Source organism: Dama dama, chromosome 33 (genome assembly GCF_033118175.1).
Source record: "Dama dama isolate Ldn47 chromosome 33, ASM3311817v1, whole genome shotgun sequence".
NCBI lineage: Eukaryota > Metazoa > Chordata > Mammalia > Artiodactyla > Cervidae > Dama > Dama dama.
In genome coordinates, this window is record NC_083713.1 from 29,289,934 (window position 1) to 29,578,291 (window position 288,358).

The 288,358-nt window shown below is 36.7% G+C and overlaps 4 protein-coding genes, 1 long non-coding RNA gene and 1 other non-coding gene across 10 annotated transcripts; 2 read left to right on the plus strand and 4 right to left on the minus strand.

Moving 5' to 3' along the window:
• Positions 1–5,844: 5,844 nt before the first annotated feature.
• Positions 5,845–196,620, minus strand: UBR3 (ubiquitin protein ligase E3 component n-recognin 3). Its single transcript, XM_061135459.1, has 39 exons — positions 196,069–196,620; positions 160,672–160,811; positions 157,547–157,705; positions 153,149–153,292; positions 152,538–152,587; positions 139,729–139,795; positions 133,121–133,251; positions 131,771–131,999; positions 125,301–125,480; positions 124,586–124,719; positions 118,373–118,459; positions 113,767–113,832; positions 113,585–113,674; positions 113,103–113,231; positions 112,311–112,363; positions 112,076–112,209; positions 111,661–111,745; positions 107,108–107,250; positions 105,055–105,151; positions 97,959–98,100; positions 94,579–94,683; positions 93,028–93,201; positions 90,440–90,900; positions 81,666–81,754; positions 68,247–68,396; positions 61,098–61,231; positions 56,135–56,245; positions 51,716–51,916; positions 49,697–49,833; positions 43,234–43,319; positions 31,461–31,566; positions 29,345–29,448; positions 20,982–21,106; positions 14,710–14,817; positions 14,454–14,579; positions 11,472–11,651; positions 9,301–9,510; positions 8,547–8,686; positions 5,845–8,237 (listed from the first exon to the last, which is right to left on the minus strand). Exons 1-39 carry the CDS (start codon positions 196,611–196,613, stop codon positions 8,120–8,122), a joined length of 5,670 nt encoding a protein of 1,889 aa, XP_060991442.1. The 5' UTR covers positions 196,614–196,620; the 3' UTR covers positions 5,845–8,119.
• Positions 196,621–198,396: 1,776 nt separating this feature from the next.
• LOC133050844 (uncharacterized) lies at positions 198,397–211,520 on the minus strand. The gene is made up of 2 exons (XR_009691710.1): positions 211,357–211,520; positions 198,397–199,958 (listed from the first exon to the last, which is right to left on the minus strand). It is a non-coding gene; the product is annotated as an uncharacterized LOC133050844 (long non-coding RNA).
• Positions 211,521–211,593: 73 nt separating this feature from the next.
• METTL5 (methyltransferase 5, N6-adenosine) lies at positions 211,594–220,646 on the plus strand. 4 transcript variants are annotated; one of them, XM_061135703.1, is made up of 7 exons: positions 211,594–212,030; positions 213,585–213,699; positions 214,070–214,251; positions 215,000–215,082; positions 218,991–219,042; positions 220,076–220,125; positions 220,544–220,646. In XM_061135703.1, the coding sequence occupies exons 1-7, from the start codon at positions 211,922–211,924 to the stop codon at positions 220,580–220,582; spliced, it is 630 nt and encodes a 209-aa protein (XP_060991686.1). In that variant the 5' UTR covers positions 211,594–211,921; the 3' UTR covers positions 220,583–220,646. The 4 variants fall into 4 exon arrangements, with proteins under 4 accessions (XP_060991686.1, XP_060991685.1, XP_060991687.1 ...); XM_061135702.1 differs by having other exon boundaries at positions 220,076–220,646; XM_061135704.1 differs by lacking the exon at positions 218,991–219,042.
• SSB (small RNA binding exonuclease protection factor La) lies at positions 219,365–229,660 on the minus strand. Of its 2 annotated transcripts, XM_061135700.1 has the most exons (13): positions 229,535–229,660; positions 228,599–228,835; positions 227,392–227,466; positions 224,762–224,865; positions 224,504–224,678; positions 223,744–223,851; positions 223,561–223,661; positions 222,687–222,758; positions 222,238–222,280; positions 221,716–221,856; positions 221,284–221,470; positions 221,028–221,159; positions 219,365–220,735 (listed from the first exon to the last, which is right to left on the minus strand). In XM_061135700.1, the coding sequence occupies exons 3-13, from the start codon at positions 227,455–227,457 to the stop codon at positions 220,647–220,649; spliced, it is 1,218 nt and encodes a 405-aa protein (XP_060991683.1). In that variant the 5' UTR covers positions 227,458–227,466; positions 228,599–228,835; positions 229,535–229,660; the 3' UTR covers positions 219,365–220,646. The 2 variants fall into 2 exon arrangements, with proteins under 2 accessions (XP_060991683.1, XP_060991684.1); XM_061135701.1 differs by lacking the exon at positions 228,599–228,835.
• A 13,675-nt stretch (positions 229,661–243,335) lies between these two features.
• LOC133051325 (U6 spliceosomal RNA) lies at positions 243,336–243,446 on the plus strand. Its single transcript, XR_009691827.1, has one exon. It is a non-coding gene; the product is annotated as a U6 spliceosomal RNA (small nuclear RNA).
• Positions 243,447–248,442: 4,996 nt separating this feature from the next.
• Positions 248,443–267,710, minus strand: KLHL23 (kelch like family member 23). Its single transcript, XM_061135168.1, has 4 exons — positions 267,466–267,710; positions 265,326–266,540; positions 261,567–261,719; positions 248,443–250,594 (listed from the first exon to the last, which is right to left on the minus strand). Exons 2-4 carry the CDS (start codon positions 266,536–266,538, stop codon positions 250,284–250,286), a joined length of 1,677 nt encoding a protein of 558 aa, XP_060991151.1. The 5' UTR covers positions 266,539–266,540; positions 267,466–267,710; the 3' UTR covers positions 248,443–250,283.
• Between the last annotated feature and the right edge of the window lie 20,648 nt (positions 267,711–288,358).

Sequence of the window (288,358 nt, forward strand, 5' to 3'; positions counted from 1 at the left end):
TTTTCATTTCAATCCCTAAGAAAGGCAATCTCAAAGAATGCTCAAACTACTGCACAGTTGCACTCATTTCACACGCTAGGAAAGTAATACTTGAAATTCTCCAAGCCAGGCTTCAGCAATATGTGAACCATGAACTTCCAGATGTTCAAGCTGGTTTTAGAAAAGGCAGAGGAACCAGAGATCAAATTGCCAGCATCTGCTGGATCATTGAAAAAGCAAGAGAGTTCCAGAAAAACATCTATTTCTGCTTTATTGACTATGCCAAAGTCTTTGACTGTGTGGCTCAAAATAAACTGTGGAAAATTCTGAAAGAGATGGGAATACCAGACCACCTGACCTGCCTCTTGAGAAACCTATATGCAGGTCAGGAAGCAACAGTTAGAACTGGACATGGAACAACAGACTGGTTCCAAATAGGAAAAGGAGTACATCAAGGCTGTATATTGTCACCCTGTTTATTTCACTTATATGCAGAGTACATCATGAGAAACACTGGGCTGGATGAAGCACAAGCTGGAATCAAGATTGCTGGGAGAAATATCAATAATCTCAGATATGCAGATGACAGCACCCTTATGGCAGAAGGTGAAGAACTAAAAAGCCTCTTGATGAAAGTGAAAGAGGGGAGTGAAAAAGTTGGCTTAAAACTCAACATTCAGAAAGCTAAGATCATGGCATCCAGTCCCATCATTTCACAGCAAATAGATGGGGAAATAGTGGAAATAGTGGCTGACTTTATTTTGGGGGGCTCCAAAATCACTGCAGATGGTGACTGCAGCCATGAAATTAAAAGATGCTTGCTGACTCCTTGGAAGGAAAGTTATGACCAACCTAGACAGCATATTAAAAAAGCAGAGACATTACTTTGTCAACAAAGCTCCATCTAGTCAAGGCTATGCTTTTTCCAGTAGTCATGTATGGATGTGAGAGTTGGACTATGAAGAAAGCTGAGTGCCAAAGAATTGATGCTTTTGAACTGTGGTATTGGAGAAGACTCTTGAGAGTCCCGTGGACTTCAAGGAGATCCAACCAGTCCATCCTAAAGGAGATCAGTCCTGGGTGTTCATTTGAAGGACTGATGTTGAAGCTGAAACTCCAATATTTTGGCCACCTGATGCGAAGAGCTTACTCATGTGAAAAGACCCTGATGTTGGGAAAGAGTGAAGGCAGGAGGGGAAGAGGACAACAGAGGATGAGATGGTTGGATAGCATCACCAACTCAATGGACATGAGTTTGGGTAAACTCCAGGAGTTGGTGATGGACAGGGAGGCCTGGCGTGCTGCAGTTCATGGGGTTGCAAAGAGTTGGACGGGCTGAGAGACTGAACTGACAGCTTAATCAAAATAAACATTATCCTAAAGCACTTCATCACCATTATCTTCATTACCTCCACCATAGTTTAGCCTCAGGTCGAATAAGAGAGAGGAAATACAGCCCAGCCCTTCAATAGAAAACTGGATTAAAGATTTACTGAGCATGACCCCACCCATCAGAACAAGACCCAGTTTCCCACTCAGTCTGTCTCTCCCATCAGGAAGCTTCCATAAGCCTCTTATCCTCTATTAGAGGGCAGACAGACTGAAAACCACAATCACAGAAAACTAACCAATTGGATAACATGGACCACAGCCTTGTCTAACTCAATAAAACTATGAGCCATGATGTGTAGGGCCACCCAAGATGGACAGGTCATGGTGGAGAGTTCTGACAAAACGTGGTCCACTGGAGAAGGGAATGGCAAACCACTTCAGTATTCTTGCCTTGAGAACCCCATGAACAATATGAAAAGGCAAAAAGATAGGACACTAAAAGATGAAGCCCCCAGGTCAGTAGGTGACCAATATGTTACTGGAGATCAGTGGACTCCACAAAGAATGAAGAGACAGAGCCAAACCACAACACCCAGTTGTGGACATGACAGGTGATGGAAGTAAAGTCTGATGCTGTAAAGAGCAATACTGCATAGGAACCTGGAATCTCAGGTCCATGAATCGAGGCAAATTGGAAGTGGTCAAACAAGAGATAGCAAGAATGAACACTGATATTTTAGGAATCAGCAAACTAAAATGGACTAGAATAGGTGAATTTAACTCAGATGACCATTATATCTACTATTGCAGGCAAGAATCCCTTAGAAGAAATGGAGTATCCATCATAGTCAACAGAACAGTCTGAAATGCAGTACTTGGATGCAATCTCAAAAATGACAGAATGATCTCTGTTTCCAAGGCAAACCATTCAATATCACAGTAATCCAAGTCTATGCCCCGACCAGTAATGCTAAAGAAGCTGAGGTTGAACGGTCCTATGAAGACCTAGAAGACTTTCTAGAAAACCCCCAAAAGATGTCCTTTTCATTATAGGGGACTGGAATGCAAAAGTAGGAAGTCAAGAAATAGCTGGAGTAACAGGAATATTTGGCCTTGGAGTACAGAATGAAGCAGGACAAAGGCTAATAGAGTTCTGCCAAGAGAACGCACTGATCATAGCAAACACCCTGTTCCAACAACACAAGAGAAGACTCTACACATGGACATCACCAGGTGGTCGACACTGAAATCAGACTGATTATATTCTTTGCAGCCAAAATGTAGAAGTTCTATACAGTCAGCAAAAACAAGACTGGGAGCTGACTGTGGCTCAGATCATGAACTCCTTATTGCCAAATTCAGACTTAAATTGAAGAAAGTGGGGAAAACCACTAGACCATTCAGGTATGACCTAAATCAAATCCCTTATGATTATATAGTGGAAGTGACAAATAAATTCAAGGGATTAGATCTGATAGAGTGCCTGAAGAACTATGGATGGAGGTTCATGATCCTGTACAGCAGGCAGGGATCAAGACCATCCCCAAGAAAGAAAAAAAAAAATGCAAAAAGGCAAAATGGTTGTCTGAGGAGGGCTTACAAATAGCTGAGAAAAGAACAGAAGCGAAAAGCAAAGGAGAAAAGGAAAGATATACCCATTTGAATGCAGAGTTCCAAAGAATAGCAAGGAAAGGTAAGAAAACCTTCCTCAAAACCAGAATTGAAAGAGACACATGTACCCCAGTGTTCATCGCAGCACTGTTTATAATTGCCAGGACATGGAAGCAACCTAGATGTCCATCAGCAGATGAATGGATAAGAAAGCTGTGGTACATATACACCATGGAATATTACTCAGCCATTAAAAAGAATACATTTCAATCAGTTCTAATGAGGTGGATGAAAACTGAAACCTATTATACAGAGTGAAGTAAGCCAGAAAAAAAAAAATACCAACACAGTATACTAACACATATATATGGAATTGAGAAAGATGGTAACGATAACCCTGTATGTGAGACAGCAAAAGAGACACAGATGTATAGAACAGTCTTTTGGACTCTGTGGGAGAAAGCGAGGGTGGGATGATCTGAGAGAATAGCACTGAAACATGTATGTTATCATATATGAAACAGATCGCCAGTCCAGGTTTGATACATGAGACAGGGTGCTCAGGGCTGGTGCAGTGGGATGACCCTGAGGGATGGGATGGGGAGGGAGGTGGGAGGGGGTTCAGGATGGGGAACACATGTATACTCATGGCAGATTCATGTCAGTGTATGGCAAAAACCATACATTGGTATTTACAATACTGTAAAGTAAATAAACTCCAACTAAAATAAATTAAAAAAAGAAAGAAAGAAAGAAAGCCTTCCTCAGTGATCAACGTAAAGAAATAGAGGAAAACAGCAGATTAGAAAAGACTAGAGATCTCTTCAAGAACCTTAGAGTTACCAAGGGGACATTTCATGCAAAGATGGGCACAATAAAGGACAGAAACAGTATGGACCTAACAGAAGCAGAAGACATTAAGAAGAGGTGGCAAGAAAGAAGAACTACACAAAAAAGTACACAGAAGAACTATACAAAAAAGATCTTCATGACCCAGATAATCACGATGGTGTGATCACTCACCTAGAGCCAGACTTCCTGGAATGCAAAGTCAAGCAGGCCTTAGGAAACATCACTACAAACAAAGCTAGTGGAGGTGATGAAATTCCAGCTGAGCTATTTCAAATCCTAAAAAATGATGCTGTGAAAGTGCTGTACTCAACATGCCAGCAAATTTGGAAAATGCAGAAGTGGCCACAGGACTGGGAAAGGTCAGTTTTCACTCTAATCCCTAAGAAAGGCAATGCCAAAGAACGCTCAAACTACCGCACAATTACACTCATCTCACAGGCTAGTAAAGTAATGCTCAAAATTCTCCAAGCCTGGCTTCAGCAAGACGTTAACCGTGAACTTCCAGATGTTCAAGCTGGTTTTAGAAAAGGCAGAGGAACCAGAGATCACATTGCCAACATGTTAGATCATCGAAAAAGCAAGAGTGTTCCAGTAAAACATCTACTTCTGCTTTATTGACTATGCCAAAGCCTTTGACTGTGTAGATCACAACAAACTGTGGAAAATTAATTCTTAAAGAGATGGGAATACCAGACCACCTGACCTGTCTCCTGAGAAATCTGTATGCAGGTTAAGAAACAACAGTTAGAACTGGACATGGAACAACAGACTGGTTCCAAATAGGGAAAGGAGTACATCAAGGCTGTCTATTGTCACCCTGCTTATTTAACTTATCTGCAGAGTATATTGTAAGAAATGCTGAACTGGATGAAGCACAAGCTGGAATCAAGATTGCTGAGAGAAACATCAGTAACCTCAGGTATGCAAATGACACCACCTTTATGGCAGAAAGAAGAACTAAAATGCCTCTTGATGAAAGTGAAAGAGGAGAGTGAAAAAGTTGGCTTAAAGCTCAACATGCAGAAAGCTAAGATCATGGCATCTGGTCCGATCACTTCATGGCAAATAGATGGGGAAACAGTGCAAACAGTGTCAGACTTTATTTTTCTGGGCTCCAAAATCACTGCAGATGGTGACTGCAGCCATGAAATTAAAAGATGTTTACTCCTTGAAAGAAATGCTATGACCAACCTAGAAAGTATATTAAAAAGCAGAGACATTACTTTGCCAACAAAAGGTCCATCTAGTCAAAGCTATGGTTTTTCCAGTAGTCACGTATGGATGTGAGAGTTGGACTATGAAGAAAGCTGAACACCGAAGAATTGATGCTTTTGAACTGTGGTGTTGGAAAGGACTCTTGAAAGTCCCTTGGACTGCAAGCAGATCCAACCAGTCCATCCTAAAGGAGATCAGTCCTAAGTATTCATTGGAAGGACTGACGTTGAAGCTGAAACTCCAATATTTTGGCTACCTGATGCAAAGAACTGACTCACTGGAAAAGACCCTGATGTTGGGAAAGATTGAAGGCAGGAGAAGGGGATGACAGAGGAAGAGATGGTTGGATGGCATCACTGACTCAAGGACATGAGTTTGAGTAATCTCCAGGAGTTGGTGATGGACAGGGAGGCCTGGCATGTTGCAGTCAATGGGATCACAAATGTCGGACATGAGTGAATGACTAAACTGAACTAAAGCACTTTAGATTTCTAAAGTCTAGTTGGGGATGTTCAGGGAGCAACAGGGACCACAGCAGTGTTCTTCAGATCTGCACATCCATTTGCCTCTCCAAAAATCCATTTCCTCTCCTTTCACCCATTTCCTGCTTCTAAAAAAACATACAGCACTTAGCAAAGGCTTTATGTTAGTTATGAGACAAAGAAGGAACAGGAACTAGCCCTGTAAGTAAAAGGTTAATGGAAAAGCAAACCCTTTATATTAACTCCACCTTACCGCAACTATTAGCTATGTTATGCTTTGATCTTTTCATTTATGCTCACTCACATATATTATGGTCAATATCTTTGAAAAAATAAAAACATGTAAGAATAAGCATGTTAAGGACCCTTCACAAACCAAGTGACAGTAGGCTTTTATTAACATATCTTACAATGTTGATTATTCCTAGTCTTGTAATTTCTGCTTAATTATAAAGATTGATTTAGCTTCTACAGTAATGTACTGTATTTAAATGATGATTCATACAAGATATCACACCAGGACATTTTCTTGAATAATATACACACATCACTCTAACTTGGACCTGTTATTTTTAAAAGTGGGTTTATAAATGGGACTTATAAAAGTTATGGGGGAAAAATTAAAGTTCTAGTTTAGCAGCATGCATGTATGTAATTCAAGTACAATTTTCAACCAAGTGCTTTTTAAAATTTTACTGGTGACTAATTCACCAATATCAAAATAAACACTATCAAATACCCAAATTTTAATGTTAAGGCTAATATTTTCACTTCACAGCCATATGCACAACCATAAAACATTCCATTTTAAATATGTAGTAATCAAAGTCTGAATACATCACACCATGTATATATAGCATCAGAGTTTCAAACTGTAGAATTATCCAAGTTCATGAGTCCTGTAACAGTATTTACTAGAGATGTAAATTAGCATTTTGTTCTTCAACCACACTTACAAATGGTCTGGTATCCATAATGACCAATGCAAAAAATAAGACAGGCTGAACTTATGATACAGTATTTTAAAAAGTAGCAATGTGTTGGAAAGGACAGCTACTTAATTAAACAGAATCATTCTGGTCTTTCAGAAAGTTACCTTAATATTTTGGAAATGTATATAAAAATAGCAAGCTATTTCCATGTGTTTTATTGTAGGTCCATAGGTAATCATTTGATTTTTTGAACATATTTGAATATTTACTGTTCTATTTTAATGCAAGGCCATCATTTAAAGTCCATTTTTATATCCTGTAGTATCATGTCATTCAACAATTTTTAGAACACAGATCTGTGATTTTATTTTACCATTAGATGTTTTTTAGTTTATTTTTACACATAAAAATGTAATTTTATATAACAAGCCATGGAAGTCCAAAGTACCAGGAATTGCTTGATAGCACTATATATATTAAATAATCATCAAATTATTGAATCATTTGGAAGAAAAATTGTGGCAGCAATATATAACATGCTTTTCTGTAATCTTCCTTCTGTAAGTACAGAGTGGGTTTTAGCTCAATCATTTCCATTCTTACTGACTTAAAAATCCTACAAACATAAACTGCTTTTCACAGCAGCTTCAAATAAGAATGCAGGTGTAGAGTTCACTCATGAGGATCATCACCACTGAGCCGGTTTTTTTTTCCCTTTTAGGAATCCAAGCAGAAATAACAATGATTACACTGCACAAATACAATACAGATGAACCTCTTGAGCTGATAAGGAAAGTTCCAAAACTATGCTCCATTTGTGGGGAAGTCAGAGCTTTTTTCCAATCCAATCATTTAAACAAAAACTTGGTTGGTAATAAAAGGTGGACATGCACAGAATCAAAATCTGCCATGTGTATGTTCTTAAAACTTCTGATTTTATAATAAAATCTATTTGCTATTATCTCAAGTAATTTATCCAAGTGAAATGGCAAATTTTGATTTTTAGGGACTCCCCCAACCACACAAATGCCCCCCTAAAAGTACTGTATTATATTAACAGCAGCTATCTACTTATTTTACAACTATTTCAATTATTTACCTGGGGAGAATATTTATGAAATTCCTGAGAATGAATTAAGTTTTCAGCAAAGCCTTAAACTTTTAACAGGTTCCTCACAATAAGAAAAAATTGTAAAGTTCTACTATTAGACCAACTTTTACTATACAATATTTCACATAAATCATGTTTTACATTTTTTTCTAATTACATACAGCAAAAATCTCAAATCAACACAAGAATGGCAGAGGGAAAGGATGCATTATGTTTAGCAGATGCAAATTAAAACACAGATATAAAGAAGCAGTAAAACTTTAAATAAATCACATCCACTCTAAATATCAATGAAAAGCAGATATGCACTGTTGGGAGAATCATTTTAAAATGATTTTTTCAACAAGTTGTGCTTCTTATTAATTGTGGACTTAAACAAAAAAGGACCACTAAAGAATGGTTTAACTTGTTATGCTCTCCAGATACTTTAAAAAAAAATTATTATACCATTAATGTGATTACCAAGCACCTAATTTTGGAAAGGCTTTAAAATGTATGTTTTCTTTTTTTCCCTCAGCAAAAGCGTTAATCCCCCAAATTAAGTTAAAGCTTATTGTTGATAAATTCTTAATGAAAATGATATAATGAAATGCCAAGGTGGTAAGTCACAGCCCATTGTAATGTGGACCCCATCTTTTATTGATGTGATCAAAAGTATGAGAAATCCACTGTTGTTCAAGAACTTTGTATCTTTCTTTACAAATGTAGAGAGGCTTGCCTCGCCTAGAATGAAAAGAAAAAAAAACAGCATTAAAATAATATAATACAATGAAGCTTTCACACACGTTTTAAAAAATAGATTCTCTATGGCAAAAATCTCACCTAGGAAATTGGTTTATTTCATATTTCCTTAACATCATAATGGGGAAAATATCCCCCCACATAGAAACAACTCTAAATTAATGACTGCGAGAATTTCTTAATATAAAGAGTAATTATTATTATCAACACAATTACAAAGCCAGGAATGGCACATTATTCTTACTGGCCAAAGTTGAATAAAACACAAGGATATATCCATGAACATCTAACCTAAGATCTCGGTCTTCCTCTCCATGAGCATCCAAATAAACAGAACCCCAGAGGCAGAAGCGGTGGCCTCGAATGATGATAATCACTGATGCATTGATCAAAAGGAAAATCCCTGTTCCAGCACCACAGTTCTGAGAATGCTAAAAAATAAAAAAATGTGAATGAACTTGATAAGCAAATGGACTTCACAAGAAAAGAAAATGAATAATGCCTTAATTGTCTTCTTAAATAATAGAAACATTTAAATTTTTTAAAATAAGATTTCATCTAAGTTAAACTTATAGTCTCATTCTTAATCCTTTATTAACAATACATTAGGAAGAATTTGGATAAGGATTATCTAGGAACCCAATTAAGAGCTAACCTAAAACTAATTCAGAGGCTAGTGTCTATAACAGCATATCTAATGGTTGTTCCACTGCATAACATCCAAACATATATTCCATTAAAGGGCAGGAGAGGGGAGTAGGGAGAGGAACTGAAACTGCACTTATGAAAGGTTTTACTCGTAAAAAACCTTAGGTGGGTGTTATCGTTGCTGTTTTGTTTTTACCCTTCTACAGGATGTAAAACAACAACAAAATAAGATCCTTATATGCATCATGTATTTAACTCAAATAATAGTTAAATTTGAAGTTGGTTTGACCATATTTTTGTATGTAATACACACTGCATTGTATGTAATACACACCACATTTCCACGTGATATGAGATTTGAGCTTCCAGAAATTTTATACTATTTACTCTTGCTTACCAATACACATTCACAGTAACTTTGTTGCTTGCAGCAAAGTCCTTTCAGGCATACAAAAGTACCACAAACAAGGCAAACAGCAGGGTCTTTAGGAACCTTGGTGCAGACACTACAGGTTTTTCTGTGGTAGTACTGGAAAATGGTGTTATAATTTTCAGGCAACTGTAGAAGGTGTGGCAATTTCCATTTTGACTCTTGGATAAGCAATGCCTAAAACATTATTCAAAAATATTCATTAGTCCTATGTATTTAAGTTACTTATACAAAATATTTGTTTTTTAAAGGCTGTTTTCTCTTTTAAAGAAAATCTGTCTCCAAGAATGTGGCTTTTTTTTTAATTAACACTCTTGCCATTTCCATTTTACAAGAGACTAAAATAGTCCTTCAACAATTACCATTCTCTATTTTAATATATTCTATTTTAATTTAAATCCCTTTGTGGCACCAGTGGTAAAGAACCCGCCTGCCAATGCAGGAGACATAAAGAGACTCGGGTTTGATCCCTGGGTTGGAAAGATCCCCTGGAGAAGAGAAGTGAATGGCTACCTACTCCAGTATTCTTGCCTGGAGAATCCCACGGATAGAGGAACCTGGCAGGCTACAGTCCATGGGTCGCAAAGACTCAGACACAACTGAACAACTAACACTTTCACGCTTTTTCAATTACTACATGATGTAAATTTTAGATTAAGCACCCTAGAACATTTAAATTTCTTATTATTTTAAAAGAAAAATATGAAATATAATGAAGGATGCAAGGAAAATATATGCAGATGTATTTGTTTTTAAATATTCTTGATGTGTAATTTTAAACAGTTACACATCTTTCAAAACTAAGTTTTGGACCTTTCTTAGATACACAAAAGGACATTTGGTGGCTCAAATGGTAAAGAATCCGCCTGCAACACAGGAGACCCGAGTGTGATCAAACAATTCATTGGCTTTTTCTTTTGGGGAAGATCGTGGTTATAATTTACATTTCTATTTCAGTACTTTATAATCTGGAGTTTCCTTTCTAGAAGATGAAAAATCTTACACCTCAAGCTGTTAAGAGCTTTTATATCTGTCAGTGCTAGGACTACAATTCTTTTCATAAATTTTGTCAGGAAGTATGAAAAAAAATAACAAATCGGTTAAATTTCCCTAAAGGGTATTTTGTTCATTTTTTTTGTAGTTATATAAAAATACTGGAAATAGCATTTATCTTTTTTTTCTAAATGCTACTTCCTTAACACTTAAAACAGATACAATGTAGTATGAATCTATATTTTAAGAAACTGTATAGAGGTTGGCAATTCACCTGGTGATCTTCTCACGGTACTGACAGCCATAATACATCTTAATCAATGTAATAACCAAATATCCAGCTTGGTGTTTATCAGTAAGTTCATGGAAAAGTGGCCATGGAAGCAAGGATAAGGACAATATATGTGCTTACAATATGCTATTTGCCATACACAGTGCCCAACTCTTGACTACAAAGACTGCATATTCTGTAATGAGTTGATTAAATATACAACCCTTCCATCAGGGGAAAGAACAGCAATTTGTCCTCACTGACCTTGACACTTACCTAGATTAGGTTGTAAATTGCCCAGGAGCATACACCACATGGTCTAGTCTAGTCAAAGAATTTTCTTCATACAGAAAGAGTAAGGCAAGAAGTGGATGTCTATGAATTAATTGATCTTAACTGGTAGTCAATCATCTGAAAAACTCATTGGTCTTTTAAATAATCTACTTTGCTGATGAATTTTTAGATGGTACCAACTAAAAGAAAACACCTGTAGAATGAGGTATATGGTCCTAAAGAATGAGGTATATGAGCTAAACAAGCACCAACCAGTACACAGGGTGATTGCTCCCTTATGGATGGAATGCACAAATTTGGGAACCAGGGGGTGATATCTCTCATAATTAGACCTAAGATTTTGCTGTTTAATTTCTGTTTAATCCCTGATATTCTGGATTCTTCTGTGGTTTTAGTACTATCATAAGGAAGCCGTGTACTATCCTCCATCAAGGGACATCTTAACAGTTCTACTGAATTAAGAACTAAATGTCTTTGACCATTCTAGGTTCCCTAGACCATTAGGAAGTCTGAATTAAGTATTCTCTTACCTATTAGCATGTCACCACTATAGCAAGTGAGTGTTACTTTTTTTACATACCTTTCCTTGTTCAGCATGTCTTTCAGTAAATGAATTTATCTCAAAACACCACTGAGATATAATGTCAAATGCTGGAACTGGCCAATCCAGACAGGAGGCACTGATGAATGGATGTTCTGTTTGGTAGAATGTTGGCAGAAGTCCCAGGCAGCTGGAAAGAACTGAAAATTCTTCTTCTTCCTTTTAGATATAAAACAGAAAATTCTCAAGACATTTCTCATGAACATTTCCCACTACAGATACTTTAAGTGTCATTCCAATTACTTTTGGATAGTATGAAAACTTTCTTAACTGATTCAACTAAATAAAGGGAGTAAGAGGAGCAAAGAAACAAAAAGGTTCCAAGATGTTATATCCAATATTCCCATAATATTTCTCTTTGAAATTTAACTCTTAAGTACCATAGCATCTACTTCATTTATGCATTTCCATATTTTAAAAATAGCACTGTCAGTTATCTATAGACTATCTGATAGTCTATAGAATCTAGTTACACTAGGAAGTCAAATGTTAATATGGAGCAAAAGGACAGTGACTTTTGGTTAAAAAGACATAGACTGTCAGTGCGGATAAAGAAGAATAGTGAAAACATGGAATTCACAATAGTAAATAGTGTAAACTGCAGTCTCTGAAGGAATTTGCAGTCTTGGTCTCAGGCCCCCTGGTCAGTCATGCTCTTTCACATAGTTGTATTCCTAGCCCTGGTGCCTTTATTCCTAGGCTTCTTTATCTGAGGCCTTGGGCAGGGGACACTTTGACATTTCTGCCAAGGCCACCTTATGAAGGGAAAAAGGTGAAACCCTGAAGAAACGTTTTGCCATTCTGACTCAGTACCCAGCACTTTTCCACTCCTGTCCCGACCCCCTCACCCCCTCTCCACCTCAGAATTCATAATACTGAAACAGCCTTCTGTTTGAGACTCCCTTAACGTCTGTGCTGATCCATTTGACCCTCAACTGGTACACCACTTCATTCTATGAGGTGATGAAATGAGGAATCAGCATTTCCCCTGGTTTTAGCCTCTTGCTTATACTATCATGGTAAGTGATTTAAAGGCTTAACTCTTTCATCTGTGGCTTGCAGCTTTAATCAACCAGTCCAGTACCGAGCAACTCAGTTCTCTCTCTCCCAGCTTAGCTGAGCTCCTAACATTTACATGTATCCATCTTATTGATCTTTGCAAAGAACCAGATTTTGAACTCATTGATGGTCTACGGCCATTATCACCCTGAACGCACCCCATCTTGTCTGAACTCATTGATTTTCTCTGTTTCACTACTATGTCATTGATTTCTGCTCTGATTTTTCTAATTTTTTAAAACTTGCTTTGGATTTAATTTGCTCTATTTCTTTTTTTCATAAAGTAAAAATTTAGATAAATGATTTTAGACCTTTCTTCTTTTCAAATATAAGCATCTGAAGCTGTATTTTTCCAAGAAATATTTTAGTGGCATTTCACATTTTTGCTACGCTGTGTTTTCATTTTCACTCAGTTTAAATGTTCTCTGGTATCCATGTGATTTCTACTTTGATACTTAAGTTATTTAGAACTATACTACTTAATTTTCACATACTTGGAGATTTGTATATTTCTTTCTGTTATTGATTTTCTAATTTAATTCTGTGTAATAAGAAAATTGTTTTGTGATTTCAATTCTTTTAAATTTATTGTTACTTGCTTTATGGCTTGGCATATGGTATATTCTACTAAATGGGCCACATGCATTTTTAAAAATATGCATTCTGTTATTACTGTCTGGTGAAGTATCCTATAGATGTCAGTTATATCAAGTTGAATAATAGTATGGTTCAAGTATCATTTATACCAGTTGATTTTCTGTCTATTTGTTACTGATTACTAAGAAAGAACACTGAAGTTTGCAGCTATAATTGTGGATTGTCTATTTCTTCTTTCAATTCTGTCAATTTTTATGTAATTTGGGGTTCTGTTGTTTCATGCATATATATTTATAACCGTTATATCTTTCTGCCCTATTGATTAAAAAAAAACAATGAATTCAAACTATTTAATGGAATGGTCAATTATTTAAGAGAGAAGGAATAATCAACGGCTTAATTCTGATATACTGCATGCAGGCTTCAAAGACCATAAATATGGTAAGTGACTTAACTCTCACAGAAAATTCCCTGAAAATGAATGACAAATAATGACAGGGTCATAATCCCTATAAACACAGCTTGATTTACTTACCTTCTGGTTTTCTACTTTCTTTTGCACTTTCTTGCCTGCTCACACTGACCCACAGTTTTATAAAATAAATTAAATCAGTGATCATTCATTCAAGTTTTAACTGGCTACAAACTGAGTATTTTTAAATTCTAAAATTACATAAATGCCATCAGATCTTAAAACAACCAGCTTGTTGGTCAACATAATACCCTTTAAAAAGGATACTAAAAGCAAGTGATGATTAGTGATAAATATATCAATATGAAAAACATATCAATATGAATACTATCTTTTGTTCACATACTAGGGATTTATTATCACAGATCTAATAAGAAACTCCTCTAACATAAAATCTTAGCAACATTACCATAAAAATGGGTGGATATTAACAAATAAACAAGTAACGATAATAGTAAATATTCTAAATATTTACTTCTTTGCATTGGAGTAACATATTCTTGTATGGGGGATTTCCTTGGTGGCTTAGATAGTACAGAATCTGCCTGCAATGCAAGAGACCCGGGTTTGATCCCTGAGTGGGGATGATCCCCTGGAAAAGGGAATGGTTACCCACTATAGTATCCTTGACTGGAGAATTCCACGGATAGAGGAGCCTGGCAGACTACAGTTCACGGGGTCACAAAGAGTCAGACACGACTGAACAACCTAACGCTTTCACCTTCATCTTTGTACGGCAGTTCTGGATATTGATATAAGCATAATACTGTATATTTTTAAAAATTAGTTAATTGTTTATAAAAAAGGTTCCCTACTCTCTACCCAACTTATACCTGGCAGCTAGGTAAATCTTCCCCAAAAAGGTGGTGCTGAAGAAGGCTGGTGATTCTGAGAAAAGGTAAGCAGAAGTCCTGTAAGTATTTTTCCATGGATTCAGGAGACCAAGCAACAGGGATAATCTAAAGTTAAAAAAGAAAATCAGAACAATTCATTCTATTAATGTAATAGACATAGCTTAAAAAGTCATGTTCATAATGTCAAGAAAATCTAAATTTTTAAATAACCACTACATCTGGTCTTAGAGCATACCGTTGCACATTCCTGAGTTCCTTCTTCATGGTATAACTTTCCTTTAGACAGTTCACTTATCACAAAGCTCAATAACACTTCATAAGACTTTTCTGCATCACAAGTATTCTGGAAAAATTAAAAAGTAATTTCATTAGTCACTGAAAATTACAAAAACATTTACACTGGAAAGAATACTTTTTAATGACTGTAATCATGACTATATTACTTTTCAAGCATGTAAAGTTCACTTTCTCAAAATCTGTGTAAAACAGCACATCTCTGGACTCACAATGAAATCAGGTAGGGGATTAAAGCTATTCCAATACTTCCTTGGAATACAAGTTACATAGTACATGTGTAAATGAACATATCTAAGTCATATCTTTTGTCCCAGTAATTCTCACTCCTGGAAATTCTTTCCTAAGGAAATAATCTCAAAAGAAAACAATAACTTTATGCCCATGACAATCACCAGAATATTGTAACAGTGGAAAATTAGAAATGACCAACAAAAGGAAGCAGTTACCTAAATGATGACATATCAGACTATTTTATAGGCAGCAAATATAACAAATTTGAGCTACATAAAAAAGTGTTTATGGTGTGATATGAAAAAAGCTAACAAAAGTATATATACAATCGTTATAATGATACAAGTCATATATACACAAAATATAATATGGACCGCAAATATTTTTCTTTTACAAGTTCTCTCAAATTCCTCAAATAGAACTTGTTAAAACAATTTAATATAAAAATAAACAGGACCATATGTTTATTACAAAATTACAGATAACATTAAATAACAGTCTACAAATTCAATAAGCTTAACGGCTATACTTTTTATAAGAAAGGAAAAATAATGGCTATTAATAAATTTAAGTTTATTTCAATAATGCTTTTCACATAAAGAAATGTACTTTTTACATTCACTGAAGTATTAAAAGTAGTTGCAAATTACTGTAAAGTATAAATTACAATAAAAGTAATAACTTGGTTGTGATGTTGTTTATTCTGTTCATTAACTACATTTTTAAGATAGTAAAATACAAGAACTGAGCAAGCACTGTGGGATATAAGTTTATCCTGGATTTTTAAGGCACTGATAGGACCACAGAATTTATCATTTGACGATACATCCTTTCTTACATGTTACTGTGCTCTCTTCAACTAGACTGTAAATTCCAAAATGTCACAAACTATGCTTTATATCTTCTATGTCTCCTTTTACATAACAAAAATCTGAGTAATAAACACTTGCTGGCTAAGTGACAGGATTTATTTTGGTAGTGGAGGTTTTGACCTTGCAACTTGACTGGATGTCTCTCTTTTTATAGTCAATTATTTGCGTTATCTTTAATTACCCCTCTGCTTTCTGCCATATTGCAGCCATGTAGTATTATCACGTCTTGATAAACTATAAAAGTCTCTGACGCAGCAACTGCTATCCTGATATTATGTGACCCACTTCACCCTTGCCTAATCGATCAACAGGATTATTGATCACTTACCAAATATGTGATTTGTAGTTTACATATAATTTGCAAGAATCCATATCCCACTGGATATCAAAACAGCAACATATTATATTATGTTTTCAGAATTAATTTAATAAGAATAGCTCTTGAATAAGCAACTCAAAAGAAAATATTACCACAATTTTGCATTTTGTTAATCAATGTGACATATTTAAAGTTGTAAATATATACAAGACAGCCTAAAAATCTAATTCAAAACACACTCCTTTGAGTAAAAGATTTATAGAGCCTAACAACAGAAACGTATTTCAAGTAAAACACTTTCCTACTTAGGGGGAAAATATTCCCCCCAATGATACTCATATCACCCATGCAAGTTATTGAGCAATAACTAGCTTTTAAATTATTATCAAAATCATTTTAAATATTTTTTTTTACAAATAAGAAATACTATATCAGATCAGAAAGTCAAATATAATGTAGTAGTCACGGTTTTGTATTGAGAACTCTCTCACCAGAAGAGTATTAGGTAAGAAAATAACTTTATTTCATGCATAAGAAGTCTTAAGAAATCATATTTTACATCAGCAATATCTGAATAAAGCAAAGAGTAGGTTCTTTGGTAAAGCTAAGAAGATAAGCTTTAAGAAGTAAAGCTTTAATTTTTTTAAGAAGAAGTAAAGCTTAAGAAGAGGATTTCTGAGACCATGGATGAAAGACCTAGGATCATGATCAGAAGAATCCCAATCAGAAGAATCCTGTGGGAGAAGTAGCAAATGTATGTGAATTAAATAAAGAAAAGAATTTAAGGGTTGAGAGATGCAACAGATGCTTTGCTGGGTAGATGCTTTGTCTAAATTATAGTGCTTCTTAACTTTTGGGGGTGACAGGCCCTTTGAATATATGCTAGATGCTATGGTCCTAAGCCTAAAAGCAAATCAAGGGAAAGAAGCCCAGACTTAAGAAATTCTGGTATAAATACTCTTGACAGAAATTCCACTAACCAAAACAATACAATTTATACTGATTGTAATAATGATTTTTTCCCCAACTAAACCTCATTATCGAATTAACTCTAAAATCTCTTTGAAAAACACACAGCAGCTATGTATTTTATTTACCATATTAGGTCTGTTTTTCATTGGAATTATCAAACCTGAAGATAAGAAATTACAGGGATGAAATGAATAAATGAGATTCAATGAAGAAAGAAAAGAAGGAAGAGACTAAAAGAGGAAATAAGAGCTAAGAAAAAAAGGAAATTTTTTAAAGGAGGAATGAACAATACAAAATAATTACAGAAATCACAGTGATATCTCATTATTCATAAATATTATTGCTGCTATAATTTACAATCCTGTATATCTAAATGCTTAGATCTATGATAGAAAAAGCCAGTCATGTGGCAAACCAACCTATGGAATATTGCAATTTTTTGTTTTCATTCACTAAAGAAATTTATATGGCTATAAATTTCTAATTTATGTTCTGATAAGGATCTGCTCCATATTAAATGTTTTATTAAGCATTTTTAAAAACAGCTAACAATGATCAAATTGAGAAAGAGAACTGACAGAACAGTTACCTAAATTACTTCATGTTCCTTCCATCATAGATTTACAATTGTCTAATTTTCTGTCAGTAGGTCTCATTTTCGGAGAAGGCAATGGCACCCCACTCTAGTACTCTTGCCTGGAAAATCCCATGGACAGAGGAGCCTGGTAGGCTGCAGTCCACAGGGTCGCTAAGAGTCAGACACAACTGAGCGACTTCATTCACTTTTCACTTTCATGCATTGGAGAAGGAAATGGCAACCCACTCCAGTGTTCTTGCCTGGAGAATCCCAGGGACGGGGGAGCCTGGTGGGCTGTCATCTATGGGGTCGTACAGAGTCAGACACAACTGAAGAGACTTAGCAGCAGCATCAGGTCTCATTTTAGAGAAAAGATGAACAGATTTAGAACCAAATTCTATCAGAAAATGTTTACATTTATACTTTTTCATGATTAGAAAACTTACTGAAAAAAATTTAAACAATGGCACAGCATAGAAACCTGTTATACCTGATTTGAATATAAATAATCCAAAATATCAGATTAGAGTACATTTAGGGAAACAAAAATATTTAGAAGAAAGAAAGAATTGCAGGAGCAAAATTAACCAAGAATCAACTAGAAGCAAGAAGGAAAAACCACTGAAGGACAAGACAAAAACTCATTTTGTTATTTAGGAATTTTTAAAAGAATTTTAGAAATAGAGGGGCCCTTATATATCATAAACTTCTTTACCTATGAGAAAGTTGAGGTTCTGAGAGTTTTTATGTCTTGAACAAAAAAGTAGTATCTCTATTCAGTGGCAGAAGCTTAGCCTAGTACTCAGGTTCAATGTCCAAAAAACAGTATTTCTAAGTTAAGATATAACAAACTTCGTGATGATACTACAGTAAATTTCTGGACACATCATCATGATTTGGGAAGACTAGTGATAAAAGAGAAGGTTATACTGAATACATTTCATGTATCTATAACTGGTTTTCTCTTCTTTAATACAAGTAGATATGATTTTAACAGAAACTTTTCAATGAGATTTAAAACTTCTCTAAGAGTCTATAAACCAATTAAAAATACTTTAAAAAAAAAAGTCTACAGACCAAAGAAAAGTTTCAATTTTCACTACACTTATTATTTCTTCCTGCCAACTTTCCCAAATAAACAAGGAAGTAGGTCACAAGAGTGAGACACAGCTTAGCAACTGAGCATGCATTCTTCTTATTTTACCTGTGTTTAAGTCAAACTACTCACTCAGTTTTTTGGTTCAACAGGACACATCTCATTTGTCTTCAAGCCATTGAAAATACTTACATTTAACTAAACTTGCACAATTTTTCTAAATTGTTCACATAATTTTTAAACATGGGGAAAAAGTAGTTTTTAAAAAGGTATAACTCCAGGGGAGGGATTCCCAAAGAAAGGCAATGCCAAAGAATGCTCAAACTACTGCACAACTGTATTCATCTCACACACTAGTAAACTAATGCTCAAAATTCCTCAAGCCAGGCTTCAACAGTACGTGAACCATGAACTTCCAGATATTCAAGCTGGATTTAGAAAAGGCAAAGGAGCCAGAGATCAAATTGCCAACATCCGTTGGATCATCGAAAAAGCGAGAGTTCCAGAAAAACATCTACTTCTGTTTTATTGATTATGCCAAAGCCTCTGACTGTGTGGATCACAACAAACTGTGGAAATTCTTAAAGGGATGGGAATACCAGATCACCTGCCCTGCCTCCTGAGAAATCTGTATGCAGGTCAGGAAGCAATGGTTAGAACTGGACATGGAACAACAGACTGGTTCCAAATTGGGAAAGGAGTACATCAAGGCTTTATATTGTCACCCTGCTTATTTAACTTATATGCAGAGTACATCATGAGAAATGCTGGGTTGGATGTAGCACAAGCTGGAATCAAGACTGCCAAGAGAAATATCAATAACCTCAGATATGCAGATGACAACACCCTTATGGCAGAAAGCAAAGAAGAACTAAAAAGCCTCTTGATGAAAGTGAAAGAGGGGAATGAAAAAGTTGGCTTAAAGCTCAACACTCAGAAAATGAAGATCATGGCATCTGGTCACATCACTTCATGGCAAATAGATGGGGAAACAGTGGAAACAGTAAGAGACTTTTTGGGGGGCTCCAAAATGATTGCAGATGCTGACTGCAGCCAAGAAATTAAAAGACGCCTGCTCCTTGGAATAAAAGTTATGACCAACCTAGACAGCATATTAAAAAGCAGAGACATTACTTTGCCAACAAAGGTCTGTCTAGTCAAAGCTATGGTTTTTCTAGTAGTCATGTATGTATGTGAGAGTTGAACTATAAAGAAAGCTGAGTGCCAAAGAATCGATGCTTTTGAACTGTAGTGTTGGAGAAGACTCTTGAGAGTCCTTGGACTGCAAGCAGATCCAACCAGTCCATCCTAAAGGAAATCAGTCCTGAATATTCATTGGAAGGACTGATGCTGAAGCTGAAACTGAAACTCCAATATTTTGGCTACCTGATGCGAAGAACTGACTCATTGGTAAAGACCCTGATGCTGGGAAAGATTGAAGCCAGGAGGAGAAGGGGATGCCAGAGGATGAGATGGTTGGATGGCATCGCCGACTTAATGGACATGAGTTTGAGTAAACTCCGGGAGTTGGAGATAGACAGGGAGGCTTGGCGTGCTGCAATCCATGGGGTTGCAAAGAGTAGGACACGACTGAGCGAGTGAACTTAACTGAACTCCAGGAGATATTCCCAACCCAAGGATAGAACTTGCATCTACTGTGTCTCCTGCAGTGCAGGTGGATTCTTTACCCTCTGAGCCAGAGAGGAAGCCCCAAGAAAAGGGAAAGATTTTTAAATCTAGAAGTAGTGAATCAAAAGTGATCTTTGGATTGTGACTGGGGATGAGGCAAGGAGAAGAATAGATGACAGAGAAGTAAAACAGGTAAGCCTACATATATTTTATTACTTGCCAACTGTGATGATGTAAGTTTTAAAGCTTCTGTAAGTTTAACGCTGGCAGCAAAAGCAAAACAAAACTATCCAGATACAAAAAGGGAAAGGCCAAGGTTTACAGACAGATAAAAAAGACCTCACCGTGCAAGGAAAACATTTTTAACATTTTTAGCCTGATGGTGCTCCATTTCCAATTAAAATACTGTTAATAACTCACTTTGCCTTTCAAACACCTAATCTCATTCACTCATACCACCAATTTAAATGAGTTTACCAAACTACTAAATGATAAATTCAGACAAGACACTAACCTTTTTGAGGGCTCCTGTGTGTTTCCAGGCTGACCTATCTTCCTCATTGCATTTAACTGAAAGTGCCACAAGACCCTGTGTATACAGTAGGGTGAAAAGCACCTTCACAATGCAGGTGAAGTGGTCTATGAGAGAAAGAGAAGATCATTATTTCTTTGAAATCTAGACATCTTATACTCAAGATAACCTCACAAATACATGCCTTTCCTTGCATGTGTAACTGGCTGTTGTTCAACAATAAAATGTATTAAATTTGTGACCCAGTAGACCTGAAATTATGGAATCAAATTTCCTTTATTCATCTACATAATATACAAATAAGAGGCTTTTAGCACAGTGGGAAGTATGCTCTGTTTCAACCTCAGAATAATGCTGTAATCTTGGCCAATCTCCTCACTGCACACTGTGTGCTTAATAACCAGGTCTGGGAGTCTGAGTGTCTAAAACCAACAATTTACCTGCTTCCAATATCTTATGAAGAATAGTACAATACAGAACTTCTAAAGTAAAAAAGAAAAGAAAAAAATCCCAATATTTTAAGTACTCTGAATTTTAAAATAATGAAAACTGTTATTAATGCAAAAATAGTAGTAACAATATGTAAAATGCCTGGCACACATTAGGTACTTAAAAAAATGATAGCTTAACCATCATTATTAACATGAATATACACCAAATAACCCACAAAATTTCTTCAAATGTCTCCTTTCAATCTTCATAACAGTCTCAGCTGGACAACTGAACTTCAAAAGATGTGCTTGTAATAACAAAACTAATAATCACTTACATCTGAACTTGAATCCATACAGATTCTTCAGTTTTCCTTCTATTATATCATGCTACTCCCCTAGGAAACGGCTACTACCACTTAATCAGTTGTTAAATTAAGAAATTTGTAGACATCCTTGATACTTTCCTATGTCTTTCTCCCCACAGTAAAACAATCACCAAATCCCATGAATTTTTTAAAAATATCTTTCAAATGTGTTCCAACACCGTGGACCATGCTTCCATCATTTCTTGTCCAAACCTATTAATTTCAGCCTGAACAGTTGTGTCAGGGTTTCCTAAGACCCCTTCCAGGCTTGATGATTCACTAGGAAGACTCACAAGATGCAGCAGATAGTCTTATGATTTATCACAGCAAAAATTTCAAAGGAAAAGAAAAAGGCATATTGAGTGAAGTTCAGAGGAAACTTTCAAGAGTCCTCTCCCTGCAGAGTCACACAGGATGTGTCCATCAATGTGTTGTGACAGTATGTCTGAAATATAAACCAGCGAATTCATTAAGAGGCTCTGCCCAAGATTTTTATTGGGAGCAGATCACACAGATGTACCTACGGCCTGGCACATACCTCCCAGGAAGAAAACAAGTACATTCATTATAAACTACACTGTCTGTACAGTTTGGGCATAGAGAGCCAGTTTTATCAGTGGGATGATGGAAACCTTCCTGAAATCAAAGATCCCAGATACCAGTCAAGGGCTGACCTTGGGAGCAGGTCTTTCAAAGGACGGCAGTCAGGCCTTCTTTATGAACCCTTCTGCACAGTAGTTTATCTGCATGACTTGCCCCCTGCAACCTTTTTTGTTTGTTTATTACAGCAAGACGGATCTTTTAAAAAGAAGTATTCAGCATCCTTCCACTGGGTCTCTGTACAAATGAAAACATTCCCTCTTTGGAGCCCAGCTAACTCTTCAGTTAGTCAGATGACACCTTAAGATCATGCCCTAAGGAAGAATCTTGCCTGATTTTAAATTTGTGTGTGTTTCTGTGCATGTATGCAATGCGCCTGCACACATATGCATGCATACACACACATGCTGTCTCTTACCAATACTGATGGGTTGGGGTGGGAACTTGATGTAAGCTGAGCCAGAGTACCTATTTGGGATTTTTTAACTGGAGGTAAAGGGAAGGTATAAAGATGTGAGTCTGGAAGTATCAGGCATCATGTTCCTAGTCTACGGCAGAGACTATCTAAGGCCAAAGTGAATGAAGCAGAGCCACAGAGTTAGAAGGATAGATCCCAGATGGCGAGAACTCTGCCAGCATCGGAAGCCCTGGTTCTGATCATCCTCAGGACTCCAGTTCCTATAGTATGGTTATGTGAGTCCATTCGTGCTCTCTTTGTGCTTATAAGCTAGCTCTAAATGGATTTCTAAACACCCCAATATCTAGGTACCTAACACATGCCAGGTTACAGACAACAAGGACTTAGGGTCTGGATAGTGAGACAGACGGCTATATGTATGTTCAGTGTGTGATGTGAGCAACAGGAAGAGAACTGTAAACCGTCCAGTGTAACTAGACTGTAAGTAGTGATCCATGAGAGATGGAAGCTAGAAATGTAACCTGTATGCTGAAGACCAAAGGTTGTAAACTGAAGGCTACCTATCTGAATGCAACCTGCAGAGATGTTTGGTTTGCCTTTATCCTGCTTTGGTTTTAGTTACTGACACTTAAAAATTGGACACTTCTTGTAAAAGTCCAGATTTCCACTTACTCTTGAAAAATAGGAAGATCTGACAGCATTGGGCCCACATTCTTATATGCCAATAATTATCTGGAGCTGAACAGTAACTGTCCTCTTTGGCCAAGCATACTTGCCACAGTCCCCAATCCCCAATTATATTAAACGAAAGACATCATTGTTAACAATGGATTTCGGCTATGAAGCCTAAATTGTTCAGGTTTAAATTCTGACTCTTCTGATTAAGTTAGTTAAACACTCTGCTTTTTCGTCTGTTAAAGTAGGTGGATAATAACATCTACTTTAAAGGGGTTAAGTGAAATGGATAGTTCAGCTTAAAACAGTGGATTGGCAATGGCAGTCAGTAAATATCTGTTATTATGACTACTATCTCTGTTACTTGTTTCGTATCTGTAAGTTTTTGATTTACAGAACTTAGACTGGGCAATGAGAAGTAATTTTAAGCAGGACAATGATAATATTAGATTTGAATTTTAAAATACTCACTGCTGCTTCTTAGGAGAAAGGCACTAAAACAAGACCAGAGGCAAGACTACCTACGAGCAGACAGCAAAAGCCTCTAGCACATGTCAAATTAGATGCCCTGATGAAAAGAGTGGGCTGAATTAGAGAAATATTTAAATGACAGAAATTATAGAATTTGGTAGAGCTTCCAAGGTATAAAATGATAGTCTCTCATTCTACAGAGGGTAAATATCAACAGGAGTAGTACTGACTAAAATAGAAAATCGAGGAAGAGGGCAAGCCTGGATGGGAAGAAGATGGATTAATGTCACGTGTGGTGAGTTTGAGGAATATGTAACATTCTGTGTACAAGTGTATAAGTCTGCAGCTCACCAAGGAGCTGTAGACTGGCAGGAAATATTTGGAATCATCAAAGAATAGGAAAGGAAGGTATCATCAAAATTTTAAAAATTCATAATGATTAAATCTTTTAATAGAAAGATAAAAATAACAGAATTTGTCTACTAAGCACAAACAAAATGATTTTAACCAAGAAGTATACTGCTTAGAAACACTACTCACACATAGTTTCTTCTCATTATAAACTACAGAAATTAATTTTTAATTTAAAAGAAATGATGTACTTAAAGAAACAACAGCTACTTTCAGCATAATTTTAGCTTCTTATTGTAGCAAAGTACCATTTTTTAAGCTATTTTGTCTACCTTGATTATCATCATATCTAAAATATTTAAACTGGCAGTTTAAAGTTATAGATTAAACTTAAGTTCTGATGTTCACTCATTCGTTTAAGAAATATTTATTTACTGAATACTTGCCATGTATGAAATTAACGTCTTTTAGAGACTTAAGGAAACAACAAAAGAAACACTCATTTTAGGTGTATATTAAGTCAACAGGTTATTATCTTCCAAAGTTAAGACAGAGGGCAAAACCCTTCAAATATAACAACCAAAATTTAAAATGGAGGAAAAAAGAACTGGACATCTATTCTCAATGTTTCTTTTACAAAAACAAAAATCCACTATCAAACCACCTGAGGGTAAACAAAGAAAGACTGATATTAATTTAAAATGTGTTAGAAGCAAACAGTCTTTAAACAATGGTACCTATTTTAAGTTTTATAGTGCTACTGTATGACAGGAAAAAGGACAGGGGTTGGAGAGACAAGGCACTTTCAAGGGGTCAATAATTAAAGCTGCCCCTACTGATCACATTAAGGTAAGTTTGGTAAGGCAGAAATGTAAGCCTGAAGCTCTTTAAAAAGTAAATTTTTCCTTAGAATCACAAATGAAAATTAATTCTTTACTTAAATTGGTGTGAGAATTGAACTACTAAGTAGTTGCCACATCTATCTCATCACACTATTTCAGAAGATGAAGTCATCATTTTGTTATCAGCATGCAATTCATCAGTGAAAGAAAAAATTGAAACATACAATTTAATTTTTTTCTTTTGGCTATACCGCATGGCAAGTGGGATCCTAGTGTCCCGACCAGGAGTCAAACCCACGCCTCCTGCAGTGGCAGCAGGAGTTTCCTAACCATTGTGCCGCCTGGGAAGGCAATAAACCAACTTTTTAAATGGACATCACATGTAAGTCTTTATCCATATTTGATTTTTTCATCAAGATAAAGATCCTGAAACAGTAATATAGTTCAAAGAATACTGACATTAAGCTGAAATGACAGCTTGACTCTGGAATGAGTACATCAGATTTTCTTCAGTGGGTAAGGCAAAAATACACAAGAAATTTTTAAAAATCTGACAACTAAATATTTAGTGAGTATGCACTCTATCCAATGGTATGTGTGCTGTGTTTTGCGAAAGTAATCCAGGGAATCTACACTCTCCTCGAAAGGTACAGTTATTCAACTAACACCCATTTATTTACTGGCTAGCCTACAAGTACCAGGCTTAGGGTAGGTGACAAACAAGAAGACAAAGAGGATTCTGATGTTTGCAAAAGTTTCTTTCCATAAACTGTTTTAGAGTTAAGGTGATACCAAATGCTCCAAGTTTCTTTAAGGACAAGATAGAGTATATATAAAATAATAAAACCCAAATGTGAAAAATCATAGAAATAATAAACATGATGTAATGAAGACACTTATTCCTTTCCTAAAATTATCATGAATTTTTTTTGTAAAAAAATTATACTCTTCAATAAAGTATTTTGCACATATCCATGAAAATATCAAATCTTCTTAGCCTTCCATTTTATGATCTGAGTTACTAATGTGCTCTGATTCTCTTCAAAATGTCTAGTCTACAACAAAAAAGAATTTGTGATGTGGTTTTCCGTGTTATAAGCTTCAGCCTATTTTCCCTCTGACGAATAATGAACACAAACAGCTTAATAAGACTTTTTTTGCCTTAATCAACACAGAACTGGGAAAGGATCCCAACATCCATCTAACAATGAATAAGGTAGTTAATGCTGTTCCCTTGGGTATACTTCAGGACAATTGAGGTTTAGGCTTAATAAACTGCCAACATTACCAAAGAACATTATACAGAAGTGATCACAATTTAAGATACAAAGATTTCAACTAAAGTAACAGCTTTCTTGAATTTCGAGAGAAAATAAGCAATTTACCAGAAAATAAGACAACCGGATATTTAACACCATCATTCCACATTATTGAGTACATTATGTACCAGGTAGGCACAAGGGACATACAAAATGGTGCAAATCCTGGAGGAATTGATAGTCTCGAGAGAGTAATATTGAAGAAAATCTACTATTATGACAAAGAGACAGGTATTGAAATAGAACTATGAACAAGCTATTTTGAGAAAGTGAAAAAGGGACAGCCAAGAAAATGGCTTCCCAGTAAAGGAGCACCAGGTGTTACTAAGTGAATAAGGGAGACATGGCAAACATTTAAACGTGCTCAAAACCTGCTCAAAAAAAAAAAAAAGAAAAATAACTCTGAATTATATCCACACACAGCCTCTATTCTCTCCCCACATTCACTCCTGATAACTCTCTGCTCACTATGTCTGTTCTCTCATCTCCCTCTTATTTCTCATCCCATTAAAATCTGTATCTGATTCTACAACTACTCAAAAGCAATTTTCTTACTGCCATTCCTTATTACAGAACTATTTATTTGCTTTATGACCAAGAGTTCTCAGGAGAATTTATAAATAACTCAGTTTTAGAGGTCAAGATTCATTTGAAAATATGGTAGGAGCTATGGAACTTCTCATAAAAAATGTACATATACATAAAAATTTTTTTTCACATTTAAAGAGATTCATGAATTCCTTGAAGGCCACTGTGCTGTGCTTAGTCACTCAGTTGTGTCTGACTCTTTGCAATCCCATGGACTGTAACCCACCCATGGGGATTCTCCAGGCAAGAATACTGGAGTGGGTTGCCATTTATTTCCTCCTCCAGGGGATCTTCCCAACCCAGGGATCAAATCTCGTCTCCCACATCGCAGGCAGATTCTTTACCATCTGAGCCCCCAGGGAAGCCCACTAGGCCAGCAGGGAGTTCCAAATTAAGCTCTTTTAATAATGTAAGGAAGGATGTGGAGAAACGAATAAAAGCTCCAACAGTCTTTGTCTTGAATCCATTCAAAAAACACTTTTTAAACATTGTATGCCACCAAAGCTATTTTGATATGTTTGAAATGAGGAAAAGGGACATTTCAAAAACAATGAAATTACCTGAAAGAAATCTTTATTTCTGTGTGCAAACTATAGATTACCTGCTTAAAAACAATGTCAAGTAGGCTGTAAGGTATCTGTAGCAACGATAAAGTTGCCTCTTCAGTACAGTATGTTCAAGGAATAATGGAAGTTGAAAAATCATGTGAATGTGATATTCTGAGTCACTATGGAAGCCTATGATCAAAACAAAAGGCTACCTTAATAATCTTTACTCGAATGGTTTCCAGGAAGTCTAGGAACACAACTAATTTCAGCACTCCAAAAAAACATTCTCCAATACTCTGGAGTTCAAAATACTTTCCTAATATGAGGTACAATTAGTCTTCAATCAAGTATAGAGATTCCATTTAATCAAATATTGGCCTATTTTAATAAAAACTAATTTTCAACTCTACTTGTCTAGGGTAAAAGCATTCTGAACTTACAAGGAGTTTTTTCATACTTTCAGTAATTGTGCACATCACCTAATGGTGTGAGTGTTTCATTTAAATGTTTGTTTTTTCCAGTGAACACCTAAATCACAGATTAAAATGCCTTGGTTTGAAGAAGCTACCAAAGATTGCTGGGGTCATACCATCAGGACACAAGCCAACTAAAACCAAGTGTTTACAAGTGTTTAAACAGTTATTATTCTACACAAGAACTAAAAGAAATCTCATTTGCTAAAATTTATTAGTCCACAATAATTATAAAAAACAAAAAAGCATCCTTTGGAGGATGCTAAGAGAAAAAAAACAAAACCTACTTATTTTTCTGAAAACTGGTAAACAAATCAAGCATTTAAACTGACTTTCCTGCCCAGAAATAAAGCCACATGTATATGGTCAATTAACTTATGACAAAGGAGGCAAGAATATAAGATCAGGGAAAAGACGGCTTCTTTAACAAACAGTGCTGGGAAAACTGAACAGCTACATGCCAAAGTATTAAAGTGGACCATCTTCTCAGACCATATACAAAGATAAACTTGAAAATGGATTAAAGATTTAAATGTAAGACCTGAAACCATAAAACTTCTAGAAGAAAACAAAGGCAAGTACACTCTTTGATATAACTCTTAGCAATATTTTTTGGATATGTCTCCTTGGGCAAGCAAAACAAAAGCAAAAATAAATGGGACTCCATCAAACTAAAAAGCTTTTGCACAGCAAAGAAATTACCAATAAAACAAAAAAGGGAGCCTACTGAATGAAAGAAGATATTCACAAATAATATATCCAGAAAGGTTTAATATCCAAAATATATTAAAAACTCTACAACTCATACAACTAGGGAGCAATAATTATGAATGCTATCAATATCATACTAGTAAAAATTAGTATGTAAAAATTACTAGTATGATATTAACACTAATTAAAAATAATGGGTCATCACATTTTTAATAACTCTATGATACTCCTATATCAAAATGCATATAGATAGGTACAGGCATTAAAGCTGACAGTTTGCTCTATTTTTCACATTTTTGTACTATTTTAATTTCTTAAAGATTTTCAGTGACTCCCCCATATCTTTACCTAAATATTGACTAAAGAGCTAAAAACAGACCCACAAGGAAAAAAATTCTTTATTTCACTCTCATCTTTAGAAATAAATGATTACAATGCTATTTATCTCAGAACATTTCCATCAGAGTGAATGTTATATTTATGCCTGTAGTTTTTAGAATGCTCATTATATATACAATATAATCTAAGAATCTAAACTGTGAAGACATACCTTTGCGTAAGGGCTGAGGCATCATTAAGATCTGGATGAGCAAAAGGGATGTAACATCATGATAAAGAATTGGAACCTCAGGCTGTTGTTCCTCATTTCCCAGTCTAAAAGAAAAATGCATAATCACTTTAGACAGTATTTTATTTTCTTTCTAATTCACTTTATATCTCACATATATGTGTATGGAACAGAAACCAAACTTTCGTAAGCAACTAAGAAATCTCAAAAGTTAGGACCACATTTTTGCCTAAAAATATAATATTCTAGGCTCACATATTTCTTTGATTCTGCCTAATAGGAAAAAACTACCTAGAAAATTTATTAGGTTTTACTAACTTAAACAACTGGGACACATTAACTTGATTGTGAATCTTTCTGATCTCTCAGATTATAGAAATCAAACAAAGTATTAAATGGAATTTAAGAGAATTAGCTTCACTACAAATGGGGTGGCACTCAGGATACTTGCTATCACAAACTTTATATTAAAGAATAAATATTCATGTTATAAAAAAATCAATTCACAAACAAGTTACATTGAAAAGGCATGGTTAATATCTCTTGTTCAAAGTTGTTTCAGGATGGGGAGGGAGGGGGAAGGGGGGTTCAGGATGGGGAACACATGTACACCCAAGGTGGATTCAAGTCAATGTATGGCAAAACCAACACAATGCTGTAAAGTAAAATAAGAAAAAAAAAAGGAATACACACACATATATATATATTTATATATATAAATACACACATATATATATTTATATAAATAAATAAATAAAAACTTGGAAACAAACAAAAAAGTTGTTTCAACTTTAGGACTAACATAAAATTCAAAGAGAATCTTTTAACATTTTCAAAGTTTAAAAAAAAGATATAATAACCAAAGTAGAACTTAAAATATACTATAAAAGACAAAATAGTAAACCTAAGGTACGTACAGTACCATAAAACACACAGAATTTATTATAGAGCAGCTCTTTTCATTCTAAAAGAATTAAAACTCCTTTAGAAACTTAAATATTTTGATCACAGGTTTAATTTTTCATGTCAGAGAACAAAAGTAAATCCTAAGCATTGAGAATCAGCTAAATTCTGAAGCTACATGTGAGACTAGATTTGGGATAAATAAAAACTGCTGAAATCTTTTATAAGGCTTCATCATTCAGCAAAATAGTGATTACCTAACTGCTGGCCAAGCATTGGATACATGTGAGTAAACAATCCCTGCTTCTATGATGCTTATGGAACTGCCAAAGAAGACAGCTCTTTGAATATCTCCCTTCTCTACAAGTATCTCTTTAATACTTGTCTTTCTCTCCAAAGATAAACTTCCATTAGTGCTATGAATCCTATTATTGTCTCTTAAGTCTCCCTGGCATCTCTTCTTTACAAGCCCAAAGTTCTAAGAAGAAAAAAATTTAGGGGGTACCACTTTCTCACCTATTATTCAAATTCCCTCAGAAATGTTTTACCACTGATTACATAAGTGGTAGCATAAAGTACAGATTCTGTATTTCTATAAATTAGGAGTAAATAAATTAGGTGTATCATTTCAAAAATTTTAATGATGTGGGAATTTGGTTGTCATGTGTTATTTTTGAAAAGCAGATTCTAAAACTAGTGTGTTTCTAGCTAATAAATCATAAAGTAGTTTTTGTGTTTTTTTTTTAAACCACTATTCTGTAGTACCTAATGAAGGCAAGAATGATCATAGGTTTCAAACATCATCAGGTGAAAGGCTGTGGGGAACTTTACAATGAAGGAATAAGTCTAAGGTTACTTGAACCCTTTGATCAATTATGACATGAAAAGAACAACCGGCCATTGTGTGCCTCTGAATGTTTTGTCTATATAAAAACCAATGAAATTCTTTAAAAGATTTTCTCACTCAGTAGGAATTTTTATGCAAATTTAACAGAAAATATAATAGCATAAATAGTAACAATAATAATAATAGTATATAAATGGTATAAAAGTATAATAAACTGTTTTCAATTTTTATCATGTATTTTTGTCTCATTAGGAAAATTCACATATTAAAAAGAACTTCAATCTTATTTTTATACTTAATCATTTTCAAAAAAGTTTTAACTGAATTTAATCTTTCAATAATACTTACTGCGAACTGATCTCTTCTAGTAACTGTGTGAGCTTTCTCCAAGGGTTATACTCAGAATCAATGCTATAAAGTCGCATGTGCAAGGCTAATACATGGAATAGCTGATCTAAATAAATTGAAGGAAAAGTAATTAGAAAGTTCACACAATTTGTCCAGAACAACATACAGGCAAAATCTCTAGTAATTTTTAAAGAAATGTTTCCTTTCCTTATAATTCACCAAGTATAAGTACCAACAACTTCATGCTCTCTTTTAAGGTAAACTCTGAGGGCTTCCCTGATTGTTCAGTTGGTAAAAAATCCACCTGCAACACAGGAGACCCCGGTTTGATTTCTGGGTCAGGAAGATCCCCTGGAGAAGGGATACGCTACCCACTCCAGTATTCTTGGGCTTCGCTTGTGGCTCAGCTGGTAAAGAATCTGCCTGCAATGCAGGGGACGTGGGTTCAATCCCTGGGTTGGGAAGATCCCCTGGAGAAAGGAAAGGCTACCCATTCCAGTAGTCTAGCCTGGAGAATTTCATGGACTGTATAGTCTATATGGCTACAAAGAGTTGGACACAACTTTCACTGTCACTGAGATATATATCCAAATAAATTCAGAACCTGGACTATTCTTTTATGCTCAATCTTAATACAGAAATAGTTTGTTTTCCTCATGTTCTGTCAGAGACCTACCTTTCCTTGGCTTTATGCCTTGATCTTGGTAACCTGTAGTTTTCACTGTTGTGATCTCCTAACCAAAATTCACTATTATCTTCAACACCCTACTCTGAGTAACATGAACAATCACATCCACATAAACCACTGTTATCTGAAGTTCTTCCTTTACCTAATTTTTCTCTCCTGAATATTCTTTAGATTTAATTGTGATTTCATCTTTAGACTCAACATGAAGGAAAAAATAATGGAAATGAGAATAATATTTAGAAGAACTATTCTGCTATGTTCATTTCTTCTTCATTTCTTCTATCTGACAATAATCTATGACAGATACCATAACAATAATCTACTAGTCTCAACTTTTGACAAAATTCTGCTACCACATTTAGAAAAAGAATTGTTTAAAATTTTTAAATTATTTGGGAAAAAATTTTTTAATTTTGCTTTCATATCCCATGTCCTTTTTCTGGTATAAATGGCAAAGACTGGACTAAATTACTCTCTTAAATACTCAAAATATTTGAATTAAAATAAATCAACAGTCCCTTTCTAGAAAGTCAGAAAATACTTTTTGACAGGTGATTAGAATTAATTACTAAAGCCAGAAAGAAAAAAGTCAAATGACATAACCATATTGTTGTCACTTACTCTCTAAATTAAACTACTCAAAACTAAACAACATTTTGTATCTCTGAGCAACTGCCTTAGAAATTAGCTATACTTTAGAACAACTTGAGATCCATCCATATAAGTATTAGTAATATTAGTGGTGGTAGTAGTTTGAAGAAATCATCTGTGAGACATGAGAGCTATAAGATGAACAAAACAAACGTTCCACTCTGTGGGGCAGTGTAGTAGAAATGGGAGGTCGGGGAGGAGCTGAACCTAACACTGTACCTACAATTGTTTCAATCTAATCTCTGTGTAACAAACAGAAGAATTTAAATACCTTATTCTTATTCATCTTCTGCCAGTAAATCAATGTATAGTCTAAATCTTCTCTTAAAATTTCTTCATCCTATTAATGGTTAAGACTAGCTGAGTATTTATTAGTGCCAAGCACTACTTAAATCACCTACATATATTTGTCTCAATTTATTTTCACAAAAACTGTGTCAGGTAGATAATATAGTTATCTTGTTTTGAGACAAGTTTCCCAAATTTTCAGTTTTTCTAGTAACCTGGTTCCATTGGTAACAATAAGAACAAGAGACATTTTTAGCAGTGAAATAATATGATAAAGATATACTAGTTATTCTTATTTTATTTCAACTCAATTTTACATAAGATTTTTATGAAGTATATATACAATTCATCTTTTTTAAAAAAGTGTCTAAAACCGAGAAGTGTTTTAAAAAAAAAATCCTCTAGCAGAAATATTAACTCAAGCTGCCAAGTGGGGAGTTTTGCATTCTTATATAAGTTTTTAAGTGAATCAAAGGTCTCTTTTTACTATCTCTTTTCAAGACAAAAGTCAATTAACTTGAAGCTTTGATTTAATCAAAAGCATAGACATGGCAATTTTACTAACCTGTTTTACACTGAAACCATGGCCAGCATAAAAGTAATGTTGCAAATGCCTAATTTCCTAGACTTTATCATATTAAAGAAATACAAATGTTAGAAGAAAACTTTTTCATTTTCTTATATTCCCTTATTCTACAGATGAGGATATAGGCCCAGAGAAAGGAAGTACCTTGCCAGGTCACCCTAAATATTTATTAGCAAAGCTAAGAACAGAATTCAAGATTCCTGACGACAGTGACAGTCACTCAGTCGTGTGACTTTGCCGCACGTCTTTGCCACCCCATGGAGTAGCCCACTAGGCTCCTCTCTCCATGGGATTCTCCAGGCAAGAATACTGGAGTGGGTTGCCATTCCCTTCTTCAGGGGATCTTCCCAACCCAGGGATCAAACCTGGGTTTCCCACATTGCCGCAGATTCTTCACCATATGAGCCACCAGGGAATCCGACTTCAAGATTTCCTACTTCTTTGTTTTTTCTATCACTTCAGTTCTCCTTGAGGTTTTAGTGATTAAAAGAAAAGTATAAAATTCCTTTTGTAACACATATCCCTTTTCCATTCCTATGAAAAACTGAGATTGTAACCCTGTTGCATCTTCTAAAGCTATTAATATATGACAAGAGTCTTTGGTATTGGCTTTAACTAGAACTAAAGGATGATAACATATCTAATGAGGTGCATCTATCTTTCAGAAACAATCCTGGAAATTGCAGATAACTTCAATAGGAAGCAGAGCAGGCCAATAACAATCAATACTTTTCACTATGTTTATTTAATTCACTGTGTTTGCAAAATTCAGTCTGAGACATATCAATAAGAGTAAACTTTAAAATTCATTTAGCAACAAAAATATCTTTTAGAGAATTCCCTGGTGGTCCACTGGTTAGGAGACCATGCTCTTCACTGCCAAGGGAACAAATATTGACATTAGAAGATGTAGGATGAGGAGAACCTCTGATCACGTCAATAAGTTAAAAACCAAAAAATAATGGAAAAATGTAATAAACACCAAATATGTTCATGACAGGCTTCCCTGGTAGCTAAGTGGTAAAGAATCCACCGCGATTCAGGAGATGCAGGAGACAAGGGTCTGATCCCTGGGTCAGGAAGATCCCCTGGAGGAGGGCGTGACAACCACTCCAGTAATCTTGCCTGGAAAATCCCATGGACAGAGGAGTCTGGCGGGCTACAGTTCATGGGGTCACAGTTAGACACGACTGAAGTGACTGAGCACGCACACACATGTTCATGAGATTTTAAAAGTTGAAAAGCAATTATACCAAGAAAGGATATTATTAAAATTTTGAATAACAACAGCAAAAGGAATAGACAACTTTTTCTGGAACGACACATTTAAAAGTTCTAAAGTTACACCTACATTTACAAAAGGGTTTAGAAATGAGAAAATCACTCATTTATAGGTGTGCTGTGACTTCAATAAACAGGCAACACTGTCCAGTAGGACTAAGGAAGTCCTAGATTTGAATTCAAGCTCTGTACTGGCCATGTGTCCTTGGGCAAATTATCCTAGTTTTATTATCTGTAAACTGAGGATAATTCCAACTCTCTGGCCTGTTTGACGTGATGAGTAGTTATAGTAGGAACACATATCTGCAGTGTGCAGACAGTGTGCTTAAATACATGGACATACATATATGGTTTCTATGGATAAATTCCAAATAATAAATGTAATATTTATAAACTCGAGATAATACAGCCAAAATTAGAGATTATAACTACATAAGAAACATTAGGTCTCCACATAAAACTACCACTCTACACAAATATTAAGATATATTTTTAACCTTCATCTCTCTCCTCTCCTGAACTTTTGGTACCACTCTTCCTTGGTTCTCCCCCAGCTTCTTCTCAGTCACCTATAAGTGTTCTTCCTCTGCTGAGCCCTAAAAGGTGGCATTCTCCATAAGAAAGGAAAAGGATCCCTTCTTAGCCTTCTTTCCCTCTCATTCTGCATACACTACTTCATCTAAGCTCAACTTCCACTTCTACCTGCAAGTTTACAATTCACAAATTTCTCTACCACTTCCGATGTTTGACAGGCACCACAGAAATCTATATATCCAAAGCTAAACTGATTACATAGCCCAGCCTAGCTCTGATATTCATTTCCTCTTACAATTCCATCTGAGTGAATGACATCACTGCCCATGCAAACATCCAAGGAAAAACGGCCTATTGGTTTAATTAATAAACCAATTAATCCTACTGGTTCTGCCAATGACCATCCTCCTTTACTCTACTCTACCCCCTGGATCATTTCTCAAGTAGATAACAAAGTCCTCATTAGCTTTAAGTCTTCTGTTTCAACCACCTCCAATTCCTGTAAACAATAAATCTATCCATATTGTCTCATAATTGGTTTGTGAACCACTGAAAGAAGAGGCATAGAAAGCACTTAAAAGTCACTGAGAGAGTGAGAACCCCTATTTCTTTTTCAGGTTTATGACTTAAGCTTCTTTCCTCCCTTCCTTCAGCAAGTATCCCCCACGTGTCACTCTGTCTTTGCAAGGTGTCCTCGCAGTCTAGAATGGCATCTTCCTGTTCTCTAAGCAAACCTGATTCACCTTTCAGAGGCAGTTCAAGTGCTCCTCGGCAAAGTTTTCTCTAAGACAGACCTGAGACAGATGTGATCATCCTTTGCTTTAAGCATTCTCTAGAGTTACCTCTATTTTAGCACTTCTAATACAGCCTTGCAATTTTTTCACATTTTCCTCTCCTATTAGACAGTGAAATCTCCCTAAAAAAGACAACTATTTCTTTTCCTCTTTGTACTTCCAGGTTAGCACAGTGTTTGACATTTAACAGGATTTTTTAAGTACACTGAATATTTCATGAATGTGTCAATAATCTTTGTTTTTAAAAATCACAACAACATAAGCATAATATTCATGATGGACTTATGCTCTTCCTTTTCTGCTGTAATGACACGCTGGCTTGCTAACCAAGAAGGAGGCCAATTTATCAGCCCTAATTTCACTTCCTCAGAGAAGTGACCTCTTAACTCTGACTACTAAAGCAGTGGTTGATTTACTTGCTCCCACTATTTCCTTCACAATGCTGGTTGCTGTGACAACTCACCTAGGAAAATGAACTCTATTTTCTGCAACACCTAATCAAATTCTTTACAACTGGGACAAGTCTAAGGTACTGTAATGTATTTAATCACAAGAGAAACATATCATTACTAAAACAGGAAACACCACTGAAAGACTAGTTTGTCCTTGGAAAAAACCAAAGATTTAATTATAAGAACTCTCAGCTGGAACAAAAGGTAAGATTTAGCAATCTGCTCTATCTTTAACAATATTAAAAGCAACATTATAATACCAAAAAACCTACAAATTAAAAATATAACTCCAACTTTATTGCAAAATTATAGCTTCACATGTATGGCTAAGAATACCATACATATACACAAGACACCATAAACAATTTTTATGATTTGAGAGGTATCCAGTTAAGGAAACTGAACACAAAGAGCTCAGCACCAGCTTGGAAATTCTGTGTCTCTGTCAGTTATTTCTAAACACCTAAGAATTCTAAACTGGCAAATTATTTCTTAGTATAACTCATACTAGTCATTAAGACAGTTCAGTTTAGTCTCTCAGTCGTGTCCGACTCTTTGCGACCCCATGAACTGCAGCACGCCAGGCCTCCCTGTCCATCACCAACTCCTGGAGTTCACCCAGACCCATGTCCATTGAGTCGGTGATGCCATCCAACCATCTCATTCTCTGTCATCCCCTTCTCCTCCTGCCCTCAATCTTTCCCAGCATCAAGGTCTTTTCAAATGAGTTAGCTCTTTGCATCAGGTGGCCAAAGGACTGCAGTTTCAGCTTCAGCATCAGTCCTTCCAATGAATATTTAAGACTGATTTCCTTTAGGATTAACTAGTTGGATCTCCTTGCAGTCCAAGGGACTCTCAAGAGTCTTCTCCAACACCACAGTTCAAAAGCATTATTCTTCTGTGCTCAGCTTTCCTTACAGTCCCAACTCTCACATCCATACATGACTACTGGAAAAACTGTAGCTTTGACTAGACGGACCTTTGTTGGCAAAGTAATGTCTCATGACAGATATGGTAGATGGTCAGCACAGGTATCACAATCCCCATTTCCACCACAAGGTAAACAGTCAGGCAACTTTCCTAAAGTCCAATATATAACAAACAGGACTAGAATTCAGATCTTCTAATTCCAATCCAGTGTTCCTTCCAACACTGTATTCTATGTTGCTTCTTTCCAACCCCACCTCTTTATTTTCTATGTTGCTCCTAGTTAATAAAGGGATATACAACTACAAGTTAAAGTAGATGAGCTTTGCTTAAATTATCTCTTGTGAAAATTCAAAACTACCAGAAGAAAAGGCTGTCTTTAGTACTTGCTACTTTTCATGCTGGGTTCTCCTCCTGCAGTTCCTATGCCTCCACTTCCAGGCACATTATGTTCTCTCGTTACCTCAAGCATCATAGCATTAGTTTCATGGAATTTTCTGCTCCTACTTTCAGGTTTAAGTGACCAGCCTCCCCCTTCACCTTTACAGCATGGCATAGGACAATATGAAGAGGTGCACAATTCTGCCTCCACACACAGGTAGTCCTATGAAGGGTAAAGAAAAAGGTCAGTTCTTAGGACTCCTAATCTCCTCCTTATCAAAGAAGACATGCTCCATGAATCCACGTCTAATTTAAGCACCCCATTTCAAGCTGAGGGACAGGGGAGAGGGCTGAAGAGGAACTGCCCTGCCCTAAGCCAAGCAAATCTTAGGACTCCTATGGCCTGATAGTAGAAATGATTATCTGTGGTACTTCGTTCCTGAAATAACGATACGATTAACACAGAAAGGCCTAGCTACCTGCACCACAAAGTATAGGACCTGCAGAAAGACTTTAAAGAATAGCTGAAATCACTCTAAGGCTCTTAGCCCAAAATCTTAAAACACATCTCTAACCCAGGCCTCCCCACATTAACAATGTATTTAGTTTTCAATAAAGAAGTTGTATCAATCTTTGGGAATAAATCCCATTTTCTCCTTCTAACCCCACCTTTTAACAGGCCAAAAGAATAAGTTAGGTGCTTAAAAAAGAAAAGACCAGGCTGAAAATTAACTTTTATCTTGCTTCCAGTCTCCTTAACCACCCCCATCCCCAGTGGTAGTATTGAAGTAGTAGAAACAGTAGTGTTGAGACTTACAGTCTATGGTAAAACTGGGTTCTTACAATTCTCTGGTTGGATACTATGAGGAACAGAATCCATGAAATTAAATGGGGTTGCCATTAAACTATCTGCCTACTCATGAAGAAAGGAGTCTGAAGGCAACTTCTACATTTTTACATTCATTTATGCATTTTAACCATTATAATAATCTGGTGGCCAAATTTTCTTCTTGTTACAAGGTAACAAAGAAGAATAGAACAGAAGTTGTGATTCAACCTATTTGTAGAATTCATAGTTTTTCAATCTGAAAACCTTACTAAGCCATAGATATCAAGATTCTACCACTGTTAAAAAATAAGATGAGACTACTGAATAGCAATTTTGTGATAGTATTTAAAAATATCCTTATGGAGTGTTACTGCAGGGTGAAATTAACATCAAAATAATTTTAACTCTGAATTCACCAAAAATTCATCTTTGAGCAACTATTTTGAGCTGCATGCTGCATGCACACCATCTAAGCTGGATTCCTTTCTAGGACTAACAAACACAGGGGGCAGTTCCCCACTGTATGCATCATTCCTTGAAAAGATTATATATTATGTCAAAATTAAGTTAAAGCTCCTCAAGTGAAAATGTCAAAACAAGGATTTTCCTTAAGCTTTCTTGACTTAAGTTTAATTTTTATTTCTATTAAATCATGAAGTCCATTTGTGATATGAACTGTAGCTTAAACTACAGTAATAAGCAGAAAGCTAAGACCCAAAGATATGGAAAATGTTGATCTAAAGATAATTTTAAAAAATTATCCAAAAAAAATTATCCAATATTAATAATTTATCAATGATGTTGCTTCCTCCCACCCCCCACCCCAGTCACTGTGTCAACAATTTCTACTTGAGAAATACACTAAGAACATCATGGCAAAAAAGTATTGAAAGCCTGTGAACTTCACTGGAATCTATGGACTTTCATGTCTCTTTTCAAATCATTTGAATGAATAAATTAACCCAGTAATTTAATAAAACATTATCTTAATAAGAAAGTTATGCCTTCAATTTTACATCTGCTTTGTCCTACATCTATTGCTAACCAAATTGGTGGTACTTATCTGTATATACACTAATTTGTAACAAAAATTCCAAATTCACTTATTTTTCAAAATCTTGTTCAGAAACACCAAAAGCATCACTGATTTTACAAGCTAGATATGATCCCAAACCTCCAAATTTTCTAGAACTTTTTCCATACTCTACTTTAGAACTTAACACTTTATATCTTACATTATCTAGAACCAGTCTTATCTGCTGAACACAAGGTCCTTTATCTGCTGAACACAAGGTCCTTTATCTGCTGAACACAAGGTCCGTAATGCCTGAGCTTCCAGTGGATAAAGATGAGATCCAGAGTTCTGACCCAAGAATCAGGAGCAGAGCTGTATGTGGGAGCTGATCCAGATGGATCAAGAGGGAAGGAGTAAGACGGAACCAGCCAGCAAACTGGTGAAAAATAAAGGAGAACCAACTGGTATCCAAAGAAGGAACAAGGATTTGAGAAAATGTCTAAAGGAGTGGCCCAAAACAAAAATAAGATTCAGAGTGCAAGGCTGGCAAAGATAAGCAAGATAACAGGACAGACAGCATGGCAGAGCCTGAAAAGACCCCAAGGCAACAGTGCGCAGTGACAGTGTGCGGTGACTAAGCCCACGGATGAATGTTTGTAAAGGTACTGCATCCTTTGGGACACTTAAGGGTAAGAGATATGTCTTACATAATTGAATTTAATGTCAGAGAGCTGAGTTCAACTGCAAGCTTTGACATTTTCCGCTGTATGACTTGGCAATGCAATCACTCTGAAGTTCAGTTTCCTTTTCTATGAAAAAGAGATAACATCTATTTCACATGATCATTCTAAAGACAATAATTTATGTGAAAGTACTTTATAAAGTTTAAAACTACAAATGTAAAGTATTATTAAAATATCATAGTATATTGCTATGTGAATTAATAATGCTTATTTTTTACTGGGGAAAATTTCCCAAATACATAGTTAGGAACATTTACTCTGATTGGGTATTGGTCATTTTAGCTCAATACTAAAAAAACGTATTTGAATATGGAAGTGCTGAAAGCATTATTCCAAGACAATTTGATTTTTCAGTATGAATTTGCCCGATAATATTTTCTGCTTTCACTGTTGTTAATAGGACAATCTTCCTCTCCACCAACCACCACTGTGTGTGTGGTGTGTGTGTGTGTGTGTATCCATTCATAATTATCTCTCAGTGTGTTAGTTGCTTACTCGTGTCCAACTCTTTGCAACCCCATGGACTGTAATCTGCCGGGCTCCTCTGTCCATGGGTTTCTCCAGCAAGAATACTGGAGTGGGTATTCATTCCCTTCTCCAGGGGATTGTCCTGACCCACAAATTGAACCCAGGTCTCCCACACTGCAGGCAAGATTCTTTACCATCTGAGTCACCAGGGAAGCCCAATTATATATCAGGCAATTCATAAACCATTCCACAAAAAATTTACTAAATATTTTTTTGACTAAACTAAACTTCAATTTCATCAGGAATTTGTGATGGAACATTATTCCAAAAGTGTAACTTTCCTTACCATTTGCTTAATTAGTGGAGCATTTTCTCTTTCACCAAAATATTATGAAAAAAAGACAAGACTTTTTTAAATGATATATTGAAGAGGTGATAGAAACTAATGAATGGGAAAAGAAAAATATCAACTTATGAACAGACTTCAGAGAAAAGAGAATTTTTATTTACTAATATCATTAGAGAACTACTGGAAGATGAAAAAATGAGATATTTGATCTAATATTTCATAGGAATCTATGAAACACCATCAATATGTTCTTGTGTTAAACTAGGTTTGAGTTAGGCTTGAGTAAATAGCAAATACATTAAGTTTATATACCTGCAATATAGTGGGATTTTATAGAACATATAACTTTCTGCACACATGATTCACAGAGCTGCTTTTACAAATAAATAGGATAAGTAATGCATAAGTAGCTGCACAACAATAATCATATGAAAACTAAAATCAAAACCATCATGTTGTACAACCTAAATACATAAATTTTTTTATTTGTCAATCATATCTTAATAAAGCTGAGAGGGAAGCTAACATAATTGATAAGGAAAAGAAGAAAACTAAAAACAGTATTAACTTATATTTAGGATAAGCTTCATCATGACCGCTGCTATACTGTCACAGTGAAATTTCATATTCACTAAGTTAGAAAATAAAAAGGACAAAAGCCTGGAATTAACTATCAACTTAATAATTCAAAGTAAAATTGACAGTGATAATTGAAGTGGATGCTGTTAGACTTTTACTACTAATTTTAGCATTCTGGATAAATTCACCATTTACAAGCCTCTGTATAAATTTAAGTACCTCAGGGGAAAAAAAGTAGATTTTGAACATAAAACTAAAATTCCTTTACTAAACACCTTCTAGTAAAACAGATTCTGAACTATTAAATCAACCAATACCAAACAACAAATTAACAAGAAAGAATAAAAGTGAAATTATAGTTTCTACCAACTCAAACAGACTAGAAGCTAGTACTCCAATTTATCAACAGCTTCCCCTATAAAATATATTTAAATCACTGGGTATAAGTAGGGTTTAAGTGCCTACCTCAAGGGGTTAATAAAGATTAAATACTTAGCAAACAATAATTTTTAAAACTTTAAACTTCTAAATACAAAGTGATAACACAAAAATCTAATACAACTAGTAAGAATTCTAAAATTAACTTGGTTTAAGTTTCACATAAGTTAGTATCTTTTTATTAGAAATTTCAAGGTATTTTTGATCAGTCCTTTGCTTTGAAATAATTCCCAAATTACATATATATCTTTCTAAAATAATATACATATATTTTTAAAAAACTTAATTGATTTTAAGTAATTACTAGTATTTTAACATATTCATAAGAGCAAACATCTACCATTTTAATATATTTGTATACATCAAAATACAGTACAAATCTGTTTACTGATTAATAGCAGCTATAATCCATAGGCGACACAAACTGTCTTTATAAAAAGTTTTTCTTAAGTCCACACAACATAAAAATTCTTTAAAAGAATTTAAGTTTGAGGACAATTTATAATTGAGAATAATACACTTTTAATTTTGAACCAATGTAATTCTGATTAATTATATTTACTTACTAAGTAATCACAGTATAGAAAGAGCTAAATATTCATGATTTTTCTAAGTACAAGATTAATGATTTAAAGCATAGAATCACTATTAAAAGTGATTATACAAAACATAAAAAGAATCTGAAAATACACTGAAAGACCACTTTGCCTACTTGCGCTTTCATGACATAATTAGAATTTTTTTTAAAGTTGGCACTGCTTAATACTCACTTAAACAGGACCTTTTACCAGCTGTGCTTGCACCACCTGAACATAAATTCCCTCCTCGATGAATTAATTCAAGTTCCAAGTTGGTTCTGTAAGCAAAGTATTAAAATGCATCTTGGTCATTAGGTTAAAGCAATACTTTTGTTTTATTGACATGTCTGAATTAACCTAAATAAAGTCCTATAACTTTTTTATTTGCAAAATTATGGTTTATGCAATATCAGTAACAATCATATTTTATCTGATAATTAGAAATAAAAAAGGGGAACAGTTTATCTGCCCTTACTCATATGTTCATATTTATACCTAAAAAACTGCACACGTCACAGTGTAATTGTTGCAAAATCCCAGCTGTTGGCAAATACTAAAAACTATGCCGTAAGGAAAAAAACTGCAACACATTTCAAAAACCTGCATATGAATCTGATGAAAGAATCTGTACTCGGTCAGCCACTGATTAGGTGGTTACTGGCATATAAAACACAAGGGCATACCAACTTTTTATATCAGAGGAATGGTTATCACTCATTGGAGCTTAGATGGCATATAGAAACCAATATTAAGAAACAAAATCACTAACATCAAAGTGGATATGAACAACACATATAATTAACAGCAGTTTCTTTTATAGACTTCTAAAATTATAGTTTTATTAAAATAAATAACTATTGACACTGCTAAACAATAGTATTGTTCATATAGATCTGGAATTACAATATATTTAACAATTATTAGCTTAAAGAATAGCAATAATTAGTAGATTGACATTTCAAAAATCAAACTGATGCAGAATCTAAAGATTTACTCAAAAGCAGTAACAGTAAAATAGCCAATTAATTTTGATAATAAATGAAAATTCTGAGTGATTGTGTATATTTTTACTTCAACATTATTAACAAACTTAAACACACCTTTACTTGCCACAACTAAAACTGAATAAACGAAGTTTATATCCAAGATATGTATATGACACTAATAGTGAGATATCCTTTATCTTAAAAAAAAAAAAGCAACATTTCAAGCTTACTCTTTACAAGTGAATTCAGGAAAGAACAGTACCCTGGTTTTATTTAAAACAAAACATTTTGAGATGGTTTTGGCTGTATCTTGAACACAGAATGTTTTGAAACATTATTTTCATGTATTTACTTATAAATGCAAACTGTTAAAAATATTAATATTTCTAAGTCTGTATACTTGCCACCCATTTCTAAAGAAATGCTTTAATCCTTTCTACTCAGGGGGGAGAAAAAGCAATTTAACATTGATAATGTTCCTGCTCAGAGCTCCATCTGGTTGCTGCTGATAAGGGCATCTGTGTGACAAGGGAATTTTCCACCCTTCAGGCAATTTGCATTGCTCACTGAACTTCTAAAAACCTACCAGCAAGGAAGCAGGGACAAGGATTTCATATTAGTGGACAGAAAGCGAGCGGAGACCAGCATGTGTTCCTTCATCAAGGGAATATAAATGAGATCAATACATTTTGTTTTCACAAATCTTCAGTTGCCTAATCTGTAGAAAAAAATTAATGGCTATATTCTCTTATAAAAACTAAGATTTCCTAGTTAGTACTTTTAACAGAGCTAACCAGAAACACAATTAATTCTTACAAATGAAAGTCAGAACCAGAATGTCAACTTTTACTTCAGCATAATTTGCAAAAGTATTCATTAAAAAATAAGTACAAGTCTATTCTATCATCAAATAAGATATTTTAAAGGATGATAAACATGTTACCAGAAATTTGGTTTTTAAAGGATACTTGAAAGAAAACTGCCAAATGTAATCAGTTACTTCAGATTACGGTTGTAAGATCTCCTGTACAACATTTCTTCTGAGTTAAAAAAACAAAAACTACCTACTAAAGGGTTAGTACAGTATCTGGAATTTTTAAAAAATCACTGTCAGAAGCCCTAGCAATCAGCTTTTCCTCATCTAATTGATAACAAAATTGGCCCCTTAAGCCTTGCTAGACAAAAGAACACACAAATGTGTCACATGCCCACGTCTGCCCTTCCCTCACTGTTGAAAATCAAAACAGTATTCTGTTTCTGCCGTCCTGAATGGATGATATAAAAATAAAGATGTATTGGAAGCAGAAGTTTTCCAAGCCTTTCTGCTGCTGGAGAGACGCAGACACAGCTTTCTATATTTCCTAACACAAACACATTCAAATTAGTTTGGAAGGGAGGGGAAAAAAAAGAGAAAATCTCTGTATTTAAAAGAAAAATGAGAAAGACTGCTTAAGGCCTATCGTGGTGGCCACCTAGACATACCCATATAAAAATTCCTCCAACTATGCTCCCATTTCTTTTTGCTTCTCCAAGCATGCTTTCCCTTTTACCCCGTTTTTGGCACTAACATATTTTTGGAGCTATAATTTGAAAAATAAATGTGTGTATAAACACATACACACAGAGAGACACTGAAATACATACTTGTATAATGTGGGTTCAAGGCCTGGGCCTACCCCTACTAGCTGACCAAGTAATTCAATTTCTCAGAGAAGAAAACATCTTCATCCATACCATGGCACGGCCTGTATTATCGAATATCAGCTCAAGCTCTAACTTCTGCAGGCATTAAGGAGAACTAACTCCCTTTTCTTGGAACAGGAAGGAAGCATTTCTACATACTTTATATTTCAATCAGCTCATCTTCCCTTTTGAAGTTCTACAGTACCTTCTCAATATGATGTATATTTTTAAACAATTGTCTCTCCAACTAAACTGTAAATTCCTGGAGAGCAGGAGCCATTTCAAATACAGCTCCTAAATCCCTGAGGGTACCTAGGAAAGTGTTCAGAAAATTCCCAGGAACTGACCCTCACTTTGTTTTGACATGTAACCAATGATAAGATTCTCTAATCTCCGTAATTTATTCTCTATCTTGTTGATCCTTCCTTTTGTTTTAAAAGGATTCATGGGAGGAAACCCAAAAGAGAGGGGACATATGTAAACATATAGCTGATTCACTTTGCTATACAGCAGAAACTAACAACAATGCAAAGCAACTATACTCCAAGAAAAATAAAATTTTTAAAATGCTTCCAATTAAAAATAAATTAAAAAGCATTCACAATTTGGTGTTTTAGTAATCATTCTTTTTATTTCAAATATAATTAGTTTATAAAGTTTAAACTTACAATGCAACCAATGTATAAAGCAAGGTGCATTCACTTTACTGAACAGTTTATCCACTCAAATCTTAAAGATATCTCTCCATCTACATTGCAGTTACTCATATATCACCTTCTTTGCATGTTTCTCACTATATACAAGCTAAGTACTACTCATTAATAACTCTAAGCTATGTATAACTTTGGGTCCAAAATCTTTAGAAAAATCAATTACTCAAATTAGTGTGATTCATTGTTTCAATAATGAAATAATAAATTGACACTGAAATGGAGAAAGCTTTCTTCCCCAAAATTAACTTTCCATAATCCATCTGAATGACTGATAACTGCAACAAAATGCTCTTAGAAATACACTAAAATTTGAATACAGTAATTTTGACTAATTTCAATTCAACAAAAAGAGACCATTCCAACAATTTCTTCTCTGCTGCCCTCAGAAAATCTTCCAAGGCTTCACCATGCAAACAAAATTAAAAACAAAGAGAAACATATTATCCTACCAAAAAAAAGCTTGAAAACAATTATTAAAAGAAAAGGCTTTACATGCTAATTACCTGCTAGTAACAAGTTACATGCTAGTTACTAGAAATATTTTGTTTCTAAACATCAAAAACTTTAAGCTCCACAAAGAGCAAACAAAATTACTTATGTAGATAGAAGAAATTGAGTTCTGGGAAACTAGGGTAGTATCTCATTCAAACTACAAATGTCAAAAACAAATACATTCACACTATACACTATATGGGCTTCCCGTGTAGCTCAGTTGGTAAAGAATCTGCCTGCAGTGCAGGAGACCCAGGTTCAATCCCTGGGTTAGAAGATCCCCTGGAGAAGGAAATGGCAACCCACTCCAGTATCGTTGCCTCGAAAATCTCAAGCACAGAGAAGCCTGGTGGGTTGCAGTCCATGCAGTCACAAAGAGTCGGGCATGACTGAGCGACTAACACTTAACACTATACACATATACAATGACTATACATTTAAGAATCACAACATTTAATTAAAAAGTTAAATAACTGAAATTAATTTTATTTCTAAACATTTTTTTAAACTATTTTAAACCTGCTAAATATTTAAATGCTTACCTTTTAGGCATAAAAATGATCATAATCTATAATCGTTAAGTATTTAATGAACCAAGATTATACACTAGGCAGAAGATAACTGTAAAGATCTGGTTTACTACCTTGAAAAAGCTACATCTTATTCAAATAGAATACAACATGCTTTGTTCCTTCAGTTCATGTTTTTGTTAATTTTTCAGTCACTTTGTTTCATCTGTTTCTTTTTAATGATTAAGTAAAACTTAGAGAAGGCATGCAATCTCACTGTGAGAACACTACAATGTCCTGGGTAATTTTAACCAAAGGATAAAGTTTTTAAAGGTTATATACTTTCACTTTTGGAATCACTATATTGTTGCTTTAGAGTTTATCACTAAGGATCAGAGAAGGAAGGGGAGATAGGAGAGTATATTTTCTACATTTCTCTACATGTAGCCTTAGGAAACAACATTTGATATCTATCTGTCCCTGCTTCTATATAAAAAAGAAAAACAAAAATATGTTGATTCCAAAAGTCTCCCATTATCACAGTAAGCTTTCTAAATATTTCTATTAAAAATTATATAAATATATTCTATAAATACTTTATATATTTAAAACCAAGAAACAGGAATTCCAAAATTTCTATCAAATTAATTTAAATCAAATTATTTGATTTATCATAATATGGCAAAATTCCACATACAGATCATTCCCACTGAACCACGATTTTCTTTTAAGATCAGTCCTAATAAAATCAAAGGCATGAATACACAAGTAACATAAATATTTCTGTATGTTTATATGTATACACATATAGATATATAGAGAGCATAAAGTCTACATCCATCCCAATCTTCTACGACACTATTACCACAATATCATACAGAAGAGTTTTATAAAACCTTGAAACGTGGCAAAATTAAATTACATTCAATTTAGTTCTCCCATAAAGTATACTTTATTGCAAGTATGCAATTGGTAACCCTTCAGAGACAAAATGTTAGATTAACTGTTATATCTCTCCTGAAAGCATTCTGGATAAATACCAACAACAGCTTAAGAATGGCAGACTAGAAAGTTACTTCCCAAACCATTAGATCCCTTTATATCAATCCCTGTCCAATATTTGCATTCTTAGACCAAAAACTAAGGTTTCCTTATCTTGAGGTCTAACTCACTTGTTGCAATTAAGTCTGGTTCCATTTTTCCTAGGTTCAAAAGAGTACAGAAACCATTCACTCTTTCCTTACCCTCTACTCAGGAATGGAGCAGAGAGAATGGCCATGATGAACTGCATGTATATATATGACTTACACAAGCTGAACAAAGGAAAGCAAAAAGAACAGTAACTGAAAGAACACTATCCCTGAGTTCTAGTCCTACTCTACCACTAATTTGTTGCATGACTTCAAATCATATTGCTTCTCTAAATCTTACCTATTACAATATTACTTCGGCAAAATACCAAGTATGCCTCTAGAGATATTCAAGAATCGACAATATCAGATCCAGAAGAATGTGCTTACAAGTTCCTAACTGTACTTGCTTCTCTCCTATTATTTTTTAATGTGTCTCTATTTTCATTCAACTAAGTTTTCTAAAATTCCTATTTAGAATTACTTTTTAGGTACTGAACACCTACTCGATCAATTAGACTATTTCTACCTAATCTGAAGGATCAGAAGTATTTACCTCCATTTCCCTGAGTCTCTGGTAGCTACTCATAGAGATTTAGAACATGTCTGATCAAGAGATCAGGAAACAAGAGTTTCCTCTCCTTTATCTGACTTTCTAAACAACCTATAGTCTTCCAGAACATTACTAGATCTTTCACAAGCTTAAAACAAACAAAATAATTTCTTCTTACTGCTCTTACTTCTTTTTTTAGAAATTAAAAGTACGTAACATATTATAATGCTTCAGTTATTAGTATTATTGCTTTTTGACAGGACTTGAACAGTGATTTCTTAACAACATACTTCATATATAATACTAACATGCTTTGAGGGAGATATCTGTCCCCAAATGTGAATAATATACTTTTCCTCACATACCCTATGATGATTAATAACACTTAAACCAATATTTTATTAAAATAAAAACACCTAAGGAAATGAAAACTGCACTTTTATAGACTTCCTAGGAGGTTCTAAAACTAGCCATAATGTCAACCACATTAAAAATATGCAACCTTTCTTCATATAAATATGAATGACAAAACAATAAAATCAGCTATTATTACTAAGTAAATATAAAAGTATATACCATATATACCTACCTAGCAACAGAATACATAAAGAGAAAATCATTATCTGGTGAGCCTGGAGTCTTGCTATAATCTCTATATTTCTTCTGAGTGGTATTTTTTATATCTTTCATTACAGATTCCATTTCTTTACTTAAGTTGGTTTCTGACTGTAAAAAAAACACAAACATATATAAAAAGTTTATGTATGTTCATTTTCTCTAATAATAGTCTAACACTATAGTGTTTATCATTTAAGCACACTATGAAATTAAGGTTTAAAAATCAAAACAGATATACATTAGCTATCAGCTAAAAATATATTTAGTATACCAAAATAAAATAGATCAAGAAATATTTTCTCTTATCTTAGAGACATTTTATCCTAATTTTATATTGTTATCCAACCACAGAACAGAAAGCAAAGAACTAAAGAGTCTCAATGAAAGTGAAAGAGGAAAGTGAAAAAGTTGGCTTAAAGCTCAACATTCAGAAAACTAAGATCATGGCATCCAGTCCCATCACTTCATGGCAAACAGATGGGGAAACAGTGGAAACAGTGACTGACTGTATTTTTTTGGGCTCCAAAATCACTGCAGATGGTGACTGCAGCCATGAAATTAAAAGATGCTTACTCCTTGAGAGAAAAGTTATGACCAACCTAGACAGCTTATTAAAAAGCAGAGACATTACTTTGCCAACAAAAGTCCATCTAGTCAAACCTATGGTTTTTCCAGTAGTCATGTATGGATGTGAGAGTTGTACTATAAAAAAAGCTGAGTGCCAAAGAATTGATGCTTTTGAACTGTGGTATTGGAGAAGACTCTTGAGAGTCCCTTGGACTGCAAGGAGATTCAACCAGCACATCCTAAAGGAAATCAGTCCTGAATATTCATTGGAAGGACTGATGCTGAAACTCCAATCCTTTGGCCACCTGATGCGACGAACTGATTCATTTGAAAAGACCCTGATGCTGGGAAAGATTGAAGGTGGGAGGAGAAGGGGACGACAGAGGATGAGATGGTTGGATGGCATCACTGACTCAATGGACATGAGTTTGAGTAAGCTCTGGGAGTTGGTGAAGGACAGGAGGCCTGGAGTGCTGCAGTTCATGGGGTTGCAAAGAGTCGGACACAAATGAGTGACTGAACTGAACTGAACCACAGAACAGTTTCCATGCTTATAAAAAATCTTTCATTTAAGCACATTTTTTTCAGGACTAACACTAATGTCCCTTACTTTAAGCATATTTTAAACACATAAAAATTTGGATTTGCAAAAGAAAAAACCACACAGACACAAATCTTAAGTCTTCAATTGAGAAAAGGAGATGGATCTTTCTGAGTAGCTTTGAAATATGAATTTGTTTAAAAAGTCAGATATTCATAGGTTTCACAAATTTACTGCATTTACTGTGCTTAGATCTCACTTCTCTCAGGTATCACAACATAGATCTGTGATAAAAGCGAAATATTTGAGAATTTAAATCAAAAAAGTAAATCCTACTGGAAGAGATAAAAGATGGGTTCACTCATACCAAATTTCACAGTAAAACAGACTGACTTATGGGAGATGCTTCAATCATATACGCAATATTTGACCTCTCTAATACACAAGTGTGTGTGTAAATCTATACTTACACACAAAGTGTGTGTGTGTGTATAAATATATCACCTTAATTCTAATATACCTAATCGGCTTATTTTTAAAAGATTAGATTGTGCTTTACATTGCAAGATATATATAAGGTTTAACTTCATTTTTAAATATTTCAACATAACCATATATAAGCTTATAGAATTTCATGATCTGGAAGGCATATACTAAAATTATAACTAAACTGATATTAAGGAAAAGTATAGCCTTTAGCAATAATTTGTTCTGCTGCTCTCATTTTTGTTTTTAATAACCACCAACGGAAAAGAAAAACCTCTAAAAGCAATTTCTACTAAATGTATAAAGGTCCAGAGTAACTTAGAAACGGAACAGAAATTAAAGCTGAAAAGCAGAGCTAAGTTAAGCAGGATATTTCTGCCTTACACTGATGCTTACTGGGAAAGCTCCCGGACGTCCTTGCAGCTCCTCCACTTCCTTTATGAGATCTTGTATGCTTTTGTTACTAGGACGCTGCCAAAGGTTGTTTTCAACATTGCTTCCAGGATAACAAGGAAGAACACTGTTAGCAAACTGCCTACAGAGAGGACATGTGAATTCTCCTTTGTCCACTGAGAAGCCCTGAAGAACCTGGTCATTCTAAAAGATGAAACAAACATACAGTTATATGATGCATACTTTTACAGAAAACAAAATCAACATCTCTACATTTTAGAGTAAATAAATAAACCATATAAAAAAGATCTCTACTGCATGTCATAAAAACTAAGTCACTTAACTCTTGAGCTTATCAAATCACTTCTTAAAATCACAGCAATCATGCAACACTTGCCATCACCAACGAACTGCTTAAGTATCCTACTTTTCTCTCAGGAGGAAACAGTCAAATAATGATGTAATCAATGTGAAACGTGAATTTAAGATAAAGAATAACTCAAAAGCGGGTCACATTAAAGTGAATCACCTTCCACTCACACCATGCCCTGTTTTCATCATCTATAAGTGACTATTAGAAAGATTATCCCAGTGCTCAAGTCACTGGAAGCAGAACAGACAAGCTTTTGAGAGTATTTAAGTCTAAAAATACCAGGCTGGATGAAGCACAAGCTGGAATCAAGGCTGCCAGGAGAAATATCAATAACCTCAGATATGCAGATGATACCACCCTTATGGCAGAAAGTGAAGAGCTAAAGAGCCTCTTGATGAAAGTGAAAGAGGAGAGTGAAAAAGTTGGCTTAAAGCTTAACATTCAGAAAACTAAGATCATGGCATCTGGTCACATCACTTCATGGCAAATAGATGGGGAAACAATGGAAACAGTGACAGACTTTATTTTTTGGACTCCAAAATCACTGCAGATGGTGACTGCAGCCATGAAATTAAAAGATGCTTACTCCTTGAGAGAAAAGCTATGACCAACCTAGACAGCAAATTAAAAAGCAAAGATATTACTTTGCCATCTAGTCAAACCTACTGTTTTCCCAGTAGTCATGTATGGAAGTGAGAGTTGGACCATAAGAAAGACTAAGTGCTGAAGAATTGATGCTTTTGAACTGTGGTGTTGAAGAAGACTCTTGAGAGTCCCTTGAACTGCAAGGAGATTCAACCAGCACATCCTAAAGGAAATCAGTCCTGAATATTCATTGGAAGGACTGATGCTAAAGCTGAAGCTCCAGTACTTGGGCCACCTGATGCAAAGAACTGACTCATTTGAAAAGACCCTGAAGCTGGGAAAGATTGAAGGCGGGAGGAGAAGGGGACGACAGAGGGTGAGATGGTTGGATGGCATCACCGACTTGATAGACATGAGCTTGAGCAGGCTTCACGAGTTGGTGATGGACAGGGAAGCCAGGTGTGCTGCAGTCCACGGGGTTTCAAAGAGTCGGATACGACTGAGCGACTGAACTGACTGAAGTCTAAAAAAAAAATGTGATATATCTTCTAATGTGTCTAACAGTTGAACAAAACTGACTGGACCTGATGCATTAGGTTTATTTAGGTTTAACAGGTAGGAAAAAGATTTAGTTAGCATACTCAGAAAAGTGATAAGGAGGGGAATTAATTCAGCATCCCTTCAGATGTTTCTGATAGGAGGGGGAAGAAAAACTAGTTGAAACAAGGATACATAATACAAATATGCCCAGGAGGAAACTCTTGCTCATGAGAGATTACAACATATGCTAGCCAACCAGAATGAAGGAAGTAATCGAGGCTGCTACATTTGTTCCCTTCTCTTGCCTGACACCACCCTCATCTGTTCTGTTCTTTTAGGCCATTGCTATCGTGTAGTTCTAACCACTATCTTACTCTTTTCCCCAGTAGTCTCTCTTGTTTTGCCACTAACCTAATGATCTAATCTCAAAATGTTTTTAATGTACTAAAAAAAAATACATGAATGCTAAAATATAAACATTATTACTAACAAGACGAAAATAATGAGAAAAATGGACACAAAAAAGAAAAAAATGAATTTATTTGCCCACGGTTACAAAGATATTTGGGCTTCCCTGGTAGCTCAGCTGGTAAAAGAATCCACCTGCAATGCAGGAAACCCCAGTTTGATTCCTGGGTTGGGAAGAACACCTGGAGAAGGGATAGGCTACCCACTCTAGTATTCTGGTCTGGAGAATCCTTGACTGTATAGTCCATGCGGTCGCAATGAGGTGGACACGACTGAAAGACTTTCACAAAGACAGTTAATGACAATGTCCAAATGAACTTAGGCTTCCCAACTCTTTAACTTATTATTCATTTCACTGTATCTTGGATCTCAAATACTTTGGCCAAAGAACTGAATTCTACCTTTTTTACTTTGTGACATTCATTTCTTCAAGACCTTAAACATCTAACACCATGTCTTCTTAAATCCAGTTCTAGAAACACACACTAAACTCCTGTCATGTGTCAAATGCCGTGCCACGTTACTGCAGAAAGAGTTAAGAGAGATCTTCATTTAAGGTACTGACAATTTAAAAGCAAATAGAAACAACAGTGTGATAAATCAAACAAACAAGGCTTCCCAGAGGAGGAGACTTGTGAAGTAAGTTTTAAAGATATACAAGAAGAGTTACTAAAAGGCTTGGAACAAGAGTACTAGTAATTGAAGGACATTCTTTGATAAGCTTCTCTGTAGCTAAAATTTTTAAAACTGCTAGGTCTTCATCCTAGTCTCGACTGAAACTAGGTTCCTTCCTAAAGCACCCCCAGCAGCCCTCTCAAAAAGGCACTGCTCATTTTCTCACATCCCTCAAACATCAGTATCCTTCTCACCTCCAATGCTGGCTCAAGTTCCATATTCTTGCATTCCCTGTGCGGCTCAGGTCATTTAAAGAGATCACCCCTTTTCCTTCCTTTTTACTGTCATTCACTGCCCTTAATATCCGAAGACTTCAGTAACTAGATTCGTGTTCTTCATTACTCCAACTTTTGCCATCCTCTTATACAATTCCAATGTGCATGTAGATAACAATCTTACAGAGTTACACGACCTCATCAGCTACTTGAAGTCAGCAACTCCAATGGCTTTGACCTCTACTCTATCCTAGCACCTGTTACCATGACAAACCCTTATCTTGTAAGGACAAAGAACTGTCCATATTAGAAAATATTAAATTCAAACAACTTACATTTTGACTGTCAACTCCTATCTCTTTTAGCCCCTCCCTTTTCCCTCAGTTTATATGGCCTTTCCTATCCTACCACACACCATAATCTATCATTTTAAAAATTCTCAAGTTAGGAAGAAACAGACTCTGATGAGGGGAAAGGCATCTTGGGATTTAGGCAAAGTCTGGGATAGACGAAGCAAGGGTTTGGAATAGTTGCTAAAGAGACTAGGAGAGGGAACTGATCAAAGACAGGTAAATGAATTGATAAGTAATATCCACAGTCCATGACCCCAACTGAGCCTCTATTTTAAGAAATCACAGATGTGTGCTAGTCTGCTTAGTTTTACAATTTTTCTAACAGTGCCAGCTTCCTGGGTATGAAGTCAAAGGAGGTGGATTAAATGACTAGTATTAAGAGCACAATGCAAATAGTACAAGAAAATGAGGTGAGGAAAATGCTAGTGTACTAGGCAAACCAAGGAGCGAAAAGAATAGATGCCTTCAAATTGTGATACTGGAGAAGACTCTCGCCGAATCCCTTGGACTGCAAAGAGATCAAACCAAGTCAATCCTAAAGCAAGTCAACTCTGAATATTCATTGGAAGGACTGATGCTGAAGCTGAAGCTCCAGTATTTTGGCCACCTGATGTGAGGAGATCCCCTCACTGGAAAAGACCCTGATGCTGGGAAAGACTGAAAGTATAAGGAGAAGAGAGCAGCAGAGGATGAGGTGGTTAGATAGTATCACCAACTCAGTGGACATGAATCTGAGCAAACTCCAGGAGATGGTGAAGGACAGGGAAGGAGGGAAGGACAAACTCCGGGAGACAGTGAAGGACAGGGAAGGACTGGGCAGGCTGCAGTCCATGGGGTCACAAAGAGTTGGACACAGCTTAGCAGCTGAACAACAAAGGACTAGAGATGTTGAGGTCAGAAGCAAAACACACTAATAAGAGTAAAGATAGAGACTTTGACAAGTGCTCTACCATAATGGTATGGTAGGATATTAAAGCTTACTACTTTAGCGCTAAAGTAGCAAAATCTAAAATTACAGTCATGGAAGTCAGTTGCCAATGTGAAGTAAAAAAATGAAATCCCTAAAGTTGAAGAGGTCAAGGAACTGTGAAGCTGAATAATTCAAATGGCAATCATAATCACCCAAGATGAATTAGGATGTATTAGCTGTAAAAAATATTTAATACCTTGAAAGACACAAACATCTTTATTTAACATGTTTCAGTCAACTTACCCGTAATGATTCCATGTAAGATTTATGGCAATCGATATGTAATGTGTGGCCACAGGTTTGTACATAAACACCTCCTTCCCAGCCAATTGATACTGCCAAGAGACAAGAACTCTTGAAAAAAAAAAAAAAAAAAAAGGACAAAATATAATTAATTTTAAAGAAGCAGAAACATACCTAAACAAATCTACATAAACCTCTCAGTCATTTCATATTGTTATACTAATGTGGGCTTTGTATTTCTGTGATATAAAGGAACACCTGACTTGACAATCCTGAGGCAATATCTTTAAATCTGGAAGATAGTTTTAGCTTCCAAGTAATTATACTTGTAATAAAAGAGAAAAATTGTGAATTAGCCTTTCTCTACCTCATAAAATATAATAAAATATACTGCTACTGATTATTTTACCTGTTCTACATGGTACTGGATTTCTCTGTGACATCTAACCTTAACATCTGCCTTCTTCAAATGCCTACTTCCCTCTTGTTTCCTTAATGCCACTCTCTTTTGGTTTCTCTCCTGTCTCTTTAACCATTTGGTTTAAGCCTCCTTTTAAGACTTTTTTTTCCTTCGTCTGCCCCTTCAATATTTAAATTCCTCAAGGTTCAATTACTAATGCTTTTCTCTTATTAAAACTATTCTCCCTGAGTGAACTTAATCAGTATATTCAACTATTCCCCAAGTTGGGTCTCTTGCCTGCATGCCAGATACAAGTACTCAGTTGGCAACCAGAAATCTTCAATTTGAGGTCCCTCAGATAAAATAAAACCAATGTGTCAAAAATGTTCATTTTCTCTATGAATCTTTCTCTTCCTCTTGGCTTAAAAACTCTACATCTGTTTAGTCACCAAATCAGAAAGCTAAAAGTTATTCACATCACACCCTTTCCTTCACACCACAGAATTAATTCCCAAACTATATGAAATCTATCTCCTATATAATTCATGATTTTGGCCTCTCCCTCTTTATTCCCACTGTAAACAGTCAAACCTGTGTGACCCGTTGTGGGGGAAAGAGTTCTTAAATAAATTTTCTTAACTGGTCTCCATGATGCATCCTGCACACATCTTTCTAAAGTACAAATCTGCTCATGAGAATTAAAAAAGTGCCTAAACATTTATATGGGTCTTACATAACAAACAATACAAAAAGGAACCCAGATTATATAAGCAAACTACATACTCTTTGGAAATGCATTTTGAAAGTTAATTGCTTTCATCTTCTCTTTCTCTTTAAACTTCTTCTCTGTTAATTCCTTCCCTTCAACCTAATAAACAGTCTAGACTTTTCCTCCTAAAAATAAGTTTCTTTAAATTTTTATTTGGCCTCTGCCTAGCAGCATTTCAGCCTGATCTTGAGTTTACCCTCTAGTGAAAGTGAAAGTCATTCAGTCATGTCCAACTCTGCAACCCCATGGACTGTAGACTGCCAGGCTCCTCTGTCCATGGAATTCTTCAGGCCAGAATACTAGAGTGGATAGCCATTCCCTTTTCCAGGGGATTTTCCTGACCCAAGGATTGCAGGTTGATTTTTTACCATCTGAGCCACCAGGGAAGCCCTCTAGAGTCTATAGCAAATAGATGGCCAAGTCAGGGCAACGTTAGGTACGAGGTCTAACATGAGCGACAGCACACTATGAAAAATTTGAGAGCCATCAAAACAGAGCAAACTATTAAATTTTACTTTTATGTTGGAAAATAACCTATTAGATGATCAAACCATCTTTAAATAACAGTAAACAAAATTCTAATATTAAATCAAGACTCTTCGTGAGCATCTGAAAGTTAAAAGCACTACACAGTATAAAATGCCTTTCCAGCTGATTCGAAGATGTGCAACAGCACAAATCAAATTCTCACAGCAGGTGAGCTGGTTTCTACTTCTACACATCAGAAAAACAACAGGAGACCTGCTCATCTCTGTTTTATGTTTTGGAGCCACTTTAAGTAGAAGCAGATTTGGGTATTAGATCATTTTAGAATGATTGGTAGGCAGATAATAAAGAAGCTATTCTCTTTGACAATGTACTATAAAATGTAATTAATATTTCCTTTTAATACATAAGCCGTTAGTTTTAAAAATGAAAATAGTATGTCATTTGTCTATGTAATTGTTAGATGTCTTTTTTTAATTTGCTAGAGTCAAAAAAAGCAAGAGATCATTTACTGAGACCTACATTTCAGAAAGACCTACATTCAACAATGTGCCCATTTCTGTAGTGTTTAACACTGAACCTTCACCTCAATATTTATTAAAACTTTATGCAGTAAGCAGTCTTATTTCTTTTAATAAAAAGGGACAGAAAGCTGACCAAGAGCTCTCAGTTAAAAGTGGTAAAGCCCAAGTTCAACCCAGATCTGACTCCAAAGCTCAGGTTCCATCCTTCCCTATCTATATATGAGTGTCATAGCTCTCATATGTAACACTTACAATTTCACTAGTAAACACACTATCTTATATGACTGAAATTCTACAGGTCAACTTTATAAAAACCATGCATTTGATATGAAGAGAGCAGAATTTATGCAATTTAATTCTATAATCAGTAACAGTGTCTACTGATAACAACTCTTCTGCTCTACGTGGTCTGGTTACAAAACCAAAATCCAGTAAGCATCCACAATACCCAAGCATGTGTCAGATGCCCTGGAGAAGGGAATGGCAACCCACTCCAGCTATTCCTGCCTGGAGAATTCCATGGACAGAGGAGCTTGGCGGGCTACACAGTCCATGGTGTCACAAAGAGTTGGACACGACTGACAGACTTCCATACCTTCACACCTGTTGTTGTTTAGTCACTAAATCACATATAATTCTCTTGCGACCCCATGGACTGTAGCCCTCCAGGCTCCTCTGTCTATGGGATTTCCCAGGCAAGAATACTGGAGTGGGTTGCTATTTCATTCTCCACGGGATCTTTCTGACCCAGGGATCAAACCCACATCTCCTGCATTGACAGGATTCTTTATCACTGAACCACCTGGGAAGCCCTGAAGGGACTATAAAGCCAATAGAATAAATAGCCCTAAACCTCCAAAGGTCCAGGGAGCACACTATTTATAAGTAAAATAGCCATTATGAAGTACACAAAAGTACTTATGTAGAAGTAAAACCTCACAGTAACTCACAAAAACAGAACAGATTCAGTCCAGTTCAAGGATCAGTTCAGAACTTTTTTTAAAAAAGAAGTTTTTTGTTTTCTTACTTAGCTATGAATAGAAATGAATAGCTATTCTGACTGCAAGAAGAGATATGCTACTTTTTCTCTCCTTTATTAGATCTCCCCTTCCCTCAAATTATGATGTTCTTAGGTCTGAGTTATATATTGACTGACTAAGTTATTTTTATTTTCCATTTGGCCTTAGGATTCATCTTTACTCATTTACTCTAAAGTGATTCAAAATGCTGACATTAAAACCAGGATTACATCAGGAAAAAAAAAAAACTAAATAAAGTTGGCAGTAAATTTCTGCAAAAGTAGAATTCAGCACAATTTTCTCCAAAATGAAGATATTAATTGGTCTCCAATTAGTAAAGCTATATACATATATACACATGCTGCAGAAAACCTGAAGAAACAATAAAGAAAAAGAGTGAAAATGTGTCTGTGTATACACATATGTATGCATGTATATATACAAACATAAAGACTTCTTATTTTCAAATAATGATTTCATTTTAAAGCCTCTGAAAATATATGGAAGCATTATCCTCATTACCTAACCCAAACTGCTTAATAAGGCCTAACGAGCCCTCCTAAAGAGGTAACTTGAAAATTAAAAATACCACTTTACATTTATACTGACCTTTATAACATGTAAAATGATCTTTTGGGTTACTGCATGAAAGACCATTATGAGCCCTATTTTACAGGTGAGGTAACTGAGACTTAGAGTGTTTGGTCAAGCTCACATTGCTAAGAAATGGCAGAATCAGAAGGAAACCCCAGTTTACCTCATCTGAAACTCTTTCTACTCTACACAACACCTCCCTATCTAGAGTTACCATCTTCTCCAGAATCCAGTGGAATCATCCTTAATCCAGACTATTGAACCACACTCTGATTCTTATCACATTAGATCAGTGTATATATTATATATTAGATCAGTATATATATTCTATATAAGTATTCTGTCTGCCATATATCCTACTAGCTGCTTCCATTTAATTTAGTACATTATGTACATTTAGAAATCATATTTAGAAATCTACTAATATACATTTATATATACGTGTATATATATAACTAAAAATAATGCTTCACTTTATATTTTAAGCATTTTAGGTTATTAACAGATGTTACTTAACTCAAAATACAGCAGAGTCAAACAACAACAGGTGAAAGGAATCCCCATTTGATAACCCCTCAGGAAATTTAAAAAACAGTATCAAAATTTTACAAAGAAGTTAACAATGTTGCTGCTACTAAATAAACTGAGTTGATCTAAGTCTTATGAATACCTGAGAGCTAGAGCCACAAAGTACAAAGAGTCAGGGAAAAAAATCTACCAAGTTCACAACAAGAAATCATAGAAGCCATGATAAATCTGCCCCTACTTTACATATCAAAAGCATTATGAAACTTTATTGTGTATCTTTAAATGAAAAAGACAGAAGCAAAAATCTTCATAAAAGGTTAAGTGCCACATCTAAAAGTTTTTATAAAGTATATAAGATAATATATAAAAGTATATAAAATGATAATATAAACTTATCATTCCACTGAATTGAATTTGTATATCTTATAATAAACATTTAGAACAAAGGCATAATATTTGAAACCTGAAATTTTTATGTGTTAACTGACTTCTATTTATTACTATCCACATACTAATTTTTTTCTAATAAACTTCCAAATCCCAAGTCAGAAAGATACTTGGTTGAAGAAAAATATAAAACTTTGGAGAGAAATATCCATCAATTTTATAGACAAAAATACCATTTAATAAAAAGAATACTTACATCCTTGAAATAACGTTGTAATAATGAAAGCCTCACGTCATGAACTGCTGCACATGTATCCCAGGGGTATATTTGCTCCTCTTCAGAGATAGGCAGCTTTTTTGGCTCAACGTTGTCACGGCACTGCCCCAAAACTATATTAACAACAAAGATAAGAGCCCATTAAAAATACTAACATATGGACTTTATTCACCAAGAAAAGCGAAGTTATTTACCATAAGCTTCTTAATTTTTTCACTATTACAGTATTTTTAAAGACTTAAAAAAAAGTGATATCTTAATTTTCTTCTACAGAGTAAATAAACTTTTAATATGTGAATGTTTATTTTTTAAAATAACATCAGGGTTGGCGAGAAGGGCAAAGTGAGCCTGGAATTGTGTGGAATAAAGAGCAAAGAGGTATTCAAGCTCTGAGCGGAGACCTAAAGGAATTCTGACTAGTCAAATTCAAGAATAATGACAATAACAGATAACAGGTTCACTGATTCAGGCAGGGAACATGAAGTAAAAGGGTATAATGTTAGACTCTCAAAGTATCATCCTACAGAAAACCAACCAAGTGATTAAACTTGGTTAACATCACCAATAATGGAACAATCACTATGAGTCTCTTGATGTGATGCAATGGGAAGGAACAGCATCATAATACTACCATTGCCAAAAATGTTTAACTTTAATAACAGGGAAAGCAAAAGTGAAAGTCACTCAGTCATGTCTGACTCTTTGCAACCCCATGGACTATACTTGTCCATGGAATTCTCCAGGCCAGAGTACTGAAGTGGATGATAGCTGTTCCCTTCTCCAGGGGATCTCCCCAACCCAGGGATTGAACCCAGGTCTCCCACACTGTAGGCAGATTCTTTACCATTCAAGCCACCAGGGCAGCCCAATAACAGGGAAACAATCACATAAATCCGGAAAATGAGACAGTCTACAGAACAGACTTGAACTTTTCAAAATTTTTTTAAATGCCTGGAGAAGCTGTTTTGGATTAAAGGAGACTAACAAGAAATGACAACTAACTGCAACACATGATCTTTACTTGACTTTACTTAATTTCTTGTTCTTCTTGGAACAAGAAAAATATATATCTGGTATATAAAATATTATTGGGAGACTCTGAACACATTATATTTTATTCATATTAAATTTATTCAGTATGATTGGTACTAAGGTTGTATAAAAGAGTATCTTTATTCTTAGGTGATACATGCTAAAGTATTTAGGGATAAAAATGTCCAAGATGTCTACCTATGACAAGTGTGTATACGTCTGTGTATAGATAAGTATGGGAAAGAAAACATTTTATGGAAATATGCTAGCAATCATTGAGTATAGGTGAAGGGTTCTCAACTTTTCTGTAGATGTAAAAGTTGGTTGAAATGAAAAGTTGGGAAAAGAGGTATTTTTATCATTGTAAAACACAGACCACATAAAAAGGAAGTGGGGGTACAAGCATACAGTGCCACACATTACTCTAAGACTCAATAAGTCATTCTTAGAGAAGGGACTATCAGGCACAGAGCTGTGAGCCCCAAGTTCTGGGGAGATTTATAACAGCAGCAGCAGCAGGAAGAATAGACAAAAGCAAGTAGATGCCAGAAACTAAAATATAATTAGCCATGATGTATAGTCCTCTTAATAAACTGCCGAACTTGGTTAGCTAGGATTTTGTTAAGGACTTTTACATCTCTATTCATAAGTGATACTTGTCTATCATTTTCTTTTCTTTTGATGTCCTTATCTGGCTTTGGTATCAACATAGTGCTGACCTCAGAGAATGAGTTAAGAGGTGTTCCCTTCTCTCTTTTCACTTTTTTTTTTTCCTTTTGGACAAATCTAAGGAGGAACAGTCTTAATTCTTTAAATGGCAGAAGACTGAAATAGACATTTATTCAAAGACATGCAAATGGCCAACAGGCACATGAAAAGATGCTCAAGATCCCTAACTATTAGAGAAATGCAAATCAAAATTGCAGTGAGGTACCATCTCAAACCAGTCAGAATGGCCATCATTAAAAAGTCTACAAATAACAAATGCTGGAAAGGGTGTGGAGAAAAGAGAACTCTCCTACAAGGTTGGTGGTATAGTGCTATATATAGTTACTGGTATACTGCTATACATAGTATAGTTATACTGCTATAATCACTGTGGAAAACATTATGAAGGTCCTCAGAAAACTAAAAGTAGAATTACAATATGATCCAGCAATCCCATTCCTGGACATATATACAGACAAAACTATAATTCAAAAAGATACATGCACCCCTATGTTCATAGTAGCAGTATTCACAATAGCCAAGATGCAGGAGCAACCTACATGTTCATCGACACATGAATGGATAATAAGATGTGGTACATATGTACAAAGGAATACTACTCAGTCATAAAAAAGAACAAAATAATGCCATTTACAGCAACATGGATGCAATCAGAGATTATTATACTAAGTAAAGCACGTCAGAAAGACAAATACCATATGATATTACTTATATGTGGAATCTAAAATATGACACAAATGAACCTATCTATGAAAGAGAAACAGAACAGACTGGTGGCTGCCAAGGGAGAGAGAGATGAAGGAGGGTTGCAGTGGGAGGCTGGGGTTAGCAGATACGAGCTTTTATATATAGAATGGATAAACAACAAGATCCTACTGTATTAGCACAAAGAACTATATATTCAATATCCCATGATAAATCATAACAGAAAGAATATTTTTTAAAAAAAGAATGTGTGTGTGTATATATATGTGTGTGTGTATAACTGAACCATTTTGCTGTACAGCTGAAATTAACATAACATTGTAAATCAACTATCCTTCAATTACAGGTACTAATAAAAAACATGTTCAATGACCCAATTTCTTCAAATAGCAAAGTGCATTTGGGGTGGGGGCAATGATAGGCACAGGAAAAGATAAGAAGGGATTCTATTAATTAAAAGACTATAAGCAGTCTCTACAACTACAAATAAAAAAATAAAATAAAATAAATAAGAAACAGTTGGGGAAATCTGAACTCTGACTAGATATTTGATGATATTGAGGAACTAAGTTACTCAGGAGTGATTGTGGTTTTAAAAAATAAGTCTTTAAAAAAATAAGTCTTTTCTATTCAGCAGATATGGTGAAATATTTATAGATAAAATAAAATGATGTCTGTTAGTCACAAGTTAATCACTGTTAGAGATTGATTGGGGACATTAGAAATTAGAGATTGATGGGGACATGGAGGTACATTTTACTAGTCTCTTTACATCACCACATAGTTAAAATTTTCCATATTCAAAGATAAAAGAAAAAGAGAAGAGACAATCAAAATAAATAAAGAATTCAGAAGTTAGGAAAAAGTAAAGAGGGGTAAAAGGTGAGAGGATGTCAGAGGGTGGTGAGGCTCAGAAAGAAAGGAAACAGCCAGCGATTTTCCCTGCTACAATTCCCAGTTAAAATAACTCTTGAGATTTAATAGCTTTTAATGCTAGTTTCTTATATTTTTCCTCATATCCTGAAATGACAAAAGAGCTGTGGAACAGTAGAATTATCTAATATTAACAAGTTTAGTGTAAAAAATTGCTAAAAGGGAATTAAATGAAGTAACAAGTCAAAGTACCTTTAAAAATATAAAACAATGAACAAATAACAGTCCAAAATAATAACAGAAGCTTCACTGGGGCAGAGATGTTATTTTGTTTTGCTTCTTACTGTAATAGTGATGATCAATAAATATATGTGACATGAATGAATGAATAAAAGAAAACATTAAGTTGATAATTATACAGTATTCGGTGAAGAAGTTATAGAGGGACAAGTTAAGTGGCAACAATCTAATAAACTGAATTCTTTAAAACAGTAGAAAAAGATAAGCAGCTGTGAAATTAGTTAGTATTCGAACACATTTCCTTTTAATTATAGTAGGCATTTCTCATCTAGACGGCTCTATTGTCCTATTCAGTGAGGGTTTCAAAGATCAATTTCATATTTAAACAAGAGTAATAAGACAAAAAAACTAATCTACCAGGCATCACATTAGACCCTTTTACCTATATTACATTACTTAACCAACATGATAATCCTCAAAAATCACTATTATATCTGTATTTAAAAGAAAGCAATAAACTCGGCCAGATTAAGTCAAGCAGTAGATGTTTTTCTGGAACTCTCTTGCTTTTTTGATGATCCAGTGGATGTTGGCAATTTGATCTCTGGTTCCTCTGCCTTTTCTAAAACCAGCTTGAACATCTGGAAGTTCACAGTTCATGTATTGCTGAAGCCTGGTTTGGAGAATTTTGAGCATTACTTTGCTAGCATGTGAGACGAGTGCAACTGTGTAGTAGTTTGAGCATTCTTTGGCATTGCCTTTCTTTGGGACTGGAATGAAAACTGACCTTTTCCAGTCCTGTGGCCACTGCTGAGTTTTCCAAATTTGCCGTCATACTGAGCACAGCACTTTCATAGCATCATCTTTTAGGATTTGAAATAGCTCAACTGGAATTCACTAGTTTTGTTTGTAGTGAGGCCCACTTGACTTCACATTCCACGATGTCTGGCTCTAGGTGAGTGATCACACCATTGTGATTATCTGGGTTGTGAAGAACTGTTTTGTATAGTTCTTCTGTGTATTCTTGCCACCTCTTCTTAATCTCCTCTGCTTCTGTTAGGTCCATACCATTTCTGTCCTTTATTGAGCCCATCTTTGCATGAAATGTTCCCTTGGTATCTCTAATTTTCTTGAAGCGATCTCTAGTCTTTCCTATTCTATTGTTTTCCTTTATTTCTTTGCACTGATCACTAAGGAAGGCCTTCTTAACTCTCCTTGCTATTCTTTGGAACTCTGTGTTCAAATGCGTACATCTTTCCTTTTCTCCTTTGCTTTTCTCTTCTCTTCTTTTCACAGCTATTTGTAAGGCCTCCTCAGACAGTCATTTGGCTTTTTTGCATTTCTTTTTCTGGATGGTCTTGATCCCTGTCTTCCTATACAATGTCACGAACCTCTGTCCACCGTTCATCAGGCACTCTGTCTATCACATCTAGTCCCTTAGATCTATTTCTCACTTCCACTGCATAATTGTAAGGAATTTGATTTAGGTCATACCTGAATGGTCTAGAAAAACATCTATTTCTGCTTTATTGACTATGCCAAAGCCTTTGACTGTGTGGATCACAATAAACTGTGGAAAATTCTGAAAAAGATGGGAATACCAGACTACCTGACCTGCCTCTTGAGAAATCTGTATGCAGGTCAGGAAGCAACAGTTAGAACTGGACATTGAACAACAGATTGGTTCCAAATAGGAAAAGGAGTACATCAAGGCTATATATTGTCACCCTGCTTATTTAACTTATATGCAGAGTACATCATGAGAAACGCTGGGCTCGATGAAGCATGAGCTGGAATCAAGATTGCCAGAAGAAATATCAATAACCTCAGATATGCAGATGACACCACCCTTATGGCAGAAAGTGAAGAAGAACTAAAAAGCCTCTTGATGAAAGTAAAAGAGGAGAGTGAAAAAGTTGGCTTAAAGCTCAACATTCAGAAAACAAAGATCATAGTATCCGGTCCCATCACTTCATGGCAAATAGATGGGGAAACAGTGACAGACTTTATTTTGGGGGACTCCAAAATCACTGCAGATGGTGACTGTAGCCATGAAATTAAAAGATGCTTACTCCTTGAGAGAAAAGTTATGACCAACCTAGACAGCATATTAAAAAGCAGAGACACTACTTTGCTAACAAAAGGTCCATCTAGTCAAATCTATGGTTTTTCCAGTAGTCAAATATGGATGTGAGAGTTGGACTATAAAGAAAGCTGAGTGCCAAAGAATTGATGCTTTTGAACTGTGGTATTGGAGAAGACTCTTGAGAGTCCCTTAGACTGCAAGGAGAGCCAACCAGTCCATTCTAAAGAAGATCAGTCCTGAGTGTTCATTGAAAGGACTGATGTTGAAGCTGAAACTCCAAGCCTTTGACTACCTGATGTGAAGAGCCGACTCATCTGAAAAGACCCTGATGCTGTGAAAGGTTGAAGGCAGGAGGAGAAGGGGATGACAGAGGATGAGACTGTTGGATGGCATCATCGACTCAATGGACACGCGTTTGGTAAACTCTGGCAGTTGGTGATGGACAGGGAGGCCTGGCATGCTGTGGTCCATGGGGTCGCAAAGAGTCGGACAAGACTGAACGATTGAACTGAACTGAAATGAACTGAAGCGAAGTTGCTCAGTCGTGTCCGACTCTTTGCAACCCCATGGACTGTAGCCTATCACGCTCCTCAGTCCATGGAATTTTCCAGGCAAGAGTACTGGAGTGGGTTGCCATTTTCTCCTCCAGGGGATCTTCCTGACCCAGGGATCGAACCCAGGTCTTCCGCATTGCAGGCAGATGCTTTACCATCTGAGCCACCAGGGAAGTCCTGTATCTGAAATCAGAGGAATTTCTTGTATCTAATTCTTTCTACTCTACTAATTCAGAGTAAACACCCTAGGGAAAAAATGCCCTGGAGAAATATGTGTTTTATTTACTTTGCTTCACACATACTCTTATTGAAAAAGGATTACATTTATTGGAACTGGAGTGTAATATTCATCACCACCTCAAAATACTTCAGTATGGCAGAGAATAGAGAATATTCAGACAAATTCTTCAAATTTTTAAAAACATTAACTCTAAGATTTGCAAACGTCAATTGGCAGGCTGTTACAAGAGTGACTGCTTCTACACGCAAGAAACAAGGGCAAAGTAACCTGAATATGTCTTATATAATTAAAATATTTAAACTATTTATTTAAAATATTTAGACTATTTCTGGACTTAAATGTTTCTAGATATTAGAACAATCAAGTCGCCAAGAAAGTCAAACTCAGTTTTTGGCCACCCAGCACTGGTAAGATTCCATCACACTCTAAAGAAAAAGACTATGTAACATACAGAGAGATCTCTCTTAAAGGCTTCTTTCAACACCAAGAAAGTGAGATAAAACCAGATTAAGAATCTTTGCTAAAAAAAAAACTTAAAAAGATCCTTGCTATACAGATCTACAGTTATATCTAAACAAAAATATAGCTTTTATTTGAGAGATTTACTAATCTGTTGCAAACACTTCATCTCTAAAAATGTTCCCACTAAAAATTACTTTGATTTTTACCTGAGGATGCTTGTAACAGTACAACCAATCCCGTAGGTCTGTCTTCAGAGGAGGGCCCACTCTGTCCACAAATAACACAATCATATACTGCCTCAGAAACTTGAGGTTCTGCTGTGGTGATCTCCATAGGAATATCACTCTCTGGAGAATCTGAGGAGAAAAAGTTGCAACTCTTAATTACTGAAAAGAAAATCTCTCTTTAACAAAATTATGGGGAAAAAAAATCAAGCTCAAATAATTTGGAACTTCAGTATCAATAAATTATATAGTAATAAAACTATGGGAAAATTATCTCGCTAAAATAAAATGTTATCTCATAAAAGACAAAATTACAAAGAATGGATGCTATGACTTCCGATTTCTGGGTTGGGAAGATCCCCTTAAAGAGGAAATGGTAACCTATTCCAGTATTCTTGACTGGGAAATCCCATGGTGTGCTACAGTCCATGGGGTCACAAAGAGCTGGATGTGACTTAGCAACTAAAACAACAAGAATTCTTCTAATGTTGTATCATACATAAAATTAAAACTAAAAACACAGATGCAAAGGTATTTGTATCTAAAAATATTGTTTTAATATTATAATTAAGGAAATAAGGGGGAGGTCATTTGCTTTAATTTTCTTTGAAGCACTTCAGAAGGAAAATTTATAATAACATGGCAGCTCTTGGAAAGAAATGGCAATATTTACTAGGAGATAAAAGGGGAAAAAACTTCTTTTTTCTTTTAATTGTAGTGATTATATCTTAGTGATAATAATTATCAATATGTACTTATGTAGGATAAACATTTCTATATGACCATATATATAATAAAGCAAAATTATAATAGAAAATAAAATAACAGCAATCCTTTGGTGATATGTCATTAACAGCAAGAAATAAAATACTGAGTCAATAACCATTTCAGATAAAAATTCATAGAATCATCCACAGTGGCAAAAGAAAGGAATAGAGGGGATTGGGAAGATTAAAGAAGCAGAAATGATTTATGACATGTTTAAAAGATGGAGGCATATCTAAATAAATATGTTAAAAAAAGGACAGATATAGAAAAAGAAAGATGTCAAGTTTATATACGTTTTAATAAGATTTCATGCAGATAAACATACATCAGATATTTACTAAGACTGAGAGGAAAAGGGGCGAAACCTAAAATAAAACTTTGGGTAATGCACAAAATTAATGGAAATTTTAAATAAGCCAATGAAGAGATCAAAAGCTTAAAGTGGTCTTGTATATCCTCCCTCAATATCTCTTCCTGAGTATCTCTCTGTCTCTCCTTCTCGATCATACCACTTATTTGAGAATGAGTCTGGGGTTGCCTACTGGAGAAGGAGACAGCCCACCTGGAACAGAGCCCAGGTGTCCTACCAGCTCAGGCCAGTCCCAACTAACCAACTATCAGATCATTCTTGGAACATGCTTTGTTTTTGTGATTATGGAGTTTTGTGGATGAAAGGAGAAAAGAATGGGAAAATGATGTAGGGATGATATATTTAGTGCTCTCAGAACCATGGGAAATATGTTTTTGCTTGGAAACGTTATGCCTATGCTGGGGAACAGACGACTGCAAAACACAAGTATCTGGAGAAAAGGGAAACCTCTTGTACTGTTGGTGAGAATGTAAACTGATACAGCCACTATGGAGAACAGTATGGAGAGTCCTTAAAAAACTAAAAATAAAACTACCATATGCCCCAACAATTCTACTACTGGGCATATACACTGAGAAAACCATAACTGAAAGAGATGCATGTACCCCAATGTTCCTTGCAGTGAGGACATGGAAACAATCTATGTTCATGCATAAAGAAGTTGTAGTACATATATACAATGGAATATTACTCAGCCATAAAAAGACCACATTTGAGTCAGGCCTAACGAAGTGGATGAACCTAGGGCCTGTTAGACAGAGTGAAGTAAGTCAGAAAGAAAAAACAAATATCGTCCATTAACACATATATACGGAATCTATTTGCAGGACAGCAATGGAGATGCAGACATAAAGAACAGACTTGTGGACACAGCGGGGGAAGGAGAGGGTGGGGTCAACTGAGAGCAGCATGGAAACAGATACATTACCATATGTAAAAGAGCTAGCCAGTGGAAATTTGCTGTAGGATGCAGGGAACTCAAATCAGGTGCTCTGTGACAACATAGAGTGGTAGGATGAGATGGGAGGTGGGAGGGAGGTTCAAGAGGGCGGGGGACGTATGTATACCTATGGCTGATTCATGCTGATGTACAGTAGAGACCAACACAATATTGTAAAGCAATTATCTTCCAATTAAAAATAAACAACAACAACAACAAAAAGTATCACAGGGCAAAGTGTGGTCTGCAGCCTAGGGGTAGGCACAGAGAATCTTCTTTACTGCATAAATTGATCCTTGGTTTGAAGAACATATAATACACTTTAATTTTTAACTACAACTGAGTATTTGCTTGGATCCTACTAGATGAATTACTACTCATAAACTAAACACACTACTGGAACTTACTCTTTTCTGCTAAGAAGCCTGTAACAACTGCCACAACTGCAAAACTCCTGCTGTGCAATATCATTAATTCTGTACTGTCCTGACCTGGTCATCATTTTTACTACTAACATTCTTGCTTTCCTCTGCTTTTTTTTTTTAACTTGGTATAGAAAAGGACTTCTCATTCCTTTTAAAAAATATATTATTTAAATATAATTTTAGTTTTGCAGAAAAGTTTTGAAGTCACTACAGAGTTCTCATAAACCTCACACCCAGTTTCCCCTTAAATCTTACGTTAGCATGATATGACTGTCACAATGAACTAATATTGATATATTACTGAGCAATTTTATTGATATAATACTGATATAAATTAACTAAAGTCCATATTTTCATCAGATTTCCTTATTTCTACCTAATGTCCTTGTTTTTTTTTGAGGATCCCATCCAGAACAGTGTATTACATTTAGTTGTCAGGTCTCCTTAGGCTACTCTTAGCTGTGGCAGTTTCTCAAGAAACTGTTGTTTTTGATGACCTTAAAAGTTTTGAGGAGTACTCATCAGGTATTCTGTATAACATTCCTCAGCTGTAACTTGTCTGATACTTTTCTCAAGATTAGTCTGAGGTTATGGTTATAAGTGAGGAGGACCACTAAGGTAAAGTACCATTCTCATCAACATCGTATCAATTGTATATAATATCAATATGATCAATTATTGCTTATATGGACACTGATCATCTCATTTGGGTAGCATTATGATCATTTCATAACGTATGCAAATACCAAATTACTAAGTAGTACACCTAAAACTGAGCTTCCCAGGTGGCTCAGTGGTAAAGAATCTGCCTGCCAATGCAGGAGACACAGGAGATGTGGGTTCAATCTCTGGGACAGAAAGATCCCCTGGAGGAGGAAACGGCAACCCACTCCGGTATTCTTATCTGGAAAATCCCATGGACAAAGGAAGCTGGTGGGCTACAGTCCATAGGGTCACAAAGAGTTGGACATGACTAAGCGACTGAGCATGCACACACAAACACACACGTGAAACTAACACAATACTGCACCCCACCTATGCTACAATTATTTTAAAAAGGAAACATGGACTTCCTTGGTGATCCAGTGGTTAAAACTCCTTGCTTCCAATGCAGGTGGCAGTTCAATCTGTGGTCAGGGAACTAAGATCCCACATGCCCTGCCTCTTGGAAAAAACAGAAGGGGAGGGAAAGCAAACTGCACAGCATTATATATAGTAAAGTTTTATTTCAGGAAAGACAAATAGAAACAAAATCCATTTATATAATTTTTATATGTATTCATATGAAACAACAAAGCCTATTTACAATGGTTTCTCTCAAAGGGTTGAGATTTAAAAGAGAAGGTAGGAAGAAATGATCAGCTTTACTTTCGTATAGTTTTGTATATGTTAAACATATATATTTTAAATGTTTTTGCTTGATATCAATGTGTGTCTTATTTATGGAACAAATAACCAAAACGTAATTTATATTTGTGGGTTGTATTTTTTAATACACCAGATCACTGATGACTGACTTAAAATGACAGATACAGCACTATTTCTCAAAAGTGAACAAATTTATGATCAGAACACCCAACATAGAAAAGTATTCTATCCACAAGACCTGCTTTCTAATTTAGGTGAAAAGAAATTCAACCAGTTTCTATTCAGTTGACAGAAAAAGAATTTCACAAGGTGACACAGCAAAGTTTATAGTAATTTATAAAATAAGAACATAGATGCAACAGCAATAGATACACAGGACTAGTGCACTGTATGCATTCCAATGCCACAAGAAGATGGGTCTTACCTAAAAGAAAGCAAGTCTACAACTGTGCCTGATTCCAAGGAAATGTAAGAATATAAAAGAGGCTAGTTTATGATACAACCAAACTCTAAAGTAGCAAAAAAAAAAAAAAAGTGTCAGGGAAAAAGAAGCAGTTAAAGATGTAAAGAGCATCCTTTTTCATAATAAGAGAAATGCTAATTAAAACTAGACCAGATACCATTTCTTTTCACCAACAAGATTAGCAAAAATACAAAAGTTTGACAACACATTCTAATGACAAGGATGTCGGTAACTTGCTGTTCTGACACACTGTTGATGGGAATACTAAATGGTACAACCCTTAAAAGGGTAATTTGCAATATGTAGCAAAATTACATGTGTTTACCCTGACCCAGCAATCCCACATATAGAAATGAATCTTACATATATATTACCAAAATATATAAAGACACATGCCACAAAGATATTTACTGCAATACAACTTATATAGCAAAAGACTGGAAATAATCCAAATGTCCAATAATAGAAGACCATTTGAATAAACTATTGATGGGGGTGGGGTGGGGATCTACCATACAGGTAGAGAAAAGAATAAAGAATATCTCTATACGCTGCATGATGGGATCTCCAGGATGTAACGTTGAGTGAAGAAACCAAGGCAAAAGAAGTGTACATAGTATGTTATCATTTACCTAAGAAGGGGACACTAGGGATGTAAATATTTTTATATTTCAATATATATACTTATATCCCCAATCTTCTTTATGTAAATTGTTTAAAAAAAATGAAAAGATAAACCTCAAATTAAACTGTATTATTAAACAATGAAACAAACATCTCCTTCCACAACTAACAACAATAAAAGTCAACCAAATCCTGACACATGCCAACTCAAGCTTGGACTACCCCACTTTCCAAATGAAATCTTAAAGGATGGGTACTGTAGACAGTTACTGTTTCTATCTGAAGTGAAAAGTGTCAGTCACTCAGCCATGTGGGACTCCTTGTGACCCCCCAAGGACTCTAACCCACCAGGCTGCTCTGTCCATGTGATTTCCCAGGCAAGAATACTAGAGTGGGTAGCCATTCTCTTCTCCAGGGTATCTTCCCAACTCAGGGATTGAATGGATAGAACCTGGGTCTCCTGCACTGCAGGCAGATTCTTTACCATCTGGGCCACAAGGGAAGCCTAGCTACTTGGTAATTATCTCATCTGTTAACAGCAGGACTCAATTATTGCTTAGCAAATCATACCATCATCACGTTTGATTCCTATGACTGGAGTGGAGCTAACCTTATAATCAGGCTAGACTAATAGAACCACATCAAGGAATTTTGTTTCAGTTATTTGAAAAGATAGGGCTTCCCTGGTGGCTCAGAGGGTAAAGTGTCTGCCTGCAACATGGGAGACTCGGGTTCAATCCCTGGGTCAGGAAGATACCCTGGAGAAGGAAATGGCAACTCACTCCAGTACTCTTGCCTGGAAAATCCCATGGACAGAGAAGCCTGGTAGGCTACAGTCCATGGGGCTGCAAAGAGTCGGACACGACTGAGCAACTTCACTTTCACTTCCCTTTCACTTTATTTGAAAATAAGTATTGTTTTAATTCTAATTTAAAAATAAATAAAACTTGCCAAACACAATGACTATCCTTCTATCTTATACCTTAAGCCTCAATCAATCAATCATCAGTCTACTAATTCTCACTTTGCAACTATTCTCACAACTGTCCCTGTCTGTCTCCAGGCTACCAACTTGGGGAGTAAGCAGGGGAGAGACTTTACTCTCCTCAGTTTGCTTCACATATGAGAAATTGTAAAGATTAGGCAAAGCTTGTTGATCAATAGCCCAGACTCCACCATTTACTACTGTATAACCTCAGACAAATTTCTTAACTTAAATTTAGGTATGGAATACTGCCATCTATCTCATGTGTCTATCAAGACAAATAAGTCAATATACAGAATGTGTTTAGCACAGTGCTGGTTACATAGTTAACATACAAAAATATATATATCATCAGCAGCAGCATCCCCCAAAATTCATACTATTAGACCCAGACTCAAAATACAGAAAAGGTTTTGTGTACATGATGTTTCTAATAATTAAATTTTTTTAAAAACTAAAGCTCAATTATGATGGAATGATTAAATAAATTATAGAATAAAAGTAATAATAGTAATAACCAACACTTAAAAACACTTATGCACCAAGCACTGTTTTAAATGTTTGAAATGTGTACCATTACATTCAATCTTCACTACAACCCTATGAGGCAGGTAGTATAATGATCTCCTTTTAACTATGTGGAAACCAATGCAGACAGTAAATTACTCCAGGTAATGGAATGGCTGTGATATGAACTTGGCAGTAATGCTCCAGAGTCCATGATCATAACCACTACATGCTACTTCTCCAATGAAGTAAAACCACAGTTACTAGGAATTTTAATAATAATATAGGGACACGTTTATGCTAAAATGTTGAGCAAAAAGACATGATAAAAAATTGTATTACATAGTATCATCTGTAATACATATGTCTTCTAGATCCTGAGATTAGGGATAAAATTCATCCTTCTTTATGTTTTTCTGTACCATATAACTTCTACGATTAAATGTTATATGTTTAAGATTCCTCACAGCTCAGTTGGGAAAGCAACCGCCTGCTATGCAGGGGACCCTAGTTCGATTCCTGGGTCAGGAAGATCTCCTGGAGAAGGGAAAGGCTACCCACTCCCATATTCTGGCCTGTAGAATTCCATGGACTGTATAGTTCACTGGGTCACAAAGAGTCAGACATGACTGAGCAACTTTCACTTTAAGATCAGAAAGTAATTTCCAAAATAAATTCTTACTCTATATTAAGCATCTAAACTCTCCCTTGAACAACTATGTTGGATTTCAGCCGTATCTGTCTGATAAACCTTAATGAATCAAGGTCTAACATCCTGACTTCTACCCACTGTGGTGGTAATGGTGCTCAGGTCATGTCCAACTCTTTGTGATCCCATGGACTATAGACTCCCAGGCTCCTCTGTCCATGGAATTTTCCAGGCAAGTATACAGGAGTGGGTTGCCACTTCCTGCTCTAGCAGATCCTCCCAACTCAGGGATCGAACCCATGTCTCTTGCACCTCCTGCACGGGCAGGCAGATTCTTTACTACTGTGCCACCTGGGAAGCCCATGACTTCTACACCTAGATGGCGAGTAAAAATAAACAAAGGGGGATAGTGATCAGGAGAGAAGGAACTGCAGAGGTTGAGTCTTTTCATTTGGAAACTTGATAACTACAAAAAGGAATTATCAACAGATAAGTGAGAATACTAATCACAGAGTAGAAATCTGTTGCATTCAGAGAGAAAAGTGTCTGTCCTTAAATTTTTACCTACTAATATACAATATTGATTTGAGGATTATAAAGTACTGCATGTTAAAAATTTGAAATACTCTAAATACTAAGTTATGAGAGTAGAAATCTTAGAAGATCTCTCACACACAAAAAATAAAGCCAAAATAAGAAATAAACAACTACAGAATGCTTACATTAATAACACAAATGGGAAATAAGGCAAAAAGACAAAAGGCATCTGACAAAGCAGAGGACTGGACTGAGATTAAATTGTGTCTATATTAAAGATAAATATTATCTCAGGTGTGGACCCTGCTTCATGTGTTAATAATAATATATATGTCACATGTAAATGGGGAGAGTAATCAGAGGCAGTGAGACGTATAACTTTGCAATATTTATCTTGAGCAAAGTATGAAAATGAGATCTCAAACAGGTTTTAGGGGTCAAACAGATCTCTCTGGGAAGGGAATGAGCTATAAATAAAAGGAATATACAAATCTGAATGGTCCAGAGTCCCACTGGCATGGCCATAATCAATATAAATAAAGCAAATGCTCATGAATCTCTATTACCTCACCTGTCACCACTGCAGCATGCAAGAACCGGGACTAGCAGAGAGCGGAGCCCTTTATCCTGATGGCTTCTGTGAATTGCCTCTGTTTGCTAGCAATCATGTCTGCCTGATCCCTCAATTGTTGTTCCTGTGCCCTGGCTACTGCCAAAAAAGATCAAACCTTCCAAAAAGTAGTAAGATTTAGGACAGCAAGTCAATAACTTTGCAGACTAATGACATTCAAATTTATGATCTTGAACATAACTGGACCCTAAGCATTGCTTATCAATTTTTATACTTAGCCTGGATGAGCAACATCTCCCATTTTCATTAGCAATGTCTCCAAACTTCAGATGGTATGCTTTTCACTCATCAAAACTCACCTTTTACTTAGCCCTGTAAACTGAAGCAACTGAGTGATCACCTGAAGTTCCCACTTTCCCTACCCCTAAAGGAACTTACCTCTATTTCCATCCACGCTTTCCCTCTCCTCTCCCGTCTGCACAGGGAATGAGGTGGCCATTCTCCTATTCAAGACAATACTACCTAACCTCTTCTGGATACTTTGCTTAATCAATTCCTCAGAAAATTGTTTTTGTTTTATCTCATTTGGGAGTGGGAGGAAACAGATAAAAACAATTTCTAAAAACGGTATTCACTAAGCTTATTTTCTTAGCTCCTAAGGTTGCAAAAAAACAAACCAAACTGTTTATCAAACCGTTAAATTAACTCCCCCGAAAATGCTGATCTCAAGTGACTTCAGAACAGAGCTTTTGACTATTGCCCTTAGTAGAATTACCAAAGGATAAAATGGTCTGTAAACAATTTTAAATTTTTTAAATTTTAATTCAATGATTTCACTGTTTAACATAATACCCAGGTTGGTATTTTGAAGCTACTTTCTTTATTTGGAAAGAAAAAGCAATTTGCTTACATATGGTGTATTGTGCTTGAGTAGGAGAATATTCTAAATCCTAGGACATGTATGTTGAAGTATTTAGGAGTAAAGTATCATGATGTCTGTAACTTACTTCATCTAGTAGAGGAAGAAAGAGAGTAAGTGAAAGAACAAATTAAGAAAAATGTTAACTAGGTCACATGGTACATGGTAATTTGTAATACTATTCCTTCAGTTTTTCTGTATATTTGAAATTTTTCATAAGAATAAACAGCATGTATGAAATTAATTCATTTTGGCTAAAAAACACCTTTATACACAAATATACTCAGAAAAAGATTTGTAAGGATATAGCCTAGATTAGGAAATCTAATAGTAAAAATACAGTATTATTTTATTTTTGATTATATGTGTTTTCTAAGTTTCCATAACAAAAATTTAATGCTTTTATAATAACAGAAATTTTAATTTTATACATTATAATAGCAAATATTAGTGAGTGGCTAATCAAAACTGAAAACTGAGCATATACTTTTATTTCCACTCCTTTTAAAAAACCACTTTAGAAATAAAAGTAAAGATATACATAAAGAAATATTCCCATAAGAATACAGAAAAATGATGGAGTCGTGAAAGAGTTTCACCAACCAACAAATAAGAGACGTCAGTAAAATTTCCAAAAGATTAGAGGAGATGGAGACACGCTGACAATGCAAGAAAGGCATAAGAGCTACAACCACGTATGTATTATGAGAAAGTTACAGAAAGGAAGAACTGATAGGTCTGTTAGAAGAATGTCAACTCTGCGCTCAGAATCAGTCAGTGAGGCAGAGGATAGGAGTCTTAAATATTAAGTGATTCTGAAAGCAGAATAATTAATCAGAAGTCTATATACATAACTTCACTACTCAGCACCCCATTCCCTCCCCAGCTTTGACTGACAGAGCACTCAGATAATTTGGCATTTACCCTAAGGAGGAAAAAATGACTGTCCTTCTCTAAAGGAACTGAACAAGCTGCTTGGAGAGTAAGAAGGTTTTCTAATTGAACGTTAACATCTGGGGGCCCAAACAGAGTAGTCGGCAATCCTTCCACCCAGATCTAAGTCTGACAGTCAACCCGCCTCATCCATACATAGGCCAAAGAGAATTACTAGGATCAAACCTATTTAGACCTCAGCAGGGTAACAGGCCATCTTTCCAGAGGAATCAAGAATTTTCAGGCAAACAAGGGAAACTAACAACATGAAAGAGTAACTTAAATTTCTAAGCAATTCAGAAGGATAAAGGATAATTTATAATGTGTTAGCATGCTAACACATTCAGAAAGATTTGAGAACAAATTATTCTGACAAAGACCAAGATATTAAAGAGAAGAAACCTCTAAGCATGTAAAGCAAAAAGATATAAAAAAGACACAGAAGATTAAAACATCAATCTAAGAGATCCAATTTCCAATTAATCAGAGTCCCACCAAAGAGAATAAAGAAAATATATGGAGAAAAGTATTGTAATAGTTTTCTACTACTGTTTAACAAATTACCCAAAATTCAGTGGCCTAAAACAATAGTTTTCTGAGGGTCAGGAATCTGGGAGCAATTTAGCTTGATGGTTCTGGCTCAGGATCTCTCGTGAGATTGCTATTAAACAAACAGCTGGACAGTATCATCTAAAATTTTGAAAAGGGCTGACAGATTCGCATTCAGGCTTATTTACAGGACTGCTGGCCAGAGGCTTCAGTCCCTAACCACATATGCTTCTCCATCAGGCTGCTAACAACATGGCAGCTGGCTTTCCCCAGAATAAGTAATCTGAGAGACAGAAAAGCAGTCAAGACAGAAGTCACCATATCTTTCATAACCTAATCTCAGAAATGACATATCACCACTTCTGCCATGTCCCAGTGATCGCGAATACCAATTCTGACACAGCGTTAGAGTAGAGCACGCAAGGCATAAAAACTAGGTGGTATGGATCATGGAGGGTCATCTTGGAAGATGGCTATACTAGTTCATCAAGAAAATCATAGGAAATATTTTTCTCAGAGCTTCTGATACATGACTTTTCAGCCTGAAAAGGTCCATTAAGTACTAAAGGGAATGAAAATGATTCACCTAGATACATATCATAAAACTTCATATCTCTAAGAATCAAACAGTTATAAAAGTGTCACAAGAAAGGGAAAAAAAATGCTAACTCACAAAGGAATAAGAATCAAATTACCACCACACTTCTTATCAAATTAATGGTAAAAGACAAGAGAGTAGTCCTTTATCAGGTGTAACAAAAAATGTGTATTAACAGGGAATTTACATTCATCCAAATGAACAATCAAGCACAAGAGCAAACCAGAGTCCCATCTGGAAATAAAAAGAATCAGAAAGTTTAACTTCCAGTACAAGCATTACTGTGAATATACTTGCACTCCAATAAAACAAGACCTCCAAAAAGAGATAAGATGCAGGAGACACCAGATGAACCCTCTAAGAGGAAAGTTCCAAGGTAACATACGTACAGCATGCCTACAGAGCAAATGGACCAGACTGGAACAGAATTCTATGCAAAGGATGACTGAGTGGGCAGAATAACAGGGACATCAAAAAGGCATGTTAGTTAGAAAAAAAGGTAGTTGGAACTTTCAGGAAAAACAAAAGACAAAATAACAAATAGAAATGAGTAAAGGGTGGTATAGTATAAGCAATTAATTCCAAGACTGTAAGAAAAGAGTCTATGTACTAAATACAATCTCCTTAATACAGTCTAGGAGTCAGGTCACTGGAGTCAAAGAAAATAAATGAATACTAGGCTATTATTTAGCCCTGAAGTCAACAGCATTCAAAAAGTTATCTTGATGTTTTTCAACATTTAGAATAAACCTTTGAATGGAAGACTTGACTGCAACTGCAAAATAAAATGTTAGCGATGTTAATTTAAAAGAAAACAAGTTGACTTCCCTGGTGGCAGAGTGGATAAGAATCCACCCGCTAATGCAGGGCACGTAGGTTTGATCCCTGGTCCAGGAAGATTCCACATGCCGCAGAGCAACCAAGTCTGTGCACAGGAACTACTGAGCCTGCCGGGTTGCAACTACTGAGTCTGCCTGCTGAAGTCCGTGTGCCTACAGCCCATGCTTCACAAGAGAAGCCACCACACTGAGAAGTCCGTGCACCGTGAGGTAGACCCCATTCACCGCAACCAGAGAAAAGCCAGCACACAGCAACAAAGCCCCAGCACAACCAAAAACAATAAATAAAAGAAAAGAAAACAAGTAACTTCTAAAAAGCAGAAGGTAGTGAAGATGAAAAGAAAAATGAAAGATAGGGGTGCTTACTAGTTCATTTTACATGAAGAGATATGAAGAAACTGGCTATAGATAGAACATTTAAAAGATATTAGAATTATCTTTAATGTGTAAAAACCAAAAACTTGCAAGTATCCATTTTTGGAAAGAAGGAGGAAGAGAAAACATAGAAAACAGAAAAGCAATATCAATGAACTAAATCGTCATCTTTCATATAAGAAAGTCAACCGATAGCAAGTTAATCCAACAAACAGAACTTAGTATACTTTACATCAAAGTTATATCCTGAACATAAACTCCACTGTTGATGGTTTAGAACACATTATGCTAAATCTGGACTGACCCTCCTCTTCTGAATATCAGTTACATGTGCTTATGTGCATGAGAATGTATTTGCATGTTTGAACATACATTCTTGTATTTTATTTCAGCATTTTTGTCTAAAAGTAAAAAAAAGAGAGGGAAATCACTGAAATGCAAGAAGTAGTCAGAGAAAGGAGTATCCTATTAACTGAAGACAGATTAATCAAGATTTAATCTAGTTCTCCTGTGTCTGTCACACAGGAAAATGGCATCCTCTCTTATTGTAAAATGCTAATGCTAATCCTAATGGAAGTAAGAGGTGCACCCGATTTTAAGAAACAGTGAACGTGTGAGCAGCAAGAGAAACGTAAAGTATCTGAAAACTATTTTAAGAATCTTAGAATCATTTCACATGAAAAAATCAGAATAAGTAAGTTCATATTGATGAACCTTATAAATCTGAAGGGCAGTTTAACAGAAGAGAGTAGCAGAATACTACTGTATTACTACCATCAAGAACTTCCTAACAACTGCAGCTAACTCAACAACAGAATGGACCACCTATAATAAAGGTCTGATCTTCCCTCACTCTATTGATCAATAAAGACCAGAAATCATCTGTCTATAATGTTAAAAACTAATGGATGACAGGACTGGATAAGTCCTATGGTAATAACTGTAAGTATGAGTGTTTTAAACTAATAAATTTTGACTTACCAACATCCATGGCAGTTTCCATGAAGCTTTTCTGTCGTGATGCAAACTCTGCAAGCAATTTCTGCTGTCTTTCTCTAGCCTTTTGTCGCCTAGATTAAATAGAAATAAACTGTTAAGTACCAGACACACTTAAGACATATCTACTATTTTTCAGGAGTATATAATGTATGAAAGGGTCCCTGACACACAGTTAAGAACAACCAAATTTTTGTACTATGTTTTAAATTTCATGTAAAGTTTTATTGTCCTTAAAGGATTCTGCTGCTTTAAAATGGTCTGAAAATCCCTAGGCTTAAACAGGTAAAAATTAAAGAAAAAATTTACTTTAAAATGTGAAATAAAAAAAAAAATAAAATAAGATAAAATGTGAAATAATAATTAAAGTAGACAAAAAATTTTCCAACTACACAATTTCCTAAGTATATGTCAGTTCATAGTAAGAGCAAGAAAAGCTTTAGCTAAAAACTCATAATTTAACCCCAGGTACAAATAATAGCAAGCTCACTGCTAGAAGTGAGCTATGTTATGCTAGCCAGAAGTGAATTATGTTAAGCTATGAAAAGAATCTAAAAGGTAAAAATAGTCAGATTTACTGTTACCTTAAGAAAAGGTCTCTCCTAAAAGAGGATTAACAAAAAGCCAGGAGGTTTTCTAGTTTCTACTAGGCAACAGTACAAATTTGGCTTATTCTGTTTGAAGTAAAAGAAAAGAAATTCACTTTATTCTATTTATTAATTATCCCTTATCTACTTCCAAAGAGCATTTTAATCTGAGGTTAACTGCAGAAAAAAAAAAGAGTGTAATATAAGTATAAAAAATAAAAGTAAACTAATAAAGACAGGAGATAGGCTTCCCCAGATTTAAAGATGCTAGCAATACTAATAAGCATAAAATTCTACCCCCAGAAAGGTAAGGTTAATAAAATAATTCAACACAAGAGAGGAGGGAGAGGAAGAATAAAAAAGATTTAAAGGTGCGTTATATATTAACCCATCGGGAAAGACAAACTTTTCATTTGGAACAAAACTCAAAAAGGAATTTAACACAGTCCATGATACAAAGGACACTGAAAACATAATGGATGTAATACACTATAGAAGTTTCTTTTAATGACTATTCATTATATTTATCTACTGCAAAAGAATTTTATTAAACTGAGATTCTATGAAGTTATTTCTATGGGAAACCTAAAAGAATTCAGTTATTAATCTGAAATGATTCAAGGATACAGAAGATAGAATTTAGAAGAATGGAATGCTAATAGTAATTTTAAGATTGTTCATACAGCTGCTCCCACCCATTTAGTGGCGATAATCACAAACATCTATAAAATCAAGTACTATGTGTCAGTTTACCCTGCTGCTGCTGCTGCTAAGTCGCTTCAGTCGTGTCTGACTCTGTGCGACCCCATAGACAGCAGCCCACCAGGCTCCCCAGTCCCTGGGATTCTCCAGGCTCTCCCAGTCCCCTGGGATTCTCAACTGGAGTGGGTTGCCATTTAAGTGACATATATCTGCCAATACAGTTCAAGAGATTTTTAACATTCCTTTACTAATATTTACTTTAAATATAATTTAGGGTCCACATAAGAAAACTCTTTTTATTATCTATTTTGTAAATACAACTCTTATATTTTTATATTTAAACCAAAATATTATCATGTAGGGTGATCACTCAAGTCTACTCATCAAACTTGACTCCCAAAGACATTAGCCATTTAAAAAATATTAAAAACCACTCCTGCCCTCTCCTTCCTTCCTAAATATGGAAGGTGACACAGTGGCCTAGGACGGGGTGTCAAGACCCAACAGCCTGGCACAGGACGGCATTCATGCAGGGAAAAGTTGTAAGAAGTTGGTTACATACAAGGGAACTAATAAAAAATTAACACTATTAAGGATTATAGGGGTCAGGTTTCTCACTGTGAGACTAGAGAGCTATAATTATGAAAAGAGAGAAAAGATGAATAAATCCTATGGTGCTGGATTAGAATTGGGATTATCAGGTTGAACTCACAGTCATAGTTTTTAATACCTCTCTCTCCCCTCAGTATATCCCCCTCTTGTGCACACCCTTTTTGACCACTAGGAGAGTCTGTGAATGAGCTCATTAGAATGAGTGCATAGACTGGTTTCCAAGTAACATTCTCCACTAAAAGTAACCAAGACGATTTGGACAAATGTCTAATATAAAAAAAAAGATGAACCTGGGCTATCTTCTTGGCCCAGAAAATAGGAAAATAATCAAAGAATGGTGGGGAGAGAAATACAAAGAACACAGAAACCAGCTTGAAGGGACTCCCACTGGTCAAATCTAGAACAATCCGAGCATCAAAATGATTAATGAGCAGATCATAGCTCATAAAGTAAAATAGAAATCTGTAACTCTAAACTGATACAAGCAGATAAATGAATGAACTGAAACAATGAAGAACAGAATACTGCAGCATCTCAAAGTACCTCTCCACAAATTATTAACACATACTAATTACAAAGGTGAGGAAGGGGAGGATATTTACAAGAGTAACTTGACAGTGGAGTCTAACAGATACCCCTACAATCAAGTGATCAAAGTTAATCAGTAGTCATGAAACAAAATCATGTGACAACTGATGGGATGCAGTCAAAACAAAACAGCAACGTTCCCACTCTGCCTTTTTTTTTTTTTTTTGGCTGGGCCACATGCGCTGTGGAATCTTAGTTCCCTAACCAGGAACTGAACCTGGGCCACAGCAATGAAAGCTGAGAATCCTAACCACTAAGCTACCAGGAAACGCCCCAGCAACACTTTTTTGATATTGTTCTCAAAGATGTATCATCCAAATCCAAGCATAATGGAAAAGTAGACAAGCCCAAATTGAGGGATATTCCACAGTGCTTACTGCTCTGTAATTTTCAAAAGTGCCAAGGTCAAGAAAATAAAGGAAAATGGGACGACTATTCCATACTGAAGGAAATCAAAGAGATACGACAACAAAATATGATGAGTGATTCTGGACAGGATCTTTCTGGTATAACCAACATTACTGGAACAACTGTCAAAACTTGGGATCTAAGGATTTTATCATACTAAGTAAAATGCTAATTCCTTTATTTTGAAATGTGTATTGTGATTATGTAAGAAAATGCCCTTATTTCTAAAAACTATGCACTCAAGTATTCCACTGTAAAACAACTTACTCTGAAATGATCCAGAAAGTTCTCTGTATTATCCTTGAAACACTTCTGTAAGTTTAAGATTTTTTCAAAATAAAAAGGTTTTAAAAATTAAACCCATCCTCAAAGGACTAAAATTTGTCACTAAGGAAGAAACAGAAACAAACAAAAATGTGCTGTAGATGCTCAAAGAACTATGAGACCTCCAAAAATATTTCAATAATAATAGCAGTGATAGAATACGTGTTTGGTCTTCTATACTACTCCTTCATAAGCTAGTAAGTTTCACTGTTTCTTTAATTAAAACAATGAGCTATGCACTCTACAGCTGACCTTTAAATATGTACATGTACATTTACATTTAGAACATATAGGTTCACAAAATACTATTTCAAGTAACAAATCTGAATACCAAACTCATTTTGCCTGCACTGGCAAGCAGAATCTAATCCACTGTGCCACCACGAAAGTCCCAGAAATGAATTTTAACGCCAATGCCATTCAATTATATTAGAGGTTTTCTTAAGAAAATTGATGGGCACTAGTATTAAGATTCATTTCGAGGACATCCTTGGTGGCACAGTGGATAAGATTCTGCCTGCCAATGCAGGTGACATGAGTCTGATCCCTGGTCCCAGAAGATTACACATGCCGCACAGCAACTAAGCCCCTGTGCCACAACTACTGAGCCCTCGCTCTAGGGCCTGCGAGTCACAACTACTAAAGCTCACGCACCTGGAGCCTGTGCTCCACCACGAGAAGTCCGTGACCCACAACGAGAGCAGCCCCTCCTCTCTGGACTAGAAAAGCAACGAAAGACCCAGCACAGCCAAAAATAAATAAACAAATATTTTAGAGAAAATTCATTTGTATTCTGGAATTACTATAAATTATAATCATGTCTGTCAACTTTAGTCTGTGAGACTCTGAGCAGAGACTCAGTCACACCAGGTGACTTCAACAGAAACAAGAAAATATATGGGTATCGTTTTAAATTGTGTTTTTAACAATGTATTTCTGTAGCAGTTGTCTATGATTTCTAGAAAAGGAGTGTTATTTTTCCTTTGTGAATTTTTTCATAATTTAGGTTATTCCTTTCTAAACTTGGACATAAAAGTGCATAAAGACCATTAACAAAAAGACACAAGTTCTAGCATGTTCATACAACTCAGCAATTTTCCATTATGACCTAAGAAGTGGACATACTAAGGTTGCATTTGGTTACAACCCTCTAGAGTTTTCTATTTGTATCTAGTTTTCTATGGAGTTAATCATTATGAGGGCTTCCCAGGCAGTGCAGTGGTAAAGAATCCCTTTGCCAATGCAAGAGATGGAAGACTAAAGTTCGATCCCTGGGTTGGAAAGATCCCCTGGAGAAGGAAATGTCAACCCATTCCAGTATTCTTGCCTGGGAAATCCCATGGGCAGCGGAGCCTGGTGGGATAAGTCCATGGGGTTTCAAAGAGCGGGACATGACTTAGGGGACCACCATCAATCTATTATGAAAGTGATGTCAAGTTTGTCTACAGCTGCGGTACCTGGGAATAGATCATTACGTGTATATAAACTGTTCTGCCTTTATTATGAAATTTAACCCAAAACCCAAAATAAATTGAGAAAAAAAAATGTGAGAAGCATAGCGAGATTCAAACTGATTGATTTTGTTAGCTGTCTGCTACAGAATTAGTTTCAAGTCCTTGTCAATACTATCATCGCTCAAAGGGAACAAGCCCATAATAAAAAAAGCCTTAAATTTTTAGGATACTATTTATTACAAAGCATTAGAGCCTTTGTAAAAAAAAAAGACGAACCAGAGATCAAACTGCCAACATCTGCTGGATCCTCAAAAAAGCAAGAACGTTCCAGAAAAACATCTATTTCTTCTTTATTGACTATGCCAAAGCCTTTGACTGTGTGGATCACAATAAATTGTAGAAATTCTGAAAGAGATGGGAATACTAGACCACCTGACCTGCCTCTTGAGAAACCTATATGCAGGTCAGGAAGCAACAGTTAGAACTAGATGTGGAACAACAGACTGGTTCCAAACAGGAAAAGGAATAAGTCAAGGTTGTTTATTGTCACCCTGCTTGTTTAACTTATATGCAGAGTACATCATGAGAAATGATGGGCTGGAAGAAGCACAAGCTGGAATCAAGACTGCCAGGAGAAATATCAATAACCTCAGATATGCAGATAACACCACCTTTATGGCAGAAAGTGAAGAGGAACTAAAAAGCCTATTGATGAAAGTAAAAGAGGAGAGTGAAAAAGTTGGCTTAAAGCTCAATATTCAGAAAACTAAGATCATGGCATCTGGTCCCATCACTTCATGGCAAATAGATGGGGAAACAGCATCAGACTTTATTTTGGGGGGGGCTCCAAAATCACTGCAGATGGTGACTGCAGCCATGAAATTAAAAGATGCTTACTCCTTGGAAGGAAAGTTATGACCAACCTAGACAGCATATTAAAAAGCAGAGACTACTTTGCCAACAAAGGTCCGTCTAGTCAAGGCTACGGTTTTTCCAGTGGTCATGTATGGATGTGAGAGTTGGACCGTGAAGAAACCTGAGTGCCGAAAAATTGATGCTTTTGAACTGTGGTGTTGGAGAAGACTCTTGAGAGTCCCATGGACTGCAAGGAGATCCAACCAGTCCATCCTAAAGGAGATCAGTCCTGGGTGTTCATTGGAAGGACTGATGCTGAAGCTGAAACTCCGATACTTCGGCCACCTCATGCAAAGAGTTGACTCATTAGAAAAGACCCTGATGATGGGAGGGATTGGAGGCAGGAGGAGAAGGGGACGACAGAGGATGGGATGGCTGGATGGCATCACCAACTCGATGGACATGGGTCTGGGTGAACTCCAGGAGTTGGTGATGGACAAGGAGGCCTGGTGTGCTGCAATTCATGGGGTCACAAAGAGTCAGATACGACTGAGCGACTGAACTGAACTGAAGAAAATAGCATCTGAACTATGTCCTCTAGTATCTGTATCTGTTATGAATGATAATGACAAAATGCCTTTAACCAAATAGAATAAATTTTGATTCACTGAATGTTTTTATCTTCCTTAAAAAATAAACAGACATTATTCTATAACCAAAACAAAAGATGACCAATTTAGAAGAGGACCAATTTTAGTTAACAACAAAAAAAATTTACCTCATTTTTAACTTTCCAACATTATCTATTAAATTCTAGGTAGCTACCAATTCAAAGTTAATGAACTTTCACCTAAATTATGTTATTATATAACAACTTCTATTTATAAAGTACTGTGAGAAATAAGAACTCTCCTAAATTTTTAATGTACTAAAAGTTTTTGTGTATAGTTTTATTATAAATTATCTGTAACAAAATTATGCCAAAAATGAAGAACAGCTATGTTTGATTAAATCTGCTTCTGATACAGTTACCAAAGGATGACCTCCTAACTAATCAAACGGGACTGCCAATCTTAACTAAACTTTTGTAGCATTTAACAATCTTTCTTCCTTTCTGAACCTCCTCCTCTTATGCCTCTCTAATGCCATTCTCTGCAGTTTTCCTCTTATTTCACTCTAACCATCCCATTTTGAGTCACCTTTGTAGGTGCTCCTTCCTCAGTTATTCCCCTTTATGTTTTTCCCTTGAGTTTTATATATACTAAGTGTGCTCATCTTTTTATTGTCCATGCTCTTCCACACACAAGGCTCTATCTATTACCTATATGCCTAAATCTGTAGCTGTCACTCAGAATTCTCACCTAAGTCTCTAACCCTGTATCTAACTGGACATCTTCACCCGGATCCCTTCCTTAAACTCAGTAACATACAAAACTGAGCAAGTCAATTTTACCGCTAATCCTGAGCAACCTATCCTCCTTTATCTTGGTAAACAGAACACTGTCCAAAGAAAAAGGGAGAGATTTTATAAATATTATGATTTAACAACAAATTAAAAGCCACCTAAAGTTTCAAAAGCTAAAACCATCAAAGTTTTAAAACATAGCTTGTTTAACAATTTGTGATCATATACAGGAAAGACTGGAAAGCACTAAAAGAGACTAAAACAAATTTTTAAGGACTATTAAAATTTTTCTTTTATTTTCTACTATCATTTAAAGTTGAATTAATAATTTTTTTAAATAGCAAGAGAATTATTAGATTTCCCACAGTAGTAACAGATAGCAACTTTTCCAAAGGGGTCTACAGGTTTGCGCATGCATGCTTAGTTGCTCAGTTGTATCTGATTTTTCATGACCCCATGAACTATAGCCCACCAGGCTCCTCTGTCCATGGGATTCTCCAAGCAAGAATACTGGAGTGGGTTGCCATTCCCTTCTCCAGAGGATCTTCCCAACCCAGAGACTGAACCTGGGTCTCCTGCATTGCAGGCAGATTCTTTACTGTCTGAGATACCAGGGAAGACCTTAAAGTTGAATTAATACTTAAAAAAAAAAATAGCAGAATTATTAGGTTCCCCCCAGTAATAAAAGCAACTTTTCCAAATGGGTCTACAAGTTTAGAGTTGTAATTTAATGTCAGGGTCAGTGGCGGGCTGGATGAACCACAAGCTGGAATCAAGATTGCCAGGAGAAATATCAATAACCTCAGATACACGGATGCCACCACCCTTATGGCAGAAAATGAAGAAGAACTAAACAGCCTCTTGATGAAAGTGAAAGAGGAGAGTGAAAAAGTTGGCTTAAAGCTCAACATTCAGAAAACTAAGATCATGGCATCCGGTCCCATCACTTCATGGCAAGTAGATGCGGAAACAACAGAAACAATGAGAGATGTTATTTTGGGGGGCTCCGAAATGACTGCAGATGGTGACTGCAGCCATGAAATAAAAAGACGCTTGCTCCTTGGAAGAAAAGTTATGACCAACATAGACAGCATATTAAAAAGCAGACACATTACTTTGCCAACAAAGGTCAGTCTAGTCAAAGCTATGGTTTTTCTAGTGGTCAAGTATGGATGTGAGAGTTGGACTATAAAGAAAACTGAGGGCCGAAGAATTGATGCTTTTGAACGGTGAAGTTGGAGAAGACTCCTGAGATTCCCTTGGACTGCAAGGAGATCCAACCAGTCAATCCTAAAGGAAATCAGTCCTTTCCTAAATTTTTTTATTTCCTAAATATTTCTTAAAGGAAATATTCTTTGGAAGGGCTGATACTGAAGCTGAAACTTCAATACTTTGGCCACCTGATGCAAAGAACTGACTCATTGGAAAAGACCCTGATGCTGGGAAAGATTGAGGGCAGGAGGAGAAGAGGACAACAGAGGATGAGATGGTTGGATCGCATAACCGACTCAATGGACATGTGTTTGAGCATGCTCCGGGAGTTGGCAATGGATAGGGAAGCCTGGAGTGCTGCAGTCCATGGGGTCGCAAAGAGTCGGACACAACTGAGCCACTGAATAGAAACTCAACCAACTCAATCACGCTAAACGCACAAGCAATGACTATCTTTGATTCCCCTCTTCTTACAAAGAACTAATCAGGTATGATTACTAATCAGGTATGATTATAGCTAGCCTCAGAAGACCAAAAGTCGAGGTGGAGGTGGTAATATAAAATCTTCAACTGCATCATACATTAGTTTAAATCACTAAAAATAACAATTACCTTTCTTCTTTGTCCAGTGTTTTCTTCTCTGCTGCAGTAATCTTTTTCGGTGGTACAGGAGGGGTCACTTTTCTACATATCTCTTCAATGATGCGTTTGTTCATTCTGCTTTGCAATGCAGCTTTTAGTAAAATTCTTTCTACTGCAGTTATACCATCTCCATGACTATATTTAGGAATCTCTGGTTGGATTAAAATTTCTATGTCATCAAGCCAAGGAGGATAGTAGGAATTCTGTTTTCCTGAGAGTTTGTGGTGAAGTTTAATTAACAAAGACAATATACTTTCTTTAATTTCCAAAATAGCTGTAGTTAACTGTGGAGCTGAACCAGGTGCAGACCATTTACTTGAAGTTTTAGGACGAACCACCTGATTTGCTTCACTGCTATTGCGATTGATGATCTCCTGAAACTTCTTTCTGCGCTCTGCTACTAAGCTGAAAACTTGAGCTGTACCAGAATTCTACCATTCAAACGAGAAAGAAATAAAAATCAAGAGGTTATTCACATTCAGTTTTAAAATACATTAGCATTACATTTTCCAAAGGGTATGTTCAAAGTTTCATCCAAAGGTTTATTTAATAGATTTGTCCTTTAAGTAAATTTGTCCCTTGACTTCTCTCAAATATACTTAGTACCACTCAACCTGGAAACAACAATGAGGAAAAAGGAGATTATCCATAGTAACACTTCTTTTGCAACCCCCGAAGCCTATCAGGGAAAACAGACAAAGCTTCAGTAGTATCTACAGCCATATTCAAAAGGAATCATAAACTAAGTCTTTCATCAGTTTAAAGGAATCAAAGCTATCCAATATACATCAAGAATACTATACTCCTGACTAACTTCTAGAAGACCACGATATCTTCCACTTAAGAAAATTATAAATTAATTTTTTCCAAGTTAATGAATCTCAACTGCTAATTAATTTCACTTTTAAAAAACTTTAAAAGTTTGAAAATTACTTCTAACATAAATGCTTTAAGTTACTAAAATGAAATAAAAAGATGAAAAACTAATCTGTTTCATATTTAATATAACTATAATTATTTATTTGAACAGATTTTTTTAAACTATTTTTCTCAATAATTTATCTTCAAAATAGCCTTTTTGCTAAAGCAGTCAAACTACATTAGTGCTCTTAGAAATCATCTTTTAATTAAGATACAAGTCAGTTTAAAAGTCTGTTCTATACATCTGTGTCTCTTTGTCTTGCATATAGGGTACAATATTGTAACTAGCCTCCAACTAATAAAAATAAATGAAAAAAAAAGATACAAGTCAGTTTAATAGATTTCACTAAATTTTTTTAAGCAAGCATAGAAACAATGCTTCAATCAGCTGAGCTTTTATGAGCTTAATATACATTATTTTTTTTTAATGCTCAAGCTGTTTGTCAAAGTTCCCTCTACCTAGAGACAAAAGCTGCCTCTTACAGACTGCAATATTTTAATCAAAATTCTTTATGGTGTTCACAGAAAAAGTATACTGTCAAAGACAAAGTTCCTACAAATGAACTCTTCAATAAGAAATGTACGATTCAATGTTCTTTACTTGCGAAAATCTAGATTGTAGGAATTAGAGGTATTTAAGTTTAGTTACTTGCCATGTCATTTCAAGATTTTTCATTTCTGCTTTTTATAAATTAATTAAGCTACATGCAATAAGAGAGCTTATTTTTTAAATGAGTCCAAATACACAACATAAGAAGTTTAAGCTTTTTGTGGGCTTATTTTATCAGTTAATTAACTATCATATAAGCAAAAAAAAAAAAAAAAAAAAAAGGAGAGGTGTTGTGAATGGCATGCCACCAGCAACTAAAGATAAAATTTATTTTGATTTCGGAAACATTCATTTTTAAGATGTTAGTAACAATGCTAAATGTAAACAGAACAAAATGTGCTGCTTATAATTGGCCCAAAATACCAACACTACTAAGAAAAGCTCACTATTAAATATGCAGTATTATTTTTTAAGTTCAATAACATGGATTTTCTTTAAAAATTAAGCCTAAATTACTGCATTTTAAAAAGAATGCACACATACATTAAATGTTTCTTTACTCTAACCATATTAATTAAACACACACATATACACACAAATACTTCAGCATTTGTCCCCATTTTCAGTTAAAGCCACACTGCTAGTTAATGCAAGTATCATACACATCTACCTCTCTTTGAAGAACTTTAGGCCGACGTGAACTCTGGCAGATTAAAGGAAAAAGATGGGTGAGGCAGAAGTTGCTTAGATATATCAGAGTTGCTTACATATAAAGGATAATTTAAAGTTATCTATAACCACAATTATTTTTCTTTTGGATATGTTCAACTCTTTTCAACCCTATAGACCACAGCCTGCCAGGCTTCTCTGTCCCTGGGATTTCCCAGGCAAGAATACTGCAGTGGTTGCCATTTCCTTCTTCAGGGGATCTTCCCAACCCAGGGGTTAAACCCGCGTCTCCTGCATTGCAGGCGGATTCTTTACCACCGAGCCACCAGGGAAGCCCTAGGATGTGATGAGATGATCTAAATGACACATCCTAATATAATGAAGTCTTTCCCTTTTTTATTCTCACTTTTACACTTACTTGTAAAGATCCCAAGCTATCAGAGCTGGTACTTGCAAGTGAGTCTCTCTTCACTTCTGGAGCAGTCTCTGGAACTCTCACTCTAACATAATTTATAAAGTGTCGCATATTCGATACTAAGTTACTACCAGGAAACCAACTGTCATGACAACGTTCAGGTCCACATGCTGATGCCTGAAACATAAACATAATGAATACAAATCTTGTCAGTCAGGTCCAAGGTACAGTGGAGATGTAACAAGCCCAAATAATAGTTCACTGCCTGTTATATCCTTTAATCCCTTAAAGTCACATTTACAAACTACGAAGTGCTAATAAAACCAAATGAAAACATAAAATTTAAAAACAAACTGCTCGATGCTAATATGGAAGTCAGCTAAACTTCTCCAGAAGAAAATACATTTTTCAATTTGGAAATACACAGTACAGGATACTTTTCACCACTCATTAAAAATAACTCATAATATAGTCAAATAATGCTAATTTGGACTAACTGGAAGGAAGTCTGAAAAATCTATCAAAAGTCTGACTTATTCTTATAGGAATATTAATGATCTTAAATCTATGAAAGAATATATGTTGACTCAGCTTAAGACTACTAAGTACTGCCTTTTCACTTGTCTGTCTATTGCTGTTGTCTTTTTGTAGGGAGGCAATGAGAAAAATATCAATTAACTGTAAAATCAATTTGTAGTAACTAACAATTATGTTCATGGAAATGACACTTATAAAAGTCCTGAAACACAGTAACAACTTATATTCTCAAGTAAACATTCTCCCTTACAACAATACTTACTCCATTAACTTAAAATCTTTACAGAAAGAATTTGCTATTCAAAAAATAAAATCCCTAATCAAATTATTAGAATTTCCAGACTGAAGTCCTAACATAATTATTTACCTCTGTGTGTGTGTGTGTGTGTGTGCAGTTCAATTGCTCAGTCATGTCCAACTCTTTCTGACCTCATGGACTGTAGTCCACCAGATTCCTCTGTTCATGTGATTTTCCAGGCAAGAATACTGGAGTGGGTTTCCATTTCCTTCTTCAGGGGATCTTCCTGACCAGTAACTACAAAAATGACACTAGTGGTAAAGAACCTGCCTGCCAACACAGGATATGATAGGCAGGTTCAATCTCTGGGTTGGGAAGATCACCTAGAGGAGGAAATGGCACCCTATGCCAGGATTCTTGCTGGGAGAATCCCAAGGACAGTGGAGCCTGGCACACGATATAGCCCATAGGGTCACAAAGAGTTGGACATAACTGGGCATCTGAGCACAGCACAAAAATACATTAACAACTTTTCTTAGATCTACATAGTATGAATTACAAATTTCAAATTCAATAATTCTATAAATGGGAGTTTTATATATTGGTGAAATCTCTAAAAGAACATATGTAGTTGAAGATTTAAAAGGGTCTTTTCCAAGTTCCTAAGATTTTTTTCTAAGTATGATACTCAGACAAGATAAATACCTTCAAGATGACATGCAATCTTTTATTAAGGCATATCACAACTTTAACATTTAAAAATATAAGAAACTACTTACCTCTTCATCTGATTCCTCTTCAGCTGAATTTTCAAGTCCTAATTCAATCAGATATAAAACCATACAGAGTACATGTTCTGAAAGATTTTGATGATCCATCAAAATCTTTAAAAAGGGAAAAAAATGCCCCATATTACTTTTTTCCATAAAACATATTTCACTTAAATATCAAAAAGTATTTTAACCTTATAGACCAATGTAACATAATATATATGTGTTATATATACATGTGTGTGTTATACATATAATATATACATATGTTATACATATCATATATACATATGTGTGCTATACATATCATAATCAGATATGTAAGTAAGTAAACATACACCTTGGTGAAAAGACAAACTAAAACCAAAAAAACAGGATCCCTTCCCAGGATTACACAGTATTTTAGGCAATATCCATTAACATTAGTTCACTGATCACCTAAAGTTTAACACATTAAATAATCCATTAAAACAATTATTATAAAAATACCAGTATCTAATAAAGTAATTTAACAAGAATATTTTACATCCTAAGTTATTGACACTTTTCTCCTGATTACAAGGATATCAGATAAATGTTTGTTAAATAGGATAGTTCATGCAAATGTGTTTAGCACAGCACCTGGTATATAATTGGGAGCAAAATAATTGTTTATGGAATATTAATATTCTTAAAATATGTCTCTAAAATTACAGTCCTGAGCTTGAGTGTTCTGTGCTCAGAACACTCAGTGTTCAGTGTTCAGTTATGTGCATACACTGTGTACATGTGTATGCAATGTGTGGTTTACACAAGAAAGCAAAAAGGAATAAAGTGGTTAGGAGAGAGGTTGCCCTGAGGAAATACTGACAAATCTGACCTTATAAATGGATTATGAAAGCCTTACACATTTTATGCAGGACTCGGTGGGCTAACCTATACCAATCACTCATTCAGTATGATGCAACAAACTATTAACCAGAAGACACATAAAATACCATGAGGAAAAAATAGCCTGGTAGCCATCTTGTTGTCTTCATTATTTAAAAAAAAAAAAAAGGCCAGCCAGTCAAACTAGAGACTCTGTGGGGAGGGGCACTGTCAGCTGCAGGTGAGGGCAGGGAGAACAAACGAGAGGCCAGTCTAGGCTGAGCCTCCTAGAAACTGCCCAAACAGCAGGGAGGGCTTGGAAAGGCCTCAGTCACTTAGGAGCTAATCTACTGTGACTAAAAAATTAAGACTTTCAGTTCACTGATTTTCTAATGTTCAATCTGACTACTGAGAAGACTCTTCCATTCATATTTTGTGTGGCACAATGGTGAGGAGAACAGACTTTCAAAACCTTTTAAAAACCTGATTTTTTAATACAAATTTTGTATATACTTAAGCTATTTGATCTCAAATAACATCTGGTCTTAAGTTTCCTCATCTTTAATACTGGAATAATAGCCCAGAATTATTGTGAGGATTATATAATTAACATCTGTAATTTGCTTCATACAGTATCTAGCAACTGGTGTTCAACAAATAGTAGGGAGGTGGTGTAGACAGATGGTGGGAAGAACAGGAGAGCAGTAAGAGGGGACTGAAGGCTGAGAGGCAATAGAGGTAATCCTTTCTAACCCAAGACTTTACAGGGAGGAAACAAAGGTTCAGCCACACACTCAGCTGGCGTAAGCAACACTAGAACACAGATTCCAGACTTCCAATGACTGCATACCATTACTACTCTGCCTCCTTTTAATAAATAAAGCATTATTAGCTAAAATCAAATAAATTTTGGCTTGAAATCCTGTGGCATTACATCTTACAGCTTCAAATGTGTAACTTTAAGGTTAAGGAAGCAAAAAAACTTTTTTAGGTACTACAATAGAAGAGGATGGTTTCTGGGGAGTTTTATTAACATGTTGTATATTAAAGTTTTTTATTATTAAACATGGCAGGAGACGAAATGGTTTACTGACATTGATTTTTAGAAAGTTGACCTGCCAATGCAATGTCAATTAAAGGTTCTTCTATTATCATAAAGTCAGGAATGATATTACAAAACTGAGATTTTTAAAAACTCGTTCATAGTAATCTTATAACAACTAAATACTGCCTTTCTATTTTTGAGGAAATATTATTCTTATAGTAAGCAAATGAAAATGTTGAAAAAATATAACTTGAAAGGACACAAATCATTTGCAGTAGTCTTCTTTAATTTTTAAATCAAGATTTACTGACTTATTCACTTATTTAACCTTACTCAGTTATTTAATCTCTAAAACTCAAAAAACATTTCTGAGGTCTTCCCTGGTAGTATAGTGGATGGGAATCCATCTGCCAATGCAGGGGGCACAGGTTCACTCCCTGGTCCAGGAGGTTTCCACATGCTGTGGAGCAGCTAGGCGCATGAGCCACAACTACTGAGCCTGTGCTCTGCAACAAGAGAAGCCCCCACAAAGAGAAGCCCACACACCGCCATGAAGAGTAGTCCCCACTTGCCCCAACTAGAGAAAGCCCACATGCAGCAGTGAAGACCCAGGGCAACCAAAAATACATAATACAATGTTTAAAAAGACATATCTGAAAGATGAGAATAAAAACAGAACTGTCATAAGGATTTCCACTAGAATTAAAATAATGTGTATATGTGTATACAAAGCATTTGAAACAGAATCTGGCATAAGTAAACATTGAAAAATGTCTATAAAAGATCAAAATTATAAATACCCTTTTAATAAGAAAAATATTCTATTTTAATGAAAAAAGAACACTTTAAATTACTTTGCTGAATAATTTTCTTAGAAATTAATGAAAATAAACCATTCAATTGGTTTTTTTGAGGCCCATGTCTCAAATTTTAACAGGAATAATTTTTGCAACTAAAATGAAAAACTAATCATAGGGTAGAGTTAAAAAGAATAGGAGGTACAGAAATCTAAAAGCTATATTTGTTTATAACTCAAACATTAAGAAAAAAACCAAAATGTTTGCTAACTAAATTTAATATATTAATTTTCTTAAGTAATTTAAATAATATATATGTAGTGACTGGAAATTTGTTAACAAATAGGCATACTTTTTACTTTTAAGTTAATTTTTAATTTTTCAAATTCTAATTAGAAGAAGCAATAGTTTTTTTCTCTTTATATCTAATTGTATAATAATTCCTGTCTGAAACTGATAAAATGAATAGTTTCCCATAACAAATGGTGTAGCTCTGTTATTGTCCAACTTAGATTTGAAATTACAAGAATACAATTTACATACATGTGATTATGACATATTCTCATACATCTTAAATATATAAATACATTTTGCTTTATAAACGGTACTTTTATGTTAATATTATCTTTTGTAATTTTTATTTAAGAATTATGGTAATAAACTCTAATCTAGTCTTCTTAGTCAAATTACTACTGTACCTTGTAAAGCAGAGTGAATAGCACAATGTGTAAAGTTTTACAGTGCAAAAGTCTCATGAGACCTTTATAGCTGGGATGGAGTGGTGTCCTTTTCTTATAGGGTGGCCAAGGATTTCCAGGGAATTTTCCACTCTGTTTTAAACTACAAAAATAAAATAAAACCAAAATTAGATGATAGACTCAAGATTAAACTGTGATTTAAATGGTGTTTCCATAGCTTCAATCACATACGATACATGCTACTTTAGCACTTTTTGTAATAACTTTACGTACAGACCAGTAAATTTCCTCTATCTTTTTCTGGATATATCATACTATTGATTCATTACTATTGAACTCACAGCCAAGAGCACTGTAACAGCCTGAACAAAGCTTATCTAACAACAAATCTTCTCTGTAAGGCACATCAAAGCCTTCTTGCCCTCAGCAACACCACACGGTACTCTGGTACTCCATGTGGGAGACATTCTAAACAGCAAAATCACTAAAGGACAAAAATTCAAAAACATAGTGCTGAACTGACCATGAAAAGGACACTTGTCTACAGTATCAGCTGAAACAAGAGGGCAGAGTTTTGCTTTTTCCCACTTGAATCTAGGTGCCCTCTGCACATCCACTCAAATCTGTAAATAACCAGTACTGTGCTCTGAATATTGATTTAAGGTTTACAAATAAATTTACCAAGTAGTCAAATTAGCAAATATAGAATCTGAAAATAATGAGGATCAATTGTATATGACAGAATTAGCATTACAAATCAGTGAGAAAAGCATGGATTCTTCAGTAAATAGTCCTGGAACTGGTTTTCTGCAGGGGGAAAAAGATAAATCACTACTTCACTCTATACATAAAAATCAACTCCAGGTGGATTAAAGATCCAAACATAAAAAAATAAAACTTGAGAACTAATAAAATTTAGACAATCTAACCAGAAAACCATCAAAGATAATCCATACACTACTTTCAATGCAAGAATCATGAAGGGAAATTAAGAAGTTTTTTTTAAAGGCTCAATTTCACCCAGTAATCCAGAGAATGCAAGTCATACATTCAGCATTCAAAGTTAAAAATGACATAATGAACATAAATATTTAATTTTACTTTCACTCAAAACTCCAATGAAAATATAGTAACAGTATTTTTTTTTTTAAGATGAAAAGCACAGGATAAGGAAAATACAAAAAGGAAAAGAAAACGAAAATTTTGTTAATCGGAAAGCAAATGGCTATGTGGATGATTCTAGTAAACTTAAGAAAGCCGAATCACAAGAAGGCAAGGGGGAAGGCTGAAAATCAAGCCCAATCACTCTGCAGAATCCTTAAAAGGCTCAGAAACTGGAAGCATCTGGTACTTCAGTAATTGGGAGTTGAGCGTGTGCTTGCATGCTCAGTCATGTCCGACTCTTTGCAACCCCATGGATTGTATGTAGCCCGCCAGGCTTTCTGTCCATGGGATTATCCCAGCGAGAATACTGGAGGGGGTTGCCGTTTCCTCCTCCAGGGTATCTTCCCAACACAGGGATCTAACCCGCATCTCCTGTTTCTCCTGCTCTTGGCAGGCAGATTCTTTACCACTGAGCCACCTAGGAAGCTGGAGTTGAGGAGATAGGAGGCTAAACTGAGGACTGGATGAAAACTGCTTCATCCCATCCTAACAGAATTCTGGCTGGAGAATTCGTCTCTGAAGAAGGTAAAACACAAGCACAGTTTGGGGTAGGAGGATATGCGGTTAAAGTCATCAAATGCATTTTGATTCAGAATACTTAGGCTTTGACTCCATCTCATTTACAGAAAAATGGCAGTTAGACCACTACATTCTGGGCAATATTTGAAAATATTTCTTTGAGAAATCTTACAAAACCAAAAAGAAAGTTTCAAAGAGACTAACATAGGGGCTTCTCAACAAACCTGCCTGCTCAAATCACCCCAGGGTAAAGCTCAGGATCCACAAGATCCATCAAGGCACTGAGAGCTAGCTCTTCATCACAAGCAGCCAGAATTATCAGATATCCTAAGAATGCCTCTAACATGAAAGCTAGACACAAGAGTAGAAGATCAACTAAAGGGAAAAGGATATTATGTAAGTAGGGGAAAGAAAAACTTTGAAAAAAAAATTACAAGAAGAGGCAAAACGGTTTCCTGATAAACCTATATATATAAAACATAGGTTTGGAAGGGGAAAATTGGTGCAGCCCACATACCCATATTAGCAGAATTTCCTGACATCTGTATGAGGCAAGAAGACCTATAAAAAGGAAAGAACTAATTCATAGTCTGGTCTCCATACAGGAGTTGATTTTTCCTGAATATCTTCTGAGACAAGGATAGGCTAAGCTGGCTTTTTAGGCATTTCAAGATCCTTCTGTCCGTGGGTATGTTGAGGGCAAAGGCACACTCTTAAGATGCTGATGTGATTCCTCAACATCATATTGATGAGAAAACACAATACAGACAAGAGAAAGAAGAGGAAATGGCAGCTTCTCAGGAAACTGCTGATATTCCAAGATGTAGCCATAGAATTTACTCAGGAAGAGTGGGAATTTATGGACATCACTCAATGGGAACTATACTTGGTCTCCCTGAGTTCTGTCTGTAAGTCAGACGTGGTTACCTTTATGGAGCAAAAGAAGGATCCCTGCGACGTGGAGGAAATGGAGACAACAGCCATACATCCAGGAACTGAGGCCACCACCCAAGCGGAGAATGGTGACTTCAGGATGAGCTCAAGATTTCTGGGGCACCACCCTATTACTTCACCACCAACCAATCAGAAAAAAGTCACATACCCTGTAGCCCTGTCCCTAAATTTTGCATATAAAAACTTCTCCCTAAAAACAATGGGAGAATTTGGGGTTTTCTAGAGCACAAGCCTCTTGTTCTTTTTGCTTGGTCCTGCAATAATCCCTTCTCTGCTTAAAAAAAAAAATACCATTAACATACCAGAAAAATAAGTTGCATCTATGATTCAAGAAGAGGGTGTCATTACACTGCTTTAAAAAAAAAAAAAAGAAAAAAACTGGTTTCTATATAATACTATAGTGGCTACATATAAGCATAATTTTTAAAACAATTCTGATAGTGAATAATAAAGTTTTAATTATTATATTTCATTTAGCATAGAAAAGCAATTTTTAGCTTTTATTTCTTTGTTTGATTTAAGCACTAGGCCCCTAAATATGCAATGCCTAGATTAATAAAGTGTTCTGACATAAAGGTTATATATTTGTTCAAGGCAGCAGGTAACATCATTTGACTGCTCTTTTCAAAATTATTAATGCAGTAATGTAAACAAAAAGCTACATGACAGAAAAAAAAATTTAAATGACTCAAACCAACACCTAATTACTGACTAGTTTGAGACAAAAATGACACATATAAACTCATACGATATACTTTAAAACACAGGCCAACAACCATTAACCTTCAAGATGGGAAGCAACAGAAGTATCAGAAATTAGAGTTCAAAAAAAATTTGCTTTCTAGCTGAATTTAAAATAACCACTATAAAAAAACCACATCTGTCTTTTGGAAATGGCCTAGATAATAGTTCCAACACTGCCATTAACAAACATATTTCACTGAACTTCTCTGGATAACAATGTCCTTGTATATAAAATACAATACTAAATTGAATAAATGGTTTTCCAACTGTTGATTTGTTTTGTTCTTGTTGGGTTTTGTTTTATCTTTCACTTTAAAAGCTGAATTGTCCGTTAAAGGGTATTTTGGAAGGGAGTAAGGAAAGTGAGATGAGCCACCTTCACTTTTTTAGCCCTTCTCTTGCTATTGCCCAGCTCCCTCTTTCAGTGATGGCCCCCAAGACATTTCTACAGAAGCTAGAGAGAAGATCTTGAAGGGCTTTTTCCAGCAATTTTCCAGCAAAGATCTAAGCATCACACAAAGAAAATGGCTTATTTTCACTTAAACTCTCAGCACAAAAAAAATTTAAGAAACTCACTTTTCATTCATTTAGCAATTACTGATTATCTACAAAGTGCCTAGTATCCAGGTAGATTCTGGAAACAAAACAGCCTTAATTTACCTACTCATTTTCTCCATAATTCTTCAAAACACCTTTCTATCACCTTCTTGAAAGAAAAAAAGATCACACTAAGTAAAATCAGTTTCACCACTTTTGTTCCTTAAAACTAAAAGAAGATGAAAATGACCAATAGCCAATAAGCCCCACACTTTAGGGTTATTTCCCAGTTGTGTTATAATAAGAACTGAACCAGTCAGTTATGCCATCATACAAGACATATCAACAAAAGAAAGAGATGTTATATTTCATATACAAAATAAATTTCAAAACAATTAAGTTTTACATAGAAACAAACATTCTTCATATCCATACTTATTTTAAATATACAAAATATTATTGGGTTACTATAGTTTGTGCATAAAATTTCACAGATTTACATGAAAATGATTTTAATATGAAGCTAATGTGTATTTATCTGTTATTATTTTTTCATTTTAAATACACACTTCTTTAAAACAAAGATTTTCAAACTGCCAAGAAATATCACGCATTTCAGAAATATTTCTAAGAAACTATAAAGGTATTGGACAGGAATTCAAAAGCAAAATTAGGAGAATGAGAGAATGAGAAAAAATATAAAGCAAAATAGGAGAGAGGAAATTTAATAAAAACAGTTCTAAGAATATGGTTTTCTCTATGCAAAGCAGTTGCAAGTCAAAATATGACATGGTTCTAAACAACTAATAACACAAAATAAGTCAGAAAATACAAGGTACCTACAAACAGAAAAGGTTACCTGTATGTCAGCATAGGTTTAAACCAGCTTTCTCAACCTTGACACTAATGACACTCGAGGCCATAAATTCTTAGTTGTGGGGACAAGACTTAGCCTATGCTACATGTCAGTTTTAGCCCTCTGAAGTCTGTAGACAATGGCAAATGTCCCCTGGAGGACAAAATTCATCCTGATTGGGAACCACTGGTCTAAATGAAGGAAATTAATTTCTCAAAGCTCAAGTAAAAATCTTCTATTTGAAAAATAAAAGACCACAGTTCTCTTTGCTTTACAGAGTGCCTGGTATATAATAATGCACTCAGTAACTGCGTGTGTGTGTGCTCAGTCGTGTCTGACTCTTTCAGACCCCATGGCTGTAGCCTGCCAGGCTCTGGTGTCCACGGAATTTTCTAGGCAAGAGTACTGGAATGGGTAGCCATTTCTTCCTTCACAGGATCGTCCCAACCCCAGGATCAAACCCACACGCCCTGTGTCTCCTGCACTGGCATATGCATTCCTTACCACAGAGCCACCCAGGAAGCCCTTACTCAATAAATGTGCACTGTCAAATTGAATTTCACTTTTAAAACTGATTACGTTAAGTATTTCATGACTCTTTCAAGGCCTGGAAAGCTTCAGGCCAATCCTAGTCCAAACTGCTATGTATTACAAAGTAAAGCAGAATAATAAAATTAACTAAATGTTTAATTCTTATATATTCAATGACAAGCTACCACGCACTCCCCCTGAAAAAAGGCAGAGCCACTTATGACAACAAACAGTATTTATGAAGGCCAGACTAGATTTTCCATGGAAATGCTTCCTCCCACCCATCTTTCATTTTCAGCATGAACAATTTCAAATTTATTTACTCAATGAACAATACTGTGAATGTCTATTATGTGCCAGCACTGAGATAGATTCTGAAGGTGTAAAAGAGAGAGAGACAAAAATAGTTTCCTTCAAGTAATAACAAAAAAAGAAAAAAAATAGTTGTAAAAAGCAAACAAATAGTTACACAACTATACAAAAACTATATAAAGAGGTTGCTAAGAAAGGAGAATCTAAGGCTATCTCCCCAAGAGTTTTAGAGAAAACTAGAGAGAAATGCCAAACTAAGTTTTGTTTTTTGTTTTTGTCTTTCTTGGGGTGGGGGTAGGGGAGTGGAGAGCATGCTAAAATTCTACACTATAAACTTTCTTCAGATGTATCTATGATGGTTCTTAAATTCAGCATATATCTATTACTGCAAAGTCTTGGCAAAGAGAAGTTTCAATTATACCCAATATCTGTATTTACACTTTGATAGTTATATGAGCAAATATTTTCTCAAGATCAAATACATTTAAATCATTTTAAACTTGTTTTCAAAATGTTTGAGCACAAATGAACTGAGCACACATGAAAGATGATATTCTATAATGCTCAGCAATACATTAACCATTTAATGTTTAAAAACAGGAGGAAATATTGGGCTGGCCAAAACACTGCTTTGGGTCTTTCTGTAAACTCTTATGGAAGAACCTTACAAGCTTTTTGTTGTTGTTGTTTAGTTGCTCAGTCGTGTCCAACTCTGTGCCAACCCATGGACTGTAGCCTACCAGGCTCCTCTGTCCATGGGATTACCCAAGCAAGAATACTATAGGGGGATGCCATTTCCTCCTCCAGGGGATCTTCCTGACCTAGGGATCGAACCCACGTCTCCACATCTCCTGCACTGGAGACAGATTCTCAACTAGCAAGCCAGCAGCAAAGCTCCCGTATGAACTTTTTGGCCAACACAATAATACATTAAAAAGCAATCTACAACAATAATATATAAAACTGAATTCTCCATTAAAAAGATATCCTCAAAACTTTCCTGCAATTATCAACATTTTAACTATTTTGTTAAATATTTACATAGAAAATTAATTTTATTTTGGCTATTTTCCCAGTCGTTAAGAACACAGCAATATTACCACATTTTTTTGTAGTTACCCATCATCTCTGATAAGAGACCATTTTATTCTTTTAACTTGTGCCTCCTCTACTGGTTTAAAAGTAGAACACCACAAAATCAAGCTTTGAATTCCACTGGTCAAATAGCAACTAAAGAAGTTTGTTATTTTTTATGCTTATTAGTGTTTTGTATAATTTATTTTTATCAGATTAATGTCAGATTTTGGATTCTAGAGAACATAAATCTCAGCCACATTCTTTTTTAATCTTAAAATATTTCTTTCCTCTAAAGATCTTAAGTATAATTTAATGAAGGCATTATCACATTTGTGTTATAACTGAATTTTTTTTATAAACAGAAGATATCCATTATTTTACTAATCAATATAACAGACTTACAATGCTGTGTATCTGTCCATTGCAGACTGCACGTCTCTACGGTAAACTGTTCGAAGAATGACCATGACGGGGTCAAATTCGTGATCCCAGACTTCAGCTATCATTCAAAAGAGAGCAGAGACAAAACACTGATGACTTCTTAGGAATCAAGTCAATCTCTAACGACTAACTGTGCGTGCATGTTCAGTCGCTCAGTCGTATCTGACTTTTCTGCAGCCCCATGGACTGTAGCCCGCCAGGCTCCTTTATCCATGGAATTTTCCAGGCACGAATACTGGAGTGGGTTGCCATTTCCTCCTCCAGGGGATCCTCCCAGAGACTGAGCCCAGGTCTCCTGCGTCCCCTGCACCTCCTGCACTGGCAGGTGATTCTTCACCTCTGCGACTCTAATGACTGACTACACTTCAGTATATCTTAAATTTAAAAGGTGGTAAAGTTTAATTTGACTGAACTTCCCTGGTGTCTCTCCCTGACAACGCAGGAGACGCAGGTTCAATCCCTGGGTTGAGAAGAGTTCTTACAGAAGGAAACTGCAACCCACTCCAGTATTCTTGCCTTGGAAATCCCATGAAGAGAGCAGCTTGGCAGGCTACAGTTCATGGGATCACAATGGAGTAGGACACAATTTAGCAACCAAACAACAACTTTAGGAGCAAGGAAATGGTAAAACAGATGAGAAGCTATGTCCACTACCCACACTCATTTTAACAAGAGTAGGTCTGCTTTTATTGCTTTTGTATAATAAATTCATTTAAGGCTTAATTCCCCAAAACTACAAATTTAAACACTCTTTAAAGAAAAGGTTAAAAACAACTCATCCATTCCAACTCTTATTTTACAAAGAAGTCAAATGCAAAGATAAAAAACTGACTTTCTCAACATCGCACAACTAGCTGATACAATTCAGTCCTATATGTGAATATGACACTCAATTTCTTGATTCTAATCTTCAAATATCCAGTGCTCTGCCTCAGTGTCTCAAAATTTACTCTGTGTGACAATCATCCTACAGAGATTGGTTTAAAAAAAGCAGATTTCCAGAATCTATCCCCAGAAATCTAGATGAGAGCAGATTGGGGTTTAGGCATAGAAAATTATATTTTAATAAGGATGCCAACATGAATAAGTCTGACAAAGGTAATGCTCACATCACACGTTGTTAATAAGCATAGCACTATACAAGAACATCATTCTTCTTCTAAGTTCATCTTACAAAGCATTCTCTACAATGAAGAAATACTGTGCTTTTCCTTTAATGGAATACATTCCAACCAGAGACTCTGGATTGTTCTTGCTACCTTTGTGAACTCTCAGAAAATTCCCACATGATACGGCTTATTCTGGTGCCTTTTATCAAACACAGTACATGTCATTTAAAACTTCAAACTGGGCATCATTTTTTCACTTAGACAACAAGTGTCACAGTCAGAGGTGCAAGAAACCTATAACCTCTACTTTCTTCAAAATTTTAATTTAATGAATACGTGAAAGTGAAGAAGAAAAGATCATGGATCAAAATTTCAACTACTTCTGGCTTTTGCCAAGCATGTCTCTACAAATCCAGGGGGTAAACCTTAGAAAACCAATCATTTAAGGAAAAGGTATCTACGTATTTACAAAGGTTCAAAACATATGAGAACATTATCAGTATTCCATATAGATTTTTAACTGTTTCAAGTTAAACTTAGGGTAGTGACAACTATTTCAAAATCAAATTTAAAGGGCAAATACACTCAGAGTGTTTTTAAGTATATATTTTAAGTCATAATTTCAAGTTCATTCACTTACAAACATAAACTGGTGTTCATATATAAAGTTCCTTTTATAATTCAGACTCATCTCAGAAGTCTTACTATGACAGAAACCATAGATTTTTGAATAAAAGGAACCAATATCATGGTATACTGAAAAAGACAAACATATATGTATAAGAAAGTTGAGGGGGAAAACCAAAGCTAAGGAAATAAAAGGCAAACATTTTGTTTCGGTATACACAACAAACCTTCAAAAAAACCTGATATTTGACAAAATACATTCATAGATATAAACGTACCTTTAGGAGTATACATGCCTTGTTGCATAGAACCTCCAGGTTCAAAAACAGGAGCCTTAAAATCAGCTACTGCTGATAAAACTGATTCAAAGCTATAACTTCCTGGAATAATACCACTTTTAGGATTTGGATTTTCTGGAATATGATGCATGTGTCAAGAAAAAAAATTAATAACTAAAAGTCAGACTTATAATCTTAATAAGATATTCTAGTTTCCAAATTTCTTTGCTAAAATATTCTTGTCTCGAGAACCCCAAGAACACTATGAAAAGGCAAAAAGATAGGACACTGAAAGATGAACACCCCAGGTCAGTAGGTGCCGAATATGTTACTGGAGATCAGTGGGGAAATAACTCCAGAAGAATGAACAGACGGAGCCAAAGCAAAAACAGCATTCAACTGTGGATGTGACTGGTGATGGAAGTAAAGTCCGATGCTGTAAAGAACAGTATTGCCTAGGAACCTGGAATGTTAGGTCCACGAATCAAGGTAAATTGCAAGTGGTCAAACAGGAGATGGCAAGAGTCAACATCCACATCTCAGGAATCAATGAACTTAAAAGGACTGGAATGGGCAAATTTAACTCAGGTGACCATTGTAAGAATCCCTTAGAAGAAATGGAGTAGCCCTCATAGTCAACAAAAGAGTCTGTAATGAAGTACTTGGGTGCAATCTCACAAACGACAGAATGATCTCTGTTTGTTTCCAAGGCAAACCATTCAATATCGTGGTAATCCAAGTCTATGCCCCAACCAGTAATGCTGAAGAAGCTGAAGTTGAAAGGTTCTATGAAGACCTACAAGACCTTCTAGAACTAACACCCAAAAAAGATGTCCTTTTCATCACAGGGGACTTGGAATGCAAAAGTAGGAGGTCAAGAGATACCTGGAGTAACAGGCAAGTTTGGCCTTGGAGTACAAAATGAAGTAGGGCAAAGGCTAATAGAGTTTTGCCAAGAGAACGCACTGGTCACAGCAAACACCCTCTTCCTACAACACAAGAGAAGACTCTACACATGGACATCACCAGATGGTCAATACCAAAATCAGACTGACTATATTCTTTGCAGCCAAAGATGGAGAAGCTCTATAAAGCCAGCAAAAACAAAACCTGGAGCTGACTGTGGCTCAGATCATGAACTCCTTATTGCCAAATTCAGACTTAAACTGAAGAAAGGGGGGGGAACCACTAGACCAATCAGGTATGACCTAAATCAAATCCCTTATGATTATACAGTGGAAGTGACAAACAGATTCAAGGAATTAGACCTGATAGAGTACCTGAAGACCTATGAATGGAGGTTCGTCACACTGTACAGGAGGCAGTGATCAAGTCTATCCCCAAGAAAAAGAAATGCAAAAAGGCAAAATGGTTGTCTGATGAGGCATTACCCATAGCTGAGAAAAGAAGAGAAGCTAAAGGCAAAGGAGAAAAGGAAAGATATATCCATTAGAATGCAGAGTTCCAAAGAATAGCAAGGAAAGACAGCAAAGCCTTCCTCAGTGATCAATGCAAAGATATAGAGGAAAACAACAGAATGGGAAAGACTAGAGATCTCTTCAAGAACCTTAGGATACCAAGGGAACATTTCATGCAAAGATGGGATCAATAAAGGACAGAAATGGTACGGACCTAACAGGAGCAGAAGATATTAAGAGCTGGCAAGAATATACAGAAGAACTATACAAAAGAGATGTTCATGATGGTATGATCACTGGACTAGGACCAGACATCCTGGAAAGCAAAGTCAAGTGGGCCTTAGGAAGCATCACTACGAACAAAGCTAGTGGAGGTGATGGAATTTCAGTTGAGCTATTTCAAATCCTAAATGATGATGCTGTGAAAGTGTTGCACTCGATATGCCAGCAAATTTGGAAAACTCAGCAGGGGCCACAGGACTGGAACAGGTCAGTTTTCTTTCCAACCAGCCCCAAAGAAAGGCAATGCCAAAGAATGTTCAAACTACCACACAATTGCATTCATCTCACATGCTAGCCAAGTAATGCTCAAAATTCTCCAAGCCAGGCTTCAACAGTATGTGAACAATGAACTTCCAGATGGTCAAGCCGGATTTAGAAAAGGCAGAGGAACCAGAGATCAAATTGCCAACATCCTTTGGATCATCAAAAAAGCAAGAGAGTTCCAGAAAAACATCTACTTCTGTTTTACTGACTACACCAAAGCCTTTGACTGTGTGGATCACAATAAACTGTGGAAAATTCTTAAAGAGATGGGAATACCAGACCACCTGACCTGCCTCCTGAAAAATCTGTATGCAGGTCAAGAAGCAACAGTCAGAACAGTACATGGAACAACAGACTGTTTCCAAATAGGGAAAGGAGTATGTCGAGGCTGTATATTGTCACCCTGCTTATTTAACTTATATGCAGAGTACATCATGTGAAATGCCAGGCTGGATGAAGCACAAGCTGGAATCAAGATTGCTGGGAGAAATTTCAATAACCTCAGATATGCAGATGACACCAACCTTATGGCAGAAAGCAAAGAAGAACTGAAGAGCCTCTTGATGAAAGTGAAACAGGAGAGTAAAAAAGTTGGCTTAAAACTCAACATTCAGAAAACTAAGATCATGGCATCTGATCCCATCACTTCATGGCAAACAGATAGGGAAATAATGGAAACCGTGACAGACTTTATTTTTGGGGGCTCTGAAAGGACTGCAGATGGTGACTGCAGCCATGAAATTAAAAGACGCTTAGTCCTTGGAAGGAAAGCTATGACCAACCTAAACAGCATATTAAAAAACAGAGACATTACTTTTCCAACAAAGGTCCATCTAGTCAAAGATATGGTTTTCCCAGTAGTCATGTATGGATATGAGAGTTGGACCATAAAGAAAGCTGAGAGCCAAAAAATTGATGCTTTTGAACTGTGGTATTGGAGAAGACTCTTGAGAGTCCCTTGGACTGCAAGGAGATCAAAAAAGTCAATCCTAAAGAAAATTAGTCCTGAATATTCACTGGAAGAACTGATGCTGAAGCTGAAGCTCCAATACTTTGGCCACCTGATGCGAAGAACTGACTCACTGGAAAAGACCCTGATGCCAGGAAAGATGGAAGGCAGGAGGAGAAGGAAATGACAGAGGATGAGATGGTTGTATGGCATCACCAACTCAATGGACATTAGCTTGAGCAAGCTCTGTGAGTTGGTGATGGACAGGGAAGCCTGGCGCGCTGCAGTCCATGGGGTCGCAAAGAGTCTGACATGACTTGAGACTGAACTGAACTGAACTGAATCAGCTGTAATATATAAAGCTGGCCACAAGAGGGCTACATACTACAACAGTTCAATAATAACTTTTTATTAATTGTGAATTTTTAAAATAGCTTAATGCAGATTAATTTTTAAAACAGCTTATTTCTAAGACAGATTAATTAATATCCTACTAACAAATTATATGCTGAAGTAGTTCTGATGTATATTTCCCCCAAAACAAATGAATACAGTTTCAGGAAATGAAAAAAAAACCTTTTAAAATTAATCTCCATTTTCATCAGCCTGCAAACAATGTTATATACTTTGTCTTTGAAAATCAAAGACAGTATACTAAATATCAGCCCAGATTTTTATGAGCAAAGATTGTTTCATAAAAGACACAAAATATCCTCCTCAAAATAATGAAAAGATACTAAGCAAATTTTTCAAAAAGAAGAAAACCAGAAAAACCTAGATTCTTTCTTATTGGTTTCACATTAAAGCTATATAATTTTTTCTAAATTCAAAGTTACGGATAATTCTTCTGCTCTTTTACAGCACTGATACACAGTACATAAAGGCTGAATGAAATCATCAAACAGTATCAAGTTGTTGTCTGCTTAAGAAAATCTTCAAGGTTATCAAATAGACTTTCTAACAGGAGCCAGTTTATAAAATTTTAGTCAATTATTTCAAACAAAATCATAATGTACAAAATAAATTTAGTCAAAAATTCACAAAGCAAATATTACCACTAAATAACATGATAATCTTTGTCTAAAACTTTATTAACAATACCTAAAAAAAATAATAAAGTGTCCACTGAATCCTCAGTCCTATACAGAGTTTGTAGACAATAAAGTTTGTAGACAATAGTCTTTGCCCTTCAAAGCCTCTTGGTTTAAAACTGAATTCTCAGAAAAAAATACTCAGAATGTTTAAAACTGATAATTATAAGACATAACTCTAAATTTTAATGATGAATTCCAGCCTGGTTATACAAATACAGTAGACCTAGCTGCCTTTCACCAAATGTCCAGCTCCCTTTTACTACTGCTGTCCTAGAAGGTCAGATTCCGGGGTGCCCAGAGCAAACAGTCCTGATGCTTAAACAAGGTCTAACAAGAGCACTCTGAGAGGTGACGATTGGAGGCAAATCTGCTCCTGGTCTTGAACACAGAATTGATCAAAAAATTGGGAGTTTTTTTCCATATTATCTTCCAATCTAGAAAAAAAAAGTTTTATTTAATCAGAAAGTGATATATCTTTAATCCATAAATATTACTTGCAATTTAGATCCTACAGCTAAAAGAAAATTAAACTCTTAAAAGGATATGAGGTCCAGCAATGAACTATGTGTTCTGTCATTCATACACAGCTGGGCTACCATCTCTGCTCTGAGAATCTCATCATCAGACATTCCTAAAATTAAAAATAGAATTAATATATCTGAATATTTATATATTATAAAGAAACAACTTACCACACAATTAAGTTATTTTACCAAAAATGAGATGCTTCAAAAATCATAGGGCAAAGAAAACAATGCCCCAATATAACTGCAGTTTACCCTGCTATTTTCAGTCCCTTAAGTAAGGGTTCAAAGAATATTCTAAAAGGAGTACTAATGGTAAAACATATCGTGTCAAGAGTTTGAAATGCATCCTTTCCTTTTATTCCATAAACCAGTTACTACCACAGGGTAAGGGGAGGAAAGGGAGGTACCCAAGTATTTGTATTAGTGCTTTTTACCTAAATGTAAACGAAGACTCAAAAGAATCACAAGAAATGTAAGAGCGCCTTCTAACATGGATCTCTCATGCTCTGCATCAAGTACTGTGTTTTGATGTTGTGAAGCCATTGTCAACAAATCCACTACCTTAAATCTATTAAAAAAATATTTGAGACAGATTTTTTTAAAGTTAAGACAAAATTAACTTAAATTCCAAATACTTCCTAATACCTGTATTAATAAAACTATGCTTACCTTTCAAAGACAGATGAAATAAAATAATCTGGATCAAGTCTAGATGCACAAACCTTTAAAAGATCAATAAATAAATAAATAAAAATAAAACCCACAAAGTTTATTTCTCAGTAGTCAGTATTTATTTATTCAGTATTCTTTTTCTTTTTTTCTTCCTTTTTTCCCCCTCTGGGTATGCCACATGGCTTGCAGGATCTTAGTTCCCCAACTAGGGACTGAACCTGGGGCCTTGACAGTGAAAGCACCGAGTCCCAAGTACTGGACCATGAGGGAATCCCCCGGTTTTATTTCCTGTGTTTATCATTCCTCATATTTTCTGTATCGTATTTCTTCAAACAGCTTACCTGGAAGCAAGTCTTTTATATGCAAGTCACTCTTGCCCTTTATTTAACTCACAGACCAAGCCAATATACCCCCAGGCCCCTTAGCCAGGGCAGGTACCAGATAGCTGGGGATAGCCTTTATGCCCCAAAGCTCACCAAGATGATTCAAACTAGTGCTAAACTACTTCCCTAGCCCTGCCCTGCCTTTCCTATGGAAACACCAATAAAGCTTCTGATCTAGGATTTCCCCTCATTCCTTCTGCCTCCTGACAAAAATCTAATGCTTCCCCTTTGGTCCTGCGTGGCATGGCATGCCCCTCTTCCTTTGGAAAATGTAAGTAATAAAATTCTTCTTTCAATAGCACTGACCTCTCTGTGTCCTCATTTAGTCACCTCTATAAATTAAAATCCCACAGGTACAAATGAGAGACTTCTGAAGTTCAACATCTGCATCATTAAGTTGGCTTACCTGTAACAGGTAAATGTCAGGATCAATCATGGAATTACAGAAATGAGACTGGACATAGGTCATGGCTTGTCCTTTGATCTGCAGACCATTTCTTACCCACATATTGCTGTGGATTTCAGCAAGACTTGCCTAGTAAAACAAAAATTAATTGAACAAAGAAGTCATCTAAAGTCAACCTTTATAAAATCATGTTATGATAAACAATCATTTCAAAATATTTTACAGCTTAATCATAGCATAAGCCTGATAGTCTGTCCAGTACTTAGGATATTCAATTCAAATATATGATTTTAAAATAATCACTATATTTTATATACTCCTTCTTTTGGAGCTTATATATGAGTTAAGTTTCTATGATGACTACTGGGCACATTTACAGTAATATTCACTGAAATCGTAAATGAGGTCTCCTGCATTGCAGACAGATTCTTTACCGTCTGAGCCCCCAGGGACTCCAGCCAACCCAAAGCCTAAATACACACCTGGATTTGGAGTGGGTGAATCATTAGTTTCATTAACATTTCCTGATCTGGCAAAACAGAATCCAAATCTAGTTCTTGACATTTCACAGCCTAAAAATTGTTATAAAAAAAGTTACTAACTCAATACATATTTCCCAATGTTCATAAAACAGATGAACAGAGTATTTAATGAAAACTTTTACCTTACTCAAAAACATAGCATAATAACGATGTAGTGGCAGATGAAAAGTGACTTGGTTAGGTGCTGGCTGGAAAAGAAGAAAATCCAGAAGTCAAATAATACTTTACAGAATTCAAAGAAGGTTTTAAAATGATAAAACAACACTTCCACCTTGATTTACTGGCCTATACTTTTTTTATCAAAAAGTAAGATTTTAGAAGTTATAGTTTAAAAACCCACTGTAGAAAAAATTATTCCAATTTAAACACCCAAATGCAAGTTCCTTAAAGGCACAGACTATATACTCAACTTTCAATCCTCTGACACATCTTGTACAGAACAAGGGATGGAAGACGTTTCCCTTTACAGTCAGCCATTTCAGAATCTTCGAATGCATGCACAACAAATGTGATGATAATAACAAAAACAATAATCACAGCTAACATTCACTGAGCACTTACTATGTGCCGGTCACTGTGCTGATAAGCACTTTATTCCTATTTAATTTAATCCTAGGAGAACCCTTTGGGGTAGAAACTCAATGTTCCAATTTTATGAATAAGGAAATTCAATTTTAAAAAACTTAAGTAACTTCCTAAGGCTAACAGGCAGTGAACTGAGAAGCTAGTCTGCTATATTCAGAATGATCTGAGGGTCTGACTACAGCCCTATTCTGAAGTGCAGTTAATGGGCTTACCTAGCTGGATGAGATGCTCCCCGTATCAGTGGTGAACACACAGTCTCTACAGGAAAGCTTAGTACAGTACATGTCATAGATCTTTGATATCCTTGTGGATATTACAAAAAGTGTATTTTAAATCTGTGACTCCCATGGGTCACACTATTGCTAAAGGGCAAACACAAATAGTTGTCTTTCTTAAACAAACAAGAAAAATGAAACATTAAAAGGTATCATTTGTTTTTAATGCTTCTATAAATTATTAGTAAAGTTTTCTCCTGTTGAAAAAAATCTAGCCAAAACATTCTCATAATTATGCTAATATAGTATCATATTGAGTCATAAAAATTTGAAATATGTCACCATCCCTGAAAGAGTTTTTTCCAAAACCAGTATGAGAATAAGATCCTCCTTAACATGTGAATAAACATCTATAGAAAGTTGTTCTGATAAATGTTTGGCTTCCAGAAAAAGGAAGGAATTCCTGACACATGCTGCAATGTGGATGAACCTTCGAGACATTATGCTAAGTGAAACAAACCAGCCACAAAAATACATATACTGTATGATTTCACTTAGGCATGCCGAGCAATCAATATCATAGAGACACAAAGTATAATGATGGCTGTCAGAGCCTAGGCGTAAGGGAAAATGAGATTATTGGTTTTTTTGGGAACAGAGTTTCAGTTTTACTAAACAAAGTTCTAGAGGTTGGTTGCACCAACAATGTGAATAACTGCATAGTTTAAAAAAGGTTTAAAAGGTGGTAAATTTTATGTGCATTTCACCATAATCAAAAATAAAAATCAAACAAGTTTGCCCTATGTTACTATTATCATTTGAGTAACATAACATATACTAACTAGCTAAATCAGAATCTTCTTCAATTTCCTTTGAAGGCATCAAGAACAGTGGTGAAGAGCAGGCTCTTAAAAGCTGGGTTTGCATGCATTCAAATCCTGACTCTACCACCTATAGCTATAAAACAGAGCAAGTTACTTCTCTGTGCCTAAGCTGCCTCATCCATAAAGTGAAGATAATAAAGTGAAGATGGACAACTGTGAGGATCAAGTAAAAGAACACAGTACCCAACACACATTTCTATTAATTGCTAAGCCATAGGCTCTATCTTGTCTTTTAAGGCTTGAGCATATGCTAAACATACATTGTTCTGCAGTTTTTTACATTCCATAATCTCCGTTTGTCCAATGTCACAAATAAGCTACTTGAAAAACTCTTTTATCACTTCTTCCAAATATACTCAGGTGTTCCTCAAATTCCATTCTCAGCTTTCTACTCTTCTCATTTGAGACACTTTATTCAGTTGATAGCTTCAGCTGCCAACACAAGATGACTACTAAATCTCAGCAGAAATCTCACTCCTGAACTCCAAAACCTACATTCAAGTATCTACTGAACATCAACACTTAATTAACATCCCATGGGGACCACAAATACACTGTGTTCAGACAAAACTCAGCATCTTTGCCCTAAAACTCAATCTTTCTCAATGTTTCTTCTGCAAATTCCCAGTAATAAAAATCTGAAATGTAGCCTCTTTCCTTCTCTCAAATCTCCTCCACTTGATAAGGCGTCAAAGTGTGTTTGATTTTCTAAGTACCTCTTAACTCTACTTTTTCCTCTCTTTCCATATTGCCTCTAACCAACCTTAGCTCAGGCTCTCAACATTTAGTGTCCAGATTTCAGTGCTAGCCTTTGCTTCTATTCTTACCCTCTATAAGAAACTTTTTGTGGTATCCACCTAGCTCACAACCCTCCCTTTTCTTCTCAGAATGTCCCTTCCTCCCCACTTTCCAAATACATACACACAGGAATTGGAGCCTGCCAGTCAAGTTTAGAGTAGTCACATCTGATTAGATCAGGGCAGGGAATCCCTATCCTATCATGGGCAATGAGGTTCTCTCTCACTTGAAAACTGAACTGGGATTTAAAGACTGTGGAGATTCTTGGAGTATGGCTGAAACTGCAATATAAGGCAATTATAGGAAGATAATGTTTAAAAAAGGCAAAAAAAAAAAAAAAAAAGCACAGAAAAACCAATTTACAGAAAGGGAAGAAAAGAATGAGGCAGAAAGAGCAAGGAAAAGCAAGAGACAAGAGCTCCTGTTCAGCTTTCCACTCAGTTCCTGAAGTCCAGAATGCCATAAGATCCCTGAACGATCTTTCTGTACTCATAATAAAGTATCCCTCCTTTAAATCAGGCTGCCTCAAAAGTGTTTTAAAAAGAAGTTTAATTAATACATCTACTTAAATCTGTTTTTAAATGCATATTAAATCTTCATACTGCCAGGTGGTAGTCTTACTGAAACATTACTTTAACCCTGTACTTCTCCATTTATCATCTTTTAATGGCCCCCTATAGTTTTAACCTCCTTTAACTGTCCAACTCTTGAGAGACAGGACTCTCCGGCCTCATCTATTGTCATATAAACTCATACACTATAAGTAGTGCCTTTGTATATGCTTTTCCCTTTGACTCAAATGCTATATATACTTGCTCCCACTGGATTAACACACCATAAGACTTTGCTGAAATGACATTTCTACTAGGAAGTTTTTCCTGAGTCCCTCAGGGTAAATCAGATGCTCCACTCTCTTCTTCCCTATAGCACCCTGGTCACAATTTTATACAGAAGCATTCTGATCAAATTAGCCATTTACTTGTCTTCCATTTCCTCAAATTAGGAACCATTTCATCACTGTATCTGCAGTGTTTAGAACACAGTAAACATTCAATAAATATTTGCTGGGTGAACACATGTTCTACTTTCCTCTTAGGAGAGAAGACTCTAACTACTCTGCTATATACTCATAAATGTTGCTCTGCTATACACTCAGAAATGATACTTAGAATTTCAGGATTCTTAAATGGCCTACACTTTTGGAAAAATTTATTCCATCCTGTGTTCTAAGTGATTGTTTGTCTTAATTCAGTTCAAAAATTATTATTTACTTCATCTGTGCTGGATTACTGCAATAGTTTCTGACCTCCATTCTCAGGCTGACAGAACAAATATTTATCACATATGAAATACATGCCTCTTAGTCAATCCTCATTGGCTAATAGTATTATCTTAGAGAGACTCGGTAATGCTTTAAAGCAAACAAAAACACTGTCAAGACAACACTGTGTCTACAGCTACTTGATTTGTGGCAGAGCAACAATTTTGACTCAGGTATGCCTAACTCTAAAGCTCCTTCCATTGCCAACAGCTAGTACGGCTGGAATACCACCAGACAAGCAGTGGAGAGATGTAGGCTCTGGACCCAGAATTAGTAGTAGTTTGCCATAAAACTACAGGCAAGTCACTTAATATCTCTGTATCTCCATTTTACATCTATAAAAAAGGAAAGGATAATAGTAATCTTCCTTACTTAACAAAGGTTGTTTTCAGAAACAAATATGTCAAAGCACTTTAAGAAACAAGAAACTTTTAAACATCGTAAAAGACATATTGTTTGACTGTCAAATTCTATTTAATCTTTTATTCTCTTTTCTTTAGTTCTTTGTTTAATTCTTCTCATTTATTATCAATAACAATTACTTTTATTCATGCCCACAGAACACTAACCAATTAATAAAGTTGTGGTACCTTTTCCATCAATCTCCTCTATTCTATTCACATTTGCACTGTCACTTTTTCCTCCCTGAAAGAAACTGATATTCACTCCTGAGAAATATACATTTAATAACATAAAAAATATATCCTTCTCTAGGAGATAAGCAAATACAGTTAATGTACTGTAGAATCTCCAAAATAACAAACAATTGGTCTCTTACTTCCTCCTTTTTTAAAGCCTAGTGATTTTATGCTTATTCTGAAATCTTTCCCTTATCCCATGAAAAGACATTCATTATATTCAAGGTTAAATGAGATCTAACACTACTTTTCTTAAATGCTTCTACATATATCAAAAATATACATACCTCATCTACGAAGTTAATGGCATCAAACCAGTCTTGAAGAGCTTCAAGGCAATATCTAACAACATTTCGGGTATATTCTTGAGTTTCCTAAAATAATAAGCTTTATAAATTTACAGTATATAAATATATATATGCTCAACTTCAAAGTATATGCAATGTATAAACACAGTTATGTGTATTATATATATGTAAAATAATAAATATACATATTTTCAAAATAACCACATTTGCCATTTCAAGAAATCATTTCACAAATAGTAACAATTAGTGATAGTCATAAAAATTAAAGAATATATCACCCTCTATATAATATATTCCTGAAAATGAACCAAAGCTGAAATAAATTTAAGTGATGTAAATTGGATTCCATTTCAAGAGTTTCTAAAAATGTAAGTTCCCTACTGTTATTATTGGGTAGACTTTCTTTTGGAATGATAAAAATAAAAGTTCCAGAAATGGATGGTTGCACAACATTGAGAATGTATGTATTTAATGTCACTGAATTGCATACCTAAAAATGGGTTACAGCAGTAAAAAAAAGTATGTTATGCATATTTTGCCACAATAAAAAAAAGAGGGCAGAACCTATGAGTACTATAAACAGCCTGTGAATATCTTAGCTTGCAAATGACTATGTTCCCCTTAAAATAAGGGTACTGTGAAAGAATATTATGGGCTTCCTGGGTGGCACTAGTGGTAAAGAACCTGCCTGCCAGTGCAGGAAAAGTAAAGAGACTCAAGTTCGACCCTGGGTTGGGAAAATCCCTTGGGGGAGGTCATGGTAACCCACTCCAGTATTCTTCCCTAGAGAATCCCCTGGACAAAGGAGCCTGGCAGGCTACAGTTCTTAGGGTCGCAAAGAGTCGGACATGACTGAAGTGACTTAGCACACACACATGAAAGAATATTGTAATGTTTTATGGAGAAATTGATTCAGTGAAATGGGAAAGTATTAAGTTACATGGAAAAATAAATCATGATAGCCTCTCTTTAAAAAATTAGGCAAAGGATTTGAAAAGACATTTCTCCAAAGAGGATCTACAAATGAAGAATAAGTGCAAGAAAAGATGCCAACATTATCAGTCATTAGGAAAATGCAAATCAAAGTCACAATGAGATACCACTTTATACATACTTGGATGGTTGTAATTTTTTAAATGTAAAATAAGTGTTGGCAAGAATACAGAGAAACAAACTCTCATACATAGCTGGTAGAAATATAAAATGGTGCAGCTGTTTTTAAGTTAAACACAGAGTTACCATGAAAGTGAAAATGAAAGGTGCTCAGTCATGTCCAACTCTTTGAGACCCATGGACTATATGGTCCATGGAATTCTCCAGGTCAGAATAGTGGAGTAGGGAGCCGTTCCCTTCTCCAGCGCATCTTCCCAACCCAGGGACAGAACCCAGATCTCTCACACTGCAGGTGGATTCTTTACCAGCTGAGCCACCAGGAAAGGCCACAGACTCACACATGACCATGCAATTCTACTCTCATAGACCCAAGAGAGCTGAAAACATATACTCACACAAAAGCCTACACAAGTGTTCACAGCAGCACAACCCACAGCAGCCAAAAACTGAAATCAACCCATGAATAGACAAGTAAGTGCAATATACCTATGCTATGGAATACTATTTAGGAAATTAGTGGCTTCCAGGGAATGAGACGAGGTTGGAATTGAGAGGTTGAGTTTTCTTTTTTGGCAGGGGGTACGGGCACAGTGTTAAAAATGTTCTGGAATCAGTGGTGATAGCAGCACAACTTTGTGAATATACTATAAACTACTTAATTGTATAGTTTAAAAAGATTAAAATGGTGAATTTCATGTTATGTGAATTTTATCTCAATAAAAAGTTTTTTAGAAAAACATTTTGGGGCATCAATGTCAACAAAAGGCAAGATCACTGTCAAACAGGTCACTGTTATGAAGAAGCAAGTGAAAACAATGCACACACAATGCTCTATGTCACACTCTAGCACTACATCTGACAAGTGCTGGTTAAGTGCTCCGAAGAGTCATGGCCAGGCTCAACTTGTGTCTAGCTTGCAGTAATCTAAAGCTTGCCACTACAAAGAAATTTCACAGCTTATTTGTTCCCATTTAGAAAGCAAAAATTAGTGACACTCTAGAAATGTGCCATCCCTTTATCCAAGCTATCTATTATTAATCAAGTATAACTTGTTCAACGATCCCTTAGCATTTTTAAGAACCAAATAGCATACAAGGCAATCATACAAAGAAAGTAAGCTATCAGGTGAAGTTCCCTTTTTTATTGCTAATCCTTTAGTTTTACATTTTATAATTTAAAAACATAAAGAAACAGCTTTTTAAAAATAATATTCTTTTTTTCTAGTTTACATTTCTAAAACCTCACAACACTGCTGTTAAAAAACTCTAGACATTCCTCTTTAAGAGACAATTACAGCAAAGTGATAAAAAGCACTGGTTCTGAAATCAGATGGATTTGTTTTCAAACTCAAGCTTCTACTTGTAGTTGTGTAAATGTGGGCTAGTTGTTCAACCTCTGGAAAAAAAGGGATGATACTATCTATTTTATAAGAGATGGTATGAAGATTAGATAAGAACATGACATAAGGAATATAGCATAAGAACAAAGTCTGGCATAGTATAGGCTCTCAACAAGAGAACATCTTATCTAGGAACCAGATGTCCCTTTAGCTGACAAACTCCTCTCTTAAGTATTACAAGATAACATAAGCTCATTTTTCTGTCTGTCATCTTCACTTCTTAGATTAAGGGACCCCAAATACAATGAAATCCTGGCCTTCAAAAATGAAAAATAACTACTGCTTGAAAACAATGATTTCTCTTCATCACAGAGAAAAACATAGCTTCAGTCTTATAATCCAAATTCATCCTAAACAGTCATCAGAATAATCCTCCTAAAATACTGATCTTTTCATATCAACATCAGATCAATCCTCTCTCCAAAGGCAGCATCTTTTCTGTTGGCTTATATGATGCTGCATTCTTCTGTTTTTCTCTCCTCTCCCTTTCTGATATTTAAATGTTAACTTTTTCTTCAAAGTCCATTTCCCTTTTCTCCCAACTTGACTGCATTCCATCCCCTGGCAATAAATGCCATTTTTATTCCCAGGGGTCTAAAATTTATACCCTAGCCCAGACTTCTTTAAGTACAAACCTCATATATCTAACTACTTATTCACTATTTCCACTTGGATGTTTCAGAGGCATCTCAAACTTAACATATCTAACTCTGAAAACTTTAAACCTGCTTTTCTATTATCTTTTTCACCTCTGTAAAATTATCTCCATATATAGCTACTCAAAAATTTATCTAACTCATCAATAACATACAATCCATCACCAACCCTTTTGGTTCTACCTTCAAAATACATCTTTAACATTAAAAATGCAGCTTTAATACACCTTGAATTTCAAACCTGAAATTCCTAGAATATTACCACAGCATCTTAACTGGTCTATTTGCTACTAGTCCTGATGCTCCCCATATTCTCCTCAATCCAGTCTTTCCAAACAAACAGAAGGAACTTTTAAATGTAAGTCTGATCACATCAAACCCCTACTTTAAAATAGTCACTGGCTTCTCCTTAAAATTAAATCCAAGGCTCATTAACATGATCTATAAGAACCTGCATTAATAATCTACTCTCTGCCTATCTCTCCAATTCCATCTCATTCTCTGGCTCCAGCCACAAACTCCTTAAAAAGACCAATCATTTCTTATTGGGGGTAGGTTATTCCATACCATCTGCCCTACTACCAGCCCTAATCCCACTCTTATTCTTCATATAGCTGGCATCTTCATATTCTTTCTTCAAAAAGGCCTTCCCTGATCCTCAAATCCATCAGTCTCCCCACTCATTATTCTCATAGAAACCTGATATTTTCCTGTAGAATATTTATAAACGCTTACAAAACAAGTCTACATGCTTACTTACTTAATGTCTATCTCCACTATTAGATTGCTCCATAGAGCAAGAACCACATCTATTTGATTTGTCTGACACCCAAAACCCAAACATCTAGATAGCATCTAGCATAGAACAGTGTTCAATAGACTTTTTTTTTAATAAATGAGCAAACAAATCTCGTACTAGATGACAGGTTTTTTTTTTTTTTTAATAAATGCTACAATGGAGATTAAAGGAGGTACTATACAAACAGAGACTAGAATCATAAATCTGAAAGAAGTGAAAATGAGCAGATTACCTGTCAGCTGAGTCTCTGAATACAACCTTTGAAAAGCTAATACTAACGGCTTTTCATTCCAGTTAGAACTGCTGCCAAGATCCTACCGTACACCACACAAATCAAAAGCTCTAACAGTGACACTTAAGCACATATATTTTTTAAGCTTCCCAGATGATTCTCAGGTAAGAGAAGCACTGAACTAAGCAGAAAGAATGAACACATATGTCAAAACAAAAAAAAAGGACTAATTTGAACAAAAGCACTGAAATCAAGAAAGGAACTGCATGCTGAGGAATAGTAATCAAGCCAATGAAGGCATGGAGGTAGTGGGGTATAGGAAGGCAAATTATGACAAATACATTGAAGACAAATTGTGGAAGTTCTTAAATGCCTCTACAGGAAATATGGACATTATCCTGTGGACAGAAAGGAATGTGAATGATTTTTAAGCAAAGGAGAAATAAGCACAGAGCTCAGAAGTAATTTAGATATTAGGAGAGACTAGAGTAGGAAGAATCTAGAGGCAGAAAAATCAGTTAAGAAGTTACCTAACAATGCAGATTTTTAAAAATACTGACATAAAGAAGTAAAACAGAGAAAAGAAGTGGTAGAGAGACATTTCTGGACAAAAGAGAGAATTCACGGTATCTGATTATAGTTTGAACACAGCTGGGGAGGTTTCTATATTGGAAAACTGCATCATTTATAACACCATACATAAAATGACTAAAGGACACAGTATAGACACATGTTTTTAAAAAGCTAGTTAGGAACCTGAGAAAACTCATGTACCTCTCAGGAGAATACCAGAATATTCTGACATTCTACACTGAATAACCAGAGCTGTTGGAAATTTGAACCTGGCTAGCCTGTAACAAAGTTGTGAGTCATCTGCATTAAGAGAAAGCTGGAGTCATGAGAGAAAATAGAAAGCCACTTAAAGAAACACATACATTTAAAGAGTATATGTAGAAGAGTCTCATAATAACTCTGTAACAGCAGGCTTTACTGTCCCATTTCTGTTTTGTTCCTTTTAGGTTTTTAAAAGAAAAAGTCTGAGAAGTTCAAATAGTTTTAAATGAGTTGACCAAGTCACCTAAGTTGAAAGAGGCAGAACCAAAAGCACTATACCATCTTTTGCAGTATGCTTTCTGGTACAGGCTAACAGGTAGGACTTCATGGGATCCATACAACAAAATCTTAAGTCCTTAGTTTTGTAGGGTCAGGAGATAACATTTTTCTGAACTATCCAAGGATTCTGGAGACCCATCAAACCAATACTTTAAAATGCATAGGTAAATATATGTATTTTTTTAGAAAGACAAAAACATATGCAATTTTAAGTGAGCTGGGCTTCCCTGGTGGCGCAGACGGTAAAGCGTCTGCCTGCAGTGTGGGAGACCCACGTTCGATCCCTGGGTTGGGAAGATCCCCTGGAGAAGGAAATGGCAACACACTCTAGTACTCTTGCCTGGAATATTCCACGGACTGAGGAGTCTGGTAGGCTACAGTCCATGGGGTTGCAAAGAGTCGGGCACGACTGAGAAACTTCACATTTCTTAACCAATTATAAGAATTTATGTTGTTGCTATATACTCTTAGGTTCTTTTCACAAACAAACGGGAATTATATGAAATGTATATTGATTTTGTTCTTGGAATCTTAAAAGTGTAAACTTTATTGAAGTTTATCCTCATCCCCTGAAAGATAAGAAACATTAGGTAACTAACTGATAATGGATAAAATGAAATAATAAAGTGAATGTGAAGCTACAAAGACTATTTACAATAAGGGAAGGCTAGAAAGATCTGATAATTCATTTACATAAATCAAGTCCAATCTACCTAAGAATAATAATTACTGTCTTAGGTCAACTTTCACAGAGCTAAATTCAAAATTAAGCACTGCATATTATTACATGCAAGTAAACAAGTCAATGTTTCCACAAATATTTTTCTTAAAATTATTTTAAAGGTAAATACAGAAGTTAACAAAAATATTTTCAACATACCCTAACTTTACAGTGTGATAAGAGTCCCCACATTGGCTGTGCACAGGCTTCAAGTTCAGCAGCAAAGGCAGCGTAGTAGGTCTGAGATTCAAACTCCACATGCTCATTTAGTTCTCGCTTATTTAAATTCATACCTTACAAAAATTAAAACAGGTATAAACCATGCCAAATGGAAACAAACACCCATACTCAAAATCAAATAAAATACTTCCTCATACCAAACAGATTTTAATGTTCACAAATGGCATAAATGACAAAATATGTATAGAAATTAATAAATTATTAAAAATAAAATAGTCTGGTCCTTTCAGAATTCTTTATAAACTAGACTTTCTTAAAAACATTTTGTGAATTATCTCTTTCTTATATAACATAAATGAATATATTAAATAAACTCAAAACTATTTTAATTGGCACTGGTTGAACTTTTTATGGAAATGTTAACAATCTTTCTTACAAGAAGATTTCTAGATTAATGCTTTAAAATGCTTTTTAAAATTACACTCCTATTTCCTATATAATAGTTTGACTTTTTTCATAACTCTGATATGTTTCACGAGCACTTTATTAAATACTTACAAATATCAATTAAAATGAGACATTTCTCATGTAACTGAATGATGTGCTATTATCTTTTAATTAGTGTCTGATAGTTTACTATTAATCATTTTGCAAACTAAAACTAAATAAAAAAGAAAAAAACTGAAATTCATACCTTGAAAGAAAGAGACAAAGTTCATCCATGTCACTAACAAACCATGGTCCTCCAAAAATCTCTTAGCCACACTTTGATGAGAAAGGATATTAATAAAATCACTGACAAGAGGCCAATAAGTGTTATTCTTCAGCAATGCTTCTCCACAATTCACTACAACATGTAAACTATTTTCTTCATCTAAAACAGACACAGACACATACACCCAGAAAAAATTAGCTTAAAAAAAATAGCCTTACCAATGATAAAGATTATATATTTTAGAATCAGAGTCACCTAAATTCAAACCGAACCTGACATTTAATACCTATATGGCTTCAGGTATATTACATAGCTCTGAATCAATTTCCTCACCTATAAAAATGGGGAAAAAACACATATATTAAGGGAATTAAATGTTAACATAACACTTAGCACATCATTATAATTATTATTACTACCTGTCAAACATATTACACGATATTGAGTTATGAAACTATAAAAAAATACATAAACTTCTTAAACCTTAAAAAAAAAAAAAGCCTCAAAGTTTAAACACATCATTGGAAGAAAGAGACGGGGAGGATTAGGGTTGTAGAAAACCTTTACTATTAGAAGTTATAACATGTATGTATTAGCTCTCTTGACCTATTTCCCTATTCCAGCTTAACTGATTCACTGGACAAATAAGCCCCCCATTCACTGTAAAACACATTAATACCCATAATACACAGAATGCTCAAAATCGAGCCTATTCCAGACTACACAAGCCCCAAGGTATATGCTTATCCAGAGTCTGTTTTTGTTTCTGTTCATACTAATTGTTCTTTGTATTATAAAATTTAAATCACAAGTATATAATCTGATAAAACATGAATGCATAAATAGAGCTATTATAAAACCTGGATCATAAGCTTTTGAAAGACAATAAAAGTGCCTAAGAAAATCTTGGAGGAGAAAAATCGTAAGAGTACAGAAGATTTTCAAAACTCAGACTGTTTCATAAAAATTCTTATGTTCTTATTCTACTTTAAAGAAACTGAAAATGGAAATCACAGGTGCTGCTTTACAAATGTAGTATATACAAGAAGGATAAGAGAGAATTCCAGTAAAGAATACAATAACTTACAAATGCTTTGCCCAAAATGAAAAGACTGTAGAACAAACAAGCATCCCTGTGATTTAAGTTAAAATCCTCTGTTTAAGATACCTATGTATCATTTTTTAACAATTCCTCACTCTAATCAACTTTCTAACTAACCACCCTATTGTCAAACTCATCAGTGAAGAGGGCTTCTACTGTACTTCATATTTCCATAAATTAAATTTAGGTTTCAGTTCATGAAATTATTTCACCCAATTCAAACTTAACAACATATGAAACAGGACCCACAATAGAATGAGAAAGGGTACAGGTGAATGAGGAAATGGAGATAAGGGAACTTTTACAAATTACCCACACCTAAGATTTGGAAACAGTGACAGACTTTATCTTTCTGGGCTCCAAAATCACTGCAGATGGTGACTGCAGCCAGGAAATTAAAAGACACTTACTCCTTGGAAGAAAAGTTATGACCAACCTAGACAGCATATTAAAAAGCAGAGACATTAATTACTTTGCCAAGAAAGGTCTGTCTAGTCAAGGCTATGGTTTTTCCAGTGCTCATGTATGGATGTGAGAGTTGGACTGTAAAGAAAGCTGAGCACCAAAGAATTGATGCTTTTGATCTGTGGTGTTGGAGAAGATTCTTGAGAGTCCCTTGGACTGCAAGGAGATCCAACCACTCCATCCTAAAGGAGATCAGTCCTGGGTGTCCACTGGAAGGACTGATGCTGAAGCTGAAACTCCAATATTTCGACCACCTCATGCGAAAAGCTGACTCATTGGAAAAGACCCTGATGCTGGGAAGGATTGGGGGCAGAAGGATGAGATGGTTGGATGGCATCACCGACTCAATGGACATGAGTTTGAGTAAACACTGGGAGTTGGTGATGGACAGGGAGGCCTGGCGTGCTGCGATTCATGGGGTCGCAAAGAGTCAGACACGACTGAGTGACTGAACTGAACTGAACTGAAGATTTGGAAATGTTCTCTGACAACTGCAGCCATTACGAGTCAGTGAGCAGTTGATTTTGATGGGACAGTGCTTACGGATGCTGAGATTTTTTTCAACTTTTATAAACACTGAGAATCACTGTTTAATTGAAATCAGAGGATGAATAAGCGGAATACAATTAATCAAAATCACTATTTTCCTGACACTGCTTTAAATACTACTGTTCTTGTGAAAAATACCTTGGAATCTATAATGAAACAAAATGACTAGAACTTCTATTTTTATCCAACTGATACTTTTCCAAATATAGATATAGAGAGAGCAGTGATTCAGTGTTAGATGATATTCACTCAGCAACAAATATTTACTGAGCTCCTACCGAGAGTCCAGCATTCTAGTAAGCTCTGAAAATAAAGTGGAAAGTAAGTCAAGATTTTATACAGTCTCTTTCTCTGCTGAGATTAATATAAGAAGACACAGCATGGTAGGGCTGTAATTGATAGAGTACAAGAAATCATAAGAACAAATAAAGCTGGTCTACAATTAAGGAAAAAGTGTTTCCTGAGGAAGTGATGTTTATACTGAGATTTATAGAATGATGTAGAAATTGGGATTAGCCAAATAAACTAGACACGAGGAGGAAATGGTATTCTAGGTAGAGGAAGCGGTATAAAAAAGATTGGAACTACTGGACAAAGAATGCAAAGGTTAAGTGGCACCAGTGAGTCTAGATGGCCTTATAAATCAGCTTTCAGAGTTTGCAGTTCATGAGACGAGAATGGCAAGCCACAGAGGGGGTTTTAAGCAAGAGAGGACATGAATAGATGTTTAGTGTGGAAAGTGATTATAGAAGAGTGCTGATGACTAGTAATAGAAGGCCTAGAGATGGCAATGGCTTGAACTACGGTGCTGGCATAAAGAGCAAAGATGAAAAGAACTGGTTATTCTAATATATTTAGAAGGATTTAAATGACAGACCTGGCGATGGTCACTATATCTACAAAGGGTAAGAAGTCAAAACTGACTCCTAGGTTTTAGGTTGGGCAGCTCTGTAGATGGTTAGTGTGGTGCGAAAACACCAACTTGAGCACTAACACACACAAACTTATAGACACACACACAGATGTAATAGGAAAGAAGCAGAACTTCATTTTTGGTGTTGACATTGTGTGTGTGAGGTGCTTGCAGACATCCAAAAAATATAGTTCAATAAATAATATGATATTCAGGACAGATGATCAATCTGGCATTATGAGCAACTACAGACATTCCTATAGTTATGCAACACATGGTTTAAAGTTCCATTCTACACAGAAAATTTCACAGAACAAACTATAAAATTTCAGGGATATGGAAAAGTATAGGAAAGAAAAAGTATAAGGAGGGGGTCACGTACTACTAGAGGCTTTTTCCTTTTAATCCTCAGTTATTGCTGTGGCCATGTGAATACTCATTATATCAGCTCCTATATTTACTAACAGTATAGACAAAATTTTCAAACAATGACAATGACATACATACAAAGGCTAATGACAATGCATACAAAGGCTAGACAGAGGCTGTTACAAACTAAAAAGCATAGAGAACCTGGGTAATATCTGTAGCTAATTCAATATATTTAAAGCTCATTCCAATACTCTTCATGTAAAAACAAGGAAAACATATGGTGTTTTTAGAAAACCAGTAAGTATGTACCATGAAATGTTACATACTTTTGAAAGAGGAAACAAAAACAGCACTGGAGCTAAAGATAGTGTTAGACTTGGCTTAGAAATAATGTAATTTATTGCTAGAAAAAATACATTTATATTTTAAGATCTTAGCAATGCTACTTATAGCTATTTAGCTTTTGGAATATTCAATCTGTGTAAGAATTTCCAGGACAGACTAACTGCATTAGAAGAAAGTATATGTAGAAAGCAATGAAGACTATGTAATACAATTTCAGAAAACACTGGAAAAGTAAGAAACGCAGAGATAGCAAGACCAAGTGCCAAGAAACACCAACACTGACAGAAAAAGCAGAAAATAATTTCACACTGCACAAAGAACAGAGAATCAACAGTGTGAAATGCTAATGAAAATCAAGCAAGATAAGGTCCAAAGTTTTATCACCAGCTGCCTTATCATGTAGTCATAGAAAGGGTGACCATATAATTAATCATATAAACTGGAACACTTTTGAGAGTAAAAAAGACTGTATTAAAATTGATGTCAAAATAATAGGCATAACCTGGAGCAGTTCTAGGAAAAGTAGGACATGTAGCTAATGGAGTCCTGGACAATTCTGGAGAAGCAACAGAACGATGGCAACAAACACTAGATGGAGGTGGGTTAGTGAGTGACTGGAAGTTAAGGAAACAAATACAAAACCTCTCGCAGGAAAGCTGACTAGGAAAAAAAAAATGAGAGGCAGACTCATATACATCTTCTTCCCAAACATTCTTCTCTAAAACACAAGCCTTACATAATAAGCACAGCTAAACCACCTAGTCAAGAAAAAAGATTCAGTTCTTCTGAGAAGAGTAGATACTTTTTCATTTTTTCAAGTTTGCCAGTTTATAAATTAAAAATGCTATATTTGTGAAAAGTCTTTTTCTAATTATATAATTCTAAGTATAAGAATATCATTGATACAGTTCAACAATGACAGATACTATTTCAAAAAAGAAAAAGAGTAATATACACAGCTGATGGACAGGTTGCTGGCGTGCTGCAGTCCGTGGGGTTGCAAAGAGTTGGACACGACTGAGCGACTGAACTGAACTGAATATACACAGCTAAGTATCTAATAAAGAAAAGGGCATCCTACACAAAGATAGAAAAATAATGCAAAGCAGTTTTTACTATTTCCATTAAAAAGGTAAAGAAGTATACTGCTTTATGTAAATAATATATTCTCCCACTATACTTACAATGGGAAGTCAGAGTTATTGTACATAGTGAGGCGGAGTATGAGTTTTGAAGTCAGACACCTAGACTTACACTCACAGCTATAAAACCATAGATCACTGACTTCTCAACTCCCTAAGCCACAGTTGCCTCACCTATAAAATGGAAAAACAGCATCTACTCCCCAGAATTACTGATGGTTACATTAGATAAAACATATTAAAGCACTGGGAAAGAAACCATGGTATACAGTGAGTGCTCAAAAGATGGCAGCTCTCATCATTATTAGTGAGCTATTATTACATAGAAGGCATCATGCCTGCACTGACCCCTATATAAATTTTCAGGCCATGGTACTGCACCTGAGAATAGGCAGACTATCAGTATAAAGAGAAAACAGGAGCTCGTATGCAAAAGGAGACAGCAGCAAAAGGCACGTCTCAAGCATAAGGTCTCCCATTCACAGAGAATGGAAAGGTCCTAAGATTAAATTTGAGGCATTGTTTGTTATTATTTTTTATATTTAGCTCCAAGTGCCAACAAGTGAAGACAAAGTCCTATTAAAATTGACCTGGCTGTACTGTGGTTAAGAACAAAGATTCTGACATCAGGAGATACAAAGTCCTTCTTGGTTCTGCCATCTACTAACTTATATATTCTATGGCAAATGACTCAATTTCTCTAAGCCTCAATTTACTCATCTTTAAAGTGGAAATAATAACACCAATCTAGAGAGCTGTTCCTGGAGTAGGAAATGGCATCCCACTCCAGTATGTTGCCTGGAAAATCCCATGGACAAAGGAGCCTGGCAGAATGCAGCCCATGGGGTGGCAGAGTCGGACACGACTGAATGACTGAGCATACACAGAGAGTTGTTCAGAAGTTTAATTAAAACAATGTATAGATAATATTAACACAGTGCCTAGTACATAGCAAATACTCAAATATTATAAATTATTATGAGGAGGTAAAGTCAAGATGAAAGAAAGACCACAAAGAAATAAGAATGAGAGGAATTCCTAGAAATGTTACGGCAATATGAAAAGGCATTAAAGAAGAAAATTAAAGATCACATTAAAGGAACATATAAAAGGCAAGATTTATTTCAACTTTTAAATTATAAAAGTATACAGATATAAAATGTCTAAAGCTGACAATAACAAATTCATGACTGCAGAAATAGAAATATATCTAATAAGAAAATGGTTAAATAAGTTACAGTAAAGTCATATGATATTACTATCTGCAATCATTAAAAACATGTTCTTAATGTGACAGAATATTTTAAAGTACATATTCTTATCTACAAAAATACTCAGCTCACAAAAAGAAATGAAACATCCCAAGATGTTAACAAGCTGTTTGTGAATAACAACTGTATTTAAAGTTTTTTCTCTAAATTTTGCTAAAATTTTTCAAGCTTTAACAAATATGTATTATTTTGTAATATTTTTAAAAGTTACTTTTAAGCATAAAAAGAATTTTTAAGGCTAGTTATGCAAAGTGTACTTATAAAACCAGTGAAAATAATTCTGAGTTTACCTTGTAGCTCACTTTTAATAAGGCAACTTTCCATCATGTATAACAGCACAGTGACCATAATATCCAGCAGCTGACATTCTTCTGTTACCTGTCTGGCTAGCTCTTCATTGCTGAACAACTGAACACTAATATGCACAATTCTGTTAGACATAGTATCTGATTCATGACTTTTCTTCAGTGTCTTCATAATGAAAGCATAATGCTGAACAAAAGTTTTTGTAAAAGCAACCTGTAAAATGTTTTAAACAGAAAGAAAAAAACAAAGTTTAAGTTATATAACACATTTTCAACACATTATACCAGCATTTTAAAGCTATGATTAGCTTATGACAATGTCCAAGACAATTGGAAAAGTAATTTCAATGATGGTAGTCTCACATTTGTCCCTTTTTTGAAAATCAGCAAAACAGTTTGATAGTTAAAAAATATTCAATATGCATTTTACATTATTAAAGTTTTAAAGCAATTACAAAGATGGTTTAAAAACACAAATCTTCACTTTGCACAAAGGTATCAATTCACTAATGTCAAAGCATGTCTTCGTCCTGTGCTAACTACTTTAGCAATAAAATCTAAAGTCTCATTTGAAAATCATTAAGTTGTTTACACAACTGAACAATAAGTGAGTCAATGTGACTACTCCAAAAGAAATGATATTTTTTCTATTTGATCTGAAAGCCAACCAATATTTAAGTTTTCTTTTTTGTGTACCATATACACTTCGTCTATTGTTTTCTTAAGTAGACATAAACACAAAAAACAGCATTATTAAAATGTCACTCCTAAAGAGGCTTTACTTCTTAAACCATAAGAAGAGCTAAACCATGATTCACTGTCTTTTCAGACACGAGGCTGTATAACTTTGCCATAACCATACAAGAGTAACTGGTGGGTCCACACCCTCTGAGAATAGAGACTTCACTCATCTACATGTGTACATGAGTCAATACCATTGTGTCTTTAACAGTTATGGCCAGAAGCTACTAACTCTGTGCTTTTCCCATGCTGAATCTCACAATCTAAATTCAGTTGTCCCCATTAAACATTTTCTCAAAGCATATTGCATCTTTCTCCTTTAGAGAATTTACTACAATTTTTAACTACATATTTATTTGGGTAACTGTGCTTTTGTTTGTCCCCTAGCAACTTCTCTGGACCAAGACTCATGCAGGAAGGTAACCCTAAGAATCCCGCTCTGTAAAAATGCTTTGACTCAGATCTAAAATACTGTGCTTTTTGTGTAGGCCCTCCTTTGGCAACTGAGCTGAGAAATATATCAAAAAGATTTAAAATTGAAAAGGCAAAGAAAGGTGACCAAAGTCCAGAAAAGAAAGAAAAAAATGTAGATACCTTATACTCTTGATCTGGAAGCATGTTGAGTAAGAAAGTCACCATCTTCTGGGGAAATTCATACTTTATTGTCCAAAACAATAGCTCTTCTAAGAAACTTTTATGTTTCAAAACATCCATTATGGATTGATCTACATAAGAAAAATAATATTTATCACCCTGATGATTTAAGTTGCTCATCTCATTTAAACCTTATTATAACAACCCAGCAACCTCAAACATCTGAATATGCCTAAAAATCAAGGCTATCCTTTCAATAATTCAAATGATAATACTAACAATATCAAGTTGTTTCTATAATGTCCACAGTACAATAAAATACTTAGTCCTTATAATTCAATATAAAGTAGTTACTAGAAAAATAATTACTTGTCCTTAAACATAAGAACCAGACATGAAACAATGAAGTGGTTCCAAATTGGGAAAGGAGTATGTCAAGGCTGCATATCGTCACCCCGCTATTTTACTTATATGCAGAGTACATTATGCAAAATGCCAGGCTGGATGAAGCACAAGCTGGAACCAAAGACTGCTGGGAGAAATATCAATAACCTCAGATACACAGATGACACCACCCTTATGGCAGAAAACAGACAGGAACAAGAGCCTCTTGATGAAAGTGAAAGAGAAGAGAGTGAAAAAGCTGGCTTAAAAATCAACATTCCAAAAACTAAGATCATGCATCAAGCCCCATTACATCATGGCAAAGAGATGGGGAAACAATGGAAAACAGTGACAGACTTTTTTCCCTTGGGCTCCAAAATGACTGCAGATGGTGACTGCAGCCATGAAATTAAAAGACGCTTACTCCTTGGAAGAAAAGCTGTGATCAACCTAGACAGCATATTAAAAAGCAGAGACATTACTTTGCCAACAAAGGTTTGTCTAGTCAAAGCCATGGTTTTTCCAGTGGTCACGGATGGATATGAGAGTTGGACCATAAAGAAAGCGGAGCGCTGAAGAATTGATGCTTTTGATCTGTGGTGTTGGAAAAAACTCTTGAGAGTCCCTTGGACTGCAAGGAGATCCAACCACTCCATCCTAAAGGAGATCAGTCCTTTAGAATATTCATTGGAAGAACTGATGCTGAAACTTCAATACTTTGGCCACCTGATGCGAAGAGTTGACTCATTTGAAAAGACCCTGATGCTGGGAAAGATTGAAGGCAGGAGGAGAAGGGGATGACAGAGGATGAGATGGTTGGACGGCATCACCGACTCAATGGACATGAGTTTGAACAAGGTCCGGGAGTTGGTGATGGACAGGGAAGCCTGGAGTGCTGCAGTCCATGGGATCACAAAGAGTCGGACAAAACTGAGTGACTGAACTGAAGCATAAGCCCTTTATCTAAAATTTCTACTATGATTTAAAACAATTATCTTACAAGAACAATATTCATGGCACATAATTTAAATAGTAATAATTTTAAACTAAAAACATACTATTAAGGACAAACTCCAATTTTTGTTTTGAAAAATCTTTATAGGATAATTTATCTATTTCTTTAAAATTATCCTTCACAAATGAAATGCTAACTTCACTAGAGAAAACAGTCATTATTGCACTGCTTACTCTAATATACAAAGGCATTTACTCTCTTCTGGTAGGAACATTCCAGGAAATACACAGAATGTTAGCTATGTTTACTTGCACTGGACTCAAGACGCCCTCTTCATACATAGAGGAAATAGGAAATGGATGTCCCTTTTGAATTAAAAGGTATTCGAAGGGGGAATAAATTAACTCCTGGAAAGCCTATTTCTAAAGCCAAGTGCCACTCCTAGAGGAGTGCACACCTTAGGCTCTATCCTGCTTATCTCTGCCTCCTTACCTTGCTGAATCAACAGAAAGGTCTCAACTGGTACACGAGGAACTGAATTTTTTTAAATTTTACACTGGAATATATTTGATTACCAATGCTGTGTTAGTTTCAAGGTGTACAGCAAAGTGTGAATTGAATGTTTTTAATACTTTAGTTCTCTTTTACCCCTCAAAATGAACTAGAAAATTCTATTAATCTTTACTAAAGCAAACTATCTTGGGATACTGCTCTGAATTATCAACTCTATATAAGGGCATCAAGTGTCAACTATGGACTGGTTCAGTGCTTAAGCAAGAACTAGAGTCAGATAAGAGATCTGAAAAACCAGTATCACATGAATCAAAATACTCAGGTACAGTCCTAACTAATTACATGTCAAGTAGTCTTCCAGGGTAATCTTGCAGAATTTTTTAATTAACCCTACCCCAATCCTATCCCCATGTTACAGTTCTTCTATTATTGAGTAATGTGTTCATATCATAGGTGGCTCAGTGGTAAAGAATCTGCCTGCCAATACAGCAGACTCAAGAGAGGCAAGTTTGATCCCAGGGTCAGGAAGATCCCCTGGAGGAGGAAATGGCAACCCACTCCAGGATTCTTACCTGGAAAACCCCATGGACAGAGGAGCCTGACGGGCTACAGTCCATGGGCTGGCAAAAGAGCCAGACACAACTTAGTGACTAAACAATAACATCATGATCTCCTCAGGTAATGAGTCTAAAAGAGTAACAACTCAGTATTTAATTACTCTCTTGATTTTTTCATAAAACACTGAGCTTAATAAGACTTAAATCAGATACAACTTTAACCCAATTTCCCATTAATAATTAACAACCACTATTTTCAGAATAACAAATTCATTAATCTAGAAACACTATGATTTAAACTACACAGAGACAAAAATATCTGTTAATCCCCCATCTAACTCCCTTTCAATGGAGCCTTCAGAATAAGCCATATGCAGAAGGACTAAAAATAGAAATACAATTATACTACACAGCTCTTACTTGGAAATAAAAATTATTTATTTTTCAAATCTCACAATTTTCTACTTGTAAAACAGAAATCTCTTTCTCCTGCCACTTGCAGGACATGGCAATGATTTAAAAGAGAAATGACCAGTTTTGCAAGAAATGAGGTAAAATATATTCAAAGGTCACACTGACAGATTCAAAGTCAAAAAGTAATAAAATCAGGGGTCAAATGAATTAGGTGACAGGAATAAAAGGATTATAATTAAAAATTAGAATATAACCTACAGCACACATTGTTGAAGCCAATTTAATTCTCAAAATTCACTTGGTACTAACATGATTGAGAATTTCACTGACTACCAAAAAAATCCCTGCCAGATAAGTGCTTCTGAAAATAATTACAAAGCTGAACAGAAGTAGTATTTATTCTTTTTTTTTAAACTAGTAGTAATTATTCTTAAATAGTTATAAGTTATAGTTATATTCATAGTTATATGAATTCAGTTATAACTCTCTGCAAGTTTGTATTAGCCAAAGAAAAGCCTGAAGCTACTATAATTGTGTATCAAGCATTAAAAATTAAAATATACAAGCAACTCCTGCAGCTCAATTCCAGAAAAATAAATGACCCAATCAAAAAATGGGCCAAAGAATAAACAGACATTTCTCCAAAGAAGACATACAGATGGCTAACAAACACATGAAAAGATGCTCAACATCACTCATTATCAGAGAAATGCAAATCAAAACTACAATGAGGTACCATTACACGCCAGTCAAGATGGCTGCTATCCAAAAGTCTACAAGCAATAAATGCTGGAGAGGGTGTGGAGAAAAGGGAACCCTCTTACACTGTTGGTGGGAATGCAAACTAGTACAGCCACTAAGGAAAACAGTGTGAAGAGTTCTTAAAAAACTGAAAATAGAACTGCCATATGACCCAGCAATACCACTCCTGGGCATACACACTGAGGAAACCAGAGCTGAAAGAGACACGTGCACCCCAATGTTCATCACAGCACTGTTTATAATAGCCAGGACATGGAAGCAACCTAGATGCCCATCAGCAGATGAATGGATAAGGAAGCTGTGGTACATATACACCATGGAATATTACTCAGCTGTTAAAAAGAATTCATTTGAACCAGTCCTAATGAGATGGATGAAACTGGAGCCCATTATACAGAGTGAAGTAAGCCAGAAAGATAAAGATCATTACAGCATACTAACACATATATGGAATTTAGAAAGATGGTAATGATAACCCTATATGCAAAACAGAAAAAGAGACACAGAAGTACAGAACAGACTTTTGGACTCTGTGGGAGAAGGCGAGGGTGGGATGTTTCGAGAGAACAGTATGTATATTATCTATAGTGAAACAGATCACCAGCCCAGGTGGGATGCATGAGACAAGTGCTCGGGCCTGGTGCACCGGGAAGACCCAGAGGAATCAGTTGGAGTGGGAGGTGGGAGGGGGGATCGGGATGGGGAATACATGTAACTCCATGGCTGATTCATGTCAATGTATGACAAAACCCACTGCAATGTTGTGAAGTAATTAGCCTCCAACTAATAAAAATAATTGGAAAAAAATAAATAAATTGAACTTCATGGAAAAAAAAATAAAATAAAGATATATTAACTTTGTTTTAAATAAATAAAATAATCAAATACACCAGAAAAGCTGTGCCTTCTATTATAATGAAAATAGCTGCTGTTATGTACAATCCAATTTTTCTATCTTCAGACATAAAAGGCGGGGGGGGGGGGGGGGTGAACCACAATGTCTTCACTGTCATTCTTAAAAGATACAGTTTCCCAAGATATTTAAAGCATGTGTTATGTGTTTTATACATTATGTTATAGAAATCTGGTTAGAAATGCTTTCATTACTTATGTATGATTATTACCTTTAAAATCTTGATTAAACTGTCATGACCTTCACAACACCTAAAACCACTTCAAGCGAAACTGTAAAATGAAATTTCTGAAGAATCAGTATGTGGTATAAATGAATGATAGCTTTTAATTTAGACAATAGAGTCCAGGCTCTACAACTCACCAGCTCATCTTGGCCATGTTAGCTGAAGTCCTCTAGGGCTAAGTTTTTCATCCTTAAAACTGAACTTTTGAAAATAGGCAGTGATGTGTTTGTTAGCACAGTGCCTCTCCTCTTGTCCATCATTACATATTTTATTTTCAGCTTGCTTTCAAACTGTTGAATCAAATTCTTACAAAAACTAAACCACTCTGTACTTCAGACATTTTCAAAAGCAACAATCACTTCTTGGAAAGAGTTTCTACTGACTGAAAAAGCCATTTCTTCAATGTACATACTCAAACCAAAAATAACTAATCAAGTTTTACATCTTTACTCCTTCTTATCAGTAAAGGAAGGAAGGGACAACGGTCTATCTCAAATGCAAAAAATCCAGATATAAAGAAAACAAACTTCAACATCAAGTCTGCATAAAATGTATCTTAAGCCAGAGTTTGACCAGGCTGAAGGAAAACAATGACCTCTTAACACCATGAGAGGTATTTTCCGAACATCCTTGAAGCTTAAACTCAAGTATATGCCTAACAATCTCCTTCAACTCAAATGTGTCTGAAGGACTCAGGTAAGCACATGCATAATTCTGGTTAAGTCAAAGAGCCAGGTAGCCAAATGGGTTTCTCATTTCTTTCAGGCATTACAGGTTTTCTGCAGGGCCAAGACAAAGGGGAACACGTTGCAGGTGTGCGTCCTGGACAGCAAATCAAATTTCATGCCCTCTGCTAACAGTCCATCAGTTGAATACAGCAACGTGAGTAACTAAGAACAGACGTACAAAATGAGCCTCAACTGAAACTGTCTGCTTGCTCCACCTTTCCAAGCAGTCTTAAACTTTCCAAAAGACACACTTCGCAGTAGAAAAAATAATCTTTTCATGAAAACATTTTAACCTCTGGAGACTTTCTAACAGATAACCCAGAAAATAAGACTACGCTAAGATTCAGAAATCCATTTCAAAAATGGAGCACAGGCTACCAACCAATAACAAGTACTCTCGAAAAGCTTTTAGGGAGGGTCAAGAAAATATACTGATAAAGCATTTAAACTCTGGGATTTGAATTAAGGACCCACCTCTCATTAGCTGTTATGCCTAACACACCTTCATTCCTCATTCATAAAACAGTAGTAACAATAAAACCTACTTTATATGGTTACTGTGAGAATTAAATGACAAAATGCACATGCTGTGATTAGCACTATGTCTAGCATATACAAAAGTTCAATACATATTACTTATTACTAACCTATTCCCTCACTATAGGCATATCTACTTTCTCCTTTGCATCAATATATATTGAGTCCTTACTGAGCCCTTAATATGTGTTAAGTGCCATTCATTCTCATTTTCTTTCACTCTTATTACTTCTTCTGACACATACCCACACTACTTCCCTGCTGCTCATCCTCTTTCATTCTAGAAATTGCATACCCTGAATTGAAAAAAGATACAAATCAAATTAAAGCTTTATAGCAAAAACGCTGGATCCAAATCAGAAGATTCAACGAAAAGACTATTTTTCTGGCTCAAATATAATATTGCTCATTTTATGAAGAAAACAATGAACAGAAGTCCCAACAGTAAGGGTTTCACTTGCTTCTGAGGTCCCCACAACCATCCCCTAACAACACTGTCTCCAAACTGAACACATCTAATAACATACTCTCTCTTCAAACAGCTTTGATGGCCAGCCAACCAAGTGCTCTTAGTGATTAAGCATTTTTTAACACAAGAAAAAAAACAAAATATAAATACCTTTGGTGTTACTGCTTAGTTTGACCCTCTTTCTCTTGCCCAGACCTTGACTCCCATCTTGATCCTCCTGGAGAAAAACAAAATTAGCATTATCTGTAGTCCTAGTCATGAATTTACATATTTTATGTATATTTAAGTATGCTTATAAATTATATTAAATATAAAATATAGGTGTGTTTACATATTATTAATAATTTTACTCTTATGTATCTGCTATAATAAAATATATTTTAATACTGATAACTTTTAATTTAAAATTAGCATTATAATTGAATATATCATGAAAATTCTTAGGATTAAAATGCAAGAGTTCTTAAACTTAATCTGTGCCTCTAATGAAAGACTCTCAAATGCCCCAAAATCCCAAAATAAAAATCTTCCTAAGCTTATAAACAAAATATTAAATGCACAAAGAAGCTAAAGGGGAGGAGGGAAAAGATTAGCATAGGAGGGAAGAGGAGAAGGGGAAGGGGATTAAAACAATGAATAGAGGAAAAGTTTTGAAGAGTCTAATACAAACAAATGAGTTCAAGAGATCAAGTTCTGAAAACACAGTATGTTAGAAGCTGGAGTTGATGGTCAAAAAAAATATTAATAAAAACAAATTATTATGTGGCTCAGATGGTAAAACATCTGCCCGCAATGCAGGAGACCCGGGTTCGATCCCTGGGCCGGGAAGATCCCTGGAGAAGGCAATGGCAACCCACTCCAGTACTCCTGCCTGGAAAATTCCATGGACTGAGGAGCCTGGTAGTCCATGGGGTCACAAAGAGTTGGACATGACTGAGCAACTTCACTTTCACTTTCACTAGGAAAGAAATCCAAGAAGAAAATATATGTATTTCTGCTCACATGTGATATATCCATTCCTGAAAAAATACCTCACATTAAAAATAACAAGGCTTATGGGAAATAGAAGAGTGAGGGACAGACCATTCACAACCTATTCTGTAACCAAGAAAGTGTATAACCAAATAAATAACAAAAGCAATAATTGGTACCTGGGGAGATCATTTGAATGCCCAGGCAAACATCTTGGAGTGGTTTGAGCGTGTCTCACGGGATGTTAACAACATACCACCACAACAGAGTGGGAAGCTAGCTGGCTGAGACAACATAAACAGAAGAGGAGCAAAGGAAGCAGCCTGCTAGTAGTAAAACCAACAGTGAAGCCAGGAATGTGCCTCTAAAGCAGGAAGCCATGGGTGCAGGTGCTCAGCTCTATTTTCTTCAAATGTTGCTGAAAAGGTTCCTGCTCCCTTCACAGATGAGGGTCTGTTTCTCTTCAGATAAAAGATATGACTGTACCCCATTATCCCAGATCTCCTGAACTATTGCACAGTTCAGGAAAGATTGCATAGGAATCCAAAACTCCCATGTTATACTGACATCCTTTTCCTATTTTCCAAACATATATGAGCCAACTGGTATTATAAAGACATGTGTGGTAGTATTTTGGCATACTGTCTGTTGTGCTAACCAATTATGCTGATGGCAGGATAGAACCATGGTACAAATTCCCAGACACTTTCTCAATTAAATCAAACCTCCAAAGCAGAAAAGCCTCAGCTTTATGCTGTGGCTCAACCCACTGGTGTAGTATTCTTGGCCTACATACCAAGACTTAACTGCAAGTTTCTGACAAGTCCAGCATCAGCCCTCAGGACCAGTTTGGGGGTTCCCAAAGATACCTCATAGCTCAGTCATTCAGCATTTACTAAGCACTTCCATATGCCCTCTGTTCACCCCCACCAAAGCCAGGCCTCTATGGTCATCTACTTGGCAGCAATAACAACAGTCAAACTCCACTCCCTCTTCTTTTGCCACCCTCACCTTGTGCAAAGAGAAACTCAGCCATTATGAAATTTTGAGCCAGAAGAGACAGATACATGAATGTAAACCATGCCACAAGACCCAGAAGATTTTAAAATTTGAGATTTTAGCTAATAGTCATTAATTAAACTGTTCTCCTGGCCAGAGAAAAAGAAAAAAAAAACTTTCAATATTATATTCCAGGTTAGGATTATTTCATAATTTCAAATAAAAACTTCCTGTGAAAAGTGTATCCTTGGTCAAGCAATGGCCATGACAATACAAAGTTTTAAAAATTTCCCAAACTTATGCTTTAAAGGACAAGTAAAATTAGTCCAGCTAGGGAGAGGAAAGTCATTCCAAGAAGGCACAAAGACAAAAGTCTAGAGACAAAGATTAGCCTGACATCATCAGAGATATCAAACTCAGCTAGGAAGGGAGTCTACCTCCATTTAAACAGGTGGGATAATGGGTAGTCTTATACTACACTTGAGAGAGTATATAACAGAACAATTTTCCTGAATGGCAATTTGTCAATAAACATATGAAAAGTCGTTAAACTATATCTATCACTGGAACAGAAATTCCAGTTCTAAGAATTTATCTTAAAGAAATAATCAGACAAGTGAATAGGGACTATCTGCATAACACTCATCACAATGTTATTTAAAATGGCAAAAAAAAAAAAAAAAAACAACTTTGGTTTCTAACAGCAAAGCAGGGAATTAGGGAAGTAAATTATAGCACAAATATACTCTCTAAAGAAAACAACACTAGAGTTCCATATTCATTATGACCAGGTAAATGTTCAAAACTATTACTATAAATAGAAAAAAAAAAAAAGCATACCATGAAGGATAGCATATGGAGTATGAAACCATTTAAGTAGTGATATCACACACAAATAAAATCTGTTAAAATATACTCTCTGTTACAGGTGTTTAAAACTATCACTAGTAAGAAAAGCAGGTTACAGAATAGCATATACAGCATGGGGCCTCTAAAATATACCATATATAAAACCTGTTAGAATATATATGATTAGAGTAAGTCACCTCTAAGTGATAGAGTAATAGGTAATTTCATCATCTTTTTGTTAATATTAATTTTCTATTAATTCAATAACAATGAATTATAGCTTTAAGCTAATGAATGTTTTTAATACTAGTTATGATTTCCAATCCTAACCACAACAATCTACTCAAGATAATGGATTAGTGTATTATCTATTTCAAGTTCTATTTTTTTTGGCCACACCTCGCAGCATGTAGGATCTTAGTTCGCCAACCAGCGATGTAATACCCGCCCCTGCGGTGGAAGCATGCAGTCTTAACTACTGGGCCACTAGGCAAATACCAAGAAAAAACAGTTTCAACGAACAGGAATAACTTCCAGTGGTGGGATATTCAGGCATTAAGGAAGATGAAAACAATTTAGTTATTATGACAAGAAGACCCCACCCCAAACTCAAGATGGAGAGTTAGAATTCTTCCCTTTTTATCCACGAGAAAACAGTATAGAACCCTGGGGGAAAATAACGGGTCCTGTGAACAAGAGGAAATAAACAACCTCAACTGAGACAGCATTCATACAGCTCTCAGAAACACTCAAAATGTTACCTAGGTTCCTGACTAGAGACGTAGACAACACTGCTATGTGTGTTTCAGGCACATGTAGACTCCCTTCCTAGCTGAGTTTGATATCTATGTCCAATATCAGAGAAGACCCTTACCCCCACCTTGCCCCCCATCCCCCCAGAAAACAGATTCAAACTCCTAGCCTGAAAAATTTACAGGTGGTTTTTCAACCCAAATTAACCTTTCTTTCTTTGATGGATTTACTGGACAGATGAAAAAATATGAGCTCCATAAAAAGAAGTCAAGTTAAGTTCACAGTTGGCTAAAACAATACTCAAAGAATGTTAATACAAAATACACAAGGCTTAAACGAACATTTAACATAGCAGATTATAAAAATAAAATCCAAAGGAGATCTTAAGAAACTAGAATAAAATGAAAACATTTATGTAAGCCACTGTAACACAAGACTGTTTGCTTTAAATCAATTTTACAAAACAAAGCAGAGAGGGAGCTCTCAAACTTGTCAGCTGTAAATCTGAAGGGGTGAGTGAGTGAGGGACCTGAGTATTTCATTTGACCACTGGAGCTTCTGCCACAGTTTAGCACTGCTGCTAAAATGCTAACAAAAAACCTTAGGCTAAAGGAAGCCACAACATGCTTCATGATAAGCTGTCCTTGTGACTCTGTACCAAATCAGATCATAATTTTAAAAGGGAATGAAGAGGTGAAAGAGCTATGAACAACAGCAGAGAATACTGTATAACTAAAGCTAAAAAGTTAAAGGGGTGTCTAAGGGAAGTAAAATTAAAATGTTTCTATAGGGGAAAACAAGAAGAAAGGTGGGAAAATTATAATATTTAACAGTATTGAGAAGAGATTCCTAATAATTAGAGCTATCAAACAAAGGAACGAGTTGCCTCATAAGCTAGGTCAGCTCTCAACCACTGGAAGTGTTTACGGAGAGGCTGATCATTTGTGAGGAATGTCATAAAATCAAACGCTAAACTGGCAAAGAAATGTCTTAACTATTTCCAAGGCCTCCTCACCAAAATTTCTGTGATTCCCCACTCTTATCTTTTACCATTAATGTCATTTATAACTAATTAAAAATCAAACCTTGTACCTCTAAAAGTCAAGTCATATTTTTTGGGCTCCAAAATCACTGCAGATGGTGACTGCAGCCATGAAATTGAAAGACGCTTACTCCTTGGAAGGAAAGTTATGACCAACCTAGATAGCATATTAAAAAGCAGAGACATCATTTTGCCAACAAAGGTCCATCTAGTCAAGGCTATGATTCTTCCAGTGGTCATGTATGGATATGACAGTTGGACTGCGAAGAAAGCTGAGTGACAAAGAATTGATGCTTTTGAACTGTGGTGTTGGTGAAGACTCTTGAGAGTCCCTTGGACTGCAAGGAGATCCAACCAGTCCATCCTAAAGGAGAAGGACTGATGCTGAAGCTGAAACTCTAATACTTAGGCCACCTAATGTGAAGAGCTGACTCATTGGAAAAGACCCTGATGCTGGGAGGGATTGGGGGCAGGAGGAGAAGGGGACGACAGAGGATGAGATGGCTGGATCGCATCACCGACTCAATGGACATGAGTTTGAGTAAACTCCGGGAGTTGGTGATGGACAGTGGGGCCTGGTGTGCTGCGATTCATGGGGTCGCAAAGAGTCAGACACAACTGAGCGACTGAACTAAACTGATTCATTTATGAAAAGTTACTTTAGCTTTCAATTGCAATAATCCTGCTTTTGCTACAAGTTTTGATCAAATTAGTTTTAACTCTTCACTGGATTCTTTCTTGAATAAAAGCAAGAATATTGAGAGCACATTTACATGGTAACTTATTTTGTTAAGTGATTATTTCTCTTATGTAAGAGTACGAAATACAGAAGACTAGAGGCAAACAAACAAATTAATAAACAGTGGTAATCTCTGGAGAGCACAGCTGGAGGTAAATGTTTTCTTTTTTCTATTTGTCAATTTTTCCACAATGAACATTCAAATTTTATGGTTACACTGGGGAAAAACATGTGTTTATTTATTTATTTAATTTGCATTAACAGCTAAATATATCAAAGTCACAAAGATTAATGATCTGGTTAATACACATAGATAAATGGACGGACACTGCTTATGGTAATAGCCACAGTGAAAATAATCTTTCCTTGAAAAGTTATCTTGATTTAAACGGTCCTATTTTCTCTAAGAAACTCTCTATTACACCCATGTACATATAATATTGGAGATAATTTTCTTTTGAACTGAATTATCTGATGACTGAACAAATCTAAACAAAAAATGAATAAACATAAAAAATTCACATTTTAAAGTACTTCATAAAGTTAAAATGTGTTTCTGTTTTATTTCGGCTTCATTCAACACAAAGAACATTTTCAACTCTTATTACACATTAGCTACACACACACACACACACACAAAAAAAAAAACAGTAAGAAGTAGTAGTATGAAGAGTGTCATGTGTATAAATAGCCCTGCTGAGTACATAATGTTCTGTTACTCTAGGGACAGCAGGGACAAATATCTGACACAACTTGTAAGAATAAAATTAAGTAGACAGCAGTATGCTCATTCAAGTAAAACTTTAAACAGGAAAAATCTTGCTGCTGTTAAGAGTTTCAAACCTGTTTCTCCATTTTTCAAATTGGCAGAATTAGATTATGCCTAGGATCTCTTCCAATTCTAACTTACAACATTATCTAATTGTTATAACTCCCTCTCTACAGCAGTTTTTGAGATGTCATTGCCCTCTTCTCATCCTGTCTCCCTTTTCATATACTTTGCTAAATTATAAGAACGAAATCACAAAAGGGGTTTGTTCAATAGCCCTAAGGGTCTGTAGAGTAAGGGTGTAGAAATTCCAATCCTTAAGCCATATTCAGCTCTTCACTAAATTTCAAATATAAATGCTAAGAGCAAACATATAATTTGTGACCACAGTTGCAAAATAAAATGCAATATGGCTTTAAAAGCTTTAACGAAATTTTTAAATGGCATAAAATAGATATTTGTCCAAGAACATCTGTATCTCAGTTCAGTTCAGTCACTCAGTCATGTCTGACTCTGTGACCCCATGGACTGAAGCACATCAGGCTTCCCTGTCCATCACCAACTCCCAGAACTTGCTCAAACTCATGTCCATTGATTTGGTGATGCCATCCAACCATCTTTACCCTCCATCGTCCCCTTTTCCGTTTGCCTTCAATTTTCCCCAGCATCAGGGTCTTTTCTAATGAGTCAGTTCTTCACATCAGGTAGCCAAAGTACTGGAGCTTCAGCTTCAGCATCAGTTCTTCCAAAGAATATTCAGGATTGATTTCCTTTGACTGGTTGGATCTCCTTGCAGTTCAAGGGACTCTCAAGAGTCTTGTCCAACACCACAGTTAAAAAGCATCAATTCTGGTACATTTTCTATTAACATTTTCCATCTCCTTATCCTTTCATCTACTTTCTCCTTTAATTATTCCATTCTTTATTAAATTACTGCTTGCATTTTCATTTGTATATGCAAAAATGCTTCAAAAAGAACTATAATACAAATTTAAAATACTGAAGTCATCAGTTTTTTCAAACATCATTAGGCTTCGCAGGTGGCACAATAGGAAAAGAATCTGCCTACAATGCAAGAGACATGGATTTGATCCCTAGGTTGGGAAGATCCCCTGGAGTAGGAAATGGCAACCCACTCCAGGATTCTTGCCTGGAGAATTCCATGGTCTGGAAATTTCCAAAAGCCTGGAAAGCTGCATTCTATGGGGGTGCAAAGAGTCAGACATGGCTGGGCAACTGAGCACACGCTGTCAGCACAGGGAACTCTGCCTGTTGCCCCGTGGTGCCTGAGGTGGTAGTAACTCCCCACAGGAAGGCACACATATACACATGGCTGGCTCACCTCACTGTACAGCAGAAAATAACATAAAGTTGTAAAGTGATATACCACAATAAAGCTTTTAAGAGGATGGAAATTCTTATATTTTCCCTCTAAATATATTAAAACTCAATTAACGAAAAAAAAAAGAAAAAAAAAACTCAATTAACTTCTATTTATGATTACCTAGTTACAAAAGGAAGCTTTTTCCATCCAAATCACTGGTCCTAATAAAATAAAGTTTCTCATTAAGAAATAAAAGCACAAGAGACCCCAAGATTAGCAGAAAAGTTATGATAATTTTAGTTTCCGTTTTAATCAAATTCAAAACTATATTCTGTTCCTTAAGCTGCAATGAATCCTAGTAAAATTTTAATATGTTCCTTTTCATTCTACAAAGGCAAAGAACAATTTTTTTAAAACTCTCTTATAACTTTAAATATAAGCTTTCATTCTCTTGAGATATAATAATATAACTATTCTACTAAGGAAAACTTTGATCTTCTTTAAAACCCTACAGTTGCCATTTATGGCTAAAGTGGTATTTCATTATCATGTTATAGTTTTCCCAAACAGACAAGTACCACTTAAAGAGACAGGAAAATACAAAATAAATTACTGGTATTGTATTTAGCTATAATCACCAGTCATTTCTAGGCTACCAAGAGAATCCAGGACAAAGAATGGCAAATTTCACATCCTGGTTGTGGGAATTTTGAAACATGTTTACAAACTCTTTGACATTCCTATCTTCTGAGAGTTGGAATTTGCTTCCTTCTGCATTGAACCCACCTTAGTCAACTCATAAGGAACAGAATGCAGTGGAAGTGATAGCATGTAAAATTCCAAGGCTAACACAGAAAAGGCTCCACAGCTGCTGCTCTTGAGTTACTCACATTAGGAAAAGCCACAACTATATGAGAAGTCCAACAACTTGAGACTACCATGGTGGAGAAGCCACATGCAGGCGGAGCTCCCTGTGCGCAGTCAGCGCCAACAGGTAGCCCTGTCCAAGCATCTTATATCTCCAGTTCAGCTGACCCGTCAGATGACTGCAGTTTCTCAAACAACAAATCACAGGAATCTCATGAGATAACCTAAGTGAGAACTGCCCAGCTGCCATTCCCAAATTTCTGAGTCATAAAATTGTTAACAAAACAAAAAACGTTTGTCCAGGAAAGCAGTTTCCAGTGAGTGAGTTGTGTTGAATGCCTTCAAAGAAGAATGCAACTTCTGGAAATCCCATGGAGGCAGCCAAAGTTGTCAATGAAACAAGAAATAACCTTGAGGGATATTTTAATATATGAATGTTCTTAAAGAGTATGCTAAAATCATGTCAAATACCTCTCACCAGTATCAACAATTTGTGAGGCTTGACATGCAGCTGAAATACTCAGGATGCAAAAACATTAAATGACCAAAGGCTGCACATTGCCTTAGGATGCCCCTTGGATTCTGAAGTGAAATTTTTATATAATTGAAGTTCATAACTTTTCACTGGACATTCTACATCCAAATTGTAATTAAAGTAATTGTGAAAATTTTAAAAAAAAAAAACAAAAAATGGTAATTGTAAGCAACAAAGTTTAGGACAAATTTGCTGCACAGAAATAATAAGAACGGTTGGGTTTATCTAACTTACATTAAAAACTCTAGACCAGTAGAGAGGAGACCTAGCATCCATTTGCAACTCTACTACTAACGAGATGGAATTCACTTGTCGAGTGGATCAGTTAATTATTTGAAATTCAGCTTCCTCATCTACAAGAAAGTTAGGCAAGAGGAATGCTATAGAATTCATAATTTTTTAAACCTTCAAATTGCCTCCTTCTGATTTTCATTTTTGTTTTGCTATATTACACAACTTTTCTATTTCTAGCTCAAGATTTGACTTTGTTAGTATGTAGGTCAATAAAACATATATGAAATTTTTGATTAAAAAAATTATGACTGCAATCTTAAAATAGAAATTTTCCTATCACTAAAACCCTTCTATGACTGGCCCTGGGTAATGGTCTGGTCTTTGTACTTTTCCATACTTGTCATCTTAAATATGTGTGTGTGCCTTTTTTAAACAGAAACATACAATCTAATAAAATTTAAGATATGCCTACCCTATAGTTTGGGGCTTTCCAGATGCCACTATTGGTAAAGAATCTGCCTCCCAATGCAGGAGACGGAAGAGACCCCGGTTTGATCCCCGGGTCAGGAAGATCCCTGGAGAAAGGAATGGCTACCCACTCCAGTATTCTTGCCTGGAAAATCCCATGAACAGAGAAACCTGGCGGGCTACACTCCATGGAGTCCCAAAGAGTCAGACATAACTGAACGACTAACACTTTCACTTTTCACCCTGTAGTCAAGCAATTCCGTACCTTAGAGAAAAGAAATACAAGCACTGTATCTTATAATAAAAAACTGGAAATTATAAAAAGACTGGATAAACTGTAGCTTATTCATATTTCAGAATACCAGTAAAACAACTACAATGTATAAAATTTGAGTAAACTTTCCATTTAAAATTTTAAAAATAAACTTCATTACTCTTAATCCATGCTTTAATAAAGTTATTTTCTCTGGAAAGACAAGCAAAAATGTCTATCATATGACCCATGGTAGCTGAAAATTTCAGTATTTGAATCCCTTCTACATACAAAGCACTAGGACAAAAAACATTTATCAAGAGCCTAATTTGTACCTGGTTCATGAGAGGTAATACATACATTATTCCCTTTAATCCTAACACAATAATAATCACCATTTTTTCATGAGAAAATTCATATTAAGAAGCTTAAAACCTGGCAGAAAGCATTGCGATACTATGAAGCAATATTCAAACTCAGATCTGCCTAACAAAAGCTCAAGTTCCTTTTAAAGAAAAACCAAACTGGGTATCCCTTCAATTTACATCCAGCTGAACAACTCTACTTCAAATTCTTAAGTTTTCAGATGCTTGAATGACCCCATTTTCATCCCAATTAAAGAATACGATAAATACATAAAGTATAAAAAGTACTTTTTTTTAAATTCGAGGATAACTGCTTTACAATGTTGCGTTGGTCTCTGCCATACAAAGTGAATCAGCCGTACACATATGCCCTTCCTCTTGAGCTTCCCTCCCACCCACTGCCATGCCACCCCTCTAGGGCATCACAGAGACCAGGCTGGGCTCCCTGTGTTATACAGCCGCCTCCCACTAGTTATCTGTTTTACTACGTGGTAGTGTATATACGTCAATGCTATTCTCTCAATTCATCCCACCCTCTCCTCCCCCTGCTGGGTCCACAAGTCCACTCTCTATGTCTGCATCTCTATTCATGCCCTACAAACAGGATCATCAGTACCATTTTTCTAAATTCCATCAGTCAGTCAGTCAGACAGTTCAGTCGCTCAGTCGTGTCCGACTCTTTGCAACCCCATGAATCGCACAGCACGCCAGGCCTCCCTGTCCATCACCAACTCCCGGAGTCTACTCAAACTCATGCCCAGCGAGTCGGTGATGCCATCCAGCCATCTCATCCTCTGTCGTCCCCTTCTCCTCCTGTCCCCAATCCCTCCCAACATCAGGGTCTTTTCCAATGAGTCAACTCTTCTCACGAGGTGGCCAAAGTACTGGAGTTCCAGCTTCAGCATCAATCCTTTCAATGAACACCCAGGACTGATCTCCTTTATGATGGACTGGTTGGATCTCTTTGCAGTCCAAGGGACTCTCAAGAGTCTTCTCCAACACCACAGTTCAAAAGCATCTAAATTCCATATATATGTATTAATATACTATATTTGTTTTTCTCTTTCTGACTTACTCCACTTTGTATAACAGGCTCCATGTTCATACCCCTCAGTTCAACTGACTCACATTCATCCCTTTTTATGGCTAAGTAATATTCCACTGTATACATGTACCACGACTTCTTTATCCATTGATCAATCGATGAGCATCTAGGTCATTTCCATGTCCTGGCAATTGTAAATAGCGCTGCTATGAATATTGAGGTGCATGTGTCTTTCTGAATTATGGTTTTCTCAGGGTATATGCCCAGTAGTGGGACTGCTGGGTCATAGGTTTTATTGTTAGTTAAAAAGTACTTTTAAATAAACTAAAAGTTTAGTTATAAAAAACAATTTAAAGATCAAAAAAATCTTACTGTCTTTAAATATAAATATTAAGTATACTTCACAAACTCTAGGTGGTCTCAGCTACTATCACAAAAATAGCATTTTATGAGGATGCAAATTGAAATTAAGTATTTTGAAGTTGTCACCATCAACAAGTATTTACTGAAACATAATCATAATTAAGGAGCAAATGATTATATAAATTATATTACACATAGAAGTTGCTGAAACAAAGAATCCAAGAGAAATGAACAGAAGGAACACAGAGAGGACCTAAAGAAGAACAAAGTAAGAGCAATGGTAATGAACAAAGAAAGGCCCTATTTCAAATCCTCTCATATCCCTCACAAAGTTACTTCTAGAAGAAATTCAAAAGCACTATACCCCCACCCTGGGCGTGCACTCACACAGAAGGATCTCCTTCCAGCACCCTACTATAAAATACAGTGTCACTACAATGTACTTATGTACAATTAAAGTCACCACTGGCTATTCAAAAGTAGTATACTAAACTGACTATCCAATTTGTTGAAAATTAACAAGTTCCTGTTAGTTGTTAATTAAATGAGCCTTCTTACAGGGGAAACATGCTACTACAAACTTTAAATTATAAGGCATCAGATCAATTGTAACATATCCATAAAAGAAATCGTGCTTTCAAAAGAAGGCTATTTGGCTTAGTTCATATGACATTATAACATCAAAATGGGTTTTTTTCAAAGGAAAAAAATGTAAATGCTTAAAGACAATTTAGTTTTTAGAATGTCCAACATTAAATGTATAAATCAATAAAAATATGAAATTTAAGTTTTATAAAAACCAAGATTATAAACAAATAGAGATCAAAAAGAAATTTTTCCTTATAAATTGTATACTAACAAACTACAGGAATGTTATATGTAATTTATTAGAAATATTATTAATAAACTATAAAAATTGACATTTCAAACTGACAGCCTATTTCTCAGTACTTTGCTTTTAATAACTCTTGAGATATAAGATATAACTTTATTATGAGATTAGAAAAGAAGCACATTTCATATTCTTCTAGCAAATTATTCTAGACTTAGCTAATTTTTTTTTTTAATAATTTCATTGTACATATGACCACCACTTGGATAAATTTGGGGATATTTTCATAGGAGAAATATCTATGACTTCCTAGCACTTGTTTCTAAACTATGAAAAGAGAAATGAATTTACAAATAAGAAGTAAAAATCTAGTTGCAGTACTCGTCCTGTCACTAAGTAATTCTGTGACCTTGACTAAGTTATTCCACTCTGGGCTTCAGTGTCCATGTCTACAAAATGAAGAATTTCAACTACAAAATATCCACAAATTTGTATGGTATTTCTCAAACTTTTAAATTCTACTTTTTAAATGTTTCAAATGTTAACTCACCTCATCTGAAGAATCTACTTGTCCCAATGTTCCTGCTGCACTTGCAAAACCTTTGGAAAGGAGAAAACCGTTGCCCTTCATAACTGTTATATATTGCTTTAAACTTAAAATTATTTTAAAACATAACAATATCAAAAGCTAAAGTTTTGTTAAGATAACTCATTCTAACAGTTATCTTGTCAGAATTCAACAGTTATTTTTAATAAATCTGGGCCCAATCAGTTTATACTTCAATAGGAAACCTCCAATGAAAACCCAGATTTAATCATCACAAATAATGTTTCAGAAGGATTGCTTTCTTTACTTTTTAAACCATGGTTTACTAAAATATTGAACTACTAAAGTTTTGGGCTACTATTAAATAGCAACTGCTACATTTTTCATGAGTTCAAACTAGAACCTTTGAACTAACTGAATCCCTTTGAAGAAAAACAGAATATCTTCTTCAATTAATCTATCCTTTCCTGCTTACAAATTTTTACTATTTTTATTACTTTCCTTACAAAGAATGACACAGCACTTAAATTTCTTCAATAATGAGTAAAGCTTGAGGGGTTTCTTGTTTTAATACAGAAAAGTTACCACTGTTCAAATTAAGTATTTAAACAAACCTTGAACTGCCAGAGTGCTAGCGCCAGCAGATGGCTCTTGTATACCGTATACAAGTTTATCCTCAGGATATGTAAGTCCAGAGCTCTTCAAAGCTATAAGGTATTTTTCATGACTTTTCCTTGCACAAGCATTTTCTCCAAGACCTAATATTTAAAGTACATTTAAAAATCAGAAAAAAAAATTTTCCATTCAAAACATAAGTACCACCACCTCAATAAATAATGTATACACATATAAAATAGATGACTATTCTAATTGGAGGGGAAACCCTAGAATGAATAATGTAAAATAGCTATCAGACATTTCTGTGCTCATGTTTGGCATTAGTAATGTACAGCATGTTTATAGCAAATAATGAAATACAGTAAGTAACTGGTCATCTTAAAGATGCCAGAGATTATATACAAAACACAGGGGGTTCAAAGATTAATAAAACATGATTCCTATCTTCAAGGAACTTTTATTGTAAAGAAAGGCAGATAATATGGTAAGTGACAAACCTGTAGCAGACTTCACCATTTGGTTTCACAATCTGTGCTCTTATAATACCAGGCAACCAGACTTACCCAAAGCAAAGTTTTTGGAAAGGGTTCCTAGGGAAGCTTAATACTTGAGTGGAATTTTCAAATATTATAACTGAGACTATTCTTAATTTCTGTTTTGCCAAGCATAAAATGTTTTTATAATGACACTGAGGTAATTAAAAGCATAACTTGTACAGAAGTATCACTTAAAACAAATTTATTCCAAAATTTTGAGAAGTTTAGGTTCTAGAATTAAACAATCCTAGACATTTCACTTAGCATTTGATCATATTAATGTGAAGTTTGTCTTCTATTTTGATTTCTAGTACATTATGGAGAATAGAATAATAACAAAAGAAAATACTGACATTTGAAAGTTCTTTAAAAGAAAAAATTATTCTCTGAAAGCCAAGTTACCATGTCATTTGCCACCTCTTAAGCTGACAAGCCTGGCGGGCTACTGTCTACGGGGTCACAAAGAGTCAAGACGCAATTGAGTGACTAAGCAAACAGACACACACACACAAGGAGACTATACATCTTTAATTAAGGTTTCAATCTCTCTGATTATAAAAGTACATAGTAAATGAGTTTCTTTAATAGTTGCTGAGCTTTCCTCAATTTCCTCTTTGCTAGTCTCAATAATTAGAATAGAATAGCTTTGTTTTTTTAAATCTCTGTCCAATCTCTGGGCTAATTAAAAAAAAAAAGAAAAGAAAACCTTCAGCACATATTAAACAGGAATACATCTATCCTTCAATTCAAGTTCAAAATTAAAAACAACCACAGTTTATAAAAAATAAAAGACTTCAAGGGTCCTACGTAAGAAATGACTAAATATCTTCTGAATAATAAAAATCATGCATTTATCTCAGTAACAATAAATGAAATTTTTGCAATACTTTTAATTAACAAAATATATTTCAGGGACTTCCCTGGTGGTCCAGTGGTTAAGAATCCCTGCTTCCACTGCAAGGGGTGCAGGTTCACTCTCTGGTCATGGAACTGAGATCCGGCATCCCATGCACAGTGTGACCAAAAGAACACAAAACTTTCCTATAATTATTTCTTAATTTAGTTGAACATATCCTCCTTTAACTTCTTGAACATATCTATAACAGTTTTTTAATCTCTATCTGCTAAATCTAACATCTAGGCCATTTCAAGGTCAATTTCTATTAGTGTCCTTTTTCTTGGTTACACTGCACAACTTCTTATTTTTTTGTATGTCTAGCAGTATTTATTATATACTGGATATTCTGATGACACATTATCATAGAATCTGGATTCTGCTATCTTCCTTTGAAGAGTGTAAATTTTAATTGTGCAAGACTTACAGCCTGATCACACAGAATTTCTCAAGACTCGGTTTTAAGAGACAAATCCCTTACTATTATACAGTGGAAGTGACAAATAGATTCAACACATTAGATCTGAGAGACAGGGTGCCTGAAAAACTACGGACGGAGGTTCATGACACTGTACAGGAGGCAGCAATCAAGACCATCCCCAAGAAAAAGAAACGCAAAAAGGCAAAATGGTTGTTTGAGGAGGCTTTACAAATAGCTGATAAAAGAAGACAAGAGAAAGACAAAGGAGAAAAGGAAAGATATACCCATTTGAATGCAGAGTTCCAAACAATAGCAAGGAGAAATAAGAAAGCCTTCCTCAGTGATCAATGCAAAGAAATAGAGGAAAACAATAGAATGGAAAAAACTTGAGATCTCTTCAAGAAAATTAGAAATACCAAGGGGAAATTTCATGCAAAGATGAGCACAATAAAGGACAGAAATGGTATGGACCTAAAAGAAGCAGAAGAGATTAGGAGGTAGCAAGAATATACAGAAGAACTATACAAAAAAGATTTTCATGACCCAGATAACCACAATGGTGTGATCACTCCCCTAGAGCCAGACATCCTGTAATGTGAAGTCAAGTGGGCCTTAGGAAGCATCACTACAAACAAAGCTAGTGGAGGTGATGGAATTCCAGTTGAGCTATTTCAAATCCTAAAAGATGATGCTGTGAAAGTGCTGCACTCAATATGCCAGCAAATATGGAAAACTCAGCAGTGGCCACAGGACTGGAAAAGGTCAGTTTTCATTCCAATCCCTAAGAAAGGCAATGCCAAAGAATGCTCAAACTACTGCACAATTACACTTATCTCACACTCTAGCAAAGTAATGCTCAAAATTCTCCAAGCCAGGCTTCAACAGTACATGAACCGAGAACTTCCAGATGGTCAAGCTATATTTAGAAAAGGCAGAGGAACCAGAGATCAAATTGCCAACATCCACTGGACCATCGAAAAAGCAAGAGTGTTCCAGAAAAACATCTACTTTTGCTTTATTGATTACGCCAATGCCTTTGACTGTGTGGATCACAATAAATTGTGGAAAATTCTTAAAGAGATGGGAATACCAGACCACCTGACCTGCCTCCTGAGAAATCTGTATGCAGGTCAAGAAGCCAACAGTTAGAACTGGACATGGAACAACAGATTGGTTACAAATCAGGAAAGGAATACGTCAAGGCTGTATATTGTCATCCTACTTATTTAACTTATGTGCTGAGTATATCATGCAAGATGCCAGCCTGGATGAAGCAGGAGCTGAAATCAAGATTGCCATGAGAAATATCAATAACCTCAGATATGCAGATGACCCCACCCTTATGGCAGAAAGCGAAGAACTAAAGAGCCTCTTGATGAAAGTGAAAGAGAAGAGAGTGAAAAAGTTGGCTTAAAACTCAACATTCAGAAAACTAAGATCATGGCATCCAGTCCCATCAATTCATGGCAAATAGATGGGGAAACAGTGGAATCAGTAAGGGACTTTATTTTGCAGGGCTCCAAAATGACTGCAGATGGTGATCACAGCCATGAATTTAAAAGATGCTTTGCTCCTTGGAAGAAAAGCTATGACCAACCTAGACAGCATATTAAAAAGCAGAGACATTACTTTACCAACAAAGGTCCATCTAGTCAAACCTATGATTTTTCCAGTAGTCATGTATGGATATGAGAGTTAGACTATAAAGAATACTGAGCACTGAGGAATTGATGCTTTTGAACTGTGGTGTTGGAGAAGACTCTTGAAAGTCCCTTGGACTGCAAGGAGATCCAACCCGCCCATTCTAAAGGAAATCAGTCCTGAATATTTATTGGAAGCACTGATGCTGAAGTGGAAACTCCAATACTTTGGCCACCTCATGAAAAGAGTTGACTCACTGGAAAAGACCCTGATTCTGGAAGGGACTAGGGGGCAGGAGGAGAAGGGGACGGCAGAGGATGAGATGGCTGGATGGCATCACCAACTCGATGGGCATGAGTTTGAGTCGACTCCGGGAGTTGGTGATGGACAGGGAGGCCTGGTGCGCTGTGATTCATGGGGTCGCAAAGAGTCGGACATGACTGAGCAACTGAACTGAACTGACTGAAAGGTGTAAAAACTATTTTATATTACAGTACAAACATATTTAACAACTTTAAGTTTCATAACTTAAATTCTACATCAGTATAAAACCCGAGGTCATACGCATAAAAGTTTAGGATACCAAACATGAAGACACAAGAATGATGGCTGTTATTGTTTGGAGAAAGGGAGGTAGAGTATAATTACAAATATGTCACACCAAACTTGGGAAGTCTGGGTTCTAATCCCAACTGCAAAATCAGTTAATTGTGAGGTCTTGAACTGGTCATTTAATTTTTCTGGGGTTCAGTTTCTTTATCCATTATATAGGAAGTATTCTTAATAACTTTTAGCTTTAGCATTCTACTAAAAAACCTACATTTTACTTTTAAGTTTTATTTTTCATTAGTATAGTAATATAAGTACATTTTAACTTTCTTCTCTTTGAAATTTTACTCACCAGAAGTCAGATCTTTGTAGTTTTGTTGGTTTGTTAAAACCTGAGTAAGAACAGACCGCATTGCTCCTCCCATTTTAGTTAGATCTTCTAAAAAGGAAATTTGAGGTTCCAAAAGCTGAAGGACTTTATTAAGGTCTTTCTCTGATGGAACATCAGCTGCTAAAAAAATAAATAAATAAAATCAATTTTTTCTTTAAAATATTTTGCTAAGAATATTTTATTCCCTTAAAAACACAGTAACTTAGATAACAGCATTTCATAATCAAAAAGTTAATATAAGAACTCTTTTCAGAAAGGAGGCACCTACTCAGCACCCAGCTAGGGTAGACTTGTTTAGGAATTCAGTCCTCTGAGAAAAGACTGATGGAGAAAAGAGATGACTTCATAAGGTATTGGGTGTCCCAAGTGGCTCAGACAGTAGAGAATCTGTCTACAATGCAGGAGACCTGGGTTCAATCCCTGGGTCAGGAAGATCCCCTGGAGAAGGAAATGACAACCTACTCCAGTATTCTTGCCTAAAGAACTCCATGGAGACAGGAATCTGCTGGACCACAGCATATGGGGTCGCAAAGAGTTAGAAATGACTGAGCGACTTTCACTCACTCATTCACTCACTCACTCATAAAGTATTAATCACTTAATATGTGTAAAATGCATTCAACTTAGGGTTCTATACTTACAGATATATACATGTAATCAAAAGATCATCTCAAAATTAGATGAACAGAGTTTAAGAAAAAATTAAGATTACTCTCTAAAACAAAACAAGACAGAAATCAAATATATCCAGATAGTATAAGAATATTAGGACAAAATTATATCAGTTCTAAATTAAAATTTGTGTAGCAAATAACCCATCCTTTATCATATTCCAAAAATACAGACTCATGTTAGCTAAAAGTCAAAGCAACTAATTAGAAAAATATGGATGTTTTTACTAAAACAATTTTAAAATACCAGGCAAGATATGCTGGTAGAGGGGAAGAGAAGAAATCTAGAAATCTGGACAGCAAATTAAAAAGAATAGTTAAGAGGAGAAGAAAAAAAAGATGTTTTAGAAAAACAGAGGTCTAAAAGAAAGAAGTGAAGAAAGAGATTTACAGCTTAATTATAACTGGTTAAAAGAAGAATGCATATAAGGGAGCTAACAGGGGGCCTGTGTGCCCAAAAAAGGAGACATCAAGTTCTTTAGACATTTATTGAGTATCTACTATATGACAAGCACTGAGAAGCAAAACTAAGTAAGACACAGTTCCTACCCCCAAGGAACCCCCAATCTAGTTCAAAGATAATCTGTGAATAAAATTACAGATAACCCTGAGTCATGGAATCCAAGCCAAAAATCTTACTTTCTCAGTGGAAAACCAATACTGTGTATTCTTCTTCTTTCTATTCTCCTCAGTGACTAATGTCACAACACAGTAGAAATTTAATTAACATTTGTTTTTGATTTCCAGGGGCTCTAACACAAGCTCTGACAGAAAGGATGGAAGGGTGAAATGGAAAATAGAACTCCAGGTAACTGTCAAACCATAAGATTACCTCAGCTTCCATTATCTCAGATTAGATGATTTCAAATACTCTAATCTTTTTTTTTCTCTTTAATTTCAAACAGTGATCTATGCACAAATGAATGTAGTAGTTTACTTTTGCATAGACATAAGAAATTAATGCTGAGTACAAGCAGTAATACAGAGAGAAAAAGTTCATGAACCTAAGTTCACAAAATTTATCTTAAAACAAAAAAAGTGCTTCCATTCATTCCTTTATGTTTTCGGATAATGGTAACATAATTATCAAAACTATGTACCTATGTCATCCATAGGTATAACTGTTAAGTGTCACCAAGGAAAATATAAATATAATATATAATCTTATATTAATTACTCTTTGATTAACTAATGGTAAGCTTTAAGATTTGCATAATAAGTGATTTCTACCTATTATTTTTCTAAAATAGAACACTTGTAGCATAAAATGTGAATATCCAAAAAATCTGTTAACTAACATACATGAAATAAAATGTAAGGAAATTTCAATAACCCTGCTGGTCTCCAATTCCTTCATTCCAAAGAGAAAGCAGTTTGGGATTAAATCAAAATAATATTCCTTTCTCTATTTTAATGCATACCAGAAGTATTTGTCAAATACAAAAGACTATATTCTGCTTAAAATGTAGAAGTGAGAAACTATAAGTATTTGTTCACTATGCAAATAACATAATAGTTTTAGAAATGATAACGATACTATAATTCTTCACACTTCTAGATGGAAGAGAGAAGATAAACATGTGTGCCATAGCTTCAAATTGGATTTAAGATTACTTACAGTATTAAATAATTTAAAAGCTCTAAAAGTAATGCAAATGCAGGCCCTTAAATGATAAAAATGCAAGTATCTCTAGAAAGGCAAAAGACATCACAAAAAGTTAATGTTTGGTTCATACCACTAATTGATATCTGTAAGTCACAACGTCAGATTGAGAACTTTAATAAATGATATCTAAATCAAGACATTTAACTAAAGCATATTAATCAAGATTGTGACTAAATCTTAAAAAGTAAGAATAATAATGATAATCTGCATGTTTCTTTTCTCTTTTCAATACAATCAGGATGCTCACAGAGATACATTCTACCAACAACATGGGAATAAGCAATTTGTTCCCTAAGTCGTTATATAAAGAGGGGAATAAATATATATAGACCTCTACAAAAAAGGAGGAGGGAGAGAGATTGGTGAAATAGGTTATCTCCTAAAAATCTAAGTTAAAGTCAAACACTTTCAGGACTTCTTAATTCTGCTCTATCACAATACAATCACAAATCAAATCACTTCAACCCCATAAAATAATTATTTCCTCTTCTGCAGAAGGCCAAATAAGTTTGATCAGAGGCATTTACGACCCAGCAAAAGAGACTGCCACACTGTGCCTACTACAAGGTATCTACGAGGTTATATAATTGATATTTAGTGTGCTTTTATTTAGTATATCATAGTCATCACATAAAAAACATTAAGCCAAAAAAAAAAAGGTATCTGAAGAAATTCACCTCATTGTTAGTGCTAAACTTTGTTAATTGAGAACTTAAAAAGAGTACTAACAAAAAATGGATTAAACATACCTGGTTCATTATAGCCTTCTCTTAAATACTGAATAAGACAAAAAATAAATCTTGGAAGAACAAATTCAGACATCATCAGTAAGTCTTTGGGGACACAGGGAATATTTGAACTTGATTTAATTTGATGCCTTTTGCAAAACCTGTAATAGGAAAAAGAAAAAAAAATTAATGGTGCTGTCAAATCTGCTAAGAATATATTATTTCTATTTACAATATCCATAAACAGAATGTGGGCCAATATCAAAAGGAATGTCTTACTCTTTTTATGATTTTAAGGCACCAAGTTAAAAGTATGTCGTTTTAACTGGTCTTTAAATAAAAATTGGCACTGAGGAAGATTTCTTCCTAATAAAACATCATACCAGTTACATTTCAACTAGAATACAAAAAGAAATCTCATTACCAACTTTATACTTTTTAACTGCAATTTATTACTTCAAGGATTAATTTATTACTTTTACTCTTTATAAATCATTAAGCAAAAATTGATTATTTCCCAAACTTGGGAATTATAAACTGGGATTATTTCCAAAACTTGCATTTTCCATTCCTTAACTATTTTGAACTTATTGCATTAATGAATAGATAAGTGATATAAATACTTAAGAGTTTATTTGAAAAGTATATACACTTAAGTATGCACATTTCTTCTGATCTTACTTATACTAATTTTAAAGTATGACTGGTATATTTGAGCAAAATCGAAGTAAACTATTTTATATTTATAATCTGAATGGTCATAAATAAGGTATTTTGTGACCAAACACAAAATAAACACACTAAACATAAAACAGACCTAGAAAGAAACTTATTACAACAGATGGAGAAACTATTTTAGCTGAAAAACATAAAAAATCTGAATAGAGAAAAACCACATTCCCAAATGGAAAAAAACTTAAAAAAAAAAAAAAAGTCTCTTCCACCAAATGCAATGATATTAGATTTAAATTTCAATGGGACTAATCACAAACTAATTCTAAAGTTCAAATGGAAAATCATGTGTGAAAGAAAATAAGTAAAATGTCTTACAAAATGATTAATGATAGTGATCTACACTTTAAAACATAAGACAAACCCAATATAATTTAAAATATGCAGTAATGTCTCCATAATGACCCATATGGGAAAAGAATCAAAAAAAGAGTGGATATATGCATATATATATAACTGATTCACTTTGCTGTAAACTATATGCCAATAAAAAATTTTTTTAATAAAAACAAAATAAAATCTGTGATAATATGATATCAATAAACCACAATGGATTCTAGAAACAGACTATGTAATACCTAAGTCAATTAATGTGTGGGGGGGCGGGTAGAAAATTTTCAATAAATTGCTAAAGGACTAATTGGTTACATGCAGGAAATAAATTTGATCCTTATCTTATACCATATACAAACTATATTCTACATAGATGAAAAATCAAGCAGGAAAAAATTTACCAGGAAGAAAATAAACCATTACTCATATTATCTCAAAGAACAGAAGTCAAAGTAAGATTTAAAACCGAAAGTCATAGAAGATAAAAATTGACTACACAAATTAAAAGTTTCTATGCAGAAAACAACTACAAACTGGAAAAAAACATTTATAACATATAAAATATTAATATCTATGATCTTTAAACTCTCAAAAAATGGGTTAAAAAGAAAATAATTCATAAAAAAAAAACAGCCAAGGTCATGGGCAATTCACAAAAGAAGTGAATGACCAACAAACATATGAAAAGATGTTCAAGTTCTGCAATAATCAAATGAATGAAGCTATTAAAATAAAAAATGAGCAATTAGAAAATCACCATTTTGTGATACCTATAAAATAACTGTCCCACGCAATGGAGTCATTAAAGAAAGGCTTAAAGAGAAATTTTCCACTTAGAGAGCAGACTGTTACATCCATATCAACCTTAGTATCACCAGAAGAGGGAAAAAAAAAAATCAGATGCTATGATGCTTCTGAAGTACACAGTGCCATTTACAAAGAGTTTTTACCAAACAAGTTGAACCGAAATGACACTAGAGCTAAGTAGTGAAGTCTCTAGAGCTAAGAGATAAAGAAACAAGTTAAATGACACCATAAGAAAGCAAATAGAAAAATCATGAAAGTAGAACATTATTTAGGACAACTGACTCCACTGCAACTGACCACTGCAAGCTGCCAGTGGCTGACAGAAAAAGGAGGCAGAAGGAGCATGGGTTAAAGGGCCTGAGACACCCAGTAGCCAAACGTAACACGTGAACGGATTCTAACCTAAACCAACTTGGAAAAGGCATTCTTTAGAAAACAGAAGTCCAAATAAGAACTGAGTACTAGTTTGTTAAATAATTTTACTAGGTAAGATAATGGCATTGTGGTTATGTAAGAAAATGTTCATGGATATTTAACAGTAATAAGGAATTAACTTTGTTGAGGTATGACAACAGCATTGTGGTTATCACTGAGGACAGTCTTGTCTTTTAGATATCTCTATATAAGTGTTTATGAATAAAATGCTACAGTGTATGAGACTAGCTTCAAAATAATTCGGTTGTGTAAAGGAAAATAAGTAGGAGTATACCAAGCCCAGCTTGAGTTGATAACTGTAGAAACTGGGAGACTGATAAGGGGTTTTGTTACACTCATTAAGCAGAATGTGGGCCAACGTCAAAGCCAATAAAGTACCACCACTTTCAGATTTTTAAGACATCAAGACAAAAGAATGTAGTTTTAATTGGTCCTTAACAAAACATCACCAAAGGAGTTTTTTCCTAATAAAATGTTGTATCAATTAAGTTACACTCATTGCTTTTATACCTGTATGAAATTTTCTCCACTAAAAGGCTAAAAATTTTTTTAAAGAAAGAAAATATACTGAAACATATAAGGCAGTGATCAAACATGTTTGGGATTTGTTTCAAAACATTTTGGCAAAAGAGAAAAAAGAAGCAAATGAGGCAAACATGTCAAAAATCTTGATAAATATTGAGTCCAATGATAGGTGTGTGGAGGTTCAAAGTTCTATCTTTACCTTTGTGTATGGCTGAAATTTTTGGTAACATAAAAATGTTTTTTCATCTTGCAGATTAGGGAAAATTCACTTTATTAACTCGCTGGAAAGCATGTTCAGAAATTTGTTATCATACACATGGAAGGATCAATAGATCCAGTTCTGGATGACATTTTAACAATATCTATTAATACTTTGGGCTTCCCTGGTGGCTCAGACGGTAAAGAATCCGCCTGCAATGTGGAAGACCTGGGTTCAAGCCCTGAGTTGGGATGATCCCCTGGAGGAGGGCATGACAACCCACTCCAGTATTCTTGCCTGGAGAATCCCATGGACAGAGGAGCCTGGAGGGCTACATTCTGTGGGTGGCAAAGAGTCAGACACAAATGAGCAACTAAGCACAGAAGAGCATTAACACTTTAGGTATTCATAACCTTACCTGAGCATTTCTATTTCTTGTAATTAGACAGAAATAATTCTAAATTTGCAAGAATATATCTACAGATATAGTCACTGTACCACAGTTTGCAATGCAAGGAAGTTAGGAATTACTCATGTGTTCAGTAATAAAGATTAACCAAAATTTTGTAGATCAATAAAAAACACTGAATTTGTTATAAAGAATGAGGTAGATCAACAAGTACTGAAGTGGAATTATATCTAAAATAAATGAGAAAAGAATTGCATACCATACATATAAATGTACATATATATAATCTTTTATAAATAAAATTTTGGACAAAGAATAGAAAAAATAACATCAGTAAGAATAAAAATATTTAGAGAAATGTACACCAAATTTTGTAGAAATTAACTGAAAATGGGATACAGCATACTTTTACTGTCTACATTAATTGTGCCTACAATGTTTAAATTTTGTAAGATAAATATATGTATAACTGTGTAATCAAAAGGAAAAAACCTACCCCCAAAATGAACAATAAGTTATGCCATTCATTTGGCTTTAGTTTGACAATTTGAACGTTCATTCTTAACCTTTTTTGGCTAATAGACCCTTTTCAGAATCTAATGAAAGTTATAACTCTTTCTTAAGAAAAATATACACAAACACAAAAAAATAAAAGAGTGCTCACATACTACTTAAGTCTATCTACCCTTAAAGCAGAGCTTCCAAACATCAGGTCAACATATTATAGTGTAGAAACAGATAGACTGCCTCAGTCCTCACATAGATAGACGGGCAGGGTCTGAGCAGCCTCCTCAGCTGCTTCTGTGTCCCATCCAAATATCATTTCCATATTTATCACAGAATGAAAAAAGTTAGGGAAAAAAAAAAGTCACACCTTAAGGTCTTCACTGGTGGCTCAGCCGGTAAAGAATCCACCTATAATGTGGGAGACCTGGGTTCAATCTCTGGACTGGGAAGATCCCCTGGAGAAGGGAATGGTTACTCGGTCCAGTATTCTGGCCTGGAGAATTTCATGGACCAGATAGTCCATGGGGTCGCAGAGTCAGACAGAACTGAGCAACTTTCACTTTTCACTTTCACTTTTCATTACACCTAGAAGTCCAAATCTTTATTTAAAGGAAAATAGGAACTTAAGAACTTCTTTCAGATGGGGTACACAAAATCTAAGTAAATTCAAAGAAACTTTTAAAATTCTCCTCTAAATCTAATATAATTTAACTGAAGTGCTTATAAGCATGAATGTAGAAACAGAAAGCTTTCTTAGATGCTTTCTGTGTACGAAAGAAATGAATTCAAAACAGCTACTGAATGGAGAGTGAAGAACATTTGAACAGTGTCAAATGGCTTTGAGGAGTAACATTTCAACCTGGAACAAAGGTGAAGGAACAGCAAGAATGGTCTAAGCAACTTAGAAACTGAGGTCACAAAATAACTATAAGATACTATGCGTGTGTGCTAGGTCACTTCAGTTGTGTCCGACTCTTTGCGACCCCATGGACTGTATAGCCCACTAGGCTCCTCTGTCCATGGAATTCTCCAGGCAAGAATACTGGAGTGGGCTGCCATTTCCTTCTCCAATAAGACACTATGAGATTGACAAACAAAATTGGTTTTTGCATTTTAGTCTGAGAAATAATACAGGTAACTAAAGCATCTTATTACACAGCAAGTGCTCAAATAAAGGTTTGGTGAAACAAAGATTTAATCTGATAGTGTTAGGGGAAGCACACTGATTGAAACCGCCCACCCTGGCCAGGCACCATAGTAACTATTTGCATGAGTTGTTTTATGGCAGGAGATCCTGATAAGGAATACGGAACTAATAGGCCACCACCAGCTGGAAGAGTTCGGGAAAGATCGAGAGGAGACACTACCTGTCCGTCCACTTCCCAGAATCCCTCTTGCTAGCATCCATCTTGGCTGAGCGATGCGTGCGCCACCAGGAAAGACTCTGAATTAGAATGATTGGCCAAAGACCACCCGGAAACTAATCCCATCACCATAAAACACAAGACTGCGAGCCACGCGGCAGAGCAGTTCTCCTGGGTTCCCTTACCTACTGCTCTCCACCCGGGTGCCCTTTCCCAATAAAATCTCTTGCTTTGTCAGCATGTGTCTCCTCGGACAATTCATTTCCGAGTGTTAGACAAGAGCCCAGTTTCGGGCCCTGGAAGGGGTCCCCCTTCCTGCAACAATAGTAGAATTCCAAAAATGATTTCAAGGGCATCCAATTAAAGAAAAAACAGAACTCATTTAATAATCCCAATTTTCAAATATGTTTTTAAGAACCACTATATGCCTGGCACTTAGGCCTTAGGAATAGAGGCCTTGCTCTCATGCAGCTAACTTCCTATCGAGGGGAGAAGTGGGTTGAGGCAGAGGACAGAGAAACAAATTAATACGAAAAATAAGCTCTACAAAATAATACCATAGCATGATTTAGAGAACGGGTCAATAGGCACCTTTAAATTGGGTTTGTCAGGGAAGGCCTTTCTGAAGACTTGACATCTGGGCTACGGACCAAATGAAATGAAGGAGCTAGGCTACGCATGCAAAGCTCTGTGGATTGAGTATATTGTCAAGAGGTATGACAAATGGGACTATATACAATCAGGTTCTAAAGATCTCTGTCTAGGTGAATACAGACAGGGCTTTTAGACAATCGGTATGGCTCCGAAGGAAAAATGGCAGGAAGTAATGCGTTTGCATTTGCAATTCACAGGTCACAGATTTTTTTCTTCAAGGAATCCATCAGTTCTGAATGAGTAAGAAGGTTAAATATTTCTTAGTGAAGCAGGATGTTATGGCAATAAATAGGATGGTCAAATAGAACTATAGAAACAGTTGATAAAACAGTATCTCCATATTTTATTTTACCTCAACTTTTAAAAAAATCTTCATTGAACTGAAAGAAAATTGCCCAAAAGCAAAGTGTTCAGCTCAATCAAGTATCACAAACTGAACACATCCATGCTAGCAGCAATCAGGTCAAGCAACAAAATATTATCGGCATCCCACAAACCCTCCATGTGATTCCACCAATACCAAATTTAAATGACTAAAAACAGAGTTCCTATATGCTGAAAAAAGACAGGGGGCAGGACAGGACAGGAGGGAAAGGGATAGGATGGCAAGAAAGAAAAAGGACCAGAGGATTCTGATCATCCATTTGCAAATCACTAAGACTTGGCTGCGGGGAAGAAGGGCAAGGAGAAGCCAGCTCAAATAACTCAACCACATATTTCAAAAATTAGAAAAGCATCTGAGATAAGCTCCCCTAAAAATGAGACTATGGCATGTACATTACATTCCTAATTTAGCACAAATTACATGCAAAGAATAATTTCACATATAATCTAAGGTAATTCATAGAGAGAGGGCTTTCTTGGTAGCTCAATGGTAAAGAATCCACCTGACAATGGAGGAGATGCCGGGTTCAATTCCTGGACCGGGAAGATGTCCTGGAGAAGGAAATGGGAACCCACTCCAGTATTCTTGCCTGGAAAATCACATGGACAGAGTAGCCTGGCGGGCTACAATAAATGGGGTCACAAAAGAGTCAGACACAACTTAACAACTAAACTAAGCAACTAGACAATAATGACAATTTATAGAGATCCCTAGAAAATCATGCATCCCAAATTAAAAGCCCCTGAAATAATCTCTTCATTTTACAGATGGGGAAATATCAGAAACACTAATCGACCTATCTAATAAAATTGCTAAAAGATTCCTGAAGATCACAAAAGGCATATCATAAAGATATATATGGTATGCAACAAATCTATGTACATAATTTGACCTCAGTAAAAATATCAATAAAGTATAAACAAGGTGATTCTAAAGTTCTGATGGAAAATTAAAAGCTAAGAATCTTCTGTAAAATAAATATGAGAGTAGTTTTATCAGGTACTAATTTATTTTAAGGTTAGAATAATCAAAACAGTGTTGCTATCCAGCCTTTAGGGAGTTTACATTCTAGAGATTAGACATTAATGATAAATGCAATTAAGTAAACTATAAAATAAACAAAGAGGGAGTTTGGACAGAAACTCACCTATATGTGTTCTCACCTTGTATCTCTATATTTCTACATCTTTCACATGCATGGCTTGAGTAAAGGACAGATTAACCTCATGTCTAAAACTGTTATATTACATGAATAGTTAAGAAATAAAAGGAAACACTTTAAATTCCATTGAGATAGGTTTAATATTATTTACTGGGATCTAAAGTACTAGAAAAGCAAAAGATTAATGAAAATTAAAAGTTCTAATTGGGAAAAGAGTACATCAAAGTTGTATATTGTCACCCTGCTTATTTAATTTATAAAAAAGCAGAGTACCAAAAAAAAAAAAAAAACAAAGTACCTCATGTGAAATGCTTGGTTGGATGAAGTATAAGCCAGAATCAAGATTACTGGTATCAGTAAAGCAATTATCCTTCAATAAAAAATAATTTTTAAAAAATTAAAAATTAAATTAAAAAAAAATTACTGGGAGAAATATCAACAACCTCAGATATGCTGATGACACCACCCTGATGGCAGAAAGCAAAGAAGAACTAAAGAGCCCTTTAAAAAAGGTAAAGTGGAGAGTGAAAAAGCTGACTTAAAACTCAACATTCAAAAAACTAACATTATGGCATCCAGTCCCTGTCCTGTGGTGCTAGGTCACTTCACGGGAAATAGATGGGGAAACAATGGAAAACAGTGAGAGACTTTATTTCCTTGGACTCCAAAATCACTGTGGACAGTGACTGAAGGCATGAAATTAAAAGACACTCGCTCCTTGGAAAAAAGTTATGACCAACCTAGACAGCATATTAAAAAGCAGAGATATTACTTTGCCGAGAAAGGTCCGTCTAGTGAAAGCTATGGTTTTTCTGGTAGTCATGTACAGATGTGACAGCTGGACAATAAAAAACACTGAGCACCAAAGAATTGATGCCTTTGTCCTGTGGTGCTAGAGAAGACTCTTGACAGCCCCTTGTACAGAAAGGAGATCAAACCAGTCAATCCTAAAGGAAAGCAACCCTAAATATTCATTGGAAGGACTGATGCAAGCTGAAGCTCCAATACTCTGGCCACCTGTTTCGAAAAGCTGACTTAGTGGAAAAGACCCTGAGGCTGGGAAAGATTGAAGGCAGGAGGAGAAGGGGATGACAGAGGATGAGATGGTTGGATGGCATCACGGACTCAATGGACATGAGTTTGAACAAGCTCCAAGCTCCGGGAGATAGTGAAGGACAGAGAAGCCTGGCATGCTGCATTCCATGGGGTCACAGAATCGGACACGATTGAGTGGCTAAGCAAAAAAAAAAGTTCTAAATTTACTTAAGGCACATAAGATTAGAAGATTTGAAGGTAAAATTAAAGATGTACACACATTTAACTTTTAAGATAGCAAATAAATTATAAATTGAATGCAGAAAGAAAACAATGTGGCACTGGTACGTGAAAAGATATTATCAATGGGCATGTTAATTACTGTGAATCCCAAAATAGAATCAAATATATGTGGAATTTAATTCATGACATAGGTAGATTTCAAATCTATGAGAAAAACTTGGCTCATTCAGAGAAATGGTATTGAGATAATTGAATAACCATACAGTTTTAGGGGCAGGAAAGAGAATCTCCTCACATCTTACACCATGATAATAAATAAGACCCATATCAAACTTCTATAGATGAAAAATACGCTAGAAAAAAAAAATACACCTGATGGGATAACAGTATATTAGACACTAGAAAGAGAAGATTAGTAATTTACTGACTAAGCAATAAGTAACTATGCAAAATAATGCATGAAGACTGAGAAGAAAGAGCGTCTCAGTGAGGAGTGGGGTAAAAACAAGCAATACTGCCTTACACTGGAATCCCAAAAAGAGGAGAGAAACAGAACAAATATGTGAAGAATGGTCATATTTTCTCCAAATGTATTGAAAAATCATAAAATTACAGATCTAAGAACTCACAAAGCAACCAATATGTAAAAGCAGACTTTTCATCAGAAATCACAGAATCCAGAACATAATGGAGAGACATATTTAAAATGCTAAAACAAAATAGCCCTGCAAATCCAGAATTCTTAACATAAAATAACTTTCAAAACTGAGAAATAAAAACTTTTCAGACAAAGTCTAGGAGAATTCACTGTCATTATAAAAAATATTAAAATAAATTTTACAAGCAGCCCTATAATAAGCCCACATTTTGAAAAACTTACCCTCCCATTAACAGGAATGTCAGTGACTCATCTTGGAAATAGACCCTTCAGTCCCAAGAAGCCTTCAGAAGCCTATAATAACCCCAGCCACAATCTTAACTACAACCTCTTGAGAGATACTATGTGTACAATGCCATAGCCACACACCTAAGCCACTTCAGAATCCTTGGTACACAAAAGTATAAGATAATAAATGTCTGTCATTTTAAGCTGCTCAGTTTAGAAGTGATGTGTTACACAGTAATAGATAACTACTAAAATACTATCAATCAATTACACCTAACAACACTACACCCTACAGCAGCTGGACACTCATTTCACTGCTCATAAAATATGTCTCAATTTCTTTTTAGATTTTTAAGAAGCAAATGGATATTATTAACTCACAGAATTATATAACCAACTTCAGTTCAGTTCAGTCACTCAGCCGTGTCCGACTCTTTGCGACCCCATAGACTGCAGCACGCCAGGCTTCCCTGTCCTCACCAACTCCCGGAGCTTGCTCAACTCATGTCCACCAAGTCAGTGATGCCATCCAACCGTTTCATCCTCTGTTGTCCCCTTTTCCTCCTGCCTTCAATCTTTCCCAGCATCAGGGTCTTTTCCAATGAGTCAGCTGCTTGCATCAGGTGGCCCAAGTATCGGAGTTTCAGCTTCAGCATCAGTCCTTCCAGTGAATATTCAGGACTGATTTCCTTTAGGATGGACTGACTTGATCTCCTTGCTGTCCAAGGGACTCTCAAGAGTCTTCTCTAACACCACAGTTAAAAAGCATCCATTCTTCAGCACTCAGTCTTCTTTGAGGTTCAACTCTCACATTTATACATGAATGACTCCTGGAAAAACCATAGCTTTGACTAGATGGACCTTTCTTGGCAAAGTAATGTCCCTGCTTTTTAATATGCTGTCTAAGTTGGTCATAACTTTTCTCCCAAGGAGCAAGCGTCGTTTAATTTCATTCCTTCAATCACCATCCACAGTGATTTTGGAGACCAAGGAAATAAAGTCTCTCACTGTTTTCCATTGCCTCCCCATCTATTTGCCATGAAGTGATGGGACCGGATGCTGTGATCTTAGTTTTCTGAATGTTGAGTTTTAAGCCAGTTTTTTCACTCTCCTCTTTCACTTTCATCAAGATGCTCTTTAGTTCTTCTTTGCTTTCTGCCACAGGGTGGTGTCATCTGCATATCTAAGGTTATTGATATTTCTCCCGGCAATCTTGATTCCAGCTTATGCTTCATCCAGCCAGGCATTTCACATGATGTACTCTGCATATAAGTTAAATAAGCAGGGTGACAACAGACAGCCCTGACATACCCCTTTCCCAATTTGGAACCAATCTGTTGTTCCATGTCCGGTTCTAACTGTTGCTTCTTGACCTGCATACAGATTTTTCAGGAGGCAGGTAAGGTGGTCTGGTATTCCCATCTCTTTAAGAATTTTCCACAGTTTGTTGTGATCCACACAGTCAAAGGCTTTGGCATAGCAAATAAAGCAGAAATAGATGTTTTTCTGGAACTCTCTTGCTTTTCCTATGATCCAATAGATCATAGAAACCAACTTAAACATCAGATAATATTTTTACATAATCATCGTGTACATTTATCAACATATACATTGACTACATTGCACAGAATTGGCACAAGGACTATATTTCTAATGCATATACCCACTCTCCATGCCCATTCTGTTATGAACTGAAATGAGGCCACCTAACATTCACACATTGAAGGCTTAATTTCCAGTGTGACTGTACTTAGACATAGGACGTTTGACTAGGTAATTAAAGTTAAATGAAGTCATAGGGTGGGGCCCTAGTCCAATAAGACTTATTGTACTTATATGAAGAAAAAGAGACACCAGAAATACAGGTACACAAGTGCTCGCTTCGGCAGCACATATACAGAAATACAGGTACACAGAAGAAAGACCACATGAAGACACAGAGAGAAAGCGGGCATCTGCAAGCCTAAGAGAGAGGCTTCAGGTGAAATCAAACCCAAACTTGCCAGCATCTTGATCCAGTCTCAAGAAATAAATTTCTGTTATTTAAGTCCCCTAGTCTGTGGTGACATGTTACAGAAGTGAGACTACTATACACCCTCAGTAAGACATGACTCCCTAAACACACGATGGAGCCAGGCTTATTGCCAGCGCTGATATTAGTCCAGACCAAAGACTCATGCCAATAATGACAAGCAGAAAATAACAAAAAAGGATATATGGGTCTTATCAACTTTGTAGATTTGAAGCATTTTAAACTTACATCACGTAAAGTATGCTCTCGGGCCACACGTTAAACTAGAAATCAGTAACAGACATATCTAAAAAATCCCCCAAATTTGGAAATTAAATAACACACCTGTAAATAATACATGGACCAAAAAAGAAATAAAACTACACTGGGACAATTTTTTCAAACCTATAGTATTTGCAAAGACCAAAAATTTGATGATATACTGCCCTGGTCAGCTAGTAAAGTGACAGACATCCTCATCGTACTGCTGGGAAAGGTGTAAATTAACACACCATATACGAGGACTATTAAAACTATAAACACACAACCATTTGACCCAGTAATCCACAGGTTAGAGTCAGGACAGTCTAATTTCTAATCTGGAGCTCTTATCCACCATACCTGTGAAGACATTTTCTCAAACCACAGTTATAAGAAAGAATTCTCATATGCTGTCCAAGTAAAAGAGATAAACTGGAAGATGTAGGCCAGCCAAAATAATAAAATACTGTAATTCCCTTAGCTTTCAATGGTTTTAAGAAACCAAGAGACTATCAAAATCAGGGCCAATTCAAAAGGTCTATACTGACAACTGGCCAGGAAGCACAGCCTTGGGACCCACTTAATCAGGGGTGATTAAGAATCCAGTCTGTGACCCTACCTAATCAGTAACCAAACAGGTGCACCATCCAGCCAGGGAACACAGTCTGTGACCCTGCCCAACCAGAAGCAATTATGGAGCCCAGACAGTGGTCCTGCTTGACCATGAATCCCAGCCAGCAGCCCCGCCCAGGGAGCCTAGCTAGTAGATTCATCCAACCACAGGACCTAGCCAGCAGGCCGCTCCCAACCTCAAAGTAAGGACAGTGGTCCTTGCTAGTGGTACCTCACTAGACATGCTGAAAGCAAATGCTGCCTGATAGTATACACTACCAATTGGCCCATCCAGAATCCCAAACCAGGTTGACTAGAGGTCTTTTCCTGTGAAAGTGAACCTAAGGAGACCACCTCCTCAAATACACAGATGCCAACGCAAGGACAGAAGGATCACAAAGAAATCAAATAAATCTGATACCACTGAAGGAAATTAATAAAGCTCTAATAATGGACCCTGAAGAAATGGAGATCTATGAACTGAATGATAAGAAATTCAAAATAATGCTCTTAAAGAAGTTCTGTGAACTACAGAAAATACAAATAAACAAGTAAGTGAAAACAGGGGAGAAATACATGAATAAAATGAGTTCAAAAAGATATGGAAGGCATCCCTGTAGACCAAAGGTAAAGAATCTACCTGCCAACGCAGGGGTCATGGGTTCAATCCCTGGTTCAGGAAGACCCCACGTGCCACAGGACAACTAAGTCTGTGTACAACTACTGAGCCAGCACTCAGGAGCCCATGAGCCACAACTACTGAAGCCCACATGCCTAGAGCCCATGTTCTGCCACAAGAGAAGCCATAGCAATGAGGAGCCGGTGCACCCCAAGAAAGAGTAGCCCCCACTCACTACAACTACAGAAAGTCTATGCACAGCAAACTCAGTACAACCAAAAATAAAAATAAAGAAATAAAGAAGTCTTTAAAAAAAAAAAAAAAGATATGGAAACCATAACTGATGGTCCAATGGTGAAGAATCTTCCTTGAAATGCAGAGAACGTAAGTGTGATCCCTGGTCCAGAAACCAAGATCCCACAGGCCTCAGAGCAACTAAGCCTGTGTGCTGGTAACTACTAAACCCACACGCTCCAGTGCCCATGCACCACAAACAGAGCCCAGACAGGCGACACTTACTACGCCCATGTGCCACTAGAGAGTCTGTGTGCTGCAATGAAAGATCCTGCATGATGCAATGAAGATCCCATGTGCTGCAACTAACACCTGACCCAATCAAATAAATAAACACGTGGAAACCCACTTTTTAAAATAAACAGAAACCCTAGAGCTAAACAATTGCACTAAAAAAAATTAAGACAAAACTTCAATAGAAGACTTCAATGAAGCAGAAAGAATCAGTAAACTTGACGAAAAGTCACCTGAAATTACCCAGAGGTGCAAAAAGAAATGAAAACTAATGAAGAAAGTCGAAAGGACTAATGGGACAACATTCAAAGAACAAATATATGGATTACGGGAATCACAAAAAGAGAAGAGAGAGAAGGGGATCAAAAGTTTACTTAAAGATATAATGGCTGAAAACTTTCCAAGTTGGGGAAATAGATGGGCATTCATATTCATGAAACCCTAAAGCTCCTAAATAGGTTAAGCCCAAAAAGGGCTACACTGAGACACATTATAATTAAGTTACTCAAAGACAAAGAGAGAAATTTGAAATCTGAAACAGAAAAGTGAATCATCACATAAGGGAGCCCCCATATCTGCAAGCGGCTTTCTCAACAGAAATCTCACAAGCCAGGAAAAAGTAGAGTGAGATACTCAAACTACTGAGAGAAAAAACTGCCAACCAAGAAACTATGCCCAGCAAAACTGCCTTCAGAATTGAAAGAGAGATAAAGATATTCCCAAACAAATAGACAAAACCTGAAGGAGATCATCAGTAGATGTAACTTACAAAAAATGCTAAGAGGAATTCTTAAACTGGAATGAAAAGATGCTAATTAATAACCTAAAAAACATATAAATGTGTAAAATTCACCAGTTAAGGTAAATATATAGTCAAAGTCATATTCTCTAACATTGCAAAAGTGGTGTGTAAATCACTTTCAACTCATATGAAGGTTAAAATGAGTGTATTAAAAATAACCATAATTTTAGTAACTGTTAACCAGATGGAAAATATCAAAATCAGATTGATTATATTCTTTGCAGCCAAAGATGGGGAAGATCTATATAGTCAGCAAAAAAAAAGACCTGGAGCTGACTATGGCTCAGATCATCAGCTCCTTATTACAAACTTCAGGCTTAAATTGAACAAAGTAGGGAAAACCACTAGACCATCCAGGTATGATCTAAATTGAATCCCTTATGATTATACAGAGGAGGAGATGAATAGATTCAAGGGATTGGATATGGTAAACAGAGTGCCTGAATAACTATGGATGGAGGTTTGTAACACTGTACAGGAGGCAGTGACCAAAACCATCCCAAAGAAAAAGAAATGCAAGAAGGCAAAATGGTTGTCTCAGGAGGCTTTACACATAGCTGAGAATAGAAGAGAAGCAAAAGGCAAGGGAGAAAGAGAAAGATATGCCCAACTGAATGCAGAGTTCCAGAGAATAGAAAGGAGAGATAAGAAAGCATTAAGTGAACAAAGCAAAGAAATAGAGGAAAACAATAAAATGAGAAAGACGAGATCTCTTCAAGAAAACTGGAGATACCAAGGAACATTTCAAGCAAAGATGGGCACAACAAAGGACAGAAATGGCAAGGACCTAACAAAAGCAGAAGAAATTAAGATTCTCTTACCAAATTCTACCAACCAGTTAAAGAAGAATTAATACCAATCCTTCTCAAATTCTTCCAAGTATTTAAGGAAAGAACGCTTCCAAATTCATTTTATAAGGCAGCATTACCCTAACAGCAATGTAAAAATTCTCAAAAGAAATGCTAGCAAACCAAATTCAACAGTACACCACAAAATTAGACACCAGAATCAAGTGAGATTTATCCTTGGGATGTAAGGATGATTCAATATACACAAAACAGTCAATGTGATATACCACATTAACAAATGAAGGATTAAATTCATGATAATCTCAACAGATGCAAAAACAGCATCTGACGAAATTCAACAAATATTGATAAAAATTCTCAACAAACTGGGTATAGTTGGAATGCACCTCAACATAAATAAGGCCATAAATGACAAGTCCAGAAACATAATGCTGAATAGTGAAAAGCTGAAAGTTTCTCCTCTGAGACCAAGAACAAGAATACTCAGTCTCATTACTTCTATTCAACATAGCACTGGAAGTCTTAGCTAGAGCAACTCCACAACAGAAAGAAATGAAAGGTGTCCAAATCATAAAGAAAGATATAAAATAAAACTCTGTACCCAGATGACATGCCATTATATATAGAAACTCTAAAGACTACACCAAAAAAAAACTGTTAAAACTAATACTACTAGTTACTGGATACAAAGAGACATACAAAAATCAACTGCATTTTTATCCACTAACAGTAAACTACCTGAAAGAAAAATGAAGAAAGAAATCCCATTTACAATAGCACCAAAAACAATAAAAAAAATACATAGGAATAAATTTAACAAAGGACATCAAAGAGCTGTTGTGCTAAAAACTACAAAATACTAATGAAAGAAACTGAAGAAAATTCAAATAAATAGAAAGATATTCCCCCATTCATGGATGAAAATTAACAGTAAAACAGCCATACTACGCAAAGCAATCTATAGATTCAATGCAATCCCGATCAAAATTCCAAAGGCATTTTTCACAGAAATACAATCCTAAAATTCATTTGAAACAACAAAAGATTCCAAATAGCCAACGTAACCTTGAGAAAAAAGGGCAGGTGGAGGCATCACACTTCCTGATTTCAAACTGTGCTATACAGTTATAGTAATCAAAACAGAATGATACTGACATAAAAAGAGACACATGGATCAATAAAACAGAATAGAAACTCCAGAAATAAACTCATGCATATTGGTCAACTAAAATTTGACACAGGAGCCAAGAACAGACAGGGGTAAAGGATAATCTCTTCAATAAATAGTTTTGGGAAAACTGAATATTCACATGCAAAGGAATAAAACTGGATGCCTATCTCAGATACTCACAAAAATTAACTCAAGAGGGATTACGTACTCTTAAATGTAAGCCATCATAAACTTTGAGGGGAAAAAAAAGAAAAAACTTCTTGACACTGGCTTTGGAAATGATATTTTTTATATATGAAACCAAAAAATATAAGCAACAAAAACAAACAAGTGGAACTATCTCAAAGTAAAAAGTTTCTTCTGCACAGCAAAGAAAGTAATCAACAAAACGAAAAAGCAACATAAGGAACGGAAGAAAACACTTGCAAATCAAATTAAAGGTTAATATTCAAGATATATAAAGAACTCATACAATTAAATAGCAAAAAAAAAAAATTAAAAAAATTCTGACTTTAAAATGAGCAGAGGACTTGAATACACATTTTTCCAAAGATGGCACACAAACTAACAGGTACTTAAAAGGTGCTAAACATCATTAATTATTCAGTTCAGTTCAGTTGCTCAGTCATGTCCAACTCTGCAACCCCATGGACTGCAGCACACCAGGCTTCCCTGTCCATCACCAATGCCCAGAACTTGCTCAAACTCATGTCCATTGAGTCAGTGATGCCATTCAGCCATCTCATCCTCTGTTGTCCCCTTCTCCTGCCCTCAATCTTTGCCAGCATCAGGGTCTTTTCCAGTAAGTCAGCTCTTCACATCACGGGTCCAAAGTATTGGAGCTTCAGCTTCAGCATCAGTCCTTCCAATGAATATTCAGGACTGATTTCCCTTAGGATTAACTGATTTGACACTAATCATGAGGGAACCGTAAATCAAAACCAAAATGAGGTTATCACCTCACATCTGATAGGGTGACTTTTATCAAAAAGACAAGAGAGAACTAGTGTTAAAAAAGATGTGTTAAGAAAAGAGGACTCCTTCACTGGCGGGAATGTAAACTGGTTCAGCATTATGGAAAACAGTATGAGGTTTCTCAAAAAATTAAAAATAGAACTAGCATATGATCCAGCAATCCTCACTTCTGGATATATCTGAAGGAAATTAACTCACTATCTCAAAGAGATATCTGCACCCCCATGTTTACCTACCCCATGTTTATTACCCCATGTGATAATGTCAGCATTATCACAATAGCAAAGACATGGAAACAAGTGTCAGCCAACAGATGATGGACAAAGACAACGTGAGATAGACAGATAGATACATACATATATAATGGGAAAAGTTATTCTGCCATAAATAACTTTTCCCATTATATATAAAAGAGGGAAGTCCTGCCATTTGTGAAAATATGGATGAACTTAGAGGGCTTTATGCTAAGGGAGATAAGTCAGAGAAAGACAAATACTGTGTGATCTCACTTATAAGTGGAATCTAAAAAAGCTGAACTCAGAGAAACAGACAGTAGAATGGTAGTTGTCAGGGGTTTGGTATGGGGGAAATGGATTGTTGGTCATGGAGTACAAACTTCCACTTATAAGATAAATAAGTTCTGGGGATCTAATGTATAGCATGGTGACTACAGTTAACAATACTGTACTATATATTTGAAATGTGCTAAGAAAGTAGATCTTAAAAGTTCCTAACACACAAAAAAAGGATATGAGGTGATGAATGTGTTAACTAACCTTATTGTGATAATCATTTTGTAATATATACATATATCAAATTGTCATATTATATACTTTAAATTTATATAATTTTGTCAATTATACCTCAATAAAGTTAGACAGGAAAAACTAGGCTTCATGGTCCTTCCAATCAAATAACAATAAGAAATTATATTGATTTAAGAATCAATTATATATAGCATTTTAATATCAACATTAAGGCTAATCCTCTCTAACCTCTTCCTAATCTCAATGCCTAATCCTCTAATAACTCTCTATAGCCTTTTTTAGTCTTAAAAAAAAAAATTCATCAGCTTTAAGTTTCATATTAACTTGAATTCATTTTCTATTAAAATTAAAGTAATATAAAATATTTATCAATACTTAAAGATCTATGACTTAATGTAAATAGTGGCACATGAATGTTCCCATTAAAATTATTTAATTGTATATATACACTTTATACATAAGTTCCTATTTATGTAAATTTGATAACATAAAAAAACCTAAGACTTACTGATACAGATACTCATAATAGTGAGTAATACTCAGTATTACTTCAAATAAATCTAAGCCAGGGCATCACTTCCTTCTTTCTCAATGATAAGAGTTAACCTTAATTGCCAATGTTAAATTTCAGTTTTATAGAAACCAAAATAAACTTCTTTTCTCTTAGAGTACCAAATTGCAAATTGAGTACCTGATGAGAAATATAATTAACAAAACTATAACACATTAAGTTAATAATTTCAGAGATAAAGAACACCTATCTTATAGGTTTTCTATTATTGTTTAAAAAATAAACTATACCTCAGGGGATCTTCTGACCAGAATTATTTAATAGATTTCTCTTTCTCTTTCTTCCTTACTCTCTCCTCCACACACACAAACACACACACACACATATCTGTGTATATATACATATATACAACACACATAAATTCATACAGATTTCAAAGAAACTAAGTCCCTTTATAAAGGGGGGAAAAGTCCACTTAGGAGACTCATAAATAAATATAGATATAAGAGTAAGACATGACTTAGTGACTAAACAACAAAGCCACAAACCAGGAGAAAATATTTTTAAATCATATATCTGATAAAGTGCTTATATCCACAATAGATAAGGAACTACCAAAACTTAGTAATTAGAAACAAAGAAAACTAACAAGGAAAAAATAGTCAACATATTTGAATCAATACTTTACCAAAGAAGAGAAATGAATGGCAAATAAGCACAAGAAAATATGTTCAATATCATCAGCCATGAAGGAAATGCAAATTAATGTTATAATGAGATCCCACTGCACACCTATTCAGTTCAGTTCAATCGCTCAGTCATGTCTCTTTGTGACCCCATGAACCGCAGCACTCCAGGCCTCCCTGTGCATCATCAACTCCCGGAGTCCACCCAAACCCATGTCCATCGAGTTGGTGATGCGATCCAGCCATCTCACCCTCTGTCGTCCCCTTCTCCTCCTGCCCCCAATCCCTCCCAACATCAGGGTCTTTTCCAATGAGTCAACTCTTCACATCAGGTGGCCAAAGTATTGGAGTTTCAGCTTCAGCATCAGCCCTTCCAGTGAACACCTAGGACTGATCTCCTTTAGGATGGACTGGTTGGATCTCCTTGCAGTCCAAGGGACTCTCAAGAGTCTTCTCCAACACCACAGTTCAAAACCATCAATTCTTCGGCGCTCAGTTTTCTTCACAGTCCAACTCACATCCATACATGACCACTGGAAAAACCATAGCCTTGACTAGATGGACCTTTGTTGACAAAGTAATGTCTCTGCTTTTTAATAAGCTGTCTAGGTTGGTCATAACTTTCCTTCCAAGGAGTAAGCGTCTTTTAATTTCATGGCTGCAATCACCACCTGAAGTGATTTTGGAGCCCCCCAAAATAAAGTCAGCCACTGTTTCCCCATCTATTTGCCATGAAGTGATGGGACCAGATGCCATGATCTTAGTTTTCTGAACGTTGAGTTTTAAGCCAACTTTTCACTCTCCTCTTCCACTTTTATCAAGAGGCTCTTTAGTTCTTCTTCACTTTCTACCATAAGGGTGGTGTCATCTGCATATCTGAGGTTATTGATATTTCTCCCAGCAATCTTGATTCCAGCTTGTGCTTCACCCAGCCCAGCATTTCTCATGATGTACTCTGCATATAAGTTAAATAAGCAGGGTGACAATATACAGCCTTGACGTACTCCTTTCCCGATATGGAACCAGTCTGTTGTTCCATGTCCGATTCTAACTGCTGCTTCCTGACCTGCATACAGGTTTCTCAAGAGGCAGGTCAGGTGGTCTGGTATTGCCATCACCTTCAGAATTTTCCACAGTTTACTGTGATCCACACAGGCAAAGGCTTTGGCATAGTCAATAAAGCAGAAATAGATGTTTTTCTGGAACTCTCTTGCTTTTTTGATGATCCAGCAGATGTTGGCAATTTGATCTCTGGCTCCTCTGCCTTTTCTAAAACCAGTTTGAACATCTGGAAGTTCACGGTTCACGTATTGCTGAAGCCTGGTTTGAAGAAGAGCATTACTTTACTAGCGTGTGAGTAAGTGAGTGAAGTCGCTCAGTCGTGTCCAACTCTTTGCCACCCCATGGACTATAGCCTATCAGGTTCCTCCGTCCATGGAATTCTCCAGGCAAGGATAGTGGAGTGGGTTGCCAGGTGAGATGAGTGCAACTGTGCGGTAGTTTGAGCATTCTTTGGGATTGCCTTTCTTAAGGATTGGAAAGAAAACTGACATTTTCCAGTCCTGTGTCCACTGCTGAGTTTTCCAAATTTGCTAACATATTGAGTGCAGCACTTTCACAGCATCATCTTTTAGGATTTAAAATAGCTCAACTGGAATTCCATCACCTCCACTAGCTTTGTTCATAGTGATGCACACCTATTAGAACAGCTAAAATTAAAAAGACTGACCACAGCAATCATTTGCAAGGATGCAGAAGATTTGGAACTCGCACACTGCTGGTGGGAATGAAGAATGGAATACCCACATAGGAAAACATTTTGAAAGTTTCTTTAAAAGCTACATATCATGTAATTAATGCACTGAGTTACACGCTTTAAATAACTGAGATGTCAAAGTTTATGACATATATATATATAAAACCACAATAAAAATCATGTTTAAAAAATTTTTTAAGTTAAGCACACATCTATCATATGATCCACTCATTACACACCTAGGTATTTACTAAAGTATCCATATAAAAACTGGTTAATATCCACATAAAGACTTGAATATGAGTATTTCATAACAGCTATATTTGTAACAGTCAAAAACTGGAAACTACTCAAATGTTCATTGACAGATTAACAGATAGACAAACTGTGTTATACCCTGACGGTCAAATACTACTGAGCAATAAAGGAATGAACTATTGATATACAACAACATGAATGAACCTGAAATGATTATGCTGAGTGAAGAATACCAGATCAAATATATATATACACACACACACACACACACACACATATTTCCATGCCAGGATGACTTAATCTGTCCTGTCTTTATGGATGCCTTATAAGAAGTTGAATTAACAATAGAGAGAATGAGTGTTTTGGATGCTCTGATAAACATCAAATCAAAGTAAGAAAAAAATGAAAATGGGGGAAGAATAGCTGTTTTCTCCTATAACTGAAGCAATAATGTATCAACTTTTGAATAATTCAAGGTTAAAAGGTAAAAATAAAAAGGTGAAGTTATCACTGAGAAAGGCTACAATTTCTATGCATTGCTGTTTTCTTAATGACTATCTAAAAATGGTGCCCTGCTGAGGCTTTGTAAATTAAATGATGTTTGTATGAATAAAGCTATTTGATGGTGTCAAAAAAATGAAATGAAATAACTTTTTTAAAATTTTTAAATAAAAATGGTGCCCTGAATTAGGTTTTGTGAAAAAAACTTTTAAAGCCACCATATGAGTGTTATTGCTAAACGATTTTTAATACCTATAAATGTGGTTTAACATCACAAGATATACACACACACGCAGACACACACATTCCGCTTATATAAAGCTCTAGAAAAGGAAATTAATCTATAGCAACAGAATGTAAATCAATGGTTGCTGAGGGAAGGGGCACAGAAAAAGGCAGAAGGTAAGTATTACCATGCAGGTAGTTGTTATGTTTACTATCCTGATTGAGGTCACAGTCTTACAGGTGTGTGTGTGTGTGTATATATATATATACACACACACATGTGAAAACTTATTGTACTTTAAATTGTGCAACTTATTGCTATCGTTGTTGTTTAGTCACTAAGTCGTGTCTGACTTTTCGGGACCCCATGGACTGTAGCCCACCAGGCTCCTCTCTGTCAACGGGAATTCCCAGGCAAGAATACTGGAGTGGATTGCCATTTCATTCTCCAGGGAATCTTACCAACGCAGGGATAGAACCCATCCATGACTCTTGAGTCTCCTGCACTGGTAGGCAGATTCTTTACCACTGAGCCAATTATTCCTTATTCAAGCTATTCCAAAAACATGCCCTCAAAATCATATGCAATTGCCTGGTCAAGCATTCCAATCCAACACTCTTCAGTTCTATCTATAAGAGCACTAGCATAACAGAATATTATTACAGCATGCCACTCTTTCATAGTTCTGGGCAATCAATTGGAATAATACCATTCTATTTTATGTGTTTAGTGTCACATTTAGCTTAAAAGAAAAAAATTGATGTAGGCAGATTTTGATCTGCCTACCATCCCTATTTTACATGTGAGAAAAACTACAGCCTAGGAAAATTAAGTGATTTACCAAAGGACAAAAAGACAACAAATGTTGGGAAGTGCAACCGAAACATGTCCTTACAGACAGATATGTTCTCACAAATTCTAAAGTGAAAATTAGCAAGACCAACATCAAAGGTCCCCTGTCAAAATATGAGGGTTCTTCAGAGATCACTAAGCTAACTGGAGTTTTGTGATAATGAAAATATCATAGTGAATAAATCAGAACTATAATAATATATTCATGCCAACCAGCATTCCAGGAATTCTTTCCATTATTACAGGTTAGATTTCCTGAGATTCTTTAAAGAATATATTCCATTAAATTGTCCCCACTCTCCCAATAAAATCACCTACAAGCAGAATTATCTCTACCTGAGCAATGGGTAAGATTTAAAATTCCCTTAAGAAGTCAAAACCACAAATCTAGGCTTCATGCAAATCTGGATTTATATTATTTTTGTGACTTTGGAACCCCCAAACTAAAAATTAATATTTAAAATTTACACTGGACCAATGATAAAACTCAAATTCTTTGTAAAATTTTCCTTAAAGATTTTTCTAGAAATGAAATTTACATTCATTCAAATTAAAAACTTAATAGACACACTGGACAGCAGATCAGATAGAACTGAAGAAGGAATTACTAAGAAGATAGATCTGAGGAAATTACCCTCAATTCAGGAAAAAAAAAGATAAATGGATAGAAAGTGAGTGAGCTCTCTTTAGGAGACAGAATGAGAAGATCCAACAAATATAATAACATGGTATCCAAAACAGAAAATAAAGATAGTAGAGACTCAAAATTCAAGGAGATGATGGCTGAGAATTTTCAGAACTGATGAGATACACAAATCCACATCTAGAACCAGCCCAACAAATAGACACATCACAGTGAAACTACAGATTACGAAAAAATAAATCTTAAAAGCAACCAATTAAAAAGGCAGATTAATTACAAAAGAACAATTAGACTGAATATAACCTCTCAGCAACAGAGACCAGAAGACAACAGAGAAGTATATTCAAAGTGTACAGGAAAATAAAGGTCAACTAAAACTCTCAACCCAGTTAAAATATTACTCGAGGGGTTTCCGTTAGTGGTCCAGTGGTTAAGAATCCATTTTACAATGCAAAGGACACTTGTTCAATCCCTGGTCTAGGAAGATCCCACGTGCCACGGAGCAACTAAGCCTGTGTGCCACAACTACTGACCCCACACTCTAGAGTCCAGGAGCTGCAAGTACTGAAACCCGCGCACACCTAGAGCCCGTGCTCCTCAAGAGAAGCCACTGCAGTCAGAAGCCCACGCGCTGCAAGGAAGAGTGGCCCTCACTCACTGCAACCAGAGAAAGCCTAGTGCAGCAATGAAGACCCGCCACACCCAAAAAATAAATAAATCTTAAATATATTTATATATATTATATATACATATAATATACACATATATAATTCAAAAGTGAGGGTGAAAACTACTCTAGTACCTGATTATATAATGTTCTTTCAAGCCTATGAAGCTTTACGTTTTTTTTGTTCCTTCTACCCACAACGTCCTCCTTCAACTCCCCATACCCTTCCAGATCAAAGAATTACAAATTCTTTGCAAAATTTCCTTTAACTTCCACTCTTGCCTGGGGAATCTCATGCACAGAGGAGCCTGGTGGGCTACATACAGTCCATGGGGTAGCAAGAGTCGGATGCAACTGAGCCACTAAACCTACCTACCTACCTAGTATGCAGGATCAACTGAGGCACAGAGCCTAAGAACACAGGATTCAGAAACGGGCAGAAATAAGTTTGAATAACAGTTGTGTGACTTTGGTCCTATTGCTTCGCTGAGACTATGTTTTATTTATGTAGATGATAATATCAACCCCTAAGGCTTGTTAAGAATGCTGAATTAGACATATGTAAATTTCTGACATACAACAGAAGGCATCAATAAGAAAATACACAGATTAGCCATTAGAAGAGACTTCAAAGATTGCTTGATCAATATTAAAAAATTAATAGCATTTGAATACTTTTGTAACACAAAATATTAGGAAAAAGCAATAAAAAAGAAATTAGAAAAAGCAATTTTTAAAATGATATCATCCATAGTAGAAACAAAAATAAATTATCCAGGAATAAATATAATAAAAGCTACACAATTTATGGAGGAAATTACTTTATTGACAGAAAAAACAATTTGGATTACTCTCATGGTTAGGCAGATTTAATACTGCTCTTAACAAAGTGTGTTTTCTACTGAAAAGAATTCCACTGCATGATTAAAGCACAGTTTACTAATCTCATTGCTTCTATTTTTTTTCCTATTACAAATAGTATAATGTATATCCTTGTAGAGCCTCCTTCTGCAGTGCCCTAAAATGTAATGTGATTCCAATAAATAACTAACAGAATTTTCCACAGAACTTGACAAGATGACCCTGAAATTGAAATGAAAAAGTTGGCACCAAGTATAGCCAAAATTCTCTTGAAGAACAATAAGGGAAATCTTGCCATATTGAGATGTTATATATATTCTAATATATATATATATGTATATGTATATATATATACATAACATATATATTGAGATGTTATATATATTCTAATATATATATAATATATAACATATTCTAATGTTATAATAATTAAAGAAGTATGATAGTTACAAGACATAGCAATACAAGAATTTAAGACATACACAGAAAATTGATACGAGATCTGTCATTATACTGTCAGTAAGATCAATGAAGAAAAAAGTGATTGTTTAATAAATGGTGCCAGATATTTGCAGTGGTCAAGAAATGAAAGTAACCTAAATGTCCACTGACAAATGAATAGATAGAAAAGATGTGGTACACACAATGGAGTATTACTCGGCCACTAAAACCAGTGAAATAATGCCATTAGCAGCAACACAGATGGACCTGGACATTATCACACTAAGTGAAGTCAGTCAGACAAGGAAAAACAAATATCATATGATATCACTTATTTGTGGAAACTAAAAACAAAAAATAATACAGATGAACTTATTAACAAAAGAAAAATAAATTCATAGACTTAGAGAATGAACTTGTGGTTACCAGACTGGGGGGCAGGGCGGGGGTGGGTGCAGAGGGACATTTTGGGAGTTTGGGACTGACAGGAACACACTGTCATATTTAAAATAGAAAACCACACAAATGTTCACTCTAGTCTGTATTATTTGTGTCTTTCTAAAGCAATCCTCTCTACCTTTGTTTTAAAAAATGCTTATAGATTTTCTTTTTTTTTTTAATCTAATTGAGGGTAACTGTATTTTATTTTATCTTATTTATTTATTGCTGTGCTGGGTCCTTGCCGCTGTGCGGACCCATCCATGCTCAGCAGCAAGAGAAGCCACCACAATGAGAAGCTCACACACTGTTAACTAGAGTGGCCCCCGCTCTCCACAGCTAGAGAAAAGCCTGCAGTTCACAGAAGAAATTAAATGGTCTAAAAACATGTGAAAACATGCTTGTTTATATCCAACAGATTGGCAAAATTATTCAAACACATTCTTTATTTTTTTAATGTATCAGCAACTCTTGATAAATAGAAAAACAGGAACTCAAATTCCTGGTGGAAGAGTAATTGGAAGTAAATTGGATAAAACAATGGAAACCAATTTTCAGCTATCTAGTAAGGTGTACTGAAGAATGCACACTCTATGATCCAGCAATCCCTCTCCTCAGAATCTAGCCTAAAAAAACTGGTATATCTACACAAGGAGACACATACAAAGATGTTCACTGAAGCCCTTTCGGAAACAATGAAAAATGTAAAGCACCTAAACTGTCCCCTCGGCAAAGAAACAGATAAACAAGCCATGGTTTAATCATACTATAGAATGTTTAACAGTAATTAGAAATTAATAAACTAGTCTATTTTAGCAACATGGTAAATTAAAAAGGCAAGATGCAGAAGGATTAATATTACATAAAATAATTTATGTAAATTTTTCATACTAAAAGAACTATACACACATATATAGTTTAAATGTAGTACATTTAAGCAAATGTAAAACATATTGAATAAATATAAAAGTAAAACATGCAGGCATATAACACAGGAATTTCAGGATAATGGTAATTCTTAGGGAGGAAAAGATATAAGGAGAAGAGGATGACCTTTAGTTTTTTGACTGAAAAAAGCTCTAAGGCAAATATAACAAAGTTGATCTCTATTAATCTTAATGGTGAGTACAAAAGTTTTATTTGTTATAGTTTTATACTTTTATGTATATTGAAAATGTTTCATAGTTGAAAATAGTTTTAGACTTTAATATGAAATAAAAATTAGAAAAAAAAATTACAATTTAACCAGACTTTAACAGTGCTGTTGTAGTTAAACCTCATAACAATAAAGATGACTAGAAATTACACTCAGCTCAAGTAGAATCTTCTCCCCTAAGCAGTATCTGTCTACATTATTTCTAGTAAATTAGCAATGACAAAAAGTACAATGAACACAGAACAGAGAACAAAGATTTCTTTAACTCTTCTTCCTCCAAGCTCTCAGTACAGGAGCAGTGTTGTGCTCCTTTGTTTGAATTTGTAACTTGAGTTAGATGGATACTGCTATGGAGAAAATTCCAGATTCACAGGGAAGAAAATTTCACAAGAAATCCATGTAAATACATAAATAAAATTCTGAATATAAGCAAAGAAAACACAAATAAAAGAGATATATATGGCAAGGTCCTCATCATAAAATCTTTATTGAAAGTTTGCTCTTTGTAGGGATAGAAACTAAAAATGAAAAAAAAAAAAAAATGGTTAATTCAGAAAATCAAATCCTGCAGTATGGTTTCACACTGTACATATGCTATAGGAGTGCTGCCCTTACACATGAGCTTGACAGTAAAAATAAAACTTGCAACCGGACTTTGCAGCACAGGACACAACTGAGACTTCAAAGACAGGAATATAAACAGTGAACTAAAATTTTAAAAAAAGTAACAGAGAGGATCCTACTGCAATGGAGACAATAAAGTTGGCAACGTACGTAGAGGCCATGTTGTGGAAAACACTGACACCAGGCTAAAGGCTTCAGACATTAGCCTATAAAATATGAGACGCTATTTTAAGCAAAGCTGTGACATGTGTGAAGCAGAATTTTATATGAGTGAAGGTCAGACTGAACTGTTAAATTATTACAAGCAGGAAAATAGTAATTATCATGGAATAGATTATTATGTCATGAAGGCTTGGCCTAAGGTAACAGCAGAGAATGAAAAGAACAAATCTAAGAGAAAACAAAAGAACAGGTATTAGTATCAAGCATGTGAGGAGAGGAAAAGGAAAGAATCAATAATGATACAAGCAGACACTGTTAGACACCTACCCAAAATCCATTCCTCTGTTTTTCCCCAGCCAGGAGACAACAAAGACAAAATATAAACAAACTGAGTGATGAAACAAAAGTTTATAAAAAGCCTGTGTCTCTGTAACACTAACAGGCTGCTGAACTGGTCCTGAGATGCAAAACAGTAAATGCTTCAAAGTTTAAGCCACTAATAGCTGGGATTTCTGACGAGGAGGGGAAATTAAACTAATTTAAACAGAAAGAAAGAAAAGGAAAATCTTTTTTGGAGAGAGATATAGCTGATTCAGTTTTAGACATGCTGACATTAAGGTAATGGAAGGGTAGTCAAGTGGACAAAATTTTCCAAACTGGTATGACTCAAAAATAATAGCTTCCTAGATTTAATCAATGAAACTTAGATTGTTCAAATTTACAGATTTCTTTACTATAGGATTTCTTAAAAATGTTATACATTGCAGATAGCCAAGAATATACAACATGTAGTATTTCCCAAGTTTGTTTGACCATAGTACACCACTCAGTAATCTCTGTAAAACATGTCTAGAGATATAGATATAAGTAAGTATAACTGATCCTTGAAACTTTGAGTATTCTAGAAAGATATATGAAAGGATACTACAATTAGAGTATCACCATTTTGTAGCCCCTAACGAAATAATGGATCTAGACAGTGATAATCAATAGCTACAAAAATCTTTGACATGATATGGAACTTTACAACGTATGGATTGGGCTGACAAACCTGAACACACTGATCAACCTAACACATACTAAAGAAGGGACAAGGAGATATTCTATGACTCCTGCTACAATTCAACAGGAAGTATAAGACACCATTATAAAGTTTTCTTGCACCACCTCCCCAAAAACAGAACTTAAATTTGATCAAGACTCTAGACCCAACCACCAGTTTACAGGAAATAATGTACAGAGGAACAAGTTAAATATCACAGAGCTGCAATCATTAAATCCCAGAACGTTGATTTCTTCAACTAATAAACTGAAAGAAGGAAAAAGAGGAGGGGTGGAGAAAACTATAAAAAAGATTCTTCAGAGAAATAAAAACCAAGTACAATAGTAGAACTCTGCATCCTAATCCTAAGTCAACCCTAAGAAATCATTTATGAGACAAGCGGGAAAATCTGAACACTCACTGGATAGTTGAAGATATTAAAAAATAACTATGAATATTTTAGGTACTACAATTGTGGTAACAGTACTATAATCCTCTGTGATAAAATCCACAAAAAATTTACCATTTTAACCATTTTAAGTGGTATTAAGGATATTCACATTGTTATGCAACTATCACCACCATACAACTCAAGAACATTTTTATCTTCCCAAACTGAAACTCAACCCATTAAACAACTCCTCACTTCCATCTTGCCAAGCCTGTGGCAACCACCATTCTTTTTTTTTTTTAATTTTTATTAGTTGGGGGCTAATTACTTTACAGTATTGTAGTATGGCAACCACCATTCTACTTTCTCTCTTGGTAATTAAACGATTGCAAGTACTTCATATAAACAGGATCATACAATATTTGTCTTTTTATGTCAGCTTTATTCATTTACCATAAGATTTTCAAGGTTCATCCATATTGTAGCACATATCTGAATGTCATTCCTTGTAAAGGCTGAATGATATTCCATCTTATGACTACACCACATTTTGTTTATCCATTCATCTATCAATGGACATTTGGATTCTATTTTATTTTTTAAGGGATCATATCTCTTTACTGAAATACATAAATATTTATAAGTTGAATTGTAAGATACCTGAGATTTGCTTCAAAATACTCCAGTCTGGGAGGAAAGGGGAGTGGGGGAAGGGAGAACAGATGAAAAAGATATCATTTCTCACTTATCAGATTAACTAAGATCAGAAAAACTGGTAACACTATATACACTGGCCAAGATGTTGGGAAACATGCTGTTTCATACATTATTGGTGAGACTGTAAATTAATTTCTTTGGACGGCGCTATCAAAGTTTAAAATGCACATTTCCATTAACCAAGATATTATTTCAGGGAGTTTATCTTCACACATATACTCACACACATACACAAAGAAGTGTATACAAGAATACTGACTACAGTTATGCTTATATTAAGCCCAAGACTTAATTTATATGTCTATCAGTAGTGAACTGACTGAATAAATTACAGTAAAATACAAAAACATCAAAATGCAATAGAATACAATTTAAGAAGAAAATCAAATTGTTCTCCATGTACTAATAAGAGACAGTGTTCAATAAGTATGTTCCGGGGAAAAAGCAAGGTACAGAGTTTAACACTATTCAACCAGACATCCACAGATTCAATTTCTAGCACTCAGTTCCGTTCAGTTCAGTTGCTAAGTCGTGTACCGCATGCCAGGCCTCCCTGTCCATCACCAACTGCCGGAGTCTACCCAAGCCCATGTGCATTGAGTCGGTGATGCCATCCAACCATCTCATCCTCTGTCGTCCCCTTCTCCTCCTGCCCTCAATCTTTCCCAGCATCAGGGTCTTTTCAAATGAGCCAGCTCTTCGCATTGGGTGGCCAAAGTATTTCTAGCACTGCCACACACCAAAGAACCTAAAAACTTTCCACAACAAAACATCTAGAAATGCTGAATAAATTATACCTAAAATCTTTTAAATGTGTATTTAAGCTCAAAAGAAAGGGAAATCTCTCACTGAGAAAAGGGAAGGAGGAAAGAGGAAACTAATTTTTACTTTATCCACCTATTTTTGTTATAACCACTAGTACTTTTGAAATTAAAAAAATAACAATTCCTGAAATACACTGAAAAAAGATGCTTTGGTTGGTATGTCACATTTTTGACTGAAAATCGTAGGAAGTTGTTCCTTTAAGAGAGTCTTTTAGGAGTAGAAGAATGGGGATAGCAGTACTGCCTCAGATTCAAACTGGCACACCATAAACCCTGTATGCCAGGGTGGAATGAAGTCAGCTTTTTATAGCGGAAATAAAATTTTTATTCACCACTGTCTGCACAAATCCTTGAAAATAAAATTTCTTCTCCTAAAAACAAACAAAAAAAAAAGATGCTGTGGATTTAATAATCCATGCCACTTCCTGAATAACTAAAGCAATGTGACCTCAGGGCAAACTTTAAGGTAAAACAGTTACTAGTTTATCCAATTTAATTCAACACATGCTATCTACCTAGTAAGCAAGCGCAAGAGCCTTTGATTAATAACAGCAAGATGAACTTTCTAATTTTTAAGGAGTTTAGAATCTGTGAGGAAGAATAAGGAAGGTGGCAAAAAAAATCTGTAATGCAGAATAGAATATGAAAACGGTCATCCTCTGCATCAAAATTTGAAAACTAAATGTTTAAAATTCCAATTTCTGGTTTGTAACAGCAGAACCCCAAACCAGTCAAACATTATTTTATATTTTCCATTACTAGTCTTAAATTTTATTTATCTTTTAAATTTTTACTTAAATTTATTTTTATTTATTTATTTTTTGGACATGCTGCAAAGCTCGGAATCTTAGTTCCCTGACCAGGGATCAAACTCACACCCCTAGCACTGGAAGCACTGAGTCTTAACCACTGGACCACCAGGGAAGTCCTAACACACAATTACTAACACAGTTTCTATAGGCTTTGTAATCTCTTCCCACAAATGAATTCTCAGCTGTTTTCTTCGTTTGATTTGTATACCTGTTAATATGCCACATTTATTACTACTAATCAAAGAAAAATGAATCCTCTTTGCATATTTCTGTAATTATCAATCTGAAAATTAAATAGTAATTAAATAGGTTGTGATGGACCAAATATTTGATTCTTCTCATCTCCAATCATACAACATCCTACCCAAAATAGTCAGACACTTGGGAAAAGGATTAAGGCACAGCAGGGCTTCTTCTCTTTTACTAAGAACAAGATACAGAGAACAATAGAATCCTTCCTTAAAAATTTACTGAATAGGATATACAAACTTCTATGACAATTAAAATAACAAACACCACCAAAATCAACACATCTTCGATCTTTAGCAACCAAAAAAATTTTAAGAAATATCAAAAACTGAGAAAAGTTACATTCCATCCATGTGAGGGTACTCCAGCTTTGTCCACCAGGAAATTTTTAATGATTCCCAGTTCTAAAAAGGTCCCTGAGGCAGCCTTTCAACCTGCAACACTGGCAACATCCTGTGTCTCTCAAGGCAGTAATCAGGTGTGTAGCCCAGATTTATCCGTCTAACCCAAAGAGTTGTAAAAATTTCAGAATAATCACGTGGCGATAACATTGTTTATTGTTCACTCTTGCCCGTCATGAAACGGCATGGCAACTGCTGGCATGTACAGACAATAGCTATGCATTTTAGATAGACAATAATTAAGTACTATAGATCCCCTGGAGAAGGACAGGACAACCCAATCCAATATTCTTGGCTGGAGAATCCCATGGACAGAGGAGCCTGGTGGGCTACAGTCCACAGGGTCGCAGAGAGTCTGAAGCAACTGAGCACGCGCATATATCATCTCATAAAGAGAGGCTTGCCTGATTAGGGGAAAAATAAGAATCTACAAGATGTCAGTAAAGGCAAATGCTATGAGATTAAGATGTGGACCGGCTAGAGCCCAGATGCCCTAAAACTGTACAAGTACCTTGAAAGAAACTCACTATTTCTGCTCCCACAATGAAGCATCACAATGCTTCTCATCCAAATGAACCTGATAATTAATTATACCACTTGGTTCTAAAATTCAGGAAAGAATCAGTATTATCTCCTACTTTCATGTACTTTGACAGTTTCTTAAATGTTAACCTTGACTAAGAAGTAAAAATGTCTAAGTATCAATAAAGCTCGGTTCCAATTCCTCTGTTTTGAAATTCCTCTTAAATGTTTTTAACAGGTAAGATTTTTAAAAGAAAATAAAAAGGCCTAAATAAGAATGGCATATTAAAAAAACAAGGACACAGGAACGAATGGAAGTACCAATAAGAATGCTATTTTGTAAAGGCAATAGAGAGAATGGTGAAGCTGTCAGGCTCTGGCCTCAAGATGCATAGCCAACTACTTGTGTAATCCTGAGCAGGTGTCTTAAACCCTGAGTCCCACTTTCCTCTTCTGTACAATGGGATAATGAATAACAAACAATCTTGGAGTTACTGATTAAATGAGCTAATCGTGTAAAGCAGGTTTTAATATTTGATCATTATTTTCCAAACAGGTGGATAAAAATACAAAATTTTAATAGCACTCTGTTGATGAGGCTGTTGTGAAACAGTCACGTGCTCTGCTTACTACTAAGCCTTATGGCGGGCAATCTGGAAATTTCAATTTATTTATCCCACTGATATTCTTGCACAGGTGTGGAAAGAAGGTATATCAGTTTGTAATTTCATCCTGGAACCAAAATGCCCATCAAAAGTGATGACAAAGAATGGCAACTTTATGACATGAAACACTATGCAGATTTTTTTTAACAGAGTACACTGATTTACCGACATAGACCTCTTAAGTGAAAAATGCAAGATGCATAGAATAATGTATACGGTATAAAGAGACTGAAAAATCAAAATACATATTCACCCTTTTTGTTTTCCCACTAAGAGAAACTAAAAACGGTGGAAAGAAACTGGACAGACAGGAGATAGGATGGGAGGGAAACTTTAAACTGTGTCTATTTTTATTTTTTTGTCTTAGCTAAAAAAATTTTACCTATTCAATTATCAATTTTGAAAGTATTTTTTAAGTGTCAGGCATACACTCTAAAGTTAGCAAATGTTAGCTGCAATTATTACTATTGTCCTTGTCAGCAGCAGCAGAATTACAAGTATTATCATTATTAGCAAGTTCAGAATAGCTTATTTCTGATGCTTTTTCTTACTCCCTCTGCACAGAAGCCTCCTCTAACTCCCAGACTATTTAAGGAACTTATCATTTTCTACTCTTGCATAAGCTGCTTAAGACACAGGTCATGTATCTACCTAGTAGATACAAACATTCTGCAGTAACAGTAACCTACTCCAAGGAAAACAGAGACCATTTCTAAAGGGATTATACTCTATCATTAATTATAAAACCTGAAAATCGAAAAACCTGAATAACTGGATTTGCTAACATTCTTTCAGATACTACCCAACCAAAAAGCTCTCTTTGACTAAGCTTTTTCCTTCTCACAGGACTTCCCCAGACATCATGTCCCAAGCCAAGACACGATATGTACCAACTCTTTAACTCCCTGCAATCTCTGTAATGTCTTTTGGCAAATCCCGACATCCTGGTACAACACTCCTATCGAAAAAAGCATCTGTTGAGCGTTTCCTTTTAGATAGAGGTTCGCGTGTTAGTCCGTGAATAAAGTGCCCTTTTAACTAGAGAAGACCTAGCACTTGATTCCTAATTCGCTCAGTGTTTTGTCTGTTCTGGTATGGAGGGTATTCCATAACCGACTGCTCGCTCAGTAGCTCAATTCTAGCTGTCATTCCAGCACACCAAATACTCCACTGACAGCTCAACAGTCACTTTTCATTCAGGCCCCTCCCCTTCCCTCCTCCCTCAACCCCCATCGGCTCAGGAGCTCCTTCCCTCACACTGACAGTTCAGAAGTCCCCTTCCACAAGCTGTCCTCCTCTGCAGCTGCAAGACCACTTCCCCGACTCCCATCATCCCGCGACCCAATTTAGTCCCCAATACCATTGCTCTCCCAAATAATCCAAATCACATCATCAGTTTCTTCCCAAGAAACGGACGGCTTTAAAGCCTTCTCCAGCAAGTACACAATTGACAGTTCGACACCAGATTCCCCCAGTATCCTTTCCTCTCCTCTCCGCTCCTACACTAGGCACTGGCTCTTTTCTCGCAATCACTCGTTCGCCCCGGCTTCCCCGAAATTCCCAGCTTCGTTCTCTAAATACGCTCTCCGCTCTCCCCTCCTCCCCATCCCCTTTCCACCGCTGACAGCTCAGTCACTTCCATCCCCATGTGGCTGCACCTTCCCCCACTTCTTTCTCTTGACAGCTCGGAGTCGGCTCCGAGCTTCCCCTCCCCGAGGCCTCTCCAGACTCGGCCTGGGCAATCCCGCGGTGTCCCCCGCCCCGGGGAAAGGCTCCACTCACCCACTCTCCCGCATCACGTTGCTGTCTCCGCAGTCGCAGGCACCCCCGGCCTGGCTGCGGAACATGTTGAAGTCGTGTCCGGTGTGGTCACCCTGGTGGAAGCACTCGGCGCAAAGCGACATGCAGGGGGAGATGCCGCACGTCCGGCAGCGGTAGGCCACGAAGTTGGCTGTCCAGACCAGGCCGCATAGCGCCGCGGGGTCGTAGGCCCGCACCGCCGCGCAGAACTCGTCGTAGCCTCCGCCGCCCGCCAGAAGGCACTTACACCACTCCAGAGCCTCCTCCTCGGCCGCCCCCGGACCGCCCCCGCCGCCGGCCGCCGCCGCCTCCTCGCCGTCCGCAGCCGCTGCCAGCGGCCGCTCGGCGCTCAGCACCCGCTCCAGCAGCGCCTGCAGCTCCTCAGCACCTGCCCGGTTGTCCGGCCGGCTGAGGGCCGCCTTCAGGTGCGCGGCGGTGGCCGCCTTGTCCAGGGCCAGCCCGGGAGCAGGCACCTCGGCTTGGGGTGGCTGCGGCCCCCCGACGGCCGCAGCGGCCGCCGCCGCCATGATGAGAGCTCAGAATTTGGAGAGTCCAGGGCCGGCGGCTCCTCCCGGGAGGGTGGGGGAATTGACTGCTGCGATTGCTCGGCCCGCCCAACTCTCGCGATACCCCGGGGCTGCCGCGCACCTCCGCCTGCGTCCCCGCCCATGTACACGCCCCCTCCTGCTGGGGTGCAGGCTTCCCGACCCTCTAGTCTGGGACAGTTGTCTTGTTTCTTTATTCAACCTTTTGGCTTTCTTGTAGTTGAAAGTCACTACAAGAAGGGACTCGACTTTTTAAAAAATTTGATATGGGTAGTATGGAAAACCTTTAATATGGACCTTTTTTTCCTTTATTTACCTGAACTATAAAAGACAGCATCTTTCAGATGTATTTTAGGCATCTCCATTTAGTTTTGAGATACATACAGATTTCCACTGTTATCAAACCCTTAATTACTACTGAATTACTATTATTACTGAAAAAAAAAAGCTAATTCCCCTCCCCCCGAATCAATTCCTACCTTCACACTATTATCGGTTTAAACTTCTAATACATTTTTTAGAAGACTAGAGTATATTCTTACTATCTCTCCTGTTCAAAATCTTTATTGGAAGCAAAAGTCAAACACTACTTGAATCTTCTATTAAAGTCCACCACCAACTTGTCTTTCTATCATTATCTCCTGGTGCTACTCTAATTTTGCTATTTGAAAGAAACCAGTGGGACTCTTCGGTGTTTTCTTAGAGATGCTTTCTTATTTCCTGCCCCTGGTCTTTATTGCTCCTAGTGCCACCCATACTCCACCCCATAAAATCACCCTACACTCCTAGCAATGTCTGCCTGTTTCATTTCCCTTCTTCCAAAGAAAATGGTTTTGAACTTATTTGATGATATAACATTGCCTTTCACTGTAAAAAACCTCATCCTCACTGCACTACTAATTGGTAAGTTTTTTGAGGGTAAAGAATGAGTCTTCATCATTGTACATAAGTGTTCAAATATTTGGCTGATTATTGTCATTAAATGGAATATAATTAGAATAGATAACTTGTTGCATATTTATTGTGCCCCATTCTTTATGTATGTTATTTAACTATCTCAGTAATCCTATAAAGAAATTAAACTTACAGAGGTGGTTTATGTGTCCAAAAACACACAACTGGCAATTAAATACGACTAGAAACCAAGTTCATCTGAATCCAAAGTCCTTTTTCTATCACATCAATGCTTCCCAATTTTCCTGATCCTAAGACCCACCGAAGTTCTTACCCACAAAATATATTCCCAGGCTCTACCCCAGACCCAAGGTATCAAAATCTCTAAAAGTTACACTGTCCTATCAAGCAAAATCTGAATCTTAAAAGAGATTGTCATTAACAGTCCTTCCAGAACTAAAAACCACGGCTTATTAAGTGTCTATAGCTCATCTCCAGAGAACTCGATGTATTATTAAAAGTAATTTAGGAATATATAACAAAGGACAACCAAGAATGAAAACAACTCTAGGAGAAGCAATCCAAAGAAGAAGAATGAGTATTTCCAATTCATAAACAGTGATATAAACGCATCTAACATAACAAAACATACTATTTTACACATCTTGACCAGACTCTACATTAATGAAGCATTTCACAATCATTTAACAGTGCAAATAATTCAATAATTCCCTTTATAAATCGTCAAATTGTGAACTGTTAGGTAGTTAGAATAGGGAAAAGGAGTCCAGAATGGCAGTGGCTAAAAGACCTGAAAGGGAAAAGCCCATGAAAATAGAACAAAGGAAGGTCCGAGGGGTAAAACAAACAGCCCTCCTGGCTGGCCCAATTTATATAGGACAGGCCCAGGAGGGGAAAAAAAAACATAAAAAGAGGAGCCAAAGGGCTCTCTCTTTCTCTCTCTCTCTCTCTCCCCCGTGCGATGGAGTGCTCTTCTCTTTGCGTCTTTGGGTTGACATGCCCTCGTGCCTCGAAGATGGATTTTCCTGCTATTATCTGAATAAAATAGAGCTGTAACACTGATTTATCTAAGAGCTATAACACGGTCTGTCCAAGACCCGACAGCTGTGACACGCCAAGGGGGGCTTTAATGTCCGTCACTCCAAATCCTTGTTGTGCGGAGACAAAAACCGAGGTGCATACACTCGCCTGACATCTAGAGGGTCCCCAGTCAAATATGGTGATCAAATCCTTAGACTCTGGGTGAAGTCCATCTGCCAGTGGATAGGCCCCATGTCGTTGGACGGGCTGGGCCAGCTGGGGTCTTCGAGCTCCTTGGGGGTTGTTTAATTGGCAAGTGGGACAAGAGGAGACCACTTGTCTTATAGTTGTTTGGAAACCTGTTCCTCTGAAGGAACTTTCTAGTAATCTTTGGAGGGCCTTTTCCCCTGAATGAGTGGTGGCATGTAAGGAGTTAACCAACTTCCATTGGAGGGTCCCAGGCAGAAAAAGGAGTCCCTCCCTTTGGAACCACCCCACATGATCTTCTTGAAAGCCCTCACTCTTAGCTTTAAGAGTCGTTCACCTTCAGTATATGAAGGGGTTTCTGGCAAACCAGTCTGTGGAACTAAGGTGGCAATCCCTATTAGGTCATTGCTCTGTAATGCTGCTCTCTTAGCTGCCTGATCAGCTGCTTGTCTCCCTTGTGCCACTTCTGTGCTCCCATTTTGGTGTCCTTTACAGTGGGAGACTGAAACCTCAGTGGGCAGATGGACTGCCTCCAAGAGTCTAAGGATTTGATCATCATATTTGATTGGGGACCCTCGGGTGGTCAAGTGGCCCCTTTCTTTCCAAATAGCTGCATGTGCATGTAGCACCAGAAAGGCATACTTGGAGTCAGTGTAAACGGCTATTCTTTTTTCTTTTCCCAGCTCTAAAGCTCGAGTCAGGGCTATGAGCTCAGCTACTTGGGCTGAAGCACCTGGTGGCAGAGGCTTAGCCTCTATGGTCTCAAATTGGGAGACTACTGCATATCTGGCTCTTCTAACATAACAAAAGCATACTATTTCACACATCTTGACCAGACTCTACATTAATAAAGAATTTCATAATCATTTAACAGTGCAAATAATTCAATAATTCCCTTTATGAATCACCAAATTGTAAACCAAATAAAATCCAAGAACATTTCAAATGACGGTAGAACTAGTGTGGATTCACCAATCAGTGTCTTTGGTTTCCGGCAGTAGAGGAAGTGTGCTGGTATCTCTCCAGGATGGCTTGCCTGTGGAGAATAACAAGGGCGCCTGTTCTGCTTCACCATGATGATGCATGCTGGCAAATGAAGCCTTTTCAGCATGCCTCAGTGGTCTCCACACACTCTGCGAAATTTTTACAAAATTCCACCACTTGTCACCAGTGCCTCCTTTTTTTCTGTAACAAAAACAAATGGAAAAAAAAATTAAATATCACCCCCTATTTTAGTTACATAGATATTGCTATGCATATACAGAAACCTGGACATTTGCCAGATTTCCCACCTACTTTGTGAGGATATCAGATATGCTCAACATCAGAGAACCATTAAGAATAACCAATAGTAACAAAAATAGAAATAACGCAAGTGACAAATGGGCTAAAAAGGTGAATAGACATTTTACCAAAGAAAATATATAAGTGGACAATCAGATCTAATCCCTTGAATTTATTTGTCATGGGATTACAGATATATAAAAATATATGTAACATATAAAAATATATAGACATTAAAAATAGACATATAAAAGATTCTTAGCATCATTATTCATTAAGAAAATGCAAGTCAAAATTACGAGATATTACTACACACACTCACTAATTGGCAATAATCAGGAAGAGAGACAATAACAAATGTTGACAAGGATATAGAAACATAGGACTTCTCATACAACACTGATGGGAATGTAAAATGGTACAGCTTCTTGGGAAAACAGTTTGGCAGTTATGTACTTACAGTGTTAAACATAACTTTACCACAGAACTCTACAATTCCACTTCTAGGAATCTACCCAAGAGAATTTAAAATATATATCCAAACAAAAACTTGTAGATGAATACTCACAGCAGTATTATTCACAGTTGGAAAGAAAAAAAAAAAAAAAAACCTGGAAGAGATCCAAGGCTCTATCAATTTGTAAATGGATAAACCAAATGTGACATTTTCATATAATGGTTACTATTTAACAATACAAAGAAATGAAGTACTGGTGCATGCTACAATACAGATGAATTTCAAAAATCTTATGTCGATGAAAGAAATCAGATACACAAAAAATATGTATTGTATCATCCCATTTATTTGAACTGTGCAGAAAGGTACATTTATAGAGACACAAGACAGACTTAACAGTTGTCTTAAGCTGGGAGTTAAGAACAGGAGTGATTACAAGTTAACACAAGATACCTTTTTAGGATGACAGGAATGTTTTAAAGATGGATTATGGTGATGGTTGCACAGCTATGTGAACTAAAAATCATTTATTTCTACTCTAAAAGTAGGTAGATTTTATGGTATGAAATCATTGCAATAAAACAGTTAATAATACAATTAATGTTACTTCTTATTTGAGATGAATGATACAATCAAATTTCTGTCCAGGTGGAAACTATATTACTGCTTTAGCTTTCAAAATCAACGTGACAGGCTCTCAAATCTTTGCTTCTCCTAGGATGTCTGGGGTTTGGATTGTTTGGATCCAGAAAGTTTGCCATTTTTCTCTTTCAACTCATTACTGTAAAATAAAAACTCTTCTTCTAAATTACCTCTTGAGTCACTGGGCTGTGTCATGAGAAATTCCTACAACTATCACATTTCCTTGAGGGAAAGCCAGATTGAAATTCAGCTGAAAACTCTGTGCTCATTTAAATACACTTAAAGGCTATACCTTACGAGATTACATTGAATCATGCTGTTACTCTACAGAAGAAATTGAATAAATAACAATGCAACATACTGCAACACAAAAAGCCACAAAATAATATCTTAAAAACTATGTGTATTTATATATCCCATCTTATTTGTGCGAATAAGAATCTTATGTTATTTCTAAACTGGCTTTTCAAATCTAATTAAACCACACACACATAAGGTAAAGGCTATAAATAATAAATAACATAGTTGCTTCCAAATTAGGGACCCTTAAAAGAGAATTTATAAATCAATGTAAGCGCTCCAAAGTTGGTTTTTGTTGCTGTTGTTGTTTGTTTGTTGGCCTCACTACATGTGAGATCTTAGTTCCCTGATCAGGGGTGGAACCCATATCGCCTGCAGTAGAAGCACAGACTCCTAACCACAGGACTGCCAGGGAATGCCCTCCAAAGTTATTTTCGTATTTATCCAGACTCTCTTGGTTTCAAGAGACAAAAACTTGAATTAGCTTAAGCCAAAAAGAGCATCATATTAGATCATATAAACAATGGAGGGAAGGGAAAAGTGAATTTGGATGCATCTCCACATTTGCTTTTAGTGAGCATTAGCTTCATTGTCCCCAGCTCTAGGTCACATCTCCACAACCTCACAACAGAGGAAAAGGGTCTCTTCTTTGCCAGATCCACTTAAAACCCTGTGAAAGAATGCATGACCCACTCAAGGCCGAAGCCACCCTTACCACCAGAAGTAAGGGGAGGAGATACCTGCTGGGAACATAAAACATACAAGATACCTACAACTGTATTAACTTCTAAATTTCTGCCTAGCGTCCTAATACACACCAAACTTTCTCTATATGCACAGCAAGTTCACCAGCTTTAATGGCAATTGTTGAAATTCACACCATAAGAAACACTGTACCAACCATGTACCAGGAATTCTGCCAGATGATCATGTTTAAGATTCATGACAACCCTGAGAAGTAATTATCATTATCCCCATTTTACCAACAGCAATGATACCCTTCATTTCATAGCCTTCAAAACATAAAAAAGAACCCTAGGAGAGCATCTGTTCATTGTTCCTACATGTGCCTGCCTCTCCCTCCTCCTCTTTCACCCACTCTATCCCCCTTCCCCTCCTCCCTCCCTCCCTCCCTTCCTTCCTTCAAAACTGAGTCCTTGAAGACTTTGCAACTGTATGTAACTGTGATTCTCTCATTTGCTTAATATTGAAACAAGGCCATTTTTAACAAGTTTCTCAACTCATGCTTTAGAAATATTTTGGGGAAAAAAGCATGACAATACATAAAGGGTTTGACCTATATTAGCTCCTCTACAGACTGGTCTTTTCCAAGGTTATAAATGCTTATCAACTCTCTGAGATCTTTTTTATTATCATTTAGTACCATTACAGACCTGAATTCAATCCCTGGGTCGGGAAGATCTCCTGGAGAAGGAAATGGCAACTCACTCCAGCATTCTTGCCTGGAAAATCCCATGGACGGAGAAGCCTGGTAGGCTACAGTCCATGGGGTCGCAAAGAGTCAGACACGACTGAGCGACTTCACTTCACTTAGTACGATTACAAGTTGTCCTAATTCCCTACTCCTCTTTTTTTAAACAAAGGAAAGTTTCCTTCCATGCACCTCTACTAAAGACTGTACAATTTTCACCCATGCACAAATTCATTGCATTATTCATGCAACAAAATAATTCAACACATATCTGTTGAGACACTACCAGTTGCTCTCTGCAAGAGTTGAGGACAGCACTGTAAACAAAACAGACATGGTCCATGGCATGGCCTGGCATGACACAGCTCCAGGGGGCACCATTCACACAGAATACAACACTCCTGACACAGAGTTTACAGACTGATGGAAGCATATTATGAATTGTTATCTAATCTACAAATACATTATTACTGTTGCTATAATTATTATTATTTCTGATCTTGACATGAGAAAACATTTTTAATGGACACAGAAAGTATTAACAGCAAAAGAGAAGACTGAAAAAATGGGTTACAAAATTTTAACTTTCTGTTCTTTAAAGGTACCGTTAAGAGTTAGAGTTTCTGTTTGGGATGATAAAAAAAAAAAAAAAAAGGAAATGGATGGTTAAACAACATTATGAACATAATTATTACCACTGAATTTTACCCTAAAAAAATGGTTAAAATGGCAAATTGTTATATGTATCTTACCATTTTAAAAAGTAATAGCATAATGTAACAAAACCCACTGAACTATACACTTTAAATTGGTGAATTGTATGGAATGTGAATTACATCTCAAGAAGGCTATTAATAAAAAGAGACTACTAAAAGTAACAAGGCAAACTAAAGAGTAGAGACAATATTTGCAACATGCCTGACCCAAAAAGGATGTGCCTCTAGAATATATATTGAATTCCTACCAATCAACAAGGAAATGAATCATCCCAATAGAAAACTGAACAAGAGACTTCAATAGACATTTCATAAAGGAAGATACCCAAATGGCATATAAACATGTGAAATTAATAATCAGAGAACTACTAATTAAAACCATATTGAAAAAAAAAAACCATATTGAGTGTACTACTATACATTCAACAGGATGGCTACAATTTAAAAGACTAATAATAATACCAAATAAGGATGAGGATTTGGAGCACCTAGAACTATCAACTAGCATCAGTAGGAGTACAAAATGGTTCAGCGACTTTGGGAAAAAGTTCCACAGTTTCTTATAAAGTTAAACAAACATATACTCTATGATCCAAAAATTACAGTTAAGAGAAACAAAAACATACATATCCAGAAGAAACCTATGCAAGAATATTCATAGTAATGTTATTCATAGTAGCCAAAAGCTAGAAACAATTCAAATGTACATCAACAATGAATGTATAAATACTGGACTTCCCTGGTGGTTCACTCCCAATTCAGGAATGTGGGTTTGATCCCTGGTCAGGGAACTAAGATCCTGTATGCTACAGAGAGTGGCTAAAATAAATAAATAAATGCATAAACAAACTGTGGTATATTTCATGCAGTACAATAGTACTCAATGATAAAAACAAATGAATGATGTACATCAGGTATGAAGCTCAAAAACTTAATGCTAAGTGAAATAAACCAAAAAAGGTATGTTTGCATGATTCGATTTATATGAAGCCTTACAACAGGCAAAAGTAAACTATGATGATCAAAACCAAAACAGTGGTTGCCTGTGGACTGGCAGTAATTGACTGGTAGGATCAGAAGGGAAATTACTGGGATGAATGGAACTATATCTTAATTGGGGTGTGGTTTATGTTGTATATTATTCACATTTCATCAAACTATACACAAGATTTGTGCATTTTGTGTAAACTATATCTTAATTTTAAAAACAGGAAAAAAAATAAAAATAAAAATGGAAACAAACTAAATACTCTTTAAAGTAAAATAAATGTAGTACATTCTTCTAATGCCTTCCCAGATGGCTCAGCAGTAAAGAATCTGCCTGCCAATGCAGGAGACTTGCGTTGGATGCCTGGATCAGGAAGATTCCCTGGAGAAGGAAATGGCAACCCATACCAGTATTCTAGCCTGGGAAATCCCATGGACAGAGGAGCCTGGTGGGCTACAGTTCATAAGGTCACAAAACAGTCAAATAGGACTTAGCAACTAAAGAACAAAAATTCATATAATGAACCACTAAGCAATAATGAGGGCTTCCCAGATGGTGCTAGTGGTAAAGAACCCATCTGCCAACGCAAGTGACATAAAAAAACTCGGGTTCAATCCCAGGGTTGGGAAGATCCCCTGGAGGAGGGCATGGGAACCCACGCCAGTATTCTTTCCTGGAGAATCCAACGGACAGAGGAGCCTCGTGGGCTATGACCCATAGAGTCGCAAAGAGTCAGACACGACTGAAGGGACTTAGCCCTCAGCATGCATGCAATAATGAAAATGAGCAATCATGGATGAATTTTGCATATATGCTGTTGAGCAGAAGAAATGTGACATAGTGGACATGATTACACTTACATAAAGTAAAACAAAACTAGTAAAATTAATCTATGGCTTTAAAAGTCAGGAGAATTATTACTTTTGGAGAGGGGAGCAGAGGAGTGATTGGAGGGGAGCCTAAGGAGGATGCTCTCTTCCTTTCTAATCTTGATGGTGGTTAAACAGATTTGTTCACTGTATTCTCTTGTTCAGTGAGCTATTCATTTATAATTTGTGCCTAGATATGTTACATACCAACAAAGTTTTTAAAATTAGTACCACTTGTAAGGAAGATATATATTTTGCACTTAATAATTTATGAATAAGTAAATGGATCTTCAGCACTGAAAAAGAAACATTCCAGATTTGAAGGTTAAATGTGATTATGAATTCACTTAAATTGAAATACTAGGAAATATACTTTCTAATATTAGAAATATTAGAATAATTCATACTTAAATTTCAGTCAGTAATCAATTCTCAAAGTATAGTCTGCACACTTTTAAGGGGACCATGACCCTTGCAGGAAGTCAAGATTATTTTTGTAATAACAATAATATATTATTTGCTTTTCAAATTCTCATTATTTCAGGAGAATAGAGTGAAATTTTCCAAATGCTACAGGATATATGATGAGGTCATCATTCTGGCCATGAAATGTGTCCTTTTGTATTCTTATGTTTTTTAGAATGTTCTGAAGTACAATGGTAGGATTAGAATTTAAATATGTATATTATCAGAGATTAACTAAGTTTTTTCCTCAGTACTTCTACCATATTCTTACTAGCTATATTCAGTTATTTCTGCTATGGTCTCTGCAACCTCATTATCCTGGACGAAACTGTTATTTTGAAATTATGAAGTTATCATACCCATGCAAACAAAAAATAGTACTATTTTCTGTCTCAGTTTTCAACAATTTTAATTTGAAAACATTTCTAAATTTTTAATTTTATGCAGAACTGTTGCTTTTAAGAAGTTAATAACTTTTTTTCTAAAATAGAAGATTTACATTTAAGAATGACTCTGGCTTAAAAGAGGGGAGATGAAATCTACAAGTGGCTAGACTTGCTGTTTTCCTTGTATTTCGGCCATATAATCATCAAACAGGATCTTCAATGCGAATGTTAGGCAGTAAACACATTTCATGTAAAACACTCAGAGTATTGAATAACTTTCCTGAATCTCATGATTTACCCTCCAACAACTGCACTGACATATGCACTGATGTTGTTAAAGCTAACAATGAATAAAACTGCTTGTAACTTAATATAAATTAAGGAAATAGCACTGAACTATCTAGTTGACATGTATTTGTCTCTCTTAAATACTTGCAGAAAAACAAGTCAGCTTCCCTCTAAAATAGCCTCCAGTTCCAGTTCAGTCATCCAGTTGTGTTCGACTCTTTGCGACCCCATGTACTGCAGCACGCCAGGCCTCCCTGTCCATCACCAACTCCCGGAGCCTACCCAAACCCATGTTCATTGAGTCGGTGATGCCATCCAACCATCTCATCCTCTGTCGTTCCCTTCTCCTCCCACCCTCAATCTTTCCCAGCATCACGGTCTTTTCAAATGAGTCAGCTCTTTGCATCACCTACAGATTGTTATATAATATTGAGTATAATTTCCTGAGCTCTACAGTAGGTCCTTGTTGGTTATCTATTTCATACATAGTAGTATATATATATGTTAATCCCTACCAGGTGGCCAAAGTATTGGAGTTTCAGCTTCAACATCAGCCCTTCCAATGAACACCCAGGACTGATCTCCTTTAGTATGGACTGGTTGGATCTCCTTGCAGGCCAGGAGACTCTCAAGAGTCTTCTCCAACACTACAATTCAAAAGCAACAATTCTTCAGCACTCAGCATTCTTTACAGTCCAACTCTCACATCCATACATGACTACTGGAAAAACCATAGCCTCAATTCCCTCTAAAATGGCATCAATAAAGCAGCAAAAAGCATTAATTTTATTACATTTTGATCTATGAGCATACACCTTAAAATTCTCAATGACTTACTGATTTCACATAAAGCATTTTTATTGTATACTGAAATATGTGTAGTCTCCAGGAAAGAGCATATGTGCAATGTCGTAAGCTGAACTAGCAACTTGAAAAAAAAAAATTGTGGCAAACTATACATAACAACAAATGAACTTATTTCCAAAACAGAAAGACACCCCCAGACACAGAAAACAAACTTACAGTTACCAAAGGGGGAAGGGGGGCAGGGGGAAGGATAAATTAGGAGGTTGAGATTAATATATATATATATATATATATATACTACTATCTATGAAATAAATAACCAACAAGGACCTACTGTGGAGCACAGGGAATTATACTCAATATTACATAACAATCTATAGGGAAAAGAATATACATAGCTAATATTATGCTTAATAGCCCACATTTTCTGTAATATAGACAATATTACTCTAAAATCTATATGAAATGGCAAAGGAATTGGAATAGCTAAAATAATTTATAAAAAGAATAAAGTGGGAGGAACCAGTCTACCCAATTTCAAGATGCACTGTATAGCTTCAGTAATCAGGACTACATGGTACTAGAGGATGTATGGACACATAAAACAATGGAACAGATTAGAAAATCCAGAAATTGACCCACACAAATACACTGAATTTTCACAAAGGTGCAAAAATAATACTGGAGAAAGTACAGCCTTTTAAACAAATGGTGCAGAAGCAAATGGACATTCATAGGGAAGGGCGTTAAAGCCTCTAACTAAACATGATGTGTGTGCGTTCGGTCTCTTCAGTCACATCCAACTCTTTGCAACACGATGGACTGTAGCCCACCAGGCTCCTCTGTTCATGAGATTCTGTATACAAGTTTCCACAATTTTACTTGCAATAAAATTTTACTTGAAGCAACCTAGATGTTCTCCAGTGAACGAACATTTAAACAAATTGGTACATCCATACCATAGCAGCAAAAAGGTACAAGCTACTGATACACACAACAACTTAGAAAGATCTCCAGAAAATTATTATAAATTTAAAAAAGCCATTCTCAATAGTTTGTATACCTATACCTCCATTTATATAAAATTCTTGAAATGACAAGATTCTAAAAATGGAACAGATTAGTAATTGCTAGGGGTTAAAAACTAGTGAGGACTGGAATGAAGTAGGTATGGCTAAAAACAAGTAACACGAAGGACCTTGGAGATCATGGAAATGCTGTCTTGACTGTATCTATCAATCCTGGTTGTGATACTGTACTACAGTTTTGCAAACTGTTACTGTAAGGGGCAACTGGGTAAAAGATACACAGTATCTCCATGTGCTGTTTTTCATGATTACATATGAATCTACAATTATCTCAAAATAAAATTTTAAATTCAGTTTTTAAAAATAGAACAACACAAAAAGTACCTCAGCTGGCACTAGAGGTAAAAAACCGAACTGCCAATGCAGGAAACAAGAGACTCTGATTCAATCCCTGGGTCCAGAGATCTCCTGGAGAAGGACATGGCAACCCACTACAGTGTTCTTGCCTGGAGAATCCCATGGACGAGGAGCCTGGCCAGCTACAGTCCATGGGGTCGTAAAAGATTCAGACACGACTGTTCTAGGTATCCGGCTAGTCTGGGTAATCTATTTAGCTCAAACTGCTTACTCTATCTACTCTCTCTCAAAAGATACCACCATCAACAAATATTTGTTAGGCATTTGTTATGTGACAGGAACTTTATGCACTACTTTTACCTGCTTAGAACTTTACTCATTTAATCCTCATAACAGATAACTTTGAATTCTATTTTTCATATTAAGTAGCAACCTCAGACACTGCCCTCTCTACTTCATCTGCATGCCTCCACAACCTTTTTTTTCTTCCATTGATAATAAAAAGAAGGGTTCATTCCCCAAACTAAGGGCAAACTTTTCACGTAATTACTGTATCCTTCCCTCTCAGGATCCTGACTCCATCCAATATCCTTGTTCTTGCATTTTGAACCCCTGCCTTTCAACTACTCCTCAGTCAGTTCAGTTAGTCAGTTCAGTCGCTCAGTTGTGTCCAACTCTTTGTGACCCCATGAATCGCAGCACACCAGGCCTCCCTGTCCATCACCAACTCCCGGAGTTTACTCAAACCCATGCCCATCGAGTCGGTGATGCCATCCAGCCATCTCATCTTCTGTCGTCCCCCCTCCTCCTGCCCTCAATCCCTCCCAGCATCAGGGTCTTTTCCAATGAGTCAACTCTCCACATGAGGTGGCCAAAGTACTGGAGTTTCAGCTTCAGCATCAATCCTTCCAATGAACAACCAGGACTGATCTCCTTCAAGATGGACTGGTTGGATCTCTTTGCAGTCCAAGGGAATCTCAAGAGTCTTCTGCAACACCACAGTTCAAAAGCATCAATTTTTTGGTGCTCAGCTTTCTTCACAGGCCAACTCTCACGTCCATACGTGATCACTGGAAAAACCATAGCCTTGACTAGACAGACCTTTGTTGGCAAAGTAATGTCTCTGCTTTTTAATATGCTATCTAGGTTGGTCATAACTTTCCTTCCAAGGAGTAAGTGTCTTTTAATTTCATGGCTGCAATCAACATCTGCAGTGATTTTGGAGCCCGAAAAAATAAAGTCTGACACTGTTTCCACTGTTTCCCCATCTATTTCCCATGAAGTGATGGAACCAGATGCCATGATCTTAGTTTTCTGAATGTTGAGCTTTAAGCCAACTTTTTCACTCTCCTCTTTCACTTTCATCAAGAGGCTTTTTAATTCCTCTTCACTTTCTGCCATAAGGGTGGTGTCATCTGCATATCTGAGGTTATTGATACTTCTCTCAGCAATCTTGATTCAGCTTGTGCTTCTTCCAGCCCAGCATTTCTCATGATGTACTCTGCGTATAAGTTAAACAAGCAGGGTGACAATATACAGCCTTGACGTACTCCTTTTCCTATTTGGAACCGGTCTGTTGTTCCATGTCCAGTTCTAACTGTTGCTTCCTAACCTGCCTACAGGTTTCTCAAGAGGCAGGTCAGGTGGTCTGGTATTCCCATCTCTTTCAGAATTTTCCACAGTTTACGGAATTCCAGTTGAGCTATTTCAAATCCTGAAAGATGATGCTGTGAAAGTGCTGCACTCAATATGCCAGCAAATTTGGAAACCTCAGCAGGGGCCACAGGACTGGAAAAGGTCAGTTTTCATTCCAATCCCAAAGAAAGGCGATCCCAAAGAATGCTCAAACTACCGCACAATTACACTCATCTCACATGCTAGTAAAGTAATGCTCAAAATTCTCTAAGCCTGGCTTCAGCAATATGTGAACCGTGAACTTCCAGATATTCAAGCTGGTTTTAGAAAAGGCAGAGGAGCCAGAGATCAAATTGCCAACATCCGCTGGATCATCGAAAAAGCAAGAGAGTTCCAGAAAAACATCTATTTCTGCTTTATTGACTATGCCAAAGCCTTTGACTGTGTGGATTACAACTACTCCTACTCTGTCTGAATTTAGATATGTTCACGAATACTCCCATCAATTTAAAAATAAAAAGCTTCCCGCAACCTTACTAAACATGAACCATTCTCACTCTTCTTGCAGCCACTTTTCTTAAAAACTGTTCCTATTTATTCTTCCTACTTCCTTAACTTTAGTCCCTGATCCCCTACAAACTGGCTTCTGCTCCTACCCCATGAAAGCCTAATTTCTTTCAGCAGTTGACACCACTTCCCATTCCTTAATCTAAACCCTTTCTTGTTTGGGCTTCTCTGACATCACCACCCTGTGAGAGCTGAAGTAAGTGACACAACTGACCTAAAAAGAGGGAAACCAAGGAGGACAAGAGACTAGCAAAGAAAGAAAAGGTGAGTGGAGGTTGCTAATTTCTGAGCGGGGACTTGGGACACAGAACGCAGAAAGGGTCACCGTGGGCGCTAAAACAAAGTGAGATATTCACCATCACCTTCATCATCTTTCTCCCTTCTTCCTTTAAGGGCTTGACGGTATTCAAGGAAAAACTACAGGGTAATGGCCACTCGAGAGACGGCGGGAGCCGGCCCCGAGGCTTCGACAAGGGCGGGCACTCTCTGCGGCGCGGCCTCCACCAAGTTGGCGGCGGCGGCGGCGCTCGGGTGTCGGCGGAACCCGTGCGCGAGGCCGCTGTTGCAGCTCGGCGCGGGGCCGCTGGGGGGGCGGACGCGTGTGCGCGTGCGTGACGGCCCTTCCGGCCCGGGCAGAGGCGAAGCAGCTTCTGGATGTGAGGGAACTTGACGTGTGGATCCCTCGGCGACTCCAGTCGTGTAACCGTGCGGGTTACCTTGTAGGCGGGTTGAAGCCTGGCCGCGGCCTCCACCCGCCGCTGGCGCTAGGAGGAGAGCGGGAACCCCCTGGGCTGGGTGTCCTCAGCTTGGCCCTCAGCCAGCGGCGCTGAAAAAGATACGGGGGATAGGAGTTGGTGGGGAGATGCAGGCGAAGTAGGTTTCTCTACAGATCCAGCGCCTTTAAACCCTGCGCACACTTTTTTAAAAATGAAGAAATTAAGGCTTAAGGAACTAGAGAGTCGCCTGCAACAAGTGGATGGATTCGAAAAGCCCAAGCTCCTTCTAGAACAGTATCCAACCAGGCCGCACATTGCAGGTAGGGCGGCTGCTGATCACGCCCTTGTTTTGCGGGTTAGGCCTGTCTACTCTTTCTTATAACGAAAATAAGACAGTTATTTGGATACAAGAATGTCTAGAGTAATTTCGCTCTAAGATTTCACGTTGCGTGGGAGAGAACTTCCTTAACACTGCAGCTGAAAACGTCCCACACACAGGACACGCTGTCGTTTTACTGTTTGGTTTTCTGCATACCCCTTAATACTGTTAGACATCTTTTTAATGTGTTTATTAATCTCATTTCACAATTAACTCCCTGAGGGCAAAAATGTGCTGGTTTTGTCCACACAATTCCCAGTATCTAGAGTTCCTTATACTGCTTAGGAGCTCAGTAAATATTTGCTAAATTAGGATCAGTTTCCTAGTGCAACGAATTTGCCAGGGCAAGAATTCCTGCGCGCTATACTCTGCCCTAGAAATGAATACTAAAGTTGGTAGTAGAAAGACTTGAGTTTTAACAAATTCAGAATAGGTGCAATATTAAAAATGAGGATGCATTTCAGTTTTAACAAATGATCTGAGAATCAGTAATGTTGCTTAATAAAGATTGGTACTGGAAATAAAAGAACACAGGAAAAACCATTATGTTAATAAACATATTACCAAAATCATTGAGAGAGTCCTTGGAAGATTAAGTTGTTGGGAACACCAGCCGGGAGGAATCCCCTTAACTTCAACATAATTCTGTTTCTAAGCTGCTAAAGAAAGTCAGGGGGAAAAGGGTGTACCCGCACTTCACTCCAATATATTTGTCATAATTCCAATCAAAAGTTGCACAAAATTGTATCTGGGGTAAGACCAGTTTTCCCAGTGTAGATAATGATTTCTTTAATGTCTTCTGGCTGTAGTGAAATCGTTTTTTTCCCCCAAATAAGAATCAGTTGTTTGAAACCCACTGTGTAAACATACACATAGTTGTGCTAGTTCTTTGAGATACTATCTCTAAAGACATTAACACCTGCAGCAGTAATCAACAGCACAGTCAGTCTGAGACATCCCGGTTATTGTGTGTTTTGATAAAACCTTTGGATCCTGGGGCATCAGTGATGACCAGCAACCTTTGGTAGGTTCAGAGATAGGCAGGGAGGTGTCAGTGGATATTACTCATGCTTAACCTCCATATGTTCCCCACCTTCGTGTATTTAAAAGATCCCTTTCCCATCTCAGCAGCCTCTGTTCTGCTCCTCAATAGTTCTTACCAAGTTTCATTAGTAGATATTGTTTCTGTAGATCATAAGTATATGTGTGTGAATATTTGTGTCTAAAGGCTATATTGTGGATGTAGGTCTTTTCCTTTCCTATTCTAGCTTAATAACACAGAATATTATGATGACTTGAACTTTCTTCTCCAGTTGAGGATTTGTGTAAAGAAAATTTAATTATATGTTATTATTTTTAAACCTGGAACATGAATTTGGGGGAGAACTTAATAATGCAAGAAGAGAAATTGTTTTATAAAGGGTCATTTGCACAAATTGGATTTTTGGTCATCGACTTGCCTACTTACTCCTTAATATATTTTTTGATCTTTCAGCATGTATGCTCTATACAATCCATAATACATATGATGACATTGAAAATAAAGTGGTTGCAGATCTAGGATGTGGCTGTGGAGTGCTTAGCATTGGAACCGCAATGCTAGGAGCAGGGTATGTGATCCACTATATTAATATTTTAGTATGGGGTAGTTTTAATAAGAGTAAATAAAATCAACTGAATTATATTTATGAGACTGTACAGTACATGATGAGAGGAACAAGAATCCAATACTGAGTACATTTTGAATGGGCAGAACATCAAAACAAACTTAAAAAAAAACAAAAAATGGTAATAGCAGCAATTAGAAGCCTATATTTTAGATGAACCTGAGTTTCCAACCCCTGACAGTTTAGGAAATCATGCTGTTGAAAGGCATCACTCACTGTCACTTGGCCAGTTGGGTTAAAATGGTACATGGTTTTGGTTTTGTTGTTTTGATTTAGGATCTATAAGTATTTACTTTGTGTTTTATATTTATAGGTTGTGTGTTGGATTTGACATAGATGAAGATGCATTGGAAATATTTAATAGGAATGTAGAAGAGTTTGAGTTAACAAATGTAGATATGGTTCAATGTGATGTATGCTCATTATCTAACAGAATGCCCAAATCATTTGATACAGTAATTATGAATCCTCCTTTTGGGACCAAAAATAATAAAGGTTAGTAATAAGAATCAGCTGTGCTGGTATCTTTGTAAAAAAGCAAGTTTTAAAAACCATTTTTTCATTGGATTGTTTGGTTAAGTGACTTTATTACTGTTCATTAAATAAACCAGTCTCTTACCTGTGTAATTATTACAATTTCAATCTCTGTTTAATGCATGACTAGAGAACTGAATTTTTCAATCTTTGTTTTCATAAATTTGTGCTAAGTGAACAAATTTATTCACTTATTATTTATTCTTCATCTGATTCCTAGAATGATTTACCTCTTTTGAAGATTTCTTATAAAGTGTTTTATACTTTTAAAACCTCTTTTTAATGCCTCAACATTCAAAGATTTCAGTAACAATGACTTACTGTGGCTATTTATTTTATCTGTTTTGTGGGCAAGGAGGGTAGGGAGTGAGTAACAAGAGGAAAAGACATGCATAGTTTAAAAAGCCCTCCCTCCACCTGCCCCCACCATTCTGATTACTACTTTACCTGTTCTCTTCTGCCCTCTTTGAAAGTTGTTAATTTGGAATATATTAAAATTTTTACTTTAGCCTCATTTAAATGAGACAGTATAATTCTGATTTTATTCCATCAACCTTAAAAGATATTTGGACATCTTAGATATTTGTACCCTGTCTTGTTACAGAAAGAATTTGATACAGCTATTTTGGAGTTTGAAAAAAAATGTTTCCAAATCCCCAGTATTCCTTTAATCTTCTATTTTGATAAGAGTTTTTTCTACTTTTAACAGGGACAGATATGGCATTTCTGAAGACTGCTTTGGAAATGGCAAGAACAGCAGTATATTCTCTACACAAATCCTCAACTAGAGAAGTAAGTTCAAATCATCATAATATTCTGTGTTATTTATTTTTAAATTCATGACAGTGTTTGAAGGATTTACTATCAGTACTAAATACCAAGGTATCTAATTCTCCTGAAATTTTTAAACATCTGGCACTTAGAAATTAAATTTTCTCCTTAACTAACTAGCATTTATGAGTAGCTTTATTTGTCAAAGATTTGTCCAGGCAGGAATTGTTAACAGGAAAGAGACTATATAATTCAGGAATAGAGAAGCATGGTGTGACTGTGGTTACAGTATGTCCTGGTTTGCTTGGATAAGTCCTGGTTGATGCCTGTAATCCCAGTGTCTCTGTATGGCCTAGTGTACTTGAGAGAGGCAAGGACAGCCTGGTTTTTAAGAACACTGAGCCTAGGAAGCTAAACTAATCTGAGTTCAGAACCTATTTCTTCCATTATTTTTTATTGTCAGCACATGATACTTGAAGGTGCATAAGACACATTCTAGAAAATTGGGGGTGGGGAGCACATTTTTTTAGTGTCAGTTTAACATAGTGATCAAGAACAGACTGTAGAGCCAGACTACCTAGGTTCAAATCTGCTTCACAGCTGTCTTCTCTTGGTCAAGGTTCATTTTGAGTTCATTCGAGTTCACTTTCATCACTTACCCTGTACTCACCTATACTCTTACAGCATAAGGAACTAAGAGTACTTTATACTTTGTAGGGTTGATGTGAGGATTAAATTAGTTACTGTTTACAAAGCACTTATAATAGTGTGTAGCAATTGGTATGTTAGCAGTTATTTTTAAGTGATATATATATTAAGAGATTTTAAGGTTTTGTAGGAAAAATATTAATATAAATACAGTGTACTGGAATTCGGTTGGAAACAAATTATGACTATATGGTAATCTAATAAACTTTAAAATATATAAAATTTCATAGCTAAAAATATATATAGGCATACTTGCCCTTTATTGTGTGGGGCTTCCCCTGATGGCTCAGATGGTAAAGAATCCACCTGCAATGCGGGAGACCTGGGTTCGATCCCTGGGTTGGAAAGATACCCTGGAGGAGGGCATGGCAACCCAGCCCAGTATTCTTGCCTGGAGAATCTCCATGGACAGAGGAGCCTAGTGGGCTACAGTCCATGGGGTCGCAAAGTCAGACACGACTGAGCCACTAAGCATAGCACAGGATTGCACTGTGCAGATAATTCATTTTTGCAAGTTTAAGGTTTGTGACAACCTTGCATCAAGCAAGTCTGTCAGCACCATTTTCCTAACAGCATTTACTCACTTTGTCTCTCTATCTCATTTTGGTAATTCTTGCAATATTTCAAGCTTTTTATTGTATTTGTTATGGGTGTTGGTGCTCTTTGATATTACTGTTACAGTTGTTTTTGGCATTGTTTAGCAATAAAGTAATTTTTAATTAAAATATATACTTTCGGGGGACTTCCCTGGTGGTCCAGTGGTTAAGAATCTGTGCTTCCACTTCAGGGGGCATGGTTTGATCCATAGTCGGGTAACTAAGGTCCCACATGCTGTGAGTTCCAGCCCCCAAAAAAGTACTTTTTAAAGACATAATGCTATTGCACACCTAAAAGACTACAGTATAGTGGAAACAGAACTTTTATATGCACAGAAAACAAAAATTATTCAGGTTACTCTTGTGATATTCACTTTATTATTTTGGTCTGTTACCAAGCCTGTAATCTCTCTGAGGTATGCCTGAATACTGTTGAACAATTAGTAGTGATACATGTAGGTAAGCAGCAGAACACAATATAACTTTATTGGTAAATAAATCCCCATTCACTTAAGTGAGACCAAACACCAGTAATTATTGATATCTAAAAAGCCTGTGTTGAGGAGGTCCCCAAGACCATCCTCAGGTTTGATGATTCACAGGGAAGTCTAATAGGACTGAGCATATAGTCATACTCATGACTGTGATTTATTACAGCTAAAAGTTACAGAGTAAAATCAGCAAAAAGGAAAGGTGTATAGGTCACAGTCCAGGAGAAATCAGGTGTAAGCTTCCAGAGTTCTCTCGCAGTGGAGTCATATGGGATGCACTTATTTTTTCCAGCAAAGAATTTTTGTGACAAGGCATGTGAAATGTTAACCAAGGCAGGTCACTGGAGACCTGATGCCAAGCGTTTTTACTGGGGACTGATCACATATCACCCCCTTGCCTGGCACATACCCAAATTCCAGACTCCCAGCAGCAAAACAGGTATTCAGCATAAACAGTTTAAGTACAGTAACCCACTCTTATTAAAGAATGGGGAGTGAAAACTCTCTCAAAAATCTAACTTTCCATACTGCAGCCAAAGGCCAGACTAATATGTAGACCTTTCCAAGGATAAGCAGTCAGGACTACTGTGAATTCTTCTGCACAGCCTGGCATAGGTCTTATATTACTCATACATAGTTCATGCAAACCAAGTAAAATATGCCAATAAAGAATGCAATTAAGCAGCAAAGCCTAATAACTTGAATAAATTCCTATAGTCACATTACCAGGGAATGCCTGTCTTCATTGTTTGGTATTGCCATGTTCCACCACCAGGAGGCAGCAGTATCAGCATTGTCTTGGCTGGCCTAATAGAATTTTAAGTGAATATCTCTTGGAGTTGGTGATGGACAAGGAAGCCTGGCGTGCTGCAGTCCATCAGGTCGCAAAGAATTGGACATGACTGAGTGACTGAACTGAACTGAAGCAAATATCTACTTAAGTACAGTTTTCTATTTTAGCAATGCAGAAGTATTTCCATTAGCAGAGTAACTAGTTTGAGAAATTAATCTGGTGTGTGTTGTGCATATTGTGAAGATGTGATGAACTTCTAATATTAAACAGTCCTTAGATTATGCTGTAGATACATCTGCTATAAGCCTTGTGATAATTTTGCTTAAGCATTCTATTGTAACTAGTAACATTATCATTGACGCTTATTTCAGACAGACCCCTTAACTATAGACCCTTGTCTCTTTTAAGTACTTGGCCCTCTATTCATAATATAGGTGCATTTGATACAACTTTTTGATAGAAAATTTGATATAAAGCATGTCCTGGCAGACTTATACAATTTACTGAAAATTTCTACTGGCACCCAAGTTATTTGTTCTTTCCAGGCTCAGACAGAACCTTACATATCATCACAGTGACTCCAATATGCTGCTGCTGCTAAGTTGCTTCAGTCGTGTTTGACTCTGTGCGACCCCATAGACGGCAGCCCACTAGGCTCCTCTGTCCCTGGGACTCTCCAATAAGCTAGACGACTCTAAAAGTTGTTGCCTTATCTTCTTTCATTAGGCATTATGAGAACTCAAGTTCTTGGCTCATAGTTAAATATGTGAACCTCAAATTTAGGGAGATGTAAATAGCTAAAACCAGCATTTAGTACTTATTTTTTGTGCCACCACAGTTCAAAGCACTTTTCACCAGTCTGTAACAATTTGATGAGATACCATTACTATCTTCATTTAACAGATGAGGGAACTGAGGCACAGAAAGCACAATTTGCTCAGGGTTACATAGCTAACAGAGCTTCAGTTCAAATGCAGGGTGTGATTCCAGAAACTATGTCCTGGTTATGTCTCTACCATACTGCCACTGAATTGCCCTTGGACACAGATCTCTGCTGGTTTCTGGGAGAGCTGTGTATTTATCTTTAATATTTTTATGCACATCAAAGTCCATCAAACGACTTCTGAAATAACAGCTTTGTTACTTAAATTATAGTTTAGTTCAGATTATTAAATGGCTTGGCTTCTTACTAAAATACTATCCATCCAGTTGAAAAAAATTTTAAAGGTCTAAATTCTAATGAAATTTTAAAAGCTTGAAAACTTACAATCAAGTATAAGTAAAAACCAATTTTTTGAAAACTGTTTTAAGACCAACTCACATTAACATGTTTATGTTCAGCATATTCAAAAGAAAGCTGCAGAGTGGAAGGTCAAGATAGATATTATTGCAGGTAAGACAATTTTTAAGTTTCTCACAAAACAAATTTCAACCATAATTATCTATGTTTGGTAATGGGTTGGAAATGGAGTAAAGGCAGGGTATCAGTGTTTGCTCAAGATTATCCCAATTTATGCATTTTACTGAGAACTTTTAAGTGATCTAAGAGCTTGGGCTTAAGAGTTTGTCAGGTCTTCATTTGAAATCCATTCCTGAAGCATACCACCAGATTCTGCTTGGATTACTTTTCAATTTTCTAATTGTTCCTGAAGTCAAATAACATGAAGCTTTTTCTTTTAGTGGGGGACAGAATATAATCATCCACACTATGTAAATCATGTTTGATACATTTTTATTAGTAAATTGCATAATACTCACAGACATCAAAATGGCAAAAGCATATAACTGAAGCTGACTATAACCCAGGTAATTCTGAAAAGTCTGAAATAAGAGTATACAATAAGGGGGAATTTTTGTGGTTTTTTTTTTTTTTGGACTGGATTTAACAACATAACTTGAAATGTCACCTTCATAACAATTAGTAATGTGTACAAGTCTGTATTCCTATTCAGTACTGTCATTCCTTTCTTAGTTTAAGATATAATATGCAACGTGGAGACCTCAGAACAGTTCCAATAGTAGTATACCAAGTCAGAGACTTGCTACTCCAAGTGTGGTTGTCAAGTATGGACCATCAGCATTGACATCCCTTGGGAGCTTGTCAGACTTGCAGAATTCAGGCTCCACCCAGACATACTGAATTACAATCTGCATTTGAACAGGATTTGACTTGAAGGTGATTTGTTTGCGCATTAAAATTTGAGAGCTGTGATTTAGAGAGAATGCTTAGTAGGAAGATAATTAGCTACTGACTACTGTTACTAAAATCCAAACCAGAAATTTTTAAGATAATCATGGTTATTATCAAATTGGTAGCTATTGATTATTTAGGAAATTACAAATAGGAAGGTACTACCATATTTAAGTCAAGGGTGGTAAATGTTTAGAAGTACAATTTTCATCCTTAGGTGGCTTTTGTTTTATAGAGCTGCGATACGACCTGCCAGCATCATACAAGTTTCATAAAAAAAAATCAGTAAGTCTCTTGATTCTGGTTTATCCACATTCAGTACTGAAAAACTTCACAATAAGTAATTATTTCTAATGCTATCAAGTTGCTTGAGTAAATACGGAAAGCCAGCCTAGAAGATAAATATTTAACTACAGAATGGGCCTATGATCACAACAGCCAATATGCTGGTTTAACATGAATTCTTCTCCAATACTTTGGGCACAAAAATAAAAAAAAAAAATAAACTAAGTTTATTTTTATGCAGTATACATTTTATTACTTTGTACTAATGCATTCATATTACAAAGGCAACTTAATGGAAGAATGTTTCTTTTGATATTTGAATAATCCAAAAGAACACAAACAGAACTGCACATTAAAAAACTCATTTCAATAACAGAAGACAAGTTCAACAACAACAACAAATCTTCCTTTCTTACAGGTAGACATCGAAGTGGATTTAATTCGGTTTTCTTTATAACAGCCTCCAAAGACAAAAGCAGCTTAAAATCTAATTAAAATGAATAAAAAATTTGTTTATTAAACTACTGGTCTTCGGCACCATTTTCTGTTTTCTGTTGTTTTGATGGAGGTTCTTCTTCGTCTCTTTCTTCTCGTGCTCTTTTTACTGCTCCTATACAATAAGAACTTTCATTAAGGGCACTGAAAGCATTACTCTTGAGCATAATTATCAAAAATAATTTTGTTTAAAAAGATTAGCAATAACTTCCCTAGTGAGGAAAGGCTTTTCCTTTAGTACAGACCTGCTCTCTAAATTTAGCTTCCAAATATTTTTGTTTGCCACATGTAATACCACCATAACCAGGGTCAATCACAATCTGAGACTATCACTTACACAAAACCACACTGCTGTTCTCGCCCAAATAATTTTTCATCAAAGTACCAAAGGACTCAGAAAAACTTACCAGATGCACCATTTGCATCACGTTCATCATCACTATCAAATTTAGTTTTCTTGCCCTGAAACTGTACTCTTCCTTTAGCAGACCCAGCCTGGGCAGCTTTATTTCCCTTTCCTTTTCCTTTAAATCTGCGACCTGTAGAGACATAATTAAGAAATCATCACTCTTTTAAATCTCTTGTCGATGTCTTTTAACACCAATTATAAATTTTTAACCAAGTAAATGAGTTAAATTGTAAAAGAAAATCAGAACTAATGACCTTTTGATTTCCATTTGTTTAGAGATTCTTGTTGATCTTCTATTATTTTTTTCAGTGCTTCTTTTTCCACATCTCCTTCTAATACTTCCCAGGTGACTTCTTTGTTCCTTAGTTGTAGGTTACCATTATTGGCCTCTTTTGCTTTATCCAGTGCTTCCTTAGCTTTTTCTTTAAAAAGAATTATTCCCTACACCAAAGACAGAAAACAAAAGCCAGGGAATTCTACTGAACATCAGGAAGGAAGTTATTAAAAAGCTTGCAGTCACTAATTTCCAATAGTTATTCACAGCACAATCTCAAAAATATCAATCAGACATCATGTCTAGTTATAACAGTAATAAAACAATTGCTTTCTTCTTTAATGTCATCTTAAGATAAGTTTCTATGGGTTTTTTAATTGATTGGTAAAAAGCATATGAATATTCCCCAAACCTCTTTGGCTCCTCTGACAAAGTGTATCCATTTTATTTCACCATGATTTGAGAAAAGGGTGTGCAAATCTTCTCTACACGTCTGATCATCTAAGTCTCCTGAAAATTTCAGCAAGCAGCCAATCTTTTCTTCTAGAGATTTCTGTAAAAATATACAAGGCAATACAAAGTTTCTTAAAGCAATCACAAACCAGAAATGGCATGTACCACTCTCTACATATATAAGGAATAACTAGAAGCTAAAATGTTTTGAAGTAGTTTAAGTAGTTGGTGTGTTTTCCTTTATCATCCTTTGTTTTACATGGCTTCTGATTTTAACTTACTTTAACTTCTCCAGCACGTCATCATTAGTTATATAAATCTTACTGCTCTGGATAGTAGTAATTTTAGGCAATATTTGGCTAGTACTGCAGTGCATTAACAACTGCAGACTTGCTTACATATTTTCTTTAAAAAGTCCCCAGAGCTTTTTGTTCTAACTTTGAATTACAGATTTCTTAAGAGACTAGTAATATATACTTACCATTTCAGCACTTTCTGCTAGCTTTTGTTTTTCTTCTTGCTCTCTACAAATAAAAATATCATTAGAACATTTCCATCTACTTTATGCATAAGAAAATTAAACCCTGATAAAGTTAACCTTAATCATGATTACTAAACTACTAAATAGTACAGTGATCTATTCTCTAACCACACCAAAAGCTCAGATTTTACCATCAAGCCTAATTTTAAGTTTCACATATAAAACAAAAGCCAGTCCTTGCGTTTTCTGACTCTCTGATGCTAGAGTGCAGCAGAATGTGGCCCTAGGATTATCAAGGCAGCTTAGGACCCCAATATTTCATAAGCAGAAGAAAGGTCTATTGCTACTCATATTTCAGAGCTCATCATCAGCTTCACCTCCTAGAACCAATAACTTTACCTTTGTCAAAGCTTTAAGGAACTAAAATGTGATTAGCTCAACGTACTTACTGTTTAGCTCTTAATTTAGCTTCCATTTTATTTTGCTTTCTTTCTTCATTTTTTTTGGTGAAGTAATCTTCCCTAAGGACACACAATGTAAAGGCTAAGTTCATGAGAACTTTTGAAGACTGAAAGTTAAATTGAATGATTTAAGATATCACATAAGAATAAATGTTACATTTTCTATCAACATAATTACCTATAAATTCAAAATACACTAAGGAAGTTACTCTTATTTTTAAAATAACAGTTTTACTAAGAAGTAATTCACAGGCCATAAAATTCACTCTTTTAAAGTACATAATTCAATGACTTTCAGTATAACACTGATAGCATGATTTATCACTGTGCATCTCTAGGTCCGTCAGGTTTATTTTAAGTACTTAGTATTTAGAAGACTGTACAATGCAGAAGTAGGAGATTATGGACCTGCAATTCACTTTAACATGAAAATGTCCAGTCTGTGCTAGTTTTTAGACACAAAGGGAGATACACAAGAATGTGATTCAAATCTCTATTTATTAGTCCTCTATACTATATGAAAACACAGGCATATAGACTGTGAGAAATACAAACAGATAATGATTGTACAGTGATCTATTCTCTAACCACACCAAAAGCTCAGATTTTACCATCAAGCCTAATTATAAGTTTCACATACAAAGCAAGTACTGAAACTTAACCTTCTTTATTCATTGCTAGCAGTGAAAAGGTCCTAATAAACCCTTACAGTCAAAGGACTAATAGTACCACTAAAAGAGCTTTAAGTATTTCTCAAAGAATGCCTAAGGATACTAAAAAATACTGGTCTTACTTAACCCCAGCGTTTTAATTCTAGATAACTAAGGGCCCGCCTCTCAAAAAAGTCAGCAAACAGACTTACTTGAAAAGTATTAGCAGGTCTGTGTCTTTGTACTTCTGGCCAGGGGTCTCGACAAACTTTTTAGCTGATTCAATACTATCAAATACAGCAAATATTGAACCCTTTGAAAAAAGGAAGAAAAAAAAATTTAAGTTACATCCCAGGTAATTTTCAACCAGAAAAAGTAACAACATACAAGCATACCTTAAATGCTTTGTGCAACGTTCTTCTCATCTGAATATTTAGCACTTGACCTTTATCTTCCAACCATTCTTTTATATCATCAAGAGCTGCATCAGTTGGGAAGCCTTTCTATGAAAAGAAGAAACACACAAATGGCATCTCAAGTAAACAATGTCTCAGAAATTCTGATTTACTGTGTCTTGAAATGAAGCCAGGATATACATATTATCTTTCTGTCTCTTAAATGTTTAATAGCTCTAGTTAAAAGCTGTTGTTGACCAGTGCAATAGAAGTGACCCGTTTATCTGGGATCCACTTCAAAATAATCCAGGTAGGGCAAAGATAAAGCAATATTAATCATGCTAAAAACTGTTGAAGAGGATAGTGGTACATTATATATTCAATCTACTTTTGTATGTCTGAATTTTTGCAGTATAAAAAATCTACTTAAAAATTAATGTTATAAAAAAATTAATGTTGAAGAAAATAGCTATCAAGTTTAACTACTGATAAATAACAGCCAATATGCACTTGGTGCTTACAGTATGTCAAAGATTCTGTCCCATGTTATATGGTTTTTTTTTCATTTAATTCTAACAACAGTTCTATAAGGTAAAAAATATCATCCCCACGTAGGAAGATAAGGCTAGAAAGGTTAAGAACATTGCCCAGAAATATACAGCAAGTGGTGAAGCTATGATTCCTGAGTCCTTATTCTGATCCAATAAGAATCTATGTTATTTCTACATAACTTTTAAGATACAATTAAAGGCCCACTTACAATATAAACAGATCTGTTTTTTACATCATTTTTATACTCATCAGTCACTTCAGGGAGGGGTTTGCTGGGAGATCTTCTAATTTTAGTTTTATCTTCACTTATTTCCATGAGTTCTGCCTTTGATTTGCTCAGGGCCTCTACTATTACATTAAAGTCTGTCGTTAAACGGTTTAACCTAAAAAAATATAAAAGCATTGTAAGATTTAGAAAAAGCCCTTGCTGTTAACAGAAAATCTAATAACTTAAAAATGTTTTTACCTATTAAACTTTATCATTATCTCCAAAGGAACCCAGCCTTCATCCAGTTTGATCTGTTCCTTTAAAAATTTGTCCCGTGGCAAATTGAAGTCTCCAAAATAATACTGCAAGATAAGTACAATATACTGCAGAGCACTGTAGAATATCGACTCTAATCCTGGAGTTTTTAAAAATTACCATTACATCACCAAGGTCTAGGCTTTAAAAGTAGCAATATGTGTCAAAAGTTAACTGGCAATAAACATTTTCCCTTAAATACACTTAATACTTATAATGCAACTTAATAAAAATATAAAACTAAAAATGACTATTGAAAGAATGTAATTAGCAGACATGATAATAGAAAGCCTTAAAAAAAATTTAAGGATTTAACAGATGAAAAGCCTCATTTCAGTGTGGAAAGAAGAGACTATTATAAAAACGAATAAACTTGTTAATCACTCTAATTTTAATTTTTTTTAAATTAGAAAAATCTACTGTTCTCTACATCATGTGAAACAGCTTTTAAAAAAATTACTTTAGCTTTTTATTTTGTTTCAGCTGCTGGACAAGGCAACTATATTCCAGCACATCTTTTTAACCTAATGAAACCTTCTTAACCTTCTTAGCCAACCAAAAGAAAAATAACTAACTTATGTGTAAAAATGTAAAGGAAAAGCTTATGATTATATAACAGGGAATTTGAATCATCAAATAAATTATCTTACAAAAATCAAACTTACTTTCAAAACACTTTTGTACTTGTGAAAAGGAAAAATTCACACTGAAATACAAAATCTGTAGGCTTGTATAATAAATTAAGAGCATTCTTATACATGAAACAAATGGTTCAAATATTTTACACATAATTCAATTTTCAAAAAATATGTTGGAAACATGTGACTAGTGTGGCCAACAGACTGTAAACAGAAGGGGTAACCAGGTGCATCTTCTGAACTGTGCAATTAAGAGCCTCTATTGCAGGCTTCCCTGGTGGCTCAGTGTAAAGAATCCACCTGTCAATGGAGGAGACACAGGTTCGATCCCTAATACGGGAATATCCCACATGCTGCAGGGTAACTAAGCCCATTGAGTCCCAACTATTGAGCTTGTGCTCTAGAGCCTGGGAGCTGCAACTGTTGAGTCCATGTGCCACAACTATTGAAACCCAAGCACCCTAGGGCTGTGTTCTGCAACAAGAGAAACCACCACAATAAGAAGCCTGCACACCACAACCAGAGAGTAGCTCCTGCTCTCCACAGCTAGAGAGGAATGGAGACCAGCACAGCCAAAAATAAATAAAATATTTTTTAAAAAGAAAAAAAATAGAAAACTCTAAAAGTTTATTAAATTTCCTGTGTTATTTTAAATTTCCCATGTTACAACTTTACTAATTTCTTTACAATTGTGAAGAAAAATTACAAATTATCCTGTGTTCAATAGTTAGAGGATATAAAAAGTTTATCAAAACTTATAATTGAAAGCAATGAAAAACATTTTCACCTAACAAGTTCGCCAAAAATTCTAAAAACAAGAATACTTAGTATTGGCTTGAACACAGAGAAATGGTCATGCAGGTAGAGATATTAACCACCAGTAAATATCAAATATCAAAAGTTCTTAAGAAAAATCATGCATACCCTTGAGGCAGAAATCAGTAAACATGTTTAGTAGTATTTATGTTATAAAGATACTCATCACAGAACTATTACAGTTAAAAAATTGGAAATGTCCTACATATCAAATAGTAAATGGTATAAATTATTGGTGATACGAAACTACTACCCCAAAATGCATCTTATTTTTGGTGGGAGGGAAAGGGAAAAAAATTATGTTATCATGAGTACTGACCAATGTGTGAAAGGGTATTCATCAGTCTTTTAACCTTGACTACCTCAAGAGCATGAGATTTGAGAAGGGGTAGGTTGTGGAAGGGACATTATTGACTTTTTCCACATATATTTTTGTATTATTCCAAATACTGATCATAGAATAATTTATAATTTTTCTTCACAATTATAAAGAAATTAGTAAAAAAAAAAAAAAAAAAGTTGTAACACAAGAAATTTAAAATAACAGAGAAGTGCAACTTTTTACAATACCTAAATTAAAAAAAAGTTTAAGAGAACTTTGAGAACAGACACTTAAAAGTTACGATGACTGAGAAGACCTAATTGAGTACAAAAACTATCAGGACCTTCAGAATAAAGTTCTATTTAACAGGGAAGTTATTTTACAAAGAATTTTTAAATTATCCTTCTATGTGCTATGCATTATTCCAAAATGTTTGACATTTTATGAACTACTGTAAACCTCACAACCATCTTATGAGGTACTAATTCTATCCTCATTTTATAGACCAGGAAACAAAAGCAGTAAAGAAGTTATAAAAAAAAATAAAAAAAGAAGTAAAGTTATACTGGTCTATAGTGTTACCTTTTGAAATGTCTTTGTCCTTGGGTTTTAGAAACTGGCTCCACCAATATAAAACTGTACACTACTGTACATCTATCTTAACTCCAAGAATCAAAAACAAACCAAAATGTTAGACAGGTCAATATATCAAAATTAAATGCTCTACCTTTGTTTTAAGGTCCTAAATCTCCTCTCAAAGAGTCTGTTTTCACACTGTAATACCACAAGAATCATACCTCAATTTGATGACAGATTTTGGCCTCCAGAGCAGCCATTTTTTCATTATCACCATTTTCAGCCATTCTGGCTATCTGCAAAATTTTCCAAATTGGCATAAAAGTTATTTACCTTTTACATAGAACTCAAGACATTTAAAAGAATGTTTTAATTATCAATATCCCACTATTTTCCTAAATAAAAAACAATTTCACAGGTTCAATTTCTCTACTCAATTTTCTAAATTCAACAAAAGAAAAATTTTGAACTAAATGATGAAAAACTATCAACGATCCTCACTTCTTTCAGTAAATCATTGTTCCATCCACTATAACAAAGTGAGTGGGTCATCTTCATTTAGCTGATCCAGAAAGCTCTCAGGGAAAAAACTCCATGCATTTAAGCATATCAGTTGTTAATATCATGGATCTCAGTCTTGTTTGGTATGAACTGAATTTCCTAAAATCAGCCACAGTTGATTTACCAAAAACAAGACTATGTTATCAAAACTTTTGAGTGAAACAAAATTTTAAAAATATTACACAGTGTTAAATAAATAAATGCTAATATTAAGGAATATATGAAAATGATCATTTGAGAACCTGAGAACACTAAAACAACATTAAACTGGAGTATGCCTACTATTTGGGCTTCTCAGGCGGCGCTAGTGGTAAAGAACCCGCCTACCAATGCAGAAGACACAGAGAAGGGTTCCATCCCTGGGTCGGGAAGAAGCCCTGGAGGGCATGGCAACCCACTCCAGTATTCTTGCCTAGAGAATCCCATGGACAGAGCAGCTTTCTGGGCTCTGTCGCAGAAGTCGGACATGACTGAAGCTGACTGAGCATGCACATACACATGCCTACTAACATTGGTTAACCCTACAGCCACATTCCTGTTTCACATTCCTCACAGTAACATTGCAAGAAAATCATAAGTCTGTGAAGTTGGTTTGCTAGGACTAACAGTCTCCTGACTTCAAATTATTTGCTTCTAGTTCTCCATTAAGCCATCAAAACACACTGTATATTTATAAGAATTCATCAAGGCTATCTGCCATTAGTTAACTCTAGTGATACACTTCTTGGAGGCAACCCTTTATAACTTGTAATTACTATGCAATAACATGGATGCACACTGGAAGCTCTCCTATGGTGCAACACCTTACTAACAAAATTTGGTCAATCTTATGCAATGGTTTTTTCACCACGATTCCTAAGTTATTACCGTGATCTGTTGTTGTTTAGTCGCTTAGTCGTATCCGACTCTTTTGCGATCCCACGGACTGCAGCCTACCAGGCTCCTCTGTCCACGGAAATTCCCAGGCAAGAATACTGGAGTGGGTTTCTATTTCCTTGTCCAGGGGATCTTCCAGACTCAGGGATCGAACCAGCGTCTCCTGCACTGGCAGGCGAGTTCTTTACCACTGAGACACAGGGAAGCCCTACTGTACTCCAGAGCCTTCTATAAAGAAAAGGGTGAAATAAAAGAACTATTTAGTCCCTCTAACACTTCTTTGGCCTACTCAAAACTGGAACTTCGTTTCATGAGATACACTCTTAGAATGTACAACTGAAATATTACCCACGTTTTTCAATTTCGCTCAGAAGCCCTGATGTGAGTGAATAATGACCGTTAAAACCCAAGAGAGTGACGCCAGGAGAAAACCTGCGGCCCCGATTCCCTGACCCCAGTCTGTCTCGTATGATCCAAGAAACCCTTCTGCGTTTAACCCACGTCAACCTCCCCAGAATCTTATACAGCCCAACCGAAACATTCGCTTTCGGCGACACTGCAAAACGGTTTAGGTACGAAACCTTAAAGACGCAGTGAGGATGCAGGCAGCCTGAGTCCAAATAATCCGCCACAGTCCGTCCCAAAGCAACCAATTGGTCGCCTGGGCCCCAGCCACGTGCGAGGAAATCCTCACTCCCCCGAAGAACGCAGGATCGGCTCCCCACCTCGCAGCGGCCCGCGCCCCTTAGCCCCCAGCGCAGCTTGCCACATACGGCTGCGGCCCACGCGGCGCTCTCCCGGAATGCGAGGAAGGCGAGGAGCGGACGCACCCAGCGTGAGGCAGCAATGAAAGGGACGCGCCGTCGCGCACCACGCAAAACAGACCCTTTCGTACTTTCTTCTCTTTAGCCACCTAGAGTTGCTCACCTTGCAGTTCCTGGCCCCACAGAGACGTGCCACACGACCCCCAGCAGAGTCTACACTCCTCTGAGTCGCCGGCTTGCCCACCGCGCGTAAAGAAGATGGGGGCCGTCCCGGCAACCCTCGCGGTCAAAGTGGGCGGGGCTTCGGCGCACCAGAGCCGGCTCCGCCCTGTGAGCATGCGCCTCGGCTGCAAGCTCGCAAGCCTTATTTCGGTGAGGTTGGGTTACAATGTTCAGCAGCACTTTGGAAGTGTTAGGATTAAATATTTATTTTTAAGTATTTCTGGAGAGCATTTGTATTTCCAGTCCTTCCTTGGGCTCTCCATTCACATGAAGTGGTTGACTTTTTTCTGACTATAAAAAAAAAAATTGTTTTGATTATCCGTAATAGTTAACCCGTTTTTTTAAAAATGACAAGTAAAAAATTTCATATTTTAAATGAAAAATTCATGGAATCTTAAATTTGAGAAAAAAATACAGTAGCGAGTTTAGGAGCTGGAACTCTTGAGATCCGACTGCCTGCGGTCAAATAGCAGCTCTCCAGTTTACAGGTTGTGTGACTTTGGGAAAGTTACTCAGCCTCTCTATCCTTCATATATAAAATGGGGCCAGTGATAACTATCTTACACTTTATATAGCTGTCGTGAGTATAAAACATGGTACAACATATACCTTTTGTCGGGAACTGTGCCTGGCATATAATAATAGGAGCAGCATGTATTAATCTAAAACAAAACACGTCGTTTAAAGAGACCGAAATGCCATCCATAATAGTGCAGAAACCTACTGCTCTATTAGAGCGCCTCTTTTTTGAACCAGCTGCAAAGACTGTGGGATCTTAGTTCCCCCACCAGGGATTGAACTCGGTCCCTCAGTAGTGAAAGTCCGGCACCCTAACCAATGGACTGCCAGGGAATTCCCAAGAGCCCATTTCTATTAGTATACTTTTTGCACAATAATTTTAGTCACTTAAGGGAGTTTTTTCTTGTGGTGAAGCAAATCTTTCCAGCGTTTTCTTGAAAATTTAAAACATCTGGTGAAATAGTCTTTTAAGTGAGTTCAGAGTATTTTGGCAGTTCCAAAACAGATCAAATGAATTTATCTGGGAAAAAAAAATTTCAGTTATAGATTCAATCCAGACATTACATCAAGCCAATGAGAAAAAACTGAGTTATGCTGAGGTAATTTAAATTCAAATTAATCATGTTCACTTTTATCCACTCAACAAATATTTATCAAGTCTCTACTTTGTGCCAGACAAAATAAAAACAATTCACTTTATGATCAAGTTAGTGAGAATATTAGTATTTAATAGGACAAATTATATGCATGTCAGGGTAGCCTCACTCAGTGGTTCTGAATATTATTTACTCCGTGCCTACTAATGTCCTGGTATGGAGCTTGGCAATGGGAATAAAAAGAAGACCCAGACTCTGCCTAGAGACAGTGACACCTGAACAAATGTCCCTGCTCCTTTATGCCCCCACAATGGGTAAACTACAGATACAGTCTACTACCAGAAACCACACTTATTGCAGAAGATATATTTATTGCTCCCATCAGGCCCCTGGTCCTTTACTTCTTCCCTTTCTTCTTCTTCTAGGGGCCAAGCTCTATGCAGCTATCACCCTTCAGGGAAAATGGATTCCTGGCTGCACATGGGGTAAGTTCTTTTTTCAGATGAAGCACCAAAAAGACTCTCTCATGCTGATATCCAGTTCTCTCATGCTGATATCCAGTTCTCTCATACCATAACTGTATAGGATAATATATTAAAGACCATCTTTTTGAGTTTTACTAAGTAGACTTAGTAAAAATATTCTAGACAGTAACTTGGTAATAATATGTGCTAAAGTTTATGATATGCATAGTTGATGCCCCCAAAGTGTATTCTAGGGAAATTTTTACATATGTGCTTAAGAAGGTATGTTCAAGAATATTCATAGGTGCATGGTATATAAATGCAAAGAATTGGAAATACACTAAAGGTCCACCAAAAAAAGAATGGGCAACTAAATTGTGGTGTAATTAAACAATGAACTAATTAACTACACAGTAATGAAAAGACATAAACCAAACTACATGCATTAACACTGATGAAATTCACAAACATGATGCTGAGTGGAAAAAAATTTTTAGAAGAAATATAAGTAGCACCCCTAGCCATTGTGGCAATGAAAAATCCCTCTACATTTCTAAACACTGCTGCTGCTGCTGCTGCTGCTGCTGCTAAGTCGCTTCAGTCGTGTCCAACTCTGTGCGACCCTATAGACGGCAGCCCACCAGGCTCCCTCGTCCCTGGGATTCTCCAGGCAAGAACACTGGAGTGGGTGCCATTTCCTTCTCCAATGCATGAAAGTGAAAAGAAAGTGAAGTCGCTCAGTCGTGTCCAACTCTTAGCGACCCCATGGACTGCAGCCTACAAGGCTCCTCCATCCATGGGATTTGCCAGGCGAGAGTACTGGAGTGGGTTGCCATTGCCTTCTCTGTTCTAAACACTAAGAAATGGTTATTGCTTTTCCCCTTCCTTTTCTCCAATACTGAGAACAATTAGTCTAGGATAATGGCATTATTTTAGCTTAGTTAGGCATTTAGTTTGAAATATTTGTTAGCCATCCAGGTAGAGGTGTCAAGTGGACAGCTGATAGATGAGTTTGCAACTTAGGAGAGAAGGCAAGGTTGGAGATACAAATTTTGGAGTTATTAATGTAAAGAAAACATTTAAAGTCATGACATTAGATGAGCTCTCCTAGAGAGAGTATAGACAGTGAACATAAGAGCCTAAGACTGAACCTTCTAGTATTGCCACTTTTGGGATATTAGATAAAGTAAGAGAAGTATGCACAGGAACTAGAATAAGCACAGCATTCAGAAAACTAAGATCATGGCATCCAGTCCCATCACTTCATGGCAAATAGATGCAGAAACAGTGGAAACAGTGGCTGACTTTATTTTTGGGGGCTCCAAAATTACTGCAGAGGGTTATTGCAGCCATGAAATTAAGATGCTTACTCCTTGGAAGGAAAGTTATGACCAACCTAGACTGCATATTAAAAAGCAGAGACATTACTTTGTCAAAAAAAGGTCTGTCTAGTCAAGGCTATGGTTTTTCCAGTAGTCATATATGGATGTGAGAGTTGGACTATAAAGAAAGCTGAGCACCAAAGAATTGATGCTTTTGAATTGTGGTGTTGGAGAAAGAAGACTCTTGAGAGTCCCTTGGACTACGAGGAGATCCAACCAGTCCATCCTAAAGGAGATCAGTCCTGGGTGTTCGCTGGAAGGACTGATGTTGAAGCTGAAACTCCAATCCTTTGGCCATGTGACGCGAAGAGCTGACTTATTTGAAAAGACCCTGATGCTGGGAAAGGTTTAGGGTGGGAGGAGAAGGGGACGACAGAGGATGAGATGGTTGGATGGCATCACTGACTCAATGGACATGAGTTTGGGTGAACTCTGGGAGTTGGTGATGGACAGGGAGGCCTGGCGTGCTGTGGTTCATGGGGTCGCAAAGTTGGACATGACTGAGTGACTGAACTGAACTGAATTGAAGTCCCTAAGAGCATAGAGTGCCAAACCAACCCTGGTGGCCTCCTAGAATGGATTTACCATTTAATCAAATTTTTTAAAAAAGTAGATATGTGTTTGCTAGTTTGACACAAAAATGTAGATTGCTAGATTTTAGATCTGAGTTAGGCAACAGATCTGTCACTAAGTGGCAGAATATGCTAATAAATCAAAGCTCCAGGCCAAGAGCCCCACTCTGAGGCTGCTTGCCTTGTGCTAGACCTTTATGTTTGTGTGTGTGTGTGAGATGCATGTCAGAATGCCTAAAAGCCAGAAATCCAGTGTCTCTCTGAGCTTTGGGAATAGGTTGTAGGACTGTTTTTTTTTTTTTTTTTTTTTTGGTCTTCCTTCTAATAGAGTTTTTTAATATATGACAGAATCTTGTCTGAGACCTGCCATTATATAACATATATATATTAGATCACCTGAGCATGAGATTCTTGGAGAGAGACTTAGAGCTTGACCCTATGTCTGATAATTGGAGGCCGCTAATATCCCCTCAATTATCTACTAATTGTGAGTAACCAAGTTTTCTTGAGTCATTTGTTACATTTGACCCAATGCACATGTTGATATATATGTAAATTGTAAGTAGACCTTATATAGGCAACAGAGAGAGACACACAGGAATTCGCTACATCTGTCCAACTCTTTGCAACCCTATGGACTATATCTGACCAGGCTCCTCTGTCCATGGGATTTCCCAGGCAAGAATACTGGAGTGGGTTGCCATGCTCTCCTCCAGAGGAATCTTCCTGACCCAGGGATCGAACATATGGAAATTCATAAAACAGCACAGGTTCTGTACTAAGACTTTGTTTAAAATAAAATATTTGTGACACATAAAGGGAAAAAGGAGCTTTTGTGGGTAGGGGGCGGGTAGCTGTAAATTTTTTTTTTTAACTTTAAAAACAAAAATTATACAAACAGTGAAGTGCATGAATTTCAAGGGTATGGCTTGATGAAGTTTCACAAATGAACACTACCTTGTAAACACCACCCAAACCAAGAGAACATTTTCAGCACTCCAGAAAGTTCCCTTTTCCAGTCAATACCTCCTTAAAAGTAACCAGCACAGATTAGCTTTCCCTGTTCCAGAAAGTCATGTAACTGGAATCATGTAGTAAATATATGTGGTATAAGAATGTACCACAATTGATTTACCTATTCTTCTGTTGGTGGATATTTGGGTGTTACAAATAAGCTGGTCTGAACAGTGCATGTCTTTGGGTAGATGTGTGCTCATTTCTGTGATTTATAGCTAAGAGTGAAATTACTGAGTCACTGGGCAGGCATATGTTTAGCTTTACTATGCACTGCCAAATGGCTTACTAAAGTGCTCAGATCATTTTCCACTTGTACCAGCAATATATCTGCTAAGTATCCTGGACAACACCCTATCATTCTTTTTAATTTTAGCCATTCTAATGATGGTGGTTTCTCATTGTGCCTTTAATTTGCATTTCCTTGATGATTTCTGACTGTAGCCCGCCAGGCTCCTCTGTCCATGGGATTTGCCAGGCAAGAATACTAGAATGGGTTACCATTTCCTTCTCCAGAGGATCTTCCCAACTCAGGGATCAAACTCGTGGCTCCTGCATTGACAGGTGGATTCTTTACCACTGAGCCACCAGGGAAGCCCCACATAGGCAAGTACATTGTATTTAAACTATTTACATAGTATTTACATTGTATTAGGTATTATAAGTAATCTAGACATGACTTAAAGTATATAAAAGGATGTGTGTAGATTATATACAAGTACTATGAAATTTTATAACAGACTTGAGCATCTATAGATTTTGGTATCCACAGAGGGTCCTGGAAACAGTTTCCCCTGCAGGTACCAAGGGACAACTGTATACACACACTCACGTGCACGCACACACACACACACACACACACACAGACACACACAGATGGAAAATTACTCAACCACACACAATAAAAGAACTCTTAACATTGGTGAGAACATGGATGGACCTTGAGAACATTATGCTAAGTGAAATAGGTCAGATAGAGATAGACAGATATGTATTATCTCAATAATGTGGAATCTAAAAAAACAAAACAAATAATTTTTTAAAAACCCAGTTCATGGTACAGAGAACAGACTGATGGTTGCCAGAGGCAGGGTGCAAGATAAGTGAAATGGGTGAAAGGAGTCAAAGGTACAAATTTTCAATTATAAAATAAATAAATCACGGGAAGACAACATACAGCATAGTGACTATACTGAGTAATGAAACCAAGGGCAATCATCAGTTAGATCTCTTACACTTAATAAATAGTATCCTGTAACCTGCCTTCACTGATTAAACTTGCCTTGATTGTTTCTACAAATTGTGTACTATCCAAGCCTCACATGGTTATATAACATTTTTGAAGATTCCTTTAACCATCCCCTATGTTATCTAACATCTCTGACATAGATTGGTTTCTCTGGTGGTTCAGTTGCTAAAGAATCTGCCTGCAATGCGGGAGACCTGGGCTCGATCCCTGGGTCGGGAAGATCTCTTGGAGAAGGAAATGGCAACCCACTCCAGTATTCTTGCCTAGAGAATCTCACGGACAGAGAAGCCTAATGGGCTACAATCCATAGGATCATGAGAGTCAGATAGAACTTAGCGACTAAACCACCATCACTGACGCATAGGTTGCTATAGTAGTGGCTGCATAAGTTGTTTCTCAGGTAAAATGGACCTATATTGCCCAGTTCAAGCCGGTTTAGACCACTGACCATTTAACTAGTCCTGCATAAGTGGCCAGTGAATGACATTTTGATGTCAAAGGGTTAAAACTCCACCTTCGGATTATGCTACCATCCCTATTTTCTGAGTGTACATCCTCTGAAGAAGCTTGTCATCCAGATACACCTGCACAGAACATTGATTACTTCACTTCTTTCTTGACTCTGATGGTCTCTCATACCCCAGACCACCCTGCTTCCTTATCCCATAAGTATCCCAAGTCTCTCGCCTTGGAGTAGGCGAATTTTAGATTTGTTCTTGCTTGCTCCTCCTTGCTTGCCTGCTTTGTGAATAAACCCTTTCTCTGCTGCAAACCCCACGTTTGGCTTGCTGCAGTCTGACAAATGAACCTGATTGGATAGCATTAATACTGTATTGCATGTTGAAAGTTACTGAGAAAGCAAATCTTAAAAGTTCTTATCACAAGGGAAAAATTGTAACTATGTATGATGACTAATGATAACCAGATTTATTGTGGTAAACATTTTGCAATATATATACATGTATCAAATCATGAGGTTCTACACCTGAAACAAATACAATGTTACATATCAAGTACACCTCAATTTTAAAGAGTAAAGAAAATGGTTAAGATGATAAAGTCCTATGTATATTGCCACATTATAAATTTTTAAAGAAGCCAGGTAATAAGCAGCTAAAAACAAGATAAATCTCCTTGAGATTGGTCTAACACAGGGCTTATTTCCATGAGACCCCTCCTACCACATCCAGGCCGTGGGGACAGCTTAGGCTGCTGCCGGAGAAAGAAGCCACCCTAACAAGGTGACAAATGAACCACTGCAAGTGCCACGGCAAGCTTAGGTAGTTGTGGCCCTCTGTCCTGACCCCAAAGAAAGATTGGCATCAGAGGCAGAAGGGTGTCATACTGTGGTATACTCATTCAGAAGGTCTGGTTCAGATAGATTCAATAATTCTATACTGGATAATCTTTTATGTTTTAAAATTCTATTAAAAAATAAGTAACTTGAAAAGGCAGGTTTATATACTATTACATTCAGTGGAGTGAATGCCTCCTGATTCATCATTTGGGTTCTCAGTTCCCATAAATTTGACATGGCTTTCAATAGTAAAGCTTTTTATACTTTTTGTCTCTCTCACTGGAAAGTCAGCTCTTTGAGGACACGAGCATGTTCCTCAATCTTCTATTAAGGTAATACTCACTGTGCATAAATTTTCTTCTTTTATTAAATATACTTTCCAGTATTCTTGCCCAGAAAACCCCACGGACAGAGGAGCCTGATGGGTTACAGTCCAGGGGATTGCAAAGAGTCAGACATGACTGAGCACACACACACACCCCACACACACATTAAATATGTCCACTGTAAAAACAGTGGTGGATGATATAATTTAGTAAGCTAAAAACTGGACCACTGAATCTGGCCTGGGTTCAGGGAATAGAGACTAAAGACTTGGCCTCCACTCAAGTTGCTGTTACTTTGATTTTGTTCTGAATAAACTAACAAGCAGAGTGAAAGATACAAACAACATGTACATGCCAGAGAGTGAATGTGTCTTCCCATAGCCTTTCTTGTGTCTTTCAGAAGGCACCCAAAGTTTGCATTTCCTAGCAATTCTGCAGGTGGGATACCCCTCAAGTCAAAGCCTCAGGAACAACTTAGACTATCATAGAAGGTGATTACCTTGAGACTCAGCAAGCCATGTGGCCAGGCCTAACTGCCACATTCTGGGCCTTGAAATTCTTATACCCACAGTCAGGCAGTCTCCCATTTCCTCTGAGTACAAGGGAGGGCATGGGAGTGCTCCATTGCATCTTTTTGGGTTTTTCGTGGGCAGGCCTTTTGAAAAACAACAGGAAACCCATACATGAAATTGAACCCAAGTATCATTAAGCAAGGGCTTCCCTGATGACTCAGATGGTAACGCATCTGTCTGCAGTGCAGGAGACCCAAGTTCAATCCCTGGGTTGGGACTATCCCCTGGAGAAGGAAATGGCAGCCCACTCCAGTACTCTTGCCTGGAAAATACCATGGATGGAGGAGCCCAGGAGGCTACAGTCCATGGGGTCGCAAAGAGTCAGACATGACTGAGCGACTTCACTTTCACTTTCATCATCAAGCAATGTATTAATATATAGAAAATTATGCTCGCTATTGCTTAGTTTTAACATGAATTGTTAATTCCACAAATATACATGGCCTGCCTACCATGTGTTTGAAGATACAAAAGTAAATGAAACAGCCCCTGCCTCCTGTATTAGGAAAGCTTGGAGTCTTGTTAAATTCATTGTGCCTTTCTCTAAGACCCTTACTTTACTGAGGGTGGACAGGAAAAAAACAGGATACACTGGTTTGAAACTTTTTTTTTAAGTTTATTATCATTAATACCAGGTTGTTTAATAACCTTTTGATCTCTTTTGGTCTTCCCCTATCCCTCTGTCCTCTGCTATTTCCCCTAAAATAATACTCAGTGTCTGTTTTCATTAACTGGATATGTTTACTCTGAAAACAAAGCTGTGTGCATGTTCAGTCGCTAAGTCGAGTCCAACTCTTTGAGACCCAGTGGACTATAGCTTGCAGGGCTCCTCTGTCCATGGAATTCCCAAGCAAGAATATTGGAGTGTGTTGCTGTTTTCTTCTCCAGGAGATCTTCCTGACCCAGGGATCAAACCTGAGGCTCCTGCAATGGCAGGCAGATTCTTTACCACCAAACCACCTGGGAAGTCCTGAAAACAGAGCTGAGGGTTATCACCTTGAAAGATTCTTCCTCTTTTGTCTCTGGCTAAAGCAAACTTTGGGAGACTCACAAGAATATGCAGAGATTTATTCTAGTTCTTAGAGTGCTAGCCAGGGCCACTGACAGAGACAGACAGAACTTCATCATTTTAGGATTTCAGGAGTGCATTGTGGAAGATCAAATGTGGACATGTGAGTCAGCCAGGAGTAGGCTTTGTACAGTCTCAAATTCCAGATTAATCTGAAGAAAATGAACTTGTTTTCATGAAAATTCACCCTTTGTATTTCTTATGAATTTATTGCTTAATGAGTACATATACTTCTTTCTATAATTGTTCCTGGATTTTGTAGATGCAAAATATTCTAAAAGAATTAACCAAGCCTAGGGAAAATCCTTTTACATAGTAAGTATACAAAAGATCTCAGAGGATACATACCTCAGGGCCTTTGAACTATTTGTTTTTAAAATCCTAGTCTTTCTTCCTTCAGGCCTGAGCACAGATGTCATATCAGAGAGAACTTTGCTGACCACCATATATAAATAGAACCTCTCTCACAATTTTGCCATTCCATCTTCTTCACCCAGATTTAATTTTTTCATAACATTTATCACCAACTTCTTTTTCAGTTTTACTGAGATATAATTGACATACAGCACTGTATAAGTTTAAGATATACAGCATAATGATTTGACTTACCTATATCATGAAATGATTACCACAATACACTTTTTTAACTTTATCTTGGAGCTTACTCAGGTATTATGGCTGTATAATATTCCATTGTGCAGTAGTGTCTTAATTTAAATAATTTTACATAGACATGTAGATTGTTCTCAGTCTTTTCCTGCTCCAAATAATCTTGCAATGGATAAACTTGTATATGTGTTATTTTACACATATGTAAATACATCTGTAAGATAAGTCCCTAGATATGCCTTTAGATATTAGAGTGATAAATAACACTCTTCATCTTCATCCAGGTTTCTGAGCCAATTGAGACACAAATCAAAAGCATTAGGCAGATAGGTGATCAAAAGTATGACCTTTATTACTGATAAGATCCGATGCTAAAGAATGTGACTTATATTTACTTACATAAGAGGGCTTCCTAATTTTGAATCTCTCCATTTAATCATAGGTAATGTTGGTCACCTACAGGCCTCTCAGAACAGGTTTTGGAGAGAGAAAGGGCTGAGTGGAGCCTTCCCTGTTTATTCTTTACAAATATAATAATTATAATAGAAAAGTCATCCCTGGTGCAGTCATTATGGAAAACAGTATGGAGATACCTCAAGAAATTAAAAACAGAATGACCATAAGACCTAGAAATTTCACTTGCAGGTATTCATCTGAAGAAAATGAAAACATCAATTAAAAAGGACACAAGTATTATTTACAACAGCCAAGATATGGAAGCAATCTAAATGCCAATCAATAGATGAATGGATAAAGAAGATTTTGTATATATTAATATAATAGAATATTACTCAGCCAAAACAATGAAATCTTGCCATTTGTGACAACATGAATGGACCTTGAGGGTGTTATGCTAAGTGAAATGTCATGGAAAGACAAATCCTGTATGATTTCACTTATATGTGGAATCTAAGAAACAAATGAATAAATGTAGCAAAACAGAAATGGTTGTAAATATAGAGAACAAACAGGTGGTTGCCAGAGGGTGGGGAAGTGAGGGGAGGAAAGAAATAGATGAAGGATATTAAGAGGTACAAACTTCCAGTTGCAAAATAAATGAGTCACGGATATAAAAAATACAGTGTAGGGAATATAGTCAATAAATGTAATACTTTGTATGGTGATATATCATAACTAGACTTACTGTGGTGATTATTTTGAAATATGGAATCACTATGTTGTCTATCAGGAAGTAAAAAAGTGTTGTGGGTCAATTTACTTCAAAAACAAACTCATAGGAAAAGAGGTCAAATTTGTAATTACTAGAGAGAGAGGGTGGGGTGGGGGAATTGGATGAAGACAGTTAAAAGATACAAACTTCAATTTACAAGGTAAATAAGTATTAGTAATGTAATGTGCAATGTGCAACATGATAAATATAATTAACACTGCTGTATGTTAGATATGAGAGTTTTTAGGAGAGTAATTCTAAGAGTTCTCATCACAAAGAAAAGGTTTTATATATTTCTCTAAATTTTTATCTATATGAGATGACGGATGGTCACTAAACTTGTGATGATCATTCTGTGATGTACATCTTAATGTTACACAGTGCTGTATGTCCCATGTCACATACCTCAAAAAAAACAGGAATTAAAAAATGAACAACAGCAAAATGATAGTCATTCCTCCTTCTGTAGGAAGAAGCAAGGTGGGGGTGTTAAACTAGTAGAGCTACTTCCACATCGAAGGGCCATCAGGAGAGGGGAAGAAGTGTTCCCACCCTAACAAAGAACTCTTCTGATTCAAAAGGATTTGCATGTATATTATAGATCAGTGAAACAGGATAGAAAACCCGGAAATAAACCCACACACTTAAGGTCAATTAATCTATGACAAAGAAGGGAAGAATATACAAAAAAGAAAAGACAGTCTCTTCAATAAGTGGTGCTGGAGGACTTGCCTGGTGGCTCAGTGGATGAGAATCTGCCTGCCAATTCAGGGGACACAGGTTTGATCCCTGGTCCAGGAAGATTCCACATGCCACAGAGCAACTAAGCCCTTGTGCTGCAACTACTGAAGCCCATGCGCCTAGAGCCGATGCTCTGCAACAAGAGAAGTCACTGCAGTGAGAAGCCTGAGCACAGCAATGAAGAGCAGCCTCCACTCTCCCCAGCTAGAGAGAGCCCGAGTGCAACAACGAAGATCCAGCACACACACACACACAAAATTAATAAATATTTTTCAAAAAGAAAAGATAATATATTTTTAAAAGTAAGTGGTGCCAGGAAACCTGGACAGCTACATGGAAAAGAATGAAATTAGAACATTTTCTCACACCAGGTACCAAAAAGCTCAAAATGAATTAAAGAACTAAATGTAAAACCAGATACTATAAAACTACTAGAAGAAAACATAGGCCACTATGGAAAACAGTATGGAGGTTTCTTGAACAACTACAGAAAGAGTTATCATGTGATCCTACAATCCCACTGATAGGCATGTATCTGGAGAAAACTCCAATTCAAAAACACACATGCACCCCAATGTTCTTAGCAGTACTATTTACAACTGCCAAGACATGGAAGCAACTTCAGTGTCCATCTATAGATGAATGGATAAAGAAGACATGGTATATATAAAATAGAATATTACTCAGTCACAAAAAAGAATGAAATAATGACATTTGTAGTAACATAAGATGGACCTACAGACAATCATATTAAATGAAGTAAGTAGACAGAGAAAGACAAATACCTTGTGACATTAACTGCATGTGCATCTAAAAAATGATGCAAATGAACTTATTTACAAAACTGAAATAGACTCAGACATAAAAAACAAACTTATGGCTACCAAATGAGATAGTGTGGAGGCGGAAGTAGAGACAAATTAGGAGTTTGGGATTAACATATATACACTACTATATATAAAAATAGATGAACAAGGGTCTACTGTATCTCATGCCTGCATGCTGTCATTTGTGTCCAAATCTTTGCAACCCAACAGACTGTAGCCTGCCAGGCTCCTCTGTCCATGGAATTCTCCAGACAAGAATACTGGAGTGGGTTGCCATGCCCTCCTCCAGGGGCTCTTCCTGACCCAGGGATCAAACCCAAGTCTCTTATGACATCTCAGTTGGCAGGTGGGTTCTTTACCACTAGCGCCACCTGGGAAGCCCCTACTGTGTAGCACAGGATGAGTGAGTGAAGTTGCTCAGTCGTGTCTGACTCTTGGTGACCTTATGGGCTGTAGCCTCCCAGGCTTCTCTGTCCACGGGATTTTCCAGGCAAGAGTACTAAGTGGGTTGCCATTTCCTTCTCCATAGGATCTTCCAGACCCAGGGAACGAACTCAGGTTTCCTCCACTGCGGGCAGACTCTTTACCGTCTGAGCCACCAGGGAATCTTAAATCACTTTGCAGTACACTTGAAAATAGCACATAGTAAATTAAATATACTGCAGTTTCAGTTCAGTTCAGTTCAGTCGCTCAGTCATGTCCGACTCTTTGCGACCCCATGAACCACAGCATGCCAGGCCTCCCTGTCCATCACCAACTGCTGGAGTCTACCCAAACCCCTGTCCATTGAGTCGGTGATGCCATCCAACCATCTTATCCTCTGTTGTTCCCTTCTCCTCCCGCCCTCAATCTTTCCCAGCATCAGGGTCATTTCAAATGAGTCAGCTCTTCACATCAGGTGGCTAAAGGACTGGAGTTTCAGCTTCAACATCAGTCCTTCCAATGAACATCCAGGACTGATCTCCTTTAGGATGGACTGGTTGGATCTCCTTGCAGTCCAAGGGACTCTCAAGAGTCTTCTCCAACACTACAGTTCAAAAGCATCAATTCTTCAGCGCTCAGCTTTCTTTATAGTTCAACTCTCACATCCATATATGACTACTGGAAAAACCATAGCCTTGACTAGATGGACCTTTTTTGACAAAGTAATGTCTCTGCTTTTTAAGAAAGGTTAAATGGCCTGGTTCAACATTGGGAAAGGAAAAAAAAAAAAATTGGGAAAGGAATACATTGAGGCTGGATATTGTCATCATGCTTATTTAACTTACATGCAGAGAACATCATGCGAAATGCCAGGCTGGATGAAGCACAAGCCTGAATCAAGATTGCTGGGAGTGCTCGCTTCCAGCACATATACTAAAATTGGAGTGATACAGGGAAGATTAGGATTAGCAAGGCCCCTGCCCAAGAATGACATGCAAATTTGTGAAGTGGTCCATATTTTTTATGTTTGACAGGAAACAACAAAATTCTGTAAAGCAATTATCCTTCAATTAAAAATAAATAAATTTTTAAAAAAGATTGCTGGGAGAAATACCAATAACGTCAGATATGCAGATGATACCACCCTAATGGCAGAAAGAGAAAAGAAATTAAAGAGCCTCTTGATGAAGGTGAAAGAAGTCAATTCAAAAGCTGGCTTAAAACTCAACATTCAAAAAACAAAGATTATGGCTTCCAGTTCCATCACTTCATGGCAAATAGATGGGGAAACAATGGAAATAGTGTAAGGCTTTATTTTTTTCTTATCCACAATCAATGTGGATGGTGACTGCAGCCATGAAATTAAAAGATGCTTGCTCCTTGGAAGGAAAGCTATGACAAACCTAGACAGCATCTTAAAAAAGCAGAGACATTACTTTGCTGACAAAGGCCCATGTAGTCAAAGCTATGGTTTTTCCAGTAGTCAGGTACCGGTGTGAGAAGTGGACCGTAAAAAAGGCTGAGCACCAAAGAATTGATGCCTTCGAACTGTGGTGTTGGAAAAGACTCTTGAGGGTCCCTTGGACAGCAAGGAGATCCAACCAGTCCATCCTAAAGGAAGTCAACCCTGAATATTCATTGGAAGGACTGATGCTGAAGCTGAAGCTCTAATATTACTTTGGCCACCTGATGCGAAGAGATGACTCACTGGAAAAGACCCTGATGCTGGGAAAAACTGAAGGCAGGAAAAGGGGACAACAGAGGACGAGATGGTTGGATGGCATCACCGACTCAATGGACATGGGTTTGAGCAAACTCTGGGAGATGGTGAAGGACTGGGAATCCTGGTGTGCTGCAGTCCATGGCGTTGCAGAGTTGGACACAACTGAGAGACTGAACAACAAAACTCCTTCCAGGTGAGCACCAATGCAGGCCCGGACACTTATGAAAATGTAATATAAAAGTTTTCCAATTATCTGGTTTTCTACTCACATTTCAGTACCTGAGGTTTTAACCTTGCTTCTTTATCTTGAAATATAGCACACCAGATTTTAATTATAGTAGCTTATAATAGCTTTATAGCATTTTAGTATCTGGCAGAGACTGTTAATGGTTCCCGTATCTGTTACCCCCTTCTTTCTGTCTATAACAAGACTCTAAGCTTCTACCTGAGCATATGACTCTCCATCTTTGTGTCCACCTACAACAGCACACATGCGTACTATTGGAAGGACATAGACTTTATCTCCAAATAAAATGGAGAGTCATCACAGGGGTTTGCACAGAGGAGCGACATGATCAGGGTCTTTCTGTTGTCAGCAGGGATTTATTTGCTCATCAGCAAAACCTGGTGAGTACAAGGCAAGGCACTTCTCAAATAGAACCAGACCAGAACTAAAGCCGCTCTACAGGTTGAGACTAGGATGACAGAGAACTGAATGGGTGGCTCTCCCTTTGCTTCACTCCAGTTCTTCTAAACGTTTGGGTTTTACAGAAAGGGCAGGGGAATGGAAAGGGAAGGAGCCTGATGAGAGTTTTGGATCTTAGATTTATGAGACAGGATGCTATGCTGCTTCCGGAGATGTTTTTTTTACTTTCTGGCAGTTGTTTTCTCATAAAACTTTGAGCTTCCTCATTGAAAAAGATTTCAAAGCTTCAGCTCATCCACTGCAATGGCCAGGAACATCTGTATTTATAACTTATGAAGTAAAAACACAGGTTCAAAAATAATACATTTTTTTAAAAGTAGGTTCACAGAAGGCAGATGTCATAATGGAAAGATGCCCAGTTAGAACTACTTTTTAAAACATTACAGGTGCACTGATGAAAAACACAAATATGAAATACAAAGCCACAAAACGCACTGGAAGACTGAAGTTGTGTCCAACCAAGAGAATAATGATAATTTATATTGGGCACAATTTTGATTTAAACTTTCTAGCAATTCTGTGAACTACGTGTGTGCTGTGATTTTGGTGGAGCTGAGGAAATTCCTGGACACAATAGGGCTTCTAAACAGTGGGCAATTTCAGCCCCAAATCTTCTAAGAGAACTTCCTTCTTGTTTAAGAGACCAAGGTTATGGACTCTATCATGTTGCCTTCCTAACTTCTTTTAAAAGCAAAGATTTAAAAAAAAGAAAAAAACAGATACATTGTTAAACCAGTAACTTTGGGTTTCCATTCCTACTTAATCACACTGGAAAATAATTGTATGTGTCCTTTGTGGTGTTGGAGAAGACTCTTGAGAGTCCCTTGGACTGCAAGGAGATCCAACCAGTCCATCCTAAAGGAAATCAATCCTGAATATTCATTGGAAGGACTGATGCTGAAGCTGAAGCTCCAGTACTTTGGCCACCTGATGCAAAGAACTGACTCACTGGAAAAGACTCTGATGCTGGGCAAGATTGAAGGCAGGAGGAGAAGGGACGACAGAGGATGAGATGGTTGGATGACATCACTAACTTAATGGACATGAGACTGAGGAAGCTCTGGGAGTTAGTAATGGATAGGGAAGCCTGGCATGCTGCAGTCCATGCGATCAGAGTCGGACACAGCTGAGCGACTGAACTGAACTGTGTGCACTGGACCTGCCGTCAGGCCGAGTGGGAAATGTTATCTGAAAAGTCTTATCAGCTCTTGGCTGAGCCTCCAAAAATAAATGACTTTTGCTAGAAATTAAAGGATATAAAAGCAGAAAGAAGCTCTAATAAAGACTGTATTTCATAAACTTTTAAAAATTATGAAGAACAAAGTGCTCTAAAACTTTACTTTTAATGTATGTTTAGAGTTCCTGACTGGGATTATTTACCATTCTTTTCTTCTGTCTGATGTAAAGTCTCGGTGGTAGTCAGTCAGTTTCAACCTCACCTCCCCATTTACTTTCTATTTGGAATTTTGAAGAGGTCCAAAATTATTGAAAATTTATACCCAAACTCCTTGTTGGTACTATTATTGTGAGAATGATATGTGTGCGTGTGTGTATGCGTGTGTGTTTGAGAGAGAGAGAGAGAGAGAGAAAGAAGTGGAATAAAATGAATTATAAACTGATTTTTTAATTGTTATGCCAGGTGACTTTGAGAACCAGGATACTTTCTGTGAGAAAAAGGGCTACAGATATTGGGCTAGAAAAAACTAGGTAAATATCCTGTGGAGCTTTTACCACTTCCTGACGATGCTGGGACCTTAGAAATTTTTAACTGTAATTATCTCTCTCCTGTATTTAGTATTTTTATGTATTTTAATTTTAGGCCTAGAAACATGGGACAATCTAGTAGCAATAAGCATCCGTAGCATCCAGACTATGATTTTGCAATACCAGTTTTCACTGCAAGAAATCAGGGCTGCTTGGAGAAATGGATGATTACAGGTTTGAGGTAGGAAATGTTCCAAGATGAGCCAGGAGAATCTTGTCACACCAGATAGCAAAGGAACCATCAAAAACTACTGGGGCTGTGCCAAAAGGAACTGTGCCAAAAGCAATCTGCAGAGCCTTTCACTGGCTCATGATGATAAACGGAGCATCAATAAGAGTAACTGCAATGGACTGAAAGATGCTAAGTACATTTAAATCTATGAGTTCATAATGATTGAAAAAACAACAAATCTAATAAATCACCTTTGAAGGATGGTAACAACTATTCATTTTGCAAACTGGTACATAAGGTTAGGAATCAAGCCATTTCTTCTACCTTTCCCATACAAACTATACCTCCAGGTAAACAACTAGTAAGTGAAGGAAGGTTTCTCTTTATAAAGTATTTCAACAAATATACCAAGAAGAGAGAGCGCACTGGAAATCACCATTTTGCAACCCCTAATGAATTAAGGATTGGGTATTGAGCATCTATGGCTGCTAACATCTGAAAGAGACAATTATGTCTTTTGATGAAGGAACACACCACCACCTGTGAAGCAGTTTTAACCAAAAAAGAAAAGAAAAGAAAAATGACATCTGAATCTGATTAAGCTTCTGGATCTAACTACAAAGTTATAGGAAACATGGAGGACAGAGGAACATGCTAAACTACACAATAGGAACACAAGCAGTACAATCTCAACCCTGGAAAACCAGAATAAATCATCTAGCTTCTTCAACAAATAAATTGCAAGGAGTTAAAGAAAGAAGAGCTGGATGGGGAACTTATAGATTAAGAGACCTTAAAAATTTTTTCATGCATGTGAAAATAAAGGTTAATGTGCCCTTAAGCAAGTATCCTGATCTTGATCCTATTTCACTTGCAGTTTAAAAATAAGATTTGTGAGAAACAGCAACTTTCAAAATTTTGATATTTAGAGTCTTCTTAATTAAGTCATACTTAAAATCATCTACACAACTTTAATTATTTTGTAAAATAGTGTTTGCCCCCCCAAAGCAATGGCTTATATGTAATTACAATAAAATATTTCTCAGTCATACAAGAGTGATTTGGAACTTGGAACAATTCCAACTGAATGTTTATCTTTCTCAATCCTTTCTTGGTACATATATCAAGAGCAAAAAAAAAAAAAGAAATTTTGCAGAAAACAGGAGTTGGAAATAAAACATCTCAGATCACAAACTATTTTTCAAGATCCTTCACGCACCTCGAGATACTTTTCTGTAAAATTGATACCATCATCCTTCAGAAAAGAAGTATGCAGAATATACAGATGAAATGTTAGACCCTGAGAAGACGAAGCTGGGACTCATGATCTCAAAATTAGCCAAGAGACATAACATGCACATATAAATGTTAAATTCTTTAAATGTGACAATGGGAGTTGTACTGTGGCTGAAACAGGAAAGAATTTCCAGTGGCTAGGCTTGAGTCAGGATTTTATAAGATCTGGATAAGCTGAAAAGGAGGTGAAGACGAGTCTAACTGTTCTCATCTGTTCATAAAAGAGATCTCTAAAGTACTACTGATAAAAAAATTACTGGTTCAGCATTAAATGCAGATATTCTTAAAGGCAATAAAATAGTCTATAATTCAGTTACAGGATGAAATAGTCTATAATTCAGTTGTTTCATTAATTCAGAAGCTTAATTGTTCTTCAATTCAACTGGCCCCAATTCAAGCAGCTTTACCATACATACAGTGATTTATTTATTTTTATTGAAAATACAAAGTAATATTAAAGAAAAGTATTTAAATAATTTAAAAATCATTCCATATCCCCTACACTAACACAGTGAATTTCAGTTCTGCATATTACTTTCCACATGCATGAAGATTTTATAGTCATAATGATAGTGTGCATATCATTTTATATTGTGCTTACTTTGCTTATCATATCACAGACATGTCCACATTTCTACACAGTATTCCAAACAATTATTTTAATGGCAGTATAATACTTCACTCTTTTTATTAACCCACTTTATTCTTTGACATTTAGATTATTTCCAATTTTTTGTTATTGAAAATAATGCAGACATAAGCAACCTCATGCATTTATCTTTCTGTTTGTTTGTTATGCTTTAGGTTACAATATCAAGGAGTAAAATTTATGAGGAAAAGATATGGCCGTTATTATGGTCCTTTCTATATAGTACCATATTTATTCCCAAAGGGTTATATCTATTTAAAATGCCTTTTGAAACGAATGCATTAAACAGGTTCCTTCTAAAATTTAAAAATAAGTCAGAAGAGTTAGGTAGTTTTACACTTACATATTTAAGGTTAAAAATAATTATTGCCTCTTAAAAAATGACGAGTGTGGGTAGATGATCTAACAGATTTTACTAAGTTTAGATGAGTTAAGCAACGCTTCCAAACTTTTCTCAAATTATGGCAGACCTGGAAAGTGATATGGTAGGCACGATGGAGAAAATGAACAAAGATGTTTCTAGCCCAGAAGCTGCAGCCACCCAGACCACCTCAGGCAACCCCAAGAGATGTGGGATCCATGTCTAGGCACTCTGTCACCCTAAGTACCCGTGTACCTGGGAAGGGAAGCTCTAACTGACAGTGGGTTAAGTGATTCAATACAATTTACAAAATCTAGTTAGTGGAAAATGAATTCAAATTTCTTTTCATCAATATATTTTCTACTATATTACAATGTTCTACATGCTTTCCAGCTCAAAGTTCAATTTCATATGCAGACAAATATCTATACTTATGAACAAAGAGGATTTTCTAACATGCTTAAATTAGATACCTAAACTAGCAATTTACATCAAAGCTGAAAATTAAAAATAGTTCTTAGGATCAGCAAATATTCAACTACTTTCTCTGCAGCTTTTCAGATTTTCCATTCTTTTAGTTTGTAAACTCTGTGAATAGTAATAATCTTCTGCACAGTATCTTGTATATCTCTGTTGTCAGTAAATAATCATAACAATAAATAATACACACTATGAAGGAAAAACACTAAACTTTTAAGTACATTCTAAATAATTCTGAAGGTGAAAAAAAAAGCTTAAGTGTTGATTTTGTAGAGGTAGAGAATATTCCCTCCTTATATTTCAAATTCTTTGCTAGCTAAGTGGAAACAACATACACTAATACATTACAGGATCATAAGAGACATCTCATTCCAACAGAATGATTTTGGCCTACACCCAGTGTTGCCGCTACCAGGAGAAAAAATTCACTACAAAGGCATTTCACCTTTTACCAAGTGTCCAGCATTCCAAATCACCTTTGATGAGCAAAGATTATAGGTGTTGACTCCATTGATTTATTCAACTGTAAATATACAGAAGATTCTTCTTGACCATTAATCACTGGGTTGAGGTGTAGAGTGGAGGTTAGGAATAAGAATTTACCTATTATGTGCCAGGCCACAGTAAGAAGTAAGAGACTCCAAACCCTACATTCTTTTCTTACTACACCATGAAACAGTGATTACTTGGTCATTTCTTTGGACTTGATCAGACATTATACACACAAACACACCCATGGGACCTCATGGCACTTGGAAGATTACCCACAATTTCCCACTTATTAAGATCTGGGTCGTATTTCTCAATGCTCTGAAGATACGTCCCCTTTGAGTAGGAATAGCCCCCAGTGACATAAATGCATCCATTCATGATGACGGCACCACACTCCATCCTCCTTTCCATCATGGGAGCGATCTCTCTCCATTCATTCTGTTCAGGGTCGTAGCATTCTGTGATTGTAGTTTGTCCACCAACTAGATAGAGCTTATTTTCAAATGGAACTGAACACAATCCATATTCTATTAAAAAGAAAAGAAAAGCACATTTTTATTAGGGTAAACAAACAGAAGAGATACCTTAGGGTAGTGATGTAATAATGCTTTACAATTTGGCTTACAAAAATAGAATAGTTGTGACATTTTGATTCCAGCACAAACTACTGCAACACGGACCCTTAAAATCCACTCCCAGTCATCAGGTTCAAATGACTAGTTCCTGCCACTGTCTTTCAGATTATCCTTAAACTGGCTTCTCCGGGTGCTGAGAAGAACTCATCCTCAGATCACTACCCTTCTGGGAACTTCTCAGCACAGGAGCCTTTTCTCTACGCCTGTGTGTAAAAGGTGTAGCAGCAGAGTCCCTCTGCCATGAACATGTCCTAGGTAACTGTGGTAGGATCCTTCGGGTCTTAGCAGCTAACCCTGAACTGGTACGTGCTGCCATAGATGCTTGCCTCTCTCATACTGCTGGTTAAGTTAAGGACACAAGAAGTTAAGAGAAACACAAGCCAGTTTACTGGGGGCACTACAGTCTGTGACCTTTAGAAGCTGTGTGAGGTCTGTGTCCTGGAGCTGGGAGTCCACTTCTTGGGGCTCAGCCTTCCAGGCTGTTTTAATTTCTTCCACTTTATCTCCCCCTCCACATCCAAACCAGCAGGCTGTTTAAGGCACTGGGATCTCTGGCAACTTCACTTCTTCTCCCTTCTTCCCAGGGCTAGGATGAGGCAAGTGATGTGCCTAGAGCACAAAACACCACGAGGTGCTTCCTGTCCAAGTGACTCCTTCCATTTTGTGCCTCAGGTGTCTCGCTTGCCTGATGCTAGTCCCAGCCCTGATTCTTCTAACATCCCAGGTCTTAGTGCTCACATCACTCCCAGCCTATGAGTTCATTCTATGGAATATCAACTACAGACCTGAAGGAAGAGCAGGAGTTGTCAGGGGGATGAATATTATAGCAAATAAATGAAGATTTAGCTTTCCATTGCTGAGCTGTTCCTTCTGTCTGGAAGTCTTTTTTTTTCCCAGGTCTTTGCATAGCTGCCTCTTCTCATCATTCAGTTTTCATCTTACTATCAACTCCTCACAGGGCCTTCTCCTGTCATCCAACCTGCAGGAACCAGTCAGCTGTCTCTACCACATCACCCTACTTTAATTCTCTCTGTAGCACGTCTCACGATCTGATGTGGTTCCTGTTTACAGTCTCTCTTCCTTCCAGCAGTGCAGGAACTGTGTCCTGCCCAATGCTCCATCCTATTTGGAGGATGGGTGTTCATTGGAAGGACTGATGCTGAAGCTGAAACTCCAATACTTTGGCCACCTCATGGGATGAGTTGACTCATTGGAAAAGACCCTAATGCTGGGAAGGATTGGGGGCAGGAGGAGAAGGGGACGACAGAGGATGAGATGGTTGGATGGCATCACTGACTCGATGGACATGAGTTTGGGTAGACTCCAGGAGCTGGTGATGGACACGGAGGCCTGGCATGCTGTGATTCATAGGGTCGCAAGAGTTGGACACAACTGAGCGACTGAACTGAACTGAACTGAAATGTCTGGCACCTTGTAAGGACTCAGTAAATGCTTGTTGGATCAATGAATGAATTGTACCTTGTACCCTCTGTGACCAAATATGTACTCCCAATACTTCATGGGAAAAAAACTGATAAGGCCTTCTTTAGAAAGAAAGAATGCACAATCATTCTTTGATTTCCCCTGTAAGTAGGGAAGACAGGTTCTTATCAGTAAAGCTGTTGCTATTTAGGCTTCAAAGCATAAGGAAAAGTCTGAGAAGATTGGTATTTCTGCTTTGAGTCCACATACTGATGTTCTCCAGTTTCTGACATCCAAGAATTCTCCCACCTCCGAAAACCCATTTATTCCTTTTCAGTTAAATAAATGTAGAATTTTTATAGGATTTCATTGTTTTTTGAGTACTTGTGACATATTATTTATATAAATTATAAGTCATTCTGTTAAATGGTTACTGTGAAAATTAATGATACAAAAATTTTATCAGTTGGTATAAATGATTCAACAGTGAGCTTAGTAGCCTATTTTTAAATTATTCAAATCTTACCAAAAAAAAATCATCATTTTGTGACTCATGTTAAAGAAGAATCTCAATCTTTCCATAGCAACAAAAATGTCCAAAATAAAGTGACTCCTGGGCTCTCTATTCTGATTCATTGATGTATGTGTCTGTTTTTGCGCCAGTACCACACTCTTTTGATGAAAGCAGTTTTGTAGTATAGACTGAAGTCACTGATTCCTCCAACTCTGTCCTTTTTCAAGAGTGTTCTGGCTATTCAGGGTTTTCTGTCTTTCCATGCAAATTTTAAAATTATTTGTTCTAGTTTTATGAAAAATACCCTTGGTGTTTTGATAGGGATTGCACTGAATCTGTAGACTGCCTCAGGATAATGTGGTCATTTTAACAATATTAATTCTTCCAATCCATGAACACAGTATATCTTTCTACCTGTCTGCATCATCTTCAATTGCTTTCATCAGTGCTTTAGTTTTCTGAGCACAGGTCTTTACCTCCTTAGGCAGGTTTATTCCCAGCTATTTTATTTTATTTTTTGATGCAATGGTAAATGAGATTGTTTATTTAATTTCTCTTTCATTGTTAGTGTATAGAAATGCAATATATTTCTGTATGTTAATCCTGTATCCTTATGATCAATTATTCTACAACAAAGGAGGCAAGAATATACAATGGAGAAAAAAAAGTCTCTTCAACAAGTGGTGTGCTGGGAAAACTCACCAGCCACATGGAAAAGAATGAAAGCAGAACACTGCCTCACACCATATACAAAAATAAATTCAAAATACATTAAAGACTTAAATGGAAGGCTATTTACTATAAAACTCTTAAAACATAAGCAGAACACTCTAACATAAATTGCATCAAGATCTTTTTCAATCTACCACTTAGAGTTCAGTTCAGTCGCTCAGTCGTGTCCAACTCTTTGCAACCACTTAGAGTAATGAAAATAAAAACAAAAATAAACAAGTGGGGCCTAACTAAACTTAAAAGCTTTTGCACAGCAAAGTAAGCATAAACAAAATGAAAAGACAACCCTCAGAATGGGAGAAAGAATATGCAAATTAAGCAACTGACAAAAGATTAATCTCCAAAATACACAAAGAGCTTATGTGACTCAATAGCAAACAAACAACCCAATCAAAAAATGGGCAGAAGATCTAAACAGACATTTCTCCAAAGAAGACATATGGCTAAAAGCATATGAAAAGATGTTCATTATCACCAATTATTAGAGAAATGCAAATCAAAACCACAATGCAGTATTACCTCACACTGATCAGAATAGCTGTCATCAAAAAATCTACAAACAGGAGAAGGAAATGGCAACCCACTCCAGTATTCTTGCCTGGAAAAGTCCATGGACAGAGGAGTCTGGCGGGCTGAAGTCCATGGGATTACATGACTGAGCATGTGTGCATGAGGGTGGAGGGAAATGGGTTGGTAGCAATAAAGTGGTAGAACTAAAAAAAAAAAAAACTACAAACAATAAATGCTGACAAAGATGTGGAAAAAATAGAACCTTCCTATATTGTTGGTGGGAATGCAAATTGGTATAGCTACTAGGGAGAACAGTATGGAGGGTCCTTAAAAAACTAATCATAGAACTACCATATCTTCCAGAAATCCCATTCCTAAGCATACATTTGGAGAAAACCATGATTTGAAAAGATACATGCACCCCAATGTTCACTGTAGCACTATTTACAGTAGCCAAGACAGAGAAGCAACTTAATGTCTATCAAGACATGAATGGATAAAGATGTGATATATTTATACAATAGAATATTACTCAGCCATAAAAAGGAATAAAATAACGCAACATAGATCTAGAGATAATCATATTAAGTGAGGAAAGTAGACAAAGACAAATACCATGTGATATCACTTACATGTAGAATCTAAAAAAATGATACAAGTGAACTTATTTACAAAACAGAAATAATTCACAGACATAGAAAACACACTATGGTTAGAAGTGGGCAGTGTGGCGGGGAGATAATTAGGAGTTTGGGGATTAACATATACATACTACCATATATAAAACAGGTGAACAATATGGAACTTAATATTCTGTAACATATACATACTACCATATATAAAAACAGGTGAACTCAATACTCTGTAAATGGTCTATGGGGGGAAAGAATCTAAAAGAGAGTAGAGATATACATGTATATAACTGGTTCACTTTGCTGTATGCCTGAAACTAACAAAATATTGTAAATCAATTAAACTTAAATAAAAATGAACAAATAAACATTTTTTTAAATGACAAAGCAAAAAACACAATGGATGAACAGATAAAAAAGATATGGTGTGTGTGTGTATATATATATATATATATATATATGTAAAGGAATACTATTCCACAATAAAAAAAGAATGAAATTTTGCCTTTGGCAACAATGGATGGATTTGGAAAGTATTAGGGCTTCCCAGGTGGCACTAACGGTAAAGAAGTCTCCCGCCAATGCAGGTAGATGTAAGAGACGCAGGTTCGATCCCTGGGTTGGGAAGATCCCCTGGAGGGGGATATGGCAACTCACACCAGTATTCTTGCCTGGAGAATCCCATGGACAGAGGAGCCTGGTGGGCTATGGTCCCATAGGGTCTCAAAGAGTCAAATAGGACTGAAGCAACTTAGCACACATGGAGAATATTATGCTAAGTGAAACAAGGCAGACAGAGAAAGACAAATATTGCATGAATCACTTATATGTGGAATCTAAAATATAAAACAAACTAGTGAATACAACAAAAAAGAACTAGACTCACAGATCTAGAGAACAAACTAGTGGTTACCAGTGGGGAAAGGGAATGGGGGAGCAGCAGGATAGGGGTAGGAGATTAAGAAAGTACAAACTATTATGTATAAAATAAATAGACTAGAAGGATATATTGTAAAACACAGGGAATATAGCCGATATTTTACAATAACTATAGAGTATAAAAAATTTTTTAATTGTAAATCACTATGTTGTACATCTAGAACTTACATTGTACATAAACTACATCTCAGTTTTTAAAAAGTATAAAAATAAAGTGATTCCTGGTATTTTTTCCCATTACCCAAATGCAACATAATGTTCTGTTATAGTTGGTGGAAACTTCCTCAGCTGTTAACTGACTTTTTTTTTAATTGGTCACTCTATGAAGCTACTGAGGCTAAGGTACTGTATCTTGCTTATCAAGCTCCTAGCACTGTACACAGCATTCTAATGCTGTGCTTTCTAAAGCACTCAGCAAACATCTGTTGGACAAATGAATGAATGAGCAATTTCAAAGCCAGTATGAAAACAGCTCAGAGTTTACACACAAATGTTCACTATAAAAACATGGCAGTCCATATTCAGTTTTACAAGAGTGATCAGAACAAAGCCATGCAGGCATTCAGAAACAACCATAATATTTTCAGGTATTCAATATCCACTTTTTAAAAAATGCTGTAAAATTTTTACTTAAGATTTTTTTTCTCACTGAAAAGAACTGTAAAGCTTATCTAATCTAACTTCCTTATTTTGCTGGAAAGTAAGACCCAAGAGCTTAATCTGCTCCCCAAGATTAGACAAGTAAATAAACAGCAGAGCCAGGAGAGAACATTCTCTCCATTGGACACAGCTCTCCACAGATTTTTCTTCCTTATCACTTACTGCTTCTCCTGGGTTCTTCACACATTCTTCTTTCTTTCTCTTTAACTAATGCTGTTTCCCAAGATTCTGCTCATTGATGTGTTGTTAGTCCCAACCTCCCAAGGCATCTTCTTCACCTCCACACCTGGCCATCATCTCTATGCAAACAATGCCCAAGTCTCTGTATTTACCCACATTCTTCCTCCTGAGCTGCAGAACCACACTTCGCATTGCTTTCTGGACAGCTCTTCGAAGTTGTGTTAGTTCTCCAGTCATGCCCAACTCTTTGCAACCCCACGAACTCTAGCCCAGCACGCTCCTCTGTCCATGGAATTCTCCAGGCAAGAGTAATGGAGCAGGTTGCCATTCCCTTCTCCAGGGGATCTTCCCAACCCAGGGATTGAACCCTGATCTCCTGCACTGCAGGCAGATTCTTTACTGTCTCAATAACTAGTTCTTAACATTTCACTCAAAACTGAGCTCGTCATCCCTCCTCTTCTCCCTTCCCATTGGTTGCTACTTCAGTGCTGCCAGTCAACGAGCCAGAGAGTCTTGCCCTTACCTCCGATGTCCAATCACCCAAGGGGGTGATCACTACCCTTCAATCAATGGTGAACCTATACTATTCCTCACACCTTCCTGTTTTCTACTCCTACCATTTCAGGCTGTCAGTATTTCTCACCTGGCATAGTATAGCTTTAGTAGGCCTCCCTGCCATCTTTCTCCCAGTCTACTCTCAAAGGAACTCTTTTTCTTAAAACTAAAACTGACAATGCATTCTTTTGCTCTGAAACTTTGGTAGTTCTCTATTTTTAAAATTTATGGAGGCCAGTCAAAGCCCTCCATGACATGATTTTCAAATGAACTTTGTCATTCAGTCTCTCATTCTTCCCTCTTGCATCTCACTCATACTTCTACTCCTAAGAACTGGAGTAACCCTAGAATTTTCCCATCAGCCTTCCTTCATTGGCTAACTTTCTGCCAGAAAGCCTAAATCATAACAACCTACTCCTAAAAGCCTTCTAAGATTGTCAGATTCCCCTTAATCAGACTGACGCGCTCTCTACCCTCAATTTCAATAGCACCTATTTGTAAGATTGTCTTGTGTTCCTGTTATGTATGTATATTTACTACTATATTCTGACTTCCTGTGGCACTAAAATTAATCATCTTTAATGTCTCATGTAATAACTATCAATAGGATGGTATCTTTCCCAAGGTAAGGTCTCAATAAATGTTATCTTGAATTTGATGGAATTATACTCCCCTGTCTTTCAACTATACAAAGCAATCACCCTTAAAAGCATTAAGAAAAAGGATAACATTTATATTACCTTTTAAAAATAACAACAGTCATTTAGTTGCAGTCTAAGCTACATATCTGTAAGGTAGACTCATGACTGACATTTTACACTTCTCAGGAGGTGCTCCTAAAATGTGTAGGAAGCATGTTGTTGTTGTTCAGTTACTAAGTAATGTCTGACTCTTTGGCGACCCCATAGTCCTCCTCTGTCCATGAAATTTCCCAGTCAAGAATACTGGGGTGGGTTGCCATTTCCTTCTCCTGTAGATCTTCGCAACCCAGGGATCGAACTGCGTCTCCTACATTGGCAGGCGGATTCTTTACCACTGAGCCACCTGGGAAGCCCCATAGGAAGCATAAGTTGCTATAATTTAGAGGATGTAGATCCAAACGATTCCCAGGGCCAAGGAGATAACAGATTAGCAGAATGAAGCAGGCTAGGGGTAAGAAAAACAGCAGCCACCACTCCCCCAAGGTCTATGATGTGATGAGCGTGGAACAGACTGTGGTGAAATGGAAGCCTCATCTGAAGGGAACAGCCACTACCTGGCCCCAGTGATTGTTGCCAGGAAGGAATACGATCCAAGGTTGACAGATCTTGCAATTTTCCTAAAGGCCAGAAATAATGATTTTTTATTTGAAATCTCCTGAATTTTAAATATTGATAACAAGCCAGTTAAAAAATATTTTGAACACTGTGAGAGCCAAACAGAAGAAATACAACATAGGTGATAATATGATATCTTCATTTCTCATTTTATGTTCAACCTGAATCAAAATGCTCCATATGGAATTCTGTGTTCGCAGGGATTGATACTGTAATTTAGTATTCATTTCTGACTGATTTTTCAATTTGCCATGGACTTACATCCTTTGGCTAAAGTCTTACTAAGCCAACTGGAGTGGCTCTCCATCAGCCAACAAGCCATATCCAGTTTAAGTGTGTTACGGAAGATTTATTTTTAAAGGAATCCCTTTATGAAATATAAATTAAGCTTCTAATGTAGACAACTGCCCTCTGATTTTTTGATCTGACTTTTCCTATGTTGGATCTTCTTTGTAAAGATAAGTCAGAATAATATCTAACTTAAAAGGTTAACATGAGGATCAAATGAAGTAACAGTGTAGCTGTTCAGAGAATGGGCTCCCAGCCAGGCAGTCTGGATCTGAAACTCACAACAGCCTGGGCTAGCTGACCATGGGCAACCTGTTCACTGTCTTTGTGCCTCAGTGAGCTATAAAACAGTAGTAGTATCTAGTTCACAGGATTGCTGTGGCTCAGAGGGTAAAGAATCTGCCTGCAATGCAGGAGACCTGGGTTTGAGCCCTGGGTTGGGAAGATCCCCTGGAGAGGGCATGGCAATCCACTCCAGTATTCTTGCCTAGAGAATCCCATGGACAGAGGAGCTTGATGGGCTACAGTCCATGGGTTTGCAAAGAGTCGTACATGACTCAGTGATTAACACTTTCACTGGATTAATACATGTGAAAGTACTGGAAAAGTTAGTGCCTGGCACATACTTGGGCTTCCGTGGTGGCTCAGAGGGTAAAGCGTCTAATCTTAGCTATTACAGGCATACCTTGAAGAAAGTGAAGTTTGGTCAGAACATAGTAATAAAGTGAGCATCACAATAAAGGGTCCACACACACAAATTTTTTGGTTTCCCAGGGCACAAAAATTTATGGTTACACTATACTATAGTCTATTAAGTGTGCAATAGCATAATGTTTTATGTCTAGAAAAACAATAAATGTATGTTAATTTTTTAATATTTTATTGCTAAAAAATGCCAATTCGATTAGAATAGAATATCAAAGACTACTGATCAAAGATCACCATAACAGATATAATAATTATGAAAAAGTTTGAAAACATTGCGAGAATTACCAAAATGTGACAGGACATAGTGAGCAAAGGCTGTTGGGAAAATGGCACTGACAGAATTCTCAAGGCAGGGTTGCCACAAACCTTCAGTGAGTACAAAATGCAGTATCTACAAAGCACAAAAAACAAGGCCTGCCTGTAGTCAGTATGACTGTTATTGTTATTCTCTACTGTAATTTCATTAGTTGTAACAGCAAGTTGTGGGGATTCTAGGATAATATATCTGAACTACTAGGAGATGGATGACTACCTCTATGATGTCTTCAAGAGCCAGGACAGCGTATGGCTGAAGTCTCTTTGTTGTGAAAGTCCTATTGTACATGGAGACACAGCACCAGATTCAGGTGTGCTCATCCTGAACTGTGAGATGATGCATGCATATGATGTATGGTCAGGCTAGCTGCATTGGTTAAAAGTAGGAGAGCTTGCTCCCTTCCAGAGAGGCAGACTGCTTACTGGTTATGCCACAGGTTAATGCACTCAAACTTCCTGACTTTGAATCCTGACCCACCACTTCCAAACTGTGACCTTGGCAAAGCTACTTACCCTTTCTAAGCCTCCATTTTCAAATATGTAAAACAGGGCTAAACTCACCAAACATACCAACTCACAGGACTGTAGTTAGAATTTAAGGTAATATTTCATGCCAAGTGCTTAGGCAGTATTTGACCTATGGAAAGTGCTCAAGAAGGTTAGCTATTACTATTATTCTCAGATGGTTCAAGCTTGTGAATTTTGATTATGCACTCCAGTGACTGACATAGCAGCCTGATGCCATATGGAAAATGATTCCAAGTAGTAGAGTGATATGGTGACATGAAACTTTCCTAATGAAAAAATCTTAACCAGATGGCATAACTGTAAGAAGTTTATGCTTTCCCCTGAGCCTTACCCAAAGAGACAAGCCAAAGAACAAAGGACATCACAGAAGGCAGGCCATTCTTTGTGGGCAGACAAGATCCTGTGATGACTGTTAAGGCCAACAAAGAGCTCTGCACATCACAGGAGTAAGTGCTTCATACCTATTGAAACTCAGAAGAACATGCTTCTTTAAAAAAAAAAAAAAATCATTTCCTAAAAGGAATTAACAGACATCCTTCCCAACTATTTGACAGACTAGTGTTTTTACCTGTCCATAAAAATTCTGTTTTCTAAAAAAAAAAAAAAAATTCTGTTTTCTGTAACACATGTAGTAAATGAAAGAAAGCATACAACTAAGGAATAGGAAACAGAAGAAAAGAATCTTTGTAAAAAAATTTAAAAAGAACTAATACTTTTAACCACACAGGCTTAAAATATTTGTCATGTAAAGACATCAGGGACAGAAAGATAAAGACCATTACAGTATACTAACACATATATATGGAATTTAGAAAGATGATAATGATAACCCTATATGCAAAACAGAAAAAGAGACACAGATGTACAGAACAGACTTTTGGACTCTGTGGGAGAAGGTGAGGGTGGGATGTTTCGAGAGAACAGCATCGAAACATGTATATTATCTAGGGTGAAACAGATCACCAGCCCAGGTTGGATGCATGAGACAAGTGCTCGGGCCTGGTGCACTGGGAAGACCCAGAGGAATCGGGTGGAGAGGGAGGTGGGAGGGGGGATCGGGATGGGGAATACATGTAAATCCATGGCTGATTCATGTCAATGTATGACAAAAACCACTACAATATTGGAAAGTAATTAGCCTCCAACTAATAAAAATAAATGAAAAAAAAAAAAAAAAAGACGTGAATTGTGCCAGGTAGAAAGAACAACTGTGAAGACTTTTGTATAGGCTGTTCTGATAGTTTTTCCAATATGTATTACATGTGCCCATGTATTTATGAAGAGAATCATATTGAACAGGTGTTTATAATAAACTTTTACTACTTAATGGTACGTTAAAAAAAAAAGAGAGAGACATCAGGGAAAGTATCTGTAGATGTCTTCAAATTGGAATAAGTTAATTGTGATTGTTGTCAGATGAACATGTGACTATTTTGGGCCTTTTAATTATACCCAAGTATAGTCTACTATAAATTTAGCACTGTCTACTTCCAGCATATTTTTAGCCATCTTTTATGCTGATAAGCTCATCGCAACATGTACTATTTGAGACAGTAATTTGTTACCTGGATGTGGACTGGAGGTGATGAGGCTCCATTCATTGATATCTGAATTGTAGCTCTGGACCTTGTCATAGGTGCAGCTGCCTCTGTATCCGCAGTGGCCGCCAATGACGTAGATAACTTCATGTAAGACACAAGCAGTAGCATTCCCCACGCCTGTGTGTTAAATTAAAATCACATCTTCAGATTGATCTTTTGGTTTTGCAATGAATACTGGACTAAGTTTATTATTGCTTTTGTTAATATGGACATTAGACACAAGGCATTGTCCTAGGAGTTATGAAGGATAGAAAAAAAATTTTTTTAAAGGCTCCCTCAGTTTTTTTTTAAAGGGGGGGAGGTGGTGAGACATTAATACAAATAATTAGAATGCAGGGTAGAGAACTCCTGTGAGTTTTCAGAGCAAGGAGACATTGCTTTGTCTGGGGAAATCACAGCACAGTTTGACCTGGGCCTTGGTAGGTAGCCTTTGGCAGGTAGAGGTAAGAGAAAGCCATCCGAAGCGGAGGGAAGGGGGAACACAAAGACTCATTGGACAATGTCAGGTAGCCCGATTGATTCCCAGCACTTGAGCAGGCAGGTGGCACTCCTGGGGCTGTCGTGTGGGAATTAAAGCTGACGTGGTAAATTGAAGCCACACGGCAAATTGAAGCCTCATGCCCAACTAAGAAACATGCAATTAATTCAGTAGGACATTTTAAACAGAGGAAGGGAGGGACTACAGAAATAGAAGGGCAAGAGTCAGAAAAAGAGAGGTATTGGCCCAGGTGCAAAGTACCAAGGGTCTGACTTAGACTGGGCCTTGAGTATGGGGGAAGGATACCGAGGTAAGAGACAAAGAAGAACAGATGGGCCTCAAAGACTGACTGCATCTAAGACAAGACTCATTCTGAGGTCCTGAGCGCAGAAAACTGGGAAACACCGATGCCACAGAAAAATAAAGAGGAAATGGATTCATCAGGGGAAGAAGATATAAGGAAGAAAAAAGTGAAAAGAAAGTGCTCAGTCACGTCCGACTCTGTGACCCCATAGACTGTAGCCTACCAGGCTCCTCCGTCCATGGGATTTTCCAGGCAAGAGTACTGGAATGGGTTGCCATTTCCTTCTCCAAGGAAGAAAGATGAGGAAGCTCATTTTAGCTGAAAACGTCAGGTTAGTCTTTTAAGCAACATTTTACTTAGCCCATTCTGTGCAAGGTGCAGTTCAATCTTCCTGTACATTTCTACTCCAAAACAAAAGTGAGTTTGTAAGCAGTGCAGTTATGATGAAAGAGAAAAAAGTTAGGATTTTCTAAACAGCCAAGTATTTGGTTTTTTTTTGTTGTTGGCTTTTTGTTTTGTTTTGTTTTTTGTTTTTTTTTTAATTTGTTTTTAATGTATCTTTTTGGCTGTACCAAGTCCCACATGGGATCTCAGTTCCCCCAGCAGGTACTGAACCCACTTCCCATGCACTGGAAACGGAGTCGTAACCACTGGACCGCCAGGGAAGTCCTAAACAGTCAAGTATTTATTTCTTCTCTGTACATCCCTAAACCAAAAAAGGAAATGAATCTGAAATTTGACTCTGCCCAATTTTGGTGCTCATTACCGGGGAAAGCTGCTAGTTCACTTCATGACTACCAAATAAAACAAATTGGGGAACATAGTGTTATTCTTTCTAGAGACAAATGGGAAACTTAAAGTTCAGCATGAGTCCACCCATCAGAACCAGCTCTTGCAAAAAGTGCACATAACTGACAAAAGTGTTATCCTTCCCTGGGATGGTCAGATATAATGAAGAATCAAAATTTAAGTTAAAAAATATAAAACTCTGGAATTTCAGACCCAGCTAGGAGGTAGAGGAGGACTTCAGTATAAGAGAGTCTTCCATTCCACTCAAGGCTAAGGTGAGAATACTTGTGGCTTTCTTTACAGTGTAGACACCCTTGCTGCATTTTTCTTTCCAGAAACATTGTTTCAAATACGATTTAACAACATTTCATAAAGTAATACATTTCAACCCTCAAAGAAATATACTCTAAACTACAAAACCACTGAAACTGTGATCTTACCATTAAGAAGCAAGGCAGAAATATAGCCAGGTTTACAACAGCTGCTAAAATATTTGAACTTTCTTTGTTTCTTTCATAGGAAAGGAGTTAGGATAGTTAGAGCCACTCTAGGGAGGGGAATTAGTAAATGGGGGAGTCAAGCTCGGGCAGAGTGAAAACCAGGGCAGCAACAGCACTGCGCTTGAAGCCACTTCTCCCATCCTGCCAACTGCTGCGGAAACTTTGGGCATGCAGGAGAGAGGCTGTAACTGAATATGAAAGATATTTCTGCCCTATCAAAGCTGACACGTTCTTCTCTAAGGATGGTCATCACCAGGACTTCCCTAGTGGTCCAGTGGTTAAGACTCTGCGTTCCCAGTGCAGGGACACAGGTTCAATCCTTGGTCAGGGAACTAGATCCCAATGCTGCAATAAAGGCTGAAGATTCCACGTGCCACAACTAAGATCCAGCACAGCCAAATAAATAAAACATTTTAAGGTGTTCATGACCATAATGCCTAACACTTACTGAGTGCTTACTCTATGCCTGTCTCTGTTCTAAGTGATTCACATGCATACATTCAATTAATCCTCTCAAACCCTAAACTGTGTAATCTTGTCACCCCCATTGTACAGATGGCAAAACTGGGGCACAGGGAGATTAAACCATTTGCCTAAGCTCACCAGCCAGTAAGTGAGAGGTCAAGATTTAGACCCAGGCAGCTTGGCCTCAGAAGCAGTGTGCCTGGTCACAAGACCATTTTGCGTCTCAGGCTTCCTGTTCTCATCCAAGGATCACACCGGGTCAGATTCCCAGACCAGGTCAGATTCCCACACCCTCGCTAGCATTAAAAAAGAAACAGAAAGGCCTGGGAAGAAACATCTGGGATAAAATGACTCAAATTTGGTAACAACCTACCCCTTTGTGTGCAACTCCCCAGCACCAATGAATATATGTAATGAAATAAATGAGATTACAGCTTAACTTTTCTTCCAGTAGGAGGGAACAACAACAAGGCTAATCTAGTACCAAACACAGTAGAAAATACAGTGTCTATCAGACAAATACTGAGATCCAATTGTGTGCATGGCTGTGTGGGCTGCGTGCAGGAGACTGGGGATCTGCCCCTCTCCTTTACCCTCTAAGATATGACTGGAATCACAAAGAGCAGAGGCTATGTGTCCTCTAGTTTTTGAAAGAATGTAATTTGTTACACCCTACAGGGACCAAACTTTTCAAGGTTTTAATGAAAGACCTTTTAAAAGACAGATGATCAGATGATGAGAAAAAAAAATGAATATTTAAAAGCAAGATTCAAAAAGCTTGGATTTCAAGAGCAAGAAAAAAAAATTAAACATGAATAAAACTACCCAGTTTTTTCTCTTCATTTAGCCTTTGATTTAAATATAAATTCTTGACTGAAAGCAAGATGTAGATTCAAAACAGTCTCTAGAGTAGGCAGAATGAATTAGACTGTTTTCTTATGTAAATAACATTTCTTTTCCAGCCTGGGTAGCATATTCTGACCAAATAACTCTCAGTCAAGTTGAGGACTGCTATATTATATTTTTACTTAGAACATTCTAGAAAGCATTATTTGACTTGTATAATCCAATTATAGTTCCAAGGTAGCATTCCAAAGTGATAAATTTTTTATAATGTTATCTGTGAGATAACATTTGTCTAATCTCAAACACCTAAAAAATACAGAATAAATACAGTCTGCACTTACCTTTAATCATGTTTGCAATAGGAATCCACTTCTCTTTCAATGGATCATAGAACTCAGCCTCTTCTGCTGGAGCCCCCTTTCTGTAACCACCTAAAGCATAGACACAGCCACCCAAGGTGACTGCACAGTGGTAATACCTGGCATTGAGCATTGGCAAACCTTCTGTCCATTCATCACCTTCACTGTTATAGATCCACACTGTGTCAAGAGCTTCAATGTTATCAGTTCTGTAACCCCCGGTTACATAAATATTGGGTCCCAAACATGTAACACCATAGCTCTCCCTAGTGTAATCTGGTATTTCTGCCCCTTGGATCCAAACATTTGTCAAAGGATCCCATATGTGTACCTCTGATAAAGGGTGCCAGTAATAGCCTCCAATGATATACATTGTGGCTGTGGATCGCTGAGAAATCTCTTTATGCATGGGATTCAAAGCACTGTATATTAGAGATCGGATCTTATTTTCAGTTAATAGGCAGCTTCTTTGAAGGCCTAAAGCTGTTTTTAAATACACTGGATCTATATCTATGTTGATATAGCTTAATAGATTATATAGGCATTCAATTCGATTTTCTACATCATGAGCAGTCCACTTAATAACTGGCTCTATGACAGCTTCTTCTTTCCAAACACTGAGATTCTTTCTGGACAAGATAAAGAGAAACTTTTCAAGGCTGATTTCCAGAAATTCTTCTTGTTGCCATACTTCCTTAAACCTTGAGCACAGAATTCTTCGAGATTCCTTCTCTAGTTCTGGACACACGTGAAATTCTGCAAAGGAGTGCATTCCAATACAATTATCAATATCCAAGTGCCTTACCAAAAACTGCTCACATGCTTTCTTCACTGAAAGGAACTGTAGCAGATCAGCTGCTTCAAGCAGGCTTTGAACATTTCTTTTAGTTATCTCAATTTGGGAAGTGTACGCGTAATTTACAAGGCCTTCCAAGATATCATGGTGGATGCCAGAGATCTTTATTTTATTTTTAAATTTTTCTTTCATGTCAGCCGTGAACATTGCCTTAAAATAATTGCTGCAAGCAGCTAAAACAGCTCGGTGACAACGGAAGATTATGCCTGAAGGACACTGAAGGGTAATATCAGTAAATAATCCATCCAAGTAAAATGTTCTGAATGCATCCAGAAAATCCACTGGATGCGTGGTATCCTTGAAAAGGTAAATATAATCTTCTTGTCCTTTTAGAGCCATGGCTGCAATAAACATGAAACAAACGTGTTTTCAATTTTGCATATTATCCCAGATAATCAGTGCCCAATATTCCTGTCATTACAATGATTGATTAACATCGAATAGACAAAACTAGATAGACTAAGTTTAGCAGTCTAAGTCACAAATGCAAAACGTAGAAGACTATTTCATAATTTATATGATGGTCAAGTTAATTTCAGGATAGCTCGTAGTCTGATATGAGGCCCCCGGATTATTCAGTGGCCCTCTCAAGAAGATGTTGATTTGCTACCCCATTCACCCAATCTCTTCAATCTGCCCTGAGCTAGCGGTCCTAGAGAGACCTCACATTTGACAATCCAAGCGTCCAAGAGGTCACCTCACTCGAGGCTGGACCTTGGCCGTCTCGACTCGGCCCCAATTCAACCTTTTTCCCGAGCTCCGTCTTCCTTTCAAGTCGCATCGAGATGCCAGGAAAGGGATCATAGAAATATAACTGATTAGAAGAAATCTGGGGAAAGGGAAACCCTGTGCCTTTCTACTCAAGGAAGGACAGAAAGGAAAGCGGCCGGACGGCGGCCCCTCTATCCCCGCGCCACCTCCGCGGACTGCCGCAGGGGTTTCCGCGCGCCGCGCGCCTGGGCCCGGAGCCGGCGTTCCCGCCCGGGGACCGCCCCGCCCGGGGGCCGGCGCGGGGACTCGCTTCGAGGGCGCCGCGTGCCGTCCACTGGGCCGGGTGCCGCGTCCCTCTGTCCCGGGACGCGGCGCAGGTGTGGGGAGGGCGTCGCGGACGGCCCCGCGCTCGGCCCGGCCCGCCGCCCGCGCGGCCATTGTCTCCGCGCCTCTGCCGCAGGCGGGCTCGGAAGGCGGCGTGGCCTCGCTCCCCGCGTCCGGCCCCGCTCGCTCCCCGCCGGCTGGCCTCGGGCGGCGGGTCCGTTCCGCACCTACCTCCGGCAGTGGCTCCGGGACGCGGTGCGGACCTGCGGGCTAGCGGAGAGCGGGGGCGGGGGCGCCTCCGGACCCTCTGACCATCTTTGGAAGAGGCGCGGCGGAGGCTGCCTGCTAGTGCAGCTCCAGCCCACAAGCGGCTCCTATTTTGGTGCCCCGGCTGCTCCCCGCCTCCAACCGAACAGCCCCCCACGCGGCTGGGGCGCGGGGCCACTCGCGGGAACTCACGGGTGGCGGGGCCGCGCTGCGGGCAGGGGCGGGGTGGGCGCGCGGGCGCGCGGCTGCACTCCTACCGGAGGCTCCCCCTGCAGCAGGTGGGAAGGCTTCTCCGAGGAGACCGCCCGGGCCACTAGCTTTTCCCTCTTTCCTTAGACCTGTCTCCCTAGCCCCACCCCCCACACACAGACACTCCCGAGAGTTTTCTCTCTAGACAAACTCTCTAAGTCCTGAGTTAGAACCAGATATAGGGATTGGGGACCTCCTTTCTCCCTCCTTCAGTAGCTCTCCGCAGCCCAGGACCTAATTGTGGAGTGGAATTGGGGGTGGATGTTGGAGAGAATGCACCAAAGCTGAAGGTCTGGGGTTGAGGTTTACCTTCAAAATGCCAGAAGTAGGAGCTACTTTCCCATGAACTCCATCCCACCCTTAGGAGAGCACTCTGGAGCCCCGGGGACTAATTTATGCAGTGTGGGTTAACTTGGAGCTTTGAGAAAAACTGAAAGCAGCCAGGGCCAAGGATTCAGGTTACAGTATTTAGAATAGAGTAGCTGGAAGGAGCAGCCTCCAGTCTTTCTTCTGGTGGCAGCCAGTCCAATCATGTAAAGGTGTCTATATGCTACACCAGAAAGTTCATTTTCTTGTTCCAACAAAACCTAATATCAAATATTTTCATTTATTCATTCATTTGCAGGACTGTATTGGGTAATGATGTAGTGAAAGATGGTCCATAACTTTCATGGAGTTTACAATGTAGCCCGTTGCTTCAAGGCAAATAGATGGAGAAACAATGGAAACAGTGACAGACCATTTTCTTGGGCTCCTTAATCACTGTGGACAGTGACTGCAGCCATGAAATTAAGACAGTTGCGCCTTGGAAGAAAAGCTGTAACAAATGTAGACAGCGTGTTAAAAAGCAGAGACATCACTTTGCCAACAAATGTCCATCTAGTCAAAGCTATGGTTTTTCCAGTAGTCACGTCCAGATGTGAGAATTGGACCATAAAGAAGGTTGAGCGCAGAAGAATTGATGCCTTTGAACTGTGGTGCTGGAGAAGACTCTTAAGAGTCCCTTGTACTTCGAAGAGATCAAATCAGTCAGTCCTAAAGGAAATCAGTCCTGAATGTTCATTGGAAGGACTGATGCTGAAGCTGAAGCTCCAGCCACCTGATGCAAGCAGCCGACTCATTGGAAAAAGACTTTGATGCTGGAAAAGATTGAAGACAGGAGGAAAAGGGGATGACAGAGGATGAGATGGCTAGAGAGCATCACCGACTCAATGGACACGAGCTTGAACAAACTCTGGGAGATGGTGAAGGACAGAGAAGCCTGGCTGCTGCAGTCCATGGGGTCGCAAAGAGTCCGACATGACTTAGCAATTGAACAATAACAACAGTGTAGCCAGCTTAAGGGAGGAAGGAGACCAGGATGAAAGGAACACCAGAGGCCCAGTGTGTTTCTCAGAATATGGTCTGACAGACAATATACAAACAGACAATGACTAGACTGTATATGACACAGTACTTTGAACAACACAAAAAGCCCAAGAAGCCAAACCACAACTTCTGCAGCAATTAGACTAGAACAATTAGACCAGCAATTAGATCAGAATACTGGAGTGGGTTGCCATTTCCTTCTCCAGGGGATCTTTCTGATCCAGGAAGTGGTCAGTGACAGCCAACTTACTGATTTTTACCCCTACTTCCAACTCAGGACCAACCAGAGAAAGCCAGTTTGTTCCCCATACCAATCGCATAAAATATTCCTTGATTCTGTAGTTGGTCTGGAGCTTTATTTACCAGGCCAACAACCTCCAGTAAAGCATACTGGAGACCTGCTTCTTCTTCCTCTTTTACAAAGCTTGTTCCCTTCCCTACCTGCCTTTGAGTTTCTATCAAAGATAAATGATGTTCTGACTCTCTGGCTATAGCATGATCTGAATAAATGGCCTCTGCTCTCATTTGGGTGATTTTAGTTTAATTCCACAAGTCAGGCCATCTCAATTGAATTATGTGGGATGCTAGAATCTGCATTTAAATCAAGGGCATCAGATGATTCTTTTGCACAATTAGAATGTCGGACCTAAAATGGGAGAAAAATGAAAGATTTACTATCTCAACATTCGGTAAACAGTTTAGTAGAGAAGAAAAGTACATGAGATCTTTTTCAGGATTAACATTCTCCTGTGTCACTTATCTATCATGTAACTTAACTGAGCTTCTCAGATCCTTAATTTTCTGACTCGTAAAAGAAAATATCAGTACTTTCTCAACTAACATAAGGTTACTGGAAAGATAAAATAAAATTATGACTGATGCTGAAACTGAAGCTCCAATACTTTAGCTGCCTGATGTGAAGAGCCAACTGATTGGAAAAGACCCTGATGCTGGGAAAGATTGAGGGCAGGAGGAAAAGGGGAAGACCAAAGATGAGATGGTTGGATAGCATCACCGACTCAATGAACCTGAGTTTGAGCAAACTCCGGGAAATGGTGAAGGACAGAGAAGTCTGGCACACTGCAGTCTACAGGGTGTGAAGCATCAGACATGACTTAGCAACTAATCAAATGACCGTGAAAGTACTTAGGATGTGGTATGTAAATGTTAACTCTTATAATGAAAGAGTGTGAGTGTGTGTTAGTCACTCAGTCGTGTCCAACTCTTTGCAACTCCATGAACTGTAGCCCGCCACACTCATCTGACCATAGAATTCTCCAGCCAAGAATGCTGGAGTGGGTTGCCATTCCTTTCTCCAGAGGATCTTCCCAACCCAGTGATCAAAGCCGGGTCTCCTGCATTGCAGGCAGATTCTTTACCATCTGAGCCACCAGAGAGGCCCATAATGAAAGGATATTTACACTCCTCTATCACAACCTCGATTTGAAAATTAGTATCTTATTAACATTTCTTCCAAAATTACAAACTTTGTAGTTAATTGTAATTACAGTCTGTCCTTCATAATGAGTAGTGATGTCATTGTTGGTGTTGTCATTCAAGGACACAATTGTGATTGATTGAAGAAGTGGCTGCTTGTGGCATGATGCTGTTTGTTGTACAGTAAGCGTAGGCTCTATCTCACTCAAAGGAGGGCTTCTTTACATAATAGCATGTAAACATGTAACAAATGATTCTTGAATAACAGAATTCACTACTATATTGTCATTTGTGTAGTTATTTCAGATTGCTGCAGAGCCCAGTTAATACTTTTGCTTTCATTGCCTGACATTCGTTGGTTTTGAATTATTGCTTAAAAGTATATATCAGCTACATGTCTACTATAACTAAAAGAAAAGACCAAAAAAAGTGCATATCAGTATAGAGTAGACTGCTTCAACCTGCCAGAAGAGCAATCTGCCAACAGAAGAGTACGGGCAGGAGCAGTTCCTCTTTACACATGCTTTATCAGAAAACCACTGCAAATGCTAATAGATGCAATGCACTCAGAAATATATAATTAGCATTCATAAATCAAATAAATTAATGACACTGTTCAAGAAAACAACCATGCCATCTGTGAGTCCAAGTCTTAGGGAAATAAAGGGCCACCATAAGATGAAACTTGAAAGACTTGTGGCAGATACTGAGATTGGCATGGAGTTGGAATCCTTTGGACATCACACTGTACTTTTCAAAAGACACTTAGTTTCTAAAAATAACAATTTTGTTTGTTGTTTTTACCTTATTAGTACACCTTTCCACTAAATGTTGCTACATCATTAAATGTTTGGTATGCTAATTGTGGTATCATTATCAATACACATAAATGTGCCAGTATATACAGAAAACTTTGTGTACTTCATTTAAGCTACTCATTAAGATGAGTTGATGTTAAGTAAAAAAAAAAAGGTATACTTTATAAGGCCACGAATACAGCTGTATAAGTTGTGCACTGCACAATTCCAGCTCATTCCACTCAGATTGCTATGTGAACAGTCTCAGGAATTGTATGGTATAAAACCAGCACAGGTACATGGGGCTGCCCTGGAGTTGCTATGTCTTGGAAAAGCCTTTTTGGTATGCTTCCTGGAAAATAAACATTCTGATGACTGGGCAACAAGTGCTTTCACAAGTCAGAAGGTTTCCAGTTCCTTGTTTTCAACAAAAATCAAAGAGCATTTTTGACAAATAACTTGGAAAGAATCCATGAAATGAATAGCACTGCTATAATAAAATTCCTCTCATTCCTATCTAGTTGTCTGTGTGAACACATTTTCTCAGGGACTGTATCTATAGAAATGAAAAACAGGAATATCACTGATCCTAAAGTCTGTCTCACGCCAGCAGGAAGCAATACTTAGCCAAGATACATGGTCTAAATGAAAGGAAAATAGCCCAATTCATCAGACTGAAATAATTTTTGATAAATTTTTACTTTTGATTTAAGCATATTTATGTTGTTTGGTTAATTATAATAATCCAGTCAGTTCAGTCGCTCAGTCATGTCCGACTGTTAATCAGCCTAGAAATTTTTTTACTATTTAAGAATCAAGAATATAAAATAGTTAAAATTTATATATATTTTTGTTTCAGAGAAGCTTAAAAGGTACTAAGATTTTCAAGTATAAAAATATATAGATGATCCTTTTTTTGAATGTTTCCAATATGCATGAATTTCAGTTACCACCATTTTGTTAAATAATACCAATCCATCAAACAGGGTTCAAATTTTAATTACTCTTGTGTATTTTTAATAACTTTAATTGCATAAAATAGAAATTTTGCCCTCTAGCTCTTCAGTTCACAAATCACTGCATAAATAACAGATGAGCATCATGGTTAGTGACCAATCACGTCTCTTCTTTCAAAGTCCATGGTGATTGGTCACTGTGCATGTTATTCAGTTCACATATAGACAACAAAGCTTCTAGTTGTCTTGCCTCCTGTCTGTGATAAATCTGCACAGTATTTTACAAAAATAGATGATTGAAATAGGGCACTGGACAAAGAAAAGTAAAATGTAGCAAAGAACTAAAAGTGATATTGCCAAAAACAGAGCTTGAATTCAGCATAATGAAGTTCTAGGAGAGAGAGCTGAGCATGGGAACGTGGACGGTGCCGCCAGTGAAAAGACTAGATTGCAGCCAGCTGAACTTGATGCCGGTGAACTTTTTGACTTAAAGAGGAAAGTGGTTGTTGTTGACAAAAAAGGTAAGTGTCCTAGAAGAAGTAATGCTGGTAAAAATTTTCACTTTCAAAAGAACTCTTGGAGATATGTCACAACATTGAAAGTGCAAAGGATAAAATGCAGGAAGCTGATCCGAATTTAGAAGTATGACAATTCACTAAGGCATAGAAACATAATCACTCTGTATTGTAAGTTACAGGACAAAAAGAAGAAGGTGAAAACTCTTTATTCTTAATAAATGTTTTATAAAAAAATCATACTTTTATTTCCAGTGCTTCTAATTGCAGTGTGTATGTGTCACTTGCTCAGTCGTGTCCGATTCTTTCTACCCCATGGATTGTAGCCCACTAAGCTTCTCTGTCCATGGAATTCTCCAGGCAAGAATACTGGAGTGGATTGCCATTTTCTTTGGGGGATCTTTCCGGGAGAAGGAATTGAACCCGGGTCTCCTGCATTGCAGGCAGATTCTTTACTATCTGAGACACCAGGAAAGTGTACTAAGTAAATATTGGTCTTATTGTTTTTCATTTTCCTATACATTTATAGGAATTATATAGAAACTGTCTTCCTATACAAGTCAGTTTTTAATATTCTGACAAAAAGAACTTAAAGGTCACAGGACAATCACAGTTGTTCTTACTGATTATAAAGATTGTTTTGCGTGATAATTTTGCACATTTTCATATGCGGACTGCCTATATTTTCAGTAGGACAACATTCTCTGGGAGAAGTGGAATGGAAATACAATCTCGAGAAAAAAAAAGAGGGCTTCTCTGATGGTCCAGTGCTTAAGAATCCACCTGGCAATGCAAGGGATACCAGTTCGATTTCTGGTCTGGGAAGACCCCACATGTCTCGGAGCAACGAAGCCTGTGTACTATGACTACTTAGCACTCTAGAGCCTGCAAGCTGCAACTACTGCAGATTGTGCTCCAAAAGAAGAGAAGCCACTGCAGTGAAAAGCCCACACACGACAATGAAAAATAGCCCCCCTTGCCACAACTAGAGGAGAAGGCAATGGCGACCCACTCCAGTACTCTTGCCTGGAAAATCCCATGGACAGAGGAGCCTGGTAGGCTTCAGTCAATGGGGTCACGAAGAGTCAGACACGATTGAGTGACTTCACTCTCACTTTTCACTTTCATGCATTGGAGAAGGAAATGGCAGCCCACTCCAGCGTTCTTGCCTGGAGAATGCCAGGGATGGGGGAGCCTGGTGGGCTGCCATCTATGGGGTGGCAGAGTCGGACACGACTGAAGCGACTTAGCAGCAGCAGCCACAACTAGAGAAAGCCTGCATGCAGCAACCAAGGTCTACCACGGCCAAAAATAAATAATAAATCTTTAAAAAAGAATAAGATAAAAATGTCCCACTGTTAAAGAACAACTTGCTTATGTATTTTTAAAGGAACTATGGTAGGTTTCAAATAACTATAGTTGGCTTTCACTAAATAGATTTTAAAGAGTTATTTTAAAGTCTACTAAAAAGTCATTATTTATAATATTCTAGAAACTACAACCTTGGAAAATGTTTAAACTTATAATGAAAAGTTTTCAATATCAATCTAAAAATGTGGAAGTGAGTCTATATGTTACTTTTGGGGTACTTGTTCAAAAAACATATGACAGACCACTGGCTCATTCTCAAAATAGGAACTAGCTTACTACTCTTTGAGGGAGGGTCATTTAAAAGATAGTGGTTCACTGAGGATATGTTTTTGGGTGCCACAGTTAAAGCTAAATTTCAGGTAAAATTAATACAAAGCAGAAGATAATAAACTAGGGCCTTTTTCCATTAGGAAAAAAAAAAAAATAGAAACCCAATTCTTCTGGCTAGAGAAAGTACCATGGGATTCTCCAGGCAAGAATACTAGAGTGGGTTGCCAGTCCCTTCTCCAGGGGAACTTCTTGATCCAGGGATTGAACTCAGGTCTCCTACCACAGGTGGAACTTGACAGTCTGAGCCACCAGGGAAGCCATTCTTCTGGCTGAAAGTGTGAGTCACAGAGTCGTGTCTGTCTCTTTGGGACCCCATGGACTACAGAGCCCGTCAGGCTCCTCTGTCCTTAGAATTCTCCAGGCAAGAATACTGGAGTGGGTAGCCATTCCCTTATCCAGGGGATCTTCCCTATCCAGGGATCAAACCTGGGTCTCCCACATTGCAGGCAGATTCTTTACCATCTGAGCCAGCAGGGACCCAGAAAATGTAAGAGCACTGGCTCAAATCAACCGAGACAGACTGATACTCTCCTAAGTAACAGATTAAAACTGTCCAAAGACTCTCTATTTCATTCAGTAAAAATCAAAGTACTTACAAGGGTCTCCAGCACCCCCTTACACAGCCCAGCGTCTCCCCTCACCAGGAATGGGTTGCCTCAGGGTCTCACTGCTAGCTATTCCTTTTGCCTGCCCAGCTCTTTTCCTGAAAATACTATATGACCTGGTCACTCACCTCTCCTGGATTTTTTGCTCAAATATCAACTTCTTAACAAGGTCTTTTTTTTACCAAACTATTTAAAAGTATCTCCACATCCTACCTGTTATTCCCTATTCCCCTTCCCAGCTTTAATTCATAATCCTTATTACCATCTATAATATCATATATTTTGCATATTTTTTAGTTCATTGTGAGATTTCTCCCACTAGAACATCAGTTCAGTTGCTCAGTCATGTCCGACTCGTTGCGACCCCATGAACCACAGCACGCCAGGCCTCCCTGTCCATCACCAACTCCCGGAGTTCACCCAAACTCATGTCCAACTAGAACATAAACTCCATGAAAGCAGTGATTTTGTGTTTTGCTCATTGTATATCCCCCATTCATTCTCGTATTCCTAAAACAGTGTCTGCCACATAACAGGTACTCAATATTTTATACCAGTGAAAATATGAGCAGATTATAAGTAAGACTTTTGGAATTTGCTTTAAAAACTCGCTCAGGGCTCAGAGTTCTCCAAGAAATTATATAAATGACAATCCACAGACAGTGCCTTCCTGTAGAACACGATCTAAAAGTTTTGTGCTTTCCTTCATTTTCAAAGCATCTGGTTTATTTTTTTATTAATTAATTTATTTAATTTTGGCTGTGCTAGGTCTTCATTGTGCACACGAGCTTTTCTCTAGTTACGGACAGCAGAGGCTACTCTCTAGTCGCAGTGCTCTGGCTTCTCATTACAACAGCTTCTCTTGTTGTAGAGCACAGGCTCGAAAGCATACAGGTTTCAATAGTTGTGCCTTCTGGGCTCTGAAGCTCAGTAGTTGTGGTGTGTGGGTGTAGTTGCTTCACAGCATGTGGGCTCTTCACAGATCAGGGATTAAACCCATGTCTACTGCCTTGGCAGGCGGAGGATTCTTTACCACTGAGCCACCAGGGAAGCCTGCATCTGGTTTATATATCTCTTCGTTTTCCTTCTCACTCACAGCATGCTTAGGAGGTCTTTATCACTTCTACCTTGACTTACTGCAAGACTTTTCTGTGTCAGTCTCTTCCTTTTCCTCCCAAGCTGTACATTACCTTTCATACCACCTGAATACAGCTTTCTTGACATCACTTCCCTTTACTTGCTCCCTTAAGAGGTACCTGGAAGAAATGCAGACTCCATTGATTAGCTTACAAATCTGTCCATAAATTGGCCAAATCCTACTTACAAAGCTTTATTCCACTACTCCCCAGTTTAAACATTTAACTTCATCAGGCCAGATATTAATACATCATCACTACCTAAAGATTATGCTGTACCCATCCCCATCTTGGCTCACATTATTCCCTTCATCTGGGAAACTCTATCAAGTCCTTCCCATTTTTCCAGGTCCTTCCCATGCTGAAGGTATAGATCACAGTCTACCTCTTTCATAAAGCTTCTATCACAGTTAATCAATTGAGTGAATACAAAACACAAACTGTATGGTCATCTAGTCCTTCCTTGACTTAAACACTTTTTATGCTGAGTACTAAGATGCTTTATGAAGCATACTTGGGAATTATGAATTACATGTAAATGTATCTCACCTCTTCAGTCAAACTGTAAGTACTTTGAAGGACATCATTCTTTGTAAGACATAGTCCTACACGTCTTAAACGTCCACAGGTTTTTGTTTTATTTAGGTTTGCTTTCTTCCACATATTAGACTCTCAAAATATTTGCTTACTGTAGTATTTTTATCCCCTCAAAAATTGTTCAATAGGATATTTTTCTGGATTTAAATCTGAAAAAGGTTAACTTGTTAATAAATCCCTAAAAGAACATATTCTCATATTGAACTGAGGAAAGTAAAACATTGCATAGACCAAGTTGTGAAAAGAGTTGAGATTTTTGGTATGTAACAAAATCCAGAATATGGCTGTAGAGTGGTAGAAAAAAAACATGAATGAGCAAGTTTTCCAGTTTGCACAGTTTTAAAATCCTATGTGACAAATGTTAGTTTAACTGTAACCATTTTTTACTAGTTGTTTAAACATGAATCTGAAAATTTATTATTTGAATATAAAAGACAAACTAATTTTTTACTAAGTAATATCTTCCATAAACAATGAGTGTTTCTAAGAATTTCTGTGTTAGGAAACATTTCTGTTAATGTTTTGTTTCAATATGAACTATCATCACATAGATATCAGATTGTATGACATAAACAAGTAAGATAGATTTAGCTTTTGGCCAGAAATGTATTATTCCATAAGCCCTAGTAGAGCACATCAAAAAATCTCTCTTCAACAGAACCATCACACTGTCCACCTGAAAAAGAAACCCACCAGAAGGTAGGTTTTAAATGATAGGGTTTTAGGTAAAAGAGTTAAGGCAATTAATTATTATTAATATATTCCCTATAGCTGGTCTCATCTAAAGATGTGCTGTGGGGTTGTTAAGTCAGTAAAGGGCTCTCTCCCTCTCATCTTCTGAAAGAAAAAAGCATATCTCATAATCGAGGTAGGAAGCGGCTGTAAATTGCAGTCCCATTATCACACTATTAGCAGAGCTCGGTCTGGGGCCTGCCTGTGATATGCCAGCTGTCCCCTGGAAGCAGCTTATGAGACTACCAGTGAAAATCTTTTCTAACTCTCCTTTAGGACTAGTACAAACTAGGAGCTAAAAAAAATTCAAATGCTATGACAGTAAATGAATATGTGGGCCTATCAGAGAGAATATTTTTTAAAAAGTAGAATCAAGATGTAATTATAACTCATATTATAAAAGACTGTCCTTGTACTACAAAAGCAGATTGAAACAAATAGATTTGTTGTGCCACAGTACATATAATATATTGGAATTTCCAGGTGGTGCTAGTGGTAAAGAACCCTCCTGCCAATGCAGGAGATGTGAGATACACAGGTTTGATCCCTGGGTCAGGAAGATCCCCTGGAGGACCTTCAATGGCAACCCACTCCAGTATTCTTGCCTGGAGAATCCCATGCACAGAGGAGCGTGGTAGGCTACTCCATAGGATCACACAGGGCCAGACAGGACTGAAACAACTTAGCACAACACATATAATAGATGGGTAGGAAAAGAAGCCTAATATGTATCTAATGCATGAAGGAAGTGACTGAGCTAGGCATCAAAAATATTAAACCCATAGGTGGTGATTGCTATGATGTGACAAGGCTGTGGACTTGGTCAGAAGGAAATTATTACACAGGGGAAAATATTTTGGATCTGTCACTGTAAGAGTAGCAGTATTCTGTACGTACACTTGTGTATCTTCACTTCACCCAGAGATAAAGCGTACAGACTTTCAGTCATTAAGTAGTTCTCAAACAGGGATTATTGGCAATGTCTAGAGATGCTTCTGGTTATCACAACTTGCCAGTGAAGTGAAAGTCGCTCAGTTGTGTCTGACTCTTGGTGACCCTATGGACTATACAGTCCATGGAATTCTCCAGGCCAGAGTGGGTAGCTGTTCCCTTTTCCAGGGGATCTTCCCAACCCAGGGATCAAACCCAGGTCTCCCACATTGCAGGTGGATTCTTTACCAGCTGAGCCACAAGGGAAGCCTAAGAATACTGGAGTGCGTAGCCTATCCCTTCTCCACCGGGTCTTCCCACCCCAGGAATCAAACTGGGATCTCCTGGATTGTAGACAGATTCTTTACCAACTGAGCTATCATGAAAGCCTGAAAATGAAAGTAGCTCAGTAGTTTCTGACTCTTTGTGATCCCATGGACTATACAGTCTATGGAATTCTCCAGGCCAGAATACTGGAGTGGGTAACTTTTCCCTTCTCCAGGAGATCTTCCCAACCCAGGGATCGAACGCAGGTCTCCCACATTGCAGGTGGATTCTTTACCAGCTGAGCCACAAGGGAAGCCCAAGAATGCTGGAGTAGGTAGCTATCCCTTCTCTAGCGGATCTTCCCAACCAGGAATCAAACCAGGGTGGTCTCCTGCATTGCAGGTGGATTCTTTACCAACTGAGTTATGAGGGAAGCCCTAACTTGGCAGGAGGGGTGCTAATGGCATCTAGTGAGTAGAGGTCGGGAATGCTGCTATTCTACAATGCACAGGAAACACACACTCCTCCCCTGGCCCCCAAAAAGAAATCATCCAGCCCCAAAAGCCTATATAGTGCCAAAGGGGAGAAAGCCTATTCCAGTTCCCACTCTAGCAGTTAATTTCTATGTCTAGGAACTCATCTTTGATGATCAAGTTCATATGAGCTGTGGTAGGCTATTCTGTAGCGGTAAGCCTGAGCATAACCACATTTTGGCTGCTCATTTAGAGAGGCAGGCTGGACTCACCTTTAGGAACTAAACTGATTTTCAGGTTATTTCTATGGCACCCAGACTTGGCCTGTAAGCCAGTCAAGATTGCTTTCTGGGTTTTATTGGCTTTATAGGAAGTGGTGCTAGATTCAGCAACTTAGGCAGTCAAGTGGTAACTAAGTATTAAGAAGCATTTTATCTATGAGTGTGTCAGAAAAGCAGAATCTCAAGTCCCACCCCAGAACTATTGAAAACAATTTGTATTTTAACATGGTCCCCAGCAAAGCACTGTTCTAATACACATTGAGGAAAAAAGGAAAAGAGAAGAAAGACAATGCTTTTTTAAGAGCAAAATGAGATAACTGGTGACTTGATCCTGAATATAGTCCTGTGTCCAGTTAAAGGACAGTCGTAAAGGTCCGAGAGGATTATGAGTAGGTCAGAGAAGAGTCATGAATATAAAAACTGCCTTCTGATAATCAGATAAAGAAGTCATAGTTATTTAGCTCAAAGACAAGAAAACTAAGCAACATGAAGAGTTCAAACCTGTGACCTATTAATATGCTAAAAAATTAAAAGCAAGGTTGATCCCAAAATGGTTTTGCAGTAAAAGGAAAACCTCCTTCTAAAGGCCTTAAAAATAGGATGAGTTAACCTTATTTAGAGGATAACTACTTAGTCAGTTCAGTCGTTCAGTCGTGTCTGACTCCTTGCAATCCCACGGACTGCAGCACACCATAGACAGAAGATAGCTCCCTGCAGCCAAAACTAGAGAACACTTAAATTCATGACATTACAGAATTTTAGAACTGGAAGGCAGTTAGGGATAAAATTCGCTCAGTCTAGTCATTTTACAGAAAGTAAAATGAATTCCAGAGAAGCAAAATAATTCACCAAAATCACAGAGCTATTTACCAGTTAGAACTGGGACTAGTGTTCATGTTTCTTATTTGAACATCACCTAGTTCTGAAGAATTCTTTTATTACTTGGTTCTGTGACCTTCCCAAGCTTGTTTTCTTATATAAAAATGCTGGAGCAATATTCCTATTTTAAAAGATAGTTGAAAATAAAATGAGTTTATACTTAAATTACATATGTAGCTTGAAGTGAAGTGAAAGTCGCTCAGTCATGTTAGACTCTGCGACCCCATGGACTATACAGTCCATGGAATTCTCTGAGCCAGAACACTGGAGTAGGTAGCCTTTTCCTTCTCCAGGGGACCTTCCCAACCCAGGTCTCCCGTATTGCAGGCAGATTCTTTACCAGCTGAGCCACATGGGAAGCCCAAGAATACTGGAGTGGGTCGTTTATCACTTCTCCAGTCGATCTTTCCCAGCCAGGAGTCAAACGGGGGTCTCCTGCATTGCAGGCAGATTCTTTACCAACTGAGCTAACAGGGAAGCCCTGTTACATACCTTCCTAATATAGTAGCTTATATTCCTAATATATACCCTCCTAATATAGTAGCTTATAGCGTATACTTTCCTAATAGCTTGTAGCTTATACCTTCCTAATACAGTGACCGTGTCAGACTTCAGTGCTGTTCTCTTATTTTACTGTATGGATTCCTTAAAGGACAAGGATCTTTCCTGTTTTCCTTCCTCTCAACTTCCCTCCCTCCCTCTTTTCCTTCCTTTCTTCCTTTGAAGAAAATCCACTGGCCATGGAAAATCTGCTTAGCTTTGAGGGAAACAGAGATTCTTTTGCTTTCAAAGGAAAATTTTTAGAGAACAAGAATCTTACATTTTAAAAATCCTAATTAGTTAGTGTGTATCAATATATTTGTTTCATTAACAAATATATTTGATTCCTTAAAGGACAAGGATCTTTCCTGTTTTCCTTCCTCTCAACTTCCCTCCCTCCCTCTTTTCCTTCCTTCCTTCCTTCCTCTTTACCATTATTAATTTTTTAATCTCTTCATTCCATTTAAAGTGCAAAACTGTAAATTTGAAAAATTTACCTTAAAGAATATTAATACAGGTAAATACTTAGGCTATAATTTTAAGTGATAAAAGCAATATAACAATTATAAGAATAATCCATCTATGTCCAAGAGCACACACACACACATATATATATATGTCTCTTTTATATATATATATATATATATATAAGAGACACACATACACATACAAATACACAAACACATTTGGGGAAAATTCTGAAAGGATTTGGTGTATGGTGACATTATAAGCAATTACTTTGCAAATGTCACCCAAGCAGTGAAGCGTCTGGACAGTAGTACGCAGTGCTTGGCAAAGTTTTATCTAGAAGTTGCTGGAGAAGGTCTGGGCAGATTTGGCTGCATGTGTGACCTGTGCAGTCAGAAGGATCCCACTCTTGGTTTAATGCTTTGGTGTCTTGAAATCCTTAATAATCTTTGAACAAGAGGTTTCATATTTTCACCGTGCTTTGGGTCTCATGTGTAGTCAGTCCTGTGTGAGCAGGTTAGGGTTATAGGGTGTGCTCTGTCTCAAGAGGTCTTGATTTCTTTAAATTTATTTTTCTTTTTAAAGAAGTACAGTCATATTATAAAAAATTAGAGAACATATTAGCAGGAAAAATTAAGTCCCTGTTAAAGCTCTCAAAGGCAGAGACATTTTCACGAGCATCTCTCCATACGTCACAATGATGTTCAGTGTCTGGTCAGAAGAATAAAAAGTAATTTATTACACTATAGTTTAAATTGCCAAACAATTTATTACAAAACAGCTATGTGTATGAAAATCAGACTTTTCCTTGAGATTAGCTATTGTGTTAGTTTTTACTGCTGTGTAACAATTAACACAAATTTAGCAGTTTAAAACAACACAAAAACATTGTCACAAGTATCTGTAGGTCAAAAATCTGGGCACAGTGTGGCTGGGTTCTCAGCTCAGCGTCTCACCAGGCTGAAATCAAGGTGCCAGCCTGGGCTGTGTTTCTCATCTGGGGCTCACAGTCCTCTTCCAGACTCACATGACTGGTGGCAGATTCATTTCCTTGCAGTTTATTATAGGATTGTAGTCCCTGTTTCTTTGTTGGCTGTCAGCCAGAGGCTGCTCTCAGCGCTACAGGCTGTCCACATTCCTCATTATATGCCTTCTTCCATCTTTAAACCAGCCATGGCATGTTGAATCTTTCTTGTGGTTGAATCACTGACTTCCTTTTCCGCCACCAGCCAGAAAAACTCTGCTTTTAAAGGGCTCGTGTGTTTAGGTCAGGTCCAACTCAGAGAATCTATTTTAAAGTCAATTGTGCCATAAACCATAACCTAATCGCAGTAGTAAAATACATCAAATTCACAGTACTAGGGGTTATGTTTAGCGTGTACACCAGGGCATGGGACATCTCAGGGACCATTTTAGAATTCTGCCTACCACGGCTATCCTAGAGTCTCCTGTGAAGAATAGGAAGTTCCTCTACTTCTGTGTTCAATCCTATTATGATATTAATAGTCTTTCTCAATTTCAATTTTTAATTCTAGCATCTCTATTAGCTCACAGTTTAGCATAATAAAACTGGCCATGGAAAATCTGCTTAGCTTTGAGGGAAACAGAGATTCTTTTGCTTTCAAAGGAAAATTTTTAGAGAACAAGAATCTTACATTTTAAAAATCCTAATTAGTTAGTGTGTATCAATATATTTGTTTCATTAAATCTAACATAATCTAATGAGATAATAAGGTACATACTAAATTTAGATGTTTATATTTTAAAATAAAGAACAAATTGTCTAGAAATAAAACAAGGTTTAGAAAAGATGAACACAATATTAATACAAACAATATTTATCACAGATATAACAATAGTAGTATCTTCCATATACAAAGTGCTCAGAAAAAGATAAGCAGAACACAGATCTTGTAGATAAATAAGCAAAGGACATGTCTAGACATTTAAAAAGAGTAAATAGAACTAACTTAATAAAATTGGACCTTAGTGAACTAACATTGAGTGTATAGTATGTGTGTGAGGTGCTGGCATAAATGAGAAGTGCTATGCTTCTATTCAGATCCAGACACTGTTATGGTTGTGGCCAGCATCCATTCTTATTTGGTACTTCTGTTTTTATTAGCTGGTTCCTGTGCTGTAGTAGTTGCTAAATATATTGACTATTACCACTGATTGTGTGCAAAACGCTCTATTACCTGTAGTAGGCTGAATAATGGCCACCAGAATGTATCAAGTCCTAATCCCTGGAACCCATAAATGTTCCCTGGAACCCGTAAATGGTCACAAAGAGTTGGACACGACTGAGCGAGAGAACAGTAAGGAAAATGGGTCTTTACAGATGGAAGTTAAGGATCCTGACTCGGGGAGACTGTCCTGGATTATCTGGTTAGGCTCTGAATGCAATTACAAGTGTCCTTATAAGAACAGGGCAGAGGGAGACTTGACACAGACCAAAGAGGAGAGCAATGTGGTCATGAAGGTAAAGACTGGGAGGATGATGCAGCCACAAGCCAAAGAGAGCAGGCAGCCACTAGAAGCTGGAGGAAACAATAGATTCTCCCCTCAAGTCTTTAATGGAAGGTTGCCCTGCTGACACCCAGGTTTCAGCCCAGTGAAACTGTTTGTGTTTTTAGCCTCTGGAACTGTGAGTGTTTTAAGCTACCCAGGTTGTGTTACTTTGTTAGAGCAGCCATAATAAGCTAATAGCATGTACAATTCAGTATACCTTTACAACAATCTTAGGGGTGGTAGGTACCACTATCATCTCCACATAAAGGATAAGAAAATTGAGATGTTTGGAGGCCAGGAATTAACCAAATCCAGGGCTAGAATTCAAATTCAGGTCTAACCAAGAGCAGAGCTTTTAATCACCATGTTAAATTAGGAATTAAAAATGAGATACTACAATTTCCCAGGAACTGGGACTGGTCTAACCATCCCACTATAAACAATAAGAAAACTTGACAAAATATATGAAATAGGAGTTTCCAGGCACTGAACAACAGGCAGCACAGGAATGTGATCTGTAAGAGAAGAGAAAACAAATGAGGTAAGTCCTATAATTGCCTGCATTCCTGCCTGGAGACATTTTCCAGCCTGAGGTGCAGGCAAGGGGAATCCCAAGCAGCCCACAGTAGTCTCACTGAGTTGAGGAGTTGGAGGTAAGTTTGGGGAGGTAGAACTGGCTGGAATTTGTAGGACAGAGTACCAGATAGGAAGGAGCTAAATGGAGAAAGAGTTTCAGAAATCTGTAAGAGGAATTGTCCCCCTGACTCTATGGTTAGATACTAAGACACACATGCATAGGGTGAAACACTGTTAAGTCTGGCAAAGAATGATCCCAAGATCATCACAAATTAAGTTATTCCCAGAGTTCACACAGAGCTGGAAAAGATCTAAGTTCCAATTGAAGCCAGAGAAGTACATGGTTTTTTACACTGGGAAACAAAGAAGGAAAGGGGACAAAAAATGCTTATGTTAAGAGAGGCAGAAGAAAAAAATTAAAAAGATGGCTAGATAGAGGAATGGACAGCTATGTGATAAAACAAGCAGAGTAAAATGTTAATGTAAAATCTAGACAGCAGGTATCCATGTGTTTACTGCAAAATTAAAGGACTGATAGGGCAGTATTATGAAAAACTTTATGCCCATAAATTTCACATGAAATGGACAAAGTCCTTGAGAGACACTTTACTGGCTTAAAAGCATATCCAACATCCTTCAACTCCTCCCTCAAAGTAGTTTAATTCCCCTCCCTTTGATTGTGGGCTTGACTTTGTATTGGTTTAACAAATAAAATATGGTAGAATTGATGATGTTTAATTTCTGAGACTACATCACAAAGGCACTGTGGTTTCCTCTTTGCCCTCTTTCTTGGATTGGTCACTTGGCAGGAAACTATGTCTTTAGGACATTCAAGCAACACTTTGAAGACACCCATGTGGTTGGAAATTGATACCTTCTGCCAACAGTCAGCAAAAAGTTGAGATTTCTAAAAACAATCATTGAGAAACTGAGGCCTCCTGCCCAAAACCATGTAAGCCAGCCACCTTGCAAGAAGATCCTTCAGCTCTAGTCAAGCTTTCATATGACTAGAGCTGGAGGTGATACCCTGACCTGAGATCCTGAGCCAGAATGATACAGTTAAGTGCCCCTGAGCCAAAGGAACTGTGAGATAATTAATGCTGAGTTGTAACCTGTCAAATTCTGAGGGTAATTTACTATGCAGCAAAAGATAACAAATACTGTCACACACTGCCAAAGCTTACTCAAGAAATACTATACAACCTGAATCTATAAACAATTAAGGAAATTGAATGAGTAGTTAAAAATCTTCCAACAAAGAGAACTCCAGGTTTAGATGTCTTCACTCTTCAACTTTATCAAACATTTAAGAAAACATCAGCTGTTATAATTGTTGCTCCTTTCAAAGTCATCTTTTTCCCCTCTTTAGCTGCTTTATGCTTTTTCCATCATAGATTATTGGTAGTTTTAAAAGGATGTGATTTCATGTGGTTTTCATTTTCCTGTTTGTGGTTCATAAGAACTCTTGAACATGTGGTTTGATGTCTTTCATCAACTTTATAAGGTTCTCAGTCATTATCTTCAAATATATTGCTTGTTTCATTTTCTCCTTTCTGAGACACCAATTTACTATGTTAGATCTTCCTATATCTTATACCTCTTAATTTCTCTTCTGCATTTTCATTGTTTTGTCTTTCTCTGCTATATTTGTGTATTTTCTTCTAACTTGTGTTTATTCACTAGTTCTCTCTTGAGCTATGCCTGTTCTATTATCAAATCCATCCATCAAGATTCTAATTTTAGTCATGGTAATTTTAGTTCTAGTATTTCCAAATTATGTAATTTTCAGCTCTGCCAAAATTCTCATAAGTTTAGTTTGTATCTGAAAACTCCAATTCCTGACGGTCATGCAGATATGTTTAAGTAAAAGCTTCTGCTGGTGTTCATTTTTATCTATTGGTGTGGCTACTTTTTACCACGTGCCCTACATTATACTTACAAAACTGTTTAGATTTTGCAACCTACTGCATTAATTTGGCATTGCTACAAACAGTATTACCACAAACTTAGCATATTCAAACAATATACATTATCTCATATAGTCTATAGTGACCGGGATAAACACAAAGGTGTGGTCACTCACCTAGGGAGTGAGACATCCTAGAGTGTGAAATCAAGTGGGTCTTATTACAAACAAAGCTAGTGGAGGTGATGGAATTAGTTAAGCTATGTCAAATCCTAAAAGATGATGCTGTTAAAGTGCTGCACTCAATATGTCAGCAAATTTGGAAAACTCAGCAGTGGCTACAGGACTGGAAAAGGTCAGTTTTCATTCCAATTCCAAAGAAGGGCAGTGCCAAAGAATGTGGAAACTACTGGACAATTGCACTCATTTCACATGCTAGCAAGGTTATGCTGAAAATCCTTCAAGCTAGGTTTTGGCAGTATGTGAACTGAAAAATTCCAGATGTACAAGCTGAGCTTAGAAAAGGCAAAAGTACCAGAGGCCAAACTGCCAACATTCGTTGGATCACAGAGAAGGCAAGGGAATTCCAGATAAACATCTACTTCTGCTTCATTGGCTTCACACTAAAGCCTTTGACTATGTGGATCACAACAAACTGTGGGAAATTACCAGAGATGGTAATACCAGATCACCTTTCGTCTCCTGAGAAACCTGTGTGTGGGTCAAGAAGCAACAGTTAGACATTACATGGAACAACCTGACAATTTGATTGGTTCAAAACTGGGAAAGAAGTACAAGGCTATATATTGTCACCCTGCTTATCTAATTCATATGCAGAGTACATCATGCAAAATGCCAGGCTGGATAAATCACAAGCTGGAATCAAAATTGCCAGGAGAAATATCAATAACCTCAGATATTCAGATGATACCACTCTAATGGCAGAAAGTGAAGAGGAACTAGACAGCCTCTTGATGATGGTGAAAGAAGAGTGAAAAAGCTGGCTTAAACTAAACATTCAAAAAACTAAGATTATGGCACCTAATGCCATCACTTCACGGCAAACAGAAGGGGAAAAAGAAGCAGTGACAGATTTTATTTTCTTAGACTCCAAAGTCATTGCAGATGGTAACTGCAGCCACAAAATTAAAAGATGCTTGCTCCTTGAAAGGAAGGCTATGACAAATCTACAATGTATTAAAAAGCAAAGACATCATTTTACTGACAAAGGTCCATATAGTCAAAGCTATGATTTTTCCAGTAGTCATGTACAGATTTGAGAGTTGAACAATAAATAATACTGAGCGTCTTCGAACTGTGGTGTCAAGAGAAGACTCTTGAGAGTCCCTTGGACAGCAAGGAGATCAAACCAGTCAATCCTAAAGGAAATTAACCCTGAATATTCATTGGAAGGACTGATGCTCAAGCTGAAGTTCCAATACTTTGGCCACCTGATGCAAAGAGCTGACTCATGGGAAAAGACCCTGATGCTGGGAAAAATCGAAGGCAGGACATGGGGATGACAGACAATAAGATGGTTGGATGGCATCACCAACTCGACGGACACAAGCCTAAGCAAACTCTGGGAGACAGTGGACAGGGAAGTCTAGCATGCTGTAGTCCATGGGGTCATAAAGAGTTAGCGACTAAACAATAGCAACTAAACTAAACACAACTTAGCGACTAAACAATATTCTGTAGATCAGGAGTCTAAGCATAGCTCAAAAGGGCCTGTTTCAGGGTCTTACAAGGCTAAATCAAGGTGTTAGCCTGAGCTGTGATCTCAGCTGAGGTTCCACTACCCAAACTCACATGGTTGCAGTATTCAGTTTTCTGCAGACTTTTGGACCTAGGACCTACTTCTTGTTACCATTTAGAGGCCACCCTCAGTTGTTTGCCATGTGGCCCTCTCGGAAGGCCAGTTCACAACATG

What these genes read in the sequence shown, in the direction of transcription:
- SSB (XM_061135701.1), bottom strand. Translation starts at nt 227,457, where the DNA reads ATGGCTGAAAATGGTGATAATGAAAAAATGGCTGCTCTGGAGGCCAAA. An exon ending in CGTTGCACAAAGCATTTAAG is followed by an intron (nt 223,662 to 223,743) that starts GTATGCTTGTAT and finishes CTTTTTTCAAAG; the next exon opens with GGTTCAATATTTGCTGTATT. An exon ending in GACCTGCTAATACTTTTCAA is followed by an intron (nt 222,759 to 223,560) that starts GTAAGTCTGTTT and finishes GTGTGTCCTTAG; the next exon opens with GGAAGATTACTTCACCAAAA.
- KLHL23 (XM_061135168.1), bottom strand. Translation starts at nt 266,538, where the DNA reads ATGGCTCTAAAAGGACAAGAAGATTATATTTACCTTTTCAAGGATACC. An exon ending in TATTGCAAACATGATTAAAG is followed by an intron (nt 261,720 to 265,325) that starts GTAAGTGCAGAC and finishes TTTAACACACAG; the next exon opens with GCGTGGGGAATGCTACTGCT. An exon ending in CACCTCCAGTCCACATCCAG is followed by an intron (nt 250,595 to 261,566) that starts GTAACAAATTAC and finishes TCTTTTTAATAG; the next exon opens with AATATGGATTGTGTTCAGTT.
- METTL5 (XM_061135702.1), top strand. Translation starts at nt 211,922, where the DNA reads ATGAAGAAATTAAGGCTTAAGGAACTAGAGAGTCGCCTGCAACAAGTG. An exon ending in TGGGACCAAAAATAATAAAG is followed by an intron (nt 214,252 to 214,999) that starts GTTAGTAATAAG and finishes TACTTTTAACAG; the next exon opens with GGACAGATATGGCATTTCTG. An exon ending in ACAAATCCTCAACTAGAGAA is followed by an intron (nt 215,083 to 218,990) that starts GTAAGTTCAAAT and finishes GTTTATGTTCAG; the next exon opens with CATATTCAAAAGAAAGCTGC.
- UBR3 (XM_061135459.1), bottom strand. Translation starts at nt 196,613, where the DNA reads ATGGCGGCGGCGGCCGCTGCGGCCGTCGGGGGGCCGCAGCCACCCCAA. An exon ending in CCATTAACTTCGTAGATGAG is followed by an intron (nt 113,833 to 118,372) that starts GTATGTATATTT and finishes CTTCTTTTCCAG; the next exon opens with CCAGCACCTAACCAAGTCAC. An exon ending in TACAACGTTATTTCAAGGAT is followed by an intron (nt 56,246 to 61,097) that starts GTAAGTATTCTT and finishes TTTTTTTTCAAG; the next exon opens with AGTTCTTGTCTCTTGGCAGT.